At 47.3% G+C, this 251,113-nt stretch overlaps 1 protein-coding gene across 2 annotated transcripts; it reads left to right on the forward strand.

Annotated features, from left to right (window-relative positions):
• Positions 1 to 69,358: 69,358 nt before the first annotated feature.
• LOC134887037 (clustered mitochondria protein homolog) lies at positions 69,359 to 212,390 on the forward strand. Of its 2 annotated transcripts, XM_063913185.1 has the most exons (26): positions 69,359 to 69,637; positions 86,225 to 86,355; positions 92,811 to 92,982; positions 100,758 to 100,901; positions 101,184 to 101,338; positions 105,733 to 105,887; positions 112,912 to 113,037; positions 128,049 to 128,196; positions 129,355 to 129,447; positions 133,709 to 134,403; positions 135,200 to 135,288; positions 135,970 to 136,074; positions 136,328 to 136,428; positions 144,696 to 144,848; positions 157,891 to 157,953; positions 159,000 to 159,244; positions 166,113 to 166,197; positions 166,606 to 166,759; positions 170,494 to 170,633; positions 173,089 to 173,169; positions 173,613 to 173,738; positions 181,584 to 181,705; positions 199,523 to 199,616; positions 200,987 to 201,121; positions 208,759 to 208,832; positions 208,946 to 212,390. In XM_063913185.1, the coding sequence occupies exons 1-26, from the start codon at positions 69,550 to 69,552 to the stop codon at positions 209,517 to 209,519; spliced, it is 4,248 nt and encodes a 1,415-aa protein (XP_063769255.1). In that variant the 5' UTR covers positions 69,359 to 69,549; the 3' UTR covers positions 209,520 to 212,390. The 2 variants fall into 2 exon arrangements, with proteins under 2 accessions (XP_063769255.1, XP_063769256.1); XM_063913186.1 differs by lacking the exon at positions 144,696 to 144,848.
• The last annotated feature ends 38,723 nt before the right edge of the window (positions 212,391 to 251,113 follow it).

Consider the following 251,113-nt stretch of genomic DNA (forward strand, 5'->3'; position numbering starts at 1 on the left):
TGCAAAGCTTAAGTACAGACTACCATAAATGCCTGATATGGGCATGAGTCCTACTAGGACCCTATTTTTATGGTCTCACTGTGTTTGCATGGAGTTCTCTGGGTGCTCTGACTTCCTCCCACAATCCAAAAACATACTGGTACGTTGACTGGCTTCTGACAAAATTGTGTGTGTGGTACAAAATATAAAAGCTCTACCGATCTGTTCTCTGTGAAAATACAAATACAGTGTTCAAATGTGTCCTACATCCTTGCTGCAGACACGTTAAACAGCCTGCGGGACACTAGCGCCAAGTGTCTTTATTTGCGACTTTCTGTTTAGATGTGTCTAATGCTGGCCATACACTAGGTCGATATCGTGTACGAATACACAATATCAACCTATCATTCAACCCATCGCATGTACATTGTGCATGTTAATGGGTACGAATGCGATGCGTGGCCCCGTGGGTCGCATGTCACATAAACTGATCATATGTGCTGCACATATGATCAGCCGATCCCGGCCCCCAGCAACTGCAGAGGTATGATAGATTGTACAGTGCAAAAACACTGTACAATCGATCGTCTGCCCGGTGGCTGGCGGGGGGGATCATTAGTACGACTTGCATCAAATGTGAGTCGTACTAATGTGATTGCCATGCGTATAGGATGCACAAGCAGCTTATGCTGATTAAAATGATATGCGGCATGACTGTATTCTATGTGTGACTGCACCTGTATTTGCATACGAAATTCTACACTACAGTGATTTCCTGGAAATCACTGTAGTATAGCATTTCGTATGCAGTTACAGACACACACAGAATATAGGCATGCCACATATAATTTTAATCAAAATAAGCTGCTTGTGCATCCTATTCACATAGAGATGCAGAAAAAGCCGCCCGTTAGCAAAGCTGCCAGCTGACTTATTCCGGTCATCTCCTGCTGCATGGTGTATTGAGGCAAGATGTATGAGGACACATCTGTAGGCATTCTATAAAAATTAATGAGAGAGAAAGCAAACCCCAGGCACATAACTACTGAGTTGGTGGATAACCACTAAAGCATGTAACACAACAATCTTCTCTAGAACCAGACGAAGAAGAAAGCTCAGCGAAGATAAATGCTGAAGGACAGCAGACTGTGTTACAATCTCTACAGTGACTAGTATTTCTTATTCTAAATGCAGCAAGTAGCTGCCGGTGGCTGCTTAATACTGGGGGATGAGATTACTTCTTCCTTACAGTAGTCACATTGTTCCCCACCAGCACCTACAATTCTTAATCTAGCCTACGTATCAAGTGTTCCCACACCTCTAACATTGTAAGCTGATTTACCATGATCTCCTCAATAGTAATATGTTAGTGCTCTATAAACAAAAGAACAAGATGCAAATGAAAAAAAGAAATACTATACATTTCAGGCTGCAAAAACATCTACAGTATCACTCTTGCATCCAAAAACCAATAACAATAAATTAATAACTAACCGTATTAACAACGTTTAAATTAGCTTTTCATTGTTAATGTTAAAGCAATTTAAAAAAAAAATATTTTTCCTGATAATTAATGCTACCACTAGATGGCCACCCACTCTAAGCATTCCAACCCAAAGGACTGGTAACAGTTGTAACATAAATCTATTAAAGAAAATGAAACATCTCTCAAATACAACCATCTCTAAACTCACACAAACTCCAAACTAGCTCTTTTGAGAATATACTTTATGTAGATAGATTCTGTACATAGTAACTGTAGCTGATTTATTTTTCCCATGACTTCCTATCTATCTCCAACCAGACCGCATACTCTCTCTTCTCTGTTCTTCCATCTCCCTGACAATCTCTCTTTTTCCCTACCTGTTTTTCCCCTCTTTACCTCGGTCTCTGTTCACCGGACAGTCTCCACTGGAAGCATTACATGAGCATGCAGCTTCAATTTATATATTTTCTGAGCTGTAATAAAGTTACTACTCTGCCCAGGGAATGACCTGAAAGAGAAACTATGTGGGAGTTAAGCAGCCAATGAAATTCTACATATATAATAAGATTTTACTCACCGGTAAATCTATTTCTCGTAGTCCGTAGTGGATGCTGGGAACTCTGAAAGGACCATGGGGAATAGCGGCTCCGCAGGAGACTGGGCACAACTAAAGAAAGCTTTAGGTCACCTGGTGTGCACTGGCTCCTCCCACTATGACCCTCCTCCAAGCCTCAGTTAGGATACTGTGCCCGGAAGAGCTGACACAATAAGGAAGGATTTTGAATCCCGGGTAAGACTCATACCAGCCACACCAATCACACCGTATAACTCGTGATACTATACCCAGTTAACAGTATGAAAACACTGAGCCTCTCAACAGATGGCTCAACAATAACCCTTTTTTAACAATATCTATGTACAAGTATTGCAGACAATCCGCACTTGGGATGGGCGCCCAGCATCCACTACGGACTACGAGAAATAGATTTACCGGTGAGTAAAATCTTATTTTCTCTAACGTCCTAGTGGATGCTGGGAACTCCGAAAGGACCATGGGGATTATACCAAAGCTCCCAAATGGGCGGGAGAGTGCGGATGACTCTGCAGCACCTAATGAGAGAACTCAAGGTCCTCCTCAGCCAGGGTATAAAATTTGTAGTAATTTTGCAAACGTGTTTGCCCTTGACCAAGTAGCTGCTCGGCAAAGTTGTAAAGCCGAGACCCCTCGGGCAGCCGCCCAAGATGAGCCCACCTTCCTTGTGGAATGGGCTTTTACTGATTTAGGATGCGGCAGTCCAGCCGCAGAATGCGCCAGCTGAATTGTGCTACAAATCCAGCGAGCAATAGTCTGCTTAGAAGCAGGAGCACCCATCTTGTTGGGTGCATACAGGATAAATAGCGAGTCAGTTTTCCTGACTCCAGCCGTCCTGGAAACATAAATTTTCAAGGCCCTGACTACGTCCAGTAACTTGGAATCCTCCAAGTCCCTAGTAGCCGCAGGCACCACAATAGGCTGGTTCAAGTGAAAAGCTGATACCACCTTAGGGAGAAACTGAGGACGAGTCCTCAATTCTGCCCTATCCATATGGAAAATCAGATAAGGGCTTTTACATGACAAAGCCGCCAATTCTCATACACGCCTGGCCGAAGCCAAGGCCAATAACATGACCACTTTCCACGTGAGATATTTTAGATCCACGGTTTTTAGTGGCTCAAACCAATGTGATTTTAGGAAACTCAACACCACGTTGAGATCCCAAGGTGCCACTGGGGGCACAAAAGGGGGCTGAATATGCAGCACTCCTTTTACAAATGTCTGAACTTCAGGTAGTGAAGCTAGTTCTTTCTGGAAGAAAATCGACAGAGCCGAGATCTGTACCTTAATGGAGCCTAATTTCAGGCCCATAATCACTCCTGCCTGTAGGAAGTGCAGAAATCGACCCAGTTGAAATTCCTCTGTTGGGGCCTTTCTGGCCTCACACCAAGCAACATATTTCCGCCATATGCGGTGATAATGTTTTGCAGTTACATCTTTCCTGGCTTTAATCAGCGTAGGAATGACTTCCTCCGGAATGCCCTTTTCCTTTAGGATCCGGCGTTCAACCGCCATGCCGTCAAACGCAGCCGCGGTAAGTCTTGGAACAGACAGGGCCCCTGCTGCAGCAGGTCCTGTCTGAGCGGCAGAGGCCATGGGTCCTCTGAGATCATCTCTTGAAGTTCCGGGTACCACGCTCGTCTTGGCCAATCCGGAACCACGAGTATTGTTCTTACTCCTCGTTTTCTTATTATTCTCAGTACCTTTGGTATGAGAGGCAGAGGAGGGAACACATAAACTGACTGGTACACCCACGGTGTTACTAGAGCGTCCACAGCTATCGCCTGAGGGTCCCTTGACCTGGCGCAATATCTCTCTAGTTTTTTGTCTAGGCGGGACGCCATCATGTCCACCTGTGGCCGTTCCCAACGATTTACAATCAGTGTGAAGACTTCTGGATGAAGTCCCCACTCTCCCGGGTGGAGGTCGTGCCTGCTGAGAAAGTCTGCTTCCCAGTTGTCCACTCCCGGAATGAACACTGCTGACAGTGCTAGTACGTGATTTTCCGCCCATCGGAGAATCCTTGTGGCTTCTGCCATTGCCATCCTGCTTCTTGTGCCGCCCTGTCGGTTTACATGGGCGACTGCCGTGATGTTACCTGATTGGATCAGTACCGGCTGGTTTTGAAGCAGAGGCCTTGCCTGACTCAGGGCATTGTAAATGGCCCTCAGTACCAGAATATTTATGTGTAGGGAAGTCTCCTGACTTGACCAAAGTCCCTGGAAGTTTCTTCCCTGTGTGACTGCCCCCCAGCCTCAAAGGCTGGCATCCATGGTCACCAGGACCCAGTCCTGTATGCCAAACCTGCGGCCCTCTTGAAGATGGGCACTCTGCAGCCACCACAGTAGAGATACCCTGGTCCTTGGAAACAGGGCTATCAGCCGATGCATCTGAAGATGCGATCCGGACCACTTGTCCAACAGGTCCCACTGAAAAGTTCTTGCATGGAACCTGCCGAATGGGATTGCTTCGTAGGAAGCTACCATTTTTCCCAGGACTCGCGTGCAATGATGCACCGATACCTGTTTCGGCTTCAGGAGGTCTCTGACTAGAGATGACAGCTCCTTGGCTTTCTCCTCCGGGAGAAACACTTTTTTCTGGTCTGTGTCCAGAACCATCCCCAGGAACAGTAGACGTGTCGTAGGAACCAGCTGTGACTTTGGACTGTTTAGAATCCAACCGTGCTGTTGTAGCACTTTCCGAGATAGTGCTACCCCGACTAACAACTGCTCCTTGGACCTCGCCTTTATAAGGAGATTGTCCAAGTACGGGATAATTAAAACTCCCTTTTTTCGAAGGAGTATCATCATTTCGGCCATTACCTTGGTAAACACCCTCGGTGCCATGTACAGTTCAAACGGCAGTGTCTGGACTTGGTAATGGCAATCCTGTACCACAAATCTGAGGTACTCCTGGTGAGGATGGTAAATGGGGACATGCAGGTAAGCATCCTTGATGTCCAGGGATACCATGTAATCCCCCTCGTCCAGGCTTGCAATAACCGCCCTGAGCGATTCCATCTTGAACTTGAATTTTTTTATGTATGTGTTCAAGGATTTTAAATATAAAATGGGTCACACTGAACCGTGCGGTTTCGGTACCCCAAACAGTGTGGAATAGTAACCCCGTCCTTGTTGAAGTAGGGGCACCTTGACTATCACCTGCTGGGAATACAGCTTGTGAATTGCCTCTAGCACAGCCTCCCTGCCTGAGGGAGTTGTCGGCAAAGCAGATTTGAGGAAAACGGCGGGGGGGGGAGACATCTCAAATTCCAGCTTGTACCCCTGAAATACTACTTGAAGGAAACAGGGATCCACCTGTGAGCGAGCCCACTGATCGCTGAAATTTTGAGGCGGCCCCCCACCGTACCTGGCTACGCCTGTGGAGCCCCCGCGTCATGCGGTGGACTCAGAGGAAGCGGGAGAAGAATTTTGATTCTGGGAACTGGCTGACTGGTGCAGCTTTTTCCCTCTTGCAGAAAGGAAGCGCCTTTGACCCACTTGCTTTTCTGAAGCCGAAAGGACTGTACCTGATAACACAGTGCTTTCTTAGGCTGTGAGGAAACCTGAGGTAAAAAAATTTCTTCCCAGTTGTTGCTGTGGATACGAGGTCCCAGAGACCATCCCCAAATAATTCCTCACCCTTATAAGGCAGAATCCCTTTTAAAGTCAGCATCACCTGTCCAGTGACAGGTCTCTAATACCCTCCTGACAGAATGGACATTACATTAATTTTGGATGCCAGCCGGCAAAATATCCCTCTGTGCATCCTTCATATATAAGACGACTTCTTTAATATGTTCTTATGTTAGCAAACTAGTATGTTTGACAGGGTCACCGACCACGTTGCAGCAGCACGATCTGCAGGTCTCAATCTAGTACCTGAGTGTGTAAATACAGACTTCAGGATAGCCTCCTGCTTTATATCAACAGGTACCTTCAAAGTGGCCGTATCCTAAGAGGGCAGTGCCATCTTTTTTTTTTTGACAACCGTGTGAGCGCCTTATCCACCCTAGGGGATATCTCCCAGCGTAACTTATCCTCTGGCAGGAAAGGGTACGCCATCAGTAACTTTTTAGAAATTACCAGTTTCTTATCGGGGGAACCCACGCTTTTTCACACACTTTATTCACTCATCTGATGGGGGAACAAAACACTGCCTGCTTTTTCTCCCCAAACATAAAACCCATTTTTAGAGGTACTTGGGTTAATGTCAGAAATGTGTAACACATTTTTTATTGCTGGGATCAAGTCACTGATGTTCCTAGTGGATTGTGTATATGTCTCAACCTTGTCGACACTGGAGTCAGACTCCGTGTCGACATCTGTGTCTGCCATCTGAGGGAGCGGCCGTTTTTGAGCCCCTGATGGCCTTTGAGACGCCTGGGCAGGCGCGGGCTGAGAAGCCGTCTGTCCCACATCTGTTACGTCATCCAGCCTTTTATGTAAGGAGTTGACACTGTCGGTTAATACCTTCCACCTATCCATCCACTCTGGTGTCGGCCCCACAGGGGGCGACATCACATTTATCGGCATCTGCTCCGTCACCACATAAGCCTCCTCATCAAACATGTCGACACAGCCGTACCGAAACACCGCACACACACAGGGAATGCTCTGACTGAGGACAGGACCCCACAAAGCCCTTTGGGGAGACAGAGAGAGAGAGTATGCCAGCACACACCAGAGCGCTATATAATGTGGGGATTAACACTATAACTGAGTGAATTTTCCCCAATAGCTGCTTGTATATACAATATTGCGCCTAAATTTAGTGCCCCCCATCTCTTTTTAACCCTTTGAGCCTGAAAACTACAGGGGAGAGCCTGGGGAGCTGTCTTCCAGCTGCACTGTAAAGAGAAAATGGCGGCAGTGTGCTGAGGGAGATAGCTCTGCCCCTTTTTCGCTGACTTTTCTCCCGCTTTTTTATGGATTCTGGCAGGGGTATTTATCACATATATAGCCTCTGGGGCTATATATTGTGATTGTTTTGCCAGCCAAGGTGTTTTTATTGCTTCTCAGGGCGCCCCCCCCAGCGCCCTGCACCCTCAGTGACCGGAGTGTGAAGTGTGTATGAGGAGCAATGGCGCACAGCTGCAGTGCTGTGCGCTACCTTGGTGAAGACAGAAGTCTTCTGCCGCCGATTTTCCTGACCTCTTCTTGCTTCTGGCTCTGTAAGGGGGACGGCGGCGCGGCTCCGGGAACGAACACCAAGGCCAGTTCCATGCGGTCGATCCCTCTGGAGCTAATGGTGTCCAGTAGCCTAAGAAGCCCAAGCTAGCTGCAAGCAGGTAGGTTCGCTTCTTCTCCCCTTAGTCCCTCGGTGCAGTGAGCCTGTTGCCAGCAGGTCTCACTGTAAAATAAAAAACCTAACATATACTTTCTTTCTAGAAGCTCAGGAGAGCCCCTAGTGTGCATCCAGCTCGGCCGGGCACAAAGATCTAACTGAGGCTTGGAGGAGGGTCATAGTGGGAGGAGCCAGTGCACACCAGGTGACCTAAAGCTTTCTTTAGTTGTGCCCAGTCTCCTGTGGAGCCGCTATTCCCCATGCTCCTTTCGGAGTTCCCAGCATCCACTAGGACGTTAGAGAAATAATATTGTACATACAGTGCTCTTGAAAGAAATAAAATGACACTTAGGGGCCGGTTTATCACCACGTGCGATATCAATCTGTACTGCGATAATCTATTACACCGCTCAACAATTTTTTCTTTCTATAGTCAAGGATATTTGAATGAATTTAGGGTCATTTGCGGGTTCTGATTCCAAATTTACCATTGGTTTTCCCAGATTGGCTTTATTTTTTTAAATATTGCATATACCCTGAAATTGCATTTTTCCCATAAGTGTTTTAGACCTGCTTGTCTTAGTAGTTGTGGTTTGATCTTCATTGTGTTTTTACTGCTTCTGATTCTTTTAGTTACTTGTTTCTTTGTTCACAAACATCATTTCTCTATCGTCCTAAGTGGATGCTGGGGTTCCTGAAAGGACCATGGGGAATAGCGGCTCCGCAGGAGACAGGGCACAAAAGTAAAGCTTTTACAGGTCAGGTGGTGTGTACTGGCTCCTCCCCCTATGACCCTCCTCCAGACTCCAGTTAGATTTTTGTGCCCGGCCGAGAAGGGTGCAATTCTAGGTGGCTCTCATAAAGAGCTGCTTAGAGAGTTTAGCTTAGGTTTTTTTTTTATTTTACAGTGATTCCTGCTGGCAACAGGATCACTGCAACGAGGGACAGAGGGGAGAAGAAGTGAACTCACCTGCGTGCAGGATGGATTGGCTTCTTGGCTACTGGACATGAAGCTCCAGAGGGACGATCACAGGTACAGCCTGGATGGTCACCGGAGCCACGCCGCCGGCCCCCTCACAGATGCTGAAGCAAGAAGAGGTCCAGAATCGGCGGCTGAAGACTCCTGCAGTCTTCTTAAGGTAGCGCACAGCACTGCAGCTGTGCGCCATTTTCCTCTCAGCACACTTCACACGGCAGTCACTGAGGGTGCAGGGCGCTGGGAGGGGGGCGCCCTGGGAGGCAAATGAAAACCTTTAAAAAGGCTAAAAATACCTCACATATAGCCCCAGAGGCTATATGGAGATATTTACCCCTGCCTAAATGTACTAAATAGCGGGAGACGAGCCCGCCGGAAAAGGGGCGGGGCCTATCTCCTCAGCACACGGCGCCATTTTCTGTCACAGCTCCGCTGGTCAGGAAGGCTCCCAGGTCTCTCCCCTGCACTGCACTACAGAAACAGGGTATAACAGAGAGGGGGGGCAAAATAAATGGCAATATATCAATATAAAAGCAGCTATAAGGGAGCACTTAATCATAAGGCTATCCCTGTCATATATAGCGCTTTTTGGTGTGTGCTGGCAGACTCTCCCTCTGTCTCCCCAAAGGGCTAGTGGGTCCTGTCTTCGTATAGAGCATTCCCTGTGTGTCTGCTGTGTGTCGGTACGTGTGTGTCGACATGTATGAGGACGTTATTGGTGTGGAGGCGGAGCAATTGCCAAATATGAGGATGTCACCTCCTAGGGGGTCGACACCAGAATGGATGCCTTTATTTGTGGAATTACGGGATAGCGTCAACTCGCTTAAGCAGTCGTTTGCCGACATGAGGCGGCCGGACACTCAATTAGTGCCTGTCCAGGCGCCTCAAACACCGTCAGGGGCTGTAAAACGCCCCTTGCCTCAGTCGGTCGACACAGACCCAGACACAGGCACTGATTCCGGTGGTGAAGGTGACGAATCAACCGTATTTTCCAGTAGGGCCACACGTTATATGATTTTGGCAATAAAGGAGATGTTACATTTAGCTGATACTACAGGTACCACTAAACAGGGTATTATGTGGGGTGTGAAAAAACTACCAGTAGTTTTTACCGAATCAGAAGAATTAAATGACGTGTGTGATGAAGCGTGGGGTGCCCCGATAAAAAACTGCTAATTTCAAAGAAGTTATTGGCTTTATACCCTTTCCCGCCAGAGGTTAGGGAGCGCTGGGAAACACCTCCTAGGGTGGACAAAGCGCTAACACGCTTATCAAAACAAGTGGCGTTACCCTCTCCTGAGACGGCCGCACTTAAAGATCCATCAGATAGGAGGATGGAAAATATCCAAAAAGGTATATACACACATGCAGGTGTTATACTACGACCAGCTATTGCGACTGCCTGGATGTGCAGTGCTGGGGTAGTTTGGTCAGAGTCCCTGATCGAAAATATTGATACCCTGGACGGGGACAATATTTTACTGTCGTTAGAACAAATAAAGGATGCATTTCTTTATATGCGTGATGCACAGAGAGATATCTGCACACTGGCATCACGGGTAAGTGCTATGTCCATTTCGGCCAGAAGAGCTTTATGGACACGACAGTGGACAGGCGATGCGTAGAGGAGTTATTTGGGGTCGGTCTATCGGATTTGGTGGCCACGGCTACGGCCGGGAAATCCACCTTTCTACCTCAAGTCACTCCCCAACAGAAAAAGGCACCGACTTTTCAACCGCAGCCTTTTCGTTCCTTTAAAAATAAGAGAGCAAAGGGCTATTCATATCTGCCACGAGGCAGAGGACGAGGGAAGAGACAGCAACAGGCAGCTCCTTCCCAGGAACAGAAGCCCTCCCCGGCTTCTACAAAAGCCTCAGCATGACGCTGGGGCTTCGCAAGCGGACTTGGGGGCGGTAGGCGGTCGTCTCAAAAATTACAGCGCGCAGTGGGCTCACTCGCAGGTAAATCCCTGGATCCTGCAGATAATATCTCAGGGGTACAGGTTGAAATTAGAGACAGAGCCACCTCGCCGTTTCCTGAAGTCGGCTTTACCAACGTCCCCCTCAGAAAGGGAGACGGTTTTGGAAGCCATTCACAAGCTGTATTCTCAGCAGGTGATAGTCAAGGTACCTCTTCTACAACAAGGGAAGGGGTATTATTCCACTCTTTTTGTGGTACCGAAGCCGGATGGCTCGGTAAGGCCTATTCTAAATCTGAAGTCCTTGAACCTGTACATAAAGAAGTTCAAGTTCAAGATGGAGTCACTCAGAGCAGTGATAGCGAACCTGGAAGAAGGGGACTTTATGGTATCCTTGGACATCAAGGATGCGTATCTCCACGTTCCAATTACCCCTCACACCAGGGGTACCTCAGGTTCGTTGTACAAAACTGTCACTATCAGTTTCAGACGCTGCCGTTTGGTTTGTCCACGGCACCTCGGGTCTTTACAAAGGTAATGGCCGAGATAATATTTCTTCTTCGAAGAAAAGGCGTATTAATTATCCCATACTTGGACGATCTCCTAATAAGGACAAGGTCCAGAGAACAGCTAGAGATGGGTTTAGCACTATCTCAAGAGGTGCTAAAGCAGCACGGATGGATTCTGAATATTCCAAAATCCCAATTAATGCCGACAACTCGTCTGCTGTTCCTGGGGATGATTCTGGACACAGTTCAGAAAAAGGTTTTTCTTCCCGAAGAAAAAGCCAAGGAGTTATCTGACCTGGTCAGGAACCTCCTAAAACCAGGAAAGGTGTCTGTACATCAATGCACAAGAGTCCTGGGAAAAAATGGTAGCTTCTTACGAAGCAATCCCTTTCGGCAGATTCCATGCAAAGGGATCTGTTGGACAAATGGTCAGGGTCGCATCTTCAGATGCACCTGCGGATAACCCTGTCGCCGAGGACAAGGGTATCCCTTCTGTGGTGGTTGCAGGAGGCTCATCTATTGGAGGGCCGCAGATTCGGCATGCAGGATTGGATCCTGGTGACCACGGATGCCAGCCTGAGAGGCTGGGGAGCAGTCACACAGGGAAGAAATTTCCAGGGAGTGTGGTCGAGCCTGAAAAAGTCTCTTCACATAAGCATTCTGGAACTAAGAGCAATCTACAATGCTCTAAGCCAGGCGGAACCTCTGCTTCAAGGAAGACCGGTGTTGATCCAGTCGGACAACATCACGGCAGTCGCCCATGTAAACAGACAGGGCGGCACAAGAAACAGAATGGCAGAAGCTGCCAGGATCCTTCGCTGGGCGGAGAATCACGTGATAGCACTGTCAGCAGTATTCATCCCGGGCGTGGACAACTGGGAAGCAGACTTCCTCAGCAGACACGACCTTCACCCGGGAGAGTGGGTACTTCATCCAGAAGTTTTCCACATGCTATTAAACCGTTGGGTAAAACCAATGGTGGACATGATGGCGTCTCGCCTCAACAAGACACTGGACAGTTATTGCGCCAGGTCAAGAGATCCGCAGGCAATAGCTGTGGACGCGTTGGTAACACCTTGGGTGTACCAGTCCGTATATGTGTTTCCTCCTCTGCCTCTCATACCAAAGGTATTGAGGATTATACGGCAAAGAGGAGTAAGACTAGTGGCTCCGGATTGGCCAAGAAGGACTTGGTACCCGGAACTTCAAGAGATGGTCACGGACGATCCGTGGCCTCTACTTCTGAGAAGGGACCTGCTTCAGCAGGGTCCTTGTCTTTTTCAAGACTTACCGCGGCTGCGTTTGACGGCATGGCGTTTGAATGCCAGATCCTAAAAGGAAAAGGCATTCCAGAAGAAGTCATTCCTACCTTGATAAAGGCAAGGAAGGAAGTCACCGCGAAGCATTATCGCCGTATTTGGCGAAAATATGTTGCGTGGTGCGAGCAGCGGAGTGCTCCGATGGAGGAATTTCAACTGGGTCGTTTTCCTACATTTCCTGCAATCAGGATTGTCTATGGGTCTCAAATTGGGATCTATTAAGGTTCAAATTTCGGCCCTATCAATATTCTTCCAAAAAGAATTGGCCTCAGTCCCTGAGGTCCAGATTTTTATCAAAGGAGTACTGCATATACAGCCTCCTGTGGTGCCTAAGGTGGCACCGTGGGATCTAAATGTAGTTTTAGATTTCCTCAAATCCAATTGGTTTGAACCACTAAAGAATGTGGATTTGAAATATCTCACATGGAAAGTGACTATGTTACTGGCCCTGGCTTCGGCCGGGAGAGTATCTGAACTGGCGGCTTTGTTTTATAAAAGCCCTTATTTAATTTTCCATTCGACATAGGGCAGAGCTGCGGACGCGTCCGCATTTTCTCCCTAAGGTGGTATCAGCGTTTCACCTGAACCAGCCTATTGTAGTGCCTGCGGCTACAGACGACTTGAAGGACTCCAAGTTGTTGGACGTTGTCAGAGCCTTAAAAATATACATTTAAAGGACGGCTGGAGTCAGAAAATCTGACTCGCTGTTTATACTGTATGCACCCAACAAGTTGGGTGCACCTGCTTCTAAGCAGTCGATTGCTCGTTGGATTTGTAACAAAATTCAACTTGTACATTCTGTGGCAGGCCTGCCACAGCCTAAATCTGTTAAGGCCCATTCCGCAAGGAAGGTGGGCTCATCTTGGGCGGCTGCCCGAGGGGTCTCGGCATTACAACTCTGCCGAGCAGCTACGTGGTCAGGGGAGAACACGTTTGTAAATTTTTACAAATTTGATACCCTGGCAAAGGAGGACCTGGAGTTCTCTCATTCGGTGCTGCAGAGTCATCCGCACTCTCCCGCCCGTTTGGGAGCTTTGGTATAATCCCCATGGTCCTTTCAGGAACCCCAGCATCCACTTAGGACGATAGAGAAAATAAGAATTTACTTACCGATAATTCTATTTCTCGGAGTCCGTAGTGGATGCTGGGCGCCCATCCCAAGTGCGGATTATCTGCAATACTTGTACATAGTTATTGTTAACTAATTCGGGTTATTGTTTAGGAAGCCATCTTTCAGAGGCTCCTCTGTTATCATACTGTTAACTGGGTTTAGATCACAAGTTGTACGGTGTGATTGGTGTGGCTGGTATGAGTCTTACCCGGGATTCAAAATCCTCCCTTATTGTGTACGCTCGTCCGGGCACAGTACCTAACTGGAGTCTGGAGGAGGGTCATAGGGGGAGGAGCCAGTACACACCACCTGACCTGTAAAAGCTTTACTTTTGTGCCCTGTCTCCTGCGGAGCCGCTATTCCCCATGGTCCTTTCAGGAACCCCAGCATCCACTACGGACTCCGAGAAATAGAATTATCGGTAAGTAAATTCTTATTTAAAGAGCAAAAAATGTTGTTTTTCCAGGGAAACATGAGTTCATCTCGAAGATATTGCTTAAATTATCCTGATTTATTTTTTTACATTTGTGGTGAATACACATTCCTCAAGCAAAGAAAAGACATCACTGAATTTGTGAAGTAAGCCTATCTTGCATATTTTGGTATAAACCTTGGTGATCAAGATAATGATCATTCTTCCACCTCTTTATAGAAGTTGGGATTAATGAAGCAATTTGTTAAGGCCCTGAATAGAGACAGTGATTGCTTTAAGTATATTTGCAGGTCATTTCCAAAATTAAGCACTGAAAAAATAAAAGCTTGTGTATTTAATGGTCCACGACTTCGAAAACTTGTGAATGATTCTAATTTTATAAAATCTATGAATCCTGTTGAATCTTCTACCTGGACCAGTTATGTTTCTGTCATTAAGAATTTCTTAGGAAATCACAAAGCAGAGAATTACCAAGTATAGCTTGAAAACATGCTAAAACATTTGCAGAAGATGGGGCAAATATGAGCATAAAGGTGCACTTTCTTCACAGTCACTTGGACAGATTCCCAGTAAATGTAGGAGACTACAGTGAGGAACAAGGTGAGAGATCTCACCAGGACATAAAAGTGACGGAGGAGAGGTATCAAGGTAGATGGGACAGGCATATGTTGGCTGAGTACTGTTGGGGTCTTATATGTGACTGTGACAATCACTCCTATAAAAGAAAATCATACAAGCAGCGTTTTTTAAAGCAATAAATGTCAAAAGTTTACCATGTTTATATGTTGTTTCATCAAATAAATATTCATTTTGAGTGTCTTGAGTTTCTTTTGAAGTGATTTGTAGTATTTTCGACATGCTAAGCTACACAGTTCTGCATATCCAAAACTTAATATGCGTTTTACTGTTTTTCATGGGGTCCCCAATTATCTCAAAAAGTAGAGCCAATCTGGGAAAACCAATGTCATATTCAGAATCAGCACCCTCAAATTACCCTAAGAAGACTGAAAAATTCTTGGCTGTAGGCATATTGTTGACCAATGTTATTATTATTATCAATTATCGCATGCAGGGACAGAGCTTGCGATGTCACACCGCAGCATTATCAGCGTATTTTTCATAAAAAATACCCCGATGTCCTGCTGCACATGTGCTCCTACAGCCGTCACTGGATTGACACCCCCTCCCCCCTAAGTGTCACGGAGCCCCTCACCCAAATATACTTACCAGTCCAGGGAGCCGATGATCGGTGCTGTTGCGAGGCTGCTAGGCATCAGATCCTGTGCCCTGCTGTGACCCCTGGTGCCGTAAAGCTGCCTTTTGCAGCATCACATTACTGCACTGGGGATCCCGATGACCGGCTCCTGGTATAATTATCACAGGGCTCACTGCAGTGTTTTTAAAAAAAAAAAAAATTAAATTTGCCCAGATCGCATTTTCCATTAGTATGGGAAATGTGATCTGATTACTAAAAAATAGTGACTTAAAAGGGTTTGGAGCAGATTTTCATGAACAATGCTCCAAAAGCCCTTTTCACATTATTTTAGCACTCTTTTATCACTCTAATGCAGGCATTCCCAACCACGGTCCTCAAGGCACACTAGAGGGCCCTACACATTTCCCGATGCGCCGCCGAGGTGCCCGACGGCCGATACGGCCGACGAGCGACCCGGCGGCGGGGGGGCAGTGACGGGGGGGAGTGAAGTTTCTTCACTCCCCCCGTCACGCGGCTGCATTGAAGTGCAGGCAAATATGGACGAGATCGTCCATATTGGCCTGCATGCACAGCCGACGGGAGACCAGCGATAAATGAGCGCGGGGACGCGCATCGTTCATCGCTGGAGTCTCCACACTGAAAGATATGAACGAGTTCTCGTTCATTTATGAACGAGATCGTTCATATCTTTCAGAAAATCGGCCAGTGTGTAGGGCCTATAACAGTGCATGTTTTAGTGATATCCAGGCTTCAGCACAGGTGACTTAATTAGTAGCTAAGTTATTTTGATTTAACCATCTGTTCTGCAGCCTGGATATCACTAAAAACCTGCACTGTTGGTGTGCCTTGAGGACCGTGGTTGGGAATGCCTGCTCTAATGTATTAAAGTGTGTGAAAACACCCTTTTTCACATTTGACTCACAATGAAGAGAATTTGGGGAACATACACTTCAGAGAATGTGCTATTTATTGGAAAATGTTTACATTTCTGCAGCAGGATACACAGGTTTCCACAGGGAAACATCAAGGTGTAGAGTGGATCTGGATACAGAGGCACCAACAGGTAAAGCTTTAGCTGTCCCAGGATGCATAGGGGCCTCCTCTATAACCCCGCCTCCAGGCACTGAGAGCTCAGTTTTGAGTTGGTGCCTGCAGCAGCAGGTCACTAAACGGGGGCTGCGCTGAGTAGCCCTGACAGCTTTTCAAATAGAAAAAAGAGACTTTGCTATTTGAGCTGGCAGCACTGTAAGTCACTGTGACATTCAGTGCTGCAGCTCTGTCACCTCCCAAGCGGTGCTGCACACTCCCGTTGCCCTGGTTCCCTGGTACCTGTGGTGGAGGCGTCCCGACTTAGGCACGGTTGCAGACTGCTCTCTGGGATCTCGTGGCTGCTATGGAGAGGAGGTAAGAGGGTCTCCAAGGTGGTACCCGCCATTAAACCGCAATCCATCCGTGGTCTGGGGAGATGGACTGCGGTGTTGGCGCGGACACTGTCACTGGGTAGGGACCCCACTAGACCACCGGAGCGCAGGTCAGGTGTATGAACACCAACTTAATAGTGCTCCATCAGTGATGTGCAGTGAGGTCAGTGGCTGGGGAGGCACTGGATGATTCACAACCACACCCCTCCCCCATATGAAAATAAAAATTGGGGTTCCTCATACTTAACCAAAACCAGCATCAGGCTGAAACAGAAGGGGGGGGGGGGGGGGGTAATTACATAGCAGGGGGAACACTCAGTGTGGGGTCCCCCTGCCATCACATTAAACTCCCCCAAACCAGTCAGCCCAGGGCTGGAATTCCTCGGGAAGTGGGGACCCCAGAAAAAATACATGGAGTCCCTCCTCCCGAGCAACAACCAGAACTGGGCTGAATGCACAGTGCTATGTCCCGCACCGCTGGTGACGGTGGGTGCGGGATTCATAACATACTTATATTGTTCTTTGCAGACGGCCTACAGGTCCCAGCAAGCCTGTCCCAGCATGCCGGCACTTGGAGAACCACAAGTGCCTGCATTACCGGACATTCAGGGCCCGCTGGCACCTGTAGTCCTCCTGTAAAGAAAATATTCAAATAAATACATCACATATTTTATTTAAAAAAGTTTATACAGGATTTTCACCTGGGGGCCACGGCCTTTGTGCAGCTCTTCCATGGCCGCTGCCTCCCCAGGACTTCTGGAGTCTTCTGTCTTCGGGATCTCTTGCACGCTCCCTTCCCGCTGGTGGACTGACAGCTGCTGCCTCGTGCTGGCTTCTATAAGCCAGCCCCGAGGGGCAGAGCAATGACGTGGCGAGCTGTGATTGGCTCGCGGCGGGTCATCGTAGATTAAAAAAATTATGCTAATGGTGCCATTTTTGAAATTGGAACCGCTCCGCTGCCAAACTCTGCAAAATGACAGGTAGGGACTGGATCATCATGCCAGCTATCCCCGTTTGGTCCTGCCGTCACTAACGCCAGCACCTCTGCTGCGTCCCCACCGCACATCCCGCTGCCCAACCAGTGATGACAGTGGATCATCACTGAACAGCTGTATCCAGTGACATCCGCTGTCCAATCACATCAACCTGACTGACAGGGGCGTGCTTTCATGTGCAGTGAACGCACATCCCTGTCACTGAGGCCCTTAAACTAGTGCCCGCGTTACATGTTAATTTCAATGGGCATTTACTGCCCACAGTTTGGCCCTGCCCCCTGTCCGCCCCCCGCTCCCGCATCTTTCCTATTATCAACGGGTGCCTTCCAAACCTAATTTTACTGTAAAAATGGTTAGTATAATACAAAGCAGATACTTATGACACAGAATATGTGTCTTAAGTATCTTCTTTGTATTATTTTAACCACTAATGACAGGGGAGGCACTGCCTCCCCTGACTGCACATCCCTGGGCTCCATAGTACCTGGGGTGGAAGACCAGCATAGGGGTGTCGGCGCTTGACCTGCAGCCCCTCCCTCGGCCCATGGCACCATCTCCTTGCAGATTTCCCACCCTGGAGCTGCCTCACACTCTACCTCACTCCCTCACAGACTCTGGGCGCCATCTTAACAGCATTGTCCCTATGGTAAACCCGCCTTGGGTGTAAAATTTGTCTAACCAACTACAGCAACTAAACCAGTCTCTGGTTAGACAGAAATCTACCCCGGGTCACTCCCGTGCCCCCGGTCCCTCTAAGCGGACCGCTTCCTCTTCACAGTCTACAAACCACTCTGATGTCTCATCTGAAGAGGAGACATTGAATCCTGTGGTACTGATGAGGAATTTCCCTTACTGATCAATATACCTGTCATGGAGGTTGCTCTTAAGCATATCCTTCAAATCACAGATGCGGATTCCACTAGGTTCCGGTATGAATGGTCAACAATGTTAAGGTCGACAGTCATTAGGTCAACCAATATTGGTCGACATTGACATGGTCGACGTGGACTAATGGTCGACACATGAAAAGTCGACACGTGGAAATGTCGACTTTTGTTTTTGTTTGTTTTTGTTGTTTTCTGCGTAAAGTGACGGGGAACCCCAATTAGTGCACAGCGTCCCCTTGCATGGCTCGCTGCGCTCGGCACAGGTTACTATTCCCAAATGTAGGGAAGGATGGTTAGAAGGTTGGTGGAGATTTTAAACTAGGAGCCTGGGGGGAGGGTTTAGCTAGAAACTACGGGTCATGCAGTGAGAATAGTGGGGATGGCGGTAGTAAACAAAATGGGGGAGAAGTTGGGGGGAGGGTAAGAGCAGGCGGTAAGGTTACTAACATGGGTACTAAAAGAGATTTTACCAAAGCACTAACCAATGACGATTACAGGTTATCATTGCTACATAAGGTGAAAGATGTCCCTAACGCAAGGGAAAATACTTATCTTAGTTGTATGTATGTAAACGCTAGAAGAATTACTGGTAAAAAGGGCGACCTAGAAATACTTGCAGCAAGCAAACAGTATGATATTATAGGCATTACTGAAACTTGGTGGGACGAATCTCATGATTGGACAGTCAATCTAGAAGGCTATATACTGTTTAGGAGAGACAGACTAAATGAAAAGGGTGGAGGGGTGTGTCTTTACGTAAAGCCGTTTTTAAAACCTGATATACAGAAAGATATTCAGGAGGGGACTGTAGACACTGTCGAGACATTATGGGTAGAAATTGCATGCGGGGAAAAAGGAATAAAAAAGTTAATATTAGGTGTATGCTATAGGCCGCCTGGTATCAACGTATCTGATGAGGAATTGTTACTAAAGCAAATTGAAAGAGAAGCAGGAGTAGGAGACATAGGGGGTAATTCCAAGTTGATCGCAGCAGGATTTTTGATAGCAATTGGGCAAAACCATGTGCACTGCAGGGGAGGCAGATATAACACGTGCAGAGAGAGTTAGATTTGGGTGGGGTGTGTTCAATCTGCAATCTAATTTGCAGTGTAAAAATAAAGCAGCCAGTATTTACCCTGCACAGAAATAAAATAACCCACCCAAGTCTAACTCTCTCTGCACATGTTATATCTGCCTCCCCTGCAGTGCACATGGTTTTGCCCAATTGCTATCAAAAATCCTGCTGCGATCAACTTGGAATTACCCCCATAGTAATGATGGGAGATTTTAACTATCCAGAAATAAACTGGAAAAACGATTCATGTGATACTGCTAGAGGCAATATGTTTTCTCTGACGTCCTAGTGGATGCTGGGAACTCCGTAAGGACCATGGGGAATAGCGGGTCCGCAGGAGACTGGGCACAAAAGTAAAAGCTTTAGGACTACCTGGTGTGCACTGGCTCCTCCCCCTATGACCCTCCTCCAAGCCTCAGTTAGATTTTTGTGCCCGAACGAGAAGGGTGCACACTAGGTGGCTCTCCTGAGCTGCTTAGTGAAAAAGTTTAAGTTAGGTTTTTTATTTTCAGTGAGTCCTGATGGCAACAGGCTCACTGCATCGAGGGACTAAGGGGAGAAGAAGCGAACTCACCTGCGTGCAGAGTGTATTGGGCTTCTTAGGCTACTGGACATTAGCTCCAGAGGGACCGATCACAGGCCCAGCCATGGATGGGTCCCAGAGCCGCGCCGCCGGCCCCCTTACAGAGCTAGAAGACAGAAGAGGTCCGGAAAATCGGCGGCAGAAGACGTCCTGTCTTCAACAAGGTAGCGCACAGCACCGCAGCTGTGCGCCATTGCTCTCAGCACACTTCACACTCCGGTCACTGAGGGTGCAGGGCGCCGGGGGGGGCGCCCTGAGACGCAATAAAAACACCTTGGATGGCGAAAAATGCATCACATATAGCTCCTGGGCTATATGGATGCATTTAACCCCTGCTAGTTTTCCTTAAAAAAGCGGGAGAAAGGCTGCCGAGAAGGGGGCGGAGCCTATCTCCTCAGCACACAAGCGCCATTTTCCCTCACAGCTCCGCTGGAAGGACGTCTCCCTGACTCTCCCCTGCAGTCCTGCACTACAGAAACAGGGTAAAACAAGAGAGGGGGGGCACTAAATTGGCATAAGAATCTATACAGCAGCTATATAAGGGAGAAACACTTATATAAGGTTGTCCCTATACATTATATATAGCGCTCTGGTGTGTGCTGGCAAACTCTCCCTCTGTCTCCCCAAAGGGCTAGTGGGGTCCTGTCCTCTATCAGAGCATTCCCTGTGTGTGTGCTGGGTGTCGGTACGTTTGTGTCGACATGTATGAGGAGGAAAATGGTGTGGAGGCGGAGCAATTGCCTGTAATAGTGATGTCACCCCCTAGGGAGTCGACACCTGACTGGATGGTCTTATGGAAGGAATTACGTGATAGCGTCAGCACTTTACAAAAGACTGTTGACGACATGAGACAGCCGGCAAATCAGCTAGTGCCTGTCCAGGCGTCTCAAACACCGTTAGGGGCTCTAAAGCGCCCGTTACCTCAGATGGTCGACACAGACCCAGACACGGACACTGACTCCAGTGTCGACGGTGAGGAGACAAACGTGACTTCCAGTAGGGCCACACGTTACATGATCACGGCAATGAAGGAGGTTTTGAACATTTCTGATACTACAAGTACCACAAAAAAGGGTATTATGTGGGGTGTGAAAAAACTACCCGTAGTTTTTCCTGAATCAGATGAATTAAATGAGGTGTGTGATGAAGCGTGGGTTTCCCCCGATAAAAAACTGATAATTTCTAAAAAATTATTGGCATTATACCCTTTCCCGCCAGAGGTTAGGGCGCGTTGGGAAACACCCCCTAGGGTAGATAAAGCGCTCACACGCTTATCAAAACAAGTGGCGTTACCGTCTCCTGATACGGCCGCCCTCAAGGAACCAGCTGATAGGAAGCTGGAAAATATCCTAAAAAGTATATACACACATACTGGTGTTATACTGCGCCAGCAATCGCCTCAGCCTGGATGTGCAGTGCTGGGGTGGCTTGGTCGGATTCCCTGACTGAAAATATTGATACCCTGGATAGGGACAGTATATTATTGAAGGATGCATTTCTATATATGCGAGATGCACAGAGGGATATTTGCACACTCTGGCATCAAGAGTAAGTGCGCTGTCCATTTCTGCCAGAAGAGGGTTATGGACGCGACAGTGGTCAGGTGATGCGGATTCCAAACGGCATATGGAAGTATTGCCGTATAAAGGGGAGGAGTTATTTGGGGTTGGTCTATCGGACCTGGTGGCCACGGCAACGGCTGGGAAATCCACCTTTTTACCCCAAGTCACCTCTCAGCAGAAAAAGACACCGTCTTTTCAGGCTCAGTCCTTTCGTCCCCATAAGGGCAAGCGGGCAAAAGGCTCCTCATTTCTGCCCCGGGGCAGAGGAAGGGGAAAAAGACTGCATCAGGCAGCCTCTTCCCAGGAACAGAAGCCCTCCCCCGCTTCTGCCAAGTCCTCAGCATGACGCTGGGGCCTTACAAGCGGACTCAGGCACGGTGGGGGGCCGTCTCAAGAATTTCAGAGCGCAGTGGGCTCACTCGCAAGTGGACCCCTGGATCCTGCAGGTAGTATATCAGGGGTACAAATTGGAATTCGAGACGTCTTCCCCTCGCCGGTTCCTGAAGTCTGCTTTACCAACGTCTCCCTCCGACAGGGAGGCGGTATTGGAAGCCATTCACAAGCTGTATTCCCAGCAGGTGATAATCAAGGTACCCCTCCTGCAACAGGGAAAGGGGTATTATTCCACGCTGTTTGTGGTGCCGAAGCCAGACGGCTCGGTGAGACCTATTTTAAATCTGAAATCCTTGAACACTTACATACAAAGGTTCAAATTCAAGATGGAGTCACTCAGAGCAGTGATAGCGAACCTGGAAGAAGGGGACTATATGGTGTCTCTGGACATCAAGGATGCTTACCTCCATGTCCCAATTTGCCCTTCTCACCAAGGGTACCTCAGGTTTGTGGTACAGAACTGTCATTATCAGTTTCAGACGCTGCCGTTTGGATTGTCCACGGCACCCCGGGTCTTTACCAAGGTAATGGCCGAAATGATGATTCTTCTTCGAAGAAAAGGCGTCTTAATTATCCCTTACTTGGACGATCTCCTGATAAGGGCAAGGTCCAGGGAACAGTTAGAGGTCGGAGTAGCACTATCTCAAGTAGTGTTACGACAGCACGGGTGGATTCTAAATATTCCAAAATCGCAGCTGATTCCGACGACACGTCTGCTGTTCCTAGGGATGATTCTGGACACAGTCCAGAAAAAGGTGTTTCTCCCGGAGGAGAAAGCCAGGGAGTTATCCGAGCTAGTCAGGAACCTCCTAAAACCAGGTCAAGTGTCAGTGCATCAATGAACAAGGGTCCTGGGAAAAATGGTGGCTTCTTACGAAGCGATTCCATTCGGCAGATTCCACGCAAGAACCTTTCAGTGGGATCTGCTGGACAAATGGTCCGGATCGCATCTTCAGATGCATCAGCGGATAACCCTGTCTCCAAGGACAAGGGTGTCTCTCCTGTGGTGGTTGCAGAGTGCTCATCTTCTAGAGGGCCGCAGATTCGGCATTCAGGACTGGGTCCTGGTGACCACGGATGCCAGCCTGAGAGGCTGGGGAGCAGTCACACAGGGAAGAAATTTCCAGGGCTTGTGGTCAAGCATGGAAACGTCATTTCACATAAATATCCTGGAACTAAGGGCCATTTACAATGCCCTAAGTCAAGCTATCACTGACCTGGTTTGGGAGTGTTGTGGACTCGGGGCTTCTTCCGATGACCGGGAAGAGGAACCGCCACTGGGTCGTAGTAGAGATGGCCGGATGTAGGTCTTCCTCATGCAGAACTAAGACGGCAGGCGGGAGGCCCAGAGGAATTCTTGTAGGTCTCCTGTAAGACAAGACTTGTAGAAATAATGAAGGCTGGGGTACTGAGATATTGGAGACACTGTGGTATTGAAGGCACTGAGGTACTGGGAGTACAGGGAGTGCTGGGAGACCCTTGGAGGCACGGAGGTGTTTGGAGGCACGGGGTGCTTGGAGGCACGAGGTGCTTGGAGGCACGGAGGTGCTTGGAGGCACGGAGGTAACTGGAGGCACGGAGGTAACTGGAGGCACGGAGGTAACTGGAGGCACGGAGGTGCTTGAGGCGCGGAGGTGCTTGGAGGCACGAGGTGCTTGGAGGCACGAGGTGCTTGGAGGCACGGAGGTGCTTGGAGGCACGGAGGTGCTTGGAGGCACGAGGTGCTTGGAGACACGGAGGTAACTGGAGGCACGGAGGTGCTTGAGGCGCGGAGGTGCTTGGAGGCACGAGGTGCTTGGAGGCACGAGATGCTTGGAAGCACAGGATGCTTGCAGGGACAGGATGCTTGGAAGCACAGGATGCTTGCAGGGACAGGATGCTTGGAAGCACAGGATGCTTGCAGGGACAGGATGCTTGGAAGCACAGGATGCTTGCAGGGACAGGATGCTTGGAAGCACAGGATGCTTGCAGGGACAGGATGCTTGGAAGCACAGGATGCTTGCAGGGACGAGGGAGCTCTGGATCATAGCTTCCACAGGAGAAACGAAGATACTCAGGCATCGGATCTCTGCCTGGTATCTGATTTTAAATTCCCCGCCCTAGCCTGATTGGCGGAGCAGGCAGGTGACGTCAGACCTGCTCCGCCTCCTTGCCCTTGCTTGTGATGGCGGCGCCCTTGCTTCCGGGAAGCCGCCGGAGAGCAGCGCCGACCCGCCGCTGAAGCCGGAGACTGACAGGGGAAGAGAGGCGCCGGGCAGACCAGGCCACCCGCAGGGACAAGCGCGGTCGCCGCTGCCCGAGGTTCGTGACAGTACCCCCTCCTCCAGGAGTGGCCCCTGGACACTTCCCGGGCTTAGTCGGATGTCTGGAGTGGAAGATCCGAATCAGACGAGGAGCCGTTACTTCAGTAGCCCCAATCCAACTTCTCTCCTCAGGTCCATAACCCTTCCAGTCCACCAAGTACTGTAATTTTTTATGAAGATAACGAGAGTCCAGAATAGCTTTGATTTCAAACTCCGCTCCAGCTTCTGCCACTACGGACGTTGGCCTTGGGAGTGCTGAGTGGAATCGATTCAGTATGAGGGGACGGAGTAGAGAAACATGGAAGGCGTTAGGTATGCGAAGATGGGCAGGCAAACCCAGTTTACAGACCACAGGATTTAAGACTTGTAGCACAGGGTAAGGACCGATGAACCTTGGAGCGAATTTCATGGTGGGCACCTTCAACCGGAGATTCCGTGTGGACAGCCATACCCTGTCCCCAACTTTATATTGAGGTGCGGCTTGCCGTTTCTTATCTGCAAAGAACTTGTACCGAACAGAAACCTGCTTAAGATTAGCATGAACCTTTCTCCAAATTTGTCCAAAGTGTCGTAGAGTGGACGCTACAGCAGGAACCTCTATTATCGGAAGGCTTGGAAATTCCGGAACACGGGGATGGAACCCGTAGTTGACGAAAAATGGTGATTCCCCAGTGGAAGAATGAAACAAATGGTTATGGGCAAACTCCGCCCAAGGCAACAACTCCACCCAGTTGTCCTGTGAAGGAGAGAGATACAACCGAAGAAAAGTCTCTAGATCTTGATTGACTCGTTCCGTTTGTCCATTTGTTTGGGGATGATAAGCCGACGAAAACTTAAGTTTAATGTGTAGAGTTGAACAAAGGGCTTTCCAAAACCTGGCGGTGAACTGTACTCCACGGTCAGAAACAATCTCTTGTGGCAACCCATGCAAACGAAAATGTTCTCGGATAAACAATAGAGCCAGTTTCGGTGCTGTCGGAAGACCAGTCAAGGGCACAAAGTGTGCCATCTTCGAAAAACGGTCAACGATAACCCAAACGGTGTTGCAACCCTTGGAACAGGGCAAGTCAGTGATGAAGTCCATGGAAATGTGAGTCCAGGGTCTCACAGGGATAGGCAGAGGACGAAGTAACCCTGCAGGAGGCAGACGAGGAGATTTATGTTGTGTACATTGGGGACATGAATTAACGCAATCTTGTACATCCTTCCTCATGGTGTTCCACCAGTAAGACCTTTGCAGAAACTTGTACATCTTCTGAGCGCCGGGATGACCGGAAAACTTGGAGTTATGGACCCACCGTAGTATTCCTGGGCGGAATCTAGCTGGTACGGACATTCTTCCAGGAGGAGGAGCTGGAGTAGTTAAAGCAGCAGAGACAGAAACTGGATTCAGAATTAAACCCCGCTCCGGAGGTTCATCCTCGTCTGTGGGAACCTGTGAACGGGAAAGCGCATCTGCTTTAATATTGAGAGTCCCGGCACGGTACTTGATAATGAACGAGAATCGGGAAAAGAAAAGTGCCCATCTCGCCTGGCGAGGATTCAAACATTGTGCGGATTTGATGTACAGTAAATTCTTGTGATCCGTGTAGATGGTAAACACATGTTTAGCCCCTTCTAGAAGATATCTCCATTCTTCCAAGGCAGATTTGATTGCCAAGAGTTCCTGGTCTCCAATAGAGTAATTTCGTTCGGCTGGAGAGAATTTACGAGAGTGGAAGCCACACGGATGTAATTTCTTATCAGAGGAATGCTGGGAGAGGACAGCCCCCACCCCGACTGAAGATGCATCAACTTCTAAGAAGAAGGGTTCCTCGAAATTTGGTTGTTGGAGAACTGGAGCCGTCGTGAAAGCTAACTTTAAGCGAGAAAAAGCTACAATGGCTTCCGGAGGCCACAAACTAGGATTAGAACCCTTTCTCGTCAGGGCAGTAATGGGTGCAACAATGGTGGAGAAACCTTTAATGAATTTCCTGTAGTAGTTCGCAAAGCCCAGGAACCTTTGTATTGCTTTCAGGGAAAGAGGCTGAGTCCAATCACGAATGGCCGACAACTTTTCCGGATCCATGCGAAGCTCCGTCCCCGAGATGACATAACCGAGGAACGGAATAGATGTTACTTCAAAGGTACATTTGGAAAGCTTGGCGTAGAGATGATTCTCTTGTAAACGGTGTAGCACCTCTTTGACTTGAGTCCTGTGTTCGACAAGATTCTTGGAAAAAATCAGTATGTCGTCCAGATATACCACAACGCTCTGATACAGCATATCACGAAAGATTTCGTTGACGAACCCCTGGAAAACCGCGGGAGCATTACTAAGACCAAACGGCATCACCAAGTATTCGTAATGCCCATCTCGGGTATTAAAGGCAGTCTTCCATTCATCCCCCTCTCGGATGCGTATAAGATTATAAGCTCCTCTCAAGTCGAGTTTTGAAAAAATGCGGGCACCACGAACCCTATCAAATAACTCTGTGATTAGTGGCAAGGGGTATTTATTCTTAATAGTAATGTCGTTTAGGCCGCGGTAGTCGATGCATGGTCTCAACCCCCCGTCCTTTTTCTTCACGAAAAAGAAGCCTGCACCAGCAGGGGAGGAAGAGGGGCGAATGAATCCCTTGAGCATATTGGACTTAATATACTCCGACATGGCTTGAGTCTCGGGAAGAGACAGAGGATATGTGCGACCACGAGGTGGCGTCTTCCCTGGGACAAGGTCAATAGGGCAGTCCCAAGGTCTGTGAGGTGGTAACAGGTCAGCAGCTTGTTCCGAAAATACGTCCTTGTACCCTTGATATGCCTCCGGAATGTGCTCTTCATCCGTTTTGGAGGTAACACGGAGCGGACAAACAGAAGTAAGACAATTAGTGTGACAAAAGGAACTCCAGGACAGAATTTGTGACGACTTCCAATCGATGTGGGGGTTATGACTTTTCAGCCAAGGCATTCCAAGAACCAGATCATGGGGCATTTCTGGGATTACCAAGAGTTCCAAATCTTCCTGATGTAGAGCCCCGACCCGCAGCTTAACTGGCCCCGTGCGCCACATTATGAGACCTTTGGAAATTCTAGTCCCGTTGATAGCCGTCAGTGAAATTGGCCGCTCGATAGGCCGTAACTTTAAACCCAAACTTTGGGCACAGAAGGAAGAAACGAAGTTCCCTGCAGCTCCGGAATCCAATAGGGCTTCACAAGACCTGGAGACTGAATTGGAGACTAGAGTTACTGGAAGCAAGCAGTCCGAAGTTGGAGAAGCTTTTGTCGTAACTCCCAGCTTGACTCCTCCGGAACAAGCTAGGTCTGCCCGTTTCCCGGACGGACTTTACAAGATTTAAGAAAATGATCTGCGGCTCCACAGTAAAGGCAGAGTTTACCCTCACGACGACGCTGTCGTTCTTCCGGAGACAGTCGGGAGCGGTTAATTTGCATGGGCTCATCTGAGCTAGGTGAGGCCACCGGCCTAGGAGTAGGATTCCGGAACCTGGAACGATCCGAACGGTTACGTTCTCTTCCACGCTCCTGCATCCGAAGATCCACCTTGACGCAAAGGGAAATCAAATCTTCTAATGGATCCGGCAGATCTCTAGTAACCAGCTCGTCTTTCAGCCGGTCGGAAAGACCGTTCCAGAAGGCAGCTCTCAGGGCATCATTATTCCAGCGTAGTTCGGAAGCAATGGTCTGGAAATGAACCACGTACTGGCCCACGGAACGGGCGCCCTGCCGAACACGGAGCAAATCGGAAGAAGCAGTGGTCATTCTGCCGGGCTCGTCGAAAATCCTTCGAAAGGACGAGATGAAGTTGGTGTAGTTGGAAACCATGGGATCAGATCGTTCCCATAATGGAGACACCCAATCCAAAGCAGAACCTTCCAACAGAGAAATAATATATGCTACCTTGGACCGGTCTGTAGGAAAGTTGTGTGCAAGTAGCTCGAAATGTACCTCGCACTGGTTCAAGAAACCACGACAATTTTTGGGATTCCCATTATAGCGGGACGGAGTAGGCAACTGAAGGCGTGGAGTGACACCGGCCGATGGTTGAACATTGCTGGCAACGGCAACTGGTGCGACTGCTGGAACAGGAGCCGGAATTACTGAGGCCAGAGACGCCTGAATCTGATCCAGACGCCCGGACAACTGCTGGAGGTACTGCATCACCTGACCTTGTGCTGCTTCCTGACTTTGCACTCGAGAAGCCAGGTTCTGGATGGCACTAGAGTCCGTGTTCCGATCCCCCGAGTCCATGAGGCCTGAGTATACTATCACTGACCTGGTTTGGGAGTGTTGTGGACTCGGGGCTTCTTCCGATGACCGGGAAGAGGAACCGCCACTGGGTCGTAGTAGAGATGGCCGGATGTAGGTCTTCCTCATGCAGAACTAAGACGGCAGGCGGGAGGCCCAGAGGAATTCTTGTAGGTCTCCTGTAAGACAAGACTTGTAGAAATAATGAAGGCTGGGGTACTGAGATATTGGAGACACTGTGGTATTGAAGGCACTGAGGTACTGGGAGTACAGGGAGTGCTGGGAGACCCTTGGAGGCACGGAGGTGTTTGGAGGCACGGGGTGCTTGGAGGCACGAGGTGCTTGGAGGCACGGAGGTGCTTGGAGGCACGGAGGTAACTGGAGGCACGGAGGTAACTGGAGGCACGGAGGTAACTGGAGGCACGGAGGTGCTTGAGGCGCGGAGGTGCTTGGAGGCACGAGGTGCTTGGAGGCACGAGGTGCTTGGAGGCACGGAGGTGCTTGGAGGCACGGAGGTGCTTGGAGGCACGAGGTGCTTGGAGACACGGAGGTAACTGGAGGCACGGAGGTGCTTGAGGCGCGGAGGTGCTTGGAGGCACGAGGTGCTTGGAGGCACGAGATGCTTGGAAGCACAGGATGCTTGCAGGGACAGGATGCTTGGAAGCACAGGATGCTTGCAGGGACAGGATGCTTGGAAGCACAGGATGCTTGCAGGGACAGGATGCTTGGAAGCACAGGATGCTTGCAGGGACAGGATGCTTGGAAGCACAGGATGCTTGCAGGGACAGGATGCTTGGAAGCACAGGATGCTTGCAGGGACGAGGGAGCTCTGGATCATAGCTTCCACAGGAGAAACGAAGATACTCAGGCATCGGATCTCTGCCTGGTATCTGATTTTAAATTCCCCGCCCTAGCCTGATTGGCGGAGCAGGCAGGTGACGTCAGACCTGCTCCGCCTCCTTGCCCTTGCTTGTGATGGCGGCGCCCTTGCTTCCGGGAAGCCGCCGGAGAGCAGCGCCGACCCGCCGCTGAAGCCGGAGACTGACAGGGGAAGAGAGGCGCCGGGCAGACCAGGCCACCCGCAGGGACAAGCGCGGTCGCCGCTGCCCGAGGTTCGTGACACAAGCAAGGCCTCTGCTTCAGGGTCAGCCGGTGTTGATCCAGTCGGACAACATCACGGCAGTCGCCCACGTAAACAGACAGGGCGGCACAAGAAGCAGGAGAGCGATGGCAGAAGCTGCAAGGATTCTTCGCTGGGCGGAAAATCATGTGATAGCACTGTCAGCAGTGTTCATTCCCGGAGTGGACAACTGGGAAGCAGATTTTCTCAGCAGACACGATCTCCACCCGGGAGAGTGGGGACTTCATCCAGAAGTCTTCCAATTGATTGTAAACAGTCGGGAAAAACCAAAGGTGGATATGATGGCGTCCCGCCTCAACAAAAAACTAGACAGGTATTGCGCCAGGTCAAGGGACCCTCAGGAAATAGCGGTGGACGCTCTGGTAACACCGTGGGTGTACCAGTCAGTGTATGTGTTCCCTCCTCTGCCTCTCATACCCAAGGTACTGAGGATTATAAGACGGAGAGGAGTAAGAACTATACTCGTGGCTCCGGATTGGCCAAGAAGAACTTGGTACCCGGAACTTCAGGAGATGCTCACGGAGGATCCGTGGCCTCTACCTCTAAGAAGGGACCTGCTTCAGCAAGGACCCTGTCTGTTCCAAGACTTACCGCGGCTGCGTTTGACGGCATGGCGGTTGAACGCCGGATCCTGAAGGAGAAAGGCATTCCAGATGAAGTCATCCCTACCCTGATCAAAGCCAGGAAGGATGTAACTGCACAACATTATCACCGTATTTGGAGGAAATATGTTGCGTGGTGCGAGGCCAGGAAGGCCCCGACAGAGGAATTTCAACTAGGTCGTTTCCTGCATTTCCTGCAAACAGGACTGTCCATGGGCCTAAAATTAGGATCCATTAAGGTTCAAATTTCGGCCTTGTCGATTTTCTTCCAGAAAGAATTGGCTTCAGTTCCTGAAGTCCAGACTTTTGTAAAGGGGGTACTGCATATACAGCCTCCCTTTGTGCCTCCAGTGGCACCCTGGGATCTCAATGTGGTTTTGGGATTCCTAAAATCACATTGGTTCGAACCACTTGCCACAGTGGATTTAAAATATCTCACATGGAAAGTGGTAATGCTGTTAGCCCTGGCTTCAGCCAGGCGTGTCTCAGAATTGGCGGCTTTATCCTATAAAAGCCCTTACCTAATTTTTCATGCGGACAGGGCAGAATTGAGGACTCGTCCTCAATTTCTCCCTAAGGTGGTTTCAGCATTTCACTTGAACCAGCCTATTGTGGTGCCTGCGGCTACTAGGGACTTGGAGGACTCCAAGTTGCTGGACGTAGTCAGGGCCCTGAAAATATATGTTTCCAGGACGGCTGGAGTCAGAAAATCTGACTCGCTGTTTATCCTGTATGCACCCAACAAGCTGGGTGCTCCTGCTTCTAAGCAGACTATTGCTCGTTGGATTTGTAGTACAATTCAGCTTGCACATTCTGTGGCAGGCCTGCCACAGCCAAAATCTGTAAAAGCCCATTCCACAAGGAAAGTGGGCTCATCTTGGGCGGCTGCCCGAGGGGTCTCGGCTTTACAACTTTGCCGAGCAGCTACTTGGTCAGGGGCAAACACGTTTGCTAAATTCTACAAATTTGATACCCTGGCTGAGGAGGACCTGGAGTTCTCTCATTCGGTGCTGCAGAGTCATCCGCATTCTCCCGCCCGTTTGGGAGCTTTGGTATAATCCCCATGGTCCTCACGGAGTTCCCAGCATCCACTAGGACGTCAGAGAAAATAAGAATTTACTTACCGATAATTCTATTTCTCGTAGTCCGTAGTGGATGCTGGGCGCCCATCCCAAGTGCGGATTGTCTGCAATACTTGTACATAGTTATTGTTAACTAAATCGGGTTATTATTGTTGTGAGCCATCTTTTCAGAGGCTCCTCTGTTATCATGCTGTTAACTGGGTTCAGATCACAGGTTGTACGGTGTGATTGGTATGGCTGGTATGAGTCTTACCCGGGATTCAATATCCTTCCTTATTGTGTACGCTCGTCCGGGCACAGTATCCTAACTGAGGCTTGGAGGAGGGTCATAGGGGGAGGAGCCAGTGCACACCAGGTAGTCCTAAAGCTTTTACTTTTGTGCCCAGTCTCCTGCGGAGCCGCTATTCCCCATGGTCCTTACGGAGTTCCCAGCATCCACTACGGACTCCGAGAAATAGAATTATCGGTAAGTAAATTCTTATTTTTAAACACACTTAATGATAACTACTTAGGGGGTAATTCCAAGTTGATCGCAGCAGGAATTTTTTTAGCAGTTGGGCAAAACCATGTGCACTGCAGGGGGGGCAGATATAACATTTGCAGAGAAAGTTAGATTTGGGTGGGTTATTTTGTTTCTGTGCAGGGTAAATACTGGCTGCCTTATTTTTACACTGCAATTTAGATTGCAGATTGAACTCACCACACCCAAATCTAACTCTCTCTGCAAATGTTATATCTGCCTCCCCTGCAGTGCACATGGTTTTGCCCAACTGCTAAAAAATTTCCTGCTGCGATCAACTTGGAATTACCCCCTTAGTTCAACTAATTGAGGAACCAACTAGGTACAATGCAATCTTAGACCTGGTATTATCAAACAATGGGGATTTGGTATCAGGTATTATAGTAGGGGAACCCATAGGAAACAGCGACCACAATATGGTCACATTCAATATCAGTTTTCATAAACAGCCCTATACTGGCTCAACTAGGACTCTAAACTTTAGCAAAGCGAATCTTCAAAAGAGGAGGGTATTTTTCAGGGATATTGAATGGGAAGGTTTGTGTCACGATCCGGGTATCTGGACGCCATTACCTGCCGTTTAGGTGTCTTCTGAGACTGGCCCAGCGTTCCAAATCCGGATCTCATCTGTGTCAACACTCTGCACATCCCTCCTGTCATTCTGACACACTACCACAGCGGCGCCATGTTTGAATCCAACATGGCGTCTCTCATCCTCCGCGGCCTCCGCCGCCGTTACTGTGTTATTGCTGCAGGTTCTCAGAATCATGTATCATGCCTGCCGCGGCCTCTGCTGCCCTCCAAGTGTCTCATCATTTAACAGTCATCTGGCGTCTCCTGTCCTCCGCGGCCGGCGCCGCCATTATCACTATGTTTACACATTTCATTTCAAACCAGTTTTCCCTCCAGGTTCCAGCATGGGCGCAGCCATGTTGGATTTGATCACATGCTCCAATTCCTCCAATCCACCGTCTCTGGAATCTGCATAATTGCCCAGCCAATGCCTGCATAGCAGCAGGTATAAGTATCCTGTGTCTGGGCCAGATAGATGTCAGTGCTTTGAATGTCATATCTTGTTCCAGTCTCTCTCTCCTGTGGCTTGTTTCTCCAGGTTCCAGTTTCTGTCTCCAGCATCCACAAAGAGACCCGCACCTGCTTTCCATCTTGCAGTGCAGCCTGACTCTACAGCCTTCCGTGGCTGTCCAGTTTCCAGCTATCTACTATCTGCTTCCAAGCAGCCAGCTTTCAACTGATTCCAGCTTCTACCAAACACCGGTGCTGATTCAGCGGATCCTATCTTACCAGCAGTATCCACTACCACCGGTAATCAACTATCAGCTATTCTGTTTCTACGCTCACTAGCATCTCACATCATCCATTCTATATTTCATCACCTGGCTGGTTCCATCCAGCACCCACTCCGTGACTTTAGTACCTGGCTGATTCCATTCAGCACCCACTCTGTGTTTCATTACCTTGCTGATTCCATTCAGCATCCACTCCGTGTTTTACCACCTGGCTGGTTCCATCCAGCTGATACAGCAGCTTACTCAAATTACCAGATTCACCTGTTACAACTACTGGCATGTTCCTCGGCTATCTCCACTACTACAACCAGGCCTGGTAAGGATTTCTATCAAAGGACTTTAACATCTGTTCTAACCTACCAGTGCTCTGCAATACCTTCTACGGTTACGTGTTCCAGGAACTGTGTTATTTGCCACTGTCTTTGATTTACTTTGAATGCTGCTTGTCATTTCACGGAGTCTGTTAAATAAACTTTTATTTTGAATTTTAAACTGGTTGTCATGGTCACACCTTCGGGTAATCAATCTGCACTTACATGTCCAGGGGTCTGATTAAACCTCCCAGGTTTAACTTCATCTCAGCCCCTACAACTGAGGCTTCCTCCCGTCAGCCTAAACCCTCAGTTGTGACAGTTTGTTTTTAGGAAAAAATACTACATAGAGAAATGGGAAGTACTAAAATTCCTGCTATCTAAAAATACTCTCAAATTTATTCCTACAAGCAGCAAAAAAAGGGATAAAAATCATAAACCGATGTGGCTTAACAAAAAGATAAAGGAACTTATGGGCAATAAAAGGCGAGCATTTAAAAAATACAAATCTGACGAGGAAGCAGAGTAATTTCAGCACTATAAGGAATGTAAAAAAATATGCAAAAAGGAAATAAGAGTGGCTAAAGTTGAAACTGAAAAACTAGTAGCAAAGGAAAGCAAAGCGAATCCCCAAAAAATCTTTAAATACATTAATAGCAAGAGATTAAAGAAGGAGAGTATAGGCCCTTTAAAAGACAAATTGGGAGTCTTAAGCAAAAATGATAATGACATAGCGGACACACTAAATGAGTTTTTTTCAACAGTATTTACTAGAGAGGACCCAATTCAGGGACTAACACATAATCTCAATAATGAGAATATCCCACTGATAGGTACTTATTTAAGCGAGGAAGTAGTCTGTGACCGATTAAAACATTTAAAGATTAATAAGTCACCAGGTCCCGATGGTATTCACCCAAGGGTTCTAATGGAGCTTCACTCTGAACTTGCAAAACCGCTATTTTTGATCTTTAAGGATTCAGTAATATCAGGTATGGTTCCCAAAGACTGGCGTATAGCGGAAGTAGTGCCTATATTCAAAAAGGGTAGTAAGGCTGAACCAGGTGATTATAGACCAGTTAGGTTTACATCTATAGTGGAGAAAGTATTATAAGAGATAGTATTCAGAAGTTCCTTGAAGTCAATAAGGTCATTAAAAGGAATCAACATGAGTTTATGAAGGACAGATCCTGTCAAACCAACTTACTTGGCTTTTATGAAACAGTAAGCGCAAACCTAGATCAGGGTAAAGAGGTGGATGTAATCTTTTTAGATTTTGCCAAAGCATTCGACACTGTACCACACATGAGACTTATCTACAAGCTACAAGAAACAGGGCTAGGAAGCACAATATGCACTTGGGTCAAAAACTGGTTAGATGATAGGGAGCAGCGCGTTGTGGTTAATGGATCTTTTTCAAATTGGACTGAAGTGCTAAGTGGTGTGCCGCAAGACTCATTATTAGGACCGCTATTGTTCAATATTTTCATTAACGACCTAACAGAAGGTCTAGAGAGCATGGTGTCAATTTTTGCAGATGATACCAAATTGTGTAAAGTTATAAATGCGGAGGGGGATGCTGAGTCGCTTCAGAACGACTTAGTTAAATTAGAAGCTTGGGCAGCTAAATGGAGAATGCGCTTCAATAAGGACAAGTGTAAGGTAATGCACTGTGGTAACAAGAACAAAAATAACACCTACCTACTAAATGGGGTAAAATCAGGGGATTCTGTACTGGAAAAGGACTTAGGTATCCTCATAGATAGCAAACTAAGCAGTAGTACCCAAAGTAGGACTGCAGCAAAGAAGGCTAATAAGATATTAGCATGCATAAAACTCCCGTTATTTAAATCACTTGTGAGGCAACACCTTGAATACTGTGTACAATTCTGGGCACCTTACTACAAAAAGGATATCCTGGAGCTAGAAAAGGTTCAGAGGCGGGCAACCAAACTAATTAAGGGTATGGAGACGCTGGAATACGAGGAAAGGCTTGCAAGACTAGGCATGTTTACACTGGAAAAGAGGAGATTAAGAGGGGACATGATCAACATTTACAAATATATAAGGGGACAATATACAGATCTTGCGCAGGACCTGTTTTTGGTTAGATCAACACAGAGAACTCGTGGACACTCGCTCAGGTTAGAGGAGAGGAGATTCCGCACAATACGGCGTAAAGGCTTTTTTACGGTAAGGACAATACGTGTTTGGAATTCCCTGCCTGAGGGAGTTTTAATGACCGATTCAGTCAACACCTTTAAGAATGGGTTAGATAAATTCCTAATGGATAAGGATATCCAGGGTTACAGGGCATAGTCATGCACTATGGTTATTATAAAAAAAGAGGGGTAAAACGTAACGGCAGTCATCAACTTCAGTCAAAATTTTATACATAATAATTGTGCATAGGAGACCACAAATAGGTTGAACTAGATGGACAATTGTCTTTTTTCAACCTTAGATACTATGTTACTATGTAGTCCACCTGGATCGTAAAGTATGAAAAAGTTCCAAAAGAGAAAAAAAATGTGAAAATCTCATGTCAACCTTTTCATGTGTCGACCATTTGTCCATGTTGACCATTTCAATGTCAACCAATAGTGGTCGACCTAATGAGTGTCGACCTTAACACTGTCGACCATCTGAACGGATATCATTCCACTACTGTGGCAAAGAAAACTGATAAGCTTAAACAGCAGAAAGTGGTATTACTGTATTACTGTAATTACTGTATTACCCCATTCTGACCATTTAGTGGACATCAGATGGGAACCCTGGTCTAATCCGAGGAAGAAATTCCCTATTCCCAAACGGGCCTTGGCTCTGTAATAAGTGGTGGATTCTCACGTCACACGCCTTGTGGTGTCATCTAATCTGCCTGTCACCACTGTCGCCTCACAGAGGCAGCCGATATCTATATAGCTTGAAATCTATATACTCCCTTACAAGGGCTGTTCATAGACCCAATATAGCCACCTCTTGGGCTGCATGAGGTACTGAGGCTTGGGTTCAGGTGTTAGAGGAGGAGCTGCCCGAGGATATTTCTGACAATGCCAGACAATACCTATCTCATATTACCACCGCTTCTTATTACATTCAGGAGGCGTCCTCTGAGACGGGAGTATTGGCAGTAAAGGTGTCGGCTACGTCTGACCTGGCGCGCCGCATACTGTGGTTGAGGTCATGGAAAGTGGACTTTGACCAGAGGCGGAACTACCGGCAGTGCAGCAGTGCGTTGCACTGGGGCCCGCCTCTGTCCAGGGGCCCAAGCATGTAATGAGTCAAACTGACTCATTACATGCCGCTGTGCGCTGCGGGCAACCGCTGCCCGCAGCGCACAGCCGCCCGGAGAGGAGAGGAGCAGCGGCACGGACGGGGGAAGGAGGAGGAGGGAGGTGAAGGAGGGAGCCGCAGCAGCGCTTTGTTACTGGTGGAGGCGCTGCTGCTGCTGCCCCTCTGCTTCACTATAGGCTGTCTTCCGAGAACAGCCTATAGTGAAGCAGAGGGGCAGCAGCGCCTCCACCAGTAACAAAGCGCTGCTGCGGCTCCCTTCTTCACCTCCGTCCTCCTCCTTCACCTCCGTCCTCCTCCTTCTCTCCAGCCCGGGAATCGTCTGACGCTGCACCGAGGAGCCTGAGCCAGCGGAGAGGGTAAGTATAATTCTTTCTTTCTTTTTTTCTTTCTTTCTTTCTTTCTTTCTTTCTTTCTTTCTTTCTTTCTTTCTTTCTTTCTTTCTTTCTTTCTTTCTTTCTTTCTTTCTGTCTCTTTCTTTCTTTCTGTCTCTTTCTTTCTTTCTTTCTTTCTGTCTCTTTCTTTCTTTGTAGGGACTGCCTGCCGCTATGTGTAAAAATGGGGGACTGCCTGCCGCTATGTGTAAAAATGGGGGACTGCCTGCCGCTATGTGTAAAAAAGGGGAATCTGCCTGCCGCAATGTGTAAAACTGGGGAATCTGCCTGCCGCAATGTGTAAAAAGGGGGAATCTGCCTGCCGCAATGTGTAAAAAGGGGCAATCTGCCTGCCGCAATGTGTAAAAAGGGGGGACTGCCTGCCGCTATGTGTAAAAATGGGGAATCTGCCTGCCGCTATGTGTAAAAAGGGGGAATCTGCCTGCCGTAATGTGTAAAAAGGGGGACGCTGTCTGCCTTAATGTGTAACAAGGGCACGCTGTCTGCCGTAATGTGTAAAAAGGGGACGCTGTCTGCCGTTATGTGTAAAAAGGGGACGCTGTCTGCCGTTATGTGTAAAAAGGGGACGCTGTCTGCCGTTATGTGTAAAAAGTGTACGCTGTCTGCCGCTATGTGTAACAAGGGCACGCTGTCTGCCGTTATGTGTAAAAAGGGGACGCTGTCTGCCGTTATGTGTAAAAAGTGCACGCTGTCTGTCGTAATGCGGAAAAAGGGGGACGCTGTCTGACGTAATGCGTAAAAAGGGGGACGCTGTCTGCCGTAATGTGTAAAAAGAGGAATCTGTCCGCTGTAAGGTGTAAAAGGGTCTCTACCTGGTGTAGTGGTGCTACTGTGCGGCGTAATTTGAAGAATGGAGACTACTGTGCACCGTTTTATGAATTGGTATTATTTTGTGGCCACACCCCTTCCCCACGAAGCCACGCCACTATGTATTTTTGCGCACGCCTACGGCGCGCACGGCCCCTGTTTTGCATGCAGGGGTGGGGCTCCGATGCCGTTTCTTGCACACAGTGCTAAAATGTCTAGTTACGGCACTGTTGCTAGGTATCCATTTCTCTGGCCCTGAGCAGGTCCCCCTCACCAGATCCTCTCCAGGGGTGAGGGGGTGGACTTGGATGGGATGTGGGGGGGGGGGGGGCCAAAGCATTTTGTCGCACCTGGGCCCACCGCTCGCTAGTTCCGCCACTGACTTGGACTCCAACAAAACTTTAGAATTCCTCCCCTTCACTGTGGACATTTTGTTTGGGGAATACCTAAATAAAGTTGTGTCTGAACTGGCAACTACTAATCCATCTGCACGAAAGACTAAATGGTTTGATGAGTTCGGTAAAGAAGAGCTTAACTAGCCTGCACAAAGCCCTGACCTCAACCCCACTGAGCACCTTTGGGATGAACTGGAATGGAGATTGCGAGCCAGGTCTACTTGTCCAACATCAGTGCCTGACCTCATAAATGCTCTACAGAATGAATGAGCACAAATTCCCACAGAAACACTCCAAAATCTTGTAGAAAGCCTTCCAAGAAAAGTGGAAGCTGTTATGGCTGCAAAAAAGGGACCAACTCCATATTAAAGTATATGCATTTGAATACAATGTCATTACAGTCCCTGTTGGTGAAATGGTCAGACGTCCGAATACGACCTACTTATTCTGCCCATTTCCTGAGAAATCCTCTTCAGTCATCTATGACTGACGGTGACTTTTCTGCAGGCCCACAGGTGGCTAATAAACTGGAAAAAGTCCTCGCTGGTCCCAGCTCAGAGCATGGTGCACCTAGGGACTCTCTTGGATACACACAGTCAGAGACTGTTCCTGTCTCCAAACAAGGTCCTGGAACTTCAGGACAGGATAAGGCGCTTCCTTCATCACCCCTGGGTGTCGATACACTCGGCGATGCAAGTACTTGGCCTGATGGTGTAATCCTTTGACATGGTGGAGTACGCTCAATTTCAAAGTGGGATGGCCTGCCTCATCGGATCAGGTACCAGATGGTCTCGCTGACTCCAGATGTTCGTCTGTCGCTGTCCTGGTGGCTACAGGACCAGCAATTCTGCAGGGGCCACCCATTTTGGATCCCCAACTGGGTCCTACTGACTACGGATGCCAGTCTGCGGGGATGGGGAGCGGTGTTGGAGCAACATTTGTTTCACTCCTTCTAATCAACATTTTGGAGCTCAGGGCAGTATTCAATGGACTGTCTCTCGCCCTGCCTTTAATACAGAACAGGCCTGTTCAGGTACAAAAAATGCCACCACAGTGGCATACATAAACCATCAGGGCAGCACTCGAAGCCACATGGCAATGTTGGAAGTGTCCACAATTCTTTGTTGGGCGGAACGCCATCTGCCAGCCACATCGGCAGTGTTCATTCCAGGTGTCCTGAACTGGGAAGCAGACTTCCTCAGCTGCCAGGACATTCACTCCGTAGAGTGAAGCCTCCATCCAGAAGTCTTTCAGCTCCTAGTGGACAGGTGGGGTCTACCGGACATAGACCTCATGGCATCTCGACACAATCACAAGGTTATGGTCTTCGGATCATGAACTAGGGATCCTCAGGTACCGTTGTTCGTGGATGCACTGGCAGTTCCATGGAACTTTCAGCTGCCATGCATATTCCCTCCAGTGTCACTCCTGCCCAGGGTACTGCGGAAGTTCAAGCAAGAAGGAGGAATGTTGATTCTGGTCGCTCCTGCGTGCCCCAGACGGCATTGGTTCTCAGACCTACAGAGTCTCTCATCAGAGTGTCCCCTCTTACTTCCTCAGCATCAGGACCTCCTCATTCAGGGCCCTTTTCTCTATCCAGATCTGGCCAGACTGGCTTTGACGGCGTGGCTCTTGAAGCATCACTCCGGAGGGCCAAAGGTTTTTCTGAAGCGGTTGTTCAGACTATGATGAAGGCTTGCAAACCGGTTTCTGCCCGGATTTATTACAGGGTTTGGCATTCTTACTTCACCTGGTGTGCTGATAAGTATTATGATGCTTATAGGGTCAAACTTCCAGAATTCTCGCTTTTCTTCAAAGGGGCTTAGACTTAGGTCTTCATATGGCCTCCCTCAAGATGCACATATCTGCCTTGTCGGTGTGGTTTCAGCGCAAGATTGCCTCTATTCCTGATGTACACCCATTTACTCAGGATGTTTTACATATTCAGCTTCCCTATGTCCCCCCAGTGGCTCCATGGGACCTGTCTATTGTATTGAAAGCCCTTCAAGAGTCTCCGTTCGAACCTCTTGAATCGGTGGACCTCAAGTGGCTCACAGCCAATGTCCTGTTCTTGCTGGCTATTGCTTCTGCAAGACGGGTGTCGGACTTAGGTGCTTTGTGCTGTCGCCCACCCTTTCTGATTTTTCACCGTGACAGGGCAGTTCTATGAACTTGACCCGGTTATTTACCTAAGGTGGTGTCATTCTTTCAACCTAACCAAGAGATTGTCGTCCTGGACTTTATCTCTTCGGACTTGTCAGCCAAAGAGCATTCTTTGGATGTGGCAAGGGATCTCCATGTCTATGTGGACAGGATTGATTCCATTAGGCGTTTGGATACCCTCTTTGTCCAATTTGGTTTACACAAACGTGGCTGGCCTGCGAACAAGCAAACCTTGGCTAGATGGATTAGAATGGTGATTGCACATGCTTACGAGCAAGCTGGTCTTCCAGCTCCAGCTTCGATTAAGGCCCATTCTACCCGGTCTGTTGAACCTTCTTGGACGGCTCGCCGTGGTGCATCCGCAGAAGAATTGTGCAAGGCGGCTACTTGATCCTCTGTGAACACGTTTCTTAGGTTCTATGCCTTTGATACCTTCGCCTCCCAGGATGCTTCCTATGGACGCCGGATTCTCACATCCGCTAAGGCGCGTCCCCTCCCTTGAGGAACTGCTTTAGGACATCCCCGATGTTTCCCATTGGAACCTTGTGTACCCTGTGCAGAAAAGAAGTGTTATGGTAGACTTTCCATTGTTAACACTCTTTCTACGAAGTACACAGGGTTCAACAGGACACCCACCCTGACGCACCTAGCTTCTTTGGGTTTGTATGGCATTAGCCACTGGTACCTTCTCCTGTCATGAGAATGTGTTCTTATGTGACAAACATCTGCCTTCTCTCTTGCCTGCTCCTGCATTGGACTGGTTATCAAAACTGAGCTCTCAATGCTTGGAGAGGCCCCTATGCATCCTGGGACAGCTAAAGCTTTACCTGTTGGTGCCTCTGGATCCAGATCCACTTTACAGCCCGATGTTTCCCTGTGGAACCCTGTGTACTTCGCAGAAAGAGTGTTAACAATGGTTAATCTACCATAACACTTGTTATTTTCTCACCAATTGGCTCTGTTGCAATACAAATCACTTGAATAGCAGTACAATTGTTCAATGTGTCTTTTATTGTGGTCAACAACAGTTTCCATTGAACAGCATAATCTATAGCAGAACGTAACATGTTATTGGTTAGCCAGCACGTGATGTTTAATGCTGTCTTTTGAGATTTGACACAAGTGTGGAGATTTATAATCACAGCCATTTCTCCCATTATTTCTCAAGACCTGCTTCACCCATTAAGCGTGGCGAAGCGGGTCCCTGCAATGGTGCCATGTATTCTGCCAAAGAAGGAGAGTGCCCAGACATTTCACATACAGAGAAGCTGTATTTGCAGCACATAAAGTGTGCAGATAATGCTAAAGTACATAACACGCGCTCCTACACCCACCCCATGGCTCTTCACACACAAAAATAATCATTTGGGGTGAGGTCTGGTTATTGTGCGGACTGAATTATATTCAGACATCTTGGCCACGCAAGAGGCTCCAGTTTGCCTGGGAATCCACAACTCAATGGAATATAGGGGGTAATTCTGAGTTGATGACAGCAGCAAATTTGTTAGCAGTTGGGCAAAACCATGTGCACTGCAGGTGGGGCAGATATAACATGTGCAGAGAGAGTTAGATTTGTGTGAGTTATTTTGTTTCTGTGCAGGGTAAATACTGGCTGCTTTATTTTTACACTGCAATTTAGATTTCAGTTTGAACACACCCCACCCAAAACTAACTCTCTCTGCACATGTTATATCTGTCCCCCCTGCAGTGCACATGGTTTTGCCCAATTGCTAACAAACTTGCTGCTGCGATCAACTCTGAATTACCCCCATAATTACAAATTCTACTACAAACCCTTCCATTGTATTTTTTTTTTATATAAACACTCATTATAAACACATTCCTTATGGGACTACTTTATTTTAATTACAGTGAAAAATTAAAATACAATTTAGATAGGCTGACCTTATTATCCCTTTAACCTGGGACACTCATGGATTACACAGGTTCTGTGGCTGGCTGACTACAAGCCTGCATTTCACCCGGTTTTTAGCAGCCACAGAACCTGTGTAATTCATGAGTGTCCCAGGTTAAAGGGATAATATGGTCAGTCTAATTTAGATCTTTTTTCTGTTTGTTTTTTTATGCCAGGGCAACTGTATATTAATTTAATAAACATATTTTTAGTGCTTTATTTATTAATGTATTGAGAAGAACTACAAAAAGTATTTACGATAATATCTATATATACACTAAACCTATCTATCATTAACTTTGTGTCTTGTGCTTTTATTTAAGTATACATTTGTGCAATTGGACCAGTTATATACTATATGGACAAAGTATTTGGCCACACCTGTTAATCATTGAATTAAGGTGTTTCATTCAGACCTGTTGCCACTTGTATAAAATCGAGAGCTCAGTGACTTCAAATGCAGTATTGTGATAGGAGTGCCACCTTTGTAAAAGGCGGTTTGTGACATTTCATCCCTGCTGGATATTCCACTGTCAACTTTAAGGGATATAGGGGCACATGTATTAAGCCTGGAGAAGTGGTAAAGCAGTGTGACAAGTGCAAGGTGACAACGCATCAGTCAGTCAGCTCCTGTCAATTTACATATTGGAGCTGATTGGCTGGTGCACTTATCACTGCCTTATCACTTTTCCAGGTTTAATACATCTGCCCCATTATTGGAAAGTTGAAGTGTTTAGGAACAACAGCAACTCAGTCACAAAACGGGATCAACGACTGCTAAGGCGCATGGTGCATAAAAGTTGACAACGCTCTGCTGATTCCATAGTTGAAGAGTTCCGAACTTCCACTGGCATTAATGTAAGCACAAAACTGTGTGTCGGGAGCTTAATGGAATGGGTTCCATAGCCGAGCAGCTGCATGCAAGCCTCACATCACCAAATCCAATACCAAGCATCAGATGGAGTGGTGCAAAGCGCACCAACACTGGACTGTGGTGCAGTGATAAAGTGTTCTGTGGAGTGACGAACCACGCTTCTCTTATTGGCAGTCACATGGGTCTGGATTTGGTGGATGCTGGGAGAACGTTATAATGCTTCAGCATACCAAGGAAGGAAGTTTGAACAATGCTATGCTTCCAACTTTGTGGCAACAGTTTTTGGAAGGCCCTTTTCTATTCCAACATGACTGTGCTCCAATGTACAAAGCAACAACTATAAAGAAATGGTTTGATGAGTTCGGTATAGAAGAGCTTAACTAGCCTGCACAAAGCCCTGACCTCAACCCCATTGAGCACCTTTGGGATGAACTGGAATGGAGATTGCGAGCCAGGTCTACTTGCACATCAGTGCTTGACCTCATAAATGCTCTACAGAATGAATGGGCACAAATTCCCACAGAAACACTCCAAAATCTTGTAGAAATAAAAGAAAAGTGGAAGCTGTTATGGCTGCAAAAGGGGGACCAACTCCATATTAAAGTATATGCATTTGAATACAATGTCATTGCAGTCCCTGTTGGTGAAATGGTCAGCCGTCCGAATACTTTTGTACATATAGGGGGTCATTCCGAGTTGTTCGCTCGGTAAAAATCTTCGCATTGCAGCGATTTTCCGCTTAATGCGCATGCGCAATGTCCGCACTGCAACTGCGCCAAGTAAATTTGCTATGCAGTTAGGATTTTTACTCACGGCTTTTTCATCGTTCTGGCGATCGTAATGTGATTGACAGGAAATGGGTGTTACTGGGCGGAAACAGGCCGTTTTATGGGCGTGTGGGAAAAAACGCTACCGTTTCCGGAAAAAACGCAGGAGTGGCCGGAGAAACGGGGGAGTGTCTGGGCGAACGCTGGGTGTGTTTGTGACGTCAAACCAGGAACGACAAGCACTGAAATGATCGCAGATGCCGAGTAAGTCTGGAGCAACTCAGAAACTGCTACGAGGTGTGTAATCGCAATATTGCGAACACATCGTTCGCAATTTTAAGATGCTAAGATTCACTCCCAGTAGGCGGCGGCTTAGCATGAGCAAATCTGCTAAAATCCGCTTGCGAGCGAACAACTCGGAATGACCCCCATAGTGTACTTCCTATTTATTAGGAATTACAAGTTAAAAAAAATTCCTACACAGCGTTGATGCACCTCTTACTAGCACATGTAAATACCCGCCTAGTTGGGACATCAGTCACAACACATTGGGCCAACGATCGGTAAGTGTGTGTACACCTAATGATCGTCAGATAGACTGAACGGATGGCTGATCCGTCGGCCTAGTGTGTACCCAGACTTAAGCTGACTGAAATATTGTTGTTCCTGGCTGTTCAAACTGAATGGTTTATTTTTCAGGTGAGAGTTGTTGAGGGCTGAAGAATTTTGAAAAAAACTTTCATAAAATGTCTATAATAATTAGCAAAGCCAAGAAAGGGCTTTATTATCTTGACATCAGTTAGTCTATCAGTCTATTTCCTCTTTTGTAGATTATGGGTTTTATTTAAGAAGCTTTGAGTTGTAAAACTCGGTGCTTCCGATCATGTTTTTGTCCGATATTTTAAAGGGCAATGCTTTTACTAGCTGTGACTAGCTAGTACTGCACCCGGACACATGGGTATAAGGTAAGGCGGGTTTCCACTTACGGGACCTGCACTCTGCAGTCCGATACCGCCGCTCCAGGAGATAGACCGGTGGCACTGAGGTGGCCCCAGTTCATTAAATATATTTGAGGGTTTCACTAGACCACCAGGGAAATACATGCTGGCAATGGGGATCTTTTGGTCAGGACAGGGTATCGGTGGTCACCATTGAGCAAGGGGAGGACAGCACTTCCCCAGCGTTTCCTCCCCCAGCTCAGGACACCATCCTGCTAATGTTTTCCCACCCTGAGCTGCTCCTCTCACACCCTCCTTCCTCTTAGAGATATCAGGCAGCCATTGGAGCTCTGCAGTTCTCCGGGAACACTGGTGTCTGGTTTCCTTATATATCTCTCACTTGGAGTGAGGTTATACAGAGAGTTGCATTCTACCAGCTTTTTCATACAAACTGATTAGATGATATCAGTGCCCACTGCAGTTTAATTGATATTTCTGTCAGTGGCGTAACTAGAAATTTTTCTCCCCCCCCCATGCCCCATAATTGGGAGCAAGAAAGGGATAAATCTGCGCGCGCTGCAAAAAAGGGGCGTGGTTTAGTTGGAATGGGCGTGGTTTCTCATAAAGGGGCGTGGCATTGCAGGAAAAGACTACCTTATACCCCAGTTTTGCAACCTGCACGCCCAGACGTTAGCCACCACAGGAAAGAAAAATAATCCTGATTCATGCCCCTTACATTATTTGTCATTTTTCCTCCTTATAGTAATGCCCAGTATACATTATTCCACATACTGCAATGGCCCTTAGACATTATGCCACACACAATAATGCACATGACACAATATGCACACACCGTAATGCCCCAGACATATTATGCTACACACTGTAATGCCTGTGACACATTATGACAGGAATCGCAATGCCCGTTATACATTATGCTACACACTGCAATGCCCCTGATACATTATAGCACATACAATGCCTGTGACACATTATGACACACACCGCAATGTCCGTGATACATTATGCCACACACTGCAATGCCCGATACATTATAGCACATACAATGCCTGTGACACATTATGCCATACACTGCAATGACCTTGAGACATTATACCACAATGCCCGTGATATAGTATACCATACACCGTAATGCCTGTGACACATACCGCAATGCCCTGCCCGTTATACCCTATGCCACACACCGCAATGCCCGTTATGTATTATGCCACACTGCAATGACCCTGAGACATTATACCACATATCCCAATGCCCGCGATATAGTATACCATACACCGTAATGCCTGTGACACATTATGACACACACCGCAATGTCCGTGATACATTATGCCACACACCGTAATGCCCATTACACATTAAGTCCTACAGTAAGGCTTCTAATTACTTTTCAATTACCTGCTCGTTGTCAGGGGTTTCATGCACTGGGTGTCATGCTCGTTGCCAGGGGTTTCATGCTCTTGGTTCCATGCACGGTGCCAGGGGTTTTCATGCTCAGGGTGACATGCTCGTTGCCAGGGGTTTCATGCACTGGGTGTCATGCTCGTTGCCAGGTGTTTCATGCACTGGGAGTCATGCTCGTTGTCAGGTGTTTCATGCACTGGGTGTCATGCTCGTTGCTAGGAGGTAGTCCTTGTTGCTAGGGCTGTGCTCCCAGTGCCACATATGTCCCCAGTGCCAGATATTCCCCCCCAGTGCCACATATGCCCCCAGTGCCAGATATGCCCCCAGTGCCATATATTCCCCCCCAGTGCCACATATGCCCCCAGTGCCGGATATTCCCCCCCAGTGCCACATATGCCCCCAGTGCCAGATATTCCCCCCCAGTGCCAGATATTCCCCCCCCGTGCCATATATGCCCCCAGTGCCATATATTCCCCCCCAGTGCCAGATATGCCCCCAGTGCCAGATATCCCCCCCCCAGTGCCATATATGCCCCCAGTGCCAGATATCCCCCCCCAGTGCCAGATATTCCCCCAGTGCCAGATATTCCCCCCCAGTGCCAGATATCCCCCCCCCAGTGCCAGATATTCCCCCAGTGCCAGATATTCCCCCCCAGTGCCATATATGCCCCCAGTGCCAGATACCCCCCCCCAGTGCCAGATATTCCCCCCCAGTGCCAGATATCCCCCCCCTGCCATATATGCCCCAGTGCCAGATATTCCCCCCCCCAGTGCCAGATATTCCCCCAGTGCCAGATATTCCCCCCCAGTGCCATATATGCCCCCAGTGCCAGATATCCCCCCCCCCCCCCAGTGCCAGATATTCCCCCAGTGCCATATATTCCCCCCCAGTGCCATATATGCCCCCTGGGCCAGATACTCCCCCCCCCCTGTGCCAGATATTCCCCCCCAGTGCCAGATATACCCCAGTGCCAGATAATCCCCCCCCCAGTGCCATATATGCCCCCAGTGCCAGATACTCCCCCCCCCATGCCAGATATTCCCCCAGTGCCAGATATCCCCCACCCCCAGTGCCATATATGCCCCCAGTGCCAGATTCCCCCCCCCCCAGTGCCAGATATTCCCCCCCAGTGCCAGATAATGCCCGCCGCCGCTGCTGCCGCTTGTTGGAGGGACACGGAGGGCACAGCGTCTCCTGTGTCCCTCCTGCATCATCTCCGGCGGCCGCGGGTCTAATAGGGGGAAGTGCCGGTTCGTGAGCCAATTAGAGCTCACGGACGGCACTTCCCCCTATTAGACCCGCGGCCGCCGGAGATGATGCAGGAGGGACACAGGAGACGCACACGCTGTGCCCTCCGTGTCCCTCCAACAAGCGGCGGAGGGAAGGAGAAAGCAGACTGACATGCGGACGCTCGTCCGCATGTCAGTCTGCTGTAAATCAGTGGCGCCCCCGCAGCCCCTCGCCCCCAAGCCACCGCGAGGACTGCGGGGGCAGTAGTTACGCCACTGATTTCTGTATTGTATGTGACTTATGCTAGTGCTGCTGCCTGTACTTCTCTCTCTCACTGTACATGCACCGCTTTCCCTGTATCTTTACTTTTATTATCCCTTGAATATTGGTGTGTATAGGGGTTCATTTACCACACATTACAAATTGTTGTATTTGTGTAGGGTCAGTGTCACATTTTTTGCTCAAATTACACGCTGCACATTTCCATATTGTATGTGTACAAACCTGGCAGTTATGCCTAACAAAGCCAAGGGAGCAAAACAAGCTTGGACACCCATTTTAGCGTCATGTAAAACATGTAACACAGAAGTTTTACCCCAGGATTTATTGCAGGGTGGCCAGTGCATTACTTGCTATGCACCTCTGGGTCCTTCAGAACTCCCAGCTCAGCACAAGAGCCCCTATGGGCTGCTTTTTCTGACATGCTGACTAAACTTGTGGAACAGAGGGCTGCCTCAGTCATGGTTCCCCCTATAGGCTTACCAGTGGCGTAACTAGAAAGGGGCGTGGCCTTGCTGAAATGGGCGTGGCTTTGCATATAGGGGCGTGGAATTGCAGGAAAAGACTACCTTATACCCCAGTTTTGCAACCTGCACGCCCAGACGTTGGCCACCACAGGAAAAAAAATAATCCTGATTCATGCCCCTTACATTATTTGTAATTTTTTCTCCTTATAGTAATGCCCAGTATACATTATGCCACATACTGCAATGGCCCTTAGACATTATGCCACACACCATAATGCCCCCGACACATTATGCCACACACAGTAATGCCTGTGACACATTATGCCACACACCGTAATGCCTGTGACACATTATGACAGGAATCACAATGCCTGTTATACATTATGCTACACACTGCAATGCCCCTGATAACATTATAGCACATACAATGCCTGTGACACATTATGACACACACCGCAATGTCCGTGATACATTATGCCACACACTGCAATGTCCGTGATACATTATGCCACACACTGCAATGACCCTGAGACATTATACCACATACCACAATGCCCGTGATATAGTATACCACACACGGTAATGCCTGACACATACCGCAATGCCCGTTATACCCTATGCCACACACCGCAATGCCTGTTACACATTATGCCACACACTGCAATGCCCCTGAGACATTATACCACATACCACAATGCCCGTGATATAGTATGCCACACATCGTAATGCCTGTGACACATTATGACACACACCGCAATGTCCATGATACATTATGCCACACACCGCAATGCCCATTACACATTAAGTCCTACAGTAAGGCTTCTAATTACTTTTAAATTACCTGCTCATTGCCAGGGGTTTCATGCTCTTGGGTGTCATGCTCGCTGCCAGGGGTTTCATGCAGTAGGTGTTATGCTTGTTGTCAGAGGTATCATGTGCTGGGTTTCAAGCTTGTTGCCAGGTGGTAATATTCATAGCCAGGGGTTTCATGCACTGGGTGTCATGCTCGTTGCTAGGGGGTAATGCTTGTTGCCAGGGATTTCATGAGCTGGGTGTTGTGCTTGTAACCAGGGGGTAATGCTTGTTGCTAGGGCTGTGCTCCCAGTGCCACATATGCCCCCAGTGCCAGATATTCCCCCGCAGTGCCAGGTACACATATGCCTCCAGTGCCAAATATGCCCCCCCAGTGCCAGGTACACATATACCCCCAGTGCCAAATATGCCCCCCCCCAGTGCCAAACATGCCCCCCAGTACCAAACATGCCCCCCAGTGCCAAATATGCCCATCCCCAGTGCTAAATATGCTCCCCCAGTGCCAGGTACCCCCCCCCCCCCAGTGCTAAATATGCTCCCCCAGTGCCAGGTACACCCCCCACCCCCACCCTCCTCCCATGCAAAATATGCTCCCCCAGTGCCAGGTACACCCCCCACAGTGCTAAATATGCTCCCCCAGTGCCAGTTACACCACCCCCCCCTCCGGGCTCCCCCACTGCTGTGCGATTCGAGAAGGAGGGACACGGAGGGCACAGCGCGTGCCTCTCCTGTGTGTCCCTCCTGCGTCTCCGGCGGCAGTGGCATGTCTGTTAAATGAAGTGCCAGGCACTTCATTTAACAGACACGCCGCTGCCGCCGGAGACCCAGGAGGGTCACACAGGAGAGGCGCACGCTGTGCCCTCCGTGTCCCTCCTTCTGTTATGATTCCAGTACTCCTGACCGGAGGAGATCTAATGACAAATGGCCAGAGTACTGGAAGGGGAATGCTGGTTACGGGAGCTAGAAAGACTAGTTGCCCCTGGCGCCCTAACTCTATTGTCTCACCCGTGCTATCGAAAATCCCTTGCGAGACTATGGTTTCTTGAGCCCCTGGCAGCCACGTTTGAAAGGCGGATTATGTCTGCCCAACTCCGGTGCCCCCCGGTCTTAGTGAGAGACAAAGGGAAATCCGAGGCAGGATGATGACAAGAGGACCTCTGACTGACAACAGGCCAGGTGCAACAAGCTAACTAACCAAACCAGAAGTATGCGTGAAAAAACCGCCAGATAAGAAGACAACCAAAATCCACTAGTCCGTTACTCCTACCCAGCACCGCTGGATACCAGAGTGGATCTGTGGAAGCGGAATCCTCCGCAAAAGCTCCGAAACACAAATAATAAATAATAAGTAATAAAGCGGCCAAGCCGCAACACACGGCTACGCCGTGACTCACGAACACCACTGGATGTTTAAAGGTGCTCAGTCAGGACTCCAGGAACAGATGACGACTTCCGAGTACAGGACAACTGAGGACAGGAACGACCGGGTACAGCAGGACTGGAAACACTCTCAGCAAACAGATACAGCATGCAGGAAGCTATTACCGGCGTCTGTGAGAAGCCCTGGAAGTGTACTTAACAGGGAGTCCTCCAATCAGCTGTTCAGAGGCTGATTGGATTAAATGCCGTGCAGCTGCCTTGCTGCATGGCCAGGAAACAGGTGCCCTATTAATTTAAATGGACCCAGCAACGGGGAACGCGGTCCGCCAGTGGCGTCCCCGTTGCTAGGGTCCGTGCGGCTCCGTGCGCCCGGCGTCTAGCGTTGCCAGGGAGCCGGCGGCTGTACGCGCACGGCGTCCCTGGTTGCTAGGCGCCGGGCCGCACCGACGAGCGGACCCCGGCGCCTAACACCTTCCCAGCAGAAATCAGTGGCGGCTAGGGCGCCCCGCAGCCCTGCGCGCCCCTGAGCGCTCGCAGGGGCTGCGGGCCCCTAGTTACGCCACTGAGGCTTACCTCAGCCATTACAGGGTTTACCACAAACATTACAGTCATTACAAGGTTTACCACAGACATTACAGCCTGTTTATCAGCCTATAGCAGCCCCGCCTGTCCATCCTCCATGGTTGGATATGTAAAGATGTGCCCTGTGGGCACATCGGTGTTGCTGTCCCTAGCTGGGGGCAGCGCTGGGGCAGCTTGTCTGTCCCCAGCGCTGGGTGCGTGGCGGCGGGTGTCCGGTGCAGGGATTACCCTTTTCCCTGCACCGGACAGGAGGCTGCTGGAGGATTCAAATGTTGGCGCCCTCCGGGAGCCAATCGCGGCTCCCGGAGCGGCAGCCAGTCAGAGAGGGACGCGGCGAGCCAATCGGCGCTCGCCGCGTCATAGGCCCCGCCCCCGGCGCCTGACGTCAGACGCCGGGCGGGAGCCGAAGAGACCGCGCGCGCGGAAGAGCGCGAAGAAAGAAGACGGGCGGGAGCAGCGGAGATCGTCGGCGCGCAGGAGCGCAGAAGATAGTCCGGCGCGGAGGAGAAGACGACGGCCGTGGGAAGAAGAGCTCCGGTGGCCGCTGAAGAGGCCGGAAGACGTCGGGCTCCGGGAAGATGTCCAGCGGCGGCTGGACGCGGCGAAGAGACGGCGGCGCCGCTGGCCAGGACGGGCCAGCGGCAGAAGAATGCATCCAGGCCGAGAAGGCTGCAGTGGTGGGAAGCAATTGAGCTGTGCAGTTCCCCACTGCAGCCTTCTCCACCGCAGGTAGGCCCTTCTAAGGTGCCCCCTTCTCTTCTCCCTAGACCACCGGGTGTTCGGGCATTAGGCCCGTGGGCAGAGTCAGGCATTAGGCCTGTGGGGACGTTAGAGGGCAGTAGGCCCTAGTGTATTTGTGGCCAATTAGGGATACATTAAGGTGACCTTGGGCACAAGGCCCAGGTCACCCAACGGGCAGCAAGTTAGGCGGGCGCTAGGCCCGTGGGCGAAGTCAGGCCTCCGGCCTGTGTGCAGTTAGGGGGTGCTAGGCCCAGTGAATAAGAGCCCCCGAGGTGAGTACAGGTGGCCCTGGGCACTAGGCCCAGGCCACCCCGAGGTATTTAGGAAGGCAGAGCTGAGGCCCACATGAGGGAAGGCACAGGAGGTGGGTAGGCCGTGCGGTGCCCACCCCTTTCCAGCGGCAGGTAGGGATTAAAAAGGGACAGCACCGTTTATTATTGTATTTCCGATGTGTGTTGTTACCGTGCAGGGCGAATTGCTGTTATAATGTTTGTGCATAGTTATGTCGCACCACACCCACAGAGCTAGTTTGAGGGCTCTGCCGTTATAGTTAGTATAAGGTGTGACACTAGGTCTAGTTAGGCCCTGCACGGCTGTTTCTTTCTTTTGCCTCCTTACAGGGACCTGTACTGGAGAAGATCGGAGTACCGGAGTGTAAGACGGTGAGTAACCACGGTCTGAGTGTTTGGTTGTGTTTCTTTCTATCTCCCTTCCTTCAGGGCAACGGTGAGCCTTGCACGGCTGTGCAAGGCGGAATTTCCACCTGGTGCGAAAGTGCCGATAGGTGAAATTCGGGCTCTGAGGCGGACGCCGGTGATGACCCCCACCTAGCCCGAAAGCACTATTTTTCTAGAGGTCGGAGGGCGTTTCGGTCCACAGGTAGGAGGACGGCACTCGGCAATCTCTTTCCTCCTAGGTCGTCGTGTCCGGGTCCGACGGAAGAGTTGCCAGGTCCGTTGAAGGTTCCGGTACCTGAAGGTGAGAGAGAGCGGCGCCTGGTGAGTACAGAGTCTACACCTGCACGGCAGCAGGCACCACCACCACACCGCAGCCGCACCTCTCACAGATATATTTTCTAAGTCAGTGCAGAGTCTGGCTGCTTCATCTACTGCATTTCAGATTATGTTACAAGGCCAGGTATCAATGCCTACACCAGCACCTAAACGTACTGTGCCATCTTCACAGTCCACACTACTCTCTGACTCAGAAGAATCTTCTACGACAGTAGATTATTAGGCTGAGGGTTCTGACGCAGACTCTCCCTCAGGGGAGGATGAAGTGCAGTCAAAATTTAATGTGGAAGCTTTAATCAGGGTGGTCAAATTCTCTCTACAACTAAAAGATACTGAACTGGCCGATCTTCTGTATAAACAACAGAAGGTAGTAGTAGCTGAGTTTCCACACTATGATCATTTCTCTGAATCTATGGATGAGGCATGGAAAACTCCTATAAAGAAATGTACAGTTTCTAAAAGGCTGAGCTCCATTTATCCGTTGCCAAAGACTGATTGTTCCAAACGGAAATATCCACCTACAGTGGATGCCCTTGTGACATGTTTAATTAGAAGTTCTATTCTGCCGATACTTACTGTGTCCTCCCTTAAGAACCTGCCGGATAGACAATTGGACATGTGTCTTAAATATGTATATTCGCTTACAGGTGCCATAGCCAGACCTGCAACGTCTACGGCCCGGGTAGCTAAAGCGATTGAAAACTAGGCCGAGACACTTGAAAACAGTTTTCAATCTGATGCTACCATGGAACAGGTGATACTTTTAGCCAACATCAGAGATACTGCATTTTACATTGAAGAGGCTGCTTTGGATACTGCTCTCCTATCCTCTAAAGCTTTGTCTGCTTCTGAGGGAGGATATCACATTGTTTAGCTGCATTCCTGGAAAGCTGATTCTGATGCTAAGAAAGTCTTAAAAGCACTCCCGTACACGGGCAAATTTCTTTTTGGTCCAGAATTGGACAAAATTGTCAACAATCTGCTTGATGGGGCGGGCCTCTCCCTGGGGGACCCCAAGGTGGGAGGTCGACTTCTTCATTTCGCCCATGCGTGGCGTCAGATCACAACAGATGTCTGGGTTCAAGAAGTCTCTTATGGGTATGCTCTCTGCTTCCTGAAGCATCCCCCCAGACAATACTTCCCCACCAATCCTCCAGCGGACCTTGCCAAGGCAGTCAGTAATTCAATCCTTACTGCAATCGAGAGGAATTATTCCTGTTTCCGTGTCTCAGCAGGGCCAGGGATTCTATTATACTCTCTTTCTGGTTCAGGAGCCCAATGGGTCTTATCATCCCATACTCAATCTGAAATTTCTAAACAAGTTCCTCAGAGTACCCAAGTATTGAATGGAAACACTTTGTTCCATGGTCCTGGCTAAGCGACCTGGGTATTTTTTTTAGATTTCCCTGGATATACAGGATGCATACATGCATGTGTCTATAGCACCCTGTCATCAACAGTATCTCTGATTTGCTGTTCTCCATCAGCACTGCCAATTCCAGGCTCTACCGTATGGTATTTCCACAGCACCATGGGTGTTTACCAAAATCATGGCAGTTATGGCAGCCCATCTGTGAAAACAGGGAATACATATACTCCGTTACCTGGACGACCTTCTGCTCCTAGCACAGCTGGCTTATCAACTAGGCCATTCCATCTAAGAAGGTGCCCCATCTAGGGACTTTGCTGGATGCTCAGGTACAGCGCATCTTTCTCCCCCTGGACAAGGTTATAGCACTACAATTATACATCCGCGACCTGCTTCACATTCGCAGGGTGTTCATCCACTCAGTGATGCAGACTATAGGCTCCATGGTATCCACATTCGACATGGTGGAATATGGACAATTCCACTCCTGGCCTCTCCAGCGTCTCATGCTGGCCAGATAGAACGGGATCCACCAGCATATCAAGACTCAGACAATGGTTCTGTCTCAGGAAGTCCGAGTATCCCTCGCCTGGTGGTTACATACCCCCAATCTGAACAAGGGTCACCCATTTTGGATTCCTCACTGGGTTCTTCTCACAATGGATGCCAGTCTCCACGGATGGGGAGCGGTCATGGGCAGTCACTCCTTTCAGGGGCAATGGTCCGCAACAGAGTCTGTTCTTCCGATCAATGTCCTAAAACTCCGAGCAGTTTACCGGGCCCTTTAAATGTCTCAGGACATTCTTCAGGGTTCTCCTGTGCAAATACAGTCAGACAATGCCACGAATGTGGTTTATATCAATCGGCAAGGGGGCATTCGCAGTGCCGCGGCCATGCAGGAAGTAACCCGGAATCTCCTGGATGGAGATTCATCTTCCTGCCATCTCAGCAATCTGTATTCCAGGAATCCTCAACTGGGAAGCAGATTTCCTCAGTCGCCAGGACATGCACGCAGGTGAATAGTCTCTACACCCAGACATCTTCCAGATTCTAGTGGAACACCGGGGTCTTTCGGATGTGGACCTCATGGCCTCCAGACACAATCACAAAGTACATGTGTACGGGGCCAGGACACGAGATCCAGATGCAGCCTGCGTGGACACTCTCACAGTTCCATGGAACTTTTGTCTAGCCTATCTCTTCCCTCCAGTATCTCTTCTTCCTAGAGTACTATGCAAATTCAAAGCGGAAGGTGGCAAGATCATCCTAGTGACTCTGGCATGGCCAGGCGCCGTTGGTTAACTGATCTCCAGTCTCTCTCCTCCCGCTTCCTCTTCGACCAGATCTTTTATCACAAGGGCCCTGTCTTCACCTGGACCTAGCTTGCTTGTCTTTGACGACGTGGCTCTTGAGTCGTCCCTCCTAAGGGCTAAAGGTAGGTCATTCAAACCCTACTGAATGCTTGTAAGCCAGCATCAGCTTGCATTTATTACCATATCTGGTACTCTTGCTTTCAGTCGTGTGCTCATCGTCACTATGATTCTTTGAATTTTAAAGTTACTAAACTCCTAGCCTTTCTGCAGGCAGGCCTCACCATGGGCCTAGGCCTGGTTTCTCTGAAGGTGCAGGTTTCCACCCTGTCTGTTTGGTTTCATAGAAAGCTGGCTCCACTACCAGAAGTCCGTGCATTCATGCAGGGAATACTCGAATCCAACCTCCCTTTGTGCCTCCAGTGGCTCCTTGGAATCTAGCCTTGGTTCTTTGGGCCTTACAATGCCCTCCGTTTGAACCGTTAGATACAGTTGACCTCAAATGATTGTCAGCAAAAACGCTCTTCCTCTTGGCTGTTGCTTCAGCCCATAGAGTTTCTGACCTGGGGGCACTCTACTTTAGCTCTCCCTTTTTGATTTTCCATCAGGACAGAGCAGTCCTTCGGGCCAAACAGAGATTCCTATCTAACGTGTTCTCCAAGTTTCATATAAATGAGCCAACTGTGTTACCGGCCTTCCAAGGACCGGATTTGTCACAAGAGAAATTTCACTGGATGTGGTCCGTGCTCTGAAAATATACGTGGCATGTACTTGTTCCATTAGAAAGATGGATTCATTATTCATTCTCTATGGTTTCCACAAGCGGGGGTGGCCTGCCAATAAACAAACATTGGCACGGTGGCTCAGCATGACCATCTCACAGGTTTACATGAAGGCTGTTCCTAGTACAGTCTCTGCTCATTCTACTCGCTCTGTGGGTCCTTCATGGCGCATCTGCTGAACAACTATGCAAGGCCACTACGTGGTCTTCTGCTCACACGTTTCTTACATTTGCCTCTCAGGATGCATTCTGAATATAACCAGTCAATAATCATCCTGTGAAGGTTAACTTAGCAGTAAGAGGTTACACTCTAAGATCTTGTTTAGGTAGCATTTTGACATTCATCTAGTCCACAAGAAAAGTAAGCCCTTGGATGGAAGCTATAGTAAGCAAACAGTAGTATCTGGTGGATACTACTGCTATCAGTAGTAGCTGAGACCAATTATATTGCTGGAATTAATATTTGTTCTGAGATTCTCCTCCAAGGTCTGGTGGATGTGTATGGCACCAGTGGACACAATACAACATATTTTCAAACTGTGTGTTTGATAGCTGATCACCAGCAAAGTCTACTGACTAATGCAAAGATTTTACAGACTCCTAGGTGCATTATAATATTGCTGTACAATCTCTCTTTATAATTCCGAAATGGGAACAAACAATCTAGACTAATGTGTGAGACATCCATCTGCTTATATCATGACCCCAGGCTACATCCATTGAATTTATAGACAGCATTTCCTGGTAGCTATACGTGTGCAGAAAGGGCCTGAAACCAATGTTGCAAGAATAATCACAGCCATAGCAGGGCAATAATATACCTTGATCCGAGTTCCTAGCACATGCTAGTAGCTGCAGTATGGCACTCCAGCAGATCTACAGGCTGTGGGGTGCCATTCTAGGCATTATGTAAGCCAGATACAAGGGTCATGGGGCAGTCATGCTGCCACCCCATGAGCCTTGTGCCCTGAAAGATGGCACTTCTCATACACTTCTAGTTATGACCCTGAGAACAATTCCTTTGGGAAGCATATGTTGTGGTGGTTATGGTAAATCTTCTGAAGTTCCAAACTTTTGAATTTCAAGAACCTGGACAGTCTGTAACATGGCACATATTAGATTTGCATACTGCAGATACACTTTTCTTTCTCTGAACATATCTACTATATCACTGCCCTCCAAAGAGGACATATGTGCAAGGACTTCTGTAGTGCTAGAAATAGTTATGAAATATTTCTGGAGTGCTGATGATTGAAGGGCACACACCAGTAATCCCCATGTTCTCACCAATATGTCAGATTAGTAATAGCATACATTATTAACAAAGCACAAACATATACAACATTCAATTACATAATGAAACAGAAGGTAGCAATGGATCCGTCTCTATCCATACAGGTTCTACAGACAATAATATATATAAACATGATTTAATGAATATGATGAGAGGATAAATTCTGTTTGATGGATTGTTTTAGCTGAATCTTTTTTTTTTTTGTCACGTAGCAAACAAGTCAGGTCCGATCATAGCCATGGGCAGCAGGCATGTCATAACAACAGTGTAGGTTTTTGGTAGGGTTTATGTGCCGTTTAAATACTGGATCAGCTAACCACTTCACCCTAGCCTGTTACAGAGAACACATCATGGAAATAGGGTGGCAGAAAGCAAAAATGTTTTGCCCATTTTTTCAACCACAGGATATAAATCTATGTATTATAGTATGCATATAACTTATCTGAATAATACAGTATGAAAGAAATGCAACCAAATAAGTCCACCATTTATTATAATTTATTTCTATTGTGACACAATATTACCAGACTTTTTCTGACTTTTTACCTGGACCGCCCTGGCAGAGAGATGCCCAGGTGGGAGGTGTGGGGTACTGGTACCTCTCGCTGCATAATGCTATAATTTGTGGCACTGCCCATTAGAGGATGAGGCCAAGATTGTTGAGCGCCCAAAATGCCACTTTCCATCACAGCAGTCCTTGTTCTATTGGAACTTGTATTTTAATTCTGTATCTCCACCACTGAAATACACACGCAGGACTTAAATGTCAGCAGCAGATTAACTTATCAGTTCTTTTTTGTTCTGTGGGAGGAGGAAACCTGGAGGAAACATATACAAACACTGGAAAATTATAGAAATATGCATTGATAGATTCATACAATGGTGCAAAGTTGAGAGCTGCCCGAACGTTGCAGGCGGCTCCCAGTGACGTGCGGTGAGGTCAATAGCTGGGGAGGCACCAAGTAAAGCCCCGTCCTCTGGGCCAGATTATAGGACAGGGGGTGGATAAAATGGGCTCCCAGGGGCCTTCACATATTGGAGTCCCCCACACTGAAGCAAATAAGGGGATTTGCCAATCTTATTGGTAGGGTTGGGGGGGATTGTAAGTTTTATTGGTGGGGTTGGGGGCCGTTGGTTGTCAATGTTATTGCTGGAGATGGGGTGCAGGGGGGCCCCTTAAACCACAATCTGGCCCAACCTGCCCTGCATTATGAATGGGATAAAAATGCTGCCTCGCTTGAGGGGGAGACCGGAGGCGGAGGAGCTGTTGCGTTACGTGAGTAGCTGAGTACCAGTTGCAGCTCAAAGCAACTGGTCATAAAATGTTTCCTGGACTATACGGAACCAACATCCCCGCACATGCTGCAGCCGACATCCTTCCTCCAGCCCATCAGTGATCCCTCTCCCCTTCCATTTTTACTTTTTACAACAGTTTAATTGGGTGTCGGCAGCCCGGGTCTGAGGACACAAATAGAGGAGAGGGAGACTGTGGGGGGAGACACATACATGAGCTCCGTTGCAACGGCTATGTATCCCAGTGCCGTAACTAGACATTTTAGCTGTATGTGCAAGAAACAGCATCGGTACCCCCCTCATTTAAAATAGGGCCAGTGCGCGCAAAAAATATAGGGGTGTGGCTTCATGGGGAAGGGGTGTGACAACAGATTAATACCAATTCATATTACGGTGCACAGTAGTCTCCATTATTCAAATTATGCAGCACAGTAGCGACACTAAACTAGGTAGAGTCCCCTTTTTACACATTACGGCAGACAGCGTCCCCCTTTTTACACATTACGGCAGACAGCGTCCCCCTTTTTACACATTATGGCAGACAGCGTCCCCTTTTTACACATTACAGCAGACAGCGTCCCCCTTTTTACACATTACAGCAGATAGCATCCCCTTTTTACACATTACGGCAGACAGCATCCCCTTTTTACCCATTACGGCAGTCAGCGTCCCCCTTTTTACACATTATGGCAGACAGCGTCCCCTTTTTACACATTACGGCAGACAGCGTCCCCCTTCTTACAAATTACGGCAGACAGCATCCCCTTTTTACCCATTACGGCAGACAGCATCCCCTTTTTACCCATTACGGCAGACAGCGTCCCCTTTTTTACACATTATGGCAGACAGCGTCCCCTTTTTACACATTACGGCAGACAGCGTCCCCCTTCTTACAAATTACGGCAGACAGCGTCCCCTTTTTACACATTATGGCAGACAGCGTACCACTTTTTACACATTACGGCAGACAGCGTCCCCATTTTTACACATTACAGCAGACAACATCCGCTTTTTACACATTACAGCAGACAGCGTCCCCATTTTTACACATTACGGCAGACAGCATCCCCTTTTTACACATTACGGCAGACAGCGTACCCTTTTTACACATTATGGCAGACAGCGTCCCCTTTTTACACATTATGGTAGACAGCGTACCACTTTTGACACATTACGGCAGACAGCATCCCCCTTTTTACACATTACGGCAGACAGCGTCCCCCTTCTTACACATTACGGCAGACTTTTTACACATTATGGCAGACAGCGTACCACTTTTTACACATTACGGCAGACAGCGTCCCCATTTTTACACATTACAGCAGACAGCATCCGCTTTTTACACATTACAGCAGACAGCGTGCTCCTTTTTACACATTACGGCAGACAGCATCCCCTTTTTACACATTACGGCAGACAGCATCCCCTTTTTACACATTACGGCAGACAGCGTACCCTTTTTACACATTATGGCAGACAGCGTACCACTTTTGACACATTACGGCAGACAGCATCCCCCTTTTTACACATTACGGCAGACAGCGTACCCTTTTTTACACATTACGGCAGGCAGAGCTTCCATTTACACAGTAGGACAGGTGTAGCCACCTTTTACAGAAACAAGACAAGAATGACAGTTAAAATAAAAATGCCATGAAAATGACAGGGGGGGGGCACGTGCCTTGATGTTCCCCCATCCACCCCTACCCCCCTGAATCCACCACTGCAGCTCCCTGCAACCCTGTCACCCATGAGGGTTTCTGATATGGGTGTGAGCTGCCCCCCTGCCCACATTAATTTCATTCACTCTACAACCTCCTCCCCCTCACCTGGGTCCATGTCCCATGTGCAGAAGCGCTGGTACTGCTGCAGAGGCTGCTGCTTGGGAGAGGGCAGAGGAGGAAGGGAGAGTGCGCCACCCAAATCACTTGGCTCTGACCACCGGCGTTGTAATGAAGAAGATCACCGCGCCGCTCAACTGCTGCTTCAGATAACCGCACGGCTGCAAAAGGCTCTGCCCAGCAGGGTAACGTAGGAAGTCACCGAACAGCTGCTGCTGTGGTCAGTGCCTGACCCCAGCAGCAGCGGCTCGGTGACTTCCCGTGCGGTGATCTGGAGCAGCAGTTGATCGGCGCAGTGATCTCCTCCGTCAGGCACCCACCACCAGCAGCACCGTCAGGCACCCACCACCAGCAGCGCGGAGACAGGGGGGAATGTGGAGACTGGAGAGAGAGGTGATCACAGATGCCGCCTCATGTAGATGATTGGACTAGCGGACAGGGCCGGTTCTTGCCCTTGCGGCGCCCCGGGCAAAAGTTAGGGGCGTGGCTTAATATGGGGGCGTGGTCAGTCACGCCCCCCATTTGTAGCGCCGCTGAAAGAAAAAGAAAAAAAAGTATACTTACTGTACCCCGCTCCTGTTTCCAGACCCTGCAGACCGGCGCCGCTCTTCTCCTCAGATCTATGGGAGAGACGTCAGTCATGACGTCTCTCCCATAGCACAGCATAAGCGCTAGAGGTCAATTATGACCCCTAGCGTCTGTGCCACAATGCTGTGCGGTGCGCACCGCACACCAAAGGTCCTCTCCATGAAGGGAAACTAGACGCTTAGCATCTGATTCCCTTCAGAGCGGGGGAGGACCAGCGCCACGAAGGGAAACCAGACGCATAGCGTCTGGTTCCCTTCTCACAGCGGGAGGGGGGGCACAACGGGGGGACACTGCTGGGGCGCACACTGACAGTGGAGGATCTTGCCATGGTGCGGCGCCCTCCGGATGGCGCCGGCGCCCTCCGGATGGCGCCGGCGCCCTCCGGAAGGCGGCGCCCCGGGCAAAAGTCCTGCTTGCCCGTGGCAAGATCCGCCACTGCTAGCGGATCCAGCAATGGATCCACTGTCTAATCACATCTGTCCCTGTCAACGAGGCACTTATACAAGTGCCGCTTTCTCCACTTTTTTCAATGGGCTGTTTTACAGCCCAGTGCTTGATCCTGCACCCCGCCTTAACCCCATTCCTGTTGTCTACGGGAGGCACTGTTAGCAGTGCCTCCTAAACTATTTAAATGTATTAAAATTACACTGCTCAAAAAAATAAAGGGAACACTAAAATAACACATCCTAGATCTGAATGAATGAAATATTCTTATTAAATACTTTGTTCTTTACATAGTTGAATGTGCTGACAACAAAATCACACAAAAATTATCAATGGAAATCAAATTTATTAACCCATGGAGGTCTGGATTTGGAGTCACCCTCAAAATTAAAGTGGAAAAACACACTACAGGCTGATCCAACTTTGATGTATAGTCCTTAAAACAAGTCAAAATGAGGCTCAGTAGTGTGTGTGGCCTCCACGTGCCTGTATGACCTCCCTACAACCCACACAAGTCGCTCAGGTAGTGCAGCTCATCCAGGATGGCACATCAATGCGAGCTGTGGCAAGAAGGTTTGCTGTGTCTGTCAGCGTAGTGTCCAGAGCATGGAGGCGCTACCAGGAGACAGGCCAGTACATCAGGAGACATGGAGGAGGCCGTAGGAGGGCAACAACCCAGTAGCAGGACCGCTACCTCCGCCTTTGTGCAAGGAGGAACAGGAGGAGCACTGCCAGAGCCCTGCAAAATGACCTCCAGCAAGCCTCAAATGTGCATGTGTCTACTCAAACGATCAGAAACAGACTCCATGAGGGTGGTATGAGGGCCTGACGCCCACAGGTCGGGGTTGTGCTTACAGCCCAACACCGTGCAGGACGTTTGGCATTTGCCAGAGAACACAAAGATTGGTAAATTCGCCACTGGCGCCCTGTGCTCTTCACAGATGAAAGCAGGTTCTCACTGAGCACATGTGACAGACATGACAGAGTCTGGAGACGCCAAGGAGAACGTTCTGCTGACTGCAACATCCTCCAGCATGACCGGTAAGGCAGTGGGTCAGTAATGGTGTGGGGTGGCATTTCTTTGGGGGGCCGCACAGACCTCCATGTGCTCGTCAGAGGTAGCCTGACTGCCATTAGGTACCGAGATGAGATCCTCAGACCCCCTGTGAGACCATATGCTGGTGCGGTTGGCCCTGGGTTCCTCCTAATGCAAGACAATGCTAGATCTCATGTGGCTGGAATGTGTCAGCAGTTCCTGCAAGACGAAGGCATTGATGCTATGGACTGGCCCGCCCGTTCCCCAGACCTGAATCCAATTGAGCACATCTGGGACATCATGTCTCGCTCCATCCACCAATGCCACGTTGCACCACAGACTGTCCAAGAGTTGGCGGATGCTTTAGTCCAGGTCTGGGAGGAAATCCCTCAGGAGACCATCCGCCACCTCATCAGGTGCATGCCCAGGTGTTGTAGGGAGGACATACAGGCACGAGGAGACCACACACACTACTGAGCCTCATTTTGACTTGTTTTAAGGACATTACGTCAAAGTTGGATCAGCCTGTAGTGTGTTTTTCTACTTTCATTTTGAGGGTGACTCCAAATCCAGACCTCCATGGGTTAATAAATTTGATTTCCATTGATAATTTTTGTGTGATTTTGTTGTCAGCACATTCAACTATGTAAAGAACAAAGTATTTAATTAGAATATTTCATTCATTCAGATCTAGGATGTGTTATTTTAGTGTTCCCTTTATTTTTTTGAGCAGTGTATTAGAATAATATAACAAAGATACTTATGACACAGATTATGTTTCATAAGTATCTTCTTTGTATTATTTTAATCATTAATGACCGGGGAGGCACAGCCTCCCCTGCCTCCCCTGACTGTACGTCCCTGGTGGCTCCACACACTGCAGGGTGCGTGCCTTAAAGCAGCGCTACTGGACCCAGGGTGTGTTCCAGGTACCCTGCTAGCCAGATGTAGGGGACTTGGGCAATGAGGGTGCTGTCCCCAGGGCCCTGCACCCTGGGTTACGGTACCGCTTGCACACTTCCCTACAGACCTGCATTCAGCAGCCTTAGCCCCTTACATCTGCACACCCCAGATGACATTATGCAGATTACTAATTATTTTATTAAAGTTAAACCATTTTTAAAACCTTCAGTATTGATATGAATACAAAGTGAATTCTTTATTTGGTAAATTCCTAATCAATATATATGGAACACTAAATAACTTTTTATTCAAACGCCTCAGTTAATAACATGATGTGCAAATCATTATTAGAGCTAAAGCTAAATATAAAAAGAAAAGAATAAAAGGCATCTTCTAGAAATACTAAGTGATGTAGATCAATTAAACAGATATAATTTATCTGCATACCAAACTGGAACAAATAAATATATGGCATACTTGCCCCCGCCCACCGAGAACAGCATTCAAGTCTCCTGGACCTGCACTGCGTCCACTCGGCATCACCCACTTCCTTGGTTCCTTGGGTATAACGGGTGCGGGGCAACAATGTCACGATTGCACCCCCCCACACACACATGCCATGCCGTGCCCCCCAAACACATCTCTCAACACCCTCACAGAACCCCCCCCCCCCCCTACACAGCCACACACACGCACACTGTTATGAACCACAGGTAGTGGTTCATTCCTATTTTATGTTTATAGTTGTCTTGCAGGCCAGTTTTTCCCGTTGCTCTGGCTTAAGAATATTCTTGTTTGCTGCCAGTGGTGAGTCTGTGTAATTGCAGCTTGTTTCCATGTGTTCAGCCTCACCTGTCTGTTGATTGCGCCTCTCAGTTGTGCAGCAGGGCAGCTGCACGACATAATTAATTAAGACTCTCTGTTATATGCTGGCTGAGTGCAATTCACAGACGCTGGTGATATTTCCAAGGTTCCAGAGTTCTTGAGTTCTGAGCTAGTCTCTGCCAGTTCCTGAGCTCCTGTCTAGCAGTGTCTGTCTAGCTGCTTCCTGAGTGTTGGTTCCTGAGTGTCAGTTCATGAGTGTCGATTCCAGTGTCGATTCCAGTGTCTGATCCTGTGTCCTGCCGTGAAGCGTTCCTGTCCAGGAGTCCTGTGGCTTTGTCTGTGCCTGGTCGAATATCTGGCTTCTTGGTGTCCACCGGTCTGTCGTTTGGGATTCTGCCTGTCCTCCAGTTCTGAGAGTCTGTGTCGGCTACATTGGGGGTTCCTGTCCGTTTGCCAGTATTTGTACCGGTTCCGTGAGTAGTGGCTTTGCCGCGTCCGTCGGCCTAAGCCGCAGTATTCTTTGGTTATATTTTGTTACTTGTGTTTTGCAGAGGGTTCTGCTTATGCTGTCACCGCCGGTACACAACAGTATTGTGTCGGAGAGTGGACAGCATTTCCTTGGTTGTTCTTTTCCTTCGTCGGCGTGCCGCACATATATTTAGTTTTAGGGTAGTTAGTAGCCCCTAGCTTTCTGTTGTTTTAGTCAGAGGTCCCCTTGTTATTATCCTGTCTCGGTTCACGCCTTGTCTCACGCTAAGACCTGGGGGCATCGGAGTTGGGCAGACATAATCCGCCCTTCAAACGCGCTGCCGTGGGCCCAAGAAACCATAGTCACTCAGGCATGAACTGACCACACGGGTAAAACATCGGAGGTAGGGTGCTAGGGGCTATTACCACACCTTATTTCAGCGTCACGTTCTGGTGCTCAGGACTCACTACGCAACATCTCCCTAGTTCTGAGCACCAGGAACCTAACACACACACTATGCCGACCTAGCTGCCCTTTCCACAGGGAGCTGCCAGAAAGTTGGCAAGCATGATATATGGGTCTTTCTGTTGTTCTCTTGAGTCCTTTTCTTTTCTGGAATGTGCACCCTTATACCAGGAGAGAATTAGCAAGTGCATATGGCAATACTATGGAAATATGACAGTGGTTCAATAAGAAAGGTAACAAGACCTTTCACATGTGTAATGTTCTCTATTTCATTCTGATTTCCCGCCAGGCCAGAGCAGGTAGACCACTGCGTCCCCTCACGCCAATTAGACTGCACCTCAGCGGGGCTGGTGGAAACATGGTAACATTGAGGTGCGTAGGATGATCAGAGTTCTGCTTATAAAGAGCACATCAGTAGATGAAAGTCATCAACAACTTGTCGAGGTGTATGGTAATAACGTCATGTCACAGAAACAGGTTTGTGTTTGGTGCACTGCCTTTAATAACGGTAGGACAGACATTCAGAATGAGTAGCGCTGAGGAATTCCTCTGAAGATATCCCTGGAAGACACATCCTGGACCTTCCTCCTTGATTAGGCATCTGCATGTTCTCAAGACCTGCTCCCGCCCCCTGCACATCCTCTGCTTCTATTACTTTCCTTTTTCTTTTCCTTAGCTCAGCTTCTTTCCTTTTCACTTTCAGGTTATTATCATGCACTTTGATTTATTAAAATTTTTGATGTATTAAAATGTTTGTGATCTGGACAACTGTTTGTCTCTCTATTTTATTCAATTACATCTGGTTGTCCGGATAAGATTTTTTCTTATGTCTGATGAACTACTTGACTTTCATGTAATTTGATTACTGACGCCTGTTATGGTTTTTAAATTCTCTTTTTTGAAAATAATTTATTAAAAAAGGTGAGTAGCGATCCTGCCGGCCAAGCATGTCCACTACAGATGACAATTTGGACAGCACAAGGTCTGATTCAGGAGGACAGATGCATTTGAGTAAATGATATTGCTGACAAACTGAACATCTCAGTGGGTACTGTGCACAACATATGGGGTACAGAAAAAAGTGCACATGCTGGGTACCGAAGCAACTCACAGAAGTTCACAAAACCAATAGGATTGGATTGTCTGTTGTACACTTGGGGGGTTATTCAAACCTGATCGCTCGCTAGCTTTTTTTTGCAGCCCTGCATTCGCATAGTTGCCGCCCACTGGGGAGTGTATTTTAGCTGTGCAAGTGTGCGATCACATGTGCAGCCGAGCGGTGCAAAAAAACTTTGTGCAGTTTCTGAGTTGCCCAGGACTTACTCAGCCGCTGCGATCACTTCAGCCTGTCCGGGGCTGGAATTGATGTCAGACACCCGCCCTGCAAACGATAAGCCTGCGTTTTTCCAACCATTCCCTGAAAACGGTCAGTTGCCACCCACAAGCGCCTTCTTCCTGTCAATCTCCTTGCGATTGGCTGTACAAATGGATTCTTCGCAAAAACCCATTGAACAGCAACGATCCGCTTTGTACCCGTGCGATGCGCCTGCGCATTGCGGTGTATATGCATGCGCAGTTCTGACCTGATTGCAGCGTTGCTAAAAACGCTAACAAGCGATCAGTTCTGAATTACCCCCTTGACACGGTACCATGAGGAGAAAGTACAGTTCCTCCAGCAACATGGCATGTGACACTGGATACAAAGCAAGCATCCATGACATGGAAACACATAATCCCCACCTTCAAAGAAATTCAATACAACTCCATCAGCAAAGAAGGTCATGGCGACCATGAATTGTACCACAAAGGCATGTTTCTTGTTGTCTTTCTCACCAATGGAGATACTGTGAATGCTGTTCACTATTGTGACACATTGAGCTGATTGCGGAGGGGAATTAGTTGAAAACAACTCGAGTTGCTGCATACACAGGTGTTGTATTGCTGCACTCAGCTAACCACCAGGGGCGGCTCAGGGTCTTTTAGCGCCCCGGGCGGCCATAGGGGGCGTGGCTTAATACAGGGGGCGTGGTCAGTTATGCCCCCTGTACTGTAGTAGCGCCGCTGAAATGATGTGCGGTGCGCGATGACGTCATAGCGCACCGCACAGCAAAGGTCCTCTCCACGAAGGAAAACTAGACGCTATGCATCTAGTTCCCTTCGTGGAGAGGACCTTTGCTGTGCAGTGCACGATGACGTCATCGCGCACCGCACATCATTACAGAAAAGGTCCTCTCCACGAAGGGAAACTAGACGCTACGCGTCTAGTTTCCCTTCACAGCGGGCAGCCCACGAAGGGAAACTAGACGCTACGCATCTAGTTTCCCTTCACAGCGGGACAGCGGGCAGCGGCAGCGGGGGGCACAGCAGCAGCGGATCTTGCCGTGGTGCGGCGCCCTCCGGATGGCTTCCAAACTCTGGATAGCGTTCGGATGCTTATATTATGTGTATACAACTGTGAATGTGTTGCAATAGTTCCAGTGAGTCAGTGGCATAGTAACACCCCCCACAGTGGGTTAGAGGCACTGGGTTGCTCATGGGCACTGGGAGTATTTTAGGGAAAACTGTCCTGGCTGCCATGCAACTGTCAGTGCAGCAGAGCAGAGCCGGCGGACCTGAGGAGCAGCACCGTGGGATGTCCCTCCCAAAATGGTAGCTGCCTCAAAGGAGACAGTTATGAAGGAGGAGGTGGCATCCATTTTGGGAGGGACATTTGTCAATAGTATGAAGCGAGCAGGTGCGAACAGCGGTGGCGGCTGGGGGCTCCCCTGACAAGAGGTTGGGGTGGGGTAGGGGGGCCAGAAACTTTTTTGGCAGGTTGATGCAAAATTTGTAGTTACACCACTGTAGTGGGCGTCTCTTTTCATTTCTGTCTGGAAGCTTCATTTGAGGATATCAACACTTGCAACGCCAAACAACTAGCAATTGCATTTGCGCTCATCTCTGAATCAGGTCCTGAGTCACATCATTTATGGTTTTTCATGTTTTGCTAGGTTAGCCTAGCCAGGCATGCAACTAATGAAATCTGTGTGGCCCGCCTGGAATACATTGGTTCACCACAGCTCCGCAGCCGGCTGCGTCAGATGATGTAAAAAGTTTTTGTTTTTTTTTGTCCCCCTGAAATAAACCATACCAAATACCAACCCCCTTTAAAAACCCTGCGTTTGCCCATGACTTTGGTTTATGTTCCCACTGCTACGCTCATTGGCCCTCATTCCGAGTTGATCGCTCGCTAGCTGCTTTTAGCAGCAGTGCAAACGCTAAGCCGCCGCCCTCTGGGAGTGTATCTCAGCTAGGCAGAAGTGCAAACGAAAGGATCGCAGCGCTGCTACAAAAAAAGATTGTGTAGTTTCAGTGTAGCTGTAGACCTACTCCTAGCTTGCGATCACTTCAGACTATTTAGTTCCTGTTTTGAGGTCACAAACACGCCAGGCGTTCGGCCAGCCACACCTACGTTTTTCCAGCCACTCCTGCGTTTTTATCTGGCACGCCTGCGTTTTTTCACACACTCCCCGAAAACGGTCAGTTACCACCCAGAAACACCCACTTCCTGTCAATCACTCTGCGGCCAGCAGTGCGACTGAAAAGCGTTGCTAGAGCTTGTGTAAAACTACATCGGCTTTTGTGAAAGTACGTCGCGCGTGCGCAGTGCGCACCATACGCATGCGCAGAATTGCCGATTTTTAGCCTGATTGCTGCGCTGCGAACAACGGCAGCTAGCGATCAACTCGGAATGAGGGCCATTGTCACCCTGTTGCATCACCCTGTTCCCATTGTCACCCTGTTGCATCACGCTCTACCCGCAGGATGTATAAAGGTGACATTTTCATAGTTTGTAGTAGGTGCACTGCATCATTGCCACCTGTATAGAGGGCTGCACTCTCTGCAGCAATGACGTTACTGTATGCCAGGCATTATAGTAGCCTCCACTGTTGGCAGCAGTTCCCCTGCACTAGTGACCTCCTGTGTATGACAAGCGGAGCACTTGCAGTCACCTCTATAGTACATAGCACAGCTACACACATGTACCGGCGGGGGCAGGAACACCCCCTCTCCCTGACTGGTCAGCCACCGCAGACAGGACGCAGCGCCGCCCCCAGCACCAGGGGAAGGGTGACCTCTGCCTGCATGTGAGAGCGCTGTGTATAATATTCCTGAGAGACGGTGCACAGCGCTGTACAAGTGACCGGGGACGGGAGCTGGGAGCATGGTGAGCGATACAGAGAGCCGGGCGGCAGGGCTCTCCCTGCCCAGGCAGCACAGTGCGGGGGAAGCTGCGGACAACTTGCGGCAAGGTGAGAACGGGACCAGGCACACTACCTGTATAACTTTGTCTGCTCCATGGCAGCTCACGCCCTGCTACAGCAGGCTCCAGTGTTAATGATGGCTCCGCTATTCGGGGATCACATAGGGATCTGCTGATGCTGCTGCCCTGGTCACACTGGTATCCATCTGTGCAGGGTAATGTCACTGAGCAATGCAATTCTATTAATGTACTTCTAAAACAATCTGATATTCCTCATATACACAGTCTATCGGTCCTAATAGTGTCTTAGTGAGTGAAGGTTGGTATAGAATTAGATGAAGGATGACTAACCCTGTATACTGGTTGCAGTGCTCTGGCTGGCTACATAGGGTCATTCAGCACGTGGGTGTGTGTACAAACTGCCAAGGTCACCTTACCCCTGCTGTGCCCACCCCTAGGGACAGGACTGTGCTGTGTAGATGGAGGCACTGAGTAATGCACAGTATTCCCTCACCTGTTATTAGTGTTAGTACTGTAAAGAGTAAGTTTTCTCATCATTCCAGTTGAAATGTAACAAAAGAAACTAATAAAAAGTAAGTTAAGGATCTCTTTTCTGAGCAGTTTGATGGATCACACATAACACCCATACTCTACTCCCTTCTCTGGCTGCCTGTGACACTGTGACTCTACTTCAAGATTAGCTTACTGATTTTCCAAGCACTACATAACTGTTACCCTACATAACCAGCCAGGGTCCAACGTACCTGAATGAGCTCCTGATTCCTTACTGCCCCACTCACTTCAATCTGTAGATGAAGGACTATTATAAGTACTTAGAATCTCCCTTAATTCATTTGGGGGTCAAGGTTTTAGCTTTGCGGCTCCATCTCTTTAGAGCTCTCTTCCCCGCACAGTTTAAGAGGCCTCCACTCTAGAATCCTGCAAAAATAGACACCATACTTACATGTTGGCCCCAACAGATTTCATTAATGTCCCTTTAGTCCATGGGTCTTCAACCTGCGGCCCTCCAGCTGCTGTGAAACTACACATCTCAGCATGCCCAGCCACAGTTTTGCTATTAAGGTATGCTAAAACTGAGGCAGGGCATGATGGGATGTGTAGTTTCACAGCAGCTGGAGGGCCGCAGGTTGAAGACCCATGCTTTAGTCCCTCTCATAAAAAAAACAAACAACAAAAAACAACCCATATGCTTAATTCTCTTTAATGTTAAAATTATTCTGTATCTTGTGTTTTTTAAATGCAAATGTAAAGCACTTTGAGTTCAATTGAAAAAAAGTTCTATATAAATAACATTTATTATTATTATTATGATTGCGATAAATAATGCAATTGTAGAATAATAAATATTATAAAATGTTAATGTGAACTCAGCAGCCTAAATTATCCTTTATATGATGAAGACTTGTTGGCGGTCATATATATTTAATAATGTGTGTCTTATACTGTACCTCCCAATTGTTCTGATTATGGACTTGAGGGTTCTGTCTTGCCACAGTAAATACAGCATTGTCCCACTCCTCTGCTTTGCAGTTTGCAAGAATATACCATTCAATGCTGCATAGCGGTAAACTGGTGCCATGAGGGGGGGGGGGGTTTGGGTGTATAAGGTGCTTTATGGTACAGACTCTATTGCCCCTATCCCAAACCTTGCATCATTCACAATGTTGGCCAGTGTAGTGTTTAAAAGCTGCATACCTATAGGGCAGGCTTTTTCAACCAGTGTGCCTGTGCCGCGACCAGTTGCAAGGTGTGCCGCGGAACCAGCGCAGCTTCCTGCACCTTCAGAGTGAACTGTTGGCCCGGGCTCTTCTTAGAGGATCAGTCGTTCTCCGGCCATGACGTATGCCTTGAAGACGCGGCGGTGTGATATCATAGGTCACGGCCGCTGCGTCTCGCCATCCAGCCAGCCCACCCGCCTGCATACACATCTTTCAGTTCCTGCCTGCATACACAGCTTCCATTGCCCACCCACATCCACACCTGCCCGACCGCCCGCTGCTCAGTATTCACAGCAATCCACTATGAACAACCCCCGCCACTGAGGGACAGGGAGGAGGACAGCTGACCAGTAGGGGCTAATATTTGTTTTTTTTTTTTTTTTTTCTCCTGTGGGGAACAACAGGATTTATGTGGGGAGAATAAGGATTTATGGGGGGAACAATGTGAATAATTCATGTGGGGAGCAATATGATTTATGTGGGGAGCAATGTGATTGTTTTTTCTGTGTAGGCCAATGTATGTGTGAATTTTTTTTTTTTTATGAGGACCAATGTGTGCTTTTTGTTTTTTTTCCTGTGGGGAACTGATGGTGTGCCTTGGCAATTTTAAAATATTGTTCGGTGTGCCGCGAGTAAAAAAAAAAGGTTGAAAATCACTGCTATAGGGTATAGGTGGTGGGATTACTGAGGCAGGTGAAGCAAAATCCCCAATAAGCCATGGCAACCCCTCCAGTCACTGTCCCGCGGCTGATACAGCAGCAGTAGCCGGGGACTGCAGGGAGAGCGCCTGGGAGCTGGCGCTCAGCCCTGTGACTCGCATCCACCCGAGTTCCCTGGCCAGGCCGGGGGCTCTTACAACGGTGCCAGAGCTTTCAGGACTCAGAGGGGAGCCATGACAGAGCTGTCAGGAGAGGAGCTGGCACTGAGGCAGGTGTCACAATCCCCAATAAGCAATAGGATAGCCCCAGGTGATATCCCCCCCCCCCCCCCCTCCCCCATAGTCTTTCCTTTTGTGAATAGTCAAATTCTATGAGTTTATTCAAAGGTGATAAATAGATGGGACGGTTACATTTTAGAAGGTGCCTCCTGCTGTACAGAGAAGTGCATGGCTACCGTCACTCCGCCACAATGTCCACTGGTGCCGAGCTAGTAGAGAGCGTGTGTTGTCCTACACTTTTGGCGTACTCCAAGGAACACTAAGCAATGTAATATACACTTCCATATGATAAAGGATTTCATACCAGATCAAAGTACTTTTATATTCATGTTAGTCAATGTGGACCTTTAGTAACAGTGTCGATTAGTTGTTGGAATAACTCATGCCCTTTATAAAGTATAGGGAAGCCATACATAGTAAATCACCAATAAATTCTGTTTGTACTGTGGTGATTATTATTATTGTTAATATTATTAGTAGTAATGTCATTTATTTATATACAGTAGCACCAGCATACTATGCTGTACAATTGATAATGAGAAACACTGTAAATTCTGCGTAAAATAAATGATCCACCTAAACATGATTTAATATATTGACGCTGACATTTCAGTTTTTGCATGTTGAAGGCAAGTATTACATGCACATTTAATTTATTTTGCTGGGTAACAGCGGAGAGGGAATATGGTTCTTTGTATTTTTAGCTGCCGTTATATGAACCCTCTCCCATTTGCTAGCTATAAAGTGACGGAATAACTTGCATTTTTAGTTTACTATAGTTTCATAGACACAGGTGGGATTTACAGTAGATATCCTGTTTTAAACATTTTAAAACTTGTTTTATCTCTGACCTGAGACTGGTCTGAACATGACGACAGCTGTTCAGTGCTACACTTTAACCAGTTGATTTGATCTAATTGAGAACACATGAGGAAAATTAAACACAGTTTTAATAAAAAATAAATAAAAAAAATCCGTAATTTTATGACAAGCAATATAATACAATACACACAGTATATACAATACACAATATAATACAATATAATACAATACAATATAACACAAAACACTACAAAATGTTGTCAGAATAAGGTGAAGATTCAGGTCAGTGGACGCTGCAGGCTGGGAGATTGGTCAGGACAAGCAGAGATAGAATCAGACCCCACAGAAAAACACACTGCTAGTGATGTAGTTATAATTAGGATAATGTCAGAGAACATGTTATTTGTTCTATTCATTCAAGCAAGTTGGTGCGGGACAGTGGACAGGGCATTGCTAAGGCCTCAAAGATAAGTTTGGCCCCTGCTTAGTTGAATGAAATTTGCACATTTAAAGGTTCGTTAACTGCAATTTATAAGTATAATCAGTGTTATTAACATTTAAAACCAAATAAAAAAAATGGCAGTTGGGGCTGTCTTTCACAATGTCTTAGAGTGCCTTGAGAAACCCTTTACAGAGAAACGCACGTTGGCGTAATGAGAGCCGATAATGCCGCCAGAAATTTATCGCACCACTCTGTTTCCCGGAGCTCGGCCAATGTAATGATGTGTGTCTATTTCCCGGCGAGGTGTCGCATGATTTAGACTAGAAAATGTCCGATGTTTTCGGACTGGCCGGAATGCGTCTTTTAGTATAGGAGGACCAGAGTGTCAGAGAGAGTCACCCATTGGCACACAAAAGTCCCATAATTAAAGCAACACACATCCTAAAATAAACCCCAGTCCTCCAGTACACACAAGCAGCTTATGCTGATTTAAATGATATACAGCATGGCTAAATTCAGTGTGTAATTGCAACTGTATCAGCATACCAAATTATGTTGCAGTGTTTGGCTGGTATACACTATAGCATAACATTTTGTATGCAGATACAGTTGCTATTCACACAGAATATAGCCATGCTGCATACCATTTTAAACAGCAGGAGCTGCTTCTGTGTCCTTTTCCCATGTCTTTGCTTCTCGATCTAGAAGCAATGTGATGCTTGGAAAATAAAAGTTGGCTAGTAATACATGTATCCGTCAGTCAGCTGAGTGGAGCTTATTTAAATGGCATTCTACGTGGAACATTGCGACCGATGGTTGTGACGTCCGGCCCTTGGTGCTCTGGGCCTATATTTGAAGGTAATGTTATATCTTCAACTATTTTTACATTTTCTCAAGATATTTGTGGTAAATCTAGATTGTTTCTCCTGGACTCTTATCCCTCTGAAGGCTTCTGTAAAAGGTTGTCCTCTGTAGTCAGAGGCTTCTATATATTTTTGAGTCTAGATACCTCAGCGGGCCAGAGATAACTAATTTGTAATTTTAACTAAGTTGCCTTATTATGTAGGACAATCTTTCCACAGTACACCTAAAACATTGATACAGAGATTAAATGGGGATTAGCCAAATCAGGATTTGGATTTAAAGATCGTAAGTGCTGAAATCTGTTTCCAAGAAAGACTATTCACTGTGACAGTTGAATAATGTAAAAGGATTGTTATACCCAGCTCGTACAAAGGAGCAGTAATCAACCTGAAGGCTGGGGGTCTTCAGGTCAGACGCACTTAGCAAGTATACGGTAGTGGTATGAGAAAAAAGGATACATACTGTAAGCAGCCCTCTGCCTTCCAGGATCAACCAGGGTTCTAGTCATACTGCACCTCAGCTTTCTCACACCACAAGGGCTTGGGTCCCTTTCTTAGCTGATGTGTAGTTGCTCAGCTTTCATCTTATTGCTTATATGTTTGTAATAATGGCGCTTATCGTCTTGATCAGTGTCGTGTAGTCCAAAATGTTCACAATATTTCTCAATACTGGTGATGAGATCTCCCAAAAATACGCTCCTCGATCTTCATCATTGGCTGCCCCTATTCTGGGCCCTGAGGTTCCACCACGTGTGTAAATCTGAAAGAAAATTAACACAGAATCTAAAAGTATGTGCCGATGCAGAAGTTTTCGTATAAAGTGCACACGTATCAAATGGCTAAATAAATAGAACATTGGATGATCCTTTCTATTCTCAGATTACCTTGGATATCCAACTCATCATGCCAATGTTTAACATAAATGAAAATATTGTGTAATGCTGATATAACTCAAATAAAGTAAACAATGTGATATAAGTGCCTGGGTACCAAATTTTCACAAACTTGTAACCATCACAACTGACTTGCATGCTTCACACAGAGTATAGTAATTGGCAAACAGCTCCCAAGAATAATAGTGAAAAAGGGCATAGTGTAACACAGATTTTTGGGAGTACCTCACACTACACTTGAATAAGTAAGCAGTGTACATAATAACAAGAGCAGGTAGGTCCACTGGAAGCAGACACAAATACGTTTAATCCTCTTATAATATCCTGGAGACTCCATTGCCAGGCAATGGTGGCAAAACCCACTCGTTAATCTGAATATCCTGGGTCTGCTTGCTGGTGTTGCAGAAGGTGGGACCCTTGCGTAATGGGTAATCTAGACCTGCCATGATTTCATACAAAATAACTGCTAATAATTTAAGTACTATTAGCGGGACAAACCAATATGCAATCAACATATCAGAAGTGGCTAGATCAGTGGTTCTCAAACTGTGTGGCATCGCACTCTGGGGTGCCTTGGGCTGGTGGTCAAGCACCAATTGAAATTATTTATTGTCAATGTAATAGGCAAAACCAGTGCTGGTGGCTGCTATTCATAACATATGCGAACAAACAGAAGCAAATCTTGTCTCTTACCACATAGTTGAACATAAAGATGACATATAAAGTAAGAGTTATGATAGACTTACCATGGTTAACTCTCTTCTATGAAGTACATAGGTTCCACAGGGAAACATCAGGGTGTAGGGATGGATCTGGATCCAGGCACCAACAGGTAAAGCTTTAGCTGTCCCAGGATGCATTGGGTCCCTCCTCTAAAATCCCGCCTCCAGGCACTGTGAGCTCAGTTTTGTTAACCAGTCCAATGCAGGAAGCAGGAGGGAGAGAAGGAACATTTTAGGCACATAAGAACACAATCTCACTGACAGGAGAAGGAACCAGAGGCCAATGCCTTACAAACCCAAAGAAGCTAGGTGCATCAGGGTGGGCGCCCTGTGGCACCTAAATACTTTAAAAGAGTCAACCATGATAAGTCTACCTTAAAGGGGCATACACACAGTAACTTGTGCTGTGTTCTAAGCGATCTAGGTTAGTACAGATCGTACACACAGCAATGTGTGCTGAGCAATTTGTGCTAACCAATGTTCTTTATGCACATGCTAGACAATCTAACTAGATCTGGCCTGCATGTGCTAAAGATCTGAGCATGCGATTACTATGGAGTGTACACATGGATCAATCCGTGCTTAATTTCGAAGCTTAGAAAATAGGCAAATATCACCCCGTGTGTATGAACCATAACTCTTACTTTCTGCAGCAGGGTACATAGATTTCTACAGGGAAACATCGGGGATATCCCAAAGCAGTACCTCAAGGGAGGGGATGCCCCTGAGCGGATATGAGAATCCATTGTCCAAAGGAAGTATCCTGGGAGGCAAAGGTATCAAAGGCATAGAACCTAATGAACGTGTTCATTGAAGACAACGCAGCCACCTTGCACAATTGTTCAGTGATGCCCCACGGCATGCCGCCCAAGAAGTTCCTACAGACCGAGTAGAATGGGCGATAATCGTAGCTGGAACTGGAAGATCGGCTCAAGTATAAGCTTGTGCAATCACCATTCTAATCCATCTGGCCAGTGTCTGTTTATTAGCAGGCCAGCCATTCTTGTGAAATCTGACTGTCTAATGGAAGCGGTACGGTCCACATAGACACGTAGAGCCCTAACCACATCCAAAGAACGATCTATAGCCGACAGGTCCGGACAGATAAAAGCCGGAATCACAATCTCTTGGTTAAGGTGGAAAGATGAAACCACCTTAGGTAGGCAACCACGCCTGGTTCGGAGAACAGCCCTGTCACGGCGGAATATCAAGAAGGGTGGACGACAGGATAATGCACCTAAGTTCGAAACCCTCCTCGCAGATGCAATAGGTCCACAGATGCAAGAGGCTCGAACTGTGCTTCTTGAAGAGCCTCCAATATAAAAGACAGATCCCATGGAGCCACTGGAGGGACTTAGGGAGGCTGAATATATATATAACACCCTGACAAGGCAGAAGTATGTACCTTGAGAGAGGCAAAATGAAGGACTAGGTCCATATCTCTTTGGATTTGGAGGCATCATAATTCTTAGCACACCAAGTGAAGTAAGCATGTCACACTCTGTAATATATTCGGACAGAAGCCGGTTTCCATACCTTCAGCATTGTCTGAATGACAGCATCAGAGAACCCTTTGGCCTTCAGGAGTGATGCTTCAAGAGCCATGCCATCAAAGCCAGTCTGCCCAGGTCCAGATGAAGACAAGGGCTCTGCTGCAGAAGGTCCTGTCGCTGAGAAAGTAGAAGTGGACGCTCTACCAAGAGTCCCTGGAGATCTGAGAACCAGTGATGTCTGGGCCATGCTGGAGCCACCAGAATGAGATTTTCTCCTCCTTGAACTTCTGAAGAACCTTGGGCAGAAGTGACACCAGAGGGAATATGTAAGGCAGGCGAAAGTTCCATGGGACTGCCAGTTCATCCACAAACGCTGCCTGAGGGTCCCTGGTTCATGATCGGAAGACCTTAATCTTGTGATTGTGTTGAGACGCCATGAGATCCACATCCGGTAGACCCCATCTGTCTGCCAGGAGATGAAAGACCTCGGGATGAAGAGCCCACTCCCTGGAGTGAACGTCCTGGCGACTAAGGAAGTTTGCTTCCCAGTTGAGAAAAATAATGTTACTGCACTTTCTATGGATCAGTGGATGCTCTTTAAAGGGTTGGCTGCTGGGAGCATGGCTGCACTACAACAATCCACTCTCAAATAAGATGTTCAAAGAGAGAGGGTGGTTGTTCCCTGCGCACTTCCTTTTAGAAAGGTGATAATATGAATTGCACAAAGATGATTTTCTTTTTATTGTATTAAACTGTTCTGTATCAATAGTTAGAGGTGCTTATAAAAATCCTGCAGTATATGTGATTTTAAAAATAAAATGGGGTAAATGGCTTTGCGTGCCTCCTAATACCTGTATACACAAGCACAACATACATAAAACACACTGATAGAGGTTCGGGGTGCTGCTAGGGGATCAAAAGCGTGGATTGCCGATCACATCGATCCCCTAGCAGCACCGCAAAGCAATCACAGCAGGCTGCAAAGGAAGTCTGCCGGCAGACACCTCATCTACCCTGGAAAATGGACACTTACCAGATGCAAGCGGTGACCCAGCCCCCATAGAAACCCCGGAGAAGGTAAGCAGAAACCTATTGCCTCACTCAGTGACATCTACAGGGGTCCATAAAGAGGGCAGCAAGCAAGTCTAGCAATAATTTTAAAGGGTGCTGTTTGGGACTATACAAAATAGTTACGCACAGCCAAAACAGGACTTATGCACAGAGAACCCAGGAGGGGGCTGTTATGATTTATACCTAATGGACGTACATAGCGATTTACAGGAGAACTGCACACAAAAGTATGATGCATTTAGCGTGTTTTGGTTACAATAACCTCTATCCGTGTGTTTTATATATGTTTTATGTTCGTTATATGTCGTGTTTGTGTATACTGGTATTAGGAGACACAGTCAGCCATTCACCCCATTTTAGTTTTAAAGTCACATATACTACAGGATTTTTATGAGCACCTGTAACTATTGATACATTTAATACAATCAAAAATTTTTTTATTTATCATCCGTATGTCATTCGTATTATTAGCTTTCTAAAAGAAGTGTGCAGGAAGCAACCACCCTTTCTCTTTTCCAAGTTGAGAACACTCGGAATGAACACCGCTGATATGGCTGGTAGATGACGTTCCGCCCATTGGAGAATTTTGGACACTTCCATCACTGCCATGCGGCTGTGAGTGTGCCCTGATGGTTGATATAGGCCACCCTGGTGGCATTGTCTGATTGTACTTGAACAGGCCTGTTCTGTAAGAGAGGGCAAGCCAGAGACAGTCCATTGAACGCTGCTCTCAAACAGTGTATTAATTGGATGCAGAGATTCCCTGGTTTAACATCCCTGAAATGAGTGTTGCTCTGTCACCGCTCCCCAGACATGAAGACTGGCATCCATTGTCGGGAGGATCCAGTTTGGAATCTAGAAGGGACGACCCATGCTTAATGGCTGGTCCTGCAGCCACCAGGTCAGCGACAAGCGAACCTCCTGAGTCAAGGAGATCATTTGAGATTTGATCCGATGAGGCAGGCTGTTCCATTTGGAGAGGATCAGTAGTTGTAGAGTACGGAAATGGAACTGAGCGTACTCGATCATGTTGAAGGACGACATCATCAGACCGAGCATTGTCATCGCCGAGTGTACTGACACCCATGGGCGATGAAGGAAGTTACGTATTTTGGACTTTGTCTGGGGATAGAAACAGTCTTTGACTGTGAGTGTCCAGAAGTGCCCCTAGGTGTACCATGCTCTGAGATGGAACCAGGGAGGACTTTTTCCAATTTATCAGCCAACTGTGAGTCTGAAGGAAGGTTACCCTCAGTTGGAGATGACTGAGGAGGACTTCCTGGCAATTTGCCAAAATCAGAAGATTGTCTAGGTACAGCAGAACTCTTATCGCCTGGCCACGGAGATGAGCCGTCAAAACGGCCATGACTTTGTTAAAGATGCGAGGAGCCGTAGCCAGATCAAATGGCAAAGCAAGTAATTGATAATGAAGGTTGCCAATAGCAAACCGCAGGATCTGCTGATGCGACTTGGCAATAGGAATATGCAGATATGCATCCTGTATATCCAGGGATACCATATAGTTTCCCAGTTCCATAGCCAGAACTATTGAACGCAAAGTTTCGATGCAAGACTTGGATACTCTCACAAACCTGTTCAACGATTTGAAGTTGAAAATAGGCCGGTGTGACCCTTGGGTTTTGGAACCAGAAACATCGTCGAGTAATAACATCTGCCCCTCTGGGACTGAGGGACTGGCAAAATCATTCCTGTGTGAAGGAGGGAGTTGACCACAGTTTGTAGAGTTTGCGCCTTTATCGGGTCTGATGGAAGGCCCATGATGAAATACTGATGAGGACGTCCCCCTCACCAGTATTTTATCATGGGCCTTCCATCAGATCCAATAAAGGCGTACGAACGAGATGGCATACCCGTGAGAGACAACTTCTAGCACCCAAGCGTCCAAAGTGGTAGTGTGCCAAACCTAAGCTGAGTGCAGTAGTTGGCTTCCCACCCTGGGGTCGCCCAGGGGGTAGTCCCGTCCCGTCAGGCTGCAGGCTTGTCAGTCTTTGTGGCAGGATCTTGGAATCCAGGTCCACTTTCCACGGTCTCAACTACAGAATACAGCTCGCCAGAATGGACGTAGCAGATGCCTTGGCGGCCAGCACTCCAGCCTCATGATGCTTCCTGATAAAGAAGCAGTTTTAATATGAGACAGGTATTGTCTGCCTTCCTCAGAGATATCATCGGGTAGCTTCTCCTCCAGTGCCTAATCCCAAGCTTCTATTGCCTGTGCCATCCACGAAGCAGCTATAGTGGGTATATGAGTAGCCCCTGTAAGGTAGTAAATAGATTTCAGGCAGCCTTTAATACAGTTAACTGTTCCCTCAGAGAGGTGACAGTAGTAACAGGCAGAGTGAATGACACCACGAGACGGGTGACACGAGAATCCACCGGCGGTGGATTTTCCCATTTGTTACAAATCTCTGGGAGAGGATATTGAGCTAAAGCCCTATTAAAGACAAGGAACTTCTTGCCTAGAGTAGTCCAGGGTTCCCGTCTGATGTCCAATAAATGATCAGAATGGGGTAATTCAGTTTTAACCACCTTCTGCTTTTCAAACTTATCATTTTTGTTTGCCACTGTAGTGGATTCCTCCTCAGAGAGTTGGAGAATATGCTTAATAGCATTCACAAGGGCAGGGACATCTAACATAGGAGCTTCTTCATTTGTGGCACAGGAGTCTGTGTCAAAAAGAGCTGTATGTTCCCCCATCTTTTCAGAGAGGATTGTGAGGAAGAAGTAGCCCGCTTAGAGAGAGTAGTGACACATTTGTCTTATGTCTAGTCAGGGACTGATTGAGTTGTTGAAGTTGATTAGACAAATTATCCGCCCACGGCGGATTCACCATAGGGACTATTTGAGGAGGTAGTACCACAGACAGACCCACAAGGGGCGCAAGTCATTCCACTAGAGTACTCAATAATGATGAGAAGGCTGCCCATGGTGGCTTCTGAGCAGGGGCAGGAGTAGCGGACTGGCTGGGAGGTGTATAACAAACAGCACAGAGGCTGTCATGTAACATGTCCTCACACAAACCGGCTGAGCACACTCTGCATGACAGCAATACAGGGGCTTTTGCCTGTTTGTTCCCTTTCTTGTTAGACATAATTATGTAAACAAAGTGGACGTATACAATACGATAAATGCAATAGGTACAGAGTATGTTGTGACTGTAACACAGATATAATTTACTTATATATGCATATATATATAAAACCTGTGTTCACATGTAAATCTAACCCAAAATGCACCTCAGCCGAGGGAATAGAATATCGGAGATAGATATCTGAGATACACTGAAAGTGAAACCAGACAGCAGATAAAGGTACTCGGTCACACACAATGCTGAAATTATATTATCATTAATACTGCAAAGGACCCTTATATCACAACACAGCCCTGAGGCTGGAGGATAATGCAGAAAACTTGTACAAATTAACTGCAGGGAACACTTATCTCAACTATCACTGCATTATGAGACATGTTGGATACTTAAGTGTATGTAAAAAGCAGTCCTGTTGAGGCGTTTCTACAGGGAGACGTTGCCCAGCAATCCCGGAGACCTGCTGCTGCTATGCTGAAGATGGCTGCCCGGGTCTCTGTGAGGGAAGGAGGGAGAAAGGGTGGCAATCTGCAGCAGATGGCGCCCAGAGCTGGGGGAGGGGCTACAGATCAAGTGCTTCCTCCCCTATGCTGGTCTTCCACCCCAGGTACTACAGGGCCTTACTAAATAGGTGTTAATACACCTAGACCTGTGCCCTTGTGTCAGCCACGTGATCCCAGTAAACAGCCACAGCGGAGCCTTGCAGCTGCTGAGTCCCCACCGCAAGTACCCGGGCAAGCCAGCTGAGTATGGGGGATAATGGAACAGCAGCGCTGAAGTCACCCTGACTTAAAGCGCTGCAAGCTCTGGCAGAAAAAAGTAGATTCTAATTAAAAAATAAAAAGCTTTTAGGGCTGCCTGCGCAGCCCCCCTGTTTAGTGACTGCTACTGCAGGCACCAACTTTAAAATAGAGCTCACAGTGCCTGGAGGCGAGGCTATAGTAGAGAGACCCAATGCTTCCTGCGACAGCTAAAGCTTTACCTGTTGGTACCTGGATCCAGATCCATCTCAACACCCCGATGTTTCTCTGTGGAAACCTATGTACCCTGCTGTAGAAACAATTTTTACTTAATTTAATATCTACATTTCTTAATCAGAAATGTTTGGTCTATGGGTGACGTGAAAAAATTCTCTAGGGCACTTGATTCAATAAAGTTTGGGAACCACCTGGCTAGATCAGTGATAGGCTGCCACATAGATATGTAGGGTAGTTTAGCTGTCTTTGTTAATTTCAGGAAGGACACCAATGTCATGAGCCAAGATCTGATTGAGGGAAGAAACCCAGAAGATGAAGATGCAGTGGTAAAGCTAGGTACTTTCCATGCAATTCTATTTTCGGTTACACTTATGCTCAAAAGTCCCAAATTGCTAATTTGCGTGTACACACCTTCCAGTTTGCGATTCACAAAAGTCATGTGTCTAAAATATCTGAAAAAGATTGTGTTTCTGTACACACTTTAAATATATCAACTGCGCCGCTGCCAGATGTGTACACATAGCATAATGGGCTTGGATTTAACAGCACTTACACAAACATACAGGAACTGAACTGATAGCACCACCCATCTTCTACAGTAGTGCTCAGTGTAGAATATGTTCTGTTAACTCCTTCATCATGATTTTTACCAAGAAAAAAAAGCTTGTGCTTGTTGTATTATTGCTATGGTGGCCGTATTCCAATGCATAAAAAAAAAAAAAAGCGTAGTTGTTGGATGAAGAATGGCAAGACTTCTATTCCCATATAAGATTTGTGACCATAATTCTGATGGTTTAAGGCGTTTTCTGCATATTGATGACTCTAAATTCCAGGAACTTCTCCAACTGGTCACCGCGCCGCTCCTAGAAAAGGATAGCTATTTTAGGAGATCCATTTCTGCAAAACAGAGGCTGGTGACTACATTATGGTTTTTGGCTACTGGAAGGATATTGGTTGTTCTGGGGTATAGTACTGCTATATATTCTCTAGCTCTGGGAGAGATAATACCAGGGACCTGTGAGACCATCACTTAAGTTCTTCAGGAGCAATACTTGAAGATAAATGCATGTAAATCAATGTGTTGATTTTCTGAGATTTTTAATGCATTTGACCCCAATGGTGTGGACTTTTTATTTATTTATTTTTTATTCCTACACAGGGTATTTACAAATAAAGGTCCTGATCTGAGGGGACTGCCCCAGCAGTCAGTTCCTGTGCCCAGTTGCTGAGGGAGGGGGGACACATTTCTGCTTGCAGCCTTCCGAGCAAAAACTCAGTGGTTTGAGCACCCTATCCGGGAGTTTAGAGGAGTCTCGCTGATATATGCTGCTAAACCTGGTTTAATTGGGTGCGATAATTAATGGGCATTAGCGCGGCTGTTATAACACTTGATATTAACACTTAGTGCTAGATTTTTTTTAATTAAACAGCTTGTGTGTGTGTGTGTGTGTGTGTGTGTGTGTGTGTGTGTGTGTGTGAGATTCTTTGTCAGATGCCTTTCCTCTTTTCACAATCTAAAGGAACTACTACAAAGATGTAATTTGCATACCCATAAAGTAATAAAAATCCTTAACTCAGTATTTTATTGTAAAAAGGGCCATGTAATGAACTGAACTGATGGGCTAAATTTATAATGGTAAACTTTGATGTAAAATAAGACATTAAATTATGTTCCACAAGATTTGTTAACCTTATAGTATGAGACTGCTTTGTTCCAGATAGTTGGATAGCTCAATATTTGCTAGCACACGTATGATGCGAGAACTTGATCTGCTTCTGCATAAACGTTACTAGAGGGCCTTTTAGTTTCATCATGCCCTAACATATGTGCCTGTAGGGGATGGAATCTAGGAATGTATCATGCTTATGGTTACATTTTTGAATCGTTACTGCAGAGCTTTGTCCCTGTTATAGAATATCAGAGGAATTTTATATGGCTTGACAAGTTTGGTTGAAAATGGAGGCCATGTTATACTGAATAATTTGTGTATAAAACTATATGTGAATACACAGATGTGTCCTCTTACATCTCTGCTCCGTGCGCTACAAGTTGTGTCACACAGAATGTGTGAGTGTTGTGTAACATGGTAGTGCAGAGCGTCTATTTTTTATTTTATTTTATTTTTTAATGTGTCATGCCTATATTCTATGCTAAGTAGACAAGAAGTCTTCACAACCTCTGTTGGTAGTGGAAGAAGCAGCTCTATTGCTAATCAGGGAGGAGCTCTGAAACTTGAAAGGTGTTGTGTAGTTGCCTCAAAAAAGGCGTTGTTGTTGTTGTTGTTGTTGTTGTTATTGTTATTATTATTATATTGGGGTTTTGTATGAGCTGCCAGCTAGCCTGCAGAAATAGTGGAGCTAACTGCTTTGGGGTATCCGGTCACATGGCCAACCTGTAACCATGTTGACAGTGTCGAGATAGGAGTTTTGACATTGTTCAATGTGTCGACAGTCAACATGTCAACATTCTCAGAATGTTGACATGTTGCAACAATGTCAACATTGACAACATTTCACATGGTGACATTTCCATTCTCAGAATGCTGATGGTTGGGTGCTGCTGGGATGTAAGGGTTAGGCACTACAGAGAGAATTAGGTGTAAGGGAAAAATACCTCAACCACCGCTCCTCAGACACCTGCATTAGAAGTGCTGCATAGGGACCCCAAAAGCTGCACTGGAGCCACTGCAGCCGTTGGGGACAGGTAAGTTACCGCTGGGCCACCAAGGATGTTAGGTCAACACTCTATCTTGTTGACATGTCCTCTATGTAGACATGATTAATGTCTGCATGGACACTGTTGACATTTGCATTGCACCATTTCAACCCTATTCACATTTTCATGTCAACCTTATGCATGTTGACGTGAGACCTATTGATTTAGCATACCACACCCCTGTTCTGGGCCACACCTGCCTTGCCTGTTTAGCTCATGCTGGGAAAACCTACACCAAATCGACACATAGTAGAGTCTACTTGGAAATTGAGTTGTTTTTCCTACACACCATTTTAGGAAGAGCGCTCTGTCTCTTTACCTTTCTGTCTGTGTCTGTCTTTCTCACAAGGAACCTTACTATGTTTAAGTTCCCAGGCTCCCAAGTTTTGGGGAGGTCTCCTGAAACTCCTGAGAGAGTAGAGTAGAACAGCCTCCCAGATACTTCCCTGGGGAAGTTGGTGGTCTGCGGTTCCCCATATTACGATTAATCGCGTCATCATGGCTACACTGCTCATTGCTGCTGTACAGTGGCTGAGTGGCCCTGTGGTTTCCCATGCTGACCTGTCCCGTGTCGACATTTCCACTGTGTCGATCTTTTTCCCATGTTGACCAATAGTGGTGGACCTATTAACTGTCGACCTACCATTCGGATACCCAATCTGAATGATATTGTGGCATAATGTATATGAAGGATTTTGTTTTATTTATGAATGTATCCTTAAAGTAGAAAAAAAAGGTGTATAGTTGTAAAACACTAAATTGCTTTAAGTAATTTTACTTTGACATTTCTTGATACTGTTGTGCTTGAAAGTTTGTGAATGTTTTGCATATATTGATAACAGTATACATTTCTAGATATTAACAGTGTGTCTGAACGAAAGGAAGACAACAAAGTAGCTGCCACAGGGGAGACTAAGGAAGATGGCTTTCAGGATTTATTTAATGTGACAATTCAGATACCTGGAGGAGATGATGTTGAAATACAGGTAAGACTCTCATTTGGCGTGATCACATTTAAGTTGGCAATATGCATTCTGCCTTCATTGGGTTAGTGTGTGGAAGGAATGTTTTTTTTCCTCTTGCTTGGATGGAAGTTGGGGTGATGGGGTTTGGAAAGAAATAGGGGGGCTATATGGGTTCCACCCTGCAGACCATTCTATCCTACTTTACTAGCCCTCTAACAAGGTTATTGACTACTTTTATTATAGAATAGAGGTCTATTCTACTTATGGCATCTATTCTATTTATTATAGAGAACCACTGTATATTTGGTGGAGAATTATTCATGTTGTGATCCAAGTAGGCAGGCATTTTAATTTTCCTTTGTATTTTACTGTTTTGCTCCATTATATGGTACTTTTGTTTGTAGAATGTGTTACTTGATTGGGCTATTTTTTGCTACGTTATGATATTATATCAGAATTAATTTTTATTATTTGTTTAAAATATAATTGATGGTGCCTTGTCTCTTTTTCTCTAACGTCCTAGTGGATGCTGGGGACTCCGTCAGGACCATGGGGAATAGCGGCTCCGCAGGAGACAGGGCACAAAAAGTAAGCTTTTAGGATCACATGGTGTGTACTGGCTCCTCCCCCTATGACCCTCCTCCAAGCCTCAGTTAGGTTTTTGTGCCCGTCCGAGCAGGGTGCAATCTAGGTGGCTCTCATAAAGAGCTGCTTAGAAAAAGTTTTTTAGGTTTCTTATTTTCAGTGAGTCCTGCTGGCAACAGGCTCACTGCTACGAGGGACTTAGGGGAGAGAAGTGAACTCACCTGCGTGCAGGATGGATTTGCTTCTTAGGCTACTGGACACCATTAGCTCCAGAGGGATCGAACACCGGCCCAGCCATGGAGTCCGGTCCCGGAGCCGTGCCGCCGACCCCCCTTGCAGATGCCGAAGTTGAAGAGGTCCAGAGGTCCGGAAACAGGCGGCAGAAGACTTTCAGTCTTCATAAGGTAGCGCACAGCACTGCAGCTGTGCGCCATTGTTGTCGGCACACTTCACACCAGCGGTCACTGAGGGTGCAGGGCGCTGGGGGGGGCGCCCTGGGCAGCAATGTATAATACCTTTTTCTATGGCTAAAATACATCACATATAGCCCTTGAGGCTATATGGATGTATTTAACCCCTGCCATATATCGCAAACTCCGGGAGAAGAGCCCGCCGTTTTAGGGGGCGGGGCCTATTCTCCTCAGCACACAGCGCCATTTTCCTGCTCAGCTCCGCTGTGAGGAAGGCTCCCAGGACTCTCCCCTGCACTGCACTACAGAAACAGGGTAAAACAGAGAAGGGGGGCATATTTTGGCGATATTTTTATATATTAAGCGCATATAACAGAAACAACACCTTTTAGGGTTGTTTATATACATTTTTATAGCGCTTTGGTGTGTGCTGGCAAACTCTCCCTCTGTCTCCCCAAAGGGCTAGTGGGGTCCTGTCTTCGATAAGAGCATTCCCTTTGTGTCTGCTGTGTGTCGGTACGTGTGTGTCGACATGTATGAGGACGATGTTGGTGTGGAGGCGGAGCAATTGCCGGTAATGGTGATGTCACCCCCTAGGGAGTCGACACCGGAATGGATGGCTTTAATTATGGAATTACGTGATAATGTTAGCACGCTGCAAAAGTCAGTTGACGACATGAGACGGCCGGAAAACCAGTTAGTACCTGTCCAGGCGTCTCAGGCACCGTCAGGGGCTGTAAAACGTCCCTTACCTCAGTCAGTCGACACAGGTACCGACACAGATGAATCTAGTGTCGACGGTGAAGAAAGAAACGTATTTTCCAATAGGGCCACACGTTATATGATCACGGCAATGAAGGAGGCTTTGCATATCTCTGATACTGCAGGTACCTCAAAGGGGGGTATTATGTGGGGTGTGAAAAAACTACCTGTAGCAGAATCAGAGGAATTGAATGACGTGTGTGATGAAGCGTGGGTTAACCCCGATAGAAAACTGCTAATTTCAAAGAAGTTATTGGCATTATACCCTTTCCCACCAGAGGTTAGGGCGCGCTGGGAAACACCCCCTAGGGTGGATAAGGCGCTCACACGCTTATCAAAACAAGTGGCGTTACCGTCTCCTGATACGGCCGCCCTCAAGGATCCAGCTGATAGGAGGCTGGAAACTACCCTGAAGAGTATATACACACATACTGGTGTTATACTGCGACCAGCAATAGCCTCAGCCTGGATGTGCAGTGCTGGGGTGGTGTGGTCGGATTCCCTGACTGAAAATATTGATACCCTGGATAGGGACAGTATTTTATTGACTATAGAGCAATTAAAGGATGCTTTTCTTTATATGCGAGATGCTCAGAGGGATATTTTGCACTCTGGCATCGAGAGTAAGTGCGATGTCCATATCTGCCAGAAGAAGTTTATGGACGCGACAGTGGTCAGGTGATGCGGATTCCAAACGGCATATGGAAGTATTGCCGTATAAAGGAGAGGAATTATTTGGGGTCGGTCTATCGGATCTGGTGGCCACGGCAACAGCCGGAAAATCCACTTTTTTACCTCAGGTCACCTCCCAACAGAAAAAGACACCGTCTTTTCAGCCGCAGTCCTTTCGTTCCTATAAGAACAAGCGGGCAAAAGGACAGTCATATTTGCCCAGAGGCAAAGGAAGGGGTAAGAGGGTGCAGCAAGCAACTACTTCCCACGAACAGAAGCCCTCCCCGGCTTCTACAAAGCCCTCAGCATGACGCTGGGGCTGTGCAAGCGGACTCAGGGGCGGTGGGGGGTCGACTAAAGATTTTCAGCACACAGTGGGCGCGCTCACAGGTGGACCCTTGGATCCTGCAGGTAGTATCTCAGGGTTACAAGTTGGAATTCGAAAAGTCTCCCCCTCGCCGGTTCCTAAAGTCTGCTTTACCAACGTCTCCCTCAGAAAGGGCGACGGTATTGGAAGCCATTCACAAGCTGTATTCTCAGCAGGTGATAGTCAAGGTACCCCTCCTACAACAGGGAAAGGGGTATTATTCCACACTATTTGTGGTACCGAAGCCGGACGGTTCGGTAAGACCTATTCTAAATCTGAAATCCTTGAACCTGTACATACAGAAATTCAAGTTCAAGATGGAGTCACTCAGAGCAGTGATAGCGAATCTGGAAGAAGGGGACTTCATGGTGTCCCTGGACATAAAAGATGCTTATCTGCATGTCCCAATTTACCCTTCACACCAAGGGTATCTCAGGTTCGTGATACAAAACTGTCATTATCAGTTTCAAACGCTGCCGTTTGGTTTGTCCACGGCACCTCGGGTCTTTACCAAGGTAATGGCCGAAATGATGGTTCTTCTACGAAGAAAAGGCGTATTAATTATCCCTTACTTGGACGATCTCCTGATAAGGGCAAGGTCCAGGGAACAGCTGGAAGTCGGAGTAGCACTAACCCAAGTAGTGCTTCAACAACACGGGTGGATTCTGAATCTTCCAAAATCTCAATTGACCCCGACGACACGTCTGCTGTTCCTGGGAATGATTCTGGACACTGTTCAGAAAAAGGTGTTTCTCCCGGAGGAGAAAGCAAGGGAGTTATCCGAACTTGTCAGGAACCTCCTAAAACCAGGAAATGTGTCAGTACATCAATGCACAAGAGTCCTGGGAAAGATGGTGGCTTCTTACGAAGCAATTCCATTCGGCAGATTCCACGCACGAATATTTCAGTGGGATCTGCTGGACAAATGGTCCGGATCGCATCTGCACATGCATCAGCGGATAACACTGTCACCAAGAACAAGGGTGTCTCTTCTGTGGTGGTTGCAGAGTGCCCATCTGTTAGAGGGCCGCAGATTCGGCATTCAGGACTGGGTCCTGGTGACTACGGATGCCAGCCTACGAGGCTGGGGAGCAGTCACACAGGGAAGAAACTTCCAGGGCGTGTGGTCGAACCTGGAGACGTCTCTTCACATAAATATACTGGAGCTAAGAGCGATTTACAATGCTCTAAGCCTGGCAAAACCGCTGCTTCAGGGTCAGCCGGTGTTGATCCAGTCGGACAACATCATGGCAGTCGCCCACGTAAACAGACAGGGCGGCACGAGAAGCAGAAGAGCAATGACAGAAGCTGCAAGGATTCTTCGCTGGGCGGAAAATCATGTCATAGCACTGTCAGCAGTGTTCATTCCGGGAGTGGACAACTGGGAAGCAGACTTCCTCAGCAGACACGACCTCCACCCGGGAGAGTGGGGACTTCATCCAGAAGTCTTCCACATGATTGTGAACCGTTGGGAAAAACCAAAGGTGGACATGATGGCGTCCCGCCTCAACAAGAAAATGGACAGATATTGCGCCAGGTCAAGAGACCCTCAGGCAATAGCTGTGGACGCTCTGGTAACACTGTGGGTGTACCAGTCCGTGTATGTGTTTCCTCCTCTGCCTCTCATACCAAAGGTACTGAGAATTATACGGCTACGGGGAGTAAGAACAATACTCGTGGCTCCGGATTGGCCGAGAAGGACTTGGTACCCGGAACTTCAAGAGATGCTCACGGAAGAGCCGTGGCCTCTACCGTTAAGAAGGGATCTGCTTCAGCAGGGACCTTGTATGTTCCAAGACTTACCGCGACTGCGTTTGACGGCATGGCGGTTGAACGCCGGATTCTAAAAGAAAAGGGCATTCCAGAGGAAGTTATTCCTACCTTGATTAAAGCCAGGAAGGAAGTGACCGCACAACATTATCACCGCATTTGGAGAAAATATGTTGCGTGGTGTGAGGCCAAGAAGGCCCCAACGGAGGAATTTCAATTGGGTCGATTCCTACATTTCCTGCAGGCAGGATTGTCTATGGGCCTCAAATTGGGGTCTATTAAGGTTCAAATTTCGGCCTTATCGATTTTCTTCCAGAAAGAATTGGCTTCAGTGCCTGAAGTACAAACCTTTGTCAAAGGTGTACTACATATACAGCCCCCGATTGTGCCTCCAGTGGCACCGTGGGATCTCAACGTAGTTTTGGATTTTCTCAAATCCCATTGGTTTGAGCCGCTCAAATCGGTAGATTTGAAGTATCTTACATGGAAAGTAACCATGCTACTGGCCCTGGCTTCAGCCAGGAGAGTATCAGAGTTGGCGGCTTTATCGTACAAAAGCCCATATCTGATTTTCCATTCGGACAGGGCAGAACTGCGGACGCGTCCTCAGTTTCTGCCTAAGGTGGTTTCGGCTTTTCACTTGAACCAGCCTATTGTGGTGCCTGCGGCTACTAGCGACTTGGAGGACTCCAAGTTGCTGGACGTTGTCAGAGCATTGAAAATATATATTTCAAGGACGGCTGGAGTCAGAAAATCTGACTCGCTGTTTATCCTGTATGCACCCAACAAGAGGGGTGCTCCTGCGTCTAAGCAGACGATTGCTCGTTGGATCTGTAGCACAATCCAACTTGCACATTCTGTGGCAGGCCTGCCACAGCCTAAATCTGTAAATGCCCACTCCACAAGGAAGGTGGGCTCATCTTGGGCGGCTGCCCGAGGGGTCTCGGCATTACAACTTTGCCGAGCAGCTACGTGGTCAGGGGAGAACACGTTTGTAAAATTTTACAAATTTGATACTCTGGCTAAGGAGGACCTGGAGTTCTCTCATTCGGTGCTGCAGAGTCATCCGCACTCTCCCGCCCGTTTGGGAGCTTTGGTATAATCCCCATGGTCCTGACGGAGTCCCCAGCATCCACTAGGACGTTAGAGAAAATAAGAATTTACTTACCGATAATTCTATTTCTCATAGTCCGTAGTGGATGCTGGGCGCCCATCCCAATTGCGGATTGTCTGCAATACTTGTACATAGTTATTGTTACAAAAATCGGGTTATTATTGTTGTGAGCCATCTTTTCAGAGGCTTCTTCGTTGTTATCATACTGTTAACTGGGTTCAAATCACAAGTTGTACGGTGTGATTGGTGTGGCTGGTATGAGTCTTACCCGGGATTCAAGATCCTTCCTTATTGTGTACGCTCGTCCGGGCACAGTACCTAACTGAGGCTTGGAGGAGGGTCATAGGGGGAGGAGCCAGTACACACCATGTGATCCTAAAAGCTTACTTTTTGTGCCCTGTCTCCTGCGGAGCCGCTATTCCCCATGGTCCTGACGGAGTCCCCAGCATCCACTACGGACTATGAGAAATAGAATTATCGGTAAGTAAATTCTTATTTTAATTTATTTTTAATTAAAAATGTGTTTTAAAACGCAGAAATAGAACTGTTATAGTCAGAAGACAAGATCATAATTAATAAGTCTCAGGAGCAGATGTACTAAGAGTGATAAAGTGGGGAGAGATAAACTTCCAACTAATCAGCTGGCATTTTTCAAACTCAGCCTGTAGCATCGCAGTTAGGAGCTGATTGGCTGGTACTTTATCTCTCTTCGTTTTATCACTCCCAAGGCTTTGTATGTTTCCCCCTAAATTCTTTGATTAATGTTATGTAAAAATAAACCTCTGTATTTGCACAGGTGTCTTCAAAAGAGCTGGTTCAGGAGATAATCCAGATCTTGATGGAACATGAAGACTCTTGTCATAGAACATGTTTCTCACTGCAGTTTGAAGGGAATGTCCTAGACAACTTTTCAGAGCTAAAGTCTGTGGAGGGACTAAAAGAGGGATCTGTTTTAAAAGTTGTGGAGGGTAAGAACAGACTTTGGGATTATAAAACCTCAAACTAAAAAAGAAAAAGAAAAAAGTAAACGTTATACTTTGGAACTTGGTAATTTCAGTCTCTTGGGAATCTCATGGGGATAAATAGAAGTTACCACCTTCTACAGTGAAACCCACTGTTAACAGTCTGTTTTCCCTTTGACTGGGGTTGGACAAAGCAGAATAACGAAAAGAAGTGTCTGGTGACTGTAGGTTATGGCACCCAATAAGTACAACATTAAGTCCTGCGGAGCAGTCGTCAATTTGGAGGCCAGCCTGTGTGCAACTGTGTTTTTAAGGATTGAAAATGTGCTAGAATGTAATCTAAAAAAAATAAAATAAAACAAAAAAAAACCAAAACAAAATCTGAATGTACCTTTACACAACCAGTATCCGGATGGTAAATCGACATGGATTAGGTCGAACACTATTGGTCAACACATGAAAAGGTCAACACTATTTCTCTTACGTCCTAGAGGATGCTGGGGACTCCAAAAGGACCATGGGGTATAGACGAGATCCGCAGGAGCTTGGGCACACTGAAAAGACTTAAGACTGGGTGTGAACTGGCTCCTCCCTCTATGCCCCTCCTCCAGACCTCAGTTAGACTTTGTGCCCAGGACTGACTGGACACTCACAGGGGAGCTCTACTGAGTTTCTCTGGAAAATACTTTTTGTTAGGTTTTTTTATTTTCAGGGAGACCTGCTGGCTACAGGCTCCCTGCAGCGTGGGAGTGAGGGGAGAGAAACAGACCTACTTCTTCTTAGTTAAGGGCTCTGCTTCTCGGCTATTGGACACCATTAGCTCCAGAGGGTTCGATCACTTGGTGCGTCTAGTTGCTTGTTCCCGGAGCCACGCCGTCACCCCCTCACAGAAGCCAGAAGAAAGAAGTCACGTGAGTGTGAGAAGATCAGAAGACTTCAGGACGGCAGAAGACTTCGGTGACCAGGTACAGCGCAGCGGTGACTCTGCGCTCCATGCTCCCACACACATCACTGAAGACACTCACAGGGTGCAGGGTGCTGGGGGGGGGGCGCCCTGGGCAGTAGGTCACTGGGGTCCGGATAGCCGGCAGAAGCATTGTCGGTGCCTCAGCACCGTTCCTCGGCCCCCGCCGGCATTTTCAAATTGGGCGCCTTGAAGCCCGCCGGGAAGGGGCGGAGCTTAGCGCACGGCGCCATCTTCTCTCTCCTCCACGCGGCTGAAGGAGACGCTGGGCGGACCTCCGATCACTCCTCGCAAGTAACGGGTAGATTATTCAGGGGGGGGCGCAGTGTGGTGCATTATTTGATTTTTTTAAGCAGCGCTGGTCATAAATATCCCCTATAGGGATATATAGGCGCTGTGGTGTGTGCTGGCATACTCCCTCTGGGTCTCTCTCTCTCTGGGCTTCACTGTAGGCCTGTCCCCTAGCTGAGACGTTCTGAGTGTGAGTCGCTGTGTCGATTGAACGTGTCGACATGTCTGAGACTGAATGTGATTCACCGGAGGAGGTTGTGGGGGTGCAGTTGTGGGTCTGGATTTGGGTCTGTCGGCGCAGCCGACACCTGATTTACTCACGTTATTAAGTACAATCAATACGAATTTAGCTTCTTTAAAAAAAAGAGGTTAGATAAGTCTGAGTCACAGACGCAGGTGTGGAAAAAGTCCATAGAGAAGTCTCAGGTACAGACCCCATCGGGCTCGCAAAAGCGGCCGTTTACTCAAGTGGTAGATACTGATACCGACACGGACTCTGATTCTGAGGTCGATTTTTCTGAGGCGGCTTTGCATCCGCGTTTAGTGAAGAGTGTTCAGTACATGATTGTGGCTATAAAGGATGTTTTACACATTTCTGATGAACCTGCGGTGCAGGAAGCAAGGATTTGTTTGTTCAAAGGGAAAAAACCTGAAGTGAAATTTCCCCCCTCTCATGAAATGAATACTCTTTGTGAAAAGGCTTGGGACTCGCCGGATAAGAGGTGGCAGATTCCCAAGAGAATTTACATGGCGTATCCTTTCCCCTCTGATGACAGGGAAAAATGGGAGTCGTCTCCAAATGTTGACAAAGCTCTATCTCATTTGTCTAAGAAGGTGGCGCTTCCGTCTCCGGACACGGCAGCTCTCAAGGATCCAGCGAATCGCAAGCTGGAGATGTCCTTGAAGTCCATTTTCGCTAATACAGGCGCATTGCTCAGACCTGCGGTGGCGTCGGTATAGGTGAGTATTTCTATTGCTAAATGGGCTGAGAATTTAGCTGCTGATATGGATACCCTTGATAAAGATAATGTTCTTCTGACTCTTGGTTATATCAAGGACGCTGCAGATTACCTGAAGGATGCGGCGAGGGATGTTTGTCTCTTGGGATCAAGAGCCAATGCCATGTCGATATCGGCCAGGAGGGCGTTGTGGATCCATCAATGGAATGCTGATGCCGACTCCAAGAGAGCTATGGAAGCTTTACCCTTCAAAGGTAATGTCTTGTTTGGGGACAGCTTGGCGGACCTGGTCTCTACCGCGACGGCGGGTAAGTCCTCTTTTCTTCCTTATGTTCCCACACAGCACAAAAAGGCACCACATCAGCAGATGCCGTCCTTTTATCCTAATAAACACAGGCATGGGAAGGGTTCGTCCTTCCTCGCTTTAAAGGGTAAAGGAAGGGGTAGGAAGTCGCCTGCCGTGTCGGGCGCCCAGGACCAAAAGTCCTCCCCTGCCTCTACCAAGTCCACCGCATGACGTTGGGGCTTCCCTGGGGGAGTCCGGACTGGTGGGGGGCCGTCTCCGAGTCTTCAGTCAGGTCTGGATTCTTTCAGGCCTCGATCCTTGGGTCCTGGAGATTGTATCTCAGGGATACAAGCTGGAGTTTCGGGAGGTGCCCCCTCACCGGTTTTTCGTTTCGCCCTTACCAGCGTCTCTGCCGGACAGGGAGCTGGTGTTGGCAGCGATACAAAAATTGTGTCAACAGAAGGTCATTGTTCCAGTTCCTCCGTCACAACGGGGGGAGGGGTTCTACTCGAGCCTATTTGTGGTGCCGAAACCGGACGGTTCGATCAGACCGATTCTGAATCTAAAATCCCTCAATCCATACTTGAAAGTTTTCAAGTTCAAGATGGAATCTCTTCGAGCTGTGATTTCCAGCCTAGAAGGGGGTGATTGTATGGCGTCAGTCGACATAAAGGATGCCTACTTACACGTCCTGATATTTCCTTCGCAACAGGCCTTCCTCAGGTTTGCGATACAGGACTCTCATTACCAATTTCAGACATTGCCGTTTGGCCTTTCCACGGCCCCGAGGGTTTTCACCAAGGTCATGGCAGAAATGATGGTTCTCCTTCGCAAGCAGGGGGTTTCAATTATCCCGTACTTGGACGATCTCCTGATAAAGGCGAGGTCCAAGGAAAGGTTGCTAAGGAGTATAGATTTGGTGCTGTCGGTGCTTCGACAGCACGGTTGGGTGCTAAATTTACCAAAATCTCAGTTGATTCCGACCACCCGGCTGTCTTTTCTGGGCATGATTCTGGACACGGAGTTACAGAGAGTTTTTCTTCCACAAGAAAAGGCTCTAGAACTGCAGTTGTTGGTCAGGGAACTTCTGAGGCCGAAGACTGTGTCCATCCATCAATGTACGCACGTTCTGGGGAAGATGGTGGCGGCGTATGAAGCCATTCCGTTCGGCAGGTTTCATGCCCGGGTGTTTCAGTGGGACTTGCTGAGCAAATGGTCCGGGTCTCACCTGCACATGCATCGGAAGATAAGTCTATCTCCCAGGGCCAGAATTTCCCTCCTGTGGTGACTACAAGGGTCTCACCTCCTAGAGGGACGCCAGTTCGGTATCCTGGATTGGGTACTTCTGATGACAGATGCGAGTCTCCGGGGCTGGGGTGCAGTCACCTAAGGCAGGAACTTCCAGGGGAGATGGTCGTTCCAGGAAGCGGGTCTCCACATAAATGTTCTCGAGTTAAAAGCCAACTACAACGGCCTACTACAGGCAAGAAGCCTTCTTCAGGGTCGACCTGTCCTGGTACAGTCAGACAACATCACAGCGGTGGCACATATCAACCGTCAAGGCGGCACAAGGAGCAGAGCGTCAATGGCGGAGTCCACAAGAATCCTTCGCTGGGCGGAACAGCACCTGAGCGGGAGTAGACAACTGGGAAGCAGACTTCCTCAGCAGACACGATCTCCATCTGGGAGAGTGGGCTCTTCATCAAGAAGTGTTTGCAGAAGTGACAAAGCGTTGGGGACTCCCTCTGATAGACATGATGGCGTCTCATCTCAACAAGAAGCTTCCGAGGTATTGTTCCAGGTCAAGCAACCCCCAAGCCAGTGAGGTCGATGCCCTGGTGTCTCCGTGGGTGTTCAAGTCGGTGTGTGTGTTCCCTCCACTTCCTCTCATTCCAAAGGTACTAGGGGTCATTCGGCGAGCAAAGGTTCAGGCGATTCTCGTAGTTCCAGATTGGCCAAGAAGGGCCTGGTATCCGGATCTTCAGGAATTACTAGTGGAAGATCCTTGGCCGCTTCCTCTAAGAGAGGACCTGTTGTTGCAGGGTCCATGCGTGTTTCCCGACTTACCGCGGCTGCGTTTGACAGCATGGAAGTTGAGCGCCAGATCTTAGCTCGTAAAGGTATTCCAGGAGAGGTCATACCTACTCTCCTCAAGGCTAGGAAGGAGGTTACGGCGAAGCATTATCACCGTATTTGGAAGAAGTATGTTTCCTGGTGTGAGTTTAAGAGTGCTCCTGCGGAAGAATTTAATTTGGGGCGTTTTCTCCATTTTTTGCAGGCTGGGGTGGATGCAGGCCTGAAGTTGGGCTCCATCAAGGTGCAGATTTCGGCATAGTCTATTTTCTTTCAAAGAGAATTGGCTGCCCTCCCAGAGGTTCAGACGTTTGTTAAAGGAGTTTTGCATATCAATCCTCCGTTTGTGCCTCCTGTGGCCCCATGGAATCTGGACGTGGTCTTACAGTTTCTCATGTCTTCCTGGTTTGAGCCTTTGCGTAAGGTTGAGTTGAAGTTTCTCACCTGGAAGGTAGTCATAATGTTGGCACTGGCTTCTGCCAGGCGGGTGTCTGAGTTGGCGGCCTTATCTCATAAAAGCCCGTACTTGGTCTTTCATTCGGATAGGGCAGAATTGAGGACTCGTCAACAATTTTTACCGAAGGTGGTCTCCTCGTTTCATATTAATCAACCTATTGTGGTACCGGTGGCCAGGGATGCTGGGGCAGTTGCAAGGTCTCTGGATGTAGTGAGGGCTTTGAAGATCTACGTCGCCCGTACAACGGTTGCCAGGAAAACTGAGGCGCTGTTTGTCCTGTACGCTTCCAACAAGATTGGTCATCCTGCTTCAAAACAGACTATTGCACGCTGGATTTGTAGTACGATTCAGCAGGCTCATTCTTCGGCCGGATTACTGGTGCCGAAGTCGGTGAAAGCCCATTCTACCAGGAAGGTGGGTTCGTCTTGGGCGGCTGCCCGGGGCGTCTCGCTTTACAGCTCTGCCGAGCGGCTACTTGGTCGGGTTCAAACACTTTTGCCAAGTTCTATAAGTTTGATACCCTGGCTGATGAGGACCTTGCGTTTGCTCAGTCGGTGCTGCAGAGTTGTCCGCACTCTCCCGCCCGGTCTGGAGCTTTGGTATAAACCCCATGGTCCTTTTGGAGTCCCCAGCATCCTCTAGGACGTAAGAGAAAATAGGATTTTGGTACTTACCGGTAAATCCTTTTCTCCTAGTCCGTAGAGGATGCTGGGCGCCCGTCCAAATGCGGACTATTTTCTTGCAGTGTTCTCTTGTGGGTTCGCTTAGTTTATACACGGGTTGTGTATTTCTGTTTTCACCTTGTTGCTGTAGTTTTTTTCATACTGTTATCTGGTTTCTTGTTACTCCGGTTGTACGGTATGGTTGTGGTGTGGGCTGTTATGTCTGTAGCCCTTAGTTTACACAAAAATCCTTTCCTCGAAATGTCCGTCTCTCCTGGGCACAGTTCCTATAACTGAGGTCTGGAGGAGGGGCATAGAGGGAGGAGCCAGTTCACACCCAGTCTTAAGTCTTTTCAGTGTGCCCAAGCTCCTGCGGATCCCGTCTATACCCCATGGTCCTTTTGGAGTCCCCAGCATCCTCTACGGACTAGGAGAAAAGGATTTACCGGTAAGTACCAAAATCCTATTTTATTTTATTTTTAAATATTCTTTTTAACTATTTCATACTTTACCATCCACATGGACTATGATTGCAAGGGGATGAGGTGCACTAATTTGGGGTTTCTTGTCATGTTCCGCAAAAAAGTTTAAAAATGTCATGTCGACCTTTTTATGTGTCCGCCTGTTCCATGTCTACCGTTTTAATGTGTCAACCTTTTTCTGAGTTGACTATGTCAATAGAACAAAATGTAAGTTGCTCATATCAATTAGAAATACAATTCAGGTGCATGAAAGGGAGGGGTTAGTCTAAGCTAGAAATACATTGGGGATTAACCCCCGGTGTCCCCCCAGCACACCAAGCTGTATATGTACCAAGACAGGAAAGACTATATCGACAAGGCTCCTTTGATGCTCGTGACCTTGTCAATGTCGACCAATAGTGGTCGAACTATTGACTGTCGACCTAATCCATTTCGATCCATAGCCATACAACCATGTATTGTTTCATAGTAGTATGAATTGGGGCTTCTAGTGTGACTCCTTATTGCTTTTGCATTAAAGCACAGAGCATTAGAATTAGATCACTAATCAGACCATCAGATTATTAAGATAAAGTTTGTTGGTTTCAATTTCTTTCTAATAATAATAATAATTTTATTTATATAGCGCTCTTTCTCCAAACAGGACTCAAGGCGCTTTACAGACATCAAAACAATAAACATAATACAGAAGATTAATACAGCAATACACAGGCCACACATTCATAAAAATGAAAACCTAGAATGCATAGAGTAATCATAATGCAGGATTGGTGTAGGCATTTTAGGTAGTTGGTTCCATGGGCTGTGTATTCCACCCTCACAGGGTACCAGGTGCGGCAGCCATCTTGGGCGCACTGCGTATGATTACCCTGGGTGGAATAGTCCACCCCTAGAAGAGATTACACAAAATGAGGGTGATTGCAGCGTCCTAATGTTCAGAGTAGGGTACCAACAAAACTATCAGGTCCATGTATTTTCATCCCATCCACAAGCTTACCAGATGAGGCAGCCATGTTGGGCGCACTACGGAGGTTACTCTAGGAGGTAAGCCATACATGGGAGAACGGGCACTAGTGTAGTCGTATGATATAACCTGTATGAACAATCCACGTGAGGCACATCCTGCCCGCAGAGGCCCCCATTTGGGGTGCACTGTGTTAAATGCTGCTAGCAGGGTGTGCAATCAGTGGAGGCACACGTCACAGGAATGCCACACGGTGGGGTGGAAGTATGCAGTAAAAGTTTTTTGTTTTTTTTTTAAAGAAAGCACATGGTGAGATTACTTTTGCAGGTAAACAACAAAAAGAGGGCGATTATCCTGGTCTCATAGGAGCAGTAATGGGGGTATGAGAATGTTGAGAGCACACCAAAATCCGATGAAAACTACCCTGTTGGGCCGGACCTTGGTGCTCTCTCCCCTACCACCCCCCACCCCCAGTGCTCCCTCCTCACCTTGAGGGGTAGGCCTGTAAGGCAGTACTGATGTTCTGTGCCAGAGGGTTAGTAGGCCTGGTCCTGGTGTTTTCATTACAGAGGTTTGGTGAGTGAACATAATGTTCCTGAATTCTTTCTGTTAACTTTCAGCTATTTTGTGTTTTTGCTTTCAGAACCATATACCATTAGAGAGGCTCGGATTCACATCCGCCACTTCCGGGACTTGCTGAAGAGCCTGGACCTCACAGATGCCTACAATGGGGTAGACTGCAGCTCACTTTCCTTCCTCAGCAACATTTTTGAGGGTGATATTGGAGGTACAAACTGACACAACTATTGCTTTGAGTCTGGAAGTGCCCTTGTAGCCAATATTATTAGTAATGTAATTCTATACACATATTTTGCAAATGTCTCTCTTGCTGAAAGTGGAGGGACATCAGACCTGCAGCCATTGGAAACTCTTTCCTAGCTCCAGTTTTAGGATTTAATCCCAAACCTGAGAATATATAGATAGATCTAATTAGTTTGTTGAGCCTATGTTTCTTAAGCCATCAAACTCTGTGTAAATTGAAATCGTGGTAATTTGTCCCCCATTCTAGAACCTTCCTCTTACGAAAACAATGGCAAGAAGAAGAAACGATCATCTATAGAACAGGGGCTGGATGCAATAGATTGTTCTCCTCCAGAATATATTCTTCCTGGGAGTACAGAGCGCCCTTTACAACCTCTCCAGCCTATCGGCCTTGACAACAAGGTAACACTAGTCTCAGTATTCTAGTATCTGTTACCAGCTATTGTAATGTCAATTGTCTCTGATACCCAACCCAGTGAGTTATATCAGATTATACATGTTTTTCATCAGTGACCCCCTTTATTACCCATTACCTTTTGGAAAACCAGATGACTGCATAGACTTGCCATTCAAGTGAACACATAAAGTCACAGAGCACAATGCTGCTTTTGTGAAAAGAATCATTGGCCCTGGGCTGCTATCAAGCCTTAGGGCCTGATTCAGATAGTACTTAATGATGATATTTACACAGTTGAGTGAATATTGCCCAACTGCGCATGCATCGCGGTCACACTGAACACGCCAAGTGCCTTAGCAATACTGCTTACAGTAAGGATTTATTCGTAAAGTGATTGACAGTCAAGGACTGTTTGGGGGAGGTAACAGGGATTGGTGGCAAAAATGCAGGCATGCCTCTGTGTACAACTACGATGAGGTACGCAGAGAACATGGCGCCAGCGTCTCAGTTCCAGTGACTATAGGGTAACTTGGATGGATGAGTATGGAAGGATCTGCGACTACTGCTGCGTGTTTGCACGCAGTTGCTGGAATCTGCAGAGTCGCTAGTGGACGTCTCTGTACATTTCAAGGTGGAGGCAGCATTAGAATAGTTTCACACATCCACTGTGTACAGGATCACAGCTGCGAATGCATTAGCATGCATTTCACTCAAGCCCATAGTTCATCCTCAGGGTTTGCCATTGTATGTAGTGTGCATTACAACCCCCTCAGAGTATATTATCTTGGACTACATTTTAAATTGGAACATAATGTGGGAAACCTCCCCCATGTAGGAAGAGGTGCAACAGATGCCATACTGTGGATGTTTTACAGTAAACGGCAGGAATGCTTCACTTTAATTTGTATATAAAAATAATGTCTACAGTAGGAGGATTCTGGTCCCCGCTTACAGCACAGGCCATTGCTGCCCCAAACATCCTTATTCAATATACTCCACCAACCCAGAGAGTGTGACAAGTCTCCAATAGGAGAAAGAGGATTCTTTTCATAAACATAGTATTCTGTGTATACAATGATAACCTTTTACCTGCAATAACCATGCCCAACAATTACAACTTGACATTTTACCTACAATAACATTGTACATGACATGAAGAGGAGCCATAAATTTACATTAACAGATTTATGTGCTATAAAAATGCCAAGGTCTTTCTGTTTCACAAACTTGTTCCTCCATACTTTCCATGTCATCTTTGGCTAGCTAATGTTTTTCATGGCAGGAAAGAGCAAATGTATCTAAGTTATTAATTCTCTTTGCACAATTATTCTGTTTGGAAACCGTTACAAGTCATTTGCAGTAAAGTCATTTATTTATTTATTAACAGTTTCTTTAGTTAATGTGAAAAACGTAGAGGCTGCATAACTGAGGGCGCCATTGCAGATTCCAACTTACTTTTTTTTTGTCTCCGTTGCAGTAAAATGCCTTAGTGGCCCCTTTTTGAGCTCTATGCACTAGTAGCCTGTAGGGGAGGCAGACCTGTTTTGTGTTTTACAGATTTTCAGCCTATGAATTCATGAGGAACGAGTGACATCACTGAGACACGAGACACTAGGCAGGATGAACCAAGGGTCATTTTGTGGTCAAATCTCCTAAAATGCAGTTTTTGGAGGTTTGGTCGCATTTCGCATATGCACCATGCTGCAGAATGCGATACATTTCAGAGCTTGTATCAAGTAGGTAACACCATCTGTAGATCTGTAGATGGTGTTACGCAGTAGAAGCCTATGGACTTCTTATCACAATGTTCCCTGAGAGAGATTCAGTAAGATCCCTCCCAATATCTCCTGTGGCATGTACGTCACTATATGCATTCTCAGAAGGACTCCCGGGTCCTAAACCCAGAAGTCCTTCTATTGCAAAGGACAGCATTTACTGCGAAAGCTGTCCTTTGTGATTATTATTCAAGCATACAGTATTGGTAAACGACATTATGCTTGAGATGAGTGGCAGGATGCGCAATGCTTGTTGTATCCTGCACACTAACTGAATTAAGAGGTTGTATTCTCCTCAGTATTGGCACAGAATGGCCCCATATGCTTCATACAGTATAGGTGACTAGTACACTTCAAATATTTTGCATTAATTGATTCAATATTTTTTTTTTTTTAAATGGTTATAGAATCAAGATTACTTCGAGCATAGCCACATTATTATTATTATTATTATTATTATTATTATTATTATTATTATTTACATCATCCATTTGTGAGAAGTCTATATATGACATGTACTTGTACAAATTGAAAGAAAAACATAGGGGAACCCTACTGTCAATAGCTGACAATGTTAAGAAAAAAGCAGAAGCGTGACACAGGGGCGCTGGTGCAAAGGGTTGCATTTGAAAATGATGAATGTATGTTGGGAGCTAGGGGGAGCACTTTACAGATGCAGAAGATTTGGAACAGAGGAGGAGGAGGAGCCATTCTGGAAAAGTCCAGAAGACCTTCATGTAATAGGGTTACAAGAGTCATGTGAGGATTCAATTCCGCACAAGTTTGTTAAGCTGCGGTAATGAGTGCCTGAAGCTATTTAATTGACCGCTCTATGTAAACCCACTTAAGGGTATATGCAATTGCGGTCGAATTGCCGAAAATGTCGAAAAACGGGTCATTTTCGACATAAAAACCTGTCTAATTTGATTCGACAATGCAATACAGTACTTTTCAACAAAAAACCAGCCGTTTCATTTTCGACTTTTGGCAATTCGACATTTTTTCAATTCGACATGTCTGCAATGTTAAAATGCGGCTTTTCAACAAAAGTATATTCAATTGAAGAATGTCGATGCGACAACAGTGCTTTTCGACATTCATTTCGTCAATTTCATTCCGCCTCATTTTTCTGTCGTGATCTAATACATTTTTTAAAAACATGTATTTTTTGGTGCTTTTTTTATTGCTAATAGCATATCTATTTATATTTGAAGGGATTATCTACTTGGTTTGTCTATTTTGGAGCCACAAGTATTATTTAATCGTTTTTTTTAATACATTTTTTTTTTTTTAACTATCTACAATAATATGGAGAGATCAGTGCATGTTTTTCATTCGGAAGAGGTGTGAAATGGTTAAAAATCCTGAATAAAAATGCGTGGGGTCCCCCCTCCTAAGCATAACCAGCCTCGGGCTCTTTGAGCCGGTCCTGGTTGTAAAAATACGGGGGGGGGGGGGAAATGACTGGTTCCCCCGTATTTTAACAACCAAAAAAATTACCCAAATAGAAACAATACACACACACACCGTGACAGTATAACTTTATTCCATACATGCAAACCAACATACATACATACTTTCCTATGTTGACACGAAGAGTCGGTCCCCTTCTCCACGTAGAATCCACGGGGTACCTGTAAATAAAATTATACTCACAACAATCCGGGGTAGATCTGTCCTCTTCTTTGTTTGTAATCCACGTACTTGGCAAAATAAAAAAAAGCAAAACACGATCCACGCACATGGGACCCCTTTCCCCGACTGGCGGTACCCCCCGTGACTGCTGTCAAAGAGGGTCCCTTCAGCCAATCAGGGAGCGCAACGTCATGGCACTCTCCTGATTGGCTGTGCGCGCCTGAGCTGTCACTCAGGCGGCGCACTCGAGATACAATGTAGCGCATAGGCGCTCCATTATATCCAATGCTGGGAACTTTGCGGTCAGCGGTAGACCGCGAGGTTATGTGGGGTCACTCTTGTGGTATTTTTACAACCAGGACCGGCTCAAAGAGCCCGAAGCTGGTTATGCTTAGGAGGGGGGACCCCACGCATTTTTTTTTTTTCAGGATTTTTTGAACACTTTTGTGCAGTCTATGAAGTCGAATCCAGGCCGTCCACTAATCGTCAATTGGTCCGTATTTCGACAGCGGGACTGTGGAATCCGTTATTTATTGAATATGTCGAATTCGGGTCCCGGCGGGAGGGTTTCAACTGTCGAATTGTGTCGAATCCAAAAACGGTTGGAATTCGACCGCAATTGCATATACCCATTAGTCGGCAGATGCGGTTTACTGCAACTAAGTCCCGGGGCTTACTCTCATAAACTTAAATTAGTGTGAGTGTGGTGCTGTTACCGCAAGCGGGAACACCACGATTAGCCCTGAGGCATTAGTTAGCACAGACATCTTTAATTCCCCCCCATGGTGAGTACTTTATTAACATTTTCTGCTTAGAGGCTGAAGGAATGAGGTTGAAATTAAAATACGGTTTCTTTTTGGAGATTAATGAGTCCGTTTCATCTTCTGGGCTTTCAGTGCAAGTTTTCTATGGTTAAAAACCAGTTATCACAGTTATACTGTATATTGTGTTTGCTTGCTATAATTATTCATTCATTTCTTTTAATACAGCCTCCTCAGTGTCTCAAATCCTTGATTATGAGCGGCTGGAATCCTCCTCCAGGCAATCGCAAAATGCATGGAGATCTTATGTACTTAACTGTGGTGACTATGGAGGACCATCACATTAATATCACCTCTTCTAACAGAGGATTCTACATTAACCAGTAAGTAGCAGGAGAAGTTATCAATTGTTAGCAATTTGTGTGGCTTCCTCCTGGAATACAGAAGATTAGACAGTCGGAAATGGGAAGTTGATGGCTAAAACAGAATTGGCTAATTGCAGGCTAAGGCTCATACACAAGGAACATTGTACACTCACATTTTGGTAAGTTATCCCATTCCCAAACACCACCACCTCTCAAATATTACATGGGAACCAAATGTACTACTATTATAGGAGTAATACATTGCTGTGGTATGAGGGTGCCAGGAGGGATCACTTGGAAATCCCATCTTATCAAACAGGCTGCAACATGGCAGTTAGGAGCTGATTGGCTGGTACTTTATCTCTTTCCTTTTTTATCAATCTCAAAGGCCCCCCATGTATTCACAAATGTAGATTTTTAAGGGAGAGGGAAGCCGTGTGCAGCACCCTCAAGCAGTGGGCCCCATTCACTGTAGCACCATCTTTACAGTGGTATTATCTCACAAAGTTGGCGCATATGCATAATGTATAGCGCTGGCACCCTTTTTCTGAAGGAATTACTAGAAAGGTGGCACCGCTGAATGCAGGTATAGGTGGCTCCTGCCTCATGAACACCTTGGCATATAATTTGTAGGTGCAGGGTGTACAGCACAGGGCCATCGATGCACCCATGTGATCCACAAACTTTGAACTTGTTATAGATACAACACTGCAGTTGAATACTCCACTTACACTATGTTGCTATGATATTAATAGAAAGTGCCACCTACACAGCACCACATAAAATATTTGTAAGCGCCGTGTCGGTAATATGTATTCTAACATGTAATAAAGTATATTTCTCTGACGTCCTAGTGGATGCTGGGTACTCCGTAAGGACCATGGGGTATAGACGGGCTCCGCAAGAGACTGGGCACTCTTAAAAGAAAGATTAGGTACTATATCTGGTGTGCACTGGCTCCTCCCTCTATGCCCCTCCTCCAGACCTCAGTTAGTATCTGTGCCCGGCCAGAGCTGGATGCACCCTAGGGGCTCTCCTGAGCTTCCTAGAAAAGAAAGTATTTGTTAGGTTTTTTATTTTCAGTGAGATCTGCTGGCAACAGACTCACTGCTACGTGGGACTGAGGGGAGAGAAGCCAACCTACCTGCTTGCAGCTAGCTTGGGCTTCTAAGGCTACTGGACACCATTAGCTCCAGAGGGATCGAACACAGGCCCAGTCCTCGGTCGTCCGGTCCCGGAGCCGCGCCGCCGTCCCCCTTGCAGAGCCAGAAGAACGAAGAGAAGTTGAAAATCGGCGGCTGAAGACTCCGGTCTTCATTAAGGTAGCGCACAGCACTGCAGCTGTGCGCCATTGCTCCCTTAGCACACCACACACTCCGGTCACTGATGGGTGCAGGGCGCTGGGGGGGGGCGCCCTGGGCAGCAATTACATTACCTTACTTGGCGAAAAGCACATAATACAGTCTGATAAACTGTATATGTGCATTAACCCCCGCCATTAAAGTACATAAAAGGACAGAAGCCCGCCGCTGAGGGGGCCGGGCCTTCTTCCTCAGCACACCGGCGCCATTTTCTCTTCACAGCTCAGCTGGAAGGAAGCTCCCCAGACTCTCCCCTGCAGTATCCTGGTACACAAAGGGTAAAAAAGAGAGGGGGGGCACATAAATTTAGGCGCAAAACTGTGTATATAAGCTGCTATAGGGGAAAAATCACTCAGTATAGTGTACATCCCTGTATTATATAGCGCTGTGGTGTGTGCTGGCATACTCTCTCTCTGTCTCTCCAAAGGGTCTGGTGGGGGAACTGTCTTCAAATAGAGCATCCCCTGTGTGTGTGGTGTGTCGGTACGCGTGTGTCGACATGTCTGAGGTAAAAGGCTCCTCTAAGGAGGTGATAGAGCGGATAAGTGTGTGGGAGGGTGTCTCCGTCAACAACGCCGACACCTGTTTGGATATGTGTAAGTGCTGAGGTAAAATTATTGCACAAAAGGTTAGGGAACAGAAAGGAAATCTACCCTGGTCTGTCCCTATGTCACAGAGTCCTTCAGAGTCTCTCTATGTTCACTATCCAAAATAACAAAGTATCGACACGGAGTTTAACTTCACTGTCGACTACGATAATGCAAAGTTACAGCCAAGAGGGCTAAAAGATATTCAATATATGATTATTGGAATAAAAGATGATTTGCATATCACTGATGACTCATCTGTCCCTGACACGAGAGTACACATGTTAAGGGGAAGAATGCTGAGGTAAATTTCCCTCCTCTCATGAGGAAAAAGAGCGGGAATCTCCAGACAAGAGACGGCAGCTTCCCACAAGAGAATTCTCAGGCTGTATCCTTTCCCCACTAGGGCCAGGATGTGTTGAGAATCTTCCCCTTGGGTGTCCTGTTTGCACTAGCTATTCTCAGGGATCCTGCAGATAGCGTGCACATTCTAGTATACTACCCAGACCGGCGATTGTGTCGGCATGGGTTTATAGCGCTGTGGCAGCGTGGACAGGTACCTTATCAGCAGAGATTGAGACCCTAGTATGCATATAAATATTTTAAGATGCTGTCTTAAGTGATAGATATATAATTATAAAGCATGCCCAAAGGGACATGAGTATACTGGGTCCTAGAGACAAAAGCTATGTCGATTTCTGCTTGACGTGTCCTGTAGAATATACATTGGACAGATGATGCCGACTTAAGAGGCATATGGAAGGCTGAGGATTGTGTGGAGAAAGGTTCTCGGGCCTGGTCTCCACAGTTATAGCTGGTAATTCTGATATTTTGCCTTATATTCCTACACAGCCTAGGAAAGCACAACATTATTAAATGCAGCTTTTCGAATAAAGAAACAAGAAAGTCTGAGGTGCGTCCTTTCTTGTCAGAGCCAGGGGCAGAGGAAAGAAGCTGTACAACACAGCTAGTCCCCAGGAACAAAAATCCACCACATGTCGCTGGGGCTCCACAGGCGGAGCTAGGCACGGTGGGGACACGCCTTCGTAAGTTCAGCCACAAGTGGGTTCACTCCCTGTTAGATCCCTGGGCAATAGAAATTGTATCGCAGGGATACAGGCTGGACTGTGAGAAGATACCCCCTCACCGAGGACCCGACGGGCTTCCCCCCAAGAGAGGGAGCCAGTGTTAACTGCAATTCGTAAATTGTATCTTCAACAGGTGGTGGTCAAGGGTCCCCTCCTTCAACAAGAGGGTGTTATTATTCGACCATGTTATAATCCCGAAACCAGACGGTTCGGTTAGACCCATATTGAATTAAAATCCCTGAACATATACCTGAAAAGGTTCAGGTTCAAGATGGAATCGCTAAGAGCGGTCATTGCATGCCTGAAATGAATCGGGACATAAGGGATGCATACCTTCGTGTCCCCATTTATCCACCTCATCAGGCGTACCTCAGAATTGCGGTACGGGATTGTCATTACCAATTTCACCAAGGTAATGGCGGATATGATGGTGCTCCTGCGGAAGCGAGGTGTCACTATTATCACATACTTGGATGATCTCCTCATAAAAGCGAGATCAAGAGAGCAGTTGCTGGACAGTGTATCACCTTCTCTGGAAGTGAAACGGCAACACGACTGGATTCTATATATTCCAAAGTCGCAGTTGGTTCCTACAGCTCATCTGCCTCGCCTAGGCATGATCCTAGACACAGACCAGAAGAGGGTTTATCTCCCGATAGAGAGAGCTCAGGAGCTCATGACACTGGTCAGGAATCCATTGAAAACCAAAACAGGTGTCAGTGCATCACTGCACTCGAGTCCTGGGAAGGATGATGGCATCATACGAGGCCATCCCCTTCGGCTGGTTCCATGCAAGGACAATGGAACTTACTGGACAAGTGGTCCGGATCACATCTTCAGATGCATCGGTTAATCACCCTATCCCCCAGGGCCAGGGTGTCTCTCCTGTGGTGGCTGCGGAGTGCTCACCTTCTCGAGGGCCGCAGATTCGGCATTCAGGACTGGGTCCTGGTGACCACGGATGCAAGCCTCCGAGGGTGGGGGGCAGTTACACAGGGAAGAAAATTCCAAGGTTTGTGGTCAAGCCAACAGACTTGCCTTCACATCAATATCCTGGAACTAAGGGCCATATACAACGCCCTAAGTCAAGCGGAGTTCCTGCTTCGCGACCAACCGGTTCTGATCCAGTCAGACCGCAGGGGCTCATGTAAACCGCCAGGGCGGCACAAGGAGCAGGGTGGCGAGGGTAGAAGCCACCAGAATTCTTCGCTGGGCGGAGAATCAAGTAAGCGCACTGTCAGCAGTGTTCATTCCGGGAGTGGACACGACCTCCACCCGGGAAAGTGGTGACTTCATCAGGAAGTCTTCACGCAGTTTTGCAAATTGATGGAAACTGCCTCAGGTGGACTACATGGCGTCCCACCTCAATAAAAAGATAAAAAAGGTTTTACGCTGGGTCAAGGGACTCTCAGGCGATAGCTGTGGTCGCACTAGTAACACCGTGGGTGTTCCAGTCGGTCTATATTCCCTCCTCTTCCTCTCAGACCCAAGGGCTGAGAATTGTAATAAACGGAGGAGTGTGAACAATATTCTTTGCTCCGGATTGGCCAAGAAGGACTCGGTACCTGGAACTGCAAGAAATGCTCTCAGAGGACCCATGGCCTCTGCCTCTCAAGTCAGGACATGTTGCGGCTGCGTTGGACGGCATGGCGGTTGAACGCCGGATCCTAGCGGAAAAGGGCATTCCGGATGCAGTTATTCCTACGCTGATAAAGGCTAGGAAAGACGTGACAGCAAGACTTTTTCACTGTATATGGCGAAAATAGGTTGCTTGGTGTGTGGCCGAGAAGGCCCTACAGAGGAATTCCAGGGGGGTCGATTCCTGCACTTCCTACAGTCAGGAGTGACTATGGGCCTAAAATTAGGATCCATAAAGGCCAAGATTTCGGCCCTATCCCTTTTTTCTCTCAAAGAACTGGCTTCACTGCCTGAAGTTCGGACGTTGTTACAGGGGTGCTGCATATTCAGCCCCTTTTGTGCCTCCAGTGGCACCTTGGGATTTTAACGTGTGTTGGATTCCTAAAATCCCACTGGTTTGAGCCACTTAAGACCGTGGAGCTAAAATATCTCACGTGGAAAGTGGTCATGCTTTTGGCCTTAGCTTGGACTAGGCGTGTGTCAGAATTGGCGGCTTTGTCATGTAAAAGCCCATATCTGATCTTCCATATGGAAAGGGCAGAATGGAGGACTCGTCCCCAATTTCTCCCTAAGGTGGTATCATCGTTTCATTTGAACCAACCTATTGTGGTGCCTGCGGCTACTAGGGACTTGGAGGATTCCAAGTTGCTGGACGTAGTCCGGGCCCTGAAACTTTATGTTTCCAGGACGGCTAGAGTCAGAAAAACTGACTCGCTATTTATCCTGCATGCACCCAACAAGCTGGGTGCTCCTGCTTCAAAGCAGACTATTGCTCGCTGGATCTGTAGCACCATTCAGCTTGCACATTCTGCGGCTGGACTGCCGCATCCTAAATCAGTAAAAGCCCATTCCACGAGGAAGGTGGGCTCTTCTTGGGCGGCTGCCCGAGGGGTCTCGGCTTTACAACTTTGCCGAGCTGCTACTTGGTCGGGTTCAAACACTTTTGCAAAATTCTACAAGTTTGATACCCTGGCTGAGGAGGACCTTGAGTTTGCTCATTCGGTGCTGCAGAGTCATCCGCACTCTCCCGCCCGTTTGGGAGCTTTGGTATAATCCCCATGGTCCTTACGGAGTACCCAGCATCCACTAGGACGTCAGAGAAAATAAGAATTTACTCACCGGTAATTCTATTTCTCGTAGTCCGTAGTGGATGCTGGGAGCCCGTCCCAAGTGCGGACTCTCTGCAATACATGTATATAGTTATTGCTTAACTAAAGGGTTATTGTATGAGCCATCTGTTGAGAGAGGCTCAGTTATTGTTCATACTGTTAACTGGGTATAGTTATCATGAGTTGTACAGTGTGATTGGTGTGGCTGGTATGAGTCTTACCCTGGATTCCAAATCCTTTCCTAGTAATGTCAGCTCTTCCGGGCACAGTTTCCCTAACTGAGGTCTGGAGGAGGGGCATAGAGGGAGGAGCCAGTGCACACCAGATATAGTACCTAATCTTTCTTTTAAGAGTGCCCAGTCTCCTGCGGAGCCCGTCTATACCCCATGGTCCTTACGGAGTACCCAGCATCCACTACGGACTACGAGAAATAGAATTACCGGTGAGTAAATTCTTATTATTAGTCTTAATTAGTATATAAGGAAATGTCCAAAGATTTCTACATTTCCTCGGTGGGATGTAGTGGAGTCCGAGCTGCGGGATGCTGGACGATCTCTTGCTTTTTTTTAGAGGTGAAAACACAAGGCAAAACAATGCTTGGCCCTTTGAAAAAACGTCCGAGATTGGTCGGCCTGCCGCCATTCCGGCGATCTCGAACTCCATTACATCCCCCTGCTTATTTTATCAGCCCCTTGGTCCACAAGTGATCCACAAACTCCTAAAGAATGTCAGACTTTTTTCTTTCTGCATCAGTTACTATGCTGTATTTTATTTTTACTGCTGAGCTGTAGATACTAACCAGTTCTAGGCTCTTCATTTTCCTCTTCTCATTACCACGACTCAGATACAAGATTGAATAAACGCAGTAAAGTAATATAATGTTGTGTAATGTTTCTTTATATATTTCAACCACACATGCAACACCTTATTACATACAACTTGGAGAAAATGTTCAAGTGTAGTCTTTCCAAACCTGCTAATATGACCTAGTTTATGAGAGACCTTTATCTGGTATGATATCATCCATTTACAGTCTGACTGAGTGGACCTGGACTTAATTGTTGTAAAAGACATATTTCATACAATCTCTATCCAGCCTAATTTGGTCTAAATTAGTGGGACATCTTAAATTGGGCAAAAAATAAATGGGGCAGCTTGCATGGGTTTGTTTTGTATAATTCAAAATCTATAACTGTTGCAAACATTTATATCTAACAGCTTTGGATATTGTAAATGATTACCTTGTTTGTACTCTTCAGGTCAACAGCAGAAGTGTTTAATCCCAAACCAGCTTCGCCAAGCCACTTGTGCCACAGTATTGTTGAACTTCTGAACCAGGTCAGCCCGGCTTTCAAGAAGAACTTTTCAACTTTACAAAAGAAGAGGTAAAATGTACAGCTCTCGCGTACATACTTTCCCGCTACAAGAACATGGTGTATAATAGTACATCTGATTGAATTTGTGCAGTACCATACATGAGAGATGAGCAGATTACAGCACAAGTACTTACATAATTCATCCACTCATCAATTACATACAATCATGTTCCTCAGATTATCTCTGCTCATCTCACTTTCTCACATTGCATCAGTTCATTTCAGTTTTCGGACAGATGGTAAAAGTAATGACTGGTGTACCTATATAAGCGATAGGTCTGGCTCACATCCACTTCTGTTCTTGACTAAAAGCCTGCTGTGCAATGGGCTAAACTCAGGCTGGGAAATACTCAAAGCAAAGTGATAACATGCAATAAAGAGAAAGTAAGTAGATAGATAGATGGATATCTATCTATATATCTCTGTCGTGTGTATCTATCTATCTATCTATCTATCTATCTATATATCATGTGTATATTATAATATTGTGCCTGCTGTTGTAACTCGTGCCATTTATTGGATATTATGGATTGATATTCAGTGTATTTGATATAACTGCTTTTTCTGGTTTAAAGGATTTTCTTTGCTTTTGTATGTTTATATTATGAGAGAGAAAAACACAGTGGGAATTAATTAACTTTTTATTTATTTATAGCCAGTAATTTATAAATCACACACATTCCGCAGTGCTTTATACAGAAAATATTTGGCCATTCATATCGGTCCCTGCCCCAGTGGAGCTAACAATCTATATTACCTACCTCATATACATGCACACACATTCACGCTGGGGTTAACTTTTTTTCTCTAGCAACCATAAGGGATATTGGGGAATCTAGTACAATGGGGTATAGACGGGGTCCAAAGGAGCCATTGCACTTTAAATTTCTTCAGCTGGGTGTGCTGGCTCCTCCCCTCTATGTCCCCTCCCACAGGCAGTTTAGAAAAAAAGTGCCCTCAGGAGAGGATGCATATCTCTGAGCTCCAGAGAGTTTTCTTTAATTTCTTTTATACTTTTATTATTTTCAGTATGCTGTCTGGGCAACAGCATACCTGCACCGTGGGAGTTGGGAGGGGGACGGTCACCGGCCTTACGAGGTGCAGAGCCGCTTCCCCGCTGCAGGACCTCCGTCCTTAGGGGTTGTTGTTCAGCGGGGCACTAAGATCCCCAGTGTAGAACTGGCACAAAAGGGCTTGACTAGCACTTGTGTGATGTTTTAAGCTTTAAAGGAGACTTTTTTTTTCAGTATAATATATGTATGTAACTCCGGCACCATTGGAGGGGGCGGAGCTACCTCAGTGCGGGACCTGAGGCGTTTTGGCGCCGTCCTCTGCTTACTGCAGCACAGCAGTGATCGCGTTGAGCGAACAAAATTGTGGGTCCCAGGGACCCATTACTTTACAAAATTGGGGTCCTACTCCACTGTTTCTGAGTCCCATCACATAGTATGGGGGAGAAGCAGGGAGAAGTTGGTTAGAGCTGGGAGGTAGAGAAAATTTGGAGTACAGCTGGGGGTAGAGAGAGTAAGGGCAAACAGTGCTGGGGTAGGGAGTGGCTAAGTGCAGACAAAAGCTGGGGCAGTACTGGGGCTAGGGAAGGGGGGGGGGGGGGGTAAGTGCAGCCAGCAGTTGGAATAGTGCTCAGGGGCAAGGAAGGGGCTAGAGGCAGGCAGTGTTGGGGGTAGTGAGGGGCTAAGGGTAGATAGCAGCTGATGTAGTACTAGGGGACAAGGATGGGGTAAAGAGGGGGTTAGGGGCAGGCAGTACTAGGAGTAATAAGGAGTAAAGGGTAGATAAGAGCAGTACTAGGGCAAGTAGCGTTCACTCTAGATTGGGGATAGGGCATGGTGCTGAGAGGGCACCCTTGCTGAAAAGGGGACGTGGCTGAGCGGGGACGGGGCATGGTTGGGGACAGCAACCCTAAGTTCCAGGAAGATGGGCAGCAGAATCACTCAAGTACAATGTCCCAGGTCATCTCCCATAAATTGGTCATTTATCAAGCAGTATTTGCATCTATGTCCCCGAAAAACACCAGTTTTCAAGGGTTAGCCACAAATACTATGTATCTCTGGAATGTATGAAGGAGGGATCAAAGCAGGTACCTGCTGTAATCCCTCCATTGCCGCATGCAGCCGCATCCCCCATAGGTTTCTATGGGGATGCAATGCTGTCCGATGTGTCAATATTGGGAATTCTTTGCATACCCAATATTGGCCCCAGCAGCTACCGCAATCAAAAAGGGCAGTTTTCCATTTTGCAGGGCACGTTTTACCTATGCAAGCCTTAGGTGTGCTCATCCAAAAAGGAGTGTGGCCCAATGACATGCCCCCTTTACCATCACTCTGGGGCTGTGCCGTGCATTTGACCACCCCCTATGCCCCTCTAAATCCACATTCCCCACCATACCACCCTATATGCTTCTCCTAACTCCGAACAGTTTTACCAGTTCTCAAGCCTTCACTACCTTACATGCTCTCATGTGTACAGTTGCAAATAAAACTTGGAGCCAGGGTAAAGGTGGGTACACACTGGTAGATATATCTGTGGTCAATTTATCGGCAGATATATCTATGGACGGATTAGGCAGTGTGTTGAGCATACACACTGCACGATCCGTCGGGGACTGACGTCATGAACTGGGCGGGCGTGTACATACGCCCGCCCAGTTCAGCTGTCAATCACCGCCGGCTGCCGCAGCATGTGTACAGGCGGTCGGCCGACCGGCCGTACACAAACAGCGATGCGCCAATATATCGGTAGATATATTGGCCGTCGGCTGTGCTGCGAGGATGATACGATATGTCTGTGAACGATGGAGTTCACAGACGTATCGCCCGTACACACTGGCCGACGGACCCGCAATATATCGGCCGTTCAAGAGAATGGCCTATATATCGGCAGTGTGTACCCACCATAAGTGACTTTATGAACTTGTCTTGCATTACTGTATATTTTATAGCGATAGTTGTCATGACAAATTGGAAAATAGCAGAAGTAACATGCACCCCTACCTGCTCTGGACATTATGCAGTGGTGCTGCTGGCCATTGTTTATAGGGATGTGGTTATGTATAGTACTGTTTTTACTCCTTTTTGTCTCTAATGGAGGGCTTCCTATGGGAGTCATTTTTGTTCATACCTGGCCCATGCAGGGCAGGGAAGTTCCTTTGGAAGAGATGGTGGGCTCTGGAGCTGGTAGTGGGTCACACAGGTCATGTCATGCAACTGCTCTCGAGGCAAATTAGGAACAGCAACAGCCCACCTCCTCCTCAACCATCTCTATCACTCATGCTGCTGCTTAGGGTCCCCGGAGCCTGTCTGCTTGCGCAGGATGACACTAAGTACAGAGGCGGGAGTCACATGGTCCTGGGTCTCCGGAGTCTGTGCATGGAGCTCAGCCCCCCCATCTGACCCCCGTGAGTACAGGCTGCAGTGCCGGCTTGTGGGGGCAGCAGGACCGCTCCAGCAATAATAAGTAGGACTAAACATCCGGCACTCGCACAGCGGGCAGGGCGCATATCGGAATGTAAAAAATAGCCAGGGCGTTGCACCCTGCTAAAACGCTGGACACCTCACACACTCCACGCCTGACCAGCACCGCTGACACCCGCCAGAACATGAACAAGAGGCGGCAGGGATCACATCACACTGCACATAGAGTGGGCCACGCATTACTGATCAGTGTGTAGCACACCCTGACCCCGTCCCCAATCACTCCCTGTCTGTCGGCGGCGCCTTTAGCATCTAGAGACTGGGACACAGCACCAGTGGAGGCCGAGGGTGATATGAACATTGGCGCTGTTCCTCGGTTCGGGGGGGGGGCTGTGTAATCTCCACTGGACACGCTTCACTGGGATTGGCTATGATTGATGTCTCCCTTGCCCGGCTGGCTCCTCCTCCACTTTTATAGTCTCCTCTGCAGCCGGGCAAGGGAGACTTCAATCATTAAGCCGGTAGCCAATCCCAGTGAAGCGCGTCCCCTGGGACCCACCCATTCTGAAAGTGTGAGTCCCTGATCCTCAATATCGGGTAAAAGACGCGCTATAGCGCGTATTTGCGAACACTGGCACAGACCGCACACACAGCGCTTCCTGATCCTCAGACATGTTGGATATCTGGTACAGGGTGTAGCAAAGGGGGAGAGCCGCTTGTGTACACTATCCTGATCCTATTTAGGACAATAATTGTTAGTGTTTACTGTATTATAGGGAGCTGACAGCCTCACTGGGGCTGCGCAGCTCAGGGTGTGCTGGTATCCTCTCTCTCTCTCTCTCTCTCTCTCTCTCTCGCATACAGTAGGGCAGGCTTGCATTGTAACTGTGTGTATGTTTATGTTGTTGTGCTTACTGTGAAACATGGGTAAACACAAGCTGTGCAGTGTAGGTCACACTAGATTCTCTCCCTTATCTAATGACTCTGTTTACTATGAACAGTGCAGTCAATCTTCACAAATCAGTGAAGGGGCTGGGGGAGAGGGTCCAGAGCCCCACTGGATAGGGTCTCTTAAGACTATGATGTCTGATATGTCTAGCTCACTGCTAATGTGCAGAAAACTCAGCTACTACAACAAACTGTTGCAGATTCAGCTGCTAGGGCAGATGCAAAGGCCCCCCCCCCCCCCCTCTCTCTCATGCAGGTCCTCAGAAGCCTGGTTTACCTGCTATACTATCTGATACAGGTGATGATATACAGGATGATGGGGATGACATGCATCCCGTTAGTGGGGATCCCGATGCTGCTCAGGGTATTGAACCCCTCATTTTGGCAAGGGATATGTTAAAGCTCCCTCTAGAGGACGCTGCGTCACAGCAGTCATTTTTCTTTGTACAAAACAAGCCTAATGTTACTTTCCCCGATTCTACAGAGTTAGATCACTTATTCAAACAGGCCTGGAAAAATCCAGACAAAAGATTCCAAGTGTCCAAAAGTTTTTGTGCACTTTCCAATTTGCTCCTGAAGGTAGAAAATTTTGGGAGGACCCCATGGGGTGGATGTCTCAGTCTCTCGCCTGTCTAAAAAGGTTGTGCTGTCCGCCCCAGGCTCCTTTACCATGAAGGATCCTGGGGATAGGAAGATAGAGACTACCCTAAAATTGATATACACAGCAGCCGGTATATCACAAAGACCGGTCATTGCGGGTTGCTGGATGACCCATGCAATTCATTCTTGGGCCACTCAAATTCAGGGGGGCCTCTCGGGGGATATGCCCTTAGTTTCGATGGTAACCCTCCTGATGCACATTTAGGACACTACCTGTGTCCTCTGTGATTCGCTCAAGAAGATGGGTAACATTAATGCTCGGACTTCTGCCATGGCAGTTTCGGCACACAGGTCCTTGTGGTTGCGTCAGTGGATTGCGGATGCAGAATCCAAACGTAGTGTGGAATCCCTCCCCGTTTTCTGGGGAATGGCTTTTTGGGTCGAATTGGATACCTGGATTTCCAAAGTTATGGCTGTGAAATCCACGTTTCTCCCCTCTGGGGCCCCGCCGGTGAGACGCTCCTATCCGGGGCCGTCTGTCCAGTCCTTTTCGGTCTCCCATATTTCGATCTAAGGCCAGAGGTGCCTCCGATGCGGCTAGAGGCACCAGAGGTATGTCCTGAAAACCTGCAAGCACCAGTTCTCAGGAACAGTCCACCGGTTCTGCTTCCACCAAGGCCTCAGCATGACGGTGCCCACCCACCCCAAGGGGATCTCGAGGTGGGAGCTCGACTGCGTCACTTCAGCAGTGTCTGGAAGTCTTCCTGCAAGGATGCCTGGGTCAGAGGTCTCGTTTCTTAGGGCTACAGGCTGGAGTTCTTCAGTACTCCCCCCTCAACGACCTTTCAAATCAAGCTTACCAGCTTTGGAGGATATGCAAGTTCCTTTGCAACAGGCAATCCGAAAGTTGGTTCAGTCCCACGTCATTGCGGTAGTGGTACTGGAACAATGTGACAAAGGGTTTTACTCAAACCTGTTTGTGGTGCCGAAACCGGACAGTTCGTTTAGACCCATTTTGAATCTTAAATCATTGAATCCTTACTTGAAGGTGTTCAAGTTCAAGATGGAATCCCTGCGAGCAGTGATTGCGGGCCTGGTAGAACAGGAATTTATTGTCTCCTTGGATATCAAGGACGCCTATCTCCATATTCCGATTTGGCTACCTCATCAGGCGTACCTACGGTTTGCCCTACTGGACAATCACTTCCAATTCCAGGCACTGCCCTTCCACATCCCTGAGGGTATTCACAAATTTGATGGCGGAGATGATGTTCCAACTCCGGGTCCAGGGGGGTCAATGTGGTCCCTTATCTGGACGGTCTTCTGATAAAGGCACAATCCAGGGAGCTTTTCTTGCTCGATATCGACCGCACCCTCCATATTCTGTCAGAACATGGGTGGATCCTCAACTTGCAGAAGTCCCACCTGGAGCCAACTCAGAGGCTCCTGTTCCTGGGGATGTTGCTGGATACTGTGGCACAGAAGGTGTTTCTACCAGAGGACAAGGCGAAAACACTTCAGGAGATGGTCCGCATGGTGCGCCGACCTTCTCGAGTGTCCGTCCATCATTGCATAAGATTGTTGGGAAAGATGGTTGCCTCATACGAGGTGATACAGTATGGGAGGTTCCATGCCAGAACGTTTTAGTTGGACCTCCTGACCGAGTGGACCGGATTGCATCTGCAGATGCACCGGATGATTCTGCTGTCACCTCAGGTCAGGATTTCCCTCCTGTGGTGGCTACAGTCCTTCAATCTCCTGGAAGGCCGAAGTTTCGGGATTCAGGATTAGACCCTCCTTATGATGGATGCGAGTCTACGAGGAGATGGTCAGCCCATGAAGCCCTCCTACCAATCAACATTTTGGAACTCTGGGCGATCTACAATGCTCTGCTTCAGGCCTCTCCTCTGTTCACAGATCACGTGATCCAGCTACAGTCTGACAATGCCACGGCTGTGGCGTATATCAATCGACAAGGATGGAGAAAAAGCAGAGCCTGCATGCGAGAGGTGTCAAAAATACTCCTCTGGGCGTAAAAAAAAAATGCAAGAGCTATCTCAGCAATCTTCATTCCGGGTGTGGACAACTGGGAGGCGGACTTCCTGAGTCATCGCGATCTCCACCCAGGGAAATGGGGGCTCAACCATCTGGTGTTCTAGCAGATCATCGACTGGTGGGGTTGCCCACAAATAGACATGGTGGCTTCTCCGCTCAACAAGAAACTTCCCTGGTATTGCTCACAGACCCTCAGGCGAGGGCAGTGGACGCACTGGCGTCGCCTTGGCCATACCGGCTAGTCTACCGGTTTCCTCTGATTCCATTGCTCCCAAGGGTGCTAAAGCGAATCAGGAATCGGGGTGTCCAGGCAATTCTGATTGTCCTGGATTGGCCTCGGAGGGCATGGTATGCGGATCTTCTGGACATGTCCGTCGAAGACCCTTGGCCTCTACCACTAAGAAGAGATCTTCTTCAACAAGGACCGTTCGTCTACCTGGACTCACGGCGACTTCGTTTGATGGCATGGAGGTTGAGCGGAGCATCCTAGCTCACAAGGGCCTTTCCAAGAAGGTTATTGCTACCATGGTTCAGGCCAGGAAACCTGTGACGTCAAAACACTATCATCATATCTGGAGGAGATAGGTCTCTTGGTGCGAGGAACACGCGTATCTGCCTGCAGAGTTTCACTTGGGACGTTTCTTATGTTTCCTGCAGGCTGGTTTAGATAAAGGCTTACGTCTGGGTTCCATTAAGGTCCAAATTTCAGTCCTCTCCATTTTCTTCCAGAAGAAATTGGCAGTTTTGCCAGAAGTTCAGACCTTCTTGCAAAGGGTACTCCACATACAACCACCTTTTGTGCCGCCTACAGCACCCTGGGATTTGGATTTTCTACAGTCCTCCTGGTTTGAACCTCTGATGACGGTAGAAGACAAGTACCGCACGTGGAAGACTGTGATGTTACTGGCACTGGCTTCTGCTCGATGTGTCTCAGAATTGGGGGCCTTATCGTGTAAAAGTCCGTACTTGGTCTTTTACGAGGACCGAGTGGAGCTCCGGTCTAGACAGCCGTTCCTGCCGAAGGTTGTCTCCACCTTTCACCTGAATCATCCTATTGTGGTTCCGTCCAATTCTGATGCTTCTGCTCTCGGAGGCATTGTATGCTATGCGTGCCTTGAAGATCTATGTTAAGAGAACAGCTCTGGTCAGAAAAACGGATTCCTTGTTCGTGCTCTATGATGCGCGGATGAACCTGCTCTATGGTGCGCGGGCAACCTGCTTTGAAGCAGGTTGCCCTGCTTCAAAGCAGTCCATTGCTCGTTGGATTAGGCTTACTATCCAACAGGCCTATGTGATGGCAGCCTTACCTGTTCCTAAGTCTCTGAAGGCCCACTCTACAAGATCTGTGGGCTCATTCTGGGCGGCTGCCCGTGGAGTCTCGGCCTTGCAACTATGCCGAGCTGCTACCTGGTCGGGGAAGAACACCTTTGTGAAGTTCTACAAGCTTGATACCCTGGCCAGTTTGGGCAGGCGGTGCTGCTGCAGTCTCCGCACGTTCCCACCTGTTCTGGAAGCTTTGGGACATCCCCCATCGTACTAGTTTCCCCAATATCCCTTACGGATGCTAGAGAAAACAGGATTTTAATACCTACCGGTAAATCATTTTCTCGTAGTCCAATAAGGGATATTGGGCGCCCACCTCAGTGCTTTAACTTTTCTGCAGGTTCTTGTTCAGTAGTGACCTGTTCAGTGGTTGCTACTGTTGTTAACAGCCTTTGCTGGTTGTTGTATGTTAGTGGTGTGCTGGTTTGTAAATCTCACCACTCTATTGTCCTATTTCCCCCTCTCATATATGTCCTTTCTCCTTCGGGCACGTTTTTACCTATAACTGCCTGTGGGAGGGGGCATAGAGGGGAGGAGCGAGCACACCCAGTTGAAGAAATTTAAAGTGCACTGGCTCCTTTGGACCCCGTCTATACCCCATCGTACTAGATTCCCCAATATCCCTTATGGACTACGAGAAAAGGATTTACCGGTAAGTATTAAAATTCTGTTTTATTGTGAGCCAATTAACCTACCAGTATATGTTTGAATTTTGTGTGAGTAAACCTGATTACCCAGCGGAAAACCCACACAAGCATGGGGAGTAAATACAAATTCCACCCAGTTAGGACATTGACGCTAACCATTACACTATATGTGCTGCCCAATGAATCAAAACAAATATTTTTACTTGCTTTATAAAACTACTGATGCTGTGCGATAAATAGGTATAGTATACAGAGCTTTTAAATAAGTTTTTTAACTAATATACAATGTTATTTTCTCTATCATCCATAAGGGATAATGGGGCCACTTAGTACGATGGGGTATAGATGGGGTCCAAAGGAGCCAGTGCACTTTAAATTCTTCAAACAGAGTGTGCTGGCTCCTCCACACTATGCCCTCCCCCACAGCTCAGTTTAGAAAAATGTGCCCTCAGAGGATGCACACTCTGGAGCTCCACAGGATTTTTTCTTCAGTTTATTTTAAATGTTTATTATTTTCAGGTAGGCTGTTGGGCAACAGCCTACCTGCACCGAGGGACGCTGGGGTTGACAGACACCCGCCTCCTGGAGGTGCTGAGCCGGATCCCGCTGACAGGACAATGGTCCTGAGGGTCAGTGTACCGCAGGCATTGCGCTCTCGTGTACACACCCGCAGCACGCCGCAGACCCCCAGCACAGAGCCTGAAGATCAGAGTGTGGAGAGTGTTGCCGGGGTCCTGCTAGCGGGTCCCCCCTAGTTCTTGGTGCAGCGCAGATGCGGGGCGGGCTTACGGACTCCCTCTGGGGTGATCCCATAGGTCCCCCGCGCAGACTGGCAGCGGCAGTGTAATTAAGTGCTGGGAACTCTTTTTACACAGTTTTGGGGACATTGCCAGTATAAATGGCGCTCCAGCGCCATTACAGGGGGCGGAGCTACCTCAGTATGGGACCAGTGGCTTTCTGGCGCCCATTTCCTGCACTCTCAGTGCTGCAGCAGGACAGCCAGCTCATCCAGAGGATACTCCACAGCCAGACACTGGTACAGGGTGTAGTTAAGGGGGAGAGCCTGCTGTGGGAACCTTGTATTAGGCTCTTCATACACTATACATCAAATTGCCTCTTCTAACTTCTGAACTGTTAGTTTCAGGCTGAGTGCTGATACCTCCTCTCTGAGTCTCTCCACACATACTGGGCTTGGCAGGCTTGTGTGTGTGTGTGTGTGTGTGTGTGTGTGTGTGTGTGTGTGTGTGTGTGTGTGTGTGTGTGTGTGTGTGTGTATGTAAATGTTCCCTGTCAGAATGGTGAAAAAAGTGGTGTGTAATATTTGTCATTCCAGGTTTTCCCCCTCCCCTGTAGATTATCTGATGTGTGAGCAATGCAGTCAGCCTTCACAGGATAGTGGGGCTTCTGGGGGTGATTTACAGGAACCAGCTTGGCTGAGTTCTATAAAAACTATGATGGCTGACATGTCCAATGAGTTAACTACTGCTAGACAGGAAAGGCAGCAGTTACAACAGTCTATGGCTGCTCTGACTAAAGATAGGACAGAGGGCAGACGTGTTACCCCTCTATCACATCCGTTACCCCAGAAACGGGGGTTACCTGACATCCTCTCAGAATCCGAGGAGGAGGTACCAGATGTGGAAGAAGGGGAGGAGATGGAGTCTACTACTGAGGTGGATGATTTCTCACCAGCGCAGGGTGTAGAGTTACTACTTCTTACTATAAGGGATGTTCTGCATATTCCTGGGAATGAAGCAGATGAACAGCAATCCTTTTTTCTTTGCACAGAAAAAAAGTGCTTGTCACCTTTCCTGATTCAAAGGAACTGGATGATCTTTTCAGGGTGCCATGGGCTACTCCTGACAAGAAATTCCAGGTGACAAAGAAATTGGTCGCTGCTTTTTCTTTTGCTCATGAGGGGTGTAAGATCTGGGAGACTCCTCCTGCTGTAAATGCTTCAGTATCATGCCTGTTGAAAAAGACAGTGCTTCCTTTTCCACAGGCTACTGCCTTAAAGGAACCTGCTGACAGAAAAATAGAAACCACTTTGAAATCTATTTATGTTGCAGCTGGCCACTCCCAAATGCCTGTTTATTGCAAGCTGTTGGGTGACTCACGCCATTCATACCTGGCCAGGTAACCTTCAGGAGGGCCTGACTAGGGATAAGTCCCTGGATGAAATGATGACGCTGATTCAGCATATCCAGGAATCTGTCCGTTTCCTCTGTGAAACAATAAAAGGCATTGGCATTATAAATGCTCGTACTTCTACCATGGCGGTGGCTATGTCAGTTGGTGGCGGACGCGGAGTCAAAAAAGGAGTGTGGAGGCCTTACCCTTCACAGGTAATAGGCTGTTTGCACGTACCTCCTGTCTGCAGCTCCACTGGCTAGACGCTCTTACACGGGGCCTTCATTTTCGGTCTGCAGGGTTTAAGGGTAAAAGCCAGAGGTGCTTCAGATGTGGCAAGAGGCTCCAGAGGTAAGTCACGTAAGCCCGCCACCATAGGATCTCAGGACCAGGGCGTCCGTTCTGTCTCCTCAAAACCCTCAGCATGATGGTGTCCCTCCGCCCATGGGGGATCTCTGGCTGGCAGCTCGTCTGAGATTCTTCAGCCTCATTTGGAGAAGCTCCTGCCAGGATGCTTGGGGAAAGGACCTGATCTCCCAGGGCTACAAACTGGAGTTCGAAAGTTCTCTGCCTCACAGGTTTTTCAAGTCAGGCTTACCGGTTCAGAGGACGTGCGCCTTACACTACAAGAGGCCATTAAAAAATTGGTTCGGACCCAAGTCATTGTTTCGGTGAAGCTTCAATAACAGGCCGAGGGTTATTATTCCAGCCTTTTTGTGTACCGCGCAACAGGATGGTTCAGTGAGGCCCATTTTGAACCTCAAATCGTTAAACCCATATCTGCGGGTTTTCGGTTCAAAATGTAGTCTCTGCGAGCAGTGATCTCAGGTCTGGAGGAGGGGGGAGTTCTTAGTCTCTCTAGACATCAAGGATGTGTACCTCTATGTTCCGATATGTCCGCCTCATCAAGTCTACCTTAGGTTTGGACGAACACTACCAGTTCCAGGCGCTACCCTTCAGCCTATCCACGGCTCCAAGGGTCTTCACAAAAGTGATGGTGGAAATGATGTTCCAACTCAGGATTCAGGGCGTGAACATTGTCCCCTACCTGGACGATCTGTTAATAAAGGCGAGATTACAGGAACAACTGCTGGACAGCATCTGCTGCACGACAACCCTATTGTCACACCACGGTTGGATTCTAAACTTTCAAAAATCCCAACTCGAGCTGACCCAGTGTCTCAAGTTCCTCGGGATGATCTTGGATACGGTGGCTCAGAAGGTCTTCCTTCCTGCGGACAAGGCAAGGACGCTTCAGGAGTTAGTTTGAGCGGTTCTGCAGCCAAACCGGGTCTCCGTACATCTTTGCACCCATCTGTTGGGAAAGATGGTGGCCTCCTTCGAGGCAATTCAATTCTGCAGATTCCATGCGAGGACTTTCCAACTGGATCTCCTGAAGAAATGGACGAGTTCGCATCTGCAGATGCACCAGGTCATACGTCTCTCACCGCAGGCCAGGATCTCTCTCCTGTGGTGGTTGCAGCCCTTCAACCTCTTGGAGGGTCGGAGCTTCAGGATCCAAGATTGGATTTCTTGACCACAGACGCAAGCGTTTGAGGTTGGGGAGCTGTCACCCAAGGGGCACAGTTCCAGGGCAGGTGGTCAAGCCACAAAGCCGTTCTTCCAATAAACATACTGAAACTCAGGGCGATCTACAATTCTCTGCTACAGGCGTCTCACCTGCTTCAAGGTCAAGCTATTCAGGTTCAGTCGGACAATGCCACGGCGATGGCATATGTCAGTCGGCAGGGAGGGACAAAGAGCAGGGCCTGCATGCGGGAAGTATCCAAGATACACCTCTGGGTAGAAAGGAATGCAAGGGCAGTATCGGCCATATTCATTCCGGGAGTGGACAACTGGGAGGCGGACTTCCTAAGTCATCACCACCAACACCCAGGAGAGTGGGGTCTCCATCCGCAGGTATTTCGACTGATAACAGATCAGTGGGGCTGTCCGCAGATCGATCTGATGGCCTCTCGACTAAACAACAAGCTTCGGTGCTATTGTTTCAGGACAAGGGACCCTCTGGCGGGGGCAGAGGATGCGCTGACAACACCATGGGTTTACCGGCTGGTTTACCTGTTTCCTCCGATTCCGTTACTCCCCGGGGTTCTCAAAAGAATCAGAAGGGAAGGAGTTCAGGCCCCCGATTGGCCTCGAAGAGTTTGGTACACGGATCTTCTGACCATGGCAATAGAAGACCCCTGGCCTCTGCCACTGCGTGAGGATCTTCTTCAGCATGGGCTGTTCGTCTACCCGGACTTACGGCGGCTTCGTTTAACGGCATGGAGGTTGAGCGGAACCTTCTAGCTGAGAAAGGAATTCCGGATAATGTTATTGCAACCATGATTTAGGCCAGAAAAGCTGTTGCGTCAAAGCCACCATATCTAGAAATGATACGTCTCCTGGTGTGAGGGCCGAAGGCACTTTTTGCGTTTCTTGCAGGCTGGGGTGGATATTGGCCTAAAGTTGGGCTCCATAAAATTCAGATCTTGGCCTTGTCCATTTTCTTTAAGAAGAAATTGGCTACTTTACATGAAGTCCGGACGTTCCTACAGGGTGCCCTTCGCATCTAGCCTCCCTTTGTGCCGCCCACGGCTCTTTGGGATCTTAACGTGGTTTTGACCTTTCTGCAATCCTGGTGTTGGTTGAGGACAAGTACCTTACATGTAAGAAGGTTATGCTGTTGGCATTAGCTTCAGCTAGGCGCATTTCAGAACTTGGAGCTTTGTCCTGCAAGAGGCCCTACTTGGTCTATCATGAGGACAGAGCGGAGCTCAGGACGCGACAGCATTTCCTGCCTAAGGTGGTTTCTGTATTCCACCTGAATCGGCCTATCGTGGTTCTGGCGGCTTCCTCCACTTCCTCACACCCTGAGTCCTTGGGTGTGGTGCTAGTCCTGCAGATTTATATGTCAAGAGGACGGCTGCTGTCCAGAAATCATATTCCTTCTTTGTGCTGTATGATGCTCACAAGAAGGGTTGTCCTGCTTCAAAGCAGTCGATTGCCCGTTGGATTAGGCTTGCTATTCAACAGGCCTATGCTTCGGCGGCCTTTGCCAGTTCCTCTGTCTATCAAGGCCCACTCTACTAGGTCGGTGGGTTCTTCCTGGGCGGCTGCCCGTGGTGTCTCGGCTTTGCAACTATGCCAGGCCGCCACCTGGTCAGGGACAATCACGTTTTGTCAAGTTCTACAGGTTTGATACCCTGGCTAAAGAGGATGTCCAAATCGGACATACGGTGTTACCGACGTCTCAGTACGTTCCCACCCGTTCTGGAAGCTTTGGGACATCCCCATCGTACTAAGTTACTAAGTGACCCCAGTTTCCCTTATGGATGATAGAGAAATTAGGATTTTAATTACCTACCGGTAAATCCTTATGTCATAGTCCATAAGGGATACAGGGTGCCCGTCTTTGTTCTTCGACCTTTCTGCAAGTTTGTTCTTGTTGAAGTCGTTTGACACAGCTGTTGCTGTTTCTGGTTTACTGGCTGTTGCTAGTTTGATTTGTTCTGCTGTGTGCTGGTTCATTAATCTCACCACTAGTTGTCTTGTCATGTTTCCTCCTTTCAAGTATGTCCATCTCCTTTGGGCACAGTTTTCCTAGACTGGGCTGTGGGGGAGGGCAAAGAGGGGAGGAGCAAGCACACCCTGTTTAAAGAATTTAAAGTGCACTGGCTCCTTTGGACCCCATCTATACCTCATCGTACTAAGTGACCCCAGTATCCCTTATGGACTACGAGAAAAGGATTTACCGGTAAGTAATTGAAATCCTATTTTTTTTTTTTTAATTACGAAGAGTGCCCCCCCCCCCCAACAAAGAGGAGTCTCTTCTCCCTTTTTGTTGTGCATTTTATACAGAGCGCCTTTTTTTCCCACCACGTAGGGTTCATCGTCATCCACTGGAAAGAATTGCAACACCTTATCAGATATACAACTGGATTGCTCCCAGTTCTAATCACATCATTGACTGTCTTCGAGCAGAGGATGCGTATAATTCACGTCTGGGATATGAGGAGCACATACCTGGCCAGGTACAGCAATTTATCATTATTATCATCCTTTATATGGCGCCAAAAGGGTTTTGCAGTGCCAAAGTACATAAATAATTAGGTATAAAAATAAAATAGTGACTAACAGTACAGGAAATTGCAGGACAAATACAGGGTGGCAAAAAACGAGCATTAGGTGCAATTGTAGGGAGTATGGAGTAGATGATGCTATAATTAAGGGAAGAAAAGTACATGAGGGAAGAGGACCCTGCTCGTGAGAGTTTACATTCTAAAGGGGGAGGGGCAGACAGGGGTGAAGCTGTGAGCATGGGACAGAGGGTTAGGATAAGAGATGGATTGATTTGATGAAAAAGTGGGTCTTTGAAAATTGTAGAGAGGTGGAGAGTCTAATAGGGAGACAGAGATCCACTGGTAAGGCAACAGTGTGAGGAAGTAATCAGTTGGCAGGATAGGCGGCATTCATTTATGGAGTGAATAGGGCGTGCACGAGTGTGAAGGGAGACTAGGCCAGAGATGTAAATGGGAGAGGAATGGGCGGGGGCTTTGTGAGTGTGAGAAGCTTGAGTTGGGTTTTGAAGGGGAGCCAAGATTGTCAAATAACTCAGGGATACGCAATGTGCCAGCTGCGGTAGAACTACGCATCTTTGCATGCACTGACAGTTTTAGCATGCCTCCACAGCAAATTGTGGCAGGGCATGCTGGGATTGGTAGTTCCCCAGTAGGTGGAGTATCAAACATTGCCTACTCCTGAAATAGCAGATACATTGTACATGTATAGTATTGTAGATACACATGTTATAATACAGTATATTATACAGAGCATCTAGAAAATGACACATTACTAATCTTAGTTTATTGCAAAAAGCCTGTCAGACAGATTTCCATTCTGCTTTACAGTTGGTGAAAGTTTCATAAACCTCTTACTGATCAGAGCCTGAAGGATGCCCCTTCTCTATCCCTCCTACATGATAATCCCCCCTCCACCCTAACCCCTCCCTGTTTCTAGTGGGCAGCAGTTTGTAGGCTTTATGTAATGGCGATCCAGTACATCTTTTCAGTAAGCCTCTGACACACATTTTGTCTTATAATATTACTTTATTTCATACTGTATTAGAAATGAAAGCAATCAAAATAGATACAGACTGATAATTTTATAGTTTTTATATCTTTATCACAAAGACCAGAGATTGGAATGAAGAGCTGCAAACAACTAGAGAACTTCCACGGGAGCTTCCTTCAGATCAACAACTGCGACAAAGGGCCAACTTCAAGGTAATGGGATAGAGAAAACCACCAAAGGTGCACATTTGTTTCTAATGGCCTCTGTAGTAGACTTCATTCAATCGTTTGGTGTCCCGTTGAAAGTATGAATAAAACGCCAAGGGACTGAAGCACTGCTGCATGTACTGCTATAGCGGGGAGTGCCTTGTGTGACATTGCACTATACTTGCGGCCAGAAAGGCTGCGTTGTGCAGATGTGTTTTCCTGCACCTTTGATCTCATCATGCCATGTATACCCCCGTTTAGCACGCCATGGACTTTGCGTCTTAGCTGCGCCAAGCGTCTTTTTTTTCGAGTCTTATTCTCACCACTAAAGCAACAATACTACATTGCAAGCGTACACTGACTATTAGGGATGGCAGTACTTGTACTTCTGTGTGCACCTACAGTGAGTCGCAAGTCTGAGTAGAAAAAGGTTCCGATACGAGAGGATGTGGCCATTCCTCCTTCCACGTTTTGTTATGCTTTATCTGCGACCTTATGCACACTTTATACCAATTCCTTTGCAACAGAAATATCAACCTGGCGTAACTGGTACACGGTGAGCATCTATGTATGTGGCTATGATGCGACTATATAGGAAATATACGTAACACTACTCGTGGTGGAGCATCCAAGTCACACCAAGTATATTGCACCGTATGGCGAATGGTGCTGCTGTGGGGTGTGTATAATGAGTGCAGTTTATTAGTGTTGGATACCTTTTTCTCTTGAAGCCTTCATTACTCGTTGCCTCCACCTGAATCTTTACTCTCAGTGTGGGTGTTCTTGGGGATGTTCAGTAACTGGATTCTCCAGGGAATTCCGTGCCCAAGTAGTACTAGGCCCACATACAGAGGTGATTTAAAAGAGGAGGGGTCCCGAGTGCTACCTCCGATTGGGCTCCCTCCTCTCTGGCAGTGCAGTAGACTCTGGCATCTACTGTACATGCACAGGTCTCCGAGAACATGGCGCCTATGCCTTGTTCCCATGGACATCTCTACTGCGCGTGCGCAAATCACTAGGAAAATGGCTACAGACTGACAGGGCAACAAGCATAATTATATGCGAGCTGTATTTGGGTCCCCTGGACTCGGGAGCCTGTGTTCACCACACAGCTTGCATCCGTTAAAGGCATGCCAGTGCCCACACACACACACACACACACACACACAATAATTGATCGTAACACACAGGGTGTTTGCCGAACCGGTGCATATATTTTGTTTTGGTTCTACACTTATTTATTTCTTTTTAAAATATTTTTGCAAAGGGATAATACAGCTTGGCCTCCAGAATAAATAAGTGAGCCATAAAAACGGCAGGGTATAACCATACAAAATAACTTAGTGATGTCAGTAGTGCAAAGGATATTTCTACTTATATGTACAATAATTACATGGCAAATATTGCAATTCCTTCCAGCAGACATCAGCATGCTCCTCTGTCATGGTCACATGAGATGAGACCGTGTCAGGGAAAGCCCAGCCTGGCGTGGTTGCATCTGACCACAGGCAAGTGGTTAAAAGAAACCTACAGATACTGGTACTCTTAACTTTTGAATACTTTGAAAAGAAAATAACTGATAGTCTTCACAAAAATTGATTGCTTAAAGTAAATCAAAGTTTACTACATTTTCCAAGAAATAAGCAGATAACCTCTCTTAAACAAAAATGTTCAAGTTATTATCTATTGGAGTTCATCACATGGGTTCGTCCAAACACAACTGGTCATTAGGCTTAACCATTTCACAGACACATCAGCATAAAACTCCTGATCCATTTGCGTAACTTGCAGGTGTTGTTTATTAGAAATATATCTCAGGATAATAGCTGTATTCCAAGGCCTAAATAATCACGAAGAAAGTCACTGGACACAAGGTCTGATTCAGAGAAGTATGCAAAGCCGATGTTCCACGGAACGGAGCGTTTATCAGCAGACTGCATATGTGCTGTATTCGCATTGCGTATGCATCAAGGAACCGTTGCGAAACCCGTACACAGTGAGGACTCCTTTGCAAAGTGATTGACGGGAAGTGACCATTTGGGATGTTACCATGGTGTTAGCCAGGAGTTGTTGCTAAAATGCAGGTGTTATGGTCGTTTTTGTGGCATGTATCTGATGTTAGCTGCAATCCTTAACGTACAAAAACATGGTGCCTGCGTGACTACTGCTGGGTCCAGTTTGCATAGCCATGGTTCTACCTTAGCCTGACCTTTCTTGTTCTTACGTATAGGCTGTGTATGTGTACGCAATTGCAAATGAGTTGCAGCAGCTCAAGTGGGCGTCCCTTTTTTCATCTCTGGGTGGCAGCTTCACTTGCTGATATCTGCAGGTGCGGTGCGGTGAAAATCGCACTTGCAGCTGCGTTAGCATACTTCTCTGAATCAGGCCACAGTTATCAGATATATAGAACTGACCTTCATTAAAATTAAATTGTACCATTGGCAAATACATTTTAGTCTTTAGATCACTTTTTCACTGGGAATGTAACTAACCACAAACGTGTCACATGGACCTGATTGGAATAATATATCTTGTATCATGCTCTTCCATAAATTCATTGTTTCTAAGCAAAGTAAAAAGGTTTATAAATGCTAACTTATTGCAATATATATAATTACAGATTAGTTTTTAAAGTGTTACTAAATATATAACCATCATACAAATGCCTTCTTAATTTTAACTATACTATTTAGCCAGACATAACATGCTTACTGTAAATGGTATTTAATATAACACAAATCAGACATCTATCATTTTAATGTGTTAGTAAGCTGTGATTCTCATCTAACCTGTGGGATGTTTGGGGAAATAAGCAGCAGTTTGTATGATGTCTAGTGTAATATTCATTATGTTGTAGGATTATGTATGGCTAAGCACGTTCATATATTTCCCCCTTAACAAATATAATAGCCAATAGATTGACTCCTGTTTATGATAGAATATAAAGTGATACTCCAGACTAAGAGAATGGCTTAACAAATAGAAACCGCTGATTATTCTCTGTTCTGATGCTGCTGGCATTAGGGACTCATTTACATAAAAACATAACTCTCATGCAGTATCAGTATTACTGGCACATTAGCTATAATCCCAGGATGTAGTAACTATCCAGGCGCTCAGCATGATGAAGGTCAGAATCCCGGCAGCAGAATCCCAACAGATCCTGAGGGTAAGTATTTGGGTTAGAGTTAGGCTGTGAAAGGGGATGGTTCGGGTTAGGCTGTAATAGGGGATGGTTAGGGATAGGCTGTGGGAGGGGTTGGCTAAGCTTGGGTTGTGGGAGTGGTGGGGTAAGGTTGGGCTATAGAAGGGGAGAACTAGGGTTAGGCTGCTGGTAGGGTTAGGATTACAATTAGTGTTTGGGTTACAATATCTGTGAACGTTGTTGATGCTGCTGCCGGGATTCTGTCCATCAGGATCCTGACCCCCGAGATATTGTACCCAACTCATAATTCCGTATTCAGGGGCATATAGACATTCGCAAACCATCAGACATGCACTCTAACATTGAAAGTCTTTCCTGGTCTTCGTGCACAGTTGGAGCTCATTAGTGAATTGATGAGAAGGGTGTTTCAACACAGGTGACTGCAATCATACATTATGTGCGAAGCTCATGAACAGGGCATTTTGTATCTGATGGAATGGGGGGGGGGGGGGGGGGGGGGAGAAGTCATGTTGGAGAATATGCTCAAGTGCGATTTTAAATTCTGCGGACAAATCCTATCCCGAAGAGTTACTTAGTGAATTGGACACATTTTATAATCATATCATATTCTGTTATATGAGTTTGGTATATTATATTGACATGAGAATACCAACATGGTCATTATATCGGCAGTGAACATGTCTGCATGATCATCATGTTGACAATGTTGGAATGTCAGCAATATGCTATTGTGGTAAGTCTGTAACTAACTCTAATAGTAATGTAAACCTTTTTCACAATTTGGACATTCTGTTCATGTCCACATTTTCCAGGTGTCAACATTGATATTGTTGTCTTTTTACCAATGGTGACATCATTACTTGTCACGTTGTGATAGACGACTTGATAACTGCAGATCCATAAGACTCTTTAGAGCTGATTGCATTGTTGAGTACACGTGTGCTACTTTCCCCATGTTATGTAGTAAGCCATTCATTTGTCAAACACATGTGAGCCGGCAAGTAGCAGAGACTGACTTGTAGAGTGCCAGTTATTAGTCTCATTCTCTTTGCATCGGAATAGCACAATATAGACTGTTGTCACTTCCATTTTTCTTTGTAGATCAACTCTGATTTTGTTGGTGCATCCACCCGTGGCACCATGGCTGTAATCGATGGAAATGTTATGGCAATTAACCCTGGGGAGGAAACAAAAATGCAGATGTTTATTTGGAACAACATCTTCTTCAGCTTTGGATTTGATGTGAGGGACCACTACAAGGAACTGGGTGGGGATCATGCTGCCCATGTTGCTGCCACCCATGACCTGAAAGGAGTGCAAGCCTACAGTGATTTGGATATTGAAGAACTTTATGTCCTAGGAACTGTGGTTCTTGATTACAGAGGATACAGAGTAACTGCTCAGTCAATCATACCTGGAATTTTGGACCGTAAAGAAGATCAAAGTGTAATTTATGGTTCTATTGACTTTGGTAAAACGGTGTCTACAAATGTAAAATATCTCACATTACTTCAGAAAGCCTGTAAACCATTGAGAATAATGAGACATGCTGTGTTGAATGAGAAGGATGAAGAAGTGATACTTTGCTCTTCTGTGGAGTGCAAAGGGATTGTGGGTAATGATGGACGCCATTACATTCTGGATCTCCTCAGAACATTCCCTTCTGATGTGAACTTCTTACCATTGAAAAAAGAAGACCTTTTAAAAGAATGTCATGATCTTCGATTCCCTAAACCTTATCACCACCGTTTGTGCAGTTTACGTCCAGAGCTGATAGATGGTTTTGTCCAACACAAGTAAGTCATATAGTCAACTCAAATTGAAGAACAATTAGGCAAGAGCACAAGGGATGAAAAATAATATACAGTGAGGGAAGAAAACAGACTGCTGAGACAATAAAATCAAGTGAGAGAAGAATATTAGGCTCTTGTCTTACAACAAAGTATGATCTTGTGGGCTTTTCAGTATAAGAAAGTTTACTTAAATATTGTACACCTGATTCAGAGTTGCATGCAAAGTTTCTGTAATTTTTCTTAGTGCACAAGCTTCGTGTCATACAGGCGCATATATGCATATCTGCAGGGCTAATCAGAATAGCAAAAAGCCAGGTGTTCCCAAGATAGAGCTGGTACAGAGGCATGCTAATAGTGATAATGGGTAATCTAACAAGCGGATGTGCAGGGGGGGGCAGCTGCATAGATGCAGCTGACTCTCTGAATCCGCAGTTATTTTCAAAGTCCACGTTGCTGCACTTAGCATGTGAATAAGGCCCTCTGTATTTTGTTAAATATAATTGATGATTCCCTTATAAAGCTATTGAATTAAAATCACATTTTGTTTTTTGGTGGGGTTTTTTAAACCATTTTTTTTACTCTACTGAAGCATTAGCGAAGTACAGAAGTCTTATCCAGATAGTAATTTATTTTTCATTTTATTTTTTTAAACTTAATGTTCATGTAACAAAATGTGAAATGGCTGCTTACTTTCTGTTATTCGCCCAATATGGCAGTTTGGTTTTCTTTTTTGGCTTTTCCGTTAAAGCCCATACATTAGAAAGCAATTTTTCTGGCTAATCTGCATTTCTACTCCCAGGTATGCGCGGTTTATGAAAATTGTCATGGAAAAGTCGCAAAACGGAGACTTACTTCAGATTGATAACAGCGGAGATGCATCCCAGGACGGTAGTTACACAATATTAATATAGTGAATTTGATAATATTAAGGCATTCATAATCTGTTTTATTCTTTGCATTGTATGACTAGCCCTGTGGTATCTTAGTGCTGAAAGTAGGGCACAATATGGTCGTCTTGTCTGTCACAATAAGAGACACATTTAGGCACCAGGGCTAGTACAGATCTCTCTCTCTCTCTCTCTCTCTCTCTCTCTCTCTCTCTCTCTCTCTCTCTCTCTCTCTCTCTCTCTCTCTCTCTCTCTCTCTCTCTCTCATATTTATATATATATATATATATATATATATATATATATATATATAGTGCTAGTGAATTAAAACTATTAATAATACCCTTTTTTTTCCATCATGAGAGCATGAGGCATATCTAGATCCACAGCCATGTGTTGCCTACCCCTGGGCTAGTACTTAGCGATAGATTAACTTATTTTTTTAGGTAATGTGGTGTTCTTCAGTATAGTTCATGATCTGTTTCGGTACTAAAAAAACAAAAAAATATTCCTTCCGTTATATGCAAAGCACGAACTCAAAGAAAGTAACATAACTGTTTATATCTGGCAAGTGGAAAATTTGGAACTATTTAGTTAAATCTGCAAATGGAACTGTACTAGATATCACAGCTATTAAGTTGCACTCACAGAATAGTCATTTTAAAATGTTTCCATTCCTCAGATGAGCTAAAAGGAGCAGACATTGTAAGAGAAGCCTGTCGAGAGATTGGTTCTACTACAGACTATATATTTGATATACGATTTAATACAGATGTGTACTCGCCAGGTAAGTGTTTTCATTGCATACCCAAAATAACAGCGCTGGTAGGCAGCTGAAGAATCTGGGCTGTCTGGTAGCTGTGTGCATCATTTTTGTTCTTTTTAGACCGTGTGGGACATGTACCATACATTATGAGCAAATTGGTTATTGTTGATAGTGAATACTGGCGGTATGAAAAAAAATAAATTAGCTGTAATAGTGCAAAAGTGAATTAATTTCTCTCTTTGGATGATATTGACCTCCTTTTCATTTCACTTAGTGGTTAGGTTTCCAGAGTCCCAAAGCCAGGCCGTCCAAATCCAGAAGCGTTTGTTGAGTGAAGCTGCGGCCTTCATCCTCACTGTGCAAATCCCAAGCTTTGTGAGTTATCAAAACTATTTGGGATTTACAAATGTGTAATGCTGTGTGGGTGCACTCGTAAGCTGGGAACGTAAAGAAAATAAGATTTTACTCACCGGTAAATCTATTTCTCGTAGTCCGTAGTGGATGCTGGGAACTCCGTAAGGACCATGGGGAATAGACGGGCTCCGCAGGAGACTGGGCACTCTAAAAGAAAGATTAGGTACTATCTGGTGTGCACTGGCTCCTCCCACTATGACCCTCCTCCAGACCTCAGTTAGGATACTGTGCCCGGAAGAGCTGACACAATAAGGAAGGATTTTGAATCCTGGGTAAGACTCATACCAGCCACACCAATCACACCGTATAACTCGTGATACTACACCCAGTTAACAGTATGAAATATAACTGAGCCTCTCAACAGATGGCTCAACAATAACCCTTAGTTAGGCAATAACTACATACAAGTATTGCAGACAATCCGCACTTGGGATGGGCGCCCAGCATCCACTACGGACTACGAGAAATAGATTTACCGGTGAGTAAAATCTTATTTTCTCTGACGTCCTAGTGGATGCTGGGAACTCCGTAAGGACCATGGGGATTATACCAAAGCTCCCAAACGGGCGGGAGAGTGCGGATGACTCTGCAGCACCGAATGAGAGAACTCAAGGTCCTCCTCAGCCAGGGTATCAATTTTGTAGAATTTTAGCAAACGTGTTTGCCCCTGACCAAGTTGCAGCTCGGCAAAATTGTAAAGCCGAGACCCCTTGGGCAGCCGCCCAAGATGAGCCCACTTTTCTCGTGGAATGGGCTTTTACTGATTTAGGATGCGGCAATCCAGCCGCAGAATGCTCCAGCTGAATTGTGCTACAAATTCAGCGAGCAATATTCTGCTTAGAAGCAGGAGCACCTATTTTGTTGGGTGCCTACAGGATAAAAAGCGAGTCAGTTTTCCTGACTCCAGCCGTCCTGGAAATATACATTTTTAAGGCCCGACTACGTCCAGTAACTTGGAATCTTCCAAGTCCCTAGTAGCCGCAGGCACTACAATAGGTTGGTTCAAGTGAAAAGCTGATACCACCTTAGGGAGAAACTGGGGACGAGTCTTCAATTCTGCCCTATCCATATGGAAAATCAGATAAGGGCTTTTACATGACAAAGCCGCCAATTCTGACACACGCCTGGCCGAAGCCAAGGCCAATAACATGACCACTTTCCACGTGAGATATTTCAAATCCACAGTTTTAAGTGGCTCAAACCAATGTGATTTTAAGAAACTCAACACCACGTTGAGATCTCAAGGTGCCACAGGAGGCACAAAAGGGGGCTGAATATGTAGCACTCCCTTTACAAATGTCTGTACTCCAGGCAGTGAAGCCAGTTCTTTCTGGAAGAAAATCGACAGAGCCGAAATCTGGACCTTAATGGAACCCAATTTTAGGCCCATAGTCACCCCTGACTGTAGGAAGTGCAGAAAACGACCCAGCTGAAATTCCTCTGTTGGGGCCTTCCTGCCCTCACACCACGCAACATATTTTCGCCAAATACGGTGATAATGGTTTGCGGTTACTTCATTCCTGGCTTTTATCAGCGTAGGAATGACTTCTTCCGGAATGCCCTTTTCCTTTAGGATCCGGAATTCAACCGCCATGCCGTCAAACGCAGCCACGGTAAGTCTTGGAACAGACAGGGCCCCTGCTGTAGCAGATCCTGTCTGAGCGGTAGAGGCCATGGGTCCTCTGATATCATTTCTTGAAGTTCTGGGTACCAAGCTCTTCTTGGCCCATCCGGAACCACGAGTATCGTTCTTACTCCTCGTTTTCTTATTATTCTCAGTACCTTTGGTATGAGAGGCAGAGGAGGGAATACATAAACCGACTGGTACACCCACGGTGTCACTAGCGCGTCCACAGCTATTGCCTGAGGGTCCCTTGACCAGGCGCAATATCTAGTTTTTTGTTTAGGCGGGACGCCATCATGTCCACCTGTGGCCTTTCCCAACGGTTTACCAACAGTTGGAAGACTTCTGGATGAAGTCCCCACTCTCCCGGGTATAGGTCGTGTCTGCTGAGGAAGTCTGCTTCCCAGTTGTCCACCCCCGGAATGAACACTGCTGACAGTGCTAAGACGTGATTTTCCGCCCATCGGAGAATCCTTGTGGCTTCTGCCATCGCCATCCTGCTTCTTGTGCCGCCCTGTCGGTTTACATGGGCGACTGCCGTGATGTTGTCTGATTGGATCAGTACCGGCTCGTTTTGAAGCAGAGGCCTTGCCAGACTTAGGGCATTGTAAATGGCCCTCAGTTCCAGAATATTTATGTGTAGGGACGACTCCTGACTTGACCAAAGTCCATGGAAATTTCTTCCCTGTGTGACTGCCCCCCAGCCTCGAAAGGCTGGCATCCGTGGTTACCAGGACCCAGTCCTGTATGCCGAATCTGCGGCCCTCTTGAAGATGAGCACTCTGCAGCCACCACAGTAGAGATACCCTGGTCCTTGGAGACAGGGTTATCAGCCGATGCATCTGAAGATGCGATCCCGACCACTTGTCCAAGAGGTCCCACTGAAAGGTTCTTGCATGGAACCTGCCGAATGGAATTTTGCTTCGTAGGAAGCTACCATTTTTCCCAGGACTCGTGTGCAGTGATGCACCGATACCTGTTTTGGTTTCAGGAGGTCTCTGACTAGAGATGACAGCTCCTTGGCTTTCTCCTGCGGGAGAAACACTTTTTTCTGTTCTGTGTCCAGAACCATCCCCAGGAACAGTAGGCGTGTGGTAGGAACCAGCTGTGACTTTGGAATGTATAGAATCCATCCGTGCTGTTGTAGCACTTCCCGAGATAGTGCTACTCCGACCAACAACTGCTCCTTGGACCTCGCCTTTATAAGGAGATCGTCCAAGTACGGGATAATTAAAACTCCCTTTTTTCGAAGGAGTATCATCATTTCTGCCATTACCTTGGTAAAGACCCTCGGTGCCGTGGACAGTCCAAACGGCAGTGTTTGGAATTGGTAATGGCAATCCTGTACCACAAATCTGAGGTACTCCTGGTGAGGATGGTAAATGGGGACATGTAGGTAAGCATCCTTGATGTCCAGGGATACCATGTAATCCCCCTCCTCCAGGCTTGCAATAACCGCCCTGAGCGATTCCATCTTGAACTTGAATTTTTTTATGTATGTGTTCAAGGATTTCAAATTTAAAATGGGTCTCACCGAACCGTCCGGTTTCGGAACCACAAACAGTGTGGAATAGTAACCCCTTCCTTGTTGAAGTAGGGGCACCTTGACTATCACCTGCTGGGAATACAGCTTGTGAATTGCCTCTAGCACAGCCTCCCTGCCTGAGGGAGTTGTCGGCAAGGCAGATTTGAGGAAACGGCGGGGGGGGAGACGCCTCGAATTCCAGCTTGTACCCCTGAGATACTACTTGAAGGATCCAGGGATCCACCTGTGAGCGAGCCCACTGATCGCTGAAATTTTTGAGGCGGCCCCCCACCGTACCTGGCTACGCCTGTGGAGCCCCCGCGTCATGCGGTGGACTCAGAGGAAGCGGGGGAAGAATTTTGATTCTGGGAACTGGCTGACTGGTGCAGCTTTTTCCCTCTTCCCTCGTCTCTGTGCAGAAAGGAAGCGCCTTTGACCCGCTTGCTTTTCTGAAGCCGAAAGGACTGTACCTGATAATACAGTGCTTTCTTAGGCTGTGAGGAAACCTGAGGTAAAAAAAATTTTCCCCAGCTGTTGCTGTGGATACGAGGTCCCAGAGACCATCCCCAAACAATTCCTCACCCTTATAAGGCTCTATGTGCCTTTTAAAGTCAGCATCACCTGTCCAGTGTCGAGTCTCTAATACCCTCCTGACAGAATGGACATTGCATTAATTCTGGATGCCAGCCGGCAAAATATCCCTCTGTGCATCCCTCATATATAAGACAACGTCTTATGTTCGCAAAATAGTATCCCTGTTTGACAGGGTTACAGACCACGCTGCAGCAGCACTATCTGCAGGTCTTAGTCTAGTACCTGAGTGTGTAAATACAGACTTCAGGATAGCCTCCTGCTTTTTATCAGCAGGTACCTTCAAAGTGGCCGTATCCTAAGACGGCAGTGCCACCTTTTTTGACAAACGTGTGAGCGCCTTATCCACCCTAGGGGATATCTCCCAGCGTAACTTATCCTCTGGCGGGAAAGGGTACGCCATCAGTAACTTTTTAGAAATGACCAGTTTCTTATCGGGGGAACCCACGCTTTTTCACACTTCATTCACTCATTTGATGGGGGAACAAAACACTGCCTGCTTTTTCTCCCCAAACATAAAACCCTTTTTTAGTGGTACTTGGGTTCATGTCAGAAATGTGTAACACATTTTTTATTGCCGGGATCATGTAACGGATGTTCCTAGTGGATTGTGTATATGTCTCAACTTCGTCGACACTGGAGTCAGACTCCGTGTCGACATCTGTGTCTGCCATCTGAGGGAGCGGGCGTTTTTGAGCCCCTGATGGCCTTTGAGACGTCTGGGCAGGCGCGGGCTGAGAAGCCGGCTGTCCCATAGCTGTTACGTCATCCAGCCTTTTATGTAAGGAGTTGACACTGTCGGTTTATACCTTCCACCTATCCATCCACTCTGGTGTCGGCCCCACAGGGGGCGACATCACATTTATCGGCATCTGCTCTGCCATCACATAAGCCTCCTCATCAAACGTGTCGACACAGCCGTACCGACACACCGCACACACACACAGGGAATGCTCTGACTGAGGACAGGACCCCACACAGCCCTTTGGGGAGACAGAGAGAGAGTATGCCAGCACACACCAGAGCGCTATATAATTTTGGGATTAACACTATATTGAGTGAATTTTTCCCAATAGCTGCTTGTATATACAATATTGCGCCTAAATTTTGTGCCCCCCCTCTCTTTTTAACCCTTTGAGCCTGAAAACTACAGGGGAGAGCCTGGGGAGCTGTCTTCCAGCTGCACTGTGAAGAGAAAATGGCTCCAGTGTGCTGAGGGAGAAGCCCCGCCCCTTTTTCAACTGACTTTCTCCCGCTTTTTCTGGAATACTGGCAGGGGTAATTTTACATCTATATAGCCTCTAGGACTATATATGATGTAGATTTGCCAGCCAAGGTGTCATATATTGCCCTCAGGGCGCCCCCCCCAGCGCCCTGCACCCTCAGTGACCGGAGTGTGAAGTGTGCATGAGGAGCAATGGCGCACAGCTGCAGTGCTGTGCGCTACCTTGGTGAAGACTGATGTCTTCTGCCACCGATTTTCCGGACCTCTTCTTGCTTCTGGCTCTGTAAGGGGGACGGCGGCGCGGCTCCGGGAACGAACACCAAGGCCAGTTCCATGCGGTCGATCCCTCTGGAGCTAATGGTGTCCAGTAGCCTAAGAAGCCCAAGCTAGCTGCAAGCAGGTAGGTTCGCTTCTTCTCCCCTTAGTCCCTCGATGCAGTGAGCCTGTTGCCAGCAGGTCTCACTGTAAAATAAAAAACCTAAAATAAACTTTCTTTATAGGAGCTCAGGAGAGCCCCTAGTGTGCATCCAGCTCGGCCGGGCACAGAAATCCAACTGAGGTCTGGAGGAGGGTCATAGTGGGAGGAGCCAGTGCACACCAGATAGTACCTAATCTTTCTTTTAGAGTGCCCAGTCTCCTGCGGAGCCCGTCTATTCCCCATGGTCCTTACGGAGTTCCCAGCATCCACTAGGACGTCAGAGAAATAACGTCACTGTTCATTTGCAAAGTATATGAAATGCATTTTTTTCCAATACAGTCTCTAGTGAGATGTAAACAGACTCGGCACACTAAAGAGTATAGGGAAGGGAACAGAAATGCAGAAAAAGAGGATGCAGGAAGATGACTCTATGAACTGTACAAAATATTAGACGGTCTTAGGGCTATATTTACGAAGTGGCAGCTTTTGTAAGCCACTGCTTCCTGGTGGGTTGGAGGTGACAATGTAAAACTGCATTCAGTCATTCTGAAGCCTGGCATGTTATACAGTGACTGTCTCCAACACGCCAGGAAGTGCCGCTTTGTGAATAAAGCCCTTAGTTATTATATTGGTAAATGTTCCAAAATAAGAAAAAAGAGGATTGTACATATTTTATATATTATTATTATTATCCTTTATTTATATTGCGCCACAAGGTATCCGCAGCGCCCAATTACAGAGTACATAAACAAAATAATCAAAACAGGAAAATAGTAACTTACAGTTGAAGACAATATAGGACAAGTACAGGGTAAATAAACATAGCTACAGCAGCAGACGTCCACAGTGTCAAAAGCAGTAGAGAGATCAAGAAGAATAAGCAGAGAGTAGTGGCCCTTAGATTTGGCAGCATGGAGGTCATTGCAGACTTTTGTGAGGGCAGTTTGAGTGGAGAGAATGGAAGCCAGACTGGAAAGGGTCAATCAGTGAGTGGGAGGAAAGAAAGGCAGTAAGGTAGGCATGTCCAAACTGCGGCCCTCCAGCTGTTGGGAAACTATACATCCCAGCATGCCCTGACACAGCTTTAGCATTCACTGACAGCAAAACTGTGTCAGGGCATGCTGGGATGTGTAGTTTCACAACAGCTGGAGGGCCGCAGTTTGGACATGCCTACAGTAAGGCGTTTGGAGGCAAAAGGGAGGAGAGAGATGGGTCAGTGTTGGAGAGGGTGTTTGGATCAAGGGTATGTTTTTCAAGAATAGGGGAGACGAGCGCATGCTTGAAGGCAGAGGGGACAGGGCCTAATGAGAGGGAGAAATTGAAAAGGTGGGCAAAATGGGAACAGGCAGAGAGATGTAGCGGGAGGGGATAGGGTCAAGTGGAGAGGTGGTGGTGGGGGGAGGGGGGTTGACTAATGAGGGCCGTGACTTCCTGACTAGATACAAGGGAGAAAGATGTCAGAGTTGGTGAGAGAGATGGGGAGGGGGTGGTAAGGGATAGGAGGTGGCTAGTTGCTGATGGTCTGGTGGGATGTGATGTCCTGACGTATGGAGTCGATCTTGGATGTGAAATAAGTGGAAAAGTCAAGAGGAGAAGGTGAGATGAGGTGGGGGTGGGCAGAGGAGGGAGTTTTCAGTGGCAAAGAGGTGCCAGGGGTTGGAAGATGGGGAGGGGATGAGTATGATTGAAGTATGACTGTTTATCGAGGGAAAGGGCAGCACCGACAAATGAGAGCTTAAGTTTGAACTGGAGGAAGTCCGCCTTAAAGCGTGATTTCCTCCTGTGTCGCTCAGCAGTACGTGAACATTTTTGAAGATATCTGCTGCATTTCATGTGCCAGGGTTGAGCTTTTAATCTGCAAGTGTGAATAGTGCTCGGTGGAGCGACAGAGTCGAGAGCAGAAGTAAGGGATGCATTCTATAGGGAAGTGGCTTGTTCAGGGCATGAGAGAGAGAAGTGAGTTGAACAGGGGGGATAGGAAGTTGTGTCAATAGCCTCAATGTTATGCTTAGTAATGGTAGCTTTAGGAAGTAGAGATGTGGAAGCAGTGAGAGAGAACTTAAAATAGAGCAGGTGGTGGTCAGAGAGGGGAAAGGGGAAGTTGGAGAAATCAGAAATATCACAACGGTGAGTAAAAACCAGATCCAGTGAGTTCCCATTTACATGGGAGGGTGAGGCGGTCCACTGAGAGAGACCAAGTGAAGAGGTGAGGTTAAGGAGTTTAGAGGCAGGGTATTTTGTGGGGATATCGATAGGGATGTTAAAATCACCTAGGAATTTGGAGGAAATGCCAGGGAGACAGTAAATTACAGCAACTCTGAGATTAGTAGGTTGGTAGAGGCATGTAGCATGGACCTCAAATGTAGAGAATGTGAAGGATGGTCCTAGAGGTATAAGTTGGTAGGTGTAGCTAGAGGGTAAAAGGACCCCAACACCACCACCACCATGGCAATCCCCAGGTCGGGGGGTATGTGAGAATGTGAGTCCTCCAGCAGAGAGAGCAGCAGGTGAAACTGTGTCAGAGGGGGTAATCCAGGTTTCGGTGATGGTTAGAAGATGCAGGGAATTGCAGATGAAGAGGTCATGGGTTGGGACCAGTTTATTACAGACAGATCTGGCATTCCAGAGAGCACAGGAGAGGGAGCGAGTCTAAAGGGTGATGTGAATGAGATTATTAGGATTGCTGTAGCGATGAAGTGAGATGAATTTGGAAGGAAGGGATATAGAGGGTGAAGTGATGGTGCTGGCTCCTGGGCTAGGAAGGGAAATTAAAGTGTGAGGCATACATAATTGTGTTTTGAACCTGCAAACTGTGTAATGTTCACTTTTCTATGTGACCTGGCAGATAAAAGCATGTTTGAGTCATATGATTGTTCCCCTGGATGGTAAAACACTCACAGAAGCTCTTCACACACATGGGATCAATATGCGGTACTTGGGAACAATTGCAGAAATGATTGATAAAATGGAGGCACGCCAATCTCTGGACCATCTTTATGTAAGCACCGGATTATTGGTACAATGTATTGTGTGTCTGGTAAAACGACAAGAATGGCGTAATACAACAGAGGTCTACTGTATTACTGCTTTCAATTATTTATAAAGAAACCATGTTTTCCATGAGCAGCAGAATGATAATTTCTAGTACTGGAAAGGAGAGGGACATTTATTCGGTTAATGTTGCAGTCTTCTCTCAATGGGAAATTTCTATTAACCCCATAAAACAGTAATTTTAAATTCCAGTAATACTAGAACAAAATACCCTATTTGTATATTTATGGGGATTTAATAATTGGCAGTAGTTTAGGAACAGATAAGAGATGAAATTCTAGCCTAACTAATGATGAATTTATATTATGAACAAACTGTACTTTAGTAATATAGAGGGACCTTATCTTATGTATTAGGGTTTACCACCTATAGGGGGTCATTCCGAGTTGATCGCTCGCTAGCTGTTTTTAGCAGCCGTGCAAATGCATAGTCGCCGCCCACATGGGAGTTTATTTCTCTAACGTCCTAGTGGATGCTGGGAACTCCGTAAGGACCATGGGGAATAGCGGGCTCCGAAGGAGGCTGGGCACTCTAGAAAGATTTAGGACTACCTGGTGTGCACTGGCTCCTCCCACTATGACCAAGCCTCAGTTAGATTTCGTGCCCGGCCGAGGTTGGATGCACACTAGGGGCTCTCCTGAGCCCTTAGAAAGAAAGTATAATTTTAGGTTTTTTATTTTCAGTGAGACCTGCTGGCAACAGGCTCACTGCAGCGAGGGACTAAGGGGAGAAGAAGCGAACTCGCCTGCTTGCAGCCGGATTGGGCTTCTTAGGCTACTGGACACCATTAGCTCCAGAGGGATCGACCGCAGGCCCAGTCCTTGGTGTTCGGTCCCGGAGCCGCGCCGCCGTCCCCCTTACAGAGCCAGAAGCAAGAAGAGGTCCGGAAAATCGGCGGCAGAAGACATCAGTCTTCACCAAGGTAGCGCACAGCACTGCAGCTGTGCGCCATTGCTCCTCATGCACACTTCACACTCCGGTCACTGAGGGTGCAGGGCGCTTGGGGGGGGGCGCCCTGAGCTGCAATAAAAACACCTTGGCTGGCAAAAATACCACAATATATAGCCCTAGAGGCTATATATGTGGTAAATTCCCCTGCCAGAATCCTGAAAAAAGCGGGAGAATAGGCCGCGGAAAAGGGGCGGAGCTATCTTCCTCAGACACACTGGCGCCATTTCTCCTTCACAGATCCGCTGGAAGGAAGCTCCCTGGCTCTCCCCTGCAGTCTACACTTCAGAACAGGGTAAAAACAGAGAGGGGGGGCACTAAATTTGGGCGCAATACATATATAATATAAAAAGCAGCTATAGGGGACATAACTTAGTTAGTCCCTGCATTATATAGCGCTCTGGTGTGTGCTGGCATACTCTCACTCTGTCCCCCCAAAGGGCTTTTGTGGGTCCTGTCCTCATTCGGAGCATTCCTAGTGTGTGTGCGGTGTGTCGGTACGGCTGTGTCGACATGTTTGATGAGGATAATGATGTGGAGGCGGAGCAGATGCCTTTAGAAGGGATGTCACCCCCTGCGGGGCAGACACCTGAGTGGATGGGCTTATGGAAAGTAATGAGTGCACGTATAGACTCCTTATATAAGAAAATCGACGACATGCCAGATGTGGGACAGCCGACTTCTCAGCTCGTGCCTGCCCAGGCGTCGCATGGGTCGTCAGGGGCTCTAAAACGCCCGCTACCTCAAAACCTGATGCCCACTAAGGCCATTCACTGTATGATTGAGGCAATGAAAGAGGTGTTAAACATTTCTGATATAACTACTGGTACCACTAAAAAGGGTATTATGTTTGGAGAGAAAAAACTACCCGTAGTTTTTCCCCCATCAGATTAATTAAATGAAGTGTGTGAAGAAGCGTGGGCTTTCCCTGATAAAAAATTGGTAATTCCTAAGAAGGTACTAATGGCGTTCCCTTTCCCGCCAGAGGATAGGTCACGTTGGGAAACACCCCCTAGAGTGGATAAAGCGCTCACACGTTTGTCTAAAAAGGTGGCACTACCGTCTCCGGATACGGCCGCCCTCAAGGAACCTGCAGATAGAAAGCAGGAGGCGATCCTGAAGTCTGTATATACACACACAGGCATTATACTTAGGCCAGCTATTGCGTCAGCTTGGATGTGCAGTGCTGCCGCTGCGTGGTCAGATAAACTGTCAGAAAATATTGACACATTAGACAGAGACACGATCCTGTTAACCATAGACCATATAAAAGACTCAGTCTTATATATGAGAGATGCACAAAGGGAAATCTGCCGATTGGCATCTAAAGTAAGTGCATTGTCCATTTCTGCTAGGAGAGGCTTATGGACTCGCCAGTGGACAGGAGATGCAGATTCAAAAAAGCACATGGAAGTGTTACCATATAAGGGTGAGGAATTATTGGGGGATGGTCTCTCGGACCTAGTTTCCACAGCAACGTCTGGGAAGTCAGCATTTTTACCCCATGTCCCCTCACAGCCTAAGAAGGCGCCGTTTTATCAGGTTCAGTCCTTTCGGACCCAGAAAAACAGGCATGGAAAAGGCGGGTCCTTTCTGTCCAGAGGCAGAGGTAGGGAAAAAAGACTGCAACAAACAGCAGGTTCCCAGGAGCAAAAGTCCTCCCCCGCTTCTTCTTCCAAGTCCGCCGCATGACGGTGGGGCTCCACAGGCGGAGCCAGGTACGGTGGGGGGCCGCCTCAAGAATTTCAGCGATCAGTGGGCTCGCTCACAGGTGGATCCCTGGATCCTTCAAATAGTATCTCAGGGGTACAAACTGGAATTCGAGGCGTCTCCACCCCACCGGTTCCTAAAATCTGCCTTGCCGATTGCTCCCTCAGACAGGGAGGCGGTGCTAGCGGCAATTCACAAGCTGTATTCCCAGCAGGTGATAATCAAGGTACCCCTACTTCAACAAGGCCGGGGTTACTATTCCACACTGTTTGTGGTACCGAAACCGGACGGTTCGGTGAGACCCATTTTAAATTTGAAATCCTTGAACACATACATAAAAAAATTCAAGTTCAAGATGGAATCGCTCAGGGCGGTTATTGCGAGCCTGGACGAGGGGGATTACATGGTATCCCTGGACATCAAGGATGCTTACTTGCATGTCCCCATTTACCATCCTCACCAGGAGTACCTCAGATTTGTGGTACAGGATTGCCATTACCAATTCCAGACGCTGCCGTTTGGACTGTCCACGGCACCGAGGGTATTTACCAAGGTGATGGCGGAAATGATGATACTCCTTCGAAAAAAGGGAGTTTTAATTATCCCGTACTTGGACGATCTCCTAATAAAAGCGAGGTCCAAGGAACAGTTGTTGGTGGGAGTAGCACTATCTCAGGAGGTGCTGCACCAGCACGGCTGGATTCTGAATATCCCAAAGTCACAGCTGGTTCCGACGACACTACTGTTCCTGGGTATGATTCTGGATACAGTCCAGAAAAAAGTGTTTCTCCCGGAGGAGAAAGCCAGGGAGTTGTCGTCTCTAGTCAGAGACCTCCTGAAACCAAAACAGGTATCAGTGCATCGCTGCACGCGGGTCCTGGGAAAGATGGTGGCTTCTTACGAAGCAATTCCCTTCGGCAGGTTCCATGCCAGAATCTTTCAGTGGGACCTGTTGGACCAGTGGTCCGGATCGCATCTTCAGATGCATCGCTTGATAACCCTGTCTCCAAGAACCAGGGTGTCGCTACTGTGGTGACTGCAGAGTGCCCATCTTCTAGAGGGCCGCAGGTTCGGCATACAGGACTGGGTCCTGGTGACCACGGATGCCAGCCTTCGAGGCTGGGGGGCAGTCACACAGGGAAGAAACTTCCAAGGACTATGGTCGAGTCAGGAGACTTCCCTTCACATAAATATTCTGGAACTAAGGGCCATCTACAATGCCCTAAGTCGAGCAAAATCCCTGCTCCTACACCAGCCGGTGCTGATCCAGTCAGACAACATCACGGCAGTCGCCCATGTAAATCGACAGGGCGGCACAAGAAGCAGGATGGCGATTGCGGAAGCCACAAGAATTCTCCGATGGGCGGAGAATCATGTACTAGCACTGTCAGCAGTGTTCATTCCGGGAGTGGACAACTGGGAAGCAGACTTCCTCAGCAGACACGACCTCCACCCGGGAGAGTGGGGACTTCATCCAGAAGTCTTCCAGATGCTGGTAAACCGTTGGGAAAAACCACAGGTGGACATGATGGCGTCCCGCCTCAACAAAAAGTTAAAAAGATATTGCGCCAGGTCAAGGGACCCTCAGGCGATAGCTGTGGACGCTCTGGTGACACCGTGGGTGTACAAGTCGGTTTATGTGTTCCCTCCTCTGCCTCTCATACCAAAGGTATTGAGAATAATAAGAAAGCGAGGAGTAAACACCATTCTCGTGGTTCCGGATTGGCCAAGACGAGCGTGGTACCCGGAACTTCAAGAGATGCTCTCAGAGGACCCGTGGCCTCTACCGCTCAGACAGGACCTGCTACAACAGGGGCCCTGTCTGTTCCAAGACTTACCGCGGCTGCGTTTGACGGCATGGCGGTTGAACACCGGATCCTAAAGGAAAAGGGTATTCCGGAAGAAGTCATTCCTACGCTTATTAAGGCCAGGAAAGATGTTACGGCAAAGCATTATCACCGCATATGGCGGAAATATGTTGCATGGTGCGAGGCCAAAAAGGCCCTAACAGAGGAATTTCAACTAGGTCGATTTCTGCATTTCCTGCAAGCAGGAGTGAATATGGGCCTAAAACTAGGCTCCATTAAAGTACAGATCTCGGCTCTGTCGATTTTCTTTCAAAAAGAACTAGCTTCAGTACCTGAAGTTCAGACATTTGTGAAAGGAGTGCTGCATATTCAGCCCCCATTTGTGCCTCCTGTGGCACCTTGGGATCTCAACGTGATGTTGAGTTTCTTAAAATCACATTGGTTTGAGCCACTGAAAACCGTGGATCTGAAATATCTCACGTGGAAAGTGGTCATGTTATTGGCCTTGGCTTCAGCCAGGCGAGTGTCAGAATTGGCGGCTTTATCATGTAAAAGCCCTTATCTGATTTTCCATATGGATAGGGCAGAATTGAGGACTCGTCCCCAGTTTCTCCCTAAGGTGGTGTCAGCGTTTCACCTGAACCAGCCTATTGTGGTGCCTGCGGCTACTAAGGATTTGGAGGACTCCAAGTTGCTAGACGTTGTCAGGGCCCTGAAAATATATGTTTCCAGGACGGCTGGAGTCAGAAAATCTGACTCGCTGTTTATCCTGTATGCACCCAACAAGCTGGGTGCTCCTGCTTCTAAGCAGTCTATTGCTCGCTGGATTTGTAGTACAATTCAGCTTGCACATTCTGTGGCAGGCCTGCCACAGCCAAAATCTGTGAATGCCCATTCCACAAGGAAGGTGGGCTCATCTTGGGCGGCTGCCCGAGGGGTCTCGGCTTTACAACTTTGCCGAGCAGCTACTTGGTCAGGGGCAAACACGTTTGCAAAATTCTACAAATTTGATACCCTGGCTGAGGAGGACCTGGAGTTCTCTCATTCGGTGCTACAGAGTCATCCGCACTCTCCCGCCCGTTTGGGAGCTTTGGTATAATCCCCATGGTCCTTACGGAGTTCCCAGCATCCACTAGGACGTCAGAGAAAATAAGAATTTACTCACCGGTAATTCTATTTCTCGTAGTCCGTAGTGGATGCTGGGCGCCCATCCCAAGTGCGGATTGTCTGCAATACTTGTAAATAGTTATTGTTAACTAAAGGGTTATTGTTGAGCCATCTGTTGAGAGGCTCAGTTGTTTTCATACTGTCAAACTGGATATAGTATCACGAGTTGTACGGTGTGATTGGTGTGGCTGGTAAGAGTCTTACCCGGGATTCTAAATCCTTCCTTATTATGTCTGCTCGTCCGGGCACGGTGTCCTAACTGAGGCTTGGAGGAGGGTCATAGTGGGAGGAGCCAGTGCACACCAGGTAGTCCTAAATCTTTCTAGAGTGCCCAGCCTCCTTCGGAGCCCGCTATTCCCCATGGTCCTTACGGAGTTCCCAGCATCCACTACGGACTACGAGAAATAGAATTACCGGTGAGTAAATTCTTATTTTTTGCTTTGCAAGTGTGCGAACGCCTGTGCAGCCGAGCTCTGCAAAAACATTTTGTGCAGTTTCTGAGTAGGTCTGAACTTACTCAGCCCTTGTTATCATGTCAGCCTGTCTGGTCCCGGAATTGACGTCAGACACCCGCCCTGTAAACGCTTGGACATGCCTGCGTTTTTCCAAACACTCCCAGAAAACAGTCATAAACGCCTTCTTCCTGTCAATCTCCTTGCGATCGGCTGTGCGAATGGATTCTTCATTAAAAACATCGTCCAGCGAACGAACAGGTACGGCGCCGATGCGTGCAGTGTGAGCTCCGTGTGCCGCCCCAGCCCGCGCCAGCCCGTACGCTGTACATAGCACTGCACCCCGCTCCCAGACCGCTCACCCGCTTGTGGGAACACTGCTGGCACCAGATGGAGCGCTTCCTAGCCGCCCCAGAAGCGGCGAAGCCCCTTAAACAACGCCCTGCAAAATCAAAAGGGGATTCCAAGATGGCCGCCGGCCAGCTGATGCAGCCTCAACAGCAGCAAGTGCACACAGACCGTGAGTTACATTCATCCTCTGACTCCGCTGATGCCACAGCTCTCCCTGTACATATTGCCCCCTCTACACAGAAGTCTCATAAGACTGCACAACAGGCTGAGGGCCCAATTACATATTCTGATATGGTAAAAGCAATTCAAGACTCCATTAACCCCATTATGGAATCACATGCTGCCAAAGTCACGCAGGCAGTGCATGACATCAAATCACAGTTCAAACAGCTTTCCAAACGGGTGCAAGCTAATGAACAGCGCCTTGGGGAGACATTTCATGACGTTGCCGATTTAAAGGAACAGTGCGCTTTTCTTCAGAAATCTCATTACCAGCTTCTCAATAAGGTCGACGATCTCGAGAACAGATCACGTCGAAATAATTTGAGGGTTGTTGGGCTGCCCGAGGCCCTTAAAGGGCCAGCACTCTTTTCCTTCATACAAGACACACTGCCCGATTTGCTAGATATTCAAGATTCCTGCGCGGGTATGATTGTGGAGAGGGCCCATCGCATTGGTCCTGCAAGGCCCACGCAAGACACCCGACCCCGGGCTGTTATTTTCCGTTGTCTTAATTACATCCACAAAGACATTATCTGGTCTGCATCTCGTCGCAAGCGGAATTTGCAATGGAATGACGTGAGGATTTATATCTTCCAGGATTATTCGGCAGAGGTGGCTAGGGCACGACGTGAATTCACCCCACTTTGTTCCCGCCTGGCCAAAACAAGCAGAAAATTCGCTCTCATTTACCCGGCACGGTTACGCCTGTTCAAAGGATCCTCTTTTACGGACTTCTCCACCGTGGCCGATGCAGAGGCCTATCTAAAACGGACGTTCTTCACTGCACCTACCAGCAACAGACTCGTCTCCTGACTGCTGACCGCGGCTGTGAATATTCCTAGCGTGGTTTATTTTATTGTTATTTTTCTTCTTCCCTTAGCTACTGGCGAATACATTACTACTCTGTTATATTTGTTCATGATATAATTAATAATCGCTGGAAGTTTTTGAAATTACTGCTGGGAGGCGGCGCCTCTCTTACTGACATGGGTGCCCTGCTGGGTAGTATATTACCATTAATCCCATTCTTAATGTGATTTTTCCTTTAAGGCGCCTTCCCCCTCATGTTCTCCACATGTTACTCTGAGTTTATATTTTTTTTCATGCTATGTATAAGCTATGCTTAATGTTTTTCAGTTCCAGGGCTGGGGCAAGCCTGGAGTTCCTACTTGGTTCTCCATTTGGCGAACTATAGGTCAATCTATGTTTTCTTTGTACCTGAAGTACACGTTTGATGCTAATCTTTTGATCCACTCTTCTCTGGATCCTCTGTCTTGCTTTCCCCCTCCTTTTTCACCCAATGTTCTCTCCTCTCTGTGTCTTGTCCTGTCGGTTTTCTATGTTCATGATAGCAATGTGTTTTGTAGATATGACATTATCGATCTTATATATTGCAGTGAGACATGCCTCTTTTTGGCTGAATGATGGCCAGTTTAAAATTTGGCACATATAATGTGGGTGGCTTCCATTCTCCCGTAAAGAGGAAGAAAATCTTACTTTACTTGTCTAAATTGCAGGTGGATGTGGCATTTCTCCAGGAGTCTCACCTTCTCCCTCCTGAGATTGATAAGCTCAACTGCCTGGGCTGGAGAGTGTTGGCGTCCGCCCCATTTACCGCCAAGGCCCGTGGGGTACTCCTCTTGGTTAGACGATCAGTTCACGTAGACCTTCACTCCTCCCAGTCAGATACTGAAGGCAGATTTCTCATTGTAGACGCCACTCTAGATGATTCTCGTCTTCTTTTGTGTAATGTCTACGCCCCCAATATTGATCCCCAACCCTTTTTTCTGTCCATTGCCAATAAACTGCATCCGCACTCTCATAAACAATTGATCCTCGCAGGTGATTTTAATTCTACTGTCTCCAATGCTCTTGATAGGAATACTAGATCCAGATCTAGCCGTTGTACCCCCAAATATGGTTTACCGTACTTAATGTCACAGCTGCACCTGGTGGATGTCTGGCGAGCATGTCATCCAGTCGGCCGTGACTATACATGTTTATCGGCAGCTCATGGTACACTGTCGAGAATCGATTATTTGTTCATCTCGACTTCTATGTTTACCAAGGTACAGGCTTCTGAAATTGAGCCTGTGTCCTTATCTGATCATGCGGTCTGCTGGATGACTCTCGCCACCTTCCCCAATAGAGGCCCTGTCAGACAATGGCGCTTCCCATCCCACCTGACCAACTCCATCCAATTTAGAAATATGCTAGAGGCCTCGTGGGCTGATTTTAAACAGTGTAATGTTGCTGCAGAGAGTGATTCACCGCTCCTATTTTGGCAAACGTCTAAGTCAGTACTGAGAGGCTCTATTATTTCCTTCACCTCCAAACATAGGAAAGACACTCAAGCTCATAACCTTGAGGCCCAATCTAACCTTACTAACGCCTACCAGGCATTAACACAATCCCCCACCCCAATTACCAAAAAACTATACTATGACCAAAAATCCCTCTTTGACAAACTCTTAACTCAAACTGAATCTAAGTTGACATTTCTGTCTCAATGTAGATTTCATAAATTTGGCAATAGATCTAGTCGATTGCTTTCAAATCTCCTGAAAGGTCAGCACCCTCCGACACTTATCCATGCTTTGACTGGGACTGATGGCACTGTGGTACATGATTGTGGCCAGGTATCTGAGGTTCTGTAATCTTTTTATTCCTCATTATACTCCAAACCCTCTATTGATCACCAACAACAACACTCTTTCTGGTCTTCCCTTACTCTCCCCTCTCTGTCTTCTACCGCATCCCAATCTCTACTGAACCCCATTACTGAGGAGGAAGTGCTCCATGTAATTCGCGGTTTGAAACCGAACAAAACCCCTGGGCCTGATGGTCTGACTAACGAATACTATAAAATACTGCCTCCTCAATTAGTCAAGCCCCTTTGTGCGCTATTCAACTTGCTTCTGACCGGGACCACCCCTCCATTATACTTCAATGCTGCAATTCTAAAAATTCTTCATAAGCAAAGGGAGAAACCCCCTGCTCCCCAGTTCATATAGACCTATATCCTTATTGAATACGGATTACAAGATATATACTAAGATCTTGGCGGACCGGGTAAAGCTTCTGTTGCCCTCTCTGATCCAGGAGGACCAAACAGGGTTTATATGGGGGCGTCACTCTACGGTAAATGTACGTAAGATACTGACTGTCATGCAGTGGCTGGAGACTTCGGGAGACCATAAGCCCTATGCCCTTCTCTCCCTTGATGCTGAGAAGGCTTTTGACCTGGTCACATGGGACCACCTTTTTGACACCATGCACAGGTTTGGGTTCCCGGAGGCTCTCATCCATGCAGTATGTCTTCTTTATCAGGACTCTTCCTCCCAAATCCTCTCTAACAATTATCTATCCTCCCCCATCTCCCTTCATAGAGGGACCAGACAAGGCTGCCCCCTTTCACCCCTTCTATTTGCAATAGCTATAGAACCCCTGGCCACTGCACTGCGCATGTCTCTAGAATATACCGGTATCGCCGTTGGGTCGACGGAAGTAAAACTCAGTCTATTTGCTGATGACATGCTTTTATTTATCTCTAACCCCCAAGCTTCCATCCCTGCCATAAAACGTATTATAGACCATTTTAGTTCCTTCTCGGGATTCCGTGTAAATTATGACAAGTCACGCCTCCTCCCTTTGGGCTCTGGCCACTCCACAAACCTTCTATCTCCCACACTGACACAATTCACAATTTGCCGCTCTTCACTCAAATACTTAGGCATCATGATTCCCCCTAAACTAGACGCCCTTTACTCTGCTAATTTCCACCAGATTTACTCCTCGGCAGAGAAAATATTAAATGGATGGATGGACTTGCCTCTATCATTGTCTGGTAGGGTGGTGGTTATTAAGAGCTTTGTTTTTCCCAAATTATCCTATGTTCTCCAAATGCTTCCCCTGCAACTCTCCAAGCCAGATATCCAACGATTTGACTCCCTGTTTACAAGATTCATCTGGGCAAAAAAGAAATCTAGGGTATCTCGCTGTATTTTACGACTGCCGAGACCGGAGGGTGGCTTTGGGATGCCAGACATTTCTGCTTTTTCAAATGCAGCTATGTTCCGGTACATGGTGGACTGGTTTTCTGGTGGCTCTGTATATACTCTCACTAACATAGAGGAACACCTTTTCCATCCATTCTCCCCAGCTGCTCTCCTTCATGCACCTGCCTCACTGATTCCTTCCCATATAAAATCTAACATACTCTTTCATGACACTTATAAAGCCTGGAAAGCTATCAACAGACGATTACACAGGAATTTCTCTAACTCTCCTTACACCACCCTCTGGGGTAACCCGCAATTTCCTCCTGGTTTGGACGGCTGTGCTTACTTGACGTGGAGAGAGAAAGGCATATCCTCAATTCGAGATATCTTTGACCCTGGAGGTACGATCTACTCTTTCACTACATTATCGGATAAGTATGGCCTCCCCAACTCCCAATTTTTTATGTACCTCCAATCCCGTCACTTTGCACAGTCGTTACCACCTGGAATGGCCCTTGATACAACCATTGACCCTCTTATCCCTCTCCTGCGTTTCAACCTAACCATAGGTTATAGGCTACGTAATATATACTCTATTCTTATAGACTCAGGGAAAGCGCCTTTGCAACGCGCCCTCCACTCGCGCTGGCTGCAGGACATACCAGATTTCCCGGCTATGTCGGTACTTATGTCCACACTGTCCCCCACATTTAAATACTTAAAATCTGCAGCTTTACAGGAAACCCACCTCAAATTCCTAAATAGAGCCTACATATCCCCGAAACAGCATTCCTGTTTCACACAGGTCGATGTTTTAAATGTGGGATGGCTGAGGCTACCTACTATCATAACTTCTGGGCCTGCAGGAAAATAAGAACTTTTTGGGACAAACTGATAAACCATGTAAATGATATCTTTTCAATTCGCATTAGCAAGCTCCCTACCGCGTGCCTACTTTACTGCTTTTCGGATTGGGACCTGGGATCACACAAACAAAAGATTATACCTGCCCTGACGGTAATCCTTACTATCGCCAAAAAAACTAATCCTCACCCATTGGTTACATAGACATTCCCCATCTATTGCAGAATTGAGAACCTCTCTGCTAAACAACATATTCTACGAGCGACAGGCTCTAGTGCCAGATATAGAGTCGGGGGCCCCTAGATTCTATAGGAAATGGGAAACTGTTATACAAAGCTTTGATGATGCCACTCAACTCAGAATCCAGAAAATCTTTGAACCCACTACTTGGTACTTATATAAACAGATTGGTTGAGCCATTAACTCTGCTAGGTTTGAAATAAGATAACCCTGTAGGTGATACCCACCTTACGCAGCTGACAGGACGTATATGCAATCTACCAACCCTATGGTATAAATTTTCCTGTAGGGAACGATGCTATTTGCTGTCTTGTTCTATGTCATGTTCACCCCCCTCCCCCTCTCCTCATCCCTTCTCCTATCTTTCCCCCTCCCCCTTTCTTTCTTCCTCATCTCATTTCTCTTCCCTCTTCAACCTATAAGATTTCAATATCTATCTAAACATTCTTTTTCATAAAATAGAAAATTGTTTGAAGAAGGGTTTTTAGTTCTACATTTTGTGTCATCTTTCTCCTTATCCGTAGTGGAATACCAGAAGCTAGGTGTCTAAGCGGTCAGATATTGAGCTTTATAACAGATGTTTAATATTACTAGGTACTTTCAAATTCCTTTAATGAGAGTGCTCGCATCTCACTAAGCGATATGCCAATCCTGGATGGTAGGAATGGAATATTATCTATGGCGAATATTTGTTACCTACTTACTTGCATTATATGTAACTTTACATGCCTTTTCCACATGCCGGACTATAACTGTATGACCCTGAACTACCTCATATTACCACTTTCTGTATTTTTCCACTATGAATCCAGACATGGAATTTTGTACACATATCTTTACCTTTCTTCAATAAACATTGTTTTGAAAAAAAAAAAAACATCGTCCAGCAAAGATCCTCTTTGTACCCGTACGACGCGCCTGTGCATTGCGGTGCATGTGCATGCGCAGTAGTGACCTGACCGCTGCGATCAGGTGTGAATGACCCCCAAAGTAGATAAAAGAATAAGGAACAAATCCCAAGTGACCAGAGCTGACTTGTCATATTCTATACATAGTAAGGATCACTCAAGCACTGAATGGAGCATCCGTCTATTTAATGGCAAAGCTTTATGGTAGTAAAATGTATTTTGAAGTCTTGGGCAGTGATAAAATTTTGTAACCACAGTGGGTATGGCCAGGGGTCTATTCAATAATCATTTTGAACCACTTTTTATTTTTTTCAACAGAGTACTATAATCATGGAGATAGTGACCCGTTCAGCCAAAACGATTCTACGCAGCTACTTACAGGTACGAGGAACAGAAGGAAACACATGGACTTAAACTAATACAGTCTTTCAGATGCCACAGAAATATATTGGTCATAATAAAGACCAGCTCTTGGTTATCAGACCATTATTTGAGAGATGTCTGCTGCTATTTGTCTGGGAAAGTTCTTCCTTAGTCACTGACTTTAGTCAATAAACTAACAGCTCTGTTAGCACCAATGTAATGTATACTGCAGTAGACTTTAGCACAATGGGGCTGGATCTTAGTCTGATTAATCTGCAACTACATTACCATGGCAACCTGCTTTCTATCTAATGCTACTACAAGTATCCACTCCTTGTATACCAGGTATCCATGTGTCTGCATGTGGACAGCGATCCTGACCATTGTTTTTCTGACTGTAGCAGTCATAATTAGCACTGGGACTTGCTCCCTCTACATTCTGGGAGCAGGAGATCAATCTGAGACAGGCATTCCTTCTCCATCAGCACACTGCGAATGAGCATTGAAGTCAGCTGACGTACCTACAATACTCCCAAGAGATGGATCAGTTCCGTGCGAACGCATGGTCACCGACCAGTTGTCACTCAAATGCCCATTTCATGAAAAGAGTGGTCTGACAGCTCAATCCATCTGCACTTGCAATCTCTGTATGTTTACTTATTAATGGTCTGGCGCGTGTGTAGTCTGTTGACCGCTTTCTACAGCGCATGCACAGATGGCAGGTATCTATGAAATCATCTGTATTTTCCCTTGCGTCTCACTCAGAATTAAGCCCATTGATGATACTTTACAGATTTTGTTTGTGTGGCGTTTTTTATTTTTATTTTCACTGATAGATTTTAGCAAGAAATTGTTCTTTATATTTGATATATTCATGTATATGTAAAGAAAATAAATCTACTTCGTTATTTGCTTAGACAATGAAGGAAGCAATTTAAACATTCTATTTATATTACGAATATAGTAAATTAGAATGAGGTAAATAAGCCTGCAGCGTTGTGTGTAAATGTGTACAGGTGTGTTAGTTGGAGTTTGCAACATCACATGCTTGTGCTTTATGGCAGGGAGTGGAGATGTCTGCTTTGTCAGCTGCAGTGAGCCACTTCCTGAACTGCTTCCTGAGCTCCTACCCGAACCCGGTGGCTCATTTGCCTCCCGATGAGCTGCTGTCTCGGAAACGGAAGAACAAGAAGAAGATTCGTCCACTGGAAAATGGAGACAGCACAGCATGGGCCAGTATGACTCCGCTTGATCTATGGAAACAAATCCAGCAGAATGCCAAAGAGAGCTTTGATTTCACACTTTCATGGTAAGATAATGACAATGAACTGGGTTTAGCAGTGTCTTGTTTGAACACTGACTCCACTGAGGCCACTAAGGTTGTTTATAAAAATAGGATTTTGGTACTTACCAGGTAAATCCTTCTCTTTGAATCCATAGGGGGCACTGGAGTACTCTTGGGATATGGACGGCTTCCGCAGGAACAAGGCACTGAATATTTAAATTTAGAACTCTCCTCCCCTCCATAGCCCAGAGTACCTCAGTGTTTTTTACTGAGCCGAACAGGAGCTATAGAGAGGTTGACAATGGAAAATTACATATAACATAACGGACAACAAGACACTATAACCGATAGAACTTGATACATTGAACCAGTCGGTGAGAATGTGTTACCATAAGATCCACTGAACGTACCACGAACCAGGTAAAACTGCTCTGGGTGGGCGTCCAGTCCCCCCTATGGATTCAAAGAAAAGAATTTACCTGGTAAGTACCAAAATCCTATTTTCTTTTTCATCCACTAGGGGTCACTGGAGTACTCTTGGGACGTACCAAAGCTTCCCCCGTGGGCGGGAGAGCAGGTTGGCACCTGTAACACTAGGTGGCCAAAGCTAGATGCTGATGCCGCAAACGTATCAAACTTGTAAAAGCGCACAAACGTGTGCACTGATGACCATGTAGCCGCACGGCAAAGCTGCGTCGTAGAAGCCCCACGACCAGCTGCCCACGAAGTACCCACAGAACGTGTGGAATGAGCTGTTACTGATGTAGGCGGCTGTAACCTAGCATGAAGGTAAGCCTGACGTATGGTCAGCTTAATCCATCTAGATAAGGTCTGCTTAGAAGCTGGCCAACCCATCTTGGCAGCATCATAGAGAACAAACAACGTATCAGTCTTACGAACTGTAGACGTTCGGGATACATAAACGCGTAATGCGCGTACCACATCTAAAGTTCCAGAATCTTCTGTTAACACAGGAACTACTATTGGTTGATTGATGTGAAAAGATGACACTACCTTTGGTAAGAAAGCGGGATTTGTCCGAAGTTCCGCTCTGTCATCATGAAACACCAAATACGGAGGCTTGCATGACAAGGCCCCCAAATCTGAAACACGCCTTGCCGAAGCTAAGGCTAGTAGAAAAATTGTTTTCCAAGTGAGAAACTTAATATCCACTTGTTGTAAGGGTTCAAAATATGAAGACTGTAAGAAATCTAAAACCAGATTCAAGTCTCATGGCGCTGTAGGTGGAATGAATGGAGGCTGTACTCTGTACACACCTTTCTGCAAGGTGTCCTCAGACGGCAATAGAGCCAATCGTCTTTGAAAGTAAATTGACAAAGCAGATAACTGCACCTTCAGCGTAGATAAACGTAGTCCTCCATCTAACCCCGTCTGTAGAAATAACAAAAGACGGGATAACTTGAAAGATGATGTCGGAAACTTCCGATCTTCACACCAACCCATATAGGCACGCCAAATTCTGTATTAATGGGCGGCCGTAACTGGTTTCCTAGCACGTAACATGGTTGGTATAACCGATTCTGGAATGCCCTCTCTTCTTAAGAGGGCGGTCTCAACAGCCACCCCGTCAAACGCAGCCGCGGTAAATCGGGGTAAAGGAACGGACCCTGTTGTAACAGGTCCGGACGAAGTGGGAGTGGCCAAGGATCGTCTGCGAGTAGTCCGCGGAGATCCGAGAACCAAGCTCTCCGAGGCCAATGAGGCGCCACTAGTATGACTGTGGCGGACTCTCTTGTGATCCGTTTTAGCAACAGAGGGAGCAGCGGAAACAGATACACGAGGCTGTACGGCCACGCGATTGTGAGAGCATCCGCCGCCACTGCCTTTGGATCTCACGTTCTGGACACATACTGGGGCATTTGGTGATTGTGGCGAGATGCCATCAGATCCACTTGAGGGTAACCCCACCTTTGGACTAACATGTGAAACACTTCGGGATTTAATGCCCTTTCTCCTGGATGAAAATCCCGACGGCTGAGAAAATCCGCCTCCCAGTTGTCCACTGAGGATTCGAGCTACTTCCCGCATGGTCATGCGGCTTCTCGTTGATCCTTGTTTGTTGATTTACGCGACCGCTGTCGCGTTGTCTGACTGCACCTGGACAGTCTGAGACCGAAGCATATGCACTGCTTGTCGTAGCGCATTGTAAATTGCCGGAAGTTCCAGGACATTTATAGACAGCAATCTTTCGTTATCCGCCCAGAGACCCTGGAGCTGACAATTTTGAACTACAGCTCCCCAACCTCTGAGACTCGCGCCCGTCGTTAGAATTATCCAATTCCAGGCGCCGCCGTTTCCCTGCGATTAGATTGTGTACTTTGAGCCACCAGAGTAGAGATACTCTGGCCCGTGGAGACAACCTCACCCTCTGGTGAATCTGCAGATGCGAGCCTGACCACTGTGCGAGCACATCCAGTTGAAAAGGACATGAGTGAAATCTTCCGAACTGAAGCGCTTCGAAAGCCGCCACCATTGTGCCTAAGAGGCGAATGCACAAATGTACCGAGACTGTGCGTGGCTTGAGCACTAATTGTACCAGATGACAAATAATCTGTACTTTCTGTTCTGGTAGGTAAATTCTTTGATTTACCATATCGAGAATCATACCTAGGAATTGAAGTCGTTGAGACGGGATCAGATGTGATTTCTTGAAGTTGACAATCCAACCGTGCTGAACTAGTACATCGTACGTTAGCAACACATGTTGGAGGAGCATCTGTTGAGACGGAGCTTTGATGAGCAGATCGTCTAAGTACGGAACTATTGTCACTCCCAGGGATCTGAGATGAGCTATCATCACAGACATCACTTTGGTGAACACCCGAGGCGCTGACGAGAGGCCAAACAGTAGAGCCTGAAACTGGTAATGGTTCTGCCGGATTGCAAACCGCAAGAACCTCTGATGAGGTGGCCAAATCGGAATGTGTAAGTACGCATCCTTGAGATCCAGCGCAATCATGAATTCCTGTGGCTCTAAACCTGCAATTACTGACCGCAGAGATTCCATCTTGAATCTGTAGTAAGTGACGTACTGATTGAGGCCCTTCAAGTTCAATATTGGCCTGACCGAGCCATCCGGCTTTGGTACCACAAACAGACTGGAATAATAACCCTAACCTTGTTGGTGTACAGGGACCGGAATCAAAACTGCTGACTCCAGCAGAGACTGAATGGCAATCTGCAGAACCGCGCTCTTGTCGTGCGACACAGGCAGTCCTGTCTTGAAAAACCGCAGTGGCGGGAGACAGTCGAACTCTATTTTGTAACCTTTTAACACTAAATTGCGGATCCACCCATCTGTGGACGTCTGGAACCACGCCAAATGGAACGTCTGACGGCGTGCTCCCACAATTGGAGATCCAAGATGGGCTGGGAGTCCGTCATGCCACTGGCTTGTCGGTGACCTTAGCGTCTTGACGACTGGCGTTGGTTTGTTGAAAACCACGCCCTCGACCTCTACCGGGCGTGGCTGTTCCTCTACCACGGCCCGAAAGGGCTGAGGCCGAAAGGATTTGAACGCCGGGCCCGAGTATTTCCGTCTAGGTACCGTTGGAGGCAATGGTAAGAAAACAGACTTTCCTCCCGTGACCTCAGAAATCCATTTGTCCAATTCAGGACCAAACAACTTCTCGCCACCGTAAGGTAACACCTCTATACCTCTTTTGACCTCCGCCTCCGCTTGCCAAGAGCGCAGCCAGAGTGCTCGTCGTGCTGTAAAGGCGAGAAGTGAGCTGACAGACGTCAATAGAAGCTGTACCTAGATAATCAGCAGATTCCCAGATTTGATCAGCGAGAAGTAGAAGGTGATCGTCATGTAGGGCAGACTTGAGTTCTGTTATCCATACCATTAGCGCCTTAGTTACCCAAATGCCAACCAACCCAGGTCTAAGCAACACACCTGCTGCTATATACATGGACTTTAGCATAGCTTCTAATTTTACGGTCTGAAGGGTCTTTAAGCGTAGTAGCCGTTGGTACTGGTATGGTTAATTTCTTTGTAAGTTTAGACACAGACGAATCCACCAATGGTGGATTCTCCCATGTAGCTGTCACAGACTCTGGAAACCGGTAACTAGACTTAAATCTGCGAGGTATAGAAAACCGTTTATCTGGATTCTTTCCTGTTTCTAGTAACATCTTATTAAGAGATTCCGAAACAGGAAAACACATCGGAGTCCTCTGTCGTTTAGCAAAGACGACTTCATCATTTGTCAGAGGCTCCTCAGTTTCTGTAAACTTCAGAGGCTGACGCACCGCTCTGATGAGATTATCAATGGCCGGGCTGTCAACATCGTCACTATCTGACTGCTGGTCTACTTCGCCCTCCTCACCGTCATCTTGCACAATGAGGTCTGGCATAGAATCGGCAGAATGCAACATAGCAGAAACTGGTAAATCAAAAGACAAATTAAATTTATCCCTACTACCCAAAATGGACTTGGACGTTCGGCAAGGCTGAGACCCCTCCGGTAGTTCTAGCGGTCTCACCCTAGACTCAGATCTTGCCGCTTCCGCTCCTGTCGAGTGGCGGCCAATTCTGATTGCAATCCAGCCATGACATCCGCTAGCATAGCCCATGGCGGGTCCGGGGATGAAACCGGCTTTGAAACCGGAGCCGAAATTGTATTCGTAGCTGAATCCACAAAACATACTGTAAATGTGGTAGATCCATCCGGTAACACTCTTACAGACATGGCAGGGAAACAGTTTCTTTGTTTTAGCTGGTGCCTTACTCATTATGCAGACAGACAATACAATACACAAAGACAGACAACTTGCACAACTCAGTAAAACAGTACTAAGGTGTCTCTCCCTCTCTCTCTCTCTCTCTCTCTCTCTCTCTCTCTCTCTCTCTCTCTATATATATATATATATATATATATATATCTATATATATATATCTATATATATATCTATATATCTATATATATATATATATATATATATCTATATATATATCTATATATATATATATATATAATCTCTGGCCAAGTGCAGTGCACGTGGCCAGTACTATATGAAATCTGATCCCAAATTCCCACTAACACCCCTGCGCCTTCCGGTGGAGTAGAGATGTAGTACAGGAACGTTCTGGAATCACAACAGGAAGAAACAGGAAGCATGGTTAAAATGGCCACCATGCCATGCTTACAGTCCTGATCACAGTGCAGGGTATATTCCTATAACCTGTAACTATTGCAGCAAACCCGTTAATATAGGCTTAACAGCCTATGTCATTAATGCTGTCACCCCCCCCTTATGCAGCCCTCCGCTAATGTCATGCATCCTTCCCCCCCCTTCTGCTCCCTCCCCTGTGGCCCGGGTACCGCTGTCTGAGCGGGAGGTACCGGGGAGCGGGCATCCGGCAGTCCGAGATCGGGTGCAGGGAGCCGGGGAGCGCTGTAGTGGAGAGCGGTCCTGCGGCGGCCGGCGGGTGTGAGCGGCGGGCGGTGGGTCTTAGCGGCGGAGGAGCGCGGCGCTGATCGGAGCGGTTGCCGGGGCGGCTGGGGCGGGCGGTCTGTAAGGAGAGGCGGGTGCGGCGCATGTTACATTTCCCCCACACAGCGGGGCGGCCGCGTGCGCTGACCGCCCTGTCCCCCCAGCATACCTGACTCCAGTAGCGATGGCTGTGACAGGGCTTCTATCTGTAAGCTCCGTCCAGCTGTAGCAGCAGTCAGTGAGTGAGCTGCGTGTGGCTGTGAGGGTGCTCTTTGTGAGGACCAACACGCTGTGCAGCGGCACTATCCCTGACCCACGTTTTTACAGAAACTGGGAAGGGATGTGCTGTTTGTAAAAATGAAAAGTAAAAATAAAAAATAAAAATATTCAAAAGAAGTGTGGATAAGCTCCACACAAGCCTTGTTGCTACTATGAGCACAGAAAAAACACTGAGGTACTCTGGGATATGGAGGGGAGGAGAGTTCTAAATTTAAATATTCAGTGCCTTGTTCCTGCAAATGCCATCCATATCCCAAGAGTACTCCAGTGGATGAAAAAGAAATGTTAATATGCAATACAGCAATGCTTGTTTGAGTGCAGCTGCACCCATAGCATATTTTATAGTGCACACCCACTTTTTATGGTCCTTGGAACTGAAATGACCCCTACTGTTTTCCTGTACAGCACACTGGTGACTTTGAAACCTTATTTAGACAAGTTTTCAATTAAGCAACCAATAATTCAATACAGGTTGAGTATCCCTTATCCAAAATGCTTGGGACCAGAGATATTTTGGATATCGGATTTTTCCGTATTTTGGAATAACTGCATACCATAATGAAATATCATGGCAATGGGACCTAAATCTAAGCACAGAATGCATTTATGTTTTATATGCACCTTATACACACAGCCTGAAGGTAATTTTAGCCAATATTTTTTATAACTTTGTGCATTAAACAAAGTGTGTCTACATTCACACAATTCATTTATGTTTCATATACACCTTATATACACAGTCTGAAGGTCATTTAATACAATATTTTTAATAACTGTGTGTATTAAACAAAGTTTGTGTACATTGAGCCATCAAAAAACAAAAGTTTCACTATCTCACTCTCGCTCAAAAAAGTCCGTATTTCGGAATATTCCGTATTTCGGATATTTGGATATGGGATACTCAACCTGTACTAGTCTCTCAGTTCCAAGAAACACTCTGGTAACCATATGACCTGAATATAGCAGATCGCCTGTGTACTGACCTCCTCGTGGTCATTAACTTTTTTTTTAATCATTCTCTGGATTGAACAGACTGCATCCTAGTAGCATATTTTAGCCATTTTAATGCATGAAAAATGGGATTTACCTTTTGCCTATTTTCCAACTGCTGTAATGCTCTGTCCTGCCTGACTCTTCCTGCTCTGTGTTTTAGTGACTCTGTGGAGCAGTTAGTTGAAAAGTTCACGCTGCAGAAAGTGACTCTCCTCCGGGAGTTCTGCATAAAGTCTGGAGTCCAGGTATTGTCTCAACATGTAGATGGAATTTTCTGCTTTTGTCTGCAGGGCCCAAGCTACACACTGTATGTAGTAGGTGTAGCCTTTTGTCATTCAGCAACATATTATACATTGCCCTGTGCGTTATGCTGTCTTTTCATTAAGTTGTGTGCTCTGCGGCCAGATAAATTCCAGTACTGACATGCTAGACCTGAATACACAATATTCAACATTTATCCTGTATGTGCTTTGACGGTTCAGCAGTTTCGCTGGTCAGAAAGTGCAGCATTTAGTTTCCTTGTGTTTCCTCATTGTCAGGCTTACCTTTTAATGTCCTTTGGTTAATTCGATAACTGTTGGGACAGGATACCTACAACGGTCAAATGTTCATTTTTGCATTTGTGTCATAAGACTTACCTCTTCTTACTGTAGGTACTTCTTCGGGAATACAACTTTGAAAGTCGCCATAAGCCAGCTTTAACAGAAGAGGACATATTAAATCTGTTTCCAGTAGTCAAACATGTCAAAATTAAGAGCAAGGAGGCAAATGAGCTCTTTACTAAAGCTCAACTCCGCATTCAGCAAGGTACAGATATAGCATGCGGTTTTATTTATTGTACATATGCGTCCTCTGTGCCTCGTTCACCATGACACACTTATAAAAGTAGGGTCATTGATAAAATCAACATGCTGTCTTCACCATTGCCGTAGTCATTAGATGATATTTGATCAAAAATAATTATTATGAAACGTTTTCTTTGCCTGTTAGCTTTTAAATTTAGGGAGTTAACATTGACTTATTAATTATGCGGGAAATAATAAGTAAATAATGTCTAATTTCAATAAGCAGCCAATATAAATGTATTATACTATATCCTGTAGGTTGTAAGCTTGCGAGCAGGGCATTGCTACCGTTACAACTGTCTATTATTACCCACATTTGTTTTATCACTGCTTCCAATTGTAAAGCGCAACGGAATTTGCTGCGCTATATAAGAAACAAAATAAATAGTGGTAATATTATTTTATAACAGGAACAATAAAAATGCGAAATCTAAAAAGATTTAATTGGGAGTACAATACTAAATTATTTTTAATGGGGTAATAAGAATGTATTTATGATGGGAGACTCTATAGGGCACACTTGTGGCACTAGAAGTGTCAGCATGGATGCAAGTTGCATTGCACCATATTGAAACAGTACATTTATATTCTCTGGTGGGGTTGAGGAGGGGTGCTGGTGGGAAGGGGGTGTAGAGCGTAATAAAGCCACGAGTGGGAATAGTCCCTGCTAGTCATCATGCTGACTGTGGGGATTGTGTTGTAGTGGGATGTAGATGTTGGTATTGTGACCGCCATTCACATAACTACATCCCCTCTAGTGCGCAATATTGTGCGTCATGGATCTGCAGTCACTGCCTGTGGTGATAGGATCAGTTCACTCACCACAGGTCCCATATTGAGGTGGGGGTGCCAAACCTCCAAACCCCATATAGTAACAGCCTTTATGCTCTACGCAGCAGAGGCTAATGTCTTCTAGAGGAATAGAAATGTATTATTCTTATACTGCTGCAAGCATCCCTGAGCTCCTGCAGGCACATAGACATAACTGGTTCTCCGTACAGAGAAGCAGTTTTATATATCTTAGTGTCCACATGCCTTCCTGAGGCCTCTATAACGCCAGTGTTCTCCAATAGGGTGAGGGAGGGTTCATTTGTATTGCTCATTATTAAAATAAAAACTAGTTATTGCTCCCTTTAATATCCTAAGTCAGTTTTGATTCCTTAATAAATACATATTCTGTACTGACCAGGTAGGTCGCACGGCTTGCTGTCTTGTCTGTTAAAGTCATGTCTAAATAAGTCAAGCATGTGGTTTGCGTTTTCACCCTCTAAGCCACAGGTTAGTAAATCTAACAGTCTGGCTTTGAAAACCACATGCAATGTGCGGCTGTTTGCAAGCCTGCTGCTTAGTAAGTCTCCCCCCACAATTTCCTTCTCATGGTGTTATTGAACGTCTGTTAGTGAATTCTTTCTTATATATGACTTCTTAACATTTTTGTCCTGTATCACAATGCTGTATGTGTAGAATTATTTCTCCATGCTCAAGGCCCTTGCTCCATATGTGGGAAGTGGAGAGTCGTTAATGTTTGCTGCATGTGACTGTTCATCGTCTTGCCCTTGTATTATTGTCCTCTTGGTATGGACTCGTATAATAATATTGTATGAGAAATATTTGTTTTAAAGTACAGTAGCTTCTATTATCTTTAGTGGCTGGGAGCTTTTATGATTTTGCCTACAAAGGTCTTATCGTATTGTAATGTTTCTTATATATATATACATGTTTTATATTGCATGTAAGTAGGAGCAGGGAAACCTCTTGTTATCGTCTGCTTGGGTGGTCCATGTTATTCCCAGTAAAGAAGGCAGCGATAAGACCACTTGTAACCACCACCTCATTATATAAATAGATGTATTTGTAGAAGGTCACAGAACCCTGTGCTAAGGATAGTTATGCTGGCCATACATTAGTACGACTTGCATTAGATACGAGCCGTACTAATGCCCCCCCCCCCCCCCCCCCCCCGCCAGCCGCCGGCTATGCGATAGATTGTATGCTGCTTTTGCAATTCTTATATGTGCTAGGGGGCAATTCAAAGCGATGCGATGCCAGACAGTACTGCAATGTCCAGCTGCACATATTATTGTCTGGTGTGGATCATTACATTTGATTTTAAAATACCAACTTCCAGTAGACGAAAGCTAATGTCTGGATGGATGTGTTATGGTGATTTTCTTCAGCTTTATGTTGACACTCTTTAGGGCAATAGGGCCGAATTCAGACCTGATCGCAGCAGCAGAATTGTTCACTAATGGGCAAAACCATGTGCACTGCAGGTGGGGCAGATATAACATGTGCAGAGAGAGTTAGATTTGGGTGGGGTGTGTTCAAACTGAAATCTAAATTGTAGTGTAAAAATAAAGCAGCCAGTATTTACCCTGCACAGAGACAAAATAACCCACCCAAATCTAACTCTCTCTGCACATGTTATATCTACCCCCCCTGCAGTGCACATGGTTTTGCCCATTAGAGAAAAATGTTGATGCTGCGATCAGGTCTGGATTAGGCCCATAATCTTTTCAAGCCTCCATCTTATTGTATTGTAATGATCAGTGAATTGACATACCCTCCAATATTTTACACCAAAAAATCGGTACAAATTAGAAAAGGCCCACACCCCTTATCCTATACTTTCAATGTAAGTTTGGAGAGCCAAAAATATGTACAGACCATAAAAAAGAGGTACTATTAAAAAGGTACAGTTGGAGGGCATGAATTGACCATTACATATTTAGCAGCCTTCTAAATTCTTTCTAGTGACCCCTTACATGACTGGAGATAAGTTCTCTTTATCTGCTCAGAATTAAAATGAGCTCTTAGGTAGTTCTAGAATAATTGATAACAGAGTTTGATATTTGTAATGATCAATATTTAATTAATATTGGGTGTGTATTTTAAGTAAATGTATATTTGTTTAAAGCATATTTAATGTTCCTTACATGGAAAGTTGTATTTATTTTTTAATGTTCTATTTATTGCTGGTGTAGTTTTTATTGCCATGTACTGTAGGTATGATGAAGATATTCAAAATGAATGTGAATAATTTATTTTACTTTCCTGTTTTGTGCATTAATCACTTATGACACAATGGGCGGGATTCAAATCTTTTATTGCCCCCGATCTCCCGTCTAAAGTGACGGGAGTTCGCGGGACGATATTCTATGGCCCCCTGTTATCACGCTGATTGCGCCCATAAGAGACGGGTTTAGCTGCGTAAAGCAGCTAAACCCGACTAAACTCATGGGCACTATCGCTAAAAGTCCTGTTTGGGAGTCCAAATGTCACTTTTTCGTGCATTTCAGCTCACCACCCCAGAGTGGCGAGCTGAAATGCTGATATCGCGCCCATCGGCAGTAACATTTGAATACTGTCGGTAGGCGCGATCGGGGCGGGAGGGGAGCTGCAAGATTTGAATCCCGCCCAATGAATTCTTGACAGCGGTTTTGACACATACAGGCATTAAACCAATAGGCATTAAATAATGGTTAAAGGCTTAATAAAGTCTCATACTTTGAATCCTCTTTAACAGGGTGTTGATTAACATGCCAACAGCTTCCTGGCAGTCTAGTGCACTATGTGGTTCAATGCCTCCGTAGAATACCATTGTGTCTTACTGAACATACAGGTCCACATTATTTTAGAACTATAGAAGGACTCTTAAGAACATGAGAATGAGAGACGTGTTATTTTGCTTTGCAGGTGGCCTAAAAGAGGGTGTGGTTTTGTTAAATGAAGCCCTGGTCCAATTCAACACTGTGTATGGTGCCGTACATCCGGAGATTGCCATGTGCCTGCGACTGCTTGCCAGGATCAAGTTCATTTTAGGAGACGCAGCAGAGGTTACTTTCAATATAGAAAATATATATGTTTAGATATCCAATATGGATAGTAATTATGCTGTGTGTGATTTATAGAGAGCGATAAGGTAGTTGAAGTTCATAGGGGCAGATTGATCAAAGCTTGGAGAGAGATAAAGTACCAACCAATTCATTTATCCCCAATAGCTAGCACTATTGGGGAGTTTTTCATGGGCCCAGAGGCAGGAAAAACAAAATCCCTGATAAGTGACATTTTTTCCTGGCCACAATTGCAAAAATACATGGATCCAGGAACTTATCGCACAAAAACAGGTGATCTTTTTTTGCAAAAAAATACAGGCATTAATTGAATTGCCCAAATAAAACATTGGGCAAAACAAAAGCCAAACAACCTTGAATGCCTCTCTAAATGTTAAACAACAGCGAACCTGCAACAGGCTTACTGTTCCGTTTAGTAGGGGATCCAATGGTGATCCACAAGCTTAAGTAGCTTAGAAACTTAGACACTTCGAAAGTGCACTATTTGTTAGTTACAAAATGTATGTGTATAGAGTATACAAGGTGGGTGTTATATAGTAAACAGTGACTGAGCAAATTATTATGACCACCAGGCAGTGCCGTAACTAGACATTTTAGCGCTGTGTGCAAGAAACAGCATCGCACCCCATATACAAAACAGGGTCAGTGCGCATGCCAAAATATAGGGGCATGGCTTCATGGAGAAGGGGTGTGGCCAAAGAGCTCCCATTTTGCACATTACGTTAGGCAGAGCTCCCTTTTACACAGTACGGCAGGTATAGTCCCCTTTTACACATTACAGGAGCAGAGTCCCCCTTTTTTACCCATTACGGCAGAGTCCAACTTTTTTACCCATTACGGCAGGCAGAGTCCAACTTTTTTACCCATTACGGCAGGCAGAGTCCAACTTTTTTACCCATTACGGCAGGCAGAGTCCATCTTTTTTACCCATTACGGCAGGCAGAGTCCAACTTTTTTTTTACACATTAGGCAGCAGCATCAACCCTTTTTTATTGATTTATTTATTTTTACACATCACAGTCCCTTTTTTTTTTTACATATCAGACAGGCATCCCCCCCCCCCCCCTTTTCACACATGAGAGTGTGAGAGTAAGAGAGAGAGTGTGAGTAAGTAAAAGTAAGTGTGTGTGTGTGTGTGTGTGTGTGTGTGTCTCTCACCTGGGGGGGGCACGATCTGGTATCCCGAGGACACAGAGATGCTCAACAGGTCCGGGAGCTACCGGCTACAGCAACACTCCACATGGCTTGTCAGATGCGGCAGGAGGCAAGCAGCGGGACTCTGGGACGGAGTGGAGACAGGAGTCCTGTCAGCTGGCGGCAGCATCAGAGCTCCCAGTCCCTCGCAGAGGCTGCGGGACTCTGGGATAGCGGCAGGACAGGGGGAAGCTGTGTACTGGCAGATGGAGACTACGCCAGTGCTCTCAGCCCTTGCACAGGCGGAACACAAGCGGCGGCCGGCGGGACTTTCCGGCATCCCAAGGACACTGAGACTCTCTTCAGGTCCAGGAGCTGCCGGCTACACAGCAACACCCAGATGCCTTGTCAGAGGCGGCGGGACTCAGGGACTCGGGGACGGAGTGGAGATAGTAGTCCTGTCAGCTGGTGGCGGCAGCAGATCTCCCAGTCCCTCGCAGAGGCTGCGGGGCTAGGGGACGGCGGCAGTACAGGGGGAAGCTGTGTGCTGGCAGATGGAGGCTACGGCAGCGCTCCCAGCCCTTGCACATTCGGAACACAATCGGCAGGACTTTCAGTATTGATTTACTGAAGATAACGGCCGTGCGGGGAAGGGGAGGGAGGAAGGGTTGATGCCAGATTTTGCACCTTCAGTGCATTTGCACTGTGGGCAAGGCACCATCGGCACACACCTAGTTACGGCCCTGCCACCAGGCGATTTTATGCAAAGTAGATATTCCATAGATAATGCTGATTTATAGGATGTCTGAACCTATATAAAAAATGGAAAAGCGATGGTATGCAGAGACTAATGAAGCGTATCATTAAAGTCATGATCTGAAGGACTTTGCACTTGGAATGGTGTAGTGTTCGCAACAGCAGTGCAAGCATTAGGAAAACTGCTGTACTGGTGAATTGCTTGAGGGCAGCAGTTCTTAAAGTGTATACAGAGAGAACGGATGCATTTCATTTACCAGTTGTCGGAATCCCTGTGGTCAGGATACCAACGCCGGAATACCTGTGGTCAGGATATCGACGCTGGAATCCCGACAGCCGACCATGCTGCCAGCCAGAATCCCGGTGCAACAGGGCAATTCCCACTCTTGGGTGTCCATGACATGGGCCTTTAGCAGTGAGTTAGCAGTACAATTTGTATATTCCATTCTGATACTGGTCGGCGACAATGCAGCAATGTGAAAATGATTTGAATTGGAAATAGTACTTTAAAAAAAAATGATTTTATTTTATTTTTTTGTATCAACAGGCTCTGGATGACCAACAGAAAGCACTGATTATGACAGAGAGGTCACTGGGATATGACAGCACAAGCGCCATTCAGGATTATGTATGTTTGGCTATCAGCACATCAGAACATTTGTTATATTGGGCTAAAGATAAAACATTCATAGGGATTACATACAAGGGGACTCTGGAGATGAAGTAGCTGGGAAACGGGTTAAACCAGGAGCTTGTGTTAAGCTGGTTACTGTATTTTATTGTGCTTGGCCAGGAGACATGGACCCAAGAGGGCTTACTGTGATTGGATAATCACATTCAAACACATGCGCATCCTTTGGGCCAAGTACTGTAATATGCAGCAACTGCTTATAGTGCTAGCTATAGCCCAGGAGTGGTCAAATTCATTTTATTGCCTAAAATAAATTTTGCTGCTTAGCTAGCAATCATAATAAACACAATAAAACAGTATTCTATATAACATATTGAGCAAACATGTATTCTTGTGTTTTTGTCAATTGGCTGACAGTATTGTTGTGCACAATCCTACAGGTCCTCCTGTCACATTACTGTTTTGCCAGTGGGCAGCTACCAGTATCTTTGAAGCTGCTATACCGTGCCCGATACCTAATGCTGGTCATAGCCGGTGAAAATCATCCTACTATGGCTACTTTAGATGTAAGTAAATTCTTTGTACATGTGATTTGGACACTTTAAATACTATGGGTGATTTCTGGTACCTATGTAAGACTCGCGTTGGTATTAACGTTTCCTGCTTTAAAAAAACAAAACCCCAAAACTTATGTAATAAAGGAACGGTATGTTCTGTAATTATGCATAATGAGCGCCTCTCACTGCAGTAATCCTGATATACTCATCACTAAGGCTATATGCTATCTTATAGTGAACGGTTAGGTTATGTTTTCATGACAATGTCTGCCTCCGCTTTTCTAGGTGACAGGTGTGCTCTAAGCCTACAGTTGTTGCTCTTTGTAAAAATATCTGGTCTTTTACTTGATCTCTCCATTTACGACAGTGGAAAAAGTAGCACATTGAAAGCATAGGGCCTAATTCAGACCTGATTGTAGTAGCAAATTTGTTAGCTAATGGACAAAACCATGTGCACTGCAGGTGTGGCAGATATAACATGTACAGAGAGAGTTAGATTTGGGTGGGTTATATTGTTTCTGTGCAGGGTAAATACTGGCTGCTTTATTTTTACAGTGCAATTTAGATTTCAGTTTGAACACACCCCACCCAAATCTAACTCTGTCTGCACATGTTATATCTGTCCCCCCTGCAGTGCACATGGGTGGTCATTCCGAGTTGTTAGCTCGGTAATTTTCTTCGCATCGCATCGATTTTCCGCTAACTGCGCATGCGCAATGTTCGCACTGCGACTGCGCCAAGTAAATTTGCTATGCAGTTAGGTATTTTACTCACGGCATTACGAGGTTTTTTCTTCGTTCTGGTGATCGTAATGTGATTGACAGGAAGTGGGTGTTTCTGGGAGGAAACAGGCCGTTTTATGGGAGTGTTTGAAAAAACGCTACAGTTTCTGGGAAAAACGCGGGAGTGGCTGGAAAAACGGAGGAGTGTCTGGGCGAACGCTGGGTGTGTTTGTGACGTCAAACCAGGAACGACAAGCACTGAACTGATCGCACTGGAAGAGTAAGTCTCGAGCTACTCAGAAACTGAACAGAAGTCTTTTCGCAATATTGCGAATCTTTCGTTCTCAATTTTGATAAGCTAAGATTCACTCCCAGTAGGCGGCGGCTTAGCGTGTGCAAAGCTGCTAAAAGCAGCTTGCGAGCGAACAACTCGGAATGAGGGCCATGGTTTTGCCCATCTGCTAACAAAGTTGCTGCTACGGGGGGTAATTCCAAGTTGATCGCAGCAGGAATTTTGTTAGCAGTTGGGCAAAACCATGTGCACTGCAGGGGAGGCAGATATAACGTGCAGAAAGAGTTAGATTTGGGTGGGTTATTTTATTTCTGTGCAGGGTAAATACTGGCTACTTTATTTTTACACTGCAAATTAGATTGCAAATTGAACACCCCACACACAAATCTAACTCTCTCTGCACATGTTAAAGCTGCCTCCCCTGCAGTGCACATGGTTTTGCCCAACTGCTAACAAAATTCCTGCTGCGATCAACTTGGAATTACCCCCATGATCAGGTCTGAGTTAGGCCCATAGTCTTTTGTATTACCAAGCCCAGATTAAAATATTTTGGCCAACCCCAGAGCTCCGTTACCCCATTCTCCATCCTCTCCCATTTATACAGAAAATGTATTACTATGCCTGCATGGATGTGTATTACGACACATTTGCTCTCTGCATATAAAACATATGCTCCATAGACCTAGCAATTTTAGTCCCTTTGCATACAGAGACAGATACTTGTTTCTGCTGTACTAGAAAGGTTTTATTCATGCCTAATATTGATTGAATTTGTTGCTTATAAAATAATAAGAATTTACTTACCGATAATTCTATTTCTCGTAGTCCGTAGTGGATGCTGGGGACTCCGTAAGGACCATGGGGAATAGCGGCTCCGCAGGAGACAGGGCACAAAAGTAAAAGCTTTAGGATCAGGTGGTGTGCACTGGCTCCTCCCCCTATGACCCTCCTCCAAGCCTCAGTTAGGATACTGTGCCCGGACGAGCGTACACAATAAGGAAGGATTTTGAATCCCGGGTAAGACTCATACCAGCCACACCAATCACACTGTACAACCTGTGATCTGAACCCAGTTAACAGCATGATAACAGCGGAGCCTCTGAAAAGATGGCTCACAACAATAATAACCCGTTTTAGTTAACAATAACTATGTACAAGTATTGCAGACAATCCGCACTTGGGATGGGCGCCCAGCATCCACTACGGACTACGAGAAATAGAATTATCGGTAAGTAAATTCTTATTTTCTCTGACGTCCTAAGTGGATGCTGGGGACTCCGTAAGGACCATGGGGATTATACCAAAGCTCCCAAACGGGCGGGAGAGTGCGGATGACTCTGCAGCACCGAATGAGAGAACTCCAGGTCCTCCTCAGCCAGGGTATCAAATTTGTAGAATTTTGCAAACGTGTTTGCCCCTGACCAAGTAGCAGCTCGGCAAAGTTGTAAAGCCGAGACCCCTCGGGCAGCCGCCCAAGATGAGCCCACCTTCCTTGTGGAATGGGCATTTACATATTTTGGCTGTGGCAGGCCTGCCACAGAATGTGCAAGCTGAATTGTACTACACATCCAACTAACAATCGTCTGCTTAGAAGCAAGAGCACACAGTTTGTTGGGTGCATACAGGATAACAGCAAGTCAGTTTTCCTGACTCCAGCCGTCCTGGAAACATATATTTTCAGGGCCCTGACAACATCTAGCAACTTGGAGTCCTCCAAGTCCCTAGTAGCCGCAGGTACCACAATAAGCTGGTTCAGGTGAAACGCTGACACCACCTTAGGGAGAAACTGGGGACGAGTCCGCAGCTCTGCCCTGTCCGAATGGACAATCAGATATGGGCTTTTGTGAGACAAAGCCGCCAATTCTGACACTCGCCTGGCCGAGGCCAGGGCCAACCTGGAGGCACAAAAGGGGGTTGTATATGCAGTACTCCCCTGACAAACTTCTGGACTTCAGGAACTGAAGCCAATTCTTTCTGGAAGAAAATCGACAGGGCCGAAATTTGAACCTTAATGGACCCCAATTTGAGGCCCATAGACACTCCTGTTTGCAGGAAATGCAGGAATCGACCGAGTTGAAATTCCTCCGTGGGGCCTTCCTGGCCTCACACCATGCAACATATTTTCGCCAAATGTGGTGATAATGTTGTGCGGTCACCTCCTTCCTGGCTCTGACCAGGGTAGGGATGACCTCTTCCGGAATGCCTTTTTCCCTTAGGATCCGGCGTTCAACCGCCATGCCGTCAAACGCAGCCGCGGTAAGACTTGGAACAGACATGATCCTTGCTGAAGCAAGTCCCTTCTTAGTATCTCTTGAAGTTCCGGGTACCAAGTCCTTCTTGGCCAATCCGGAGCCACGAGTATAGTTCTTACTCCTCTCCGTCTTATAATTCTCAGTACCTTGGGTATGAGAGGCAGAGGAGGGAACACATACACCGACTGGTACACCCACGGTGTTACCAGAGGGTCCCTGCTATTGCCTGAGGGTCTCTTGACCTGGCGCAATACCTGTCCAGTTTTTTGTTCAGACGGGACGCCATCATGTCCACCTTTGGTCTTTCCCAACGGTTCACAATCATGTGGAAGACTTCCAGATGAAGTCCCCACTCTCCCGGGTGGAGGTCGTGCCTGCTGAGGAAGTCTGCTTCCCAGTTGTCCACTCCCGGAATGAACACCGCTGACAGTGTTATCACATGATTTTTCGCCCAGCGAAGAATCCTTGCTGCCATTGCCCTCCTGCTTCTTGTGCCGCCCTGTCTGTTTACGTGGGCGACTGCCGTGATGTTGTCCGACTGGATCAGCACCGGTTGACTTTGAAGCAGAGGTCTTCCTAGGCTCAGAGCATTGTAAATTGCCCTTAGCTCCAGTATATTTATGTGGAGAGAAGTCTCCAGACTTGACCACACTCCTTGGAAATTTCTTCCCTGTGTGACTGCTCCCCAGCCTCTCAGGCTGGCATCCGTGGTCACCAGGACCCAGTCCTGAATGCCGAATCTGCTGCCCTCTAGTAGATGAGCACTCTGCAGCCACCACAGAAGAGACACCCTTGTCCTTGGAGACAGGATTATCCGCTGATGCATCTGAAGATGCGATCCGGACCATTCGTCCAGCAGATCCCACTGAAAAATTCTTGCGTGAAATCTGCCGAATGGAATCGCTTCGTAAGAAGCCACCATTTTTCCCAGGACTCTTGTGCATTGATGCACTGACACTTGGCCTGGTTCTAGGAGGTTCCTAACTAGCTCGGATAACTCCCTGGCTTTCTCCTCCGGGAGAAACACCTTTTTCTGGACTGTGTCCAGAATCATCCCTAGGAACAGCAGACGTGTCGTCGGAATCAGCTGCGATTTTGGAATATTTAGAATCCACCCGTGCTGTCGTAGAACTACTTGAGATAGTGCTACTCCGACCTCCAACTGTTCTCTGGACCTTGCCCTTATCAGGAGATCGTCCAAGTAAGGGATAATTAAGACGCCTTTTCTTTGAAGAAGAATCATCATTTCGGCCATTACCTTGGTAAAGACCCGGGGTGCCGTGGACAATCCAAACGGCAGCGTCTGAAACTGATAGTGACAGTTCTGTACCACGAACCTGAGGTACCCTTGGTGAGAAGGGCAAATTGGGACATGGAGGTAAGCATCCTTGATGTCCAGGGACACCATATAGTCCCCTTCTTCCTGGTTCGCTATCACTGCTCTGAGTGACTCCATCTTGATTTGAACCTTTGTATGTAAGTGTTCAAAGATTTCAGATTTAGAATAGGTCTCACCGAGCCGTCTGGCTTCAGTACCACAAATAGTGTGGAATAATACCCCTTTCCTTGTTGTAGGAGGGGTACTTTGATTATCACCTGCTGGGAATACAGCTTGTGAATTGTTTCCAATACTGCCTCCCTGTCGGAGGGAGACGTTGGTAAAGCAGACTTCAGGAACCTGCGAGGGGGAGACGTCTCGAACTTCCAATCTGTACCCCTGGGATACTACTTGTAGGATCCAGGGGTCCACTTGCGAGTGAGCCCACTGCGCGCTGAAACTCTTGAGACGAGCCCCCACCGCACCTGAGTCCGCTTGAGTCATGCTGAGGACTTGGCAGAAGCGGTGGAGGGCTTCTGTTCCTGGGAAGGAGCTGCCTGCTGCAGTCTTCTTCCTTTTCCTCTACCCCTGGGCAGATATGACTGGCCTTTTGCCCGCTTGCCCTTATGTGGACGAAAGGACTGAGGCTGAAAAGACGGTGTCTTTTTCTGCTGAGATGTGACTTGGGGTAAAAAAGGTGGATTTTCCAGCTGTTGCCGTGGCCACCAGGTCCGATGGACCGACCCCAAATAACTCCTCCCCTTTATACGGCAATACTTCCATGTGCCGTTTGGAATCTGCATCACCTGACCACTGTCGTGTCCATAAACATCTTCTGGCAGACATGGACATCGCACTTACTCTTGATGCCAGAGTGCAAATATCCCTCTGTGCATCTCGCATATATAGAAATGCATCTTTTAAATGCTCTATAGTCAATAAAATACTGTCCCTGTCCAGGGTATCAATATTTTCAGTCAGGGAATCCGACCAAGCCACCCCAGCGCTGCACATCCAGGCTGAGGCGATCGCTGGTCGCAGTATAACACCAGTATGTGTGTATATACTTTTTAGGATATTTTTCAGCCTCCTATCAGCTGGCTCCTTGAGGGCGGCCGTATCTGGAGACGGTAACGCCACTTGTTTTGATAAGCGTGTGAGCGCCTTATCCACCCTAGGGGGTGTTTCCCAACGCGCCCTATCTTCTGGCGGGAAAGGGTATAACGCCAATAATTTTCTATCGGGGGAAACCCACGCATCATCACACACTTCATTTAATTTATCTGATTCAGGAAAAACTACAGGTAGTTTTTTCACACCCCACATAATACCCTTTTTTGTGGTACTTGTAGTATCAGAAATATGTAACACCTCCTTCATTGCCCTTAACATGTAACGTGTGGCCCTAATGGAAAATACGTTTGTTTCTTCACCGTCGACACTGGAGTCAGTGTCCGTGTCTGTGTCTGTGTCGACCGACTGAGGTAATGGGCGTTTTAAAGCCCCTGACGGTGTTTGAGACGCCTGGACAGGTACTAATTGGTTTGCCGGCCGTATCATGTCGTCAACTGACCTTGCAGCGTGTTGACATTATCACGTAATTCCCTAAATAAGCCATCCATTCCGGTGTCGACTCCCTAGAGAGTGACATCACCATTACAGGCAATTGCTCCGCCTCCTCACCAACATCGTCCTCATACATGTCGACACACACGTACCGACACACAGCACACACACAGGGAATGCTCTGATAGAGGACAGGACCCCACTAGCCCTTTGGGGAGACAGAGGGAGAGTTTGCCAGCACACACCAAAACGCTATAATTATACAGGGACAACCTTATATAAGTGTTTTCCCTTATAGCATCTTAATATATTATAATATCGCCACACAAAATGCCCCCCCCTCTCTGTTTTAACCCTGTTTCTGTAGTGCAGTGCAGGGGAGAGCCTGGGAGCCTTCCTAGCAGCGGAGCTGTGTAGGAAAATGGCGCTGTGTGCTGAGGAGAATAGGCCCCGCCCCCTTTTCGGCGGGCTTCTTCTCCCCGTTTTTCTGACAACCTGGCAGGGGTTAAATACATCCATATAGCCCCAGAGGATATATGTGATGTATTTTTAGCCAGCATAGGTACTTTCATTGCTGCCCAGGGCGCCCCCCCCAGCGCCCTGCACCCTCAGTGACCGTTGGTGTGAAGTGTGCTGAGAGCAATGGCGCACAGCTGCCGTGCTGTGCGCTACCTTAAGAAGACTGGGAAGTCTTCAGCCGCCGATTTCTGGACCTCTTCTCTCTTCAGCATCTGCAAGGGGGTCGGCGGCGCGGCTCCGGTGACCCATCCAGGCTGTACCTGTGATCGTCCCTCTGGAGCTAATGTCCAGTAGCCTAAGAATCCAATCCATCCTGCACGCAGGTGAGTTGAACTTCTCTCCCCTAAGTCCCTCGATGCAGTGAGCCTGTTGCCAGCAGGACTCACTGAAAATAAAAAATCTAACAAAACTTTTTCTAAGCAGCTCTTTAGGAGAGCCACCTAGATTGCACCCTTCTCGGCCGGGCACAAAAACCTAACTGAGGCTTGGAGGAGGGTCATAGGGGGAGGAGCCAGTGCACACCACCTGATCCTAAAGCTTTTACTTTTGTGCCCTGTCTCCTGCGGAGCCGCTATTCCCCATGGTCCTTACGGAGTCCCCAGCATCCACTTAGGACGTCAGAGAAAAATGGTTTACAGACCCATAAACCAGACACACATACTGCTACTGCTGCGTAATTTGTGCCCATTGGGCAACCAGACTCTAATATTCTACAGAATTTTCAGCGGATGCAGATACTTATTTAATTCAGATGAAAGAGGACTAGAGTAGAAGCTTATTTTCAGTTTACCAACATTGACATTCAGACAAAACAAGATGTAGATAACACTAATAGTGAGAGCTAAAGACCTGTACACCAGGTATTTGTATAATAAATTAAAGAAACCACTACTACAAACACTAAGCAAAAAATCACCTAGTACAATCCGGCAATTCTTAATTTGATACATGTATTTTAGGTGTTTGTATGATTACGTATGTATGTATTTATGTATGTATGTATGTATGTATGGCTAACTACTTGACATTCTTATCTTAATTCAACTCTGTATCTTTCTGGGTGATAAGGATTAGGTTTGATGTCACCAAATAAAGGGGTATAATGAGGTACGAGGCTTCATGTGCTCCAACACTAAGAGCAGGACAGTATTTTATATTGGACTGATAGGTTTCTAATCCTGACAGAGTAATATTGGCGTGGTGCTACAAGCTGTCCTTGAATGTGACTTGTCCTTACGGTTTCTTGAGAAAGCTTTGGAAGCCAACACCAAGTACTATGGAAGTAAATCCCTGGATGTTGCTCTAAGGTATCAAAATGAATATGTTTAAGGAATGCAAATTTACCTGTTATAAGAGTATTTTCTTAATGGGAACCATGTTTTATGTTTGGCTTCTCCAGTCTTTTATTTATTTATTTAGATAATCTGTAATGATCATTGAAATTACCAGACACCGCTTAATCAAATATACGTTTATACCACTGACAGAATCCAGTAGCTGCAGTTCTCTAATTAGCCGTTTTGTAATGTGTCCCATCCCATTGTAATGTGTCCCACCATCGTGAGGCATCGTGGAAGAATCTATCATTTAGATTCCCTGTTTGTATGATATCCTTTCCAATGTGTCATAGCAGGAATTGGGACAGTGAGCGTGGCCACATCACAATGGGCGTGTCTAGTGCTTCTGAAGCGCTAGTTTGCTCCTTAGATCAGTGGTTCCCAACCTCGGTCCTCAAGTACCCCCAACAGTTCATGTTTTCCAGGTCACTGGAACAGGTGTATTCATTACTCACTGACACATTTTAAAAGACCTACAAGTGGAGCAAATTATTTCACTTGCAATCCTGTGAGGAGACCTGGAAAACATGAACTGTTGGGGGTAGTTGAGGGCCGCGGTTGAGAATCACTGCCTTAGATAACTCCCCCCTCCCTAAACGCCCATTAATTGCTGTGTACAGTAAATGCAGAACAGAACTCAATGAGACATACGTCCCTCAGAAGGATAGAGTGCACATATATCTGGAGAGTTGGGGGGAGGGGGATTTAATAACCCACAAAATGTTTTTTTTTTTTCAATCACTGCTGTAGACAGCTGCAACTAATTATTACAGCACAGAAAAGTCTATAGCATTCTGGAAACTTACAAGAGTCGTGAAGCAACATCTGACACTGAGCCATTAGTCTTTTGTTGCTTTTGGTTTCCCCGTGGACTTTGTTCAGCTGTCTAAGTCACTGGCCTTGTGAAGGTCATGGTACATTACATTACTAATTCAGCTATGTACTGTGTGTTTCTTACCATATTTATTTCATGGTTTACTATCTACAATGGATGATCGTGGGCTTTTCACATTCTTATGTATTTTTACATATTTTATTAAAAATGAATAACTTACGGGGCGTGGCCACGGCGGCAAGGGACTAGGCAGCAGGATTGAGGAGCTCCCTGGATATTAATCCTGAACAAATCCTGGGGCTCTCTCTGTGGCTTTCCCTTGGCTCCTCTCCTGTTTAGCGGCACTGGGGAGGCGGCGGGCATCGTTGGAGGACCCGTGTGAGCGCTCCCGGCTCGCGCCAGCGGCCGCCCGGACTCCGGGCCTAGGCCGCAAACAAGTCCCCGGCCTCAATTTTCGGAGCTCCGCCAGGCGCGCGTACGCGATCACGCACCCGCGGCGGCCTGCGGCACCGGAGGGGAGCGGCACCCCACTCCTGCACCCCCAGGGCTCCACACTGGCACAATCCTGCTCCCCTGAAGGCTGAAACAGGGAGTGAAGAAGGGAGAGTCAGTGTGCTGGGCGGCCATTTTGTCTGCAGCTCCCTGTGTCCCTCCTCACTGCATGGTGCAGTTTATATAAAGATTGAACTGGGCTGGATGAACTGAGCTGGTCCCTGCTGCCCTGCCTTTTGCTGCTGGAATACCATACACTAGACATATATATACCACTGGATCCCTCTGGTCCCCCCTTCTCCCTTCAGTATTACAGCTGGATGTCCTGGTCCCTGGTGTGCTGTTGATATTGCATTCATCACCCACTGTTCTACTTCTTGACACTGAATATTGGGACTCTGAGTATTGCTGGGCCTTGATACGATGGTGAGGGGCGGCCAGAGCGCGGCCGCGGCTAAATTGGAGAAGTTTGCTCGACAGCCTGCAACCCAGCCAACGCAGTCATCTCCTAAGCCCTCCCCTTCTGCCAAAATGGATCCCCCGGCCGGGGCCGACTCAGGGGTGAATGTACAGCCATCTGCTCCTTCCATCCAGCAGGTCTTGGAGGCCATAGCGGCCAGCGAACAACGCCTGTCGGACAAAATGGAGAAGGTGCAGTGCGATTTATCATTGCTGCGACAGGACGTCCAGCGAGTCCGGGAGAGGGTGGGCGAAACTGAGACGCGGGTCTCTAATCTGGAGGACCTCAGCGGCCCTTTGCAACGATCTGTGTCTGCAGTTACACAACAAGTCTCGACACTGCAAACTAAACTCCTGGACATGGAGGGCAGACTCCGCAGAAATAATGTGAGATTCGTGGGCCTACCTGAAAAGGAAGAGGGGGCACACCCCGAAGATTTCCTGGAGTCCTGGCTAAAAGAGGCATATGGCGCTGAATCCTTTACCTCCCAGTTTGCAGTGGAGCGGGCTCACCGAGTGCCCTTCCGGCCTTTGCCCCCAGGTGCCCCGCCACTAACTTTTATTGCAAAATTCCTGCACTATAAGGATCGGGACTCTGTCTTGCGCCTGGGACGCGTGAAGGGCCCCCTGCTCCGGAACGGAATCCGGGTGTCGGCATTTCCGGACTTTGCAGTGGATGTTCAAAAAGACCGGGCCCAGTTTCTTCCCATTAAGCGACGTCTTCGTGACCTGAATCTACCCTACTCGATGCTGTTCCCCTCCAGGTTGCGTGTGGTGGCAGATGGGGAGACCAAGTTCTTCAGCTCGCCAAGGGAGGCGGCTTCCTGGTTGGACAGATATGCTCCAGGGGTCCGCCAGCTGGCTCCAGACTGACACCAGGTCGCCCTCCTCCATGGGCCTACAATCCGCAAGTATAAGTCCGGGGAGCTTCCTCTTTTTTAGTGGTTCTGGACTTTACTGAAAAGTGATATAAACGTATAAGGGTTTTTGTATTGGGGTTGTTTTTGATCTGTACGCCTAGTACAGTGTTGCCGTAGGCTTTGGGATCTCCAGGGCTAGAGTTCTGTTAGGGATATGTGTATGCCACAGTTCGGGGAGGTATACGGGGTGGGGGGTTGTTTGGGGGCCGCTGTTGGCTTCTCAGCAGTTTTTTTGTTATGTGTTTTAGATTTATGGTGTCTATATATTTGTCAATCAGACAGTGTGGTGAGGTTGTACTGTTTTATGGGGTTCGGCTCGGGGACCGGGGCCTGCGGACGATATGATTGCGTGAGCGGAGCACCGTGTGGGCGGGCAGTTGCCCGGAAGGCATCGATGATGGTATTTCCTCTTTGCCTTCTGGTATCTAGGAGTGCTGTGTCCCTGTTGGTACATTGGCTGACATGTCTCCCTTAAAATTCTTGGCGTGGAATGTCCGGGGCATTAACAACAAAGTAAAGCGATCCTTAGTATTTAAAATGATCAAGAAATATGGCCCGGACATTATTTGTCTGAGCGAAACTCATTTGGAGGGTACTAGGCTGTTGTCGCTCCGCAGGCCTTGGGTGGGTGGGCGTATCATTCCTCGCACTCCTCCAATTCCCGAGGGGTGTCGGTAATGATAAAGAGGACAGTACAGTTTGAGTTGATCAAGGTAAATACAGATCCATATGGTAGATACGTGTTCCTAGAATGTAAATTGTATTCCCGTAATTTTTTCCTATTGTCTCTGTATGTTCCTCCCCCGCTTTCGTATGATGTCCTGCAGAAGGCCGCCTCATTTGTTGCTTCCTCCCCCCACACTCCTGTCATCTGCCTGGGGGACTTCAACAATGTGTTGGATGTCTCTTTGGACAGATGGAGGACTCCTCGGGATCCAGGGGCGGGGGGCGACCTGAATTCATCTAGATCTAAGTTTGCGGATTTTCTAGATAGTATGCAGTGGGTAGATGTCTGAAGGACTCTGTATCCTACGCTTCGGCAATACTCCTGCTTTTCTAGTACGCACGGCTCCTTTTCCAGAATCGACCTGGCCCTGGTCTCACCTGAACTTTTGCCTGGTGTGGCGGATGTTCATTATGAGGCACGGGGGGTGTCCGACCACTCACCCCTGGTGCTGTCGCTGGATGGGGACTGCCAGAGGGGACAGTCATATTGGAGGTTGCATCCATCTTGGTTGGCCCAGCTGGGCGACTGCCCGGATTTAGCGTCCATGTGGGAGGGTTTTTTTTGCGGATAATGTGGGCCCGGCCCCGGTTGTTTGGGATGCATTCAAGGCTTATTTACGTGGTACATTGATTGGCAAAATTGCTGCCTGCAAGGTAGCTCGTAGGGTGACGGAGAGACAGCTTGAGTCTGAGTGTAGGGACCTGGAGACACGCTATCTGACCGAGGGTACCCCTGCGCTGAAGGCCCGATGGCTGATGGCTCAGGAGGCCTGGCTGGCTCACCTTTCAGACAAAAATGCACGCTCCCTCTTGTTTAGGGCCACTAATATATATATGCAGGCGGACAGACCAGGTAGTTTGCTGGCCCATTTGGTGCATTATGACCGACCTGGGACTACGATAGCGCAGCTGCTTGGCCCCGACGGCTCCACGGTAGATAACACCCCTGACATTGCACAGATGTTCCTCCTTTACTTTAGGGAGGTTTATGATAGTCGGCTGACATGCTCCATGGAGGACTTAGACCTGTACTTGATAAATATACCCCTTTCTAAACTTTCCCCTGAGGCTAGGGATGCTTTGGACGCGCCTTTGACTCTGGAGGAGGTGACGTCGGCGGTGGAGGTGTCTCCTAGTGGTAAATCCCCGGGTAGTGACGGTATTCCCACGGAACTGTATAAACAGTACATTAAGTTCTTTGGTCCTAAGCTGCATGACATGTATGTTGATATGTTTGCCGCTAACTGCCTTCCTCCCTCAATGTCCGAGGCTATCCTTATAATGCTCCCAAAACCTGGTAAGGACCCTAAACTTTTGGAGTCCTACAGGCCGATCTCCCTCATCCCCACCGATGCCAAGATCCTGGCGAAAATTCTCGCGGTCCGGCTCAACTTAGTTATTGAATCTATAATTCATCCGGATCAATCCGGCTTCATGCCTTGGAAATCCACATCCATTAATTTGCGCAGGCTGTACACTATTTTGCAGGCTCCTCATGACTTCCCCTCGGACGCGGCTGTGGTCTCATTGGACGCGGCCAAGGCATTCGACAGCGTTGAGTGGCCCTAACTGTGGGGAGTCATGAGGAACATGGGCTTTGGCCCTAATTTTATACAATGGATCAAATTGTTATATCAAAATCCACGCGCCAGGGTCCTGGTAAACGGCTACATCTCCTCCTCCTTCCCTTTGACACGGGGCACCAGACAGGGTTGCCCCCTCTCTCCTGCCTTGTTTGCCATAGCCATCGAGCCCCTGGCTTGTTTGATTAGGTCGCACCCGGACATTGGGGGAATTGATACGGGTTCATGCACTGACAAAATAGCCCTTTATGCGGATGACTTAGTTGTTATTCCTCCGAGACTACGCGGTGGATATGCCTACTGTGTTGCAGGTCATAGAGACCTTTGGTGGGTTTTCAGGTCTCCGCATAAACTGGTCCAAATCATTTATTATGCCCATTATGGGCTCTCCCCCCCAGGTTCCGAGACTATCTCTGCCGCTATGTTGGACAGATCAGTTTAAGTACCTTGGGATCCTAGTTACTAACGATCCATCAGACTTTGTGCCCTTGAACCTTGATCCTCTTGTACAGACATTTGTGCGCAAGTTGAGAACTTGGTGTAAGCTTCTGCTGACAGTGACGGGCAGGGTTGGCCTCATTAAATGCTTGTATCTGTATTATTGTATTATTGTAATTTTGTTTTTTATGCACAGCTGCACCAATGCAATTTTACCTGCAAACACTTAAAACATCTAACATAAGTACCATTGCTTCTTAAACCTCTCACAATCCTTTCATTTCTTACACTCCAAATACATTTCTGCACCCACTTTATCTACACTTTTGACTCATTTCATACTAAATCTACACCCCTTGAGCCTACACTGCTTTTCTCACCTGCATTTCTGCAATTCTTCTGCTTGGATTCCCTTACAGTCTCCTCTCCTACTTCCACTTTCCCTCAACCTATTTACCTACTTAACACTATGTCAAGGCTTTCCTATACCCCCCACATCACTCAGTGTCTACCTAATAATGTATCTTTATCCTTACCCCCTAGTCTCCTACACCTCCTCCTCTCTCCCCTCCTCTGTCTCCCCTCCTTCCCTCTGTTTCCTTCCCCCACCTTTCCTGTTACCCCACTTTCATTCACCTCTGCCCCATGGTCCTGCTACCCCACAACTCAGCCCTGCTCCCTCTCTCCCTTCCCTGTCACCTCCCCACACCCCCATCCACATCACACTGACCTCCCTCCCTGCCCACCTCCTGCAGTTTCCCCTCCTAGCTCAGGCACCCGTACCATCACTACTCTCTCATCATCCCTGCCCTCAAAGTTAATCCCACCTCATCGCTACAGCAACCCTGATAATCTCATTCACATCTCTCCCACAGACTTATACCCCCTATCCTGTGCACTCTGGAATGCCAGTAACAAACTGGTCCCCACTCATGACCTTTTCATTTCCAAATCCCTACACCTACTAGCCATTACTGAAACTTGGATTACGCCCTCTGACACTACTTCTGCTGCTGCTCTCTCTGCTGGGGGCCTCACATTCACACACACCCCCCGACCTGGGGGTCGCCATGGGGGTGGTGTTGGGGTCCTTTTACCTTCTAGTTACTCCTACGAACTCATACCACCAGAACCATCCCTTATATTCTCTACATTTGAGGTCCACGCCATACGCCTCTTCCAACCAGTCCATCTTAGAGTAGCTGTCATTTACCGCCCCCCTGGCACTGCTTCCAAATTCATCGACAACTTTGCTTCTTGGCTTCCTCACTTCCTCTCTTCTGACATTCCCACCATTATCCTAGGCGATTTCAACATCCCTATTGACATCCCCACACAATCCCCTGCCTCTAAACTCCTTAACCTCACCTCCTCACTTGGTCTCTCCCAGTGGACCTCCTCACCCTCCCATGTGAATGGGAGCTCACTGGATCTGGTCTTCACTCACCGCTGTGATATCTCTGATTTTTCCAACTCCCCATTTCCGCTCTCTGACCACCACCTGCTCTCCTTTAACCTATCTCTCTCGACTTCCCCATCTCAACCTCCTAAGGCTACGATCACTAAGCGTAACATTGAAGCTATTGACACCACATTCCTTTCCTCCCTGTTTGACTCACTTCTCTCTCCTATTCTCTCTCTCTCATGCCCTGAACAAGCCACTTCCACGTACAATGCTTCCCTTACTTCTGCTCTTGACTCTGTTGCTCCACCAACCACTATTCACCCTCGCAAATTAACACCTCAACCCTGGCACACCAAATGCACCAGATATCTGCAAAAATGCTCACGTACTGCTGAGCGACACTGGAGGAAATCACGCTCTAAGGCAGATTTCCTCCATTTCAAACTTATGCTCTCATCCTTCAGTGCTGCCCTTTCTCTTGCTAAACAGTCATACTTCAAGAACCTCATCTCCTCCCAGTCTTCCAAACCCCCGGCGCCTCTATGCCACTCTCAATTCACTCCTCTGCCCACCTCCACCTCGTCTCCCTTCCTCACTCTCTGCTCTTGACTTTGCCACTTACTTCACATCCAAAATTGACTCCATACGTCAAGACATCACATCACACCAGACCATCAGTAACCAGCCTTCTCCCATCCCTTACCAACCCTCCCCATCCCTCGCACCAACTCTGTCATCTTTCTCCCATGCATCTGGAGAGGAAGTCATGGCCCTCATTCGTTCCTGTCCCCTCACCACCTCCCCACTTGACCCTATCCCCTCCAGCCTCCTCCGCTACCTCTCTTCTTCTGCTTGTTCCCATCTTTCCCACCTTCTCAATCTCTCCCTCTCGTCAGGCACTGTCCCCTCTGCCTTCAAGCACGCACTCATCTCTCCTATTCTTAAAAAACCTACCCTTGATCCAAACACTCTCTCCAACTACCGACCCATCTCTCTCCTCCCTTTTGCCTCCAAACTCCTTGAGCGTATTGTCTACAACCGCCTTACTTCCTTTCTTTCCTCGCACTCACTGCTTGACCCATTCCAATCTGGCTTCCGTCCTCTCCACTCCACTGAAACTGCCCTTACAAAAGTATGCAATGACCTCCATGCTGCTAAATCTAAGGGACACTACTCTCTACTTATTCTACTTGATCTCTCTGCTGCTTTTGACACTGTGGACCATCCTCTCCTACTGCAAATCCTTCACTCCATTGGTCTGCGTGACACTGCCCTCTCTTGGTTGTCGTCCTACCTTTCTGACCGTTCATTCTCTGTCTCCTCTCATGACTCCACCTCCCCCTCACTTTCACTAACTGTAGGGGTACCCCAAGGTTCTGTCCTTGGTCCTCTTCTCTTCTCTCTCTATACGTCCTCACTAGGTAAGCTCATTAGTTCTTTTGGTTTCCAATATCATCTCTATGCTGATGACACTCAAATCTATCTTTCCTCTCCAGACCTCTCCCCTACTCTCCTCACTCGTATCTCCAACTGTCTCTCTGCTATCTCTTCCTGGATGTCCCAGCGCTTTCTTAAACTTAACATGTCTAAGACCGAGCTGATCATCTTCCCTCCCTCCCGCATAACCTCACCTCCTACAATCTCATTATATATTGATGGCACTACTATCTCCTCTACCCCCCAAGTGCGCTGTCTTGGAGTAATCCTTGACTCCTCCCTCTCCTTCAAACCACACATTCAGCACCTCTCACAAACCTGCCGTTTTCATCTAAAAAATATTTCCAGGATCAGACCCTTTCTGACCCAGGATGCTACTAAGACTCTTATCCACTCACTGGTCATCTCCAGACTGGACTACTGTAATCTCCTCCTGACTGGCATTCCTGACAAATACCTCTCTCCACTCCAATCTATCCTCAATGCTGCTGCCCGGCTCATTTTCCTCACCAAACGCACTACGTCCACCTCTCCTCTCTTACTAGACCTTCACTGGCTCCCCTTCCCTTTCAGAATCCATTTCAAGCTTCTCACACTTGCTTACAAAGCCCTCACCCACTCCTCTCCCATCTACATCTCTGATCTTATCTCGCTTTACACTCCCACCCGTCCTCTTCGCTCTGCTAATGCTCGCCGACTCTCCTGCCTACGGATTACTTCCTCCCACTCCTACCTCCAAGATTTTTCACGTGCTGCACCACTTCTATGGAATTCCCTACCTCTCCCCCTCAGACTCTCCACCTCTCTACAAAACTTCAAACGGGCTCTCAAGACCCACTTCTTCACCAAACCCAGCCAAATCTCATCCTAAACCTCTGTTCCACGCTCTCTATGTACCCCATCTGTCTCACCCCTGTCTGTCTACCCCTCCCCTTCAGAATGTAAGCTCTCACGAGCAGGGCCCTCTTCCCTCATGTGCTTGCCCTTTTCTTACTTTAATAATCTTCAGCTGCACCAAATCCAGCAGTCTTCTGCCACCTGATACTTATTCCAGTGTCATCTGCATATGTAGCTATGTTTATTTACCCTGTACTTGTCCTATATTGTAGTCAACTGTAAGTTGCTGTTTTCCTGGTTGATTATTTGTTTATGTACTCTGTAATTGGGCGCTGCGGAACCCTTGTGGCGCCATATAAATAAAGGATAATAATAATAATAAATTAAAGTGGTAGTTTTGCCCAAGCTACTGTATGTTCTCTTGCAGTCCCCTGTGTACATCTTTCCAGCCTTCTTCAGGAAATTAAATAGTGTCATAACGTCCTTGATCTGGGCCAATAAAAGGCCTAGAATAAAATTATCTACCCTTACCAGACAAAAAAAGGACGGCGGCTTGGCCTTGCCTCACTTCCAATTGTATTACTACGCTGCTCAGTTGTCACATATCGGTATTTGGCTCCAAGGAGGGGAGGAGGCTGGTTTATGCTGGGCGTTCCTTAGGTGTTATTACCCGGATCTCTCCCCGGCGCAGGTCCTGGTGGGGGGGGGAGTCCTTCTATATTCTCACCTCCTATTGTCTTTCAGGCCATGAAGATATGGCTAGCTTTGAAGGGCCTGCTCGGGTACGAGGGCATGGACCCAGATACTCCCCTATGGCACTCCACATCGCTCAGTGAACTGGGGTCTCTCGAGGGTGGGGAGGTGTGGGCTCCGTATTCGATAATTTTAATGTCTCAGCTATATAGCGATGGTTCATTGAAATCGTTTCAGCAATTAAAGGAGGAGTTTGGACTTCCGAACTCTCACTTTTACAGATTCTTACAGCTCAGGCACGCCTTGCAGGCGCAGTTCGGAGATTCTCCCCCGGTGCTCCTCCCCTTCCCCATAAAAGCATTTCTACACTCACTGGGTCGAGTCAAGGTGATCTCCTTCACCTACTCGTACCTTCTTCAAACAATTCATGCAGACCCGCTCTCGAATCTTCGGAAGCGCTGGGAGTGTGACTTGGGCCCCATAGACGGGGAAGATTGGGAGGGCGCTCTGGGTAACCCGAGCCAGGTCACCAAATCACTGCGGTTTCAACAGATACAGCTCTTCATTTTGCATAGATCATATATGACGCCAAGCAGGCTGGCCAGATTTAGGACCGATAGTGTTGATATTTGTCCTAAGTGCGGGGCCGCCGGAGGTACCTTCTGGCACCTTACATGGGAATGCCCGTTGCTGCAGGCATTCTGGGCTGGGGTCGGGTCGATTCTGGAACATACGGGGATACCGAGAGGCTTGCTGACTCCGAGATTTTGTATTTTGGGGGTGGGCAATCCTGACCCTGGGTCTCGTTGGGAAGGCATATATGCCCGCAGTATGTGCGCTCTTGCTAAGGTGTGTATTGCGCGGACATGGATGGCTCCGCATCCTCCCACGATACCTGCATTCAATGGTTTGGTAAACGATACCCTATTGAAAGACCGCTATGTATATATGAAATATAATGCCCTTACCAAATACGAGAAAATATGGTCTCCTTGGATCAATTCCACATACTCATCCCTTGCCCTTCGGATTTAGGGGGCACTGACTGTCATCGCGGTGCGTTATTTGGGCCCTGAGGCGCTGAGCCGGACCTCTCTCTCTCCTTTATCGTATTTTGTTTAATTATCTTGCTACTGCACCACACCTTACACACTTTAGGTTGACTAGGTTTGAGTTTGTTTAAGGGGGTTTTGTTTTGGGTTAGAGGGGTTGTGGGCTATAAATGGCCTACTAGACGGGGTATTTACAATAATCTTTTGGGGAGAAAATATCTAAAATGTTAAGTATGTGGATCATGATCTGTTTACGGACTTCAGAAAATATGTATTATGTGGGAAGGATGCACGGGAACAGCAATACTGGGAACGTCCTATGTATATGTATATCCTTGGAGAGGTGTATGGTTCAGTATAATGGGGGTCATTCCGAGTTGTTCGCTCGGTAAATTTCTTCGCATCGCAGCGTTTTTCCGCTTAGTGCGCATGCGCAATGTTCGCACTGCGACTGCGCCAAGTAAATTTGCTATGCAGTTAGGAATTTTACTCACGGCTTTTTCTTCGTTCTGGTGATCGTAATGTGATTGACAGGAAGTGGGTGTTTCTGGGCGGAAACTGGCCGTTTTATGGGAGTGTGTGAAAAAACGCTACCGTTTCTGGGAAAAACGCGGGTGTGGCCGGAGAAACGGAGGAGTGTCTGGGCGAACGCTGGGTGTGTTTGTGACGTCAAACCAGGAACGACAAGCACTGAACTGATCGCAGATGCCGAGTAAGTCTCGAGTTACTCAGAAACTGCACAGAGATGTCTTATCGCAATATTGCGAATCTTTCGTTCGCAATTTTAAGAAGCTAAGATTCACTCCCAGTAGGCGGCGGCTTAGCGTGTGCAAAGCTGCTAAAAGCAGCTTGCGAGCGAACAACTCGGAATGAGGGCCAATGTGTAATGTCGAATGTGCTTCCCAGTGTACACTGAAATGTCTGTATCATTAATTATGTTGCTGAATAAAAATACTCTATTCAAAAAAAAAATTAATAACTTACAAATAGCTATTACTTAAAACCTGCAGTATTACCAGAAATATGACATAACTAAGGACCTAGTTTTGGAAAGATCGCGGAGAATGCAGTATTGTAGCTTTTCAGGCAGATGTTTCCCAATTATACAGCTTTGCCTTTCCCACGCTGCACGTTCCTGCTTCAGTAGCCGCCATATTCTGGGCAGTAACCACACACTGTACACCTTTTATTTTAGAGCCTGATGCAGAGTTGGTATTAAATTGGGTGCGTGTTATTCCTGAATTGTGTGTAAGAGAAAGAAATTATATATTCGTGCATACGCTTCTTGTGGTATGGCCGTCCCCATCTGTATACACTCTGTTTGCTATTATAATCATTTGTGCGTACTTGCAGACACCCTGTAACTTGGGTAATTTTGCTCACATCCAGCATAACCCATTATTGTGTCAGCAAGCCCCCATGAGCTGTATTTATGTCCTAACTGTAGATGCAGGAGAAATGCATAAGACTGCATCACCAGTACAAGTATGGTGCGAAAACCAGCAACATACACCCTGCATCCAGTCGTCTGTTCAGCTCTGCATCAGATGCAGGTGTTCTGATAATAATGTAATAGTGTTGCATATGGGCACTCCTGGCAGCGCTGCTACCACTTCTTCTGGGTTTTTTGTTTGTTTTTTTAATAGGCGGAGGGACAGAATTATTAAGCCTGGTGAAGTGATAAAGTAGAAGGTGATAACGCACCAGCCAGTCACCTCCTAACTGTCATTTTTCAAATCCATCCTGTAACATGGAAGTTAGGAGCTGATTGGCTGGTGCGTTATCACCTTCCACTTTATCACTTCACCAGGTTTAATAAATCTGCCCCTGAGTACTTTGCAAAGGTCCCAGAGACATACACAAAATAACAGGTTGGAGAGGCTTACCTTTTAAGAAAGCAGAGCAGCTACCTGGCTTTATTTTCCAGTTGGAGGGCTAGAGGGGTACAGGTGCGATTTATTTAAATAACTGGTAGTAGTAGTAGTAGTAGTAGTAATAATAATAATAATTAAAAAATATTAGGAGTTATTATTTTGCTTAGTGATCATCTGACAGAAAACGGGCACTCTATATGGAATAGTTGCCTCCCTTTTTTTTTATTTTTTAGACAACATGAAAAAGCATGATTGTGTCTCAGAGCTCCATTGTATCTATTTAAACCACCTTATACACTGCTCAAAAAAATTAAGGGAACACTTAAACAATACAATGTAACTCTAAGTCAATCACACTTCTGTGAAATCAAACTGTCCACTTAGGAAGCAACACTGATTGACAATCAATTTCACATGCTGTTGTGCAAATGGAATAGACAACAGGTGGAAATTATAGGCAATTAGCAAGACACCCCCAATAAAGGAGTTGTTCTGCAGGTGGTGACCACAGACCACTTCTCAGCTCCTATGCTTTCTGGCTGATGTTTTGGTCACTTTTGAAAGCTGGCGGTGCTTTCACTCTAGTGGTAGCATGAGACGGAGTCTACAACCCACACAAGTGGCTCAGGTAGTGCAGCTCATCCAGGATGGCACATCAATGCGAGCTGTGGCAAGAAGGTTTGCTGTGTCTGTAAGCGTAGTGTCCAGAGCATGGAGGCGCTACCAGGAGACAGGCCAGTACATCAGGAGACGTGGAGGAGGCCGTAGGAGGGCGACAACCCAGCATCAGGACCGCTACCTCCGCCTTTGTGCAAGGAGGAACAGGAGGAGCACTGCCAGAGCCCTGCAAAATGACCTCCAGCAAGCCACAAATGTGCATGTGTCTACTCAAACGATCAGAAACAGACTCCATGAGGGTGGTATGAGGGCCCGACGTCCACAGGTGGGGGTTGTGCTTACAGCCCAACACCGTGCAGGACGTTTGGCATTTGCCAGAGAACACCAGGGCCCGATGGTATTCACCCAAGGGTTCTAATGGAGCTTCACTCTGAACTGGCAAAACCGCTATCTTTGATCTTTAAGGATTCAGTTATATCAGGTATGGTTCCCAAAGACTGGCGTATAGCGGAAGTGGTGCCTATATTCAAAAAGGGAAGTAAAGCTGAACCAGGTAATTATAGACCAGTTAGTCTTACATCTATGGTGGGGAAAGTATTGGAAGGTATTCTAAGAGATAGTATTCAGAAGTTCCTTGAAGTCAATAAGGTCATTAAAAGGAATCAACATGGGTTTATGAAGGACAGATCCTGTCAAACCAACTTACTTGGCTTTTATGAAACAGTAAGCGCAAACCTAGATCAGGGTAAAGACGTGGATGTAATCTTTTTAGACTTTGCCAAAGAGTTCGATACTGTACCACACATGAGACTTATCTACAAGCTACAGGAATCAGGGCTAGGAAGCACAATATGCACTTGGGTCAAAAACTGGTTAGATAACAGGGAGCAGCGCGTTGTGGTTAATGGATCTTTTTCAACTTGGACTGAAGTGCTAAGTGGTGTGCCGCAAGGCTCAGTATTAGGACCGCTATTGTTCAATATTTTCATTAACGACCTAACAGAAGGTCTAGAGAGCATGGTGTCAATTTTTGCAGATGATACCAAATTGTGTAAGGCTATAAATATAGAGGAGGATGCCGAGTCTCTTCAGAATGACTTAGTTAAATTAGAAGCATGGGCAGCCAAATGGAGAATGCGCTTCAACACAGACAAGTGTAAGGTAATGCACTGTGGTAACAAGAACAAAAATTACACCTACCTACTAAATGGGGTAAAATTAGGGGATTCTGTACTGGAAAAGGACTTAGGTGTCCTCATAGATAGCAAGCTAAGCAGTAGTACCCAAAGTAGGACTGCAGCAAAGAAGGCTAATAAGATATTAGCATGCATAAAACGGGGTATTGATGCTAGGGACGAGAGTATTATACTCCCGTTATATAAATCACTAGTGAGGCCACACCTTGAGTACTGTGTACAATTCTGGGCACCGTACTACAAAAAGGATATCCTGGAGCTTGAAAAGGTACAGAGGAGGGCGACCAAACTAATTAAGGGCATGGAGACGATGGAATACAAGGAAAGGCTTGAAAGACTAGGCATGTTTACATTGGAAAAGCGGAGACTAAGAGGGGATATGATCAACGGGTGGTCTTCTGTTTGCCGGCGGTCGGGCTCCCGGCGCTCAGTATACCGGCGCCGGGAGCCCGACAGCCGGAATACCGACAATTATTTTCCCTCGTGGGGGTCCACGACCCCCATAGAGGGAGAATAAAATAGTGTGGCGCGCGTAGCGCGCCACCGTGCCCGTAGCGTGGCGAGCGCAGCGAGCCCGCAAGGGGCTCATTTGCGCTCGCCAAGCTGTCGGTAAGCCGGCGGTCGGGCTCCCGGCGCCGGGATGCTGGTCGCCGGGAGCCCGACCGTCGGCCAGCCGTAGTGAACCCATGATCAACATCTACAAATATATAAGGGGACAATACACAGAGCTTGCGCGGGACCTGTTTTTGGTTAGATCAACACAGAGGACTCGTGGACACTCGCTCAGGTTAGAGGAGAGGAGATTCCGCACAATACGGCGTAAAGGCTTTTTCACGGTAAGGACAATACGTGTTTGGAATTCCCTGCCCGAGAGAGTTGTAATGGCGGAATCTGTCAACACCTTTAAGAATGGGTTAGATAAATTCCTAATGGATAAGGATATCCAGGGGTATGGTGCATAGTCATGCATTATAGTTACTATAAATAGGGATAAAATGCAACGGCTGACAGCAGCATCAGTCAGAAATTTTAGTCAAATCATCATGCATAGGAGACCACAAATAGGTTGAACTCGATGGACAATTGTCTTTTTTCAACCTCAGATACTATGTTACTATGTTACCAAGATTGGCAAATTCGCCACTGGCGCCCTGTACTCTTCACAGATGAAAGCAGGTTCTCACTGAGCACATGTGACAGACGTGACAGAGTCTGGAGACGCCAAGGAGAACGTTCTGCTGCCTGCAACATCCTCCAGCATGACCGGTTTGGCAGTGGGTCAGTAATGGTGTGGGGTGGCATTTCTTTGGGTGACCGCACAGCCCTCCATGTGCTCGCCAGAGGTAGCCTGACTGCCATTAGATACCGAGATGAGATCCTCAGACCCCTTGTGAGACCATATGCTGGTGCGGTTGGCCCTGGGTTCCTCCTAATGCAAGACAATGCTAGACCTCATGTGGCTGGAGTATGTCAGCAGTTCCTGCAAGATGAAGGCATTGATGCTATGGACTGGCCCGCCCGTTCCCCAGACCTGAATCCAATTGAGTACATCTGGGACATCATGTCTCGCTCCATCCACCAACGCCACGTTGCACCACAGACTGTCCAGGAGTTGGCGGATGCTTTAGTCCAGGTCTGGGAGGAGATCCCTCAGGAGACCATCCACCACCTCATCAGGAGCATGCCCAGGCGTTGTAGGGAGGTCATACAGGCACGTGGAGGCCACACACACACTACTGAGCCTCATTTTGACTTGTTTTAAGGACATTACATCAAAGTTGGATCAGCCTGTAGTGTGTTTTTCCACTTTAATTTTGAGTGTGACTCCAAATCCAGACCTCCATGGGTTAATAAATTTGATTTCCATTGATAATTTTTGTGTGACTTTTTTGTCAGCACATTCAACTATGTAAAGACCAAAGTATTTAATAAGAATATTTCATTCATTCAGATCTAGGATGTGTTATTTTAGTGTTCCCTTTATTTTTTTGAGCAGTGTATTTATTAAAAGAAACAATACTGCATGTTTATTTTGGAGCCAAGACGGGTATGCAGTTGAAATATTCTAACTGACCTTCGTATCTACTTTAATGTAGTTTATCTATATTATTTAGAAATAATAAAATAAATAAATAAAAATAAAACTCTGTATGCAGTTATTAGAAAGTGACACGTGTTCGGAAAGTAATTTCCCCAATTTCCTTCCAAGCATTGTGGCCGCAGGTTTTCTAGACAAGGGTGGGGAGATTGGAGTCCTGAAAGCCAGAGAGCTCCCTATCTCTGACAATTATCACTGTAACTCCTTAGTGTCACAGCCAGGGAACCTTTGCAGCGTTCAGCTGCAGGCAGAGGGCGTATCCCACTCACTCTCAGCAGCCAAGAAGCTAAAGGTTGTTTTTACATTTTCAAAACTGCTTTTAAAAATGAACATTTCCCCAGAAAGTAAACTGAGCCGAAGCTTTCATAGCCTGGGCTGGTTGCAGGGATAATCACTGTGGACAGAAGCTGCAATCTGCACCAGGTTATAACAGGCTGGGCTGATCAAAATATGGGGATAATTCTGAGTTGATCGCAGCAGGATTTTTGTTAGCAGTTGGGCAAAACCATGTGCACTGCAGGGGAGGCCGATATAACATGTGCAAAGATAGTTAGATTTGGGTGGGTTATTTTATTTCTGTGCAGGGTAAATACTGGCTGCTTTATTTTTACACTGCAATTTAGATTGCAGATTGAACACACCACACCCAAATCTATCTCTCTCTGCACATGTTATATCTGCCCCTCCTGCAGTGCACATGGTTTTGCCCAACTGCTAACAAAAATCCTGCTGCGATCAACTCAGAATTACCCCCTATAAGAGGGAAACTAACACCATGGAATCCCACTGTCATAGTGTGACTCTGTGCAGCTTGGAGATACATTTCCAAAGGAAATTACACCCACAAAACTAAAAAGCACACCCTAACCTACCAATAGTGCTGGCGAATATTAAGTCCCAATCCTGGCATATTCTGCCTTTGATAAAATTGCTGTTTTTAAAACCCGCTGGAAAAATACCCAAAAATCTGATTTAAATAAAAAAAATGACACTTGGTAAATTCCCCCCCAAAGTCTACTTATACTCCATTTCATTTTACTAGATATCTCACAGTTTACTGCAATAAAAATATACTGACAATTCTCTAGCTGCCTGAATAACTTTGAATGATTTCTATCTTCCAGCCACCATCTGATAGCCCTAGCATATACAAGCAAGGCAGAGTTCAGAGCAGCAATGCAGCACGAGAAGGAAACCTATACTATATACAGAGCCTTGGTAAGCACGTGTCAGAGCAATACATAGTACAGCAAGTATATAAAAACAACTCACAATGGGAATGACATGATGTTTAATGGTCTATACAGTAAGGGATAGTTATACCTAAGGTCTCCTATACATGAGCATTAATATTACACACTGAACGTACATGTGTGTTTTACGCTTATGGTCCAAAGACGGGATGTAGTTATGTGACCGGAGGTCAAGAGACGGCCGGTCACGATACCAACCCCCACATCCCACCAGCTCCGAATCGCAACAGTTGGCATGCCGACTAGCGGGGACTATTCCACGACACCCATAGAGTGGGAATAGAACCTGTGGCGAGCCCGCAAGGGGCTTCGTTGCGCTCGCGCCCCCCCTTCCTGCCGGCATTCTGCAGGATGCTGACTGCTGTGATCCTGGCCGCCGGTAATCCATAACCAACCTCCAAAGTCTCAAAGACTGCAAGCAGTCATATATTATGCTGTCATCAGTAAAGGGCCCCATACACTAGAACGATAATGCCTGATTTAATACGATTTCGGCCATTCAGGACGATATATCTGATGAAATTGGGCATTTCAGATGTGTTTTACATCCGATCCGATGCGCGTTCCCGTAAGCATCGGATCGGATCCCATAGATTGACTGACTGTGCTGCACTCGTGATATGTCGGACCCCGCAGGCATGGCTGGGATCGCACAAGATACATTGTAAACAAAAGGACCGCATACAATGTATCTTATGCGATCCTGCCCCCCGGGAGGCTGCCGGGATGATCGCCTGCGACATGAGGGTCCGACATGTCACATTAGTGTATGGGGCCCTTTACATCCAATTCCAAAGTTACAAACACATTCTGTATCCGTGTTTAGTAGCTCACTCGGTTTACAATTAATATGGCTTCAACAGAAACAGCGTCCCTGACAATTCCATTGTGTGTGTCTGCTAAGCCTGCGCTGGGACACTTAATCAGAGTCCAACTCTGCATTGTTTATAAGACATATTAAATAGTAAATAGAGCAAAACAATTATCATTAATGTTGTATAATTAATTACCCAATAGCTTATACATAAGTAAGACACGGAGACCAATGTGTTAAAAGGGAAACAATAAACCAACCATTCTAGCAGATTCAGCAATGTTTCCAAAACTAGAGAGGAGATGCAGCCTTGGAGTACACAAATATACTGAGTAACTAGAAACCTCTTAAATTCTTGATTATTTACTGCTTTCATCAGTGTCAATTCTCAGGCTTTCATACGGAAAAATGAGCCATTCACTTGGGCATGAGTATTATGGAGTAGAACCCACCCTGAGAGCCTGAATACTGCTGATATACGCACAGGGCAAATATTCATATCTTCTCTTTGTCGCTTCCAGCTCAGCGATTCCCATGAAAGAACCAAGGAGAGTTCTGCATTTTTGAAGCATGTTACCCAACAAGCTGTAAACCTGCAGCGAACCATGAACGAGATCTACAAAAATGGATCAATTGCCACCTTATCTCATGTCCAGGTATATTGGTACTGACTTGTAGGCCCAGTAGGGGAAATGATAGATGCAATGGCTCCAGATATATGCAGCCAGATATACAGCTTCAGACTATTATATTTAAATTCAAGGAGAAACCGCTCAACAATAAGAGACTCTCATTAGTGAGGAGGCAGAGCCCTCTTGGGTCTCACCCTGCACTATCCTTGTTTCCAGTGCTCCTCAGCTCAGTCAGCAGCTCTGATCCTGTCTGTTAGCTGTCCCAGGGCATTGGGTCTCTGACTGATATTGTTATCTGTCATTTAGTTGTATAGAAAGCTCACTGGTCCCCCTGTACTGTGTGTCTGAATAATAATAATAAATAGTTTATACTGTATATTAGATGAACCCATCATGATGTACCAATCGGGGCTGGTTTTGCCAATATACTGGAATGTAATGTTTAATCACGCCAAAGTTACCTACTCTTTCTGGAAGGTGCAGGTGACCTGATGATTTTTCAGGTAGTCCCCCAGACCCCATGGAAGAGTGGGTAGATCTCCCATATCCCGCCCACTTCCTAATGAAGTTCATACTGGGGGTTGCAAGTCCGTATGAAGGAGAGAGGGGGAGCTAAAATGATGAGATTTGCAATATTTTAGTATCGCCCCTTCCACCTCGGACCCACCATTTGCAGCATTTTGGCGGGCCTAATAACATGAAGAACCCAGCTCTGCCCCCACAGTGGTCAGCGACTTCTCCCGGAGAGGAGAGACATAAAGTTATCAAGTATGAATCAGGCTGGTAATTGCTGTTCTGGACATTTGTTTACAGCACACTCAGGGCATGTTGTACATCCATTTTTCTTGTAGAATGTAAAAGATGGACAACATACTGTATTTCCACTAGCAGCCACACGGAGTAGAACACAAAAGCTTGTGTACTGGGTGTATGGGAAGCAGACATCTGACTTGCTTCCAGTTGTATGACCGCTTTGAATATTGGTTACAAATGAAGTTACAATATAGTTACACAAAAAAAGTGCTGATCCTCGGTCAATAAATTTGTTATATGACAATACTATAATAATGTGGGAAGTGCCCATAGAATAATAGTACATATTAGTAAGAAATAGGAAAGCTTTGAATACTAATACATAAAGGGTTATTTATATATTGACAAGATTGCAATTTACTTTCTCTATCGTCCTAAGTGGATGCTGGGGTTCCTGAAAGGACCATGGGGAATAGCGGCTCCGCAGGAGACAGGGCACAAAAAAGTAAAGCTTTACTAGGTCAGGTGGTGTGCACTGGCCCCTCCCCCTATGACCCTCCTCCAGACTCCAGTTAGATTTTGTGCCCGAACGAGAAGGGTGCAATCTAGGTGGCTCTCCTAAAGAGCTGCTTAGAGAAAGTTTAGTTTAGGTTTTTTTCTTTACAGTGAGTCCTGCTGGCAACAGGATCACTGCAACGTGGGACTTAGGGGGAAAGTAGTAAACTCACCTGCATGCAGAGTGGATTTGCTGCTTGGCTACTGGACACCATTAGCTCCAGAGGGATCGAACACAGGCCCAGCCGTGGAGTCCGGTCCCGGAGCCGCGCCGCCGACCCCCTTGCAGATGCTGAAGCGTGAAGAGGTCCGGAAACCGGCGGCTGAAGACTCCTCAGTCTTCATAAGGTAGCGCACAGCACTGCAGCTGTGCGCCATTTTCCTCTCAGCACACTTCACTGGGCAGTCACTGAGGGTGCAGAGCGCTGGGGGGGGGCGCTCTGAGAGGCAAATATAAACCTTATACAAGGCTAAAAATACCTCACATATAGCCCATAGGGGCTATATGGAGATATTTAACCCCTGCCTGACTGGAAAAATAGCGGGAGAAGAACCCGCCGAAAAAGGGGCGGGGCCTATCTCCTCAGCACACGGCGCCATTTTCTGTCACAGCTCCGCTGGTCAGAACGGCTCCCAGGTCTCTCCCCTGCACTGCACTACAGAAACAGGGTAAAACAGAGAGGGGGGGCACATTAATGGCTATATATATATATATTAAAGCAGCTATAAGGGAGCACTTAATATAAGGATATCCCTTGTATATATAGCGTTTTGTGGTGTGTGCTGGCAGACTCTCCCTCTGTCTCCCCAAAAGGGCTAGTGGGTCCTGTCTTCATTAGAGCATTCCCTGTGAGTTTGCGGTGTGTGTCGGTACGTGGTGTCGACATGTATGAGGACGATATTGGTGTGGAGGCGGAGCAATTGCCAAATATGCAGATGTCACCCCCCAGGGGGTCGACACCAGAATGGATGCCTTTATTTGTGGAATTACGTGATGGTTTATCTTCCCTTAAACAGTCAGTTGAGGACATGAGGCGGCCGGACAATCAATTAATGCCTGTCCAGGCGCCTCAAACACCGTCAGGGGCTGTAAAACGCCCTTTGCCTCAGTCGGTCGACACAGACCCAGACACGGGCACTGATTCCAGTGACGACGGTAGAAATTCAAACGTATTTTCCAGTAGGGCCACACGTTATATGATTTTGGCAATGAAGGAGACGTTACATTTAGCTGATACTACAGATACCGTAAAACAGGGTATTATGTATGGTGTGAAAAAACTACAAACAGTTTTTCCTGAATCAGAAGAATTAAATGACGTGTGTGATGAAGCGTGGGTTGCTCCTGATAAAAAGTTGATAATTTCAAAAAAGTTATTGGCATTATACCCTTTCCCGCCAGAGGTTAGGGCGCGCTGGGAAACACCCCCTAAGGTGGACAAGGCGCTCACACGCTTATCCAAACAAGTGGCGTTACCCTCTCCTGAGACGGCCGCACTTAAGGATCCATCAGATAGAAAGATGGAAGTTATTCAAAAGAATATATACACACATGCAGGTGTTATACTACGACCAGCTATAGCAACTGCCTGGATGTGCAGTGCTGGAGTAGTTTGGTCAGAATCCCTGATTGAAAATATTGATACCCTAGATAGGGACAATGTTTTACTGTCGTTAGAACAAATAAAGGATGCATTTATCTATATGCGTGATGCACAGAGGGATATTTGCACACTGGCATCTCGGGTGAGTGCTATGTCCATTTCAGCCAGAAGAGCCTTATGGACACGACAGTGGACAGGCGATGCGGATTCAAAACGTCACATGGAGGTTTTGCCGTATAAAGGGGAGGAGTTATTTGGAGTTGGTCTATCAGACTTGGTGGCCACGGCTACTGCCGGGAAATCCACTTTTTTACCTCAAGTCACTCCCCAACAGAGAAAGGCACCGACCTTTCAACCGCAGCCTTTTCGCTCCTACAAAAATAAGAGAGCAAAGGGCTTGTCGTACCTGCCACGAGGCAGAGGAAGAGGGAAGAGACACCAACAGGCAGCTCCTTCCCAGGAACAGAAGCCCTCCCCGGCTCCTGCAAAAACCTCAGCATGACGCTGGGGCCTCTCAAGCGGACTCGGGGACAGTGGGGGGCCGTCTCAAAAATTACAGCGCGCAGTGGGCTCACTCGCAGGTAGACCCCTGGATCCTGCAGATAATATCTCAGGGGTACAGGTTGGAATTAGAGACGGATCCTCCTCATCGTTTCCTGAAGTCTGCCTTACCAACCGTCTCTTCCGAAAGGGAGAGGGTGTTGGAAGCCATTCACAAGCTGTACGCTCAGCAGGTGATAGTCAAAGTACCCCTATTACAACAAGGAAAGGGGTATTATTCCACTCTATTTGTGGTACCGAAGCCGGATGGCTCGGTAAGGCCTATTCTAAATCTGAAGTCCTTGAACCTCTACATAAAAAAGTTCAAGTTCAAGATGGAGTCACTCAGAGCAGTGATAGCGAACCTGGAAGAAGGGGACTTTATGGTATCCTTGGACATCAAGGATGCGTATCTACACGTTCCGATTTACCCCGCACACCAGGGGTACCTCAGGTTCATTGTTCAAAACTGTCACTATCAGTTTCAGACGCTGCCGTTCGGATTGTCCACGGCGCCTCGGGTCTTTACCAAGGTAATGGCCGAGATGATGATTCTTCTTCGAAGAAAAGGCGTATTAGTTATCCCATACTTGGACGATCTCCTAATAAGGGCAAGGTCCAGAGAACAGCTGGAGACAGCTTTAGCACTATCTCAAGAGGTGCTAAGACAACACGGGTGGATTCTGAATATTCCAAAATCCCATTTAATCCCGACAACTCGTCTGCTGTTCCTAAGAATGATTCTGGACACGGTTCAGAAAAAGGTTTTCCTTCCAGAGGAAAAAGCCAAGGAGTTATCCGATCTGGTCAGGAACCTCCTAAAACCAGGAAAAGTGTCAGTACATCAATGCACAAGAGTCCTGGGAAAAATGGTGGCTTCTTACGAAGCAATTCCATTCGGCAGATTCCATGCAAGAATATTCCAAAGGGATCTGTTGGACAAATGGTCAGGGTCGCATCTGCAGATGCACCTGCGAATAACCCTGTCACCAAAGACAAGGGTGTCACTTCTGTGGTGGTTGCAGAAGGCTCACCTATTAGAAGGCCGCAGATTCGGCATTCAGGATTGGATCCTGGTGACCACGGACGCCAGCCTGAGAGGCTGGGGAGCAGTCACACAAGGAAGAAACTTCCAGGGAGTATGGACGAGTCTGGAAAAGTCTCTTCACATAAACATTCTGGAACTAAGAGCAATCTACAATGCTCTAAGCCAGGCGGAACTTCTCCTGCAAGGAAAGCCGGTGTTGATTCAGTCGGACAACATCACGGCGGTCGCCCATGTAAACAGGCAGGGCGGCACAAGAAGCAGGAGTGCAATGGCAGAAGCTGCCAAGATTCTTCGCTGGGCGGAGAATCACGTGATAGCACTGTCAGCAGTGTTCATCCCGGGCGTGGACAACTGGGAAGCAGACTTCCTCAGCAGACACGATCTTCATCCGGGAGAGTGGGGTCTACATCCAGAAGTCTTCAACATGTTAATAGACCGTTGGGAAAGACCAATTGTAGACATGATGGCGTCTCGCCTCAACAAGAAACTGGACAAATATTGCGCCAGGTCAAGAGATCCACAGGCAATAGCTGTGGACGCACTGGTAACTCCTTGGGTGTACCAGTCAGTGTATGTGTTTCCTCCTCTGCCGCTCATACCAAAGGTATTGAAGATCATACGGCAAAGAAGAGTAAGAACAATACTAGTGGTTCCGGATTGGCCGAGAAGGACTTGGTATCCGGAACTTCAAGAGATGCTCACGGACGAACCGTGGCCTCTACCTCTGAGAAGGGACCTGCTACAGCAGGGTCCCTGTCTTTTTCAAGACTTACCGCGGCTGCGTTTGACGGCATGGCGGTTGAACGCCAGATCCTAAAAGGGAAAGGCATTCCAGAAGAAGTCATTCCTACCTTGATTAAGGCACGGAAGGAAGTCACCGTGAAACATTATCACCGCATTTGGCGAAAATATGTAGCGTGGTGCGAGGATCGGAGGGTTCCGACGGAGGAATTCCAACTGGGTCGTTTCCTACATTTCCTGCAATCAGGATTATCTATGGGTCTCAAATTGGGATCCATTAAGGTTCAAATTTCGGCCCTGTCAATATTCTTCCAAAAAGAATTGGCCTCTGTCCCTGAGGTCCAGACTTTTGTCAAGGGAGTACTGCATATACAGCCTCCTGTGGTGCCTCCGGTGGCACCGTGGGATCTAAATGTAGTTTTAGATTTCCTCAAATCCCATTGGTTTGAACCATTGAAAAAGGTGGATTTCAAATATCTCACATTGAAAGTGACTATGTTACTAGCCCTGGCCTCTGCCAGGAGAGTATCTGAATTGGCGGCTTTATCTTATAAAAGTCCTTATCTAATCTTCCATTCGGATAGGGCAGAACTGCGGACTCGTCCGCATTTTCTCCCTAAAGTGGTATCAGCATTTCATCTGAACCAACCTATTGTGGTGCCTGCGGCCACTAGCGACTTGGAGGACTCCAAGTTGTTGGACGTTGTCAGAGCCTTAAAAATATACATTGCAAGGACGGCTGGAGTCAGAAAATCTGACTCGCTGTTTATATTGTATGCACCCAACAAGTTGGGCGCACCTGCTTCTAAGCAGTCGATTGCTCGTTGGATTTGTAACACAATTCAACTTGCACATTCTGTGGCAGGCCTGCCACAGCCTAAAACTGTAAAAGCCCACTCCACAAGGAAGGTGGGCTCATCTTGGGCGGCTGCCCGAGGGGTCTCGGCATTACAACTCTGCCGAGCAGCTACGTGGTCGGGGGAGAACACGTTTGTAAAATTTTACAAATTTGATACCCTGGCAAAGGAGGACCTGGAGTTCTCTCATTCGGTGCTGCAGAGTCATCCGCACTCTCCCGCCCGTTTGGGAGCTTTGGTATAATCCCCATGGTCCTTTCAGGAACCCCAGCATCCACTTAGGACGATAGAGAAAATAAGAATTTACTTACCGATAATTCTATTTCTCGGAGTCCGTAGTGGATGCTGGGCGCCCATCCCAAGTGCGGATTATCTGCAATACTTGTACATAGTTATTGTTAACTAATTCGGGTTATTGTTAAGGAGCCATCTTTAAGAGGCCCTTTCTGTTGTCATACTGTTAACTGGGTTTAGATCACAAGTTGTACGGTGTGATTGGTGTGGCTGGTATGAGTCTTACCCGGGATTCAAAATGCCTCCCTTATTGTGTATGCTCGTCCGGGCACAGTACCTAACTGGAGTCTGGAGGAGGGTCATAGGGGGAGGGGCCAGTGCACACCACCTGACCTAGTAAAGCTTTACTTTTTTGTGCCCTGTCTCCTGCGGAGCCGCTATTCCCCATGGTCCTTTCAGGAACCCCAGCATCCACTACGGACTCCGAGAAATAGAATTATCGGTAAGTAAATTCTTATTTTAATGGCAGGGTCTAGCTATATAATGTATTCTTGAGATGTGTTGTGGACTCTTTCCTATAGTATTAGTAATAAATCTGCCATTATACTCTTTCTCATTTATTCTAAGAAAATGAATAAAAAGCAAATATGTGGGTTTTTATGTTTTTACAAATAAACTACCAAGATATACTTGTGGTTATATGCTTGTGGTTCTGGGTTTACTGGAGCCAGGATAGGCTATAAACTATCATCGTTGAGTTTATTGAAGTCAGGATAGGGGAGAACTGATCATGATAATTTCTGAACTTCTTAATGATTCCTGTGTTATGTGGTGTTATTGTCTGGTAATCATATGTGAGGTCTGTAATTTCTCAAATGAAAGTGCCTGAGTCTCTGGGTGCCAGGGTGGGCGGAGATGGCATTTTTATTCAGTTTCTTCCTCCGATGGCAGAACTTGTTTGTTATTTTTCTGTAAGTCCTTCAGTGGCAAGAGAGAGCGGGACTAGTTCTTAGCACTTTTTAGATATATATTCATGAGTCCCACTCGTGCTTAATACTGAAGGTGTTAATAATTACGAAAGTAACATTTACTATACAAAATATAATTAAGTTCTAACTAAATTATTCATGTATTTTTCGTTTGCATCTAGTTTGGAATTTCATGTTTTAAGCATAAATATCCCAGACACACTTTCACCTCTACATGATTCCCAATGTGCCTAATTTGTTTTCACTCCCAGCTTGGAGCATACATATATTACATATTGTTAGATGATGTATTTAGTGTACATTTGTGGTTTGACCACTTTCAATTTGCTTTCCCATGCAGACGGTTCCACCAGGGATTGATACTCTGTTGCAGCAGCTGAACCTTCTGAATGGCATTTTACGGATCAGTGTCTGGTAAGGGAAAGCTGGCTGAAAATTTTGGCTTTTACTGTGTTCTTTGTAATGTAACTGGATTACAAGGGATCATTGGATAAATATATTCTCCCGCTTGTTGCCTTATTTTGCAGCACTCTAGGACAAAATGGCAATGACAATGCAAATGAAGCCAAAAAACAGAATTCTATGGACAGTGCTGATGAGCAAATAGAACAAGAACAAGGCTTATTGTCTAAGAATGAAAACTCAGGTTCCGAGAGAAAACCTGGGGCCGAATATCCGACAGAAAATGAGCAAAAAGAGGATGATGAGGGAAACCAACTCAGAGATAGCAGGGAGAAACAGATTGATTCTGAGGAGCAGTCTAAGGATACTGAGGTACTAAAGGATGGAACCAAGGAACAACTTAAAGATGCTGAGGATAAAAAGGATACAGTTGAGGAGCAGGCTGAAGATAGCCTGGAGAAAAAGAATGAAGCTGAGAAGCAAAAGGATGGACCTGAACAGATTAGTAATGCTGGTGTAGAAGATGGAGAGCAGACTAAGGTTACTGAGGAGCAGGAGGATGTGCTTTTAGAGCATAAGAAAATAAATGAACAACTACCTAAAGAAGGTGACAGTCCTGAAGTGGAGGTACAGACCGGTAGCAAGCAGGAAGAGCGCTGTGTTCCTGAGGTTGAGTGGAAGGAAGGCGAAGGAAAATAATAATGAACCAGTCCTGACCTGCAAGACCAGGACCAGCCACACTAATATATTATTACTGTATATTGATCACATGTAGAGAAAGGTCAGCTTGTGAATTAATGATTTTATGACTGCTTTTTCATGTGTTTACCTACTGTATAAGACGGAGGTATAAATCCTAATTGGACATTGTACATGTAGATGTTTGTTTGGCATGTTACATATCTTTAATGTTGGAGAGTAAGAGTAGGATTAAAGGAATATTTCACAGCGACTTCTTGCCTTGTGAGAGCAGCAAATCATATTTTCGTACACAGGTGGCAATATATTGTTTGCATTTTGCAGAACAAAGCATTAATTACTTATCAAACGCACTTAGCAGATGATATTTACATCCCAATTGGTGATATATACTTGTGCGTCAAGAGAAATGTACTTTAAAATGATTTTAACTTTTTGTATTGTCTGCTGTAGATAAAATGCACTCAAAAGCAGCCTTTTTAAGTATGTTCTACTCTGTGATATTAACAGTCACTTGTGTTTAGACTATATTACCAATCCAAAGAACAGGATAATGTGGTACCAAAATGAGACCATCATTCTATACAAAGGTGTTTTGCTTTCATGTGCTATTGCATATCCTCTTATACAGTACCTACAAAATGAGCCAATATACAAGTGCAGACAGGCAGGTCAGCTGCGTAAAAAAGGAGATTCTAGCTTTTTCAAAACACACCTAAAACTATCAGACCGTTACTGGTTTTCTAATAAAATACTACTATTTGTAAGCTATAAAACGTACAATGTACAGCACATTTCACTAGTATACAAATTAATACTTGCCTAGTCTCCTGGAATCTGTGAGAGACGCCTGATTTATTGGGTAGACCCTCTGCACACCAGGAAGAGTGGGCACCCCTCCCGCTTTCTGCCCACTTTCTAGCAAGATGGGAGTTCTAATTAAGATGGGATGTTGCCTATAGCAACCAATCCGATTCCAGGTATTATATTCTAGAAAGTGCTAGATAAATGAGAAATAGAATCTGATTGGCTGCTATGGGCAACATCCCATCTTAAATAGAACTCCCATCTTAGTAAATTTACCCTAGCGAATCCACTGTTCGTTGGGAGGCGGTGGGGCCTCATGATGCAGTTCTATGGTGATCGTGCCATTTTAGCCCCGCCCCTCTGTAAATATGCATGATTTGTAGCATTTAATCACGAAGGGCGGGGCCTAATGATGCAACTAGTCTGGCCCTGTCCTATACCCGCCCACCTGCTTCTCCCAGAGAGAAAACTACAGAAGTCTGTAAGTATGATTACCAGATATATGGGCATCTTTAATATTTATCTGGCCTTGTTCCTAATAATTAAAATTTCTTAATGTAGCAATAATAAACTAAGGGATGCAGGGATTCAACATTATTCACAGGCAGACTTGAGCTCATCCCTGCAATGTGTAAGATGCAAAGTGATCGGACTACTGCATGTGCATGGTCATCAGCCTGCCCATGTGCAAGTGGACAGTACAGGGGACGGATCTGTAAACTTTACAGATAGTGTCAGGTCCAGGCTTGGTTCATTTTGAAATTTTTGCCATCTGGGGGCTAATTCTGCGATTGAATATGGGACTGCAGCAGATGCCGCCAATATCTGCTACGGTCCCCCATACTTAGTCTGGTGATTAATATTTGCTGGATATGCCACAAATTGTATTTGATGAATACTCAGTGTGCCTTTTACATATTGCAATGTTTGTTACTGCTGGGAGAGGGAGAAAATGATGATAGCTTTTCACTGCCATTTACAAAATGAAGCATAATGTAACAAACCCACTGTAGGTAAGTTCCTTGCATTATGATTTCCATTAAATGTTCATTCCCTGTAGTAGTGATAACTTTTCAAAGGTTTCAATTGTTACACAGTCTTCCTGCATAATGGAATTATTTATTCAGTTTAGGACGCTATTATTATGGGAACAGACATCACAAGTAAAGCCAGGTACACCTTATACAATTATTTGGCTGATTTACCAATAATCGGGTGACCTGCAGATTCTGTTGGGCAGTGTGTAGGAACGAGCATTTTGGCCAAACGCTGATAAAATGGTCAAAAAACAACCAGAAACGCCTTGGTTTGATTATCTGATCTGTCGGCCTTGACAGAAAATATCGTCCAAAAGGTCCCGATATTGTGTAGTGTGTTTATGCTCGATAATATGCCCATTCCTATGGTTTACCCAGATTACCTCATCCTGCTTGTGGGCGTACTTATGCAGATTGTGTGCTGTGGCAGAAAATCAGAAATGTAAAAAAAAACAATAAAATTGCTTAATATGTAGCGCAGCAATCGGGACCTTCCAATAACAACTGCATAGTGTGTACCTGGCTAAAGAGTAAAGGACAAATCTTTATAGACAACACCAGCTTAGTACCAAATTCGCAGTAAGAAATGTGAATATGAGATTGCTATACCTGTGTATATTCCACAATACAAGTTGAAAAAATGAGCCATGAAATAATAATTTATTGTACCAACGTTAAATCTTCCCATCTGCTTGAATGTAAGTAACAGAGCAGTAGTGTAGGAATGAATGGTGTGTGAATAAAAGCCTACCTACATATAAGGAGATGGTGCTGGCAAGATGTCATCAACCACTTTAGTTACTGATGTCAAAATGAGTTTACATGTGGAATCCTGGTAGACTTTGTAACAACCTCTTTACAGCAATAAAGAGGCTACATGGGTTTAGATATTACAGTATAACTATATCTTTTGATCATTGTACTCTTTATATTTTTTTTATTATTTTTACTTTTTCTAAATAAAAAAAATCCGCTTTGTAAGATTTTATTACTTGCCATTTAATAAACATTGTAATCTTTCTGTGCAGTTTTCATGGTCTTATGTGTGTCAATATTTATTGTCTTTAATGGTGAACATTTGACCATGTGTTTGTTAAATCTCTTTCTGCGAGGTACACTGGATTCCACAGGGTATAACATCGGGTTGTAGAGTTGGATCTTGATCCAAGGCACCAACAGGCTAAAGCTTTGACTGTTCCCAGGATGCACTGCACCGCCTCCTCTATAGCCCCGCCTCCAGGCACTGGAGCTCAGTTTTGTTAAACAGTCCAATGCAGTAGCAGGTAAGAGAGATGGTAGATGTTAGTCACATAGAACCACATTCTCACGACAGGAGAAGAGACTAGCGGCTAATGCCATACAAACCCAAAGAAGCTAAGTGCGTCAGGCAGTTGCGTAACTAGAAATTTATCTCCCCCAAGCCAAAAAATTCTTCGGCGCCCCCCCCCCCCATCCCCCATAATTGGGAGCAACAAAGGGGTAAATATGCGCGCGCAGCAAAAAAAGGGGCGTGGCTTCGTTGGAATGGGCGTGGCTTCGTTGGAATGGGCGTGGCATTGCAGGAAAAGACTACCTTATACCCCAGTTTTGCAACCTGCACGCCCAGACGTTAGCCACCACAGGAAAGAAAAATAATCCTGATTCATGCCCCTTACATTATTTGTCATTTTTCCTCCTTATAGTAATGCCCAGTATACATTATTCCACATACTGCAATGGCCCTTAGACATTATGCCGCACACAATAATGCACATGACACAATATGCACACACCATAATGCCCCCGACACATTATGCCACACACTATAATGCCTGTGACACATTATGACAGGAATCGCAATGCCCGTTATACATTATGCTACACACTGCAATGCCCCTGATACATTATAGCACATACAATGTCTGTGACACATTATGACACACACTGCAATGTCCGTGATACATTATACCACACACTGCAATGCCCGATACATTATAGCACATACAATGCCTGTGACACATTATGCCACACACTGCAATGACCTTGAGACATTATACCACAATGCCCGTGATATAGTATACCATACACCGTAATGCCTGTGACACATATCGCAATGCCCGTTATACCCTATGCCACACACCGCAATGCCCGTTATATATTATGCCACACTGCAATGACCCTGAGACATTATACCACATACCACAATGCCCGTGATGTAGTATACCACACACCGTAATGCCTGACACATTATGACACACACCGCAATGTCCGTGATACATTATGCCACACACTGCAATGACCCTGAGACATTATACCACATATCACAATGCCCGCGATATAGTATACCATACACCGTAATGCCTGTGACACATTATGACACACACCGCAATGTCCGTGATACATTATGCCACACACCGTAATGCCCATTACACATTAAGTCCTACAGTAAGGCTTCTAATTACTTTTCAATTACCTGCTTGTTGTCAGGGGTTTCATGCACTGGGTGTCATGCTCGTTGCCAGGGGTTTCATGCTCTTGGTTTCATGCTCTTGGTTCCATGCACGGTGCCAGGGGTTTTCATGCTCAGGGTGTCATGCTCGTTGCCAGGGGTTTCATGCACTGGGTGTCATGCTCGTTGCCAGGGGTTTCATGCACTGGGTGTCATGCTCGTTGCCAGGGGTTTCATGCACTGGGTGTCATGCTCGTTGCCAGGGGTTTCATGCACTGGGTGTCATGCTCGTTGCCAGGGGTTTCATGCACTGGGTGTCATGCTCGTTGCTAGGAGGTAGTCCTTGTTGCTAGGGCTGTGCTCCCAGTGCCACATATGTCCCCAGTGCCAGATATTCCCCCACGGTGCCAGGTACTCACATGCCCCCAGTGCCAAATATAGCCCCCCCCCCATGTGCCAGGTACACATATACCCCCCAGTGCCACATATGCCCCCAGTGCCAGATATTCCCCCACAGTGCCACATATGCCCCCAGTGACAGATATTCCCCCCCCAGTGCTATATATGCCCCCAGTGCCACATATGCCCCAGTGCCAGATATTCCCCCCAGTGCCACATATGCCCCCAGTGCCAGATATCCCCCCCCCAGTGCCATATATGCCCCCAGTGCCAGATATTCCCCCCCAGTGCCACATATTTCCCAGTGCCAGATATTCCCCCCCCCCTGCCACATATGTCCCCAGTGCCAGATATTCCCCCCCAGTGCCATATATGTCCCCAGTGCCAGATATTAACCCCCCCCCCTCCCTGCCAAATTTGCCCCCAGTGCCAGATATGCCCCCTCAGTGCGTCCCCCCCCCCGCTTCCGCCGCCGCCGCCGCTCCCCTGCTGTTAGGAGGGACACGGAGGGCACAGCGCACGCCTCCCTGTGTCCCTCCTGGGTCTCCGGCGGCCGCGGGTCACTCTAATAAAGGAAGTGCTCACGAACGGCACTTCCTTTATGAGACCCGCGGCCGCCGGAGACCCAGGAGGGACACAGGGAGGCGTGCGCTGTGCCCTCCGTGTCCCTCCTAACAGCAGGGGAGGGAACGAGACCGCAGACTGACATGCGGACGCTCGTCCGCATGTCAGTCTGCACTAAATCAGTGGCGCCCCCGCAGCCCCTCGCCCCCAAGCCACCGCGAGGACTGCGGGGGCAGTAGTTACGCCACTGGCGTCAGGGTGGGTGCCCTGTGGAATCCAGTGTACCTAGCAGAAAGAGATTTAACAATGGTAAGTCTACCATAAATCTCCTTTTCTGCAGCGGGGGGAAAACACTGGTATTCCACAGGGAATGAGATGGGGAATGTCCTAAAGCAGTTCCTCATGGCAGGGGACGCACTGTAGCAGACACAAGAACCCGGCGTCCAAAGGAAGCATACTGGGAGGTGGAAGTATCAAATGCATAGAACAGGCATGTCAAACTCGTGGCCCTCCAGCTGTTTTGAAACTACAAGTCCCAGCATGTTTTACCAGCATACCTTCCACTGATCAGCTGGTAAAGCATGCTGAGACTTGTAGTATCACAACAACTGGATGACCATGAGTTTGACATGCCTGGCATAGAACCTGATGAATGTGTTCCCAGAGGACCACGTAGCCGCCTTGCACAATTGTTCTGCGGACGCGCCATGGCACGCTGCCCGAGAAGGTCCAACCGACCGAGTAGAATGGTCCTCGATAGCCGCAGGAGCTGGGAGCCCAGCCTGTGCATAAGCTTGTGCAATCACCATTCTAATCCATCTGGCCAAAGTTTGCTTATTGGCAGGCCAGCCACGTTTGTGAAAATCAAAAAGTACAAAAAGGGAATCCGACCTCCTGATGGAGGCCGTCCTTTCCACATAAACACGGAGAGCTCGTACCACATCCAAAGATTTTTCTTTGGAGGATAGACCACAGAAGAGCTGAAGGCCGGAACCACAATCTCATGGTTAAGGTGAAAAGATGATACCACCTTAGGCAAATAACCAGGAAGAGTTTGAAGAACAGCCAGGTCACGGTGAAAAATCAGAAAGGGTGGACGACAGCACAAAGCACCTAAGTCTGACCCTCCTAGCAGAGGCAATAGCCAACAGAAATACGACCTTAAGCGTAAGGCATTTAAGGTCTACAGTCTCAAGACGTTCAAACGGAGACTCTTGCAGGGCATTTAATACGACAGACAGATCCCATGGAGCCACAGGAGGGACATAGGGAGACTGAATCCGTAGAACACCCTCAGTGAAAGTGTGAACGTCAGGAAGAGACGCAATTTTTCTCTGAAACCACACGGACAAGGCAGATATATGAACCTTGAGGGAGGCCAGACGAAGGCCAAAGTCTAGGCCTTGCTGTAGAAAAGCCAACAGTCTGGAAGTTTTGAAAGTGTATGCATCATAATTCTTAGCAGCACACCAGGTGAAGTAAGAATTCCAAACCCTGTAATAAATCCGAGCCGAAGCTGGTTTACGGGCTTACAACATAGTTTGAATGACCGCCTCAGGAAATTCTTTTGCTCTCAGGAGTGATGCTTCAAGAGCCACGCCGTCAAAGCCAGTCTGGCCAGGTCCGGGTGGACACAAGGGCCCTGAACGAGGAGTTCTGGGCGTTGAGGAAGTAGAAGAGGACACCCTATCAAGAGACCCTGCAAGTCTGAGAACAAATGCCGTCTGGGCCATGCTGGAGCGACTTGAAGTAGTATTCCTCCTTGCTTGAACTTCCGTAGTACCCTGGGCAGGAGTGACACTGGAGGGAACACGTATGGCAGCCAAAAGTTTGATGGAATTGCCAGTGCATCCATGAACGCTGCTTGAGGATCCCTTGTCTTTGCTCAGAAGACCGGAAACTTGTGATTGTGTCGATACCATCAGGTCTACATCTGGTAGGCCCCACTTGTCCACTAGGAGTTGAAAGACTTCGGGATGAAGACTCCACTCTCCGGCATGCACGTCCTGATGACTGAGGAAGTCTGCTTCCCAGTTGAGGACCACTGGTATGAACACTGCCGATATGGCTGGCAGATGGCGTTCCGCCCATTGGAGGATTTTTTACACTTCCATCATTGCCATGCGGCTTTGAGTGCCGCCTTGATGATTTATGTATGCCACCATGGTGGTATTGTCTGACTGTACTTGAACAGGCCTGTTCTGTACCAGAGGCAAGGCCAGTGTCAATGCATTGAACACTGCCCGCAATTCCAGAATGTTTATAGGGAGGAGAGATTCCTCCCTGGTCCACCGGCCCTGGAGAGAGTGTTGTTCCAACACCGAGCCCCAACCTCGCAGACTGGCATCCGTTGTCAGAAGGACCCAGTTGGAGATCCAGAAGGGACGGCTCCTGCTCAGCTGTTGGTCCTGTAGCCACCAGCTCAGTGACAAACGAACCTCCGGAGTCAAGGAGATCATTTGAGACCTGATCCGATGAGGCAGACCATCCCATTTGGAAAGGATTAACCTCTGCAGAGGACGGGAATGAAATTGAGCGTACTCCACCATGTCAAAGGCTGACACCATGAGGACTAGTAGTTGCATCGCCGAGTGTATCAGCACTCTTTGGCGAGAGAGGAAGCATCTGATCTTTTCCTGAAGTTTCAGGATCTTCTCCAGAGCCAGAAATAGTCTTTGGCTGTGTGTGTCCAGCAGCGCCCCCAGGTGCACCATGCTCCGAGCAGGGACCAGCGAGGACTTCTTCCAGTTGATGAGCCACCTGTGGGCTTGTAGGAATTTGACCGACATCTCCAGTTGACTGAGGAGGACATCTTAGGAGTTCGCCAGAATCAGCAAGTTGTCCAGATATGGCAGGATCCTGATCCCCTGACGACGGAGGAAAGCCGTCATCACGGCCATGACCTTGGTGAAAATCCGAGGTGCCGTGACTAGTCCAAATGGCAGAGCCTGGAACTGAAAATGTAGGTTGCCAATAGCAAACCGCAGATATTGCTGATGCAACATGGCAGTAGGTATGTGCAGGTAAGCATCCTGTATGTCCAGGCATACCATATAGTCCTTGGGTTCCATGGCCAGCGCAGAGTTTCCATACGGAATTTGGACACTCTTACAAACTTGTTCAATGATTTGAGGTTGAGGAGAGGCCGGAAAGACCCATTTGGTTTCGGAACTAGAAACAGGGTTGAATAGTATCCCCTCTCTCTCTGGGACAGATGTACCGGCACCACCACTCCTGTTTCCAGGAGGGATTGTACAACCAGGTGTAGAGCTTGTGCTTTCAACGGATCCGTAGGAATAACCGCTGAACAGAACTGGCGAGGGGGACGTCTCTTGAAAGAGATTGCGTACCCGTGAAAGACCGCTTCCCGCACCCAGGGGTCTGAAGAGGTCTTTTACCAGGCCTGGGTGAACTGCAGAAGTCTGCCTCCCACCCTGGGGTCGCCAGGGGGAGGCCCACCCCAGCATGCAGCAGGCTTTTCCTGTTTGGAAGCAGGCTGATGGGCGGCCCAGGATTGTTTACATTTGGGCTTAGTGGTTTTGGAAGTACGAGCATGTCTTGGGTACGCCTGACCTTTTGCTTTACTTGGAGGTCGAAAGGAATGAAAAGTGGTACTCTTAGCCTTCTGAGCAGAAGGATTAGTACTCGGGAGAAATGCAGTCTTAGCCGTCGCCAAGTCAGTCACAATCTTCAGATCCTCCCCAAAAAGTATGTCTCCCTTGAAAGGAAGTACCTCCAAGGTCTTTTTAGAGTCCAGGTCCACTTTCCAGGACCTCAACCACAGAATCTGGCGAGCCAGCATCGACGTAGTCGATGCCTTGGCTGCCATGACCCCTGCATCAGAGTCCGCCTCCTGGATATAGTGAGAGGCTGTGGTAATATACAACAGATATTGTCTGGTGTCAGAAAAATCCTGAGGTAGCTCATCCTCAATTGTCTGAACCCATGCTTAAAGCCTTTTGCCGCCCAAGAGGCAGCCATAGTGGATCTATGTACAGCACCGGTAAGAGTGTAAATAGACTTCAGGCATCCCTCCACACGTTTATCTGTCGGTTCCTTCAGTGAGGTGACAGGTAGAGTAGATAACCCCACAAGACTGGTGACGCGAGCGTCCACCAGCGGTTGAGTTTCCCACTTGTTACTCAACTCCGCAGGGATAGGATAACGAGCTAGCATCTTTTTAGACAGGGAAAACCACTTTCCTGGAGATGAGCAGGATTCCTGACGTATGTCAATTAAAAGGTCAGAATGTGGTAAAACTACTTTAGCAACCTTCTAACGGTTAGACTTATCAGGTTTCTTAGATGTAACAGGAGGCTCAATGTCATTATCAATTTGGAGAATCAGCTTGATAGCCTCCACAAGGTCAGGAACATCAACCTGGGTTGTAGATTCCTCATCAGAAGCAACTGTATCAGTGTCTGACAGATCAGTATATTCTTCATCTTCATAGGAAGAAATGACCCGCTTAGATGACCCCTTGGTCCCAGAGGGACGTGGCGTGGACTTTTGTCTAACCACAGTCTGATTTAATTGCTGTAACTGGGTAGACAAAGTATCTGCCCATGGCAGATTAACTGCAGGGACAATATGTGGCTGTAAAGGCACAGGAGGCGCAAGATGCGATACTCGCGTAGTCAGCATATTTTAAAAAGCTGCCAAAGGTGGGTCCTGATTGACCACAGGGGCCACAGACTGATTGGGAGATGTATGATCCCCAGCACCTGAACCAGCAGCTAACAGTTACCCCACTGGTGAATCCATGACAACAGCACTGCATGATGCATGAGTGTCCGTGGATGTCCCGCCCTGTGTTGCAGACATTGTATGTGATGTAGTCTTAGGACCTAACAGTACAATATAGTCAGACAAACACAAAAACCAGCAAATAACCCCCTGTGTTTTGTGACAGTAAATACAGAGCACAAACAGAGGATTTAAGTGGGGTGACTGAAAAACACAGTGAGGAATACAAACAGTATACCCGCTGTAGCACTATATATTGCATTAGACCCTGATGCACCTAGTTCCCCAGGGTACAGAATATAGTGATAGCAAACGTGTGATACACAAGAATGGAATACACACAGCAGCTACAGGCACACTAAGTTACAGGTACAATGCAGGAATTAAAACAGGGAGAGAGACCTGCAGCTCCAGAGCGGGAACACCAGCAGTAGATTGTGCCTGGAGTTGGGGGAGGGGCTACAGGTCAGCGCCTTATCCCCTATGCTGGACTTCACCACTGGGTACTGTGGAGCCTTTTACAAACGGATTTTTAATAAATCTGACCTGTGCGCCTTGCCCTGGTGGATAGAGGGGTCCCTGTGCGACAGACTATCCACGCAAGCGGCGTGGTCCGTCTCCTGGGACCGCGACCGGATTGTGATTTTTCATACCTCCTCCCTTTAGTGCAGCCACGCGATCCTGGAGAATGACAGCAGTGGTGTGCCTGAAAAACCGGTGTGTCTCCGCTGCAAGTACCCGGGAACCAGGCCGCGGGAGTATGCAGCGCCACTAAGGGAGGTGATGGAGCCGCAGCACAGCATGTCATAAAGACATAGAAAGTGCAGCGGCCCTTGAAGTCTTCTATAAAGCTCTTTTCAGGGCTGCCTAGCGCAGCTCCACCTGTTAGTGACCTGCACTGCACGCACCAACTTACAAACTGAGCTCCAGTGCCTGGAGGCGGTGCAGTGCATCCTGGGAACAGTCAAATCTTTAGCCTGTTGGTGCCTCGGATCAAGATCCAACTCTACAACCCTGATGTTATTCCCTGTGGAATACCAGTGTACCCCACTGCAGAAAAGAATTTAGTATGACCAAATGGGCTACAATATTAATCAAATCACAATACTCATGTACTCCGTCCTATAGCATGGTGCCTTTGCGCTCAATGCAAGCACATGACGTCTCACAACGCGCTCCAGAGGAACATTGGGGCCGGTCCCATCCTAAGCATTCACCCTCTACCCTTCTGGCAGTAGAGCACCTCTCCAGGCACCCCGATAGGTGGAAATTGGAGGTGGGCTTCCTCTATGGGGTGCTGTTGGCACAGAGACAGTATTACCACCTTTTGTCTTGTGCCCTGGGGAGTGGTTCTGGTCACACGCCCCTTGTTATGACCCTACTTGTACTGATAATTGAAATGAAATTTGGTATAATAAAAGCAACTGAGATTCTGAAGTCTTATAGTAATCTATTCTAATACCCTATAGCGCCACACGATAGTTGCTAAGATCACCTAGGAATGAAAATTTTGCACAATGTGCAAATAGAAACATGTAATTCTAGAAATGTGGGCCTCAGTGTTTGACTTTGTTCTGAATGTATGTGTAAAAATGCTATTGCAAAAAAGTGTTGCTTCCAAATCACGCACAAGAGTAGCTTGACAGTTGGTAATATGTCAAGTGAATAAATATAATAATTATATATAGGCTTGATCTGCAACCCCCTCCGAGTGTTAGCGCTGTCAGCTTTGGCTGGTAGAGACAAAAATAGGATTTTAATACCTACCGGTAAATCCTTTTCTCTCAGTCCGTAAAGGATGCTGGGGTCACTTCAAGAACCATGGGGTATAGACGGGATCCGTAGGAGACACGGGCACTTTAAGACTTTCAAAGGGGTGTGAACTGGTTCCTCCCTCTATGCCCCTCCTCCAGACTGCAGTTATAGGAACTGTGCCCAGGGAGATGGACATTTCGAGGAAAAGGATTTATTGTTAAACTAAGGTGAGAGGGGATAAGGCGCTGACCTGTAGCCCCTCCCCCAGCTCACACCTCAAGCACGCCGTACAACATGGCATTTAACACAACGCAAGTCAACGGCATGAACAACATCAGCAACAGGCTGACTATAAACGTAACACAACATGTGTGTAACCATAACTAATAACTGCAGATACAGTACGCACTGGGACGGACGCCCAGCATCCTCTACGGACTAAGAGAAAAGGATTTACCGGTAGGTATTAAAATCCTATTTTCTCATACGTCCTAGAGGATGCTGGGGTCACTTCAAGAACCATGGGGTTTATATCAAAGCTCTAGAACGGGCGGGAGAGTGCGGATGACTCTGCAGCACCGATTGACCAAACATGAGGTCCTCATCAGCCAGGGTATCAAACTTGTAAAACTGCGCAAAGGTGTTTGAACCCGACCAAGTAGCCGCTCGGCAAAGTTGCAATGCCGAGACCCCCCGGGCAGCCGCCCAGGACGAGCCCACCTTTCTGGTAGAATGGGCCTTCACCGATTTCGGTAACGGCAATCCAGCAGTAGAATGAGCCTGCTGAATCTTATGACAGATTCAGCGCGCAATAGTCTGCTTGGAAGCAGGAGCCCCAATTTTATTGTGAGCATACAGGACAAACAGAGCCTCTGTTTTCCTAAACTGAGCCGTTCTGGCGACATAAATTTTCAAAGCTCTTACTACATCAAGAAACTTCGATTCCAGCAAGGTGTCAGTAGCCACTGGCACCACAATAGGTTGGTTCAAGTGGAACGACGAAACCACTTTCGGCAGAAACTGCTGACGAGTTTGCAACTCTGCTCTATCTTCATGGAAGATCAAATAAGGGCTCTTGTGAGACAAGGCCGCCAATTCAGACACCTGCCTGGCGGATGCCAAGGCCAACAGCATGACCGCTTTCCAAGTGAGAAATTTCAACTCCACCTTTTGTAAAGGTTCAAACCAATGAGATTGAAGGAATTGCAACACCACGTTCAGATCCCATGGTGCCATAGGGGGCACAAAGGGAGGTTGGATGTGCAACACGCCTTTCACAAAAGTCTGAACTTCTGGAAGGGAGGCCAATTGTTTTTGGAAGAAAACCGGTAAGGCTGAAATTTGTACTTTAATGGAGCCCAACTTTAGGCCCGCATCCACGCCAGCTTGTAGAAAATGTCCTAACTGAAATTCTTCCGTAGGAGCCTTCATGGATTCACACCAAGACACGTACTTCCTCCAGATACGGTGGTAATGCTTAGACGTTACTCCTTTCCTGGCCTGAATAAGAGTGGGGCTGACTTCCTTGGGAATACCCTTTTGGGCTAGGATCCGGCGTTCAACCTCCAAGCCGCCAAACGAAGTTGCGGTAAGTCTTTGAACACGCACGGCCCCTGCTGCAACAGATCCTCCCTCAGAGGAAGAGGCCAGGGATCTCTTATGAGTAATTCCTGAAGATCTGGATACCAAGCCCTTCTTGGCCAGTCTGGAACAATGAGGATCGCTTGAACCTTTGTTCTTCTTATGATCTTTATCACTTTTGGAATGAGAGGAAGCGGAGGAAACACGTACACCGACCGAAACACCCACGGTGTCACTAGGGCGTCCACTGCTATTGCTTGAGGGTCTCTCGACCTGGAACAATATCTCTGAAGCTTCTTGTTGAGACGAGACGCCATCATGTCTATTTGAGGAATTCCCCAAATACTTGTCACTTCTGCAAAGACCTCTTGATGAAGACCCCACCCTCCTGGATGGAGATCCTGTCTGCTGAGGAAGTCTGCTTCCCAGTTGTCCACTCCTGGAATGAAGATCGCTGACAGAGTGCTTGTATGCCTTTCCGCCCAACGGAGAAAACACCACAGAAGATGTCCAAGACCTGCAGCGCTTTTATAAGTTACATATAATGCACCAAAACAACTGTGCCCCCCCCCCCCCCCCCGTTTTGCACCCTGTTACATGTACAGCAGTGTGAGAAGGACCAGCATCTCTGCAGCCCTGTGAAGAGAAAATAGCGCCGGGCTGTGTGCTGTGAGGGCTAAGCCCCGCCCCCGTAATGGGGCGCTTCAGACCTGCTCATTCTATAAAAAATGTTATACTGGCGGGGGTCCGGACAGTGACCTGGCACTTAGTCCGCTCTTTGCCAGGTCTTATTGAGGCTCAAATGCTGCCCAGGGCGCCCCCCTCCCCCGCGCGCCCTGAACCCTGTAATGCCGCTGTGTGTGGGAGCATGGCGCGCAGCGTGCGATCGCTGTACGGTACCTCAAAGCCGTCACTGAAGTCTTCTGATCTTCTACTCACCTGTCTTCTGGCTCTGCAAGGGGGTGACGGCGGGCTCTGGGAACGAGCATCTAGGCGTACCTAGCGATCAGACCCTCAGGAGCTAATGGTGTCCTGTAGCCAAAGAAGCAGAGCCTTTAAACTCACAGAAGTAGGTCTGACTTCTCTCCCCTAAGTCCCATGAAGCAGGGAGTCTGTTGCCAGCAGTTCTCCCTGAACATAAAAAACCTAAAATAAAGTCTTTTCAGAGAAACTCAGTAGAGCTCCTCAGTGTGCATCCAGTCTGCCTGGGCACAGATTCTAAACTGGAGTCTGGAGGAGGGGCATAGAGGCAGGAGCCAGTTCACACCCTTTTGAAAGTCTTAAAGTGCCCATGTCTCCTGCGGATCCCGTCTATACCCCATGGTTCTTGAAGTGACCCCAGCATCCTCTAGGACGTATGAGAAATGGGAATGAGAAAGAGGATGGAGACACCTGAAATTACTGCTACCAGCACTAGGCTTGCCAGCCAGCCAGCCAGGGCTGCCATCAGAAATGATGGGGTCAAGTACGGATGTAAAAGTACATGTAGCTAAATATTATTTTGTAATATTTCTTTTACAGCTATTCATCTATATTCTGGTATTCGGTATGGGTTCCAACACACCAAGATCAGTAAAACTGTCCTGTTCTATTAAGTTGGTGTGACATCTCCATTCTGGTGCACCATATTTTCCACTGGTCTGTTTGGCTTGAGGACAAGTCATACCGTATGTAAACTTTGGTTCTCCTAACCATGTTCCAATCATAATGGTTACTGGATTTTCCTCTTAGCAGGGCTTAAGGAGATTGACGTGATACACTTGCTCCTCTTTCACTAGGAAATATATCAAACCGTGGAAAGAGATAAAGTACCAATGAATCAGCTCCTAACTAATTTTTCAAGCAGAGGGCCGAAAGGGATAAAGTACCAGCTAATCAGCTTCTAACTGCCATGTTACAGGATGTCATTTTTCAAACCCAGCCTGTGACATGGCAGTTAGGAGCCTTTGAGATTGATAAAATGGACCATGATAAAGTACCAGCCAATCAGCTCCTAAGTCCTCACTGATATCACTTTTTAAGGCTTAATACATTTGGGCCACAGCCTGTAACATGGCAGCTTATTGGCTGGTACTTCAACTCTCCCCAACTCTCCGCGCAACCTCCATGCCGTCAAATGAAGTCACCGTAAGTCCTGGTAGACGAACGGTCCTTGTTGAAGATCTCTTCTTAGTGGTAGAGGCCAAGGGTCTTTGACGGACATGGCCAGAAGATCCGCGTACCACGCCCTCCAAGGCCAATCCGGGGCAATTAGAATTCTGATGTGCTTGAGCACCCTTGAGAGTAATGGAATCGGAGGAAACAGGTAGACCAGCCGGTAAGGCCAAGGCGACGCCAGTGCATCCACTGCCCTCGCCTGAGGATCCCTGGTTCATGAGCAATACCAGGGAAGTTTCTTGTTGAGACGAGAAGCCATCATGTCGATTTGTGGGCAGCCCCACTGGTTGATGACCTGCTGGAACACCTGCTGGTGGAGTCCCCACTCCCCCGGGTGGAGATCGTGACGACTCAGGAAGTCCACTTCCCAGTTGTCCACACCAGGAATGAAGATTGCTTACATTGCTCTTGCATTTCTTTCTGCCCATAGGAGTATCTTTGACACCTCTCTCATGCAGGCTCTGCTTTTTGTCCCTCCTTGTCGATTGATATACAACACTGCTGTGGTGTTGTCAGAGTGTACCTGGATCGCGTGATCCTTCAGGGGCAAATGCAGGATTTGTAAAAGAGGGTTTCCAGATATATATGTGGAGGGGGTAGGTGGCACTCAAATGGTCTCAACAGTATCAATCAATAACCTGCATTTAGTGGTGGATTGCCAGTCATTATTAATATGATATATATATATATATATATATATAAAAAACTCTGAAAAGTCCTGCAAGTACCGCTAGTAACAGTATCAGAAATGTATACACTAAGCCACAGCTCGTACTCAATATATATATATTATGCACACATACTGTACATAAAAATACACATTTATGCATCTGCACCCACCTCCCACACACTGCAGTCAACTGCATGCCTCTCCCACCACTGCCAAGTGCCCGTCTCTCCACCGCTACCACCACTGCTGAAGTTCTACAGCTCCCGCCTCTACAGAAAGCCCCCCTCCACCGCCGCTGCTGAGTATCTGCCACTGCAGACTTCCCCCAAGCTTCAGAATGCCTGCCCCACCCGCCGCTGAGTGCCAGTCTCTGCCGAGTGCCCACAGCTCCTGCAGCATACGAGTGCACATCGCTACTTCGTGCCTGCTGCTTCCCGCCTCGGTCATCATCGATTTCTGCCCGAAGAGCCGCTGGCGGCAGTGGCACTGTGTGTGAGATGCTGTTTCTGCCCACAATAAAAAAACAACTTGACCCGTCGGGGGGTTACTGGGTACTCAGAAACCCCCTCTGCGTGTGCCATTGTCCTTGAGCAGAGGAGAGGCCTGAAGCAGAGCATTGTAGATCACCCTAAGTTCCAGAATGTTGATCGGAACAAGGCTTTCGTGGGCTGACCACCTGCCCTGGAACTGCACCCCTTGGGTGACAGCTCCCCATCCTCGTAGACTCGCATCTGTCATGAGGAGGGTCCAATCCTGAATTCCGAAACTCCGGCCCTCCAGTAGATTGGAGGACTGCAGCCACCGCACGAGGCGACAGCTGTACCATCCGATGCATCTGAAGATATGAACTGGACCATTTGCTCAGGAGATCCAACTGAAAAGTTCTGGCATGGAACCTGCCGTATTGGATCATCTCGTAGGAGGCGACCATCGACCCCAACAATCTTATGCAAAGATGGATGGACATTCAAGCAGGTCGGAGTACCATGCGGACCATCTCCTGAATTGTTCTAGCCTTGTCCTCTGGTAGGAACACCTTCTGGGCCACAGTATCCATCAACATCCCCAGGAACAGAAGCAGCTGAGTCGGCTTCAGGTGGGATCCATCCATGGTGTGCCAGAAGTTGGATAGTGCGGTAGATACAGTAGATACGGTAGAACAATGGGCATAATTCAGACCTGGTCGCACGCAGGCTATTTTTTGCACTGCTGCGACCAGGTAATCACCGCCTACAGGAAGAGGGGGTAAGGTCTTGGCAGGGGTGTCGTTTCTGCACAGCCCAGCGATGATCGTGGCCGGCGGTGACGTGAAGATCCCTCCTCTGCAATGGCTGGGCACGCCTGTGTTTTGCGCGACACTCCGCCGAGTTGCCGCCCAGGAACGCCTCCTGCCTGTCAATCTTCTTGCGATTGCCCCTGCGATCGCTTTCGTCATTGAAGCAGTTGCTCTCCGGCAACGACCGTCGTCGGCCAGCTTCGTGCCTGTGCATTGCGAGTCACACGCATGCGCAGTTCAGACCCGTTCGCACGGCTGTGAGAAAATGCAACATGCGAACATGTCTGAATGAGGCTCAATGTTGACTCCCTGGACCGGGAGTTGGAACATCATCTCCACCATCACATTTGTGAACACCCTCAGAGCTGTGGCCAGGCCAAAGGGCAGAGCCTGGAATTGGAAGTGATTGTCCAGCAGTGCAAACCGTAGGTACGCCTGATGAGGCGGCCAAATCGGAATATGGAGGTAGGCATCCTTGATATCCAAGGAGATCATGAATTCCTGTTCTTCCAGGCCCGCAATCACTGCTCGCAGGGATTCCATTTGGACCTTGAACACCTTCAAGTAAGGATTCAAGGATTTTAGATTCAAAATGGGTCTTACAAACAGTTTTGAGTAAAACCCTTTGCCGCGTTGCGGTATTGGCACTGGAACACTGACGTGGGACTAGACCAACTTTAGGATGGCCTGTTGTAACGTAACTTACCAAAGCTGGTAAGCTTGATTTGAAAAATCGTTGGGGAGGAGTACTGTCGAACTCCATCTTGTAGCCCTGAGAAACAAGATCTCTAACCAAGGTATCCTGGCAGGAAGCCTCCCTGACGCGGCTGAAGTGACGCAGTCAAACTCCCACCTCGAGATCCCTTCGGGGTGGGTGGGCACTGTCATGCTGAGGCCTTAGCGGAAGCAGAACTGGTGGTCTGTTCCTGAGAGCTGGTGCTTGCAGGCTTTCTGGACTTACCTCTGGTGCCTCTAGTTGCATTGGAGGCACCTCTGGCCTTAGATCAAAATCTGTGAGACCGAAAGGACTGGATAGACGGCTCCGGGTAGGAGCGTCTCGCCGGCGGGGCCCCAGAGGGGAGAAACGTGGATTTCCCAGCCATAACTTTGGAAATCCAGGTGTCAAATTCAACCCCAAAGAGCCATTCCCCAGAAAAGGGGAGGGATTCCACACTACATTTGGATTCTGCGTCCACAATCCACTGACGCAACCACAAGGCCCTGCGCGCCGATACTGCCATGGCAGAAGTCCGAGCATTAATGTTCCCCATCTCCTTGAGCAAATCACAGAGGACACGTGTAGTGTCCTGAATGTGTTTTAGGAGTGTCACCATAGTGACCAAGGGCATATCCCCCAAGAGGCCCCCCTGAATTTGAGTGGCCCAAGAATGAATAGCATGGGTCATCCAATGACCGGCCTTTGCGATACACCTGCTGCCATGTAAATAGATTTGAGTGTAGTCTCAATTTTCCTATCCCCAGGATCCTTTATGGTAAAGAAGCCCGGGGCAGGCAGCACCGCCTTTTCTCTTACGTCCTAGAGGATGCTGGGGACTCCGTAAGGACCATGGGGATAGATGGGCTCCGCAGGAGACATGGGCACTATAAAAGAACTTTAGGTATGGGTGTACACTGGCTCCTCCCTCTATGCCCCTCCTCCAGACCTCAGTTTATTACTGTGCCCAGAGGAGACTGGTGAGTTTTCCTGAAAAGAAAGTATTTTGTTAGGTTTTTTATTTTCAGGGAGCCTGCTGGCAACAGACTCCCTGCAGCGAGGGACTGAGGAGAGAGAAACAGACCTACTTTAATGTCAGGCTCTGTTTCTTAGGCTACTGGACACCATTAGCTCCAGAGGGAACGGAACGCAGGTCTTACCCCGCAGTCCGTCTCAGAGCCGCGCCGCCGTCCTCCTCGCAGAGCCGGAAGTTAGAAGCCGGGTGAGTATGTGAAGAAAGAAGACTTCAGAGGCAGCAGAAGACTTCAGATCTTCATTGAGGTAACGCAAAGTGGTAATGCTGTGCGCCATTGCTCCCACACAGCACACACACACGGCAGTCACTGTAAGGGTGCAGGGCGCAGGGGAGGGGGGGGGGGGGCGCCCTGGGCAGCAATAAGGACCTCCAAATCTGGCAATAAGCATATATACAGGCTGGGCACTGTATATAAAAGAGATCGCCCGCCAGTTTTTGAATTTTTCAGTGGGACCGAAGCCCGCCGCTGAGGGGGCGGAGCTTGTTCCTCAGCACTCACCAGCGCCATTTTCTCCACAGCACACCGCTGAGAGGAAGCTCCCCGGACTCTCCCCTGCTTACCACGGTGAAAGAGGGTTTTAAAAAAAGGGGGGGGGCACATTATTTGGCGCAAATAGATAATTACAGCGCTACCTGGGTAAACATATAGGCGCAAGAAAAAAGAACCAAAACGTGCGCAAAGGGAAGAGCCAAACAAAAAAATATAGAATCGGATTAATCAATTTTGTTTTTATTAAATATTAATTAATAGTAATTATTAGCAAATAATTTAATTGTAAATATGTTCCTTGGAGTGATCACAATAAAATATTGAAAATAATATTAAAAAATGAATAAAATAACATAATCATGAAATATATAACCATCTAATTAATTACTCAGATATATGGTTAGTTTTCCAAAAGACCAATAATGGATACAAATATATAAAATCCTGAAGAACACTGGCTGGCCAGCCTTAATTAATACTAAATAAATTGTGCACAAACAGAATGTAACAAAAAAATCAATAGAATATACCGATGGAAGATAAATTGTCTATAGGATATCATATGATTGCATAGACAATAAGAGCTCAGGATTTTTCCAACAACGATCTTTAAACTAATAGTGGTTAACCATTATACATGTATCCAAAAAGTCTCGTATAGCTCATTAGCTCCTAACCTCGTACGGCTGCTGATGTAAATGCTAAATGTTGGAGCAAATGAATAGACACCAATCCCGTCCTTTTGACCAAATACTATTAAAAAGTCTCGATAAAGGCACCTAGCCTTAGGCAGCCGTTAGTGTGGGCAGCCAATGCCGTAGTATTACTGTCCCGTACCAAGATGATTGATATGAATGAATAAAATTACTAATACTGAAACATAGTCCCGAATGGCTCAAATAGCCCCTAGCCTAATGAGGCCATAGATGTGGGTGGCTATAATGACGGGATAATGTATGAATGAATAAAACCCCGTCTTACTCGTAGCAATCTCACCCGTGCCAGTGAATGCAATAGCCGTCCGTCCGGCCGGATGTTCACCGGACCTCCGCCGTTTCCAATCCACAAGCCGTTCTGTGCTGCGCTGCCTGGGTGCTCCTCCGACAGTGCAGCTGGATAATCCTTTAGGCTGGGATGTAAAAGATGGAAATAGCTGTGGCGGTTTGAGGCGGGTTAGGGCTGTCGGTGATGTCCGTTCGTCTCCAAATAGCAGAGAGATGGTATATATCCGTGGATCACTCCAGAGCCGTTCAACCTAACGCGTTTCTCGACCGTAGGCACTGGTCGTTTCATCAGAGGAAGTGCAATAAACATATAGGCCCTCATTCCGAGTTGATCGGTCGCAAGGCGAATTTAGCAGAGTTACACACGCTAAGCCGCCGCCTACTGGGAGTGTATCTTAGCATCTTAAAATTGCGACCGATGTATTCGCAATATTGCGATCACAAACTACTTAGCAGTTTTAGAGTAGCTCCACACTTACTCTGCCTGTGCGATCATTTCAGTGCTTGTCGTTCCTGGTTTGACGTCACAAACACACCCAGCGTTCGCCCAACCACTCCCCCGTTTCTCCGGCCACTCCTGCGTTTTTTCCGGAAACGGTAGCGTTTTCAGCCACACGCCCATAAAACGCCGTGTTTCCGCCCAGTAACACCCATTTCCTGTCAATCACATTACGATCGCCGGAGCGATGAAAAAGCCGTGAGTAAAAATACTATCTTCATAGCAAAGATACTTGGCGCAGTCGCAGTGCGAATATTGCGCATGCGCACTATGCGGAATTTCACTGCGATGCGATGAAAAATACCGAGCGAACGACTCGGAATGAGGGCCATAGTGTGTTATTTCTTGGGTCATTAGCGCTGGGTGTGTGCTGGCATACTCTCTCTCTGTCTCTTCAAAGGGCCTTGTGGGGGAACTGTCTTCAGATAAGAGGTTTCCCTGAGTGTGTGGTGTGTCGGTACGCGTGTGTCGGCATGTCTGAGGTAGAAGGCTTTCCTAGCGAGGAGGTAGAGCAAATGAATGTGGTGTCTCCGTCAGCAACACCGACACCTGACTGGGTGGATATGTGGAATGTTTTAAGTGCTAATGTGAATTTATTGCACAAAAGGTTGGACAAAGCTGAGTCCAGGAATTATGCAGAGAATCAGGCCCTGCCTGCCCCTATGTCGCAGGGACCCTCGGGGTCTCAAAAGCGCCCACTATCCCAAATAGTAGACACTAATACCGACATGGATTCTGACTCCAGTGTCGACTATGATGATGCAAAGTTACAGCCAAAATTGGCTAAAAGTATTCAATATATGATTATTGCAATAAAGGATGTTTTGCATATCACAGAGGAACCCCCTGTCCCTGACACGAGGGTACACATGTATAAGGAAAAGAAACCTGATGTAAACTTTACCCCTTCTCATGAGCTGAACGAGTTATTTGAGAAGGCTTGGGAATCTCCAGACAAGAAACTGCAGATTCCCAAAAGGATTCTTATGGCGTATCCTTTCCCGACTAAGGACAGGATACGGTGGGAATCCTCCCCAAGGGTAGACAAAGCGTTGACAGGCTTATCCAAAAAGGTAGCACTGCCATCCCAAGATACGGCTACCCTCAGGGATCCTGCTGATCGCAAGCAGGAGGCTACCTTAAAGTCCATTTACACACACTCTGGTACCTTACTCAGACCGGCGATTGCGTCGGCTTGGGTTTGTAGCGCTGTAGCAGCGTGGACAGATATCTTATCGGCGGAATTGGATACCCTGGATAAGGATACCATTTTATTGACCCTGGGTCATATTAAAGATGCTGTCTTATATATGAGGGATGCTCAAAGAGACATTGGCCTATTGGGTTCTAGAGTCAACGCCATGTCAATTTCTGCTAGGCGAGTCCTATGGACCCGGCAATGGACAGGTGATGCCGACTCAAAGAGGCATATGGAGGTTTTACCTTACAGGGGTGAGGAATTGTTTGGGGAAGGTCTCTCGGACCTGGTCTCCACTGCTACGGCAGGTAAATAAAAAATTTTGCCTTATATTCCCTCACAGCCTAAGAAAGCGCCACATTATCAAATGCAGTCCTTTCGGTCAAATAAAAACAAGAGTACGAGGATCGTCCTTTCTTGCCAGAGGTAAGGGCAGAGGGAAAAAGCTGCCAACCACGTCTAGTTCCCAGGAGCAGAAGTCCTCCCCGGCCTCTACAAAATCCACCGCATGACGCTGTGGCTCCACTGAGGGAGTCCGCCCCAGTGGGGGCACGTCTTCGACTTTTCAGCCACATCTGGGTTCACTCACAGGTGGATCCCTGGGCAATAGAAATTGTTTCCCAGGGTTACAAGCTGGAATTCGAAGAGGTGCCTCCTCGCCGGTTTTTCAAATCGGCCCTACCAGCTTCTCCCCCAGAAGGGAGATAGTTTTAAATGTAATTCACAAATTGTGTCTTCAACAGGTGATGGTCAAAGTTCCCCTGCTTCAACAAGGGAGGGGGTATTACTCAACCCTATTTGTAGTCCCGAAATCGGATGGTTCGGTCAGACCCATTTTAAATTTAAAATCCTTGAACCTATACTTGAAAAGGTTCAAGTTCAAGATGGAATCGCTCAGAGCGGTCATCGCCAGCCTAGAAGGAGGGATTTTACGGTATCCCTGGACATAAAGGATGCTTACCTTCATGTTCCCATATATCCACCTCAACAAGCGTACCTGAGATTTGCGGTACAGGATTGTCATTACCAATTTCAGACGTTGCCTTTTGGGCTTTCCACGGCCCCGAGGATTTTCACCAAGGTAATGGCGGAAATGATGGTGCTCCTGCGCAAGCAGGGTGTCACAATTATCCCGTACTTGGACGATCTCATAAAAGCGAGATCACGAGATCAGTTGTTGAACAGCGTGTCACTTTCACTGAAGGTGTTACAGCAACACGGCTGGATTCTCAATATCCCGAAGTCACAGTTAGTTCCTACGACTCGTTTGACCTTCTTAGGCATGATTTTGGATACGGACCAGAAAAGGGTTTATCTTCCGATAGAAAAGGCCCAGGAACTCATGACTCTGATCAGGGACCTATTGAAGCCAAAACAGGTGTCAGTGCATCACTGCACTCGAGTCCTGGGAAAGATGGTGGCATCTTACGAGGCCATTCCCTTTGGCAGGTTCCATGCGAGGACCTTCCAATGGGACCTACTGGACAAGTGGTCTGAGTCACATCACAGATTCATCAGTTATCACCGTATATGGCGGAAGTATGTTTCTTGGTGTGAGGCCAGGAATGCTCCTACGGAAGAATTCCATCTGGGCCGTTTCCTTCACTTCCTACAGACTGGAGTGAATTTGGGCCTAAAATTAGGCTCCATTAAGGTTCAGATTTCGGCATTATCCATTTTCTTTCAGAAGGAATTGCTACAGACTGGAGTGAATTTGGGCCTAAAATTAGGCTCCATGAAGGTTCAGATTTCGGCCCTATCCATTTTCTTTCAGAAGGAATTGGCTTCTCTCCCAGAAGTACAGACTTTTGTGAAGGGAGTGCTGCATATTCAGCCTCCTTTTGTACCTCCAGTGGCACCTTGGGTCCTGAACGTGGTGTGGAGTTTCCTTAAGTCACACTGGTTTGAACCACTTAAAACGGTGGAGTTAAAATATCTCACTTGGAAAGTGGTCATGTTGTTAGCCTTGGCTTCGGCTAGGCGAGTGTCGGAGTTGGCGGCTTTGTCTCATAAAATCCCCTATTTAGTTTTCCATATGGATAGAGCGGAATTGCGGACCCGTCCTCAATTCTTGCCAAAGGTGGTTTCGTCTTTTCATATGAACCAACCTATTGTGGTGCCTGTGGCTACGCGAGACTTGGAGGATTCCGAGTCCCTTGATGTGGTCAGGGCTTTGAAAATTTACGTGGCCAGAACGGCTAGGGTCAGGAAAACAGAAGCATTGTTTATCCTGTATGCAGCCAACAAGGTTGGTGCTCCTGCTTCCAAGCAGACTATTGCTCACTGGATCTGTAACACGATTCAGCAGGCTCATTCTACGGCTGGACTGCCGTTACCAAAATCAATAAAGGCCCATTCCACCAGGAAAGTGGGCTCTTCTTGGGCGGCTGCCCGAGGGGTCTCGGCATTACAGCTGTGCCGAGCTGCTACTTGGTCGGGTTCAAACACCTTTGCAAAATTCTACAAGTTTGATACCCTGGCTGAGAAGGACCTCATGTTTGCTGAATCGGTGGTGCAGAGTCATCCGCACTCTCCCGCCCGTTTGGGAGCTTTGGTATAATCCCCATGGCAGTGGCGGAACTAGAATGTGGTGGGCCCAGGTGCAATAATATGCTCTGGGCCCCCCCCCAGTGTCGTAACTAGGCATTTTAGTACTGTGTACAAGAAACGACAGTGGCGCCCCCCCCCCCCCCCCCCCCTCTATGCAAGATAGGGGCAGTGCGCGCTGCAGGCGCTAAATAATACCAATTCATACTACGGTGCACAGTAGTCTCCATTATTCAAATTATGCTGCACACCAGGTAGAGCCCCTTTTTACACAGTACGGCAGACAGCATCCCCCTTTATTCACATTAAGGCAGACATACAGTCCCCCTTTTTACACATTACAGCAGGCAGCGTCCCCTTTTTTCACATTACGGCAGACAGTCCCCCTTTTTACACATTACAGCAGGCAGCGTCGCCCTTTTTACACATTACAGCAGGCAGCGTCCCCCTTTTTACACATTACAGCAGGCAGCGTCCCCCTTTTTACACATTACGGCAGGCAGCGTCCCCCTTTTACACATTATAGCAGGCAGCATCCCCCTTTTTACACATTACAGCAGGCAGCATCCCCCTTTTTACACATTACAGCAGGCAGCGTCCCCCTTTTTACACATTACGGCAGACAGCGTCCCCCTTTTTACACATTACGGCAGACAGCATCCCCCTTTTTACACATTACGGCAGACAGCGTCCTCTTTTTACACATTGTGGGAGAGAGAGAGAGAGAAAGAGAGAGAGTGATACTTACCATCTCTCCCCGCTGGCAGTCAGGCTCCTCGTGTAGGCAGTTCCATTCCCGGGCAGCGGAGACGGAGAAGGGAGGGGGACTGGAGCCGCAGCAGTGCTATGTAATTGGTGGAGGCGCCGCTGCCAGCATCCCAGCATTCACAGCAGCGCCGGGCAGCCAATACGGAAGGAGAGGGGACTGCTGCAGCGGCGCTACTACCAATGACATAGCGCTGCTGCGGCTCCAGTCACCCTCCCTCCTCCTCTTTCCCTGCCTCCGGTGCTGCTGCTCTCCTCCAGTGTGGCGCACGGCACAGAACAGGCGGCTTGTAATGAGTCAATTTGACTCATTACAAGCCGCTGGCCGTGCGCCCTCAGGGCAAACTGCGCTGTGTGCCAGGCACACCTGGCACACAGGTAGTTACGGCGCTGCCCCCCACTAATTCCTACCAGGGGCTGTTGCTACAGCAGTGTAAGGCTGTAAGCAAATGGCTGACTCACAGACACACATGGAATCAGTGGCGTAACTACTGCCCCCGCAGTCCTCGCGGTGGCTTGGGGGCGAGGGGCTGCGGGGGCGCCACTGATTTAGTGCAGACTGACATGCGGACGAGCGTCCGCATGTCAGTCTGCGCTCTCGTTCCCTCCCCTGCTGTTAGGAGGGACACGGAGGGCACAGCGCACGCCTCCCTGTGTCCCTCCTGGGTCTCCGGCGGCCACGGGTCTTATAAAGGAAGTGCCGTTCGTGAGCACTTCCTTTATTAGAGTGACCCGCGGCCGCCGGAGACCCAGGAGGGACACAGGGAGGCGTGCGCTGTGCCCTCCGTGTCCCTCCTAACAGCAGGGGAGCGGGGGAGCGGCGGCGGCGGCGGAGGAAGCGGGGGGGGGGGACGCACTGAGGGGGCATATCTGGCACTGGGGGCAAATTTGGCAGGGAGGGGGGGTTAATATCTGGCACTGGGGACATATATGGCACTGGGGGGAATATCTGGCACTGGGGACATATGTGGCAGGGGGGGGGGATATCTGGCACTGGGGCATATGTGGCACTGGGGGGGAATATCTGGCACTGGGGGCATATATGGCACTGGGGGGGGAATATGTGGCACTGGGGGGGGGGATATCTGGCACTGGGGGCATATGTGGCACTGGGGGGGAATATCTGGCACTGGGGCATATGTGGCACTGGGGGCATATATAGCACTGGGGGGGGAATATCTGGCACTGGGGGCATATGTGGCACTGTGGGGGAATATCTGGCACTGGGGGCATATGTGGCACTGGGGGGGTATATGTGTACCTGGCACATGGGGGGGGGCTATATTTGGCACTGGGGGCATGTGAGTACCTGGCACCGTGGGGGAATATCTGGCACTGGGGACATATGTGGCACTGGGAGCACAGCCCTAGCAACAAGGACTACCTCCTAGCAACGAGCATGACACCCAGTGCATGAAACCCCTGGCAACGAGCATGACACCCAGTGCATGAAACCCCTGGCAACGAGCATGACACCCAGTGCATGAAACCCCTGGCAACGAGCATGACACCCAGTGCATGAAACCCCTGGCAACGAGCATGACACCCAGTGCATGAAACCCCTGGCAACGAGCATGACACCCTGAGCATGAAAACTCCTGGCACCGTGCATGGAACCAAGAGCATGAAACCCCTGGCAACGAGCATGACACCCAGTGCATGAAACCCCTGACAACGAGCAGGTAATTGAAAAGTAATTAGAAGCCTTACTGTAGGACTTAATGTGTAATGGGCATTACGGTGTGTGGCATAATGTATCACGGACATTGCGGTGTGTGTCATAATGTGTCACAGGCATTACGTTGTATGGTATACTATATCGCGGGCATTGTGATATGTGGTATAATGTCTCAGGGTCATTGCAGTGTGTGGCATAATGTATCACGGACATTGCGGTGTGTGTCATAATGTGTCAGGCATTACGGTGTGTGGTATACTATATCACGGGCATTGTGGTATGTGGTATAATGTCTCAGGGTCATTGCAGTGTGGCATAATATATAACGGGCATTGCGGTGTGTGGCATAGGGTATAACGGGCATTGCGATATGTGTCACAGGCATTATGGTGTATGGTATACTATATCACGGGCATTGTGGTATAATGTCTCAAGGTCATTGCAGTGTGTGGCATAATGTGTCACAGGCATTGTATGTGCTATAATGTATCGGGCATTGCAGTGTGTGGTATAATGTATCACGGACATTGCAGTGTGTGTCATAATGTGTCACAGACATTGTATGTGCTATAATGTATCAGGGGCATTGCAGTGTGTAGCATAATGTATAACGGGCATTGCGATTCCTGTCATAATGTGTCACAGGCATTATAGTGTGTGGCATAATGTGTCGGGGGCATTATGGTGTGTGCATATTGTGTCATGTGCATTATTGTGTGCGGCATAATGTCTAAGGGCCATTGCAGTATGTGGAATAATGTATACTGGGCATTACTATAAGGAGGAAAAATGACAAATAATGTAAGGGGCATGAATCAGGATTATTTTTCTTTCCTGTGGTGGCTAACGTCTGGGCGTGCAGGTTGCAAAACTGGGGTATAAGGTAGTCTTTTCCTGCAATGCCACGCCCATTCCAACGAAGCCACGCCCATTTCAACGAAGCCACGCCCCCGCGCGCATATTTACCCCTTTGTTGCTCCCAATTATGGGGGATGGGGAGGGGGGGCGCCGAAGAATTTTTTGGCTTGGGGGAGATAAATTTCTAGTTACGCCACTGCATGGAATCAATGACCTGCACCTGCTGCTCCTCCTTCCCATTATGACAGTGGTCGCTGGGGAAGGCCACGAGATCTTGGTGAAATGCTGTCAGACCCCCAGCGCCCAAACACTGAGAGAGAGAAGCCGAGGGGCGGGGTGGAATATAAACAGGAAGGGAGAGGAGCTGACTTAGCTGCCCCTCCTCGCTTTCCTGATTGACAGCTTGCAGCAGAGGAGCACTACAATGCCTGGAGGAGGAGGCGCTGGAGAGAGAGATGGGAGGGAGATCATCCCCTCCTCACAGCAGCAGCCAGTGAGACCTGTAAGTCAGCACAAGGGAGGGACGGCCCCTTCTCCCTCTGCAGCCGAGACCCCTCCTCCCTCTCCAGCCGGGCTGCCGCAGCCGCAGTGGGTCAGCCAGGCGCTGCTGACTGCGTGCGTTGTGACTTGTGGGCGGCGGGTGGACGGGCATGTAGCTGGCGGCCGCGGCGGCATTATACAATGAGTCATTGTGACTCATTGTAATGCCAGCGGCTGTGGGCCCCTTCAGTGCGGCGGGGCCCCAGTGCAATGCACTGGCTGCACTGCCAGAAGTTCCGCCCCTGCCCCACGGTCCTTACGGAGTCCCCAGCATCCTCTAGTACGTAAGAGAAAATAAGATTTTAAACCTACCAGTAAATCTTTTTCTCCTAGTCCGTAGAGGATGCTGGGCGCCCGTCCCAAGTGCGGACTACTTCTGCAAGACTTGTATATAGTTTTTGCTTACATAAGGGTTATGTTACAGTTTTCCTCAGTCTTGGACTGATGCTGTGTTGTTTCATACTGTTAACTGGTTCGTACTGTATATCCCAAGTTATACGGTGTGGATGGTGTGGGCTGGTATGAATCTTGCCCTTAGATTAACTAAAATCCTTTCCTCGTACTGTCCGTCTCCTCTGGGCACAGTTTCTCTAACTGAGGTCTGGAGGAGGGGCATAGAGGGAGGAGCCAGTGCACACCCATACCTTAATTTCTTTCTTAGTGCCCATGTCTCCTGCGGAGCCCGTCTATCCCCATGGTCCTTACGGAGTCCCCAGCATCCTCTACGGACTAGGAGAAAAAGATTTACCGGTAGGTTTAAAATCTTATTTTTGGACAGGCGAGAGACTGATACACCCACCCCAGGGGGTTCCTCCCAAAATTTCCTACCTTCAGGAGCAAATGGGAAAAACTGGCGCAAAAAACACGTCCATTATTGCCAGAATTAGGGGTTCAATACCCTGATCAGAATCGGGATCCCCACTAAGTCCTCCCCATCCTCCTGTACATCCTCATCTGTATCAGAGAGTAGCGCAGGTAAACCACGCTTTTGTGGTCCTGCATGAGAGGAGGGGGGCTGTGCCGCATCTGCCCTAGCAGCTAAGTCTGCAACAGATTGTTGTAGTAGTTGAGTTTTCTGTACATTAGCAGTGAGCTGGGATGACATATCTGTCATCATAGTTTTAAGAGACCCTAACCAGTGGGGCTCTGGACCCTCTCCCCCAGCCCCTTCACTGATTTGTGAAGATTGGCTGCATTGTTCACAGGAAACAGAATTAGTAGATAATGGAGAGAATCTGGTGTGGCATACACTGCACAGCTTGTGTTTACCCATGTTTCACAGTAAGCACAACAACAGACACATACACACAGTTATATTGCAAGCCTGCAGAGGAAAGCGTCAAAATGCCTCCGGTCCCGCTCTGAGGAAAATCCGCCCCCTCCAATGACGCCGGAGCTATAGTAATATATTATACTGGCAAAGTCTCCTTTCAGCTTAAGGGTCTCGTATGCCGCGCCCATGTTCAGCCGCACAGTGAACCGGGAGACCCCCCTAGCGGGGCCCCCGGTTTGTACACACCACATTTGTCACCTTCAGGTAGTTAGGGGTGTGTGGCATGATGCGGCTGTGACAGCCAAGGTGCAGTGCCCCACTTAACAACAACCCCTCAGGACGGTGGTCCTGCAGCGGGGTAGCGGCTCTGCACCTTGTAAGGCCGGTGACCGCCCCTCCCCCCCCCCCCACCCCCAACTCCCACGGTGCAGGTATGCTGTTGCCCAAACAGCATACCAAAAATAACAAACATGAAAAAGAAATTAAAGAAAACTCTCTAGAGCTAAGAGATGTGCATCCTCTCCTGAGTGCACTTTTTTCTAAACCTCCTGTGGGAGGGGTCATAGAGGGGAGGAGCCAGCGCACACAGTTAAAGAAATTTAAAGTGCACTGGCTCCTTTGAACCCCGTCAATACCCATCGTACTAGATTCCCCAATATCCCTTATGGATGCTAGAGAAAAGGACATGCAATGTGACACTTTTCATGCAATCTGTCTCAATTGCATAAAAACCGGCCATATCGTACTAGTGGATGCGGGCCGTAACGCATTTTTCCCTGGTTGAAATAACTGCACTACCACTGGCTTATTTCCCTTTCTTGTACATCACATAGGTGCAGAGGCAGAACTCTGGGAGGCAACGGAGTCAGCTGCCGCCGGGCTCCTGCTTTGAAGGGGGGCACCTCTCCTGTTCCATGTGTTCAGCTACATTAATCAACACCCATTAATCAATTAAGTTAATTGACAGCAGCCGGTACCTCTTCCGTAGCTGACTTCCCCACTTGTCACTACACCTTACAAATCACACCCTCTTTATTATAGATACACAGGAAGCAGACACCTTACTGATGAAGCTATTTGCTCCTATAAAGGAAGCATGAAAATTCTAACTATATGAAGTTATTTCTCTGACAATTACAAGTAACTTCATATAGTTAGAATTCTTATACTTCCTATGCAATAGCAGATATCTCCATCAGTAAGGTGCATGCGTCTAGTGTAATAGGTAGTGGGTACTAATCCTGGGTATGACACTTGCAAATTAATTGTCAGAGAAATGATCAGCATTGTGAGTGACTGAGCAGATCTATGTAGTGTGTGGCTGGACCCCTACATAGATCTGCCTAGGTGCAACGGTTTTGTAGTAGCTTCATGTAGTTAGAATCTGCAGGCTTGCTACGTAGGAGCAAATATATATATATATATATATATATATATATATAGGGGGGGGGACACAAATATTTTTCTTGCCTCCGGGCAACTGGGACAAACTTAAGCCACTGCATAGGTGCTGTTGCACCAGGGGCCAATGGGGGGTCATTCCGAGTTGTTCGCTCGGTAAATTTCATCGCATCGCAGCGATTTTCCGCTTAGTGCGCATGCGCAATGTTCGCACTGCGACTGCGCCAAGTAAATTTGCTATGAAGTTAGGTATTTTACTCACGGCTTTTTCTTCGTTCAGGCGATCGTAATGTGATTGACAGGAAGTGGGTGTTTCTGGGCGGAAGCAGGCCATTTTATGGGCGTGTGGGGAAAAACGCGGGAGTGGCTGGAGAAACGGAGGAGTGGCTGGGCGAACGCTGGGTGTGTTTGTGACGTCAAACCAGGAACGACAAGCTCTGAACTGATCGCAGATGCCGAGTAAGTCTGGAGCTACTCAGAAACTGCACAGAGATGTCTTTTCGCAATATTGCAAATCTTTCGTGCGCAATTTTACTATGCTAAGATTCACTCCCAGTAGGCGTAGGCTTAGCGTGTGCAAAGCTGCTAAAAATGGCTTGCGAGCGAACAACTCGGAATGACCCCCAATATTTCATAACCTATCTTGCAGATGAGCTGCAAACTGCATCAGATTTAGTTTCTTTGGAATATATTGTCCCCACCCTTCTTTTAACATGTTTAGCATAGACAAGGGTTGTGCACAATAGCTATGGTTACCAAAGGGGCACTGGAACTATGCCTAGGGCAGTGCTCAATATCAACTGATGTACAACGGATGGCGGTCATTGTGTCGACATGAGTTAGGTCGACATACATTGGGATGAACACTATTGGTCGACATGCATTAGGCCGACATGAGTTTTTCACAATTTTCATTTTTTGACCTTTTTCATACTTAACAATCCACGTGGATTACAATTGGGAACAGTAACCTGTGCCGAGTGCAGCGGTAGCAGAGTGAAGCACTGTGCCCAAAGCGAGGGGTTACGGTGCACTAATTGGGGTTCCCAGTCACTTTTAGAAGAAAACGACACCAATTTAAAAAAAAATAAGATTTTACTTACCAGTAAATCTATTTCTCGTAGTCCGTAGAGGATGCTGGGGACTCCGTAAGGACCATGGGGAGAGATGGGATGGGCTCCGCAGGAGACATGAGCACTTTAAGAAAGAATTTAGTTCCTGGTGTGCACTGACTCCTCCCTCTCTGCCCCTCCTCCAGACCTCAGTTAGAGAACTGTGCCCAGAGGAGATGGACAGTACGAGGAAAGGATTTTTGTTAATCCAAGGGCAAGATTCATACCAGCCACACCAATCACACCGTATAACAAGTGATAACAACCAGTTAACAGTATGACAATAACATAGCATCAGTTCACGCCCGATGCAACAATAACGTAACCCTTATTGAAGCAATAACTATATACAAGTATTGCAGAAGAAGTCTGCACTTGGGACGGGCGCCCAGCATCCTCTACGGACTACGAGAAATAGATTTACCGGTAAGTAAAATCTTATTTAACGTCCTAGAGGATGCTGGGGAATCCGTAAGGACCATGGGGATTATAACAAAGCTCCCAAACGGGCGGGAGAGTGCGGATGACTCTGCAGCACCGATTGAGCAAACATGAGGTCCTCCTCAGCCAGGGTATCAAACTTATAGAATTTTGCAAAGGTGTTTGTACCCGACCAAGTAGCAGCTCGACACAGCTGTAGTGCCGAGACCCCTCGGGCAGCCGCCCAAGAAGAGCCCACTTTCCTAGTGGAATGGGCCTTGATCGATTTAGGTAACGGCAATCCTGCCGTAGAATGCGCCTGCTGAATCGTGTTACAGATCCAGCGAGCAAGAGTCTGATTTGAAGCAGGGCCGCCAAGCTTGTTGGCTGCCTACAGAACAAACAGTGCTTCTGTTTTTCGGACTCTAGCCGTCCTGGCTACATAAATTTTCAAAGCCCTGACCACATCAAGGGACTCGGAATCCTCTAAGTCCTGTGTAGCCACAGGCATCACAATAGGTTGGTTCATATGAAAGGATGAAACCACTTTTGGCAGGAACTGAGGACGTGTCTGCAATTCCGCTCTATCCAAATGGAAAACCAGATAGGGGCTTTTACGTGATAAAGCCGCTAATTCCGACACTCGCCTAGCCGAAGCCAGGGCTAATAACATGACCACCTTCCAAGTGAGATATTTCAACTCCACCGTTTTCAGTGGTTCAAACCAGAGTAACTTTAGGAAGCCCAAGACCACATTAAGGTCCCAAGGTGCCACCGGAGGCACAAACGGAGGCTGAAAATGCAGTACTCCCTTAACAAAAGTCTGAACTTCTGGGAGAGAAGCCAAATCTTTTTGAAAGAAAATGGATAGGGCCGAAATCTGGACCTTAATGGAGCCTAATTTAAGGCCCAAATCCACTCCAGTTTGTAGGAAGTGAAGGAAACGTCCCAGATGGAATTCTTCCATAGGAGCATTCCTGGCCTCACACCAAGAAACATATCTTCGCCATATACGGTGATAATGTTTTGCTGTTACTTCCTTCCTTGCCTTTATCAGCGTAGGGATAACCTCAACCGGAATACCTTTTTCCGCTAGGATCCGGCGTTCAACCGCCATGCCGTCAAACGCAGCCGCGGTAAGTCTTGGAACAGACAGGGTCCCTGTTGCAACAGGTCCTGCCTTAGTGGAAGAGGCCACGGCTCTTCCGTGAGCATTTCCTGCAGATCTGGATACCAGGTCCGTCGCGGCCAATCTGGAACAACGAGGATTGTTCTCACTCCTTTTCTTCTTACTATTCTCAACACCTTGGGTATGAGAGGCAGAGGAGGAAATACATAGACGGACCGGAACACCCACGGTGTCACGAGGGCGTCTACCGCTACTGCCTGAGGGTCTATGGACCTGGCGCAATACCTCTGTAGCTTTTTGTTGAGGCGGGACGCCATCATGTCTATCTGTGGCAGTTCCCACCGACTCACAATCTGTGCGAAGACTTCTGGATGAAGTCCCCACTCTCCCGGGTGTAGGTCATGTCTGCTAAGGAAGTCTGCTTCCCAGTTGTCCACTGCCGGAATGAACACTGCTGACAGTGCGCTTACATGATTCTCCGCCCAGCGAAGAATCCTGGTGGCTTCCGCCATTGCCGCTCTGCTCCTTGTGCCGCCTTAGCGGTTTACATGAGCCACTGCGGTGATGATGTCTGACTGGATCAGAACTGGTTGGTCGCGAAGTAAGGCCTCCGCTTGACGTAGGGCGTTGTATATAGCCCTTAGTTCCAGGATGTTGATGTGCAGACAAGTCTCTTGACTTGACCAAAGACCCTGGAAATTTCTTCCCTGTGTGACTGCTCCCCAACCTCGGAGGCTTGCGTCCGTGGTCACCAGGATCCAATCCTGAATGCCGAATCTGCGGCCCTCGAGAAGGTGAGCACTCTGCAGCCACCACAGGAGTGACACCCTGGCCCTGGGGGACAGGGTGATCAACCGATGCATCTGTAGATGTGATCCGGACCACTTGTCCAACAGATCCCATTGGAAAGTCCTCGCATGGAACCTGCCAAAGGGAATGGCCTCGTATGAGGCCACCATCTTTCCCAGGACTCGAGTGCAATGATGCACGGACACCTGTCTTGATTTCAAAAGGTTCCTGACCAGAGTCATAAGTTCCTGGGCTTTTTCTATCGGAAGATAAACCCTTTTCTGGGTCGTGTCCAGAATAATGCTCAAGAAAGGCAGACGAGTCGTAGGAACCAACTGCGACTTTGGGATATTGAGAATCCAGCCGTTTTGTTGTAACACTTTCAGTGAAAGAGATACGCTGTTCAGCAACTGCTCTCTTGATCTCGCTTTTATGAGATCTTCCAAGTACGGGATAATTGTGACACCCTGCTTGCGCAGGAACACCATAATTTCCGCCATTACCTTGGTGAAAATCCTCGGAGCCGTTGAGAGACCAAACAGCAACGTCTGAAATTGGTAATGACAGTCCTGTACCGCAAATCTTAGGTACGCCTGATGAGGTGGATAAATGGGGACATGAAGGTACGCATCCTTTATGTCCAGTGACACCATAAAATCCCCCCCTTCCAGGCTGGCGATGACCGCTCTTAGCGATTCCATCTTGAACTTGAACCTCTTCAAGTATAGGTTCAGAGATTTTAAATTCAATATGGGTCTGACCGAACCGTCCGGTTTCGGAACCACAAACATATACAAAAGAAAAATGGAAAGCGGTGGGCGCAACACCATATAATCCTTACATAAAAGATCTGTAAACCAAAGGATTTATCCTTAGTCCTATAGCAAAGGCTTAGTAGGTCTGAAGCAGTTTTCTCTGTGTTTCCTTTCAAGGTGTAATTTCTTATCTCGAAAAAAGGAGACAGATCATCGAACAGACCAGTATGACAAACAGACCACAGGTTTATTACACTAAGCACTCACAACGGTACAGATAAAACAAGCATATAACCACATGAAAGTGGATATGGGGGTGGCTGACATCTGGTCGCAAGTTACCCTCCCAGGAGGCACTGGAAGCTCCAGATTCCACAGTACACCAGAAGAGAACAATTGTCCAGATAAGCGGCCACCCTTTGCAAACAAAGGCCACTAGCTTAACGCGTTTCGGACTTAGAAGTCCTTCTTCAGAAGCATAGTGGCAGTCTCTAGATTAGTGGTTTTTATACCCACAGTCATTATCCTTAATTGGCTTGAAATGATGGAGCTTTTCCCGCTCAAACCGCGGCAATCGTCAGCGACCGGAAATCCGTCACCGGAACCGGAAGTAGCGCGTTCCATCGCCCGCGGCCGGAAGTCCGTCACCGGAACCGGAAGTAGTGCGTTCCACCGGTCAAAACAGGGAAATTCATGCGTTCCACCCTCGTAAATCGGCTGGGCTTAATGCGGCCTATCAAGGAGTTGATCTCCATTATTCCAAGAAGGATTTACCAAAGTTCAAAGATCATTAATAATCCACAATATGAAAAATAAAAAACATAAAAGAATAATCAAAAACAGAGGTTAAAACATGGAGATTAAATATAATAGCAGCATAAATATGTAATCCATAAACGACAATAAAACGAGAGGATATATAAACAGGGAAAAAACACTAGCAGCATAAATCTCTAAAGAAACCATTTTAATTCGAATTCTCCATTCAATCCATTTGGGGTTAAAGTTTTTAATGTATGGATCCATTTCATTTCTGCCTTTGCTAATTTAATGTCATCATCTCTATTTCTCCACGATGGGAGAATAGCTTGAATACCCCAAAAGGCTTTTATGGCTCCTGGATTGGAGTCATGTACTTTTTTTTAAATGAGCTGATACAGTATGGGTTTCTAAGGCTTTTCTTATATTATAAGTGTGTTCCGCTAGGCGGACCTTCAGGTTCCTGCTGGTTTTGCCAATATAATTGGATTATATGGTGTTGCGCCCACCGCTTTCCATTTTTCTTTTGTATATGTATTTTTTGGAATCTAGGTGAAGGTTTCTGTGTTAGTGGCAGGCTGCATTTACACCGTTGGTAGCGCATTGTTTGTATTTTTGTTTGGAACCACAAACATGGTCGAATAATAACCCCTTCCCTGTTGAAGGAGGGGAACCTCAACCACCACCTGCTGAAGATACAATTTTTGTACTGCATTTAACACTATCTCCCTCTCTAGATGGTAGGGCCGATTTGAAAAACCGGCGAGGAGGCACCTCTTCGAATTCCAGCTTGTAACCCTGAGACACAATATCTATTGCCCAGGGATCCACCTGGGAGTGAACCCACATGTGGCTGAAATTCCGAAGAGGCGCCCCCACTGGCCCCGACTCCGCCAGTGGAGCCCCAGCGTCATGCGGTGGATTTTGCAGAGGCCGGGGAGGGCTTCTGTTCCTGGGAACTAGCTGTATTGTGCAGCTTCTTTCCTCTGCCCCTCCCTCTGGCAAGAAAGGACGCACCTCGGACTTTCTTGTTTCTTTGTGAACGAAAGGACTGCATTTGATAATGCGGCGCTCTCTTAGGCTGTGAGGGAACATAAGGCAAAAAATTTGACTTTCCAGCCGTAGCAGTGGAGACCAGGTCCGAGAGACCTTCACCGAACAATTCCTCACCCCTGTAAGGTAAAACCTCCATATGAGTCGGCATCACCTGTCCATTGCAGAGTCCACAGGACCCTTCTGGCAGAAATCGACATAGCGTTTATTCTAGAACCCAGCAGACTAATGTCTCTTTGAGCATCTCTCATATAAAGGACAGCGTCTTTAATATGCCCCAGGGTCAATAAAACAGTATCCCTATCTAGGGTATCAAACTCCTCTGATAAGGTATCAGTCCATGCCGCTACTGCACTACAGACCCAGGCCGACGCGATTGCCGGTCTGAGCAAGGTACCTGAATGTGTATAAATGGACTTCAGGGTACCCTCCTGTTTGCGATCAGCAGCATCCTTGAGGGTAGCCGTATCCTGGGACGGCAGGGCTACCTTTTTGGATAAGCGTGTTAAAGCTTTGTCCACCCTAGGGGAGGATTCCCATCGTAACCTGTCCGTTGGCGGGAAAGGATACGCCATAAGAATCCGTTTGGAAATCTGCAGTTTTTTATCTGGAGATTCCCAAGCTTTTTCACACAACTCATTCAGTTCGTGTGAGGGGGGAAAAGTTACCTCAGGTTTCTTTCCCTTATACATATAAACCCTTGGGTCAGGGACAGGGGTTTCCTCTGTGATGTGCAAAACCTCCTTAATTGCTATAATCATATATCGGAGTGATTTAGCCAACTTTGGCTGTAACTTTGCATCATCGTAATAGACACTGGAGTCAGAATCCATGTCGGTATCTGTGTCAACAATTTGGGATAGTGGGCGCTTATGAGACCCCGACGGTCCCTGCGGCATAGGATCAGGCACGGGTTGAGACCCTAACTGTCCCAATGCATCAGCCTTGTCTAATCTTTTATGCAAGGAATTTACATTATCATTTAAAACCTTCCACATATCCATCCAATCAGGTGTCGGCGCCGTCGGCGGAGACACCACATTCATTTGTTCCCGCTCCTCTCCCACATAGCCTTCCTCATCAGACATGTCGACACAAGTGTACCGACACACCCAGTAGCGGATCTTGCCACGGGCAAGCAGGACTTTTGCCCGGGGCGCCGCCTTCCGGAGGGCGCCGGCGCCATCCGGAGGGCGCCGCACCATGGCAAGATCCGCTGCTGCTGTGGTGCCCCCCGCTGACGCGGCTCGCTGTCCGTTGTGAAGGGAAACTAGACGCTACGCGTCTAGTTTACCTTCGTGGGCTGCCCGCTGTGAAGGGAAACTAGACGCTACGCGTCTAGTTTACCTTCGTGGAGAGGACCTTTGCTGTGCGGTGCGCGATGACGTCATCGCGCACCGCACATCCTACAACAGTACAGGGGGCGTAACTGACCATGCCCCCTGTATGAAGCCACACCCCCTAATGCCGCCCGGGGCGCCAGAAGCCCCGGAACCGGCCCTGGACACACCACACACACAGGGAATGTCCTTTCTGAAGACAGTTCCCCCACGAGGCCCTTTGGAGAGACAGAGAGAGAGTATGCCAGCACACACCCCAGCGCTATATAACCCAGGAATAACACAGGAACTTAATGTTAACCCAGTAGCTGCTGGTTATATTGTGTTTTTGCGCCTAATTATGTGCCCCCCCTCTCTTTTCAACCCTCTTCTACCGTGTATCAGCAGGGGAGAGCCTGGGGAGCTTCCTCTCAGCGTGCTGTGGAGAAAAAATGGCGCTGGTGAGTGCTGAGGGAGAAGCCCCGCCCCCACGGTGGCGGGCTTCTGTCCCGCTTAAATTTTATTTCTTTGGCGGGGGCTCCTACATATATACAGTGCCCAGCTGTATATATGTGTTCATTTGCCAGAATGAGGTCCAAATGCTGCCCAGGGCGCCCCCCCTCCTGCGCCCTGCACCCTAACAGTGACCGGAGTATGTGTAGGTGTGTGGAGCAATGGTGCACAGCTGCAGTGCTGTGCGTTACCTCCAGTGAAGACCACGAAGTCTTCTTGCTTCTCATACTCACCCGGCTTCAGTCTTCCAGCTCTGCGAGGGGGGCGGCGGCGCGGCTCTGGGACGGACGGCGAGGGTCAGATCCTGCGTACCGACCCCTCTGGAGCTAATGGTGTCCAGTAGCCTAAGAAGCAGGACCTGGCTTCAGAGAGTAGGGCTGCTTCTCTCCCCTCAGTCCCACGATGCAGGGAGTCTGTTGCCAGCAGATCTCCCTGAAAATAAAAACCTAACAAAAAACTTTCTATCAGCAAACTCAGGAGAGCTCACTGAAAAGCACCCAGCTCCTCTGGGCACAGAATCAAACTGAGGTCTGGAGGAGGGGTAGAGAGGGAGGAGCCAGTGCACACCAGGAACTAAATTCTTTCTTAAAGTGCCCATGTCTCCTGTGGAGCCCGTCTCTCCCCATGGTCCTTACGGAGTCCCCAGCATCCTCTAGGACGTTAGAGAAAACAACTCGTCCTTTTCTATGGCGACCTAGCACGTCGACCTAATGACCATGTCGACCAAATGTGGTCGAACCAAACTCATGTCGACCTAATGAACCACACCCCTTTTCAACCCTGTTCTAAAGCTGATCAGCCATTAGCTCGTGATAGATACCAGTATAAATGAGGTATTCTTATGTTTCCATATACTTGTAATAAAGGTTTACTGTATGTCAATACATTTAGGCTAAAACAGACTTAAATGTAGAATATGGAGATGGATATTACTGAACAATAGGGACATTATTCCCCCTAGGTTAGTTGTTCATTAAGACCCTATTAGTAAATTTTTTACTTAGAGGAAATTAAGTCACTTGTATGATCAAATGCTCAAATGTAACTCGCATGTAAGTTATCTGAATTATGACATTCAATGTCTTTAGCATGTATAGAAACATATGTGTATGATTTACATTTGCAACTATGATCAATCTATTAAGGTAATTCAGCGAAACGTACTCGTGTGTAATGTAGCTGAATTTACCCAAGTTACACATGGAGGATTGTTATATCAGAGTTCCAATGTCACAATCTACTTGCTCTACTGTTGCATTCATAGATACTGATATTGTATGCCGATGTTACAGATCCGCATATAGGGGGTCATTCCGAGTTGATCGCTAGCAGTCGTTGTTCGCTAATATGCACCTCAATGCACACGCGCGTCGTACGTATACGAAGTCCTTTGTGGTTTTGCACTGGTTCTAGCGACGATTCCAATCGCACAGCCGAATGCAAGGAGATTGACAGGAAGAGGGCACTTATGGGTGTCCACTGACCGTTTTCTGGGAGTGTTTGGAAAAACGTAGGCGTGGCCAGGGCGTTTGCTGGGCGGGTATCTGACATCATTACCGTGTCACTCATCGCAGCAATCATTGCACAGGATAAGTAACTACAGTGCTGGTCTTGTTTTGCACAAAATGTGCTTGCAGGCGCTCTGCTGCACAGGCGTTCGCACTCCTGCAAAGCGAAAATACACTCCCCTGTGGGCGGCGACTATGCGTTTGCACGGCTGCTAAAAACTGCTAGTGAGCGATCAACTCGGAACGACCCCCATAATCAGTGATCTGCTGATAGCTATTATAAACTGATCTGTAACATTGGCATACAGTGTCTATGAATGGGTATCCAGTCTCTAGGTTGACAAGACTGAGGTTGACAGTGTCTAGGTCGACATGATGTTTTTCACCTTGTTTTGTCATTTTTTTTTTACTTTTTCATACTTTACTATCCACGTCTACTACAATTGGGAACGGTAACCTGCCCAAAGCATGGCGAGCGAAGCAAGCCATGCGAGGGGACACGGTGCACTATATGGGGTTCCCGGTCACTTTACGAAGAAAACAATACCAAAAAAAGTGAAAAAACTCATGTTGAGCTAGAACCCATGTCGACCTACTTACTGTCGACCAATAGTGGTCGACCTAGACACTGTCAACCTAACTCTTGTCGACCCTCCATACCACACCCCTATGAATGCAACAGTAGAGCAAGTAGATGGTAACTGCACAAAGTAGAGAGCACTGCAAGCTGGTTTACTAGCAACATTGTAACATGCACTATACAATTTTCTGGCAGACCATCTGTCCAATCTGGCTGGTTGGAATGAAAATCTG

The sequence above is a fragment of the Pseudophryne corroboree genome, chromosome 1 (assembly GCF_028390025.1).
Source record: "Pseudophryne corroboree isolate aPseCor3 chromosome 1, aPseCor3.hap2, whole genome shotgun sequence".
Classification (NCBI taxonomy): Eukaryota; Metazoa; Chordata; class Amphibia; order Anura; family Myobatrachidae; genus Pseudophryne; species Pseudophryne corroboree.

Excerpts from the sequence above, each read along its gene's own strand:
- LOC134887037 (XM_063913185.1), top strand. The coding sequence starts at position 69,550 with ATGGTGAGCGATACAGAGAGCCGGGCGGCAGGGCTCTCCCTGCCCAGG. Across the intron at positions 69,638-86,224 it reads TGCGGACAACTTGCGGCAAG|ATATTAACAGTGTGTCTGAA; the intron begins GTGAGAACGGGA and ends ATACATTTCTAG. Across the intron at positions 159,245-166,112 it reads TTTGATTTCACACTTTCATG|TGACTCTGTGGAGCAGTTAG; the intron begins GTAAGATAATGA and ends TCTGTGTTTTAG.